The 207,320-nt window shown below is 42.0% G+C and overlaps 4 protein-coding genes across 9 annotated transcripts; 3 read left to right on the top strand and 1 right to left on the bottom strand.

The window, feature by feature from the left end:
- Positions 1–2,235: 2,235 nt before the first annotated feature.
- tead4 (TEA domain transcription factor 4) lies at positions 2,236–27,346 on the top strand. Of its 6 annotated transcripts, none has more exons than XM_080027408.1 (12): positions 2,236–2,363; positions 13,404–13,468; positions 14,925–14,996; positions 15,276–15,362; positions 16,487–16,621; positions 16,979–17,022; positions 17,250–17,311; positions 17,515–17,645; positions 18,671–18,844; positions 23,658–23,798; positions 25,384–25,536; positions 26,520–27,346. In XM_080027408.1, the coding sequence occupies exons 1-12, from the start codon at positions 2,357–2,359 to the stop codon at positions 26,631–26,633; spliced, it is 1,185 nt and encodes a 394-aa protein (XP_079883534.1). In that variant the 5' UTR covers positions 2,236–2,356; the 3' UTR covers positions 26,634–27,346. The 6 variants fall into 6 exon arrangements, with proteins under 6 accessions (XP_079883534.1, XP_079883533.1, XP_079883536.1 ...); XM_080027407.1 differs by having other exon boundaries at positions 17,515–17,657; XM_080027412.1 differs by having other exon boundaries at positions 2,278–2,358; positions 17,515–17,657.
- A 2,247-nt stretch (positions 27,347–29,593) lies between these two features.
- mansc4 (MANSC domain containing 4) lies at positions 29,594–31,470 on the top strand (the record flags this gene model as incomplete). The annotated part of the gene is made up of 3 exons (XM_080028530.1): positions 29,594–29,813; positions 29,956–30,090; positions 30,620–31,470. 3 exons carry the CDS (start codon positions 29,594–29,596, stop codon positions 31,468–31,470), a joined length of 1,206 nt encoding a protein of 401 aa, XP_079884656.1.
- An 815-nt stretch (positions 31,471–32,285) lies between these two features.
- mrps35 (mitochondrial ribosomal protein S35) lies at positions 32,286–38,518 on the bottom strand. The gene is made up of 8 exons (XM_080028658.1): positions 38,394–38,518; positions 37,772–37,824; positions 37,471–37,638; positions 36,626–36,686; positions 36,366–36,505; positions 35,113–35,222; positions 34,945–35,014; positions 32,286–32,774 (listed from the first exon to the last, which is right to left on the bottom strand). The coding sequence occupies exons 1-8, from the start codon at positions 38,515–38,517 to the stop codon at positions 32,505–32,507; spliced, it is 996 nt and encodes a 331-aa protein (XP_079884784.1). The 5' UTR covers position 38,518; the 3' UTR covers positions 32,286–32,504.
- A 4,107-nt stretch (positions 38,519–42,625) lies between these two features.
- Positions 42,626–195,879, top strand: kcnq1.2 (potassium voltage-gated channel, KQT-like subfamily, member 1.2; the record flags this gene model as incomplete). The annotated part of the gene is made up of 17 exons (XM_080028661.1): positions 42,626–43,119; positions 51,764–51,854; positions 57,350–57,476; positions 57,679–57,757; positions 57,866–57,962; positions 59,531–59,671; positions 62,072–62,182; positions 62,296–62,391; positions 63,201–63,335; positions 66,710–66,866; positions 71,307–71,360; positions 71,727–71,844; positions 136,568–136,643; positions 137,617–137,711; positions 138,856–138,896; positions 139,441–139,502; positions 195,733–195,879. 17 exons carry the CDS (start codon positions 42,626–42,628, stop codon positions 195,877–195,879), a joined length of 2,121 nt encoding a protein of 706 aa, XP_079884787.1.
- Between the last annotated feature and the right edge of the window lie 11,441 nt (positions 195,880–207,320).

The following is a 207,320-nucleotide window of genomic DNA, read 5'->3' as shown; positions in this document are numbered from 1 at the left end:
TTAGTTTAGGACCACAACTTATAACTATTTTCATTATGTTTTTGTTTTTTTCATTATTTATCATTCAACGTTCCCCGAGTCCAAGATGGCATCTTCATATTAGCTTGTTGCCTTCTACCAACAGTGTGAAAGCCAAGGGTATTCTATTTACAGTTCTGTAAACCGATAAGCAGCTCACATTTTAGAGAGGTGAAAATCAAATATCTGGCATTTTTTCTTGATAAAGGAGTGAAATGATCTTGTGTGTCTGTGGAGACTGCGGTGAATGGAGTTTTGACGTTGTCAAGTCTGCACTCTAAGTGTTTCTGACCGTCTGTTAGTGTGTTGGTGTTTTGTTTGCGTGGGCACTGGTTTATTTATCACTGTGTGCTGCTACGTCTACGTGTGTGTGTGTGTGTGTGTGTGTGTGTGTGTGTGTGTGTGTGTGTGTGTGTGTGTGTGTGTGTGTGTGAGAGAGAGAGAGAGAAGGAGATGGGGAGAATGGCTGGCTGACTGGCCGGACGCTTTGCAGGAAGCGTTGTGGAACATCAGGGGGCTCAGAGGAAGACCGAGGGGCCGGACTGGCTGCAAGGTCTTACTCACTCCCTACAACACACTGACTCAATCAGATCACCATACTTAGGTTCACAATAAAGACCCCTGTACTACCTCCACACGTAACATACACTCATCTTTGCGATAACAAGTGACGTAATGGTCACTGCTTTTCTCTTTCTTTTTCCCTAAATGGACACAGAAGTGTTTTACTCTGATTGTATTGACACGTGAGTTCTTTCTGCCATCAGTGCCCGTTTCCATTTTGCTCCTTCACGTCCGCCGGGAGGAAGAGGGGGAGCCGACGTCTGTCTCATACACTCGACCCAAATGTGTAAGCACTGCGGGCACATCCTAAACACATCGCTGTCTAGAGAAAACAGGATATGAATTTGTTTGTAGACATTTTGCAGCTCTGACAACACCATGCTGTCACTCGCCCCTGGATTTTTTTCTGTCATAGAGAGCCAATGGAATGTCAAGTCAGTCCTTTTTAATTAATCAGCTGGTTAATGTTATGCTCCTCCACCCAAAACAATGCGCTAACAAATTGATTAGAATCTCCAATGAGGATCTGTATGTTTAATAAAACAGTCAGGCGTGGTACTGATGAAGAAATGGGCAGCCTGAAAAGCCTCCTGGCCTTAATATCCTGGCATGATCCTCCTTGGCATGTGTGTCTGAGGACGGTGATCCCACTCTAATGTGTCTCCTCATTTGTTGACTTTAGGCCCCTTGCACACCCCCTCCCCAGCCCCTCTGCCTTCTCCTCATGCTGTTGAAGATGCCGCTTTATTTGTTTTATGTACATTACAGAGTAATGAATGCTCTGAGGAGTTTTTTCCATGTCTGGATCAGCAGCTGTTGGGCTGATATGATGGTGTACTGTAGTCCACCATGTGCTTCAGACCACTGACCTATGCAGCTATAGCTGCTAGGTTTCGCTCATCCACAGTAGTGGCGATGTCACAAATTCTCAGTGACATTTGCTTAACAGTCAGATATTGATGACTTTCATCGTTTATATTAATATGATGGATTACATGGTCTGCAAATTGTGGACCCTTTCAATTTACACCTGTGAAACTGCACTGGAGAAACAAAAACAAATCTGTTTTCTGCATTCATGAATGGTTAGCATTCTGTGACAATTTGACCAAAGAACAGAAAATTAAGCAACAAAAGGTTCAATGTGTTTGATATTGTTTTTATTTATTTGTGGGTTCCACCTACTTTAATGTGAGAACTTTCAGGGGATAACATAAGGTGCTTGATAGTCATTTTACTAAACATACTGTACATCAAGATTTAGTTGCACTCGATTGCTGGACTCAAGAGTAGAGTGCCGAGCGCTGCATGTACGTGCGACGCCATCTGTCTGAAGTCTAGTAAATCTTAATCTGGATTGGAGTAAACGTCTTTGTTACACAGCACTTTATTCATTTTGTCTTCATTTTCTCGCTTTTCCAGTACTGCCTTGCCACAGACCATCATCGACATCACATCCGTGGTTTTCATCCAGGCAGACCCAGTCCCTTCAGTGTGCTGTCTCTCCCCTCCCCTCTCCTCCCCTCCCCCCAGCCCAGCCCCTGTCCCCCCGGCTCTGTGCTCCCCTGTCTGTAGCTCCACCACGTCTGCAGAGTGGGTGCCGGCTCCCTCCCCCCGGGGTGGGAGTGAGGAGCTGGGGGACGCACTCGACAAGCCCCTGGAGAACGATGCGGAGGGCGTGTGGAGCCCCGACATCGAGCAGAGCTTCCAGGAGGCCCTGGCCATCTATCCGCCATGTGGCCGCCGGAAGATCATCCTCTCTGACGAGGGCAAGATGTACGGTACGCCCATCTTTTTCTCCTCATACTGTCCCTGTCACTGTTTCTCATTGTAAGGGATGAACGGGCTAGGAGGTCAGTTCACAATGCAGGCCAGGGCTCTTTAGCAAGTCAGGAAGTCATAGTCTATATTTTTTAACCATAACTCATGCTGAACAAGCTGTTTGGAGATAACAAGGAAGAAATAACAATAAATCCTTTCCTGCAACTTAAGCACTGTTAAGCCACATATATGATTGGGTTTGGCACGTTGGATATAACTGATATATGTCAAATAGAGGTGGATTAAAATAACTTTTGGGTAAAACTTATTTATAATTTACAAGCGGTGAACCCGTAGTGCAAAACACATCTGCATTATTGTGGTGCACAATCAGACAAACAGGCATTTGTTTCTCACACACACACACACACACACACACACACACACACACACACACACACACACACACACACACAAACACACTCACACACAGCTCCACGTGTTCATGTTTCACATCTCTACTGTTTCCTGCACAGCTGTCGACTCCACTTGGTCCCACAGTGTGAAAGCATGATGTTTGGGAAAAATGCACATACACTCTAATCACTCATTCTTCCAAACACACACACACACAAACACACACCATGCCTCCGTTTGTTCTCTCAGAAGCCATGCTATATAAAGATTAATACACTGACACAGGGATCAGTCTCACCTCCGACACTGCATTTAATGCTAACTTGCCTCAAGTAATCTTTTCCAAACTAACTGTAGCTTGACCACATAGGGGATTCCGGGTGGTGCCTTATCAGATGGGTTTTCTGTCTTTCATTCCGTCTAAGATAATGATTTGAGGTTTAGAGCAGCTAGATAAATTCCTGACTGCAGGTCAGAATCAATGTCATTGCAGACAACGTCTTTCTGAAAGATGATTGGTAACAGATGGCTTGGCCATAGTGTGTCCTCCTGTCTGAGAGTCTGATAGTGGATCTTGTGGGAGGTAAAGGGAGGGCTGGAGGTAATGGCGTTATCAGACATCCTCTGTCATCGCCTTGTTTTGTTACCATGCCACAGAGCTCTGTTACCTGCAAGCTTTGCCTAGCCTATCTTAGCCTTGCATGTTGCGGTCACAGCCACCCTCTGATCAGCACTTAAACCCTTATAAAGCCTGTAATAATAGTTGGAGGGGGACAGAGGAGAGAGGGGTATGTGGCTCATTCTATGTCATGTGGATGGGGGGGACGAGTAAAGGTGTTGATGGTAGGTTTTTTGGCAAGGCAGCCTCTGAGGTGGCCCTTCCTCGATGTGGGGGTCAGGGGCAGGTGATGCGCGCCAGGGAGCGCGTTGGCCCGCCTGGAATGGCATGTGCGCTCGGGAGCCCAGGGGGTTCAAGGCAGCTCGGCTGTAACCCTAAACCAGAATAGACGTTACCCTTTGAGTGCCTATAGGGAGGAGGACGGGTGGACAAATAAACACCAAGGTGGGCAGTGGTGTCTTACATGGCCTCAGGGCCCCACAGAGCCCTCACACCTGTCCCCAGAGTGTGTTTATGTGTTTGCTCCAGAGTGGGAAAGTTAAAGGCTTGTGTCTTTGTGCTTACCACCTCTGCTCTCTGCCATTTCTGTGATTAAGCTCCGTCATAGCTCTTTGTCTCAGACTGCCTGTCTCTCTTTGTCCTTTATGAACAATCTCTTGTTCGTCTGCCTTTCAGTTCACCTGCAGCTGCTCTCTCAGTTCAACCCGACAGCCTCGCGGCAAATCCGGATTTACGACTTGAGAAATGAGGCAAGACTGAGCCGGTGCGTGGCTGTGGCTCACTGTGCCCCCATTGCCCCTACACAACCTGACCAGCTCTTTCCTTACAACCCCTGCAGGCCCCTAGTCGTCCCCTTTCATCACCATGCCTGGGGTCACAAGTGGCCAACAACTCAAGTCATTCAAGCAACCACAATCAATGCAAAGCCACTTTGAAGGTCTTTAGTGTTGTTGATGTTGTTAAAGCGCTGATGGGTGGTCTTAAATCAGCCAAATCTAATATCAGCTGAGAATATCTTTAAAGGCCTAAAAGAAATGGAGAAGGGATGACCTTATTGCTTTAGAAATGTTATTTAGGCTTTCTTGGGTAAATATGGACACATAGACAAAACAAACTTGGAAAATAATGTCTGTTGGTCGAGAGCAACATGCTCTGAATTTTGTGTTGAATTCCTCTCTGAGGAATGAATGCCATTCTTTGCTAAACAAAATGATATTGAGTCTCCTAGCAGCCAAACAGAAAGAATGTGTGCCTCTATCCATTGTAAATTCCTTAATTGACTGGAATGTTTTTACCCCATATTTTTTGCGTACATTCACCACATTTTTCTCCCATAATGCTGTGCATTGCGATGGCCCTCACTGCCATTACTCAACAGACATATTAGCTCGCTTATTAGGGACGGTGTCACGGATATTGTGGAGGTTATGTGCTCCAGTGGTAATTCGACATGCATCTGCCAAGGAAAACATTTCCTGCCTTGTGTGGCTCTCAGCAAGAGACGTGCCCTGTGGTCTGACCCAAGGCCTCATGCTGCAATAATGGAAAAACCGTCCCAAACTTGTAGTGCAGTGGAAACCAATGTGCTGACAGCACTCACTAGAAAAAATTGGTACTGGAAATATGATTATCCTCCCTCTTCATTTGCTGCTGTATACTATATTTTCCACATTGCAATTGTAATGGCTTTGCTTTATGATGTCTTCTGACTAATTTGTATTTGGCAGAATTATATCTTGCATCACATTATGTTGTATGCAGCTGTTTGGTTTCGTCACACTTCATTTCCCGATGCCTGTGAGAGAGGCACTTTTCTCACATTTCAATATCTCCAGTTTCCTGTGAGAATAAATATCATTACTTGTGTTGGAGTAGTGAATAAAGTCAACAGAGTTTCATTCAGTAGTGGCATATTTTTCTGTCAGTTCAGAACAAAGAATACCCACACAATGAATCATCCTCCCACGGAGCTGCTTGTGCAACATGTCAACCCATTGTGGGTTTTTGTCAGGCGATGCAAATATGTTTTGGTTTCAAATCATTTTCATTACGAATGTGATGTAAAGGTCAGTGAGAAGCTACTGCGAGTCCTCACCCGGGCCCAAACTTTGGCAGTAAAGTGAGAGATTCACTAGTGACCTTGACCTGTTGACCTTTTTGAAGAAGCATCTGGGGTCTGTGCTTGCAATTGGTTTCCCTTTTGTAACTACGTTTCAGTTCTCTACTTGAAGAAATGCACTACTGCCTTATGTTTAGTTCAGCTATATGGATAATGTTAATAGGCAGATAAGATTGTTATTTTATGGATATAAACTATATAGTTTATGAGGTACACCTACTTTAGCTAATACTAATGCAGTTTAATGTAACAGCTCTAAAATAAATCCTTTTTTTCATGAGGGATTATGTTTAGTTTTGATTGAGGCTATTTTAGAGAATCTCTGAAATGATCACAAAGTTGAATCAACAGAAATGGGGGAATAATCTGTAGGCCTTTAAACTTGATTCAACTCTTCATATTCAAACCGTGGTTAGGCTTATTGTTAGTTTAATCAAATGGAAATATCGTTGATTTGTTGTCCATCCTTTTGTACAAATTATCACCTGGAAATATTAAGCATCTTTTAATAACAAAACTTAAAATCTGTATTTAAAGCAACATTTGGCACATTATGGACTATTTTGGTATTTTGACACTATTTAGTGTTTTATTGTTTGGATTCCCATGAGCAGAAGCCTTCACCTCAAACCCCTGCTGAATTTAACTTGTGGAATCTAGATACATCTCCCTGCAGTCTCGTTTGTTCACACAATTTTTTATGTCTTTATCTCCCAGTGTAACAAACAGCACATAGTGGGTGGTAATAGCCATTTAACAGAGCTGTCCCTGGTACGTTATCTACACATGTCAGATCAGCAAGGTGGAAGGTACAGGGGGATCCAAACAGGTCACACAGGCTGTTGATCTGTTGCCGTGATTGACTTCAGTCAAGCCTCGTGCAAACTACCTCTACATAAATCTCTGTAATTGCAAAGACACTTGTGGCGGGTTGTGTTAATATAACATGACACTGTTACACTTACTATGCTGCTATAAAATACTATACTTTGTCAGAGCAAACCTCACATACATTTGGCTCGGACAGCAGCGCAACTGGTTAGCATGCTAATGAGCGCAAGATTATCTCTCACAGGTCTCATTCATGCTCCCAAAAAAGCCACAGCCTGCTCTACTCCGAGACAAACTCACATACATAAGGTTGACAAGGAAGGCAACACTTTATTTTGCAGATCCTGCATTTACTAATACTTTCCAGGGAGATTCTCCTGGAAAGAACTATGTAACTTGGGGAAAATGATGGGTGAAGTAATTAGTCCTTTGGCTTTTACTTTAATAACAGCAGTTGATTTTCTAGAGGAACCTTTGCCATTTCTTTATTATTGGAAGCTTGATTACTATATAGGTGGAATCTTTTGCCGGTATACACATTTTCAGGCACAGTTTTGTATGTTCAACTGAAAGTTTGAAACTAAAACCCTGGCAATTAATTTAATAAATTCAATAAGACTTACAATTTGTGGATTGTAACATTATAATTACATCTCTCTAATTTAAAATTGGAAAAATAACAAGAACAAAAAATTGAAGGTGGGGTTTTGCCATAAAAACATTGGTTAAGAGTTCATGTTTTAACAGTAAGGTTTTGGTTTGGATAAAAAGAGAAACTTTAAGGCCCATCTTCTTTTGAGTCATGCTGTCATATCATGTCATGAATAGGAAACAGAGTTTAACTTTATTCATTAAAGGCAAAATGGTAATAGATTCAGGCAAAAAGGGATGAATAAAATAAGATTATAAAGTTAAGCACTTTTATACCAATATACCCATTTTTAGATTATGACATTTTTGAGTTAAACCAGGTTTCTTTGGGGTTTGAATGCGGGACCAGCAGGGCTGTTCCATCCTTGTCTCTACACTAATGTAGAAGTTGACTTGTTGCTGGTAGGAAGGCTTAGAGCTCCTTTCAGAGCTCAGAAGGCTCTATCGGAGGGGAAATGACACCCAGCCAAGACATTCCTGCTGCCTAAATGTGACCTTTGTTTTCCTGAGCAGACACAGTGGGGCATATGTGCTGTAGAGGGAAAACGTATGGCTCGCAGATGTGAGACGATGGCAGTTTGTATAAAGTGAGACACACAGGCACAAGTGTACACATGCACACACTAACCAAATTGAAGTTATAATTTCTCTAATGGCGACTGCAGTTTAAATTCTATGAACACTGTGGCGTAAACACAGCCATACAAGGGACAGTGTTGTTTTATAGAGGTAGCCTGACCGCTCAAGGTGTTAATTGCTGTCAATATTCAATGTTAATTATAGTTTAGAATATTATTTTAGACCTTCGTTTTGATTGGTTTGGAACAAGGTGATAAACTACTCACTCCCTGTGATATGATCGTCAAAGGACATATGTATATACAGTACATAGGGGTGTTGTTGTACGCACACAAATATGCCATACACCCTTAGGGGGGGATGTCAGAGCAGCAGATGTAGGAGCTGCTGCTGACCAGGCAGTATAGAGGAATGTCAGGGATGCACTGTGCTGAGATGAAGAGAGATCAGACCAGGCCAGCGATGACTGCGGCCCCATTGGGGAAGGGCAGATTTACGATCAGCCGGGCCCACGAGTTGGCTTAGGATGGGACACTATAGACCGCCTTCACCTCTCCCTGACCTCTACCGACAGGCCTGAGGAGGAAGACGGAAAAGTGCAGTTCATGTGGATGTCTTTGTTATACTTGTGCATTTAGTTTATCAGGTAAACTTCTTGGATGGGCAAGGGAGTTTTACTGCTACATAATACATATTTAACCTGTCCGTTGAGGTTTCAATTCAAGATTTTACAGGTGACTGTTCTTTTTAAATGGTGGTCTAAGTTTGGGCTGTTCTTCAGTTGGCCACTAAGCAAGGCTGATCTTGTTTTACCGTATCAAGTTCTCATAATGCATCCATGTTTACAGCTTAAACTTGCTTACAGTAAGATTGCCTAACCATGGCAACATTACAATGACTGAAATGAGTCAGGAGAATTTCTGTAAATTCAATGTGTCATTTTACTGTAATCACAGATGCTGCTGTTCAGCCAAAGTTATACATTGCTCTGTAACTGTCTTCTAGCAAGTTTGTTTTCTTCCCAACTTGTTTCTGACTCCTCCCAAGGGACCTGAAAAAAGTTATTGTAGCTTTGAGTTAGAAATACTGAATTAATGGTGCGCTTTGGGACACAGTTACAAAGTATCTCTTGTTTACAATTAATTTAGACAGTAAATACAATTTGACTCTCAGCGCAAAAACTGTAAATATCAGAGTATGTAATGTACAGAAGGTCGATCACACTTCATGCCCTTCAGACATTTTTCTAGAATCATATTTCCTCCATGTCTGTGAGTGCTGGCAGTGTGATAAACAACATCAAACTGTGGAGCGGTGGGTGATGGTATTATGTTCCTACTGACTTTCCTGCAGCCTTGGCTGGCACTAGTTCTGCGTCTGTGCTGCTCCCAGTGGATATCATGATCTCATTGCTGTGTGACTGAGTCTTCTCTCTGATCTCATGGGTGTGTTGGAGGGTATTTTTGATGGGGCCCTTCCCCAAACACTCACACACTAGGAGTGGCAAGGCATGTGATACCACAACATGAAGCCAAGCGTCTTTGTCAGCCCATTAATGAAACTGCTTAATGCTTTCAATACATAACGTGGATCATTTTGAATGGGGATACCATCATATTGATAGAACAGTTTATTCTTTGCTCTTTTGGCAGTACAATAACTCTATTCCTGAGAAGATTTGTTTTCAACTTGAATGTAGAAAACATAAAATAATGGCAATAACGGCAGGACATGTTCATTAGTATTTTCCCAGAATAACTTTTAATTCAGCGCCTCCATGCTTGTACTTGACCTGACAGTTACTGCTGTTTTCAGGGTAATCAGTCTGGGTCGAGAAAAAAGCCTTACAAATCCATAGCAGAGTTTCGCAATTTCCTGGCTATCAAAGTAAAGCGTTTTTCGAAAAGCGTTTTTCTGATGATAATTTCTAATTCATCTGTGGAGACATGCTCAAGCATCCGTCTCTGCTACCTTGAAACCCCTTATTGGAATGGATACACAGTGTACATGTTATTGTACACTGTAGTTTTCAAAGATAAATTGCTGGTAACTGGACAAACTTGCTGCTGTAATGTGAGGAACTCCAGACGTGCAACTTAATGTTCATTTGTGGTCAAGTGCTGTGAGGGCTTTGACAAAACTCTTTGTTCATCTTTTCAAGAGTTTGATTGCGAGGAAATGTGGAACCCTCTTAATCCTTAGGGAATTAAACAAATATGCATTAGGGGCTCAAACAATCCCCCATTAACACTAAACAGTAAACAGGAGCTACAGCCCTGATATAGGAAAATAAGATTGAGACCGAAGGCTGCAGTGTGCGTCAAAGTATGACTGTGTGCAACTGTGTGTATACATTGGACTAGATGGGATTTGAGAGAGGGGTTTAGTCCACAAAAGCCTCACACAAAGGCAGATATACAGCTGGTGTGTGTGTGTGTGTGTGTGTGTGTGTGTGTGTGTGTGTGTGTGTAGGGGTCTGGAACTTTACAAAGACGCCCTTTCCTTTTTTGCTCTAACTGATCACTGATTGATGGATAATATCATTCTTATGTATAATGCGAACAATTTAAGCACTAATGGAACTGGCTGATGACAAAGTTAATTAATTTACATATCAAATGCTCTATTCAAGTTGTTATTTGAATGTACAGTACCTTATTTTACTATGAAACTAATAGAAACATATAAAATATTCTGTTATAGCCTCTTAATCACTCTAACAAGTGTCCAAATTTTGACTTTAGTTTTTTTGCCTCAACCTAACTAAACCTTAACAATAGTGTTAGTGTGAGGCAGAGATGTGTTGGTTCAGGTAGAGTTATCCTTTGAATGATCACAATTTAAATTTAAAGGAGCTGTAAGCGGAATGGTACTTTTAGCTAACTTCCTGTCAGTTACTGCAGTTAGCAGTCCCCTCGCTCGTCCCTACGTCACCACATTAATGCACTGCGGTCTTCAAGCAGCAAGTTATCTAGCATCATCTCAGATCCATAAGTGTGATAAAACATGATAAAAACCATCAAAACAGACATTGGGAAGGATTTTTACCTGCTCCGCCATTGTAGGCGCATAAACATTCACCCATCTGTTGCTCTGGCGTGCACCGGCAGTGAGACCATGAGTGAGACGGGTGTCGGTTTGTAGCGTTCTCTCTTCTGATTGGATAACATGTTCGGGATCCTCCAATAAGTTAATTTGCCGATTACATGCAGAACAGCTGACTGAGAGATCGGCTTTATGAAAGGCGCACATTATGGAAGTGATCACTGTATAAATAAAGAGCGATTTAACACTTCATATTAACGTAAATAAACCGCTTTTAAAAAGCCTTCATCCTGCATTAAATATGCAGGACTCATCATGAGTAAAAACTAAATATGGAATTAAAATATGGTGCAATATTAAACTTACTTTCCATAGTTTTCTTCATGGCCTTAAACAGGTTTCACCTTAGATTTTATAGAGGTAGGTCTCATGGTTGATAAGTTGTCATTTTGTACCCCCTGCAGTGAGAATCAAAGTTGTTTCTGTAACAGGACTTAGCAACAATGTATAAACCCTAAGTGGAAACTTGTGTGGAAGCAAACCGCTAAGACTGGGGTGGCCCGGTTTGCATGACCACCGGGAAGTCTGAAAATCTGATCACTTTTATTGGCTGACAAAACCTCTCAGCTAAGCTTCAGGTTTCCTCTTTTTACCATTTGGGGTCACTTGATTGGTGGGTTTGTGGAGGGTTGTGAGGTCCAACCCAAGCATCACTACGTAAGGGAAAAACTGACGAGTTAGTATTAGGTTGTGTGTCGTGACTGATCTCTGTGTTAATTCACATGGTGATGTGGTGCCAAGGGAAAAATGACCGTGTTTAAGAGGTGGCTGCAAAGTCTAGCAAACTCTTCGTACGTGTGGGAGCGTGAGAGAGATCTCCTTTGAGTGCAAGATGTGATATACCCTGTAACTGATCTTGTCGATGTGTTTGTCTGTGTCCCCCTTTTTAATTAGTACACCTACCTGTTTTTAAATGAGCTGTTCTCTATATAACTAACGGTTACTTTCACTTGGAATTTTTTATTTTTTATTTGATTGTTTTTGCCTATACTGTATGTCCAAAACTGTGGAAAATGCCCACAACAATGTTCCAGATCCCAACGTGACGTGTGACGTGACAGTTAGAAACACAAAGATACCAGTTGATAATACAAAGAAAAGCAAAAAGTACTCACATTTGAGAAGCTTACACCAGCAAATGTTTAGCATTTTTGCTCAATAAATGACTTAAATGATTATTGAAATTGTTCCTTGGTCATCATCCAACAATTAACTAATTGATTAATTGACTAATTATTTAAACATCGTCTGCAAAAAATGTCCGTATTCTTGTGTAATGGCTCCTATAGCTTAAATACAGTCCGTCTTGCAGTGCAAGGACTTGCATAGCGTAGCACAGAGCCCGCCAAGCCAAAATTGCTCTCTTGTCAAAACTACATCATATTCATCCAAAAGCATATATAACTATGCATAGTCTTACATGTCTTTTTTATGTGTTTTACAATTTAAGCCATAAAACTGGAGGTTCAGTTTTGGAGAAGTGTGAAAGAAGCAACATGACCGTTGCCCTCCACCGTAATTGGAGACTCTGGATGGGAGGGGGGGGGAACAAGCCCAAGATTTACTGCGGGCGTAAAGGCATATTCCATAAACATTGACACACACACCAGCTGCCTCGCTGCCTCACCAGACTGGGCCCCCTTTTGGTCACTGGCCTGTGCCGTGTCTGTCCTGACTCCGGTCGGAGGATCGCATGGCTGCAGCCTCCACCTGCTCTGCCAATGTGACCTGTCTGTCAGCAGCACACAGACGCACACTCACTGTAGAGATATGAGCCCGCTGTCCACTCGGGGGTCACGCCGCTGAGACTGATGCAAGCTCTCACAAAGACAAATGTATATACTTAGTAATATACTTACACAGACAGTGTTCAGCGTTGACACACTTGACAGCCTTGACTCTTGCTTGGGACGTGTGTGTTTGCCCATTCGTCTATACGTGCATGCATACAAGCTCTACCAAAAATGTGCACACACAGGTATGAATACAATAATATTTTAAGCATTTCATTCTGCTTATATAAAGTGACTTCCGTGTCTGCAGCACACAAGCGGTTACATTAATGTGTGCACAGAAATATACAGTGCATATTCATTTCCTCATTCCTCCCTCTCATACTGGGTTCACCCAGGCATGCAGAGCAGGCCCGCTGTTGATGAGTTAATAGTTTGCTTCGGTAAACATTTTAATTCCTCCACACCTAAAACATGCTGCTCACTTTCAGTTCAAGTATATAATGTGCAAGTGTTGGTAGTGGGAAACAGCTGTTCAAGTTAAGAGATCAGAGTATTTTGGCAAAATAGACATAAAATAATCAACTTCTTTTTACTTTTCAAACATGTACTTTTTCTGCTACATATAAATATAAAATCTATTTGTCTTTCCCCTTCCCTTCCCATCACTTGTTATATATCTATTTAATGGAAGCTATAGCTTTGACAATTGAGTTTTATTGTCCCATTTAACCTTTTTAGGGCAATAATATTTTATTTTAATAGCCAAACATCTTCAATCAAACATTTTGTGTGAGGCATATTGGATATTTTTTAATGTGTTGTGTCCTCTTAAGTCCCTCCAAATTTGAAGGAAAACTGCAATAGAAAGTTTAATGTTTAATTAAGTTACATTTATGTTGAGTTTGTAGGTAGATGAAATGTGACTGAACGCTATATGGAAGATTTCCAGTTAGTGGATCTTGTGCTAATCTTAAAAAAAAAATTGTTTTCTGGTATTTTACAGGACGAAACGAATTGATTGCACGGTACATCAAACTTCGCACAGGGAAGACGCGGACCAGGAAGCAGGTAAGTTCTTTGCAAATGCCCTTTCAGGCAGTCCCTATTTTTAAACTCCAGAAAGTTCTCTCCCGTTGAGTGATGCCCCAACACCCTGGATGACCCACCCAACTCCTATGTGGAGTGTTGGAGATGATTGATTTAGGGACGGGGGCCAATGCACAGACGCTATATAGGATCATGTGTCGGTGTTGTTTCCTCACCACCTCATGGATCTACTGCTTGTTAGAAGGGCAAAGAAGCTGGGGAATATGGCGGTCTGGATAGGAGATGGCCGAAGGGATTTGGAACCCGCACCGCAGTATCTGATATGGAATGACTGATGTATAGGCAGTGATGGATGGACGTGGAGAGAAAGGGTCCCTGCTAGAGTCTATGTGGGAATGAGAAGAGATGAGTGGAGAGGGGCCGGTGCGTTTAGGGGTCAGAGATGGATGTTGGTGGGACAGATTGGAGGGATAGAGGGACACCTGCTGGCCCAACAAATATACCCAACATCGATTCAGTGGCGTAATACATATATATTAATCAATATCAATATTTTGCTGTATTCATAATGTATATGTAATCCAGGATATAAAAATAAATCATGTTTATTCAGCAATACTTTTTATATCTCAATCGAGTGAATTAGAGGTGTGGCTAACATTGCCAGAGCGCACAGAAAAGTTGTTGGTTAACAATTTTACTTTGAATGGTTTTTATACCCACTTTATTCTCAGGAATATAGCGGGAAAACAAGAGTTTACGGCAACTCCATATTACAATATTACATTATCTTCTAATTGACTTTAGTGTTATCGAGCCATGCATATTCAGTTTTAAGATATCCACCTCTGAGATTGAGATTCTCCCATCCTAATACAATGGAATTTTGTTATGAATGAGAAAGATTTTAAAAATTGCATTTGAAAAAAATGGGTGCCAATGCTTCTTTCCAATTCTATATTGTTTGAAAATGCAAATGGTTCATCCTGTCTCTGCAGGACTATTCAGTAAATGAACTTACTGAACATATTTTTTGTTGACAAGCATAAATATGTGACCATGATAGAAAATCTTCTAAAAAAAAATTACATTTCAGTCATAAATGTCAGTTTTATATATTTTTCTGGATCAAAATACCATCTTCCTAGCTGAGCTTAACTATTGCATAGTCATTTTTGCCTAAGCCTTTGGGTGAAAGGCCAGTTTCACAACTGTCACACCTTTAGCCAATTAGGGTTCTCAGAAATACCTGTATGTTTTCGGACTGTGGAGGGAAACTGAAACATCCAGAGGAAATCCATGTGAAGACAAAGGGTTAAATGTATTAAAGCCCCCATCTGTCCTGGTCAGGTTTAAACAAAGGTCACTCTTACTGTGAGGCAAAAGCTTTAACCACTAGACCAACATAACACCCATTTTAAGTGGAACATAAATGTCACATAAATCCAACACTTAGCTCTGCGGTGTTGTCTTTCAGGTATCTAGTCACATCCAGGTTTTAGCCCGGCGAAAGGCCAGGGAGATCCAGGTGAAGCTGAAGGTACGCTATGTGAGTGAAACTTCAACTTTTTATTATTCTCAAAAATACTTTGATAGATTTAACACATGTTTAATTTAATGCATATTTTACAGGACAAAAAGGTTGTGTGGATTTAATAAAATCACTAATTGCAAATTTCCATGTGTTTAAATCCCCATGCAACAATTTTGCTAATCATCTTTGCTCCGAGTCTGTGCTCACTGCCAGAGAAGAAATGGTCATAGCTGAATTAAGGGTGTGATTAGTATGTTGCATTTATTTTCTTTCATTTCAAATTGACTCATGCAGGTCCATAATCAGACCATGGAGCCTGCATTCGCCCGAGGTTATCAGGATTTTAATCAAGTCGAGCAGCAGCAGCGGATAGAAAGAATGGTGAAAACATTATTACCCTTTATCATTTCTTCTCATAATGAAGTTTCATGTTTTGTTTAAGGTTGTCCAACACCCATGGCCCCTGCAATGTCATGAACTTACAATGCATTAACACAAAGGCCCAAACTATTGTCTATTTTAATTGCAGCCTCTAATTGATGGTAGTTTCAATGGGATGCTGACACATTTTGATGAAAAGTGAATATATTTCAGGAAGCCTGAGGCTTAGTGTTCACGATTATGAACAAGATGAACCAAGCAAAACTGCTGAGAAACAAATGAATCCTTGCGTTATTCCTCCTAGGTGTTACATTGGATAAGTGCCTCAATAAAAGTTTCCCTGTGCGGTACGCTGATAGCTTGCACATCCCTGTCCCCCTAGTACTTTCTCAGTTTACATTTCTCATCCATATACACCCGCAGGACTCTCCCTCACCTTGGATGGCAGCCACGAGGTTTCAGCTGGCTGGGCCCGGCATTGGTCACAGGGCTGGCCCCTGTGACAGGCCTTTTTTAAATACATCTTTGGTGTAACTGAGATCCCTACCACATGTACCCCCCCATATTTCAACTATGCCCTTGTGTTAGCTGGTTCTGGGAAGAAGAATGCACCGTATGGCCTTGCCCATTAGGGCTGGGCGGCAAGTGCTTGTAGTCCTCTGTGGCCTGGAAACTGCTGAAGGAGTGGATTCATAAACAAGAGGTGTATCACTTTACAGTATAGCACAGTAAAGAACCTTTTGTAGCTTTTCAGCTTGAACTCTTAAATTTTTTTATTTCATTAACATTTTGAAATTGTTATACAATTATTGGCATATTAACACAACACCCTGTTGTCTGCCTTGACTTCCAGTATGACCTCCACCAGAAGCTAGTTGTCATCACTAGCTTGCCCCTGCCAAAGCAATAAACTTAACTCCTGACCCAAAGGCCCTTGACTGTAATATCACCTTCTCTTCAGCTCTCTGCCTGGCAGGGATTCACTGATGATGCAAGCTGGCCTCGGCCCTTCATTTCCCATTTTAGGGCTCTGCTTGTGTTACCACCAAAGTGGGGCGCCGACTTAAATGGAGTCTGACGAGTGCTCCGTTTGTCTCACTCTGTCTCTCTGTCCCCCTCCATAGGACCAGGCTGCCAAAGACAAGGCCCTGCAGAGTATGGCCACCATGTCCTCAGCACAGATCATCTCCCCCCAGGCTTTCCAAAACAAGATGGCTCTCCAGGGCCTGTCTAGGCCGCCTTACCCCACTGCTGGTGGGGTGAGTGTCAGACCTCTGCCCCCACACCATCTTTATCCAGATTAACCTGAGCAGTCGCCACATTTATTTAATAAACACCTTTGTCTCCATCCTAAACTCTATGGTCTGCGAAATAAGCATCATTCCAATCATCCTATTGGATACACGTGTATTACTTCCATAGATCTTGTGACTGATGTCCCTCTTTTTAGTTTTAGTTTGTCAGATCCAAAATTCCTTTAGTCTATCAAGTCGGTTTGTTAAGAGGTGTTTGGGCATTTTTCTTTTTATTAAAAGATACATTTAACTGACAATATGTGAGACTTTGTGTTAAGTTGGAACTGTATAACATAAATTGCTCTTTTTTGTTTTTCCCAGTTTTGGCATGGGGCACTTCCAGGACAGCCAGGAGGCCATGAAGAGTGAGTAGCCATTCTTTCAGTTATTTCATCAGATACATTTAAAATCTCAGAACAAACAAATACATGTCATTGCAATTATAAAGAAATGTCATCATCAGCTGTCTGACATAGCTCTGCCCCTTGCGTCTTTAGAGATTGCACGGTCCAATTAGTATGTGAGAAGGGGTTATGAGCCCGAGACGCTGCATAACATGCCTGTCCCTCTCTTGTCTGTCTCGTCTCTGCAGCATTAAGCCCTTCTCCCAACAGAGTTACGCCATGCAAGCGTCCGGCCCGACCCCCATAACAGGTGGGTGCTCTTCCTCTCCCCCGCTGTGTTGACAGAGGGCTGTCATGCCGACAGAGTGATGAGACAACCCCACTCGTGATAAAGAGCTCACGCAAAGTTTAAAACAAAAGCTGCAATATCGCTGCATTTTATATCGAAACAATGCTTTAAGGTTTTTAGATTGTTGCACCTAAACCACACATTAACACACTGTCTATCTGCAGGTTATGAAAGCACAGCAGGGCTCTCCATGTCTCCCGGTGCCCCCCCTTGGCAGGGTAGAAGTATTGCCAGCTCCAAGCTGCGAATGCTGGAGTTCTCCTCCTTCCTGGAGCAACCTCAGGACCCTGAGACTGTAAGTAGACAGGTATAAACAACTCCCACCAAAACATTTATTTTACTTATTGACTGTTATTGCAACAAAGGTCTTGCTCACCAGAGAGTCCTATTGACATCAAAAGCTCACTTTATTCACAATATTTAGATAATTACATTGTTTGCTGTTTTTTCTAATAAAAACGTGTTTAGTTATCTGCAAAAAAATAAACCACAACAGGCAACACCAGGCAGCTGTGCCTCCTCCAATTGAGAAATCTCTTTTATACTACTAAATGACTATATATAGCTGATTAACACTGTATTTTTCAGGCGCTATAAGAGGAAATATTTATTACATATGTTTTTCTAAGCCCTTGTTGCTGGATACAGTTTTTTCGGAAAAATGGCACTGAAGTGTTTGGTTTTTCAAGACTATCGTCATATACACAGAAAACAAATGACACTTTATTGTGAAATAGTATAGAGATACAAATATTACCAAAAACTAAGTTCATACAGTAGATGTTACAGATGTTTTGGAGAACACTTGCTATTGTTTCTATTGTTGCTATTGCTATTTGCTTCTTTTATTATGTTTTTTTTAAATTTATTTTTATTTTTTTATTTGCTTCTTTTATTCGCTTTTAAATGTTTTATAATGTGTTTTATTTATTCTAATCTTGCCCCTGTAAAGCACTTTGAGTGGCCTTGTGTCTGAATTGTGCTATATAAATAAACTTGCCTTGCCTTGCCTTGCCTATTGTAGTTTAATACTTTATTCTTTAGTCATGGTGTGTAGGGGTATGACAGAAACTCACAACGACTACAAAATAATCTTTAAGAACACATAGAGAATATACACACCAGCATATCACATTATCATTATTGGTGCAAGTGGGAGGAAAAAGGGCGCAACCCGTGAAACAGTTGATGTGATAATACATTACTTGACAGATGTCCTGGATTGCCTAACAATACTTGGCATTAATGTACATTTTGCACACTGGACACATGTCATTTTTGGCTCTGTTCATTTCCTGATATGCACTTTTGTCTCTCCAGTTCAACAAGCACCTGTTTGTGCACATCGGCCAGTCCAACCCTAGCTACAGCGACCCCTATCTGGAGTCGGTGGACGTCAGACAGATCTACGACAAGTTCCCAGAGAAGAAAGGAGGCCTGAAGGAGCTGTTTGACAAAGGCCCACACAACGCTTTCTTTCTCGTCAAGTTCTGGGTAACACATTTTTATTTGCATTTAATGAGAGTGAAAAACGTATTTCTGTTTGGTTCGTTTTCACCCCCATTCTCCTATATTTTCCCTTTATTCTCTTTCAATGAATTAAGTCATAAATCCCTCATTTCAATTAATCCTATTTATATATGTCAAGCTCAGTCTAACACTCTCTATATGTGTGGTATGGGATTCATAAATCATCAAAGCATATAATCTTCCCCAAGTCACAAAGGTGAGGTGAGACTACAGTGAACACTCTTGTTAATGTTTTGTAGCACCTGTTGGCTGTTAATGGCCTAGCGGTGTTAACTGTGTTGAGATAGCTTAAGCATTGGAGTTAAAGGAACTTAAGTGCAATTTAAAGCTAGAATAAATGAAAAGTCATTGCTCCCATGACCTGATTAGTGTTACGTATGCCAGCAAAGATGGCAGTACTGCGCAGCATGCATTAAGCGCGCGTGTGTGTGTGTGTGTGTGTGTGTGTGTGTGTGTGTGTGTGTGTGTGTGTGTGTGTGACAGCAGCCTTGGGGAGAGTGGCAGGCCTGATCTTTCACGAGGGGAAATGTGAGCCCAGGCACCTGTCTTGGTGCTATTAGACTTAGTCCAACCCTCATGCCCTCTTATATAGCTATTAATAGATACCCCCCTTAAAACATACACACGCAGACAAACACACAAAACCCCCAACTCACCATTACACTCTGAAGGATATGAAAATAAAGTATGATCACAAAATATACTTAAGAAACTAAGGAATGAAGAGAATGTATGAAAAAACTTGAAAATATGCAAACTGAAAACGGGCTTGAAAAGAGAGAGAGAGAGAGAGAGAGAGAGAGATCGGGGGGATGCAGATGGAAGGAGGGTGTAATTGCACACGTCCATTTTGTTAATCTCCGAGTTGATCTGGCCACCTCGCCTTACCTCAGGACAAGACCTTTGGTATTTGTGTCATGCACGACACATACGCACTTCTTTATCTCTGGGGTCTTCCCTCTACACATACTCTTGACTAACAAAACAGAACCTCACTTATTCTAAATCCATCAGAAACACAGACGTGGGGAAGGGCCCAAACACATCCAACAGGTTTCTTCTGTTCCAAAAATCTCATCCAAAGATGACAGATATAGGGGAGAACGGGGTAATTTGTCACACGGGTTGGTTGTCACAATCTTTATATCTCGGAACCAGAAGGCGCTGTCTGTGAAATTTTGGTATGTAAATATCCACAACTGGGATCAGGGGTCACCTACATAGTCTTCCTTGGAGTTAGACTGCTGAATTTGAGCTGAGACGACTGTTTGTGCTTTTCATGTCAAATTGAAAATATTTAGCTCCTCAGTATTTTTCTTCTAGGCTTTTACACAATGGGTTTATAACAAAACACTTGTTACCCATACAAAGTGTGAAGGGTAAACTATAGTTTAGATTGTGGTTAGCAAGCTAATTAGTTGTCAGATGGTTGTTGGCCTTGATGCTAGCAAGAAATTCAAGTTGGGGTTGGTCGTCGTATTTTTTGGGGGGTTGGTTGTCACATGATATCTCAAGGCTGCAGCCAGAAAAGGAACACAATAACGAAAGAAATTGTCAAGCTGTATCCTCACTGACACCCCAGAGAAGGAAAGAATAGAGCAGGAAAAGGCAGCTAGCATGCAACAGAAAAAAGGGCAACAAAATCAAAACAACCCAGTGCATCCCAAACTAGACCAGCTGCCAAGGCTACAGTAAGTTATGTAGGCCTATTTGTCAACTTCACAATGTAATTAAACTTTCAAATTTTGTTCTACTTTCTTGCCTTCTTTTTAAGATTATTCCCATTAAGATTACATTGTGACAAACAACCCCATAGTGTTTGACAACCGACCCCTTGATGGGGTTGGTTGTCACAATGTGTAAGGGTGTCTTTGATGATTAATTTCTTCTTTATTACAATAAGATAGAAAAAGTGAGGGGTACACATTTCAAGCCAACACCTTAAGCTTCAATTTAATGTATGAATGACTATTGAAAGATGTTTAGGTGATAAGCAATTCTCACTAGAGTAAAAAGTGTGCCTACTTACCCCGTTCTCCCCTACAGTCTGTGTGACTGTACTGTAGGGATCTACTGTGTGTACGAAGCATACATGATAGAGATAGTTTATTGATCCAGAAGGAAATGTTTAGTTAGTTTAGTTTGACCTGAGAGCTTTGAGAGGTTTACCGGTTAGGCATGCCTGGCTATCAGGCTCTCCATCTACCATAACCTCCCTCTCCAAATACTGTTGGACTGGCTGTTTCAATAGCAACTGAGTCATTCAGGAGACTCAAACACATCCAGCCCAAGGATCCTTTAACATCTTTGAGTTGGTGCAAGACTGGAGATTGGATGCTGATTTATAGTGGAGACAAACAATGCTGCCTTAGGGAAGAATGATGTCAAACTATTATCTTCAACACTTTCCAACATTGTCATCTTCCTCCGATCCACTTTGTCAAAAATGGGTTGCATCATGGCCGCTGGTGATTTGCAAAGCAGATATATAGTGTAACTTTAACTGTAACTGCTGAGGTTTGGCGTGCCAAAGACTGTGAATGTCAAGTTCAAAGGGCCGCCTTGCAATCTCATGCCACCACATGGCTTTGTATGACATTACCCTCCTCACATGTTTTACTGCCACATTATTTATTGAGGAGGGATAAAAGACATTGGTGAGTGACACCATTTTGGAAGTAGTCTTCTCTAGTCCTTGGAGGGAGCAGCTGGTCAAGCCATGGCATTTGATTCGGGGGTGAGGAGAAGGAGGGGATGAGTATCCCCACCATATATCATAAAGAAGAAGAGAGCAAGAGATGGAAATAGGGACTCGGACAGTGTGAACAAGAGATGGCAGGAGAAACGGTGGGTGGCACGTAACCAACAAATCAGTCATCAGTGAAATATTACCCTCTTGATTCATGTCAGAGCCCGGGGGAGTCAACAGTTATGACATGTGCAACTCTGCGCTGGAAGAAAACAAGCTCATAAGACTGTCCCCTTACAGTCTGTTCATCTTATCCTATCCCAAGTGGCTCATGCAATTCTCAAGGCATCCATGAAAAAAACACTGAAATTCTACTAAACAGCTGGGCATTTCAACATCCAGACTGTGAAAAAACAAAAACAAAACAAAGATGCTCTCGGCCATGAAAGTAAGTAAAATGAAATCCTCAACACATCTGAAAATACGCTAACTTTATTTAGGCCATATTAAGAGATGGGAAGAGCCTATTTGATTTCACCGCAGTGACAGCCACGTGGTAGGTCATGACTCGGGGGTGTGCTGAGGCGCAGGTTGGCATGGTGACGGTGACAGGCGGCTGGCCCTCCTCCAAAGCTATGGCATTCTAGATTGAATTTCCAGCAAACCCCCCTGTCGGCCGCTGGCTGCCCTGCCCCTCTCCCCACCTTGCTGCTCAGCCCTAGGTGCCCGTGGCCCTGTCCTAACGGATTGTCTCACGCCTTTGAAGTGCCGAGGGAATCCGATTTGAGCTGGCTCTGCTAAATTGTTACACAGCCAGCCTGCCCACCGTGATCTAATCAGCCAATTGCACGCTGCTGATTGTAATTGGATGAATTCCCTCGCAGGCTGTTAGGGAAGCAGGGAATGGCGGTGCGGGGAGGGTCACTGGGCCCCAGGGATGAAGACAAATAGAGGAATTACATGAGCCAGGGATGAAGATGAACGGGGTGATGAAGAGATGAGAGGAGGCTGAGCGCTGTCTCAATGGCCCATTAGGAGACACCAGCCCGACAGGGGAAAAGGTAAAACAGCCCAGCTGTCTGACAGAGAAGTGGACACCTCACTCTGATCCACAATCAGATTAGAGCTACTTGCCTCAATTGAACTAGTGGGAGGATCAAAGATGAGCTTTAAAATTAAACTTGTGAGGTCATATTTTTGACATGGGAAGTTGTGTACACGAAATCTTTGGCATTCGAATAGTTTCGGTTGTTGCAATGTTATCGACAACCAAACAGATTTTTCTATGTGTTTTCTTTTCGGAGAAATAATATATTCACTTGTTTACCGGATTAAAATATCATGTGAAGAATAGAGATGTGCATACAGTATAAAAGGTGTTAAAAGCTTTGTGGCCTCCATGGGCTCCGCCATGTTTTTTAAATGTAACCATCGGTTTGTGAAATTGTGAGCCATTAGAACATTTCTAGTACTGTGGGTTGTGTGACCGTGTTAAATACAACACCACTGGAATGCACTGTACTGAAGATCAAAGATCAGAATCTTCTTGTGTTGGCATACAACGAAGCCATACACACACACACACACACACACACACACACACACACACACACACACACACACACACACACACACACACACACACACACACACACACAGCATCTTGGGGATCTTAAGACTGGATTTTACAGCGTTATACTGGTTTAACATGGATCTGGCCATTGGATGCCTCTTGGCTTTACAAAGAATCAAGCTCAAGCTTTCTTGAGCCGTAGCACTCCTGGTGATGTCTCTGTCAGACTGACGCACATGTTCCTTGAGATTTATATCTGTGAGAGAGAAAAGCCAGACCTGACATTTTCTTAAAGATTATGGAGCTGGTACTGTAAATCCTGGATATTTTGGACCCAGCTCAATGTGGTGCAGGGTAGTGTGACACCAAGTGTGAAACACCTCTCTAGTTAAAGGAGGACAGCAAATCCTCCTCTCATACACCACTCAGGTTCAATCATGGTTCCCTTTGGGTCAGACTGACCAATATACTGATATCAGTTCATTCTGACATGTTTTCTTCTTCTCTCACTTCAGGCGGACCTTAGTGTAAACCTGCAGGATGACAGCAGCTTCTTCTATGGTGTTTCCAGTCAGTACGAGAGCCCAGAGAACATGATTATCACCTCATCCACTAAAGTCTGCTCCTTTGGCAAGCAGGTGGTGGAGAAAGTGGAGGTAAGACGAGGATACTTTGGAGTTATAAAAACAATTTTTTATTGTAAACTTAAACTACAGTATTCTGGTAGTCCTTACATGCAGAGTGAGTGTCTATGAAACATTACTCATTTTCATTGCTACATATATATTATAACATAGGTTTCTTAGATCCCCATCCATGTCTCATCATTTCTGACACTGTACACAGAACAGACCTCGAAGATTAATGGAAGTAATCCTACCGGTGTTTACAGCCAAAGGGTTGAGAACGGGATACTCTGTTCCAAGTTGGTATCCCATTCATAACGATTAAAGTTGCTCAATGAGTGTGTTTGTTTTTCATAAACAATTTCTCAGGCGTCCACCTTTTAAGGCTCTGCCTGAGGTGTGTCACCTGCACACATCAATGACTGACACAGCTCTTGGAGACTTCTTTATTTTTTTTTAGCCTAAAGGATCAAATTCCCTTATTACACAGAGTTCGTCCGGACTATTTATGACTCTCTCTCTCTCGTAGCGGTTGCATGAGGGAAATGCTTTCCTGTCTTCAAGTGATCTACATTTTTTATAGTGGTCACTATGCCAACATCCTCTCAAAGCAGACGGGAAATACCATGGACTACAAAAAAATTACCAAAAATGTACTACTGTCATCCTCTGCAATGTTTCAGTTACAGACAGTGCTCTTGATACAACAATTGACTTTTGGTTTTGTGTGTGTGTGTAATTAATATACATTTAGTAGTTTGTGATGAATAATGAGCCATTATAAATACAGAAATGAACAGAGCACATTTAATTATTCTATTAGACTATCATTATTATTATTATGGAACACAGTGACCTGCATAAAATGTGTGATTTGCCTATAGATAAATAAAAAATGTATTTCATTCCAAAAAATGTATTTGAGAATAAGCCCCTTGATATGTAGTATCTCGTTTTCGAGGGGGTCCTCAAGGGATAAAGTTAATATAGCATTCATTTCAGTTCATAAAATTTTCTAAAACCCTGACTTTGTGTGCCACACATTTTGGATGGTAGGTATTTTTGAAATTTTTAACAGAAAGCTATCTTATGTAGCTACAATATTAAAAGTTTATGGCATTTATGATTACTCGAAGAATGTGTGATATTTAAACAAACAAACAACAGAACACAACGAGAGTTCATGGCCAGGTCAAAAAGCACTATTAACAGTTACCACTGATCTGTGGTCAGCAACACTGACATGATTCACAAACATCCCCAGCGTGACTAACTGTTATGCTTCCCGTTAACTAGACAGAATACCGGCCCTGCCCCCACCCACTGCTGATGGATTGTACAATACAAACACCTAGACACACATCGCTAGGTGGAGCCTAACCACATGATGATATTTAATGGCCTCATCATTTGATTACGGTTGTCACGAGAATTATGTTTATTGTCATATCTGGCATGCCATTTGCTACATTAGGTGTATTATATTACAGATTATCACATAGATGTTCATATCCAATGTATCCAATTGAGTTTCAGTGGAATATGTATGCCCATTTTTTTAACCAGTAGATTTCACATTTCATACCTTTTTGTTTATTGTATCCGCTTTCCACAGACGGAGTATGCGCGCTTCGAGAATGGACGCTATGTGTTTCGAATCCACCGTTCCCCATTATGTGAATACATGATCAACTTCATCCACAAGCTTAAACACCTGCCGGAGAAGTACATGATGAACAGCGTACTGGAGAACTTCACTATCCTACAGGTACACACAGGAATCGGGATATGTGTATAGAGGCAGGGGATTTAAGGGCTTCAGTCTGTTTGCATGAATGTTATTCTGTAGGTATGATATATAAGATATTCAGGTATGTTGTTATCAAAGCAACAATTTTAAAGTTTAAGAACATATGCTTATTCTCTTCCTTGCATAAATACTGGAAACACCGGGAAAAGGGTTTGTCTTGCCCAGTCCCAACGTGAAAGAGAAACCACCTCCCAGCATCTCTTAAGTTAACATGTTCTATCTCACTTGTTTAATATGTACTTAAATACTGAAGTGTAAAAATACACGGCGTTTAGTCCTCCCAGACATCCAGCAGAGACCCTTGACTGGGAGAAACTGTTCACTACAGCCTCCATACTTTCAAGTACGTTTAGATCTTCCACCAAAAAAGAACCACAGAGTTAAAAACATTTTGTCCTTTGCACTGTAAGTTAGACTTTTCTGAATGAGCCGGTGTGCTGCTCAGAGAGGGAAGTGAAAAGAGCCGAGTGTATCGCCATAGTAACAAAGTGGACCTCAACACTAGGGTTCAAAGACATTGGTGTTCCTTCCATTGGCAGCTGCATTCCTACCCGCCAAAGGACAATGACCATATTGAGCCCACACTGACGACTGCATGGCAGCATGTCATTAGGTTTCTCAATGGGCTGATTTAGCTCATATTAACCATGAACAGCTCATCAACATACATATACACGCTTATACAGATGCATGCACAATACATTCATATCATTGTGGTCTATTGTTTCATTTAAGGGAGCAGGGTCCCACTAGAGTATTTTATGAGTTTAAGTCTTACATTTTTTCTATATTGCCAAAGGCCTGCAAACGATCGCAAACTTCTCTGCAAACTAGCAAAATGTGAACCGATTTAAGTTTACGGGTAAATATCATAGGTTAGGTAAGTGTTTTTATCCTCTAGTCTACAGCATGACTGAACAGAACCTTCTGTGTGTCCACAGGTGGTGACTAACAGGGACACACTGGAGACCCTCCTGTGCATAGCCTACGTCTTTGAAGTGTCCACCAGTGAGCATGGCGCGCAGCATCATATTTACAGGCTAGTCAAAGACTGACACAGTCACACAGTTGGAACTTACTGCTCTAGGCCCATTCTAGCTCCTCAGTGAGCACCAACGTTAAACATTGGACTTCTTCCTCCGTAAGCTTAAAGCTGAAACCACACAACTCGGTCAGGAGCCCAGACAGAAACTGGCTTTGTTAGCATGCCCAGGAACACTATTACTACTGCTGAGGAAGAGGGGGATTTGGGATTGTGGAAGATGAAACAGGCCTTCTGTGGAAAGCGGCAAGAAAAAAAGAGAAGAGGACCATGATGCGCTGTGGTCACAATATGTCAGGAGCCAAACCTTGCCAACAAGACCTGCATGAGAAAGTTGTCGTTGGTGGTGTTTTTCATCTCATTTTACTAGTGTTTGTTTTTTGAGTTAGAATATTTTACACACAAGCTTGGGCAGGGGATATTTGCTACAGAGGAGTTTGGCTGCCTCAGGGTGCCACCTAGTGGTGACTTTAATATGAATAAAAATGGGGAGAAATAATAAAAGTAGACCGAGAATCCCTCCTTTGCACATCCGTAAAACTATCACTGTTTTTGGTGCCAATTGTTTGTGTTATTTGAGCATTTGAGTAATTATGTACAGTGCCATATCCATCTCCTCTAAACCGAGTTATGAAGACAAGAGGCTATTTTATTCACTTCGTTTGATGTTATATGTTGTGTATTGTCTTACTGTTTCTGATTTGAAAATGACCTGACTACAACAAAAGGCACATAAATAACACTGCTAACTTGAACCAGATGTAGATCTGTAAGAAGATTACAGAGGTTGTCTGTAACTGTAACTTGCCCTGAAGTGTCGGATGAAAATACAAGTGTTTCTTACAAAGCTCTTCTGCTGCTGAGTTTGTTGCCTTCTGCGCAAGATGTTGCAATTAACTGCAATATGTGAAGTACTGTATTTATTGTTGCATCTTAGAGAGAAAAGCCCCCTACACATTCATTCTTCACAGGTTTTTCAGTCTGTTGCGCTTCAAAGAGTTGACAAAAGTAAATGTATTCAAATATTTCAGTACACATCCTCAAAAAAATGTAATCAAAACTAAATGATGCTGATGGTGGTGATGCAGCTCCATTTATCTGTTGATAATTTCAATTATCTGAAAGAATGGTGATCAATGTCAGATGCAAGTTCCCAAAGCATGACTTAAATGTCTGCTTATCAATTAATAAAAAATACAGTGATTTCTTGAATACAAAAATGATATAAGTAGAATAGATCATAATGCAAACTGTAACTGTGTAGCATGAAATTGCAGCATGGATTGTGGAAGTGACCATTGCCATCTGGTGGTGTTGAAACATCATTACACTTTTCTTATCCACATTTTAACATTTGAAGATGGTCAAACTTTTAGACTGAGTTGAATGCTGATATACTCTGACCGGTTATTGGAATTTAATAACAACATACATTTAAACTAATCTGTTTTGGAGGCCACTACCTGTAAATGCTAGTTCACATATAATCCAGTACATTTTGGTGTAGCTAGAGTTTTATGCAGTAAAAATCCAAGTGGGGCACAGGCTAGTCACTGGGCACTCTGATTAGCTGCTTCACTAAGTCACTATACCCATACTAGTCTGCTTGGGAGTTTGTCCTATCAGTTGAGGCTACTTCATATACAGTTAAGACTGACTAGCATATTTTTATGTTGAACATATCATCAAATACTATGGAATTTGACACCAAAAGTAGGAGTAGGAGTAAGATTGTTTTCTATTTCAAACGATCTCCACAGAAACATTTCTCTTTTATGGTTGTAGCCTGTACAAGCGTCACTCCATAGGCTCTTTATCCAAAGGGTACTTTCAACTCTAGGGTGTAAACTGAGAACGTGGCATGTGGTGGACAGACATGCTCACAAAAGGTGGGAGAAACAGCCGTACAGGTGATGCAAATCCAAAACCGGGATGCAAAAGGCTTATTCCGATAATCCCATTTGAAAGGTCAGGCATATTGCTACAAATTATGGCAATCCACTCTCAGATGTCTGACCTTGCCGACAGCTTTTTTTTTTTTTTTTTTTCACAAATACAACAGGGGAATCTCAGACTAGTTGTCCTGCTAAAACTAAAGCAACATTTACTTTACAGTTAGAGAAAAAGAGATTTTAATCTCAATGAATTTTACCTGGTTAAATAAAGGATATTGATTGATTGATTGAGATTAATACAAACTCCACAAAAAAGAGTATTCACAGGCCTATATAAGGACAGAGGTGTCTAACGCGATTACAGGAGTTCAAAAGTCAATTTTAAACTAGTTTCTATCACTTCAGACATGCCTCTTTATGCCCAAAATGCTCTAAAACTCATGGGGTGGATATAATAACATGATCCCAATAGGCCTACTGCTAAGATTGAGACTAATATTTTCCTTTTTTAGTGGAACCCTTTCCATCTATTTACTCAGATTTTCAAATACCCAAAATTAACTTTTAATCTTTCATCTCACTCTGCTGATGAAGATTGCATTATAAGACCAGCTTGCAGTGTTCCTGCAGTGATATTTGACAAATATTTGATTATGTAAGTCTGCTCAACTGTTTATTTTGTTTGAGTGTGTGTGTGTGTGTGTGTGTGTGTTATTGTGGACCACCTCTGTAGCCTATATTTCTATGAAATCCATACACTTGTAAGAATATGTTAAAGCATTATTTTAATTCTTATTCATTATGAAACATTTTTAAAGTAGTCGTTGCTGAAAGGAAGCCTCTTATGATGCTTTAGCCACCGTTGTACAGGTACGAGCCACTTTACGCAAGGCTGGGTCTCCACCTCCCCCTCCCCCAAACGCGTTACAGTGACACACCTGGAGAGGGGACTGGCACAAGTAAGACCAGACTGCAGGCTCCACTTTATGAGCTGTCATCCCCAAGCAATCAGCTTCCCGGATATGTCGATGTTTGGTCGAGATTGTATTTTAACATGGTCTGATCTAGATTGCGCGCAATGAACGTCACATGGGGTTTGCTGACGGTTTTGAGTCTGGCGTGCCACACTGAGTCGAGGTGCTCGCCGACCTCTTACTACAAGAACTGCTGGATTCGACGCTTCCCCGGGATTTTCATCGATATCGAGGAGTCCCAGAGGAGAGGAGCGCAGCTTCTCAAGCATTACCAGGAGGAGACTGCGCTGAAATGCAGCCGCACCTGTTGCCTGACGAGAAATTGTGAGTGATTTTTTATTGTGAAAAAAAGAGGAAATAAGAAGGCTGCTGTAGTGTCATCATTTTCTTTTCCATTAATTTGAAGCGGTACATTAGGCTACAACACATGAATCCTACCCTGATTTAAACGTCTTTCCTCCCGCAGTTTCCTGTAATCTGGCCATATTTCACTATGAAACCACTCAAGAAAACGTGAACTGCTTCCACCTGCACTGTCCCACACTGGAAAGCTGTATCCTCAGCCACAGGGGCAACGTCGTTCTCTACAATATCACAAAAGGTAAGTCAATCAAACTAATTCACAATTATCTGGTCTGTGTGTGGTTATAAGTGTTTACAGCATGTCTCATAGTATGCAGATGGATGACAGCGAGCCTATTAGATTCTCTATATGGGCTATACAGTTCATTACAAGATACTACTGTTACTACACCTATCAGTTATGGGAACTAAATTAGTACACTTACATTAGTATTCCATTAATATTTTCAGGTCATTTTGAGTTATCCCCATTTTTTACCACTTTACCCCCATACGGAATTATACAGGGACAATTTTTAATTTTACTCCAAATATACTTGTTTGACAATAGACTACTGCTTGACAGGTTTTCAAATCTTACATGCAAAACATGTGATCATCCTGTTAAATCTTTGATAGCAACTACTGAAATAGTAGTTATTTTCTGCATTAGAAAAAAATCTCCAAAACAATTTCCACTATTTCCCCTTTTCTTCCGAAAAAACTGTGAAAAAAAAACAACACATTTAATTTAGTTGGACTCAAATCATTTATTTGTTTGGATCCAGGTGTGGATCCTGACCTGTTGGTGTTTGGAAAGTATTTCACCTCCAACGTGCGCGTGTTACCCCATCACTACGGCAGAGTCAACTCCTCGGAGCCGCTGCTGCCCTCGGACAAACGACAGTTCATCCATCCAGCACCTCCGCCGGCCGCCCTGCCTCCCACTTCACCACCAACACTTAAACCTGCCACCACCACAGGAAACACAGTGCTTATCAGCCCCACCACTGACACTGCTACACTTCAGATCACCACTCATCTGTCCACCGTTCCCACATCTACAGATGCCTTATCTTCCACTCCAAAAACTCCAACCTTTTCAGTGAACCATGCACAAACAACAACCCCAACCATCTCCTCGTCCACTGCTTCCCTTGCACCTAGCTTCACTACGCCGCCTCCTGCATCCAGCACAGTAACCACCCTCAGCCCTTACAAGGCAGAGACCGATCCTGCCTTTTCTGACACAACTCCACAGCCCTCCACTTTGGCTACCAGTCAGTTGACTACCACAGCACGTTTGGGCAACGTAGAAAGCAGCAGGCAATACCCCAATGAAACAAAAGGTAGCGGACTGGGTAGGAACCATACTGCGGCTACCGAGGGGGGCCAAGGTGTCACTGGAGAGGGCACCTTAGGGGGCTTGGGACCTGGCTGGCACGTAGCCGCTCACACCTTGCTGGTTGCTGTGGCCGTCTGTGTGGCTGTGCTAGTGAGCTGCTGCTGCTCTGTTCTGATGGTGGTGAGCTGGAGAGGACAGAGGAAGAGGATGGGACGCTATCGCACCTCGTTTCAAAGAAAAAGAGGCTCCATGCGCCTGATAAAGTATGTGCTAGTCAGAGAAAGAGACTCCTGAAAGCGGAGGGTTAAAAATGGGATGGACCTGATATTTTTTATTTTGTTTACAGCTGTTTTAATGAAGGAAAGCACAATGGAGGGACAATAGATTTTTGTATATCCACATATCGGGTATAGTTTTTTCCATGTAGTTACTGTCATCCGATGCATTATGGTGAGGTAGGTTACACGTCGAGCAGGCTGAGGTATTTTATGGCTTAGACAAATTTACCGAATACATAGTTGCCATGATTTCGGTCACACTTGTGACAGATGAACTTTTGACCAAAGAGCCGAACTCGGCCAACGCATTTGACCGCAGCAATTTGACTCAAGAAAGACAATATGACAAATTTGGCTGACCTTCATTTTGATGTACTTGATTGACTTTAATCTGATGTTTTAGCCAAACCTTAAGGGCTTTGGCCACTGGTCTTAAGTGGAACCTAATGGACGCTTCCAAATACCGAAAAAAAAAGAAGTGCTACAATTCAAGGGGTTGTTCAGATTGTCAACAAGGTGTGATGGACTACTTTTTCGTGTTTACCCCTGTGCAGTCTAGCACATCAGCTTTCCTCTCAACTTAAAGTGCACCGACCACAGAGCAAAACTTCTTAAGAAGAGTGAAGTTCTTTTTTCAACAAAATGCTGCTGAAAGCATCCTTTCAGCGGGCTGCCAAGCCCTCAACTTGATAGTGACAAGAATGGGATGGGAGCTGGGGTCGGGCTAGGAACTGAGTGAATGGGGCGATTATTACATAAAAGCTTTAGCCATCATGCTCACAAACTTCAAACAACTTTCCAAATTCAAAGACAGAACACTCTTAACGGTAACATTAGACTTTTATTTTTGTATAATAAAGACAGCATCATACACTTGATATGACAGTACATTTATTTTCGAACATAAATACATTAGTTGTTATCCTGAAACAGTATTTTTCTGCTAAGTTATCTCTGGCTTGTTGTACTGGCAATGATTTACAAGGCCAAAGGTAATGAAAAAATGTTGGTCACCATCTTCATGTTAATACATTTGTACCTGAATCCGTATTACAGGTTGAGTACTTTCTTGACGGCCTCCTTGTACTGCAGCATGGTGCTCTCGCTCTCCCCTTCGTTCTTCAACCTGGTGACTGAGTCTTTATACTCCTGCACCTCTGTTCTCCCCAGCATCTGCTCTCTCACTTCCTCTCCTTCTCCTTCCACGGCCACTCTCATGCGTGTGAGCATGTCCAAGATATTCCTCTGGGACGGGCTGTCCTCCCAGCTATACTCCTCCATGTCCGCCACTGTCTTCTCCGCCTCCCAGGCCTCTGTTTTCTGAAGAATAAGAAAAAACAGAAAACGCTTGTTACCTTGTCACGCTGACTACAATATGGAAGAATTTATCCAACCTGACCTGACCATATGTAGCATCAATTTTGCACTATGCAGGTGCATCTGAAAACATTTGGATATAATGGAAAAGTTCATTTTTTACACAAAGTCAACAATTTAAAAAAAGATCCAGTATCTAAAAATATTCCCATAATCCTTCTTTGATAGGTTTCATGTAATATTCTAATATTTTGAGATGCAGGATTTATTGATGCTGTTATCATCAAAAGTAATAACAAGTTCTATTTTTCACTATGAATCTTAAATATATGAAAAGTGTGTCACCTTTTTGAATTAAATTACAAAAGAAAGGACTTTTCCATGACATTCAAAAAAAAATTTACAAAGTAATTTTTCGAACAGTTTGCCACATCTACATCACCCTGGTGGATGAACCATGTTATTGTTTTTAAATATTTGACTTGGACTCTAGTTTGGAACAGAGTACGGACACAGATGTAAAATATGGGGGCTCGTGGTCACCCCTGACCCCGTCTTTGATGCTCCTCTCACAGAGATAGTATTTCTCCATATGTAGTGTGCTCTGTCCCACTGCTGTCATCACATTTGCCTTTGGAACAATGCGGCTCATTGTAGACAAGCTTAAAGTAGGGCAGCGATGGAGGCCCTAGCTCTGCTGATGTCCAGGTGTTTGGGGTTAATGACCATCATTACTGCTATATACATATCTGATCCGCATAACATCCCGTCTGGAAGCAGTCCAGGCCCTAGTGAGTGAGGAGCACTGGGGTCTTGGGAATAGGCTAAGAGGCTGTTAGAGTTGATTGGAAGAGGGAACGTTTAGTCTTCCCGTTATGTGTTACTGGGCACATTTCCAGCTGTGTAGCTGGTGCTGTTGTGAAGTCAAAGGTGGATTCAGTGCTTTTGGAGAATGATTGTTGTCAAAAGAATTTTTTTGTAAAAATCAGTGAATATATCCTCGCAATCTGCTACCTGTCTTTACTATGCGTGTGCTGAAAACAAAATCCAGTGTTTATACACAGCCTAACCTCTGTAAACAGGTCTGTAAACATAACCACTCATTCCACCTTTAATACAATATCCCAAATCAAATAATGCCAATGCGTTGACACAATATCTGTCATTGCGTCCACCAAGTAGTTTAGTTAACAAACTGAATATTTGATGATCTGTCAGGCTAGTGGCCAGCTGCTCTCCTGGACAAGGTCATGTACCTGCCAAATAACATTTATATTTTAGGGGAAAAGACACAGGTACAGAAAGGCACAAAGACGTCTAGCGGGGTAAACTTGACGCCATGTTGGAGGCGCTGGCCTGGATTAGAAACACACTGGAATTAGCAGGAATGAAGCGTCTCCCTGAGTGGGGAGATAAAATCACCTCAGTGGCTGCTAACAATTGGCCTCTTTGTGGGCTAGCGTTACAACCTGAACGCTACGCCGCTCTCAAAGCTTTTCACAAGCCTGCTGGACAAGCACTGTGCCTTCCATTGTGTGTCCGAAAGGGCAGCGGGCAGTGTTTTGCTTCCTGGCTTGGACACCTTTCCCAACCAAACCTTGTGTTTTTTCTATGTGACTAAGCCATGACAGAAAAGCTCCTAAAAGGCAAAGGTGGCACAATAGAACAGGGAGTCATTTTCTGTTAAATAGCTGGCTGCAAATTCATTAGGAAACAGCACCTTGGCTAAGGACCTCGTGGCAGACTTCTCCAATGTGGTGTGAGTTGGTTTAACGTGAATGAGTACCAGGGTCAACACCTGATAGGGGAGTCTGTTTTCCTTTACAGCTACGGGGAAATGTCAACTGGACAATGGCACTGTTTGCCATCTTTCTGCCCATTCACGTCTGATACCTCCCTAATGGGCTTAATCTTCGCAGAGCAAGATGGACAAGAATTCCCAGGGTAAAAAAAAAGCAACTCTGCCATGACGCTAGCAATGAGTCGATGTTAATTATGACATTTTTGTTATACATTATTTTTTTATTTATTTTTTATCTCTAGAATTCTTGATTTTTTTTTTTGTGTGTGAATTTCTTCATATTTTTTCAAAATCTTAATGCCACTTCAGCTAACAGCAACCTTTAAACCAAGGGCTTGACCATTCACTTCAATACAAATATTTTCAACTCACCCAAGACTCGTGGTAAAGGACAGTGAGCAGGTACATGGCATAGTCATGGTTCTGCTGCCTCAATGGGCAGCTGGTAGAGGGAAAAGACAAACCGGCGGAGAGTTAAGGCCATTCATACCCTCACTTGTATTGTGAGCTGTTTTGGATCCTGATTAAAACAATGTTTACCTGTCAGTCTTGATGGTGAGGACATCAGTATTTTTGCAGTATCTCTCCCCTACCAGTTTGAGCATTTTCTTGCGTGCGGGTTCACTCAGGTTCAAACTGGACAGCTTTACCTGCGACGACAAGACACATTGTAGAGAAACATAATAGTTGAGTTTCTAGTTTTTCCACTTAATTGTACTTTATATCATCCAGAATCTATTGTCTCTATAAAACAAACACCCAAATCACATGTTTTTTCTGTTTACGTAAACAGAGCTTTGACCCAGTTGATTAAAATATTATACTTTGTTTCTATGGATGACGTCAGAGCATTTATGCATTGCCTCATAATAAACTCAAAGCACCTTTCACATTGGATGATTGGAATACAACAAATAATTATTTGATAAAATCATTTTGTGGTTTTGATTTAGATAATTTGTTAATTGAAAAAAAAATGCATTCATATGTAATACAAGGTCATTGCAGATATGTATTCTGTGTACTCAACCCTTGTGCAGACAATACAATGGGGAGGTCACTTAGACATGACTTGACCCTCATTACCTTACCCCAAAATTAAAACCTACATCATTAAAAGATTGAATACATTTTTTGTAACCCTTAAGAAAATGGGGTCTTGGTCTAACTTGACTTGGGAACTGAACTTTGTGAGATTTGCTGTCCAATCTATCTTTCTGCCTAATCCAGCTGGGTTTATGTCTGAATAATAATTCCTCTATGTTGATATGATTTAAGAGGCAGAGTATCAGTGGAGCAGATGGCATGTGGTTAAGGGTATAAAAACAACACATTTTTCTGCCAGTGTAAATGTGTCAAAGGCAGTTTAAATTCCTGAGAATCTGTGTGGTAAGGATTCTTTGAACATGAGCAGAAAAAAGGCCAATATGATTAATTTGTGTAAATACATAGCATCATCCAAGAAACGAAAAGAGTATTTGCAATAAAGCACTTCTATGTAAAAATAAATGAATAAATACTGTAATCTCTCTGTAGACTTGCCGGCATCATTTGTCAGTTTTGAGGTCACGAGACAATGACATCTGTCTAGATAAGTCATGATGTCAGCTGGTGATTATGCATCCCTGTAAATCTCTAAGCTCATTTTACAATGCCAGGTTTCCCCAAACATTCCGTTTTCTATACGTAAAACGTTGACATACAGTGCAAGCAAAGATCAGTGGGTAAGATCTGAGGTCACAACCTTTCTATAGAAACCGTCGAGAGACTTATGGCATAGAAGCGAAACTCACTTTGAGATCAACGATGCGAGCCGAGGGGTTTCTGACAGACGGGCCGGCAGACACGTAGTCTGAGCTTTCTATTTTGATGGGGAAGTGCTTGTCACATTTGGCATCAGTGTCCAGGGCGGCGGGCCACTCTGTACAGAATGCTGCCGACAGAGGAAGACATTTAAAAAAAAATGCTGAATAAATAAACCTGGATATTTATGCAAAAGTCCAACTCCACAAAATAAGAAATAGCTTTTCTTCAATTAAATAAGAGAAATTACGTTTCATAGCTTCACAGTGTTTCTTGATTGCTGCCGGCGTCAAATGCAGAAAATTAGGTATCTGAAAGAGACAAGGAGAGATCATGTGAATGTTCAAATGCCAAACTATACATGTAAGAAATACAAGAAAATGTCCAGTTTAACATTTACATTTCAAAAAGTGTTACACCAAAACTCACATCACAGAAAGAGAATTATAATGACTGTTTCTATTAGGATTGAATTTTATTAATGCTAGATTAATAAACTGGTTTTATAGGGCATTGGAAAAAAAATCTGCATCTTTTCACAAAGGATATGTAATACATTATACAATGTATTCTATGCTTCTGACATAAAAATAAAGTTTAGTCCTAAAAATTGGCATGTTTAAAAGTTATGATTATAAAAGTAAAAAAAACGCATTTCAAGTATCAAACAACATACAGTAGACAGTGATGCATAGCAGACAGACAGAATAAAATCAATGATTATAGTGTGGATCTGCAAGTATGTGTGTCAAGATGGAACATCTGGTGTCTGGACACAGCAGCCCACTAATCCTAGTACAGAGCCATCATTACCACCAGTACAGCAATACTGTTCTACAATGTACAGATTTGATTAGTAACATATAAAGCCGACAGGCATACACATAATTTGTATAGCATAATCTTTGAAACATGCAAACTTAAATGTACTGGCTTATACTCAAACATTTGGTGTCCCATTGCTTGTCTATTTATTGTTGTCTGAGGAGGTTATCGAATCCCCCGTTTTGCCTTTATAATTCGTAGAACAGCAAGCGAACCTTGTGTTAAAAATATGCTTAATTCTGTGGTCCCATGTAAGTCATGAGGTCTGACCTTGATCAGCTCCAAGTTGCCCTTCTTCTCTGGAGGAACTCCTCCCTTCACAGGATAGCCCATCCTCACAGGCAGGGGCACGGAGCCCGGTCTGAAGGGGGTCGCTGCTGGATACACAGCAGTCCAGTCCTGATCCACCGCCATCTTCTCTGTCCTGGGCTTCCCTGGCTGAAACAAAACACAGACAACAAAGGAAACTGTGAGAAAAAACATGGACTGTTGTTCATTACATAAAGGTATTAGATTAATATGGGCCTATTGGTCTATTCTTGGAAATTTGACACAAAAGCTGCACACTTACATCTCTCCTGGGTTTCCTGACAAAGGGTCCTCTTCCGGTTCTGTCAGGTAAACCTAACATTGAAAGATTTTCACACAAGCATACACTTTTTTAAGGTGAAAAGGTAAAAATAATAAGGTAAAAAGGTAAAAATAAACATGTTAATTTTATCCCATATTACTAACACTGTTAACTACAGAAACTACAACAATCCCAAGATGTATCAAATTCAGAAAAGTATTTGCTAACTATTTTTATTATCGAGGTCAATTTCGTCCTGTCATGAGGTCATCTTTCATGCAAACAAGCTAACAAACAATGTCGCAATATGTTTACTTCTGGTCTGATATTACTGTGAGTAGAATAGATTATGAAGGGAGAAAGAAAATGCCATCCGGGTTTATAAATAAGTTAGTAAACACAGACAAATTACAACAATTACAGGTTGCTTCATGTAAATAGTTATTCTACTGTCTACCATCAGTGAAGTCCAGCGGCTGACTACAGCCACTTTTAACTAATGATGTCAATCACTGTCAAAGGACAGGAAACACACTGGCCTCTGCATCTCAAGCAGATAGCTTACACTACAGCTGTGGCTCTGAATTCGCGTGAATTATTTTACGACGACAGCAAAACTCACCTTTATTTTCAGTGGTAGTCAAGGCTGTCGCATAAGCGACCCTGCTCACTGGTTTCTGAAGTCCAAGAGCTGAAACATTAATTCGACCTAGGGACAGAAATGCCTTGCTTGTGTGTGAAGCCATGTTTTCCCAATGACTACAGGAACTGGCGAGGGACAAACCAAGAGAAGTGCGCAACGTATTTACTGCCACCTACAGGTGGACACAGGTGTGGGAGAGCAGCTCGTGATGTAAAAAAGGACTTAGTTCAAGTAGAGGTAAAACTTTAATGAGCTAACACAGAACAAAGTATTGTTTAATTAATGAAAAGTAGCCTATTTTTTTTCACACAAGCGCCAGCTGCTGCCTTGCTGAAACATGTGGTGCGTTCACATGTCAGGGTAAAATGGGTAAAATCACTTGTCTGAGGCAGCAAGTCGTTACAAATGGCCCTTTGGCTATACACTCCATTAAAACACAAACGTAAGAGTGAGACTAAGGCCTTCTTTTTTGGCTGGAAACCAGTAACACTTAAAATGTACCAACTCTGCTGATTTAGCTCACTTACACGGAGTGGCAGTTATGTTGGACAGGAAGGCTTGGAGATAAAATTACCTAGCATAAAAAGACAAGAGGCTGCACATGGGATAAGTTTACAAATAACTGTGGCTTTTTTGTTGTTGTTGTGTTGTTTGTGTGATAGAAGCCATCTTTTTAAAGAAAACTAGCTTGTTTGTTTCAAATGGGAACGTGCACCAAATAAGTTAAACGGCCAGATGAACTTGTTAGGGAACCCCCAGGGCAAAAATAGTTGCCTCTGTGTTGTGCATCTATAAAGTAGGCCTATGATACATTGAAAACACAACTCTATTTAGGATGTTGCACCATGAATGCTCAATGTAATTATGTAAATCAATTATCAAGGAAGATTGCCCGGGTACCACTTTGTTGCTAGTTCGTGTTGTGATTTCAAAATGTCCCATACTCCTTGAACGCAGCATTGTTTAGCCTGCGGTGCACTTCAGACGGACAATTCATACTGGCGACAGCCGATTTGTGCTTCCACTGTATTTTCGATGCAAGGGTTTTTATTTTGCGCGGGAACATAATTTTCTATGTATTTATTTGAACTATTTTAAGTCTGGATATTATTTTGTTTTTTTATTGTTGTTTTTTGTTTTGTTTTTTAAAATAATTATTTTCCCCTGGTCAAAACTTGATGTGTTTTGGAGCTAAAGGTAAGACATGACACATTGGTTAGACATAGCCTAACGTTTTGCAGTTGGCTACGAACAGTAACATTTAGCTTTAAATGTTGCAAATATTGACTAACCATTTACTTGATTATGCAGCTTCATTTAACAAACCCCGTGTGCTTCCCTTTTAACTCAGGAGGTCAGTTAGGAATATGAAAGTAGAAAAGAAAGTAAGATAATTTTTGGTCTATTATTATTTTTTTTAACCCACATGCTTTCATTTAATTGTGTTAAAGCTGCCTGTATCGGTTCGGTTCAGTTTAACGTAAAAGTCACACAATAGTAGGCCTACTGTAACCGTAGAGTCCCACAGCAGGCTGTGCATGTCTGACAGTTAATTGTGTGGCATGACTGCTGTTTTTAAAGGTAGAAACTCTATCGAGGGGAGACAGTCAGCGCATGTGGCTCCTGTCATCAGCTCATCCGTGGCTGATGACAGATACGGACGGGGATGGCTGCCTCCAATTAGCCCACCTCTCTTGTCCCATGACACTTTTTCCGATCCCTTTAGGTAACATCCGGCCATATATCACTCTACCTGGTTCAGTGTCTTTCCATAGAAGATGCTGAACCACTCAGTAAACTTTGGATAAACGAAATCATTTTGCAAAGGTAACCTTGGTAACCGTAAGTCTGAGTAACACTTTCCACTACCGTAGGTAAGCTCAGTCATTTGCAGAGAAAAGGAGGTTATCTAACAATCATTGTTTAGGTTAGGATGTGTTCCTGATGCTGCTACCTTTGCACAGTTCTCACAGTAAAACCAATGCTTCTCAGTTTCTTCTGTAGGCCTACTTTACAATGATGTCTGTTATTGTTGGTTTTGGATTGAATAGGCATAGGGGAGCCCAGGGGCAATTGTAACACTTTTTGGTTTTAGTGTCATTACTCAAAAACCTCTTGAACTATTTAGATAATTTGTTTTAATTAGGCAATTTGTATCTGTACAATACTTGTGAACATTAATAATGTTCTTTTACAGGCAATATTAGATTCACAATATCGATCTAGAAATTGCAAGTCAAACGTTACAATCGCCCCCTGGTATGGGGGCAATTGTAACAGTGTGTGGGGGCAATTGTAACAACAGATCTCATAGCTTCATATAATAATTAAGGACCACAATAATCTTCCTATTAATGTAGGGAAATATAGGGGAAACTATTTAATATCAATTGGAAAATTGATTTCATATCAAAACAATAACTATTAGACATCGACAAAGTGCGTTTAAAGAATTAACATTACTTGAAATGCTTATTTCATTATATTCGTAATACATGCTTAAAAAAACAACAAACAGTTAAAAACAAACCAATTTCAAACCATAACTTCAACTAACAATCAGATAGCTTTCCTATTACAATATAATTTTTTTTGTATTTTAATGTATAGGGTCGGGGGCAATTGTAACACAGTGACCATAACAACTTGACACAAACTACCCTGATGGCTAGAAACAATGAAGCTAATGTTTAACAAAGATGTCATATCTTACACAACAGTAATGTAATCAAAACAAAACAGAATTCATTTAATTGAAATTAAATATTAAGACTTTATGAGAAAAATACTGTAGATTTTATTTTTTACTTTCATACCTCAGAAACGGGTTTTTTCTGAAAAAAGACTTTAAAAAGGGAATATCAATTTTCCCTTTGGTATGCAGAGAGACATCATCAAAATACATGTGCAAAATAAATTTTGTGTATCTACTTTATTTCTTATTGGTGCAATTTTGTTACAATTGCCCCCTGTTACAATTGCCCCCGGTCTCCCCTACTACATAAAACGGATATACATAGTTCATTTACTTAATTTAATCTATTTTGTAAGGCAAGTAATGGAGGGTTTGACAATGTAGCCTACATGGTGTTATACAAAGTATAAAATACAAAGTGTTATTTTGTGACAGCACTATCCATTTGTTCACACTTGAATTACTGAGCAGTTTCAAATAATGTGCTTGACCTAAACCTTAATCTAACTGCAAGTTCACATTGTACCTCTAGTGGCTTAAACCTGTTTTAGGCTGGCAAACACACTGGACTATTTTCTCTAAATGATGTTTATGGAGTGCATATTGTTCATTTGTTTCACCTAAGTTCCGGAGGTAGGGTTCACAAGACAGGTCTTGGCATCCTTTAAGGGCAATTCAACAGGATGCTGTTATTACAGTAGTAAATCCTCAGAGAGTCGACGTTAATTGACTTGTGTACTGCTCTGTCACTTTCACATCAACTCTTGAGGATTTTCCGGGAAAATGACATGCCTGTTGTAGGTCACTGTATATAAAAGAGGGTCACAAGTCACAGTGTAATACCTGTATAAACATTTGCTAAATTTCACAACAATGCTCCATGGTAGATGGTAAACCTCTCTCTTTCTCTCTTCTTTTTGGAACATGGAATACCAAATGCTATATGCAATCTGTAGAGATGCATCTCAGAGAAAGAAGTAGGACTGTTATACAATGAGAAACCCTAATCAGCAGTAAGTCCCTGATCCACAAATGGCCACAGTTCAAAAGACACACGATGATAAAGGAAACCACCTTTAGTCTTTGCCGGATTTTAATCCAATGATATTTGGACTTTTGAGTATGAATATTTCCCTGTTGTGCTTGAATGCCATCTGTTACAACAGCATGTGTTTATTTGGTTGCTTCATGTATGAACTTTTTTCATTTTTAATGAATTTTGGTTCAGGAAGCTAAGCTTAACTGTGTCCACATCTTGTATTTTTCATGGCAGATGCTAAATTAAAAAAGGTCCTTGCTAGTAGAGGGCAAGGCTGTCTCTCACAGTCATTCTATCTCATGTCCCTTCTTCCACTTCAGGTATGGACACACAGCAGAGAGAGCTCTTGTCTGCAGCGGGGAGCTAGCCATGTCTAGCTAGGCGTCCTATCCTGACCTGAGCTTTGGTCATAATAACCACCAAGATTTTCCAGGAGTTTTAAGTTGAGTAAGTTAGCCCTCTCCCAACCGGAGAAACATGGGGGAGAGAAGGGCGCGCTCGTTAAACTTGACGTGTCACGTGCAACAGGACTATGGCAGCGGACTGGGGAGCTCATTCATTCGTTACAGCCCCAATGGATATGTTAGCACAAACCTCGGCGTGGACAGGGAGATGGATGCTGACCCCGAAGCGTCCACCTGCACTACAACTAGCAGTGCTGCCCTATTGGCTCCTGCAGCTGACACAAGCCACTTCTCTCCTGTTTCAATGGAACTTGACCCCACAGTAAAGTATGAATCAGGAATTTCCTGCTGTCCTCCCATGGACACAAAAGACCCACGCCCGCACACCGTACACAGCCGGCCCTCCATCACCTTGGTCCCTCCACCTCTCCCACGATCAAGCTGGCTGCTGCATCATAATCAAAAGGATTTCCACAGCCCTTACATCAAAACTAGCATGCAGGGGGATGTTTACAACTTCCTAGAGAGACCTGCTGGAGTGAAATGCTTCCTCTACCACTTCCTTGTGTAAGTACCTGTGTGGTCCTGTCTGTATGTTGATTGGAACCACGATAAGGCCTTATAACTCAAAGTAATACAACTTTAAAGGTCACATAATTTGCTAATTTTCAGGTTAACAATTGTAATTTGGGTTTTTACTAGAAACTGTTTTCACGGTGAAGTGTCCAAAAAACCCTTTATATTTCTCACAGTGCCATTGCTGATTCTTCTCGTTTCAGACCGTGTCTGAAACGCTCCGTTTTAGAGTATGTCTCTTAAAGCCCTGCCTTCCAAAAATCTGGGGGTGTGCTTATCACAGGTGGATATAGTGCTAAGTTAGGTTGGTAAAGAAGGGGTGTGGCTTCTACCCTTATGATGTCATTTGGGGAGGAAAAAAATCTGGTGTTTTTTTCTCATATTTTAGGAGTCTCTCTACACATCGGGGACCTATAACAATGTTGAAAACATCAAAAAGATAATTCTGCATTATAGGCAACTTTTAATATCAGCACTAAAAGTTGTTTAAATATCATCAAATAAGCCAACAGACCCGCCACACAGGTCTCTGTGGTGTTATCCCTCCGTTCGCTCTCCAGCCCCTCTCTTCCTAATTACATCTAGTGCTGCTTCTGGTTCCCAGTATCACAAGGAGAGGTGTCTGTGGCCTGTCTGCTGTCTGTGGTTGTTTTAAGTTAGCCCAACAGAAGTAGGTCAGTGTGATCTGGTCAACCACACCTCGCTCTGGCAATAGCCCATGGATTTAGAGCAGATTAGGTGAAAATATTAATACAAGTTCAGTTCAAATTCCTCCTCTGAAGTCTAGCTATACATGTTATCTTAATTTGGAATCACCATCAGTGGGTATCACGTTTAGTTTTTTAAGTAATTTTTTTGTTTTACTGTACCCATAGAGCAGCCATAGCGGAGTGTATCTTTCCATTTCCTTTTCCTCACGGATATGTGTTCTGGCATAATTGTGTCTAATGGTGCTTTTCCACATGTTACCGGGTCTGTGTAGCTGGTCGTTATGGCGACTTAATCGGCTAACTGTATTACCCTATACTTGAATGTAAATAACATCACTATAGTTGTAAGCATCCATGCTGTTTTTGTCACAGTTGCTCATTCATAACTTATTTTGGCTAACCCCATAGTGAATTAAGTGACTCCAATGATGCCTTTTAATTGGGCCTAGACTTTAGTCATAAGAAATGGCTGGTACACCACTTTTCCAATTTCTCTGTGTGAAATTGTGCTTGAAGAGAATTACGATTAGTCCATTAAGAATCATATTACCATTCAAAGAGGGATAGAAACACGGCTTGGATTCTCTGTATTAATGTATGCATGCGTGTTTTGTGCCCTCTATTGCTGACAATCAGCAGTAATTGAGGAGGAGAGAACCCGAAGCCTGTACTTCATTTAATATTAAACCCTTCCGACTGATCCCCGCTGAAACCCCCTTAAGTAACTCTTACTTGTCGATGCCTATCGCTGGTGACCATCTATTCTCCTGGCCTCTTAAGAGATTGGCATCTGAGAAAGGAGGTATAAACGGCACTCATAACAAGCCTAATAAGCCTGCTCTGCATTGGGATGACACACATAGACAAACAACACGCATGCAGGTGGTCGCTTGATTCATCACTGCCTCCATCTTGCCGAAGCCACGATCAGCAACCAGCAATTCAGCACATGCAAACAGAGTGTTACTACTTTTTTACTTGCAGACACAGGCATCTGCCAAAACATACACAAATACATGGATGTGCAAACTTGGTTGGATGCATATAGCAATACAAATACATACACAAACGTATTGGGTCATACAGGCGTATACATGCACTCAACACCATCTGGCCATTTCAGAACATCTGTCCAATCAACAGGTAGAGTGATGGGATAGCACACGAATCAACGGGGAGACGTTGGAATGAATGAATGCCATACATTAAAATGTGCATTACATGTGTGTACATTGATTTATACCTAAAGTAACAGTTGATGGATTTGATTTGATCTGTGTCTGAAATCTGATATGGATCCAAATTAATTTAGATTAAAGTTGTAAAGGGCTATTTTCCTTTTTACTTTTAGTGAAATGATCATTGGAAAGAGCGAGACATTTGGGTTTTGATTTCTTTGTGCAATACTTTTGAAAAACTCATTTGAATCCAAAAACGTTTGACAAAAAAATAAATGAATGATCTAAATGTCACAGTTTCCAAGCCCCAGAGAAGAGAGACGGACACACAAACATAAATGATGTTAATACGAAACATAATGAGTTAGACGGATGGAAATCCCTTGGATTCAGGACAAAATATCTGAAAAGAGTGTTATGCAACATTGCCAACTCATCAGCACACAGGCAACCTGGGGCAATGATTCCCTTCACGTTTGGATCCCTCCCTCTGAGTCTTTTATATAACCAAAGGGAATCAACATGTATGAATGTCATCACGATGCATAGAAGCCATTCTCAGACTGCAAACAGATACACCCTTACACATCATCCACCAAATCTATCGATTTAGTGTCTCACACCGTGATATGATGCAGAAGTTGAAAAAAATTCACGTGAGGGGAAAAAGTATCAGGTAAAGATATGATCAATTCACTGACTATTTAAAGTAAAACACATTTCTTTTCTTTTTACACTTTTTTGAAATCAAAATATCAATATCTGATAAAGGTTGTTTTTCCCTAAAACACCATTGGACCACGAGCAGTTTGCAGTGAAAGAAACATTGCACCTGTTTATCCTCGTGAAAAAGCAGCTGGCCAGATGTTGTCTGGAATCCTTAGTTCTGTCATGTGTTTTTATATCTGGACAGATTATTGAAATGGCTATAGTGAATCCACTCTATCTATGCAGAAACAAAAACCTCCTGTTGGATATGTGCTTACCAGAGATTAGCGACTGAATGAAAGGTTTGCATGATGCATCTATTTCTCAGTTGTAAGTTATGTGCGTAGAGAAAATATTTTCTTATGTTATTTTCTTCTTCAGTTGAAGACGTTGGTTCCAAAAAAGTGCAAACATTTTACAATTTAGGCTCCAGATGTCAAATTCCTCAGGAACTAAAGGAATAATTTGACTGTTTCCAAAGTTTTGAAAGTGAAGGTATGCCTGTTACCAACAAATGACCTACAAATGCTTATTGATTATCAATCTGCCAAAAAGTTCAAATTGTGAATGATTTGTTTTTGTAGTGTATAAAGTGAATTGTCTTTTGACTGGTGCACCTTAAATGTAGGTTCTCGCAGCAGCCATATTGCTGCGCAGCAAGGGCTTCTGGGTACTCGGATTGACATAAGGGGCCCTCCATGGAGGCCACCATGTTGCAGCACCATGTTAAGCACAAAATGGATAAATGGCCATACGGGTGTCCACCAGAAATGCACCTCTATCTTCACCTCATCACTTGATATTGTGGAAATACTTGAGGAAGTGGGGTAGGGGTAGACACAGGGCGTTGCCATGTCAAGCTTGCACTACTAGATAGGTGCCAAAATACACATTTTTATACACTTCACCTTTATTTATTTTTATTTTTATATCAGACACTTATATATCAGCAAATATGCATTTGTAGGCTACTGCTTAACAACATAGTGAAGCATCAGACATATACTGTATAAAGCTTTATACTATTCTTCAATCTTAGTGACCTTGTATGTACACTTGAATTTAAATGCGTCTTTAGTGTGACACTCCTGCTACTACTTCTCTTTTCATACCTCTTGTCCCCTAACCTGTAAGGACATGTATTCTTTCTATTTTTAAAGTATTTGGTAGACAAGATGATAGCTAAGCCCTGATGGAATATCCGTGTCTGTGGCTGGTGGCTGGAGTGGTGTAATCCCCCATAAGCTCTCTACGGATGGGATGGGATGGGAAGAGAGTCCGTAAAATAGGTTGTTAAGGGCTGCTTAGTCTTTGAACATGCTAGCTAGATACTAGTTTTTGCTTGGGAAATTTGTGTCACCTTGGCTAGAAGTTTGTCCTTTTTTAAAATCACAAGCTCTCTTTTTCATGTCCTGTCCGGGATGCAGAATAGAGAGTTGTTTTGTTGAGGTATTGGTTTTGGATATTTATGCTAGATAGCAGATAACATTGTTTCCGGACTGGTGTTATTTCAGCATCTTAATGGACAACCAGTCTTCATTTTCATTATATTTTGCCTTGAAAGGAATTATTATTATTATTTTTTGGCTCAGTTATAGCTGAAGTGTCTGTGGCTATGGACCTGCTGGTCAAATTAAGAGAGCTTTATCAACCCTTGTGATTAACAGGCATGTGTGTGTGTGTGTGTGTGTGTGTGTGTGTGTGTGTGTGTGCGTGCGTGTGTCACACACATGTCTCATTCATGCTGTCTTTAGTATTTAGTGTAATTAGTTAATGATTCCTTAGCTAATATTGCCCTACTTTCACAGTTGATTAAGAAGAGGGGTTTCTGTGGCGCTACACTGTTCTTATTTTATTTAAACTGGACAGATATTCAGTAAATAATAGGGGAGAACGGGGTAATTTGTCACATGGGTTGGATGTCACATTCGTTATATCTCGCCACCAGAGCGCGCTAGCTCTGAAATGTTGATATAAAAAAGGTCCAGAATTGGGATCAGAGGTCACATACATAGACTTGCTTGGAGGAAGACAGCTGCATTTCAGGTGAGAGGATGTTTTGTGTTTTTCATGTCAAATTCAAAATATTTTGCTTCTCAGTATTTTTCTTCTAGGCTTTTACACAATGGGTTTATAACAAAACACTTGTTACCCTCAGAAAGTGTGAAGGGTAAACTATAGTTTAGATTGTGGTTAGCAAGCTAATTAGTTGTCAGATGGTTGTTGGCCTTGATGCTAGCAAGAAATTCAAGTTGGGGTTGGTCGTCAAATTTTTTGGGGGGTTGGTTGTCACATGTTATCTCAAGGCTGCAGCCAGAAAAGGAACCCAATAACGAAATAAATTGTCAAGCTGTATCCTCACTGACACCCCAGAGAAGGAAAGAATAGAGCAGGAAAAGGCAGCTAGCAAGCAAAAGAAAAAAGGGCAACAAAATCAAAACAACCCAGTGCATCCCAAACTAGACCAGCTGCCAAGGCTACAGAACGTTATGTAGGCCTATTTGTCAACTTGACAATGCAATTAAACATTCAAATTTGGTTCTGCCTCCTTGCCTTCTTTTTAAGATTTTTCCCATTAAGATAACATTGTGACAAACAACCCCATAGTGTGTGACAACCGACCCCTTGATGGGGTTGGTTGTCACAATGTGTCAGAGTGTCTTTGATGGTAAATTACTTCTTCATTACAATAAGTTGGAAAAAAAGAGAGACACACATTTCTAGCCAACACCTTAAGCTTCAATTTAATGTAGGAATGGCTATTGACAGATGTTTTGGTGATGAGCAATTCTCACTAGAGTAAAAAGTGTGCCTACTTACCCCGTTCTCCCCTACTCACAAAAGCCCCAGCTGTTTTTTTAATCAGATCCCAGGGGTTTTAGCCTGGCTTGATAAGTTTGGCTAATGGTTGTGAATTGACCCAGTCCTATCCGCTGCCAGAACACCTCCCCACATGCAGAAAGCTTTAGGATATGACATAGAGAAAAAAAACTCTGTCCGCAATCTGACAGAATTCCCTGCTTTAAGACATTGCATTAAGGTTTAGTCGTTGTTTTCATCGGGCTGTGGGTTTTGCATAATTCTATTTCATCTTTGGAATTTTCTATTTTTTTTAAGATAAATTTGGGGCAAACTTAAAACAATGACAGTGTCAGATGTGAGAGATTTTGTTTGCATGATTAAGCTCCTAACTATATTAGAACTGCATATAATGATACAATAAAGATAATCCTTGATTCTGATGATGAGCTTGACACATCCTTAATATGAATCGTAAACTAATCAAAACTATGCACCATCAATACTAAGGAAATAAGAATTGGTATCGTGGTCTAGATGCAGTCTTGTGCCAAATGGCCTGGCTAATGAATTCTGACATGTATCCTGCCTGTAAACTGCTTTTACAATATGTGGAGTGGACTGCTATGGATATTGCATTGCACTGTTATCCTTCCCAAACTAAACAATGCCATTGTCTCATGCGCTGAAGGAAAACACAGAGAGATTACATGACCCTGCCGGTGGCCTTAGATGACTGTGACATTATTTGGACACTCATCTTAACAAGATGATCTCATTTTAACAGAGGAACAATGGGTTTTGACTTGACTATACCTGCCCTCGTATAGCCTGCCCTCTATCTGGTCTGTTCTTTCCCAAAAAGGCCGGCAATGCCTCTGCCTGGGAGCTTGGCAACAACGCATATACTGTATCACAACGTTTTATTCCCTTTTGGCTGCTGGCCTCACCAGATCAGAGAATGTACATCGGGTTAATATTAATGTTGCAAAATACAAATGACAGAGGTAAATGTTTACAAATCAGTCTATAATAGATACAATGAGGAATGTACTTACCACCACTTTTGAAGTTGTAAAATAGAATGGATGGAGGTTCCTACCTGGCTTGGTTGATCAATGGATCCATCAAGGAGCAAATAACATGAACTGAAACAGCTAATTATAATGTCTGTTTTCTGCCTAATCTACGAACTAACTTAAATTTCTTTAGTTTACTACTATTAATTTGTCAAGAAATGTAAATCAACTCAAGTATCTGTAATAAGCAAATGTTTCTATTAAATGGACTACAGATGGAAATTAGCCCCCGGGCTACAATCTGGCATTGTTCCGTGTGCTGCTGTACATGTTCATTGATGTGCATTGTCCTGAAATAAATAAGTAAGTAAAACTACAGGAATACCTGCAGCCGTCTACATCTCTGAGATTGGGCCTGACAACCATTCAATTCCATCGTGAAGGGATCTAATTTTACAACAACATTTTTTGATTTCTTACTTTTAATTTTCTGATCTAATCTTAAAATACAGCACTAGGAATGCTTTTACAAACTGTTTATGAGTACTCAAATGCAACAATACAACATTCCTCATTTGTGCGACCATTCCTGTTGTTAATTCACCCATGCCACTATATATAGTGGCATGGGTGTTGATCAGTTGCTTTTAGTGAAGAACCATTTAAAGAGATGGGTTGACTCTAAGCCTAGTTTTTTGTTGTCTTATGCACCTTAAATCCTTCGGCCCCATATGGCGGGGATAGTGCACACCAACACAGGACATGTTGTCCCATATTGTTGAGCAAAAGGAAGACAAAGTTGTATTCTCAGTGCCAGCCTGGTGCGTGCGTGTGTGTGTGTGTGTGTGTGTGTGTCTGTGTCTGTGTGGTAAGCAATAATCCTCGTAGAGTAAAATCACTGTCCCATCTGGCCAATGTGTCAATAGTCGGTGTGTAATGGCAATCCTCTTTTAGGAGTCTAGCCTACCGTCACCCCACTTTGTCCTACGATCATTCTACCACCTAAGAGACCAGAAATGATTCTGGTCTTTCATATAAAGCACAACACCTTTCTTAAAATGAGCTGGGTCAAATTTGTGTCCAATATACAGTACTAGCTCAAAGGGATCTCTGATATTAATGTGCTTCTCTTATGGGGGCAAACATTTACAAATATGTCTTTCTTTGTGTTAGCAAACAGTTTTTGTGTTTTCATTTAATAGCAATAAACAACAGACACTTATATAACCCGTCCAGCATATGGCATGTAAATGTAATCCTGCACAGGGTATCATAATGCTGTACGGTGCATGCAAACACTCATAGAGGGTTATGTGAAAGCACTTAGACGATGTGCCCCAAGGATTATTTCTTGGAATTGGTGAAAGATGCTCACAACTGACTTTGCTCTTAATCCAGGAGGGCCAGGAAAAGACCCAGCAAAGCCCCTCATGAGCTTCTTTAACACTTTAGAATAAATATGTACAGTGTATTTTCTTTTAAAGATTATTTTTTGGTATTATCAAGCTTTACTCGATAGTACAGAGTTAAAATGGGGAGACGGAGAGATAGGGGGGATGACATTTAGTAAAGGTCCACGGGTCGGATTTGAACCCGCGACCACTGCTACGAGGCCTGAGCCTATATGGTACGCGCTCTATCCACTACGCCAATGGAGTGCCCTAGAACAGTGTATTTTAAGAAGTCACCACAAATTGTAACAACTTTTGTGAAAGTTATACAGTAGTTAGTTACTACCATTAAACATCTTAACCTAAGGAAAAGTTATATAGTATCTTGAATTGTTCGTGAATTATAATAGCGTCATTCATAAGACCCATTATTATGGTATATTTTCAAAAACATGTTATGGAAATGGTTATTGAGAATAATATGGCCCATAAACAGCACTGTATTTATTTAATTTGAATTTTTCGACATTGTTGTTAATTTTTTCCTATATACTGTAGGTAAAACAATTGGTTAATTAATTGGTCAGACGATTGGTAGATCATTAATCAAAATGAATTAGCATAAGGGGATTAATATTGGTCTTTTTGATCAGTACTTTTTCAAAATGTAGTGAGGGTGAATTTAAGGTAATCATCAGAAAGACAGATTCTTGATTCAAGGTCACATGAGGTCAGAAAAATGAATAAATATTTCTACTCTTTCAAATGATTAACTACTAACGCAGTCTCATTGATTGCTATGTGGTGATGGCTGTTTTCTCTCCCTACAGGTTCGTCATGGTCCTGGTGTGTCTAATCTTCAGTGTCCTCTCCACTATAGAGCAATATGCAGACTTTGCCGCCGGAACCCTCTTCTGGATGGTGAGTAACTTTGAATGTGCTGATTAACCTAAGCAAACAACTCAATACAAAACATACACATAGTCTCAACTGAGAAGCATCTGCATAACTACACTCATGTGGATTATTCATTTTAAGATTGCAACATTTTAAAAGGGCTGTTGGTAACCCGTAGTTCTACAGAAATAATCGTAAAAGATGAATCAGTTTCTGACTTTGAGGCTTAACAAATTAGCCTTTTTGCAACTCACACACACTGTTTTCAGCGAGCCACCATGCAAGGCACATGCCTGACCCAGCACAACTGAATAAACCCATAAACATCTGCTACATCTAATTTACTCACATCTAATAGGAGGGTCAGACAGATGTCAATTAAGTAGAGATTGCACAAACCCAAATCTTACTATAAGATCCAATCAGGCAGATTAAAGGTGGAGTCAGCTATTCTGAAGAATGCTTGTTGTCAAAATTACTTTTTGATTAAATCATCGAATATCTCCTCACGCTCCTTTACCTACCTGTTAGTACTATGTGTGCCCTAGGCCTATGCTCTGTAAACAGGCATGTTGCTGTCCCTTTGTTTACATACCTTGCAGAACACAAAACAAAATGTCTGTTCATGAAGGCGTTTTGTCAATAATATATGTGAGTGTGGATTTAGTGATAGCCCTTCCTGCCTGTATTTCATATGATTGATAAATTTAAAGTACATTATTTTAGAGAAACGGAAGGAAATAGTGACAGATGGCGATTCTGAAACTTTAATAGCTTGACTGCAGTACCCCCCAACATCCACATGATGGAGACAGAAGATCTTGACTGGGAGAGAGATTACTCCCGCCATTTTACACCTCAGCCCAAAATATATTAAGCTCGAAAAGATGAATCACTGTTAGTCATGCAAAATACCATCACACAACACTTGCCAGCTTATATTGCATTTATCCAAAGGCTTTTACAGTAAGTAATGTGTACATACTGTGCATTATTATTAGCATGGGAATGGCCAGGAGCCAGCCGTTTTAACCTATTATTTATGCAGAATTCGAATCATTTGGCTCCACACAGACTGTACTTGCTGATACTAGCTGGCAATATACCTTTTTTTTGTGGCTTATAGCGGCTATTAAGGCTTCTAAGTGATGCAATAAATCCAGGGCTTACAACAGGTAGAGAAAATTATGGCTGCTGTTTGGCAACTCTACAAAGAGCTTGCATCATCTGTCACTCGCAAGAACACTGTGAATATAAATACACACGTAGCCGCTGCGTACTCGCTCACGCTCACAGTTTACATAGGTCTAGTCACAGTTACACAAAGGCTGCACATACGCAGACATTGACAGACACACACGACCGCAGAAACACACACACACACACACACACACACACACACACACACACACACACACACACACACACACACACACACACACACACACGTACCACCTCCTGAGTTTCGGGAGCAAACGGAGGACAAGAGTGGACACTGTGTTCTGTAAACTTTTGGCCAGTGCCCTTTGAAGACTTACTATCAGGGTTATTCATTTATTTTTTATACAGGAAGAGCCAAAAACTCTCTATCATTATCTCTAAACCCCTTTCTCTCTCTCCGTCTTTGTCTTTTCACATCTCTTCCTCCTCCTTCCTGCCTCCTTTAACTTCCTTCTCCTGTTGCTATATTACTCAAGAGACCAGCAGGAATCGACCTCATAAAAACATAAAGAGAAATGAAAAACATATCCACATCAATTATTTTTCTCATAAATTGTCGACCCCAGTTTATTTGTACACCTGGCAGTAGTGTATTCTTGTGTACTATTTGTAATGCATGGCTTTGGTTCAATATAAATTGTAAGATAAGATAATACCTTATCGTGTGTGTGTGTGTGTGTGTGTGTGAGAAGGGGTGGAGCTCTGAGAGTGGTATCATGGTGGCATATTATGGTGGTAGTAGCTAAACTTAGAAAGTTCAGGGTTAGCTGACATCTGCGAGTCACAGTCTGCTTGTTTTGGAAGGCAGAGGGGACATTAGTCCACAAGGATATTTGGCCTTCAAGGGCAGCTGCCAAAGTAAAGCAAGCCAGGCTGGGGAGGAGGCACACACAATACACACACACACACACACACACACACACACACACACACACACACACACACACACACACACACACACACACACACAGACAAAATTGTAAGGATTCAACGCATGCATTTAAGGAGTGAATAATAGCTGCCTGTCGATATTGTCTTGGGCTGTGTGCAGATCCCTCTGTGTTTGCAGTATCGTGCAGTGTTATTTGAGTCTGTATCCAGGGTCCAAGTATTCCAAGAACCAAAGTGGGTAACATTTAAAGATGCTTGAATCACAGTTACGCGCCTCAACACTTCACAGTGATGATCCGAGATGATGATGAGAAATAAGTGTCTTAAAAAACTCAATCTACTGCTCACTAGGGAGTAAACTGTAGAGTGTCCATTATAAAGGCTGCAACTGGTGCTGGAATAATCCTCTAACCATTTACACAATATTCTACCTTTGACTCCTCTCCTGTGAATCTGAATGTTTGGAAGCGATAATAATAACAATTTCATAACTAAATCATGTTTTTTGGATTATGACCACTGTCAATTGAACATTTCCCCTTGATCAACTCTCTAATAACAGTGTGTACAATCCATGAGTTGCAAAATATTTTACAGCTATTGTTTGTCAGCATCCCATCGTAGCTGGATACGCAGATAAAGGGATTCTAATCACATTTCGTTCTCATCTAGCCTGAAGAGATTATCGACGTGCCAACAGGCGTCTGTTTTTTTAGTAAATATGTAGTTGCCAATGTTTGATACACAGGCGGAAGCACCCATACATCTGGGTGACCCATTTTATGAAATTGTTAGGATTAATCCCTTCCATTTACCCAAAGTCATCTAGACCCTTTGACTGTCAAATGTTGCCCAGATGTCATAATGACTAAGCTGGAAAAAACATGGGATTCTGTGGGCATTTAGTATTGGTGCTGATGCTTTGGCCTGACAGTCTGGCAATTGTATTAAATGCATATCAGTTTGTTTTATTTTCTAGAAATCCTATATCCACAATTAACTTTATTCACCTCTAGCCACAAGATAACACCAGCAGTTATTTATATAGAATGCAACTATGAAAATGTCCCAACTCTTTTAATTTCAGATTTGTATCACCCATATCTTTTTCACTTTTATGCTGATGTATCCTGATCTGCTAGCAACATTATTAACACTTCATGGTCAGAACTGTCCATGGATCACACAAGCTTATACAGACACTGCATCAGTGACTTTACACATGGCCTGTGACACAAACAATAATACTGCGAATGGCTGGTCAAGTTGAACTGACATTGACTTAAAAGGTCTCCGATTTGTTTACTAATTCAAATTCAGATCAACAAAGTGAACCCAAATGGTAATTCAATTCAGTCTGATTATCAGGCTGTTTAATAGAGATTTACTGAACCATGTATGCCTGTCTCTGTCTTCAGTCCTGCCTCTTTTATCTCACTCTTTCTTTGTCTTCAGAGGTGGAGTCAACGATTCTGTAGAATGCTTGTTGTCAACATCTCTTTTTGTCAAAATCAGTGAATATCTCCTGACTACCCTCTAACAGTCTGTACTGTGTGTGCACTGAAAAAAATCCAGTTTTAATACAAAGCCTAGGCTCTGTAAACGGGCATGTTGGTAGCTATATAGTGGACTCCCTTTGTTTACATACCCTTTGTCTACATACCTGTTTACAGAGCCTAGGCTGTGTATTACCACTAGGATTTATTTAAGCGCGCACACAGTATGTACAGGTATTGGATCGTGACGAGATATTCACTGATTTTTTTTGACAAAACGTTATATTGAAAACAAGGGTTCTCCAAAATTGCTGACTCCACCTTTAACCTATTGACAGAAAATGAACAATTCCCGGATATGAACAATGTCCCAACCAAGTGCCAAATCTAAAGCTATAAACAATAATAGAAAATGTCAGTAAAAATGTTAACACTGACATAGATCTGTCTGTCTTATCACTTTGATGACACTGATGGATGTCTTTGGTTTCACAGTGCACCGTTGCAAAAAAGTATCACTAAATGTACATGTCAGCGCATTTTCCCCTTTGTGCTGATACTAGAGCGACACTTTTTGTTGCCAGCCAGACTAAGTGTCGAGTTTGATTGACAGCTTATTGTTTTGGGGGCTCTGTGGTGCTGTGTTATTGCAGCAGGACTCATGGTATTAAGTTTCATACAAGGGGTGGTCAGGGAGCAGCCAGTTCAAGCAATCAACGAGATGGCCACCCACATGGCCTTATAGGCTTTAACAGACAGTAAATATTATGCATACCCGGTGGCCAGGAAAGCGATATCCGTCAGGCAGGCGTAATTAATTCAAAGAGGCACACATGTACGCACATAATAGGAAAAACAAATGCACATATTGCAACATAATTTAAAAGCATCAACCTCAACAGATATGTAGGTGAATACACTTTTGACCCCAAACCAAGGTTTTTTTTTATAGGTGTAGGTGCACCATGTCATTTTAAGTGTGCCTGAGAAGTGAACATTTTCTAAGGGTTATTCTCATACCTCAATTAATAAACCTTCCCTACAGGAAAATTGGATCCCTGCAACACTGTTTGAAGTTAGAAAGCTTCCTGAAATGTTTTTCTGTTTCAGTGTTGATGTTTACAGCAGCAGGGCCCACAGCTTTGTTGAGAAACATATTCTAATCTTTCGATTGATTCCAGGTACCTCAAAATAATTGTTTTGATTTATGATGATGGAATTATTCAATAATTAGAATTACAATCAGAGTAAATATGTTTTGTGAACTAACTGCAGGCTCTGAAAATGTAAACAAATCCTGCTTCCTTGAAATTGCATAGTGCACCTTTAAATGCTGCTGAAAGGAGTACAATAATAACAAGATCTCAACAACCAAGCCGATTATTTGGCCTTCTTATCTGTTATAGGCAGCAGTATGCCGGTATTTCATCCCGTGGTTTCAATCACTTAGCCATTGACCCTGTCCCAATATGAGCTGTCACCAGCCAACGTTATCAACCTCCATCTCACCTTCTGGGTGGTTTGGGGGATCTTGGTACTAACTAGACCACCTCAGTGTCTCTCTGTCTCCGTCTCTCTCTCTCTTTCTCTCTCTCTCTTACACACACACACACACACACACACACACACACACACACACACACACACACACACACACACACACACACACACACACACACACACACACACACACACCTGTCATTACCCGCTCATATCACATCTAAAATCTGTGGGATTGATGCAGTGGCCTTAATGCTTTTAGATACGTCGTAATGCATTGTCCAGTGTTATCAATGCTTCCTTATCTACTACCACATCCTCTCATTCCTGCATGTGTTTTGCAATAATTGTGTCCGTTCCAAATAGATTACTGTAACCCTTGTTGCTCTGTGTTTGCATTGTGCTCCACAGGAGATTGTGCTGGTGCTGTTCTTTGGCATGGAGTTTGCGGTCCGGCTGTGGTCTGCAGGCTGTCGCAGCAAATATGCGGGCATCAAAGGACGCCTCCGCTTTATCAGGAAGCCCATATCAATCATAGGTGCACCTGGCATTATTTTTCCTTTTTGCTCCCATTTAATACAATGGATGTCATCATGTGTTGTGTTCTTGACTATCAACAACCTAGATCGTGCATGTGATGTAGCATTTTAGTACAACGTTTTGTTGAAACTTACGTGATTGCCTCCCCTTAATTTGTCTGTTTTGTTCCTTTTTGATTGACGGATCTCCCCTTCTCACAGATGTGATAGTGGTCATTGCATCCGTCATTGTGCTCGGCGTAGGCTCCAACGGCCAAGTGTTTGCCACTTCTGCCATCAGGTAGAGCCATTGTTTTGCACTGCATTTTATTATTATTATAATATTTACTCATAGCTGACGAGGCATCAGAAGATACTGAGACAGATGACGTGGTGTTGTGTTTTGCAGGGGCATCCGGTTCCTTCAGATCCTGCGCATGCTTCATGTGGACCGACAGGGAGGAACGTGGAGACTCCTGGGATCTGTAGTCTTTATTCATCGACAGGTAGGTCGAAAGTGTTTTCTTCAAAATCAGTGAAAACCACTTCTTGTCCAAACTGTGTTTGCGCTGAAAAATAAATCCAGTGTTCATACACAGCCTAGTCTCTACAAACTTGAATGTTGCATGCTACGGTGGGCCGCCTTTGTTTACATACCCATTTACAGAGTCTAGGCTGAGTATTATCACCAACATTTTTTTGAAGCGCACACAGTACTGACAGGTAATGGATCATGAGGAGATATTCCCTCATTTTGACAACAAACTTTCTCCAGAATAACTCACTCCACTTTAATGTGGTTAATTAAGTTTTGTCACGTATCACAATTTTTTTTTAAAGAACCCTCCGTTGCCATTTTACTTGTTAGTAGTGAATACAACCTTACCCTACTGTTGTGTCTGTGAGGGCACAGGCTCGACCGGTCATGCTGCAATAGAGGGCTTATTACAACAGATGATCCAATGTGCACTGTCAAAACATTGTGCACGCATTTGCACAAATACACCACAGCAGACCTGGCTTTATAAGGAGAAGAAGCCTGACCGTCAAGGTTGCCTCTCCTTTTTTCCCCTTCTATCCTGGTACACTTGTTTTAGTATTTTCTCAGCTGACACATTGAAGTCAGAGGATGTAATGTTCTTTTTACTAATCCCTCAAGTAGACCGTGTGCTTTGGTTGTAGTCTAACCCGACATTCGTGTCTCTTTTGTGCATTAAAAAGAACAGCACTGATCAGTGAGGATTGCGTGCAAAGGTCAAGAAAAAATAAATGTAAGATGATTCCAAGAAGAGCCTAATTTGATTTGTTGCCTTCTCCTTGTTGTCGGATGACCACTTTTGTCAAATGATGTGCTCTGTTTAGCGGAATATATTGCCTTTAGCGGTGTCAATAAGTTGGTGGAAAGGAATCAAGTGAGCCCGTTAGAATGTGTGGCTTGGAATAGCATTTGATGCCTGTGTGTTTTGGGCTTAGTTGGCCTTCATTTGGCACTATTTTATAGGGCCACTGATATGCTTGGACAAAACAGTTTCAAGACAGGTAATATTTCATCTAAATTTTAGTATTTGCTGTGTTTTACATGTATACAAAGTTAAACGCTCAATATTGCAATGGCAGATGACATAGTAACTCTCAACACCTTTTACAGTAATGCTGATGTGCACTGTCACTAACCTGGCTCTCTTTAGACCTGGACAATTAAAATATTAGGTCATACTACTGTCACAATAGGTTTTGCATAGTGTTTCATGCCCTTAAAATCAGCTTTTAAATATGCCCACAGCCCAGAGTTTAGTTTTGGCCTTGTATTTAAAATAGCATTTAAAGGCTTAAGGTATTGCTAGTGGGTCTGCTGCATCAGCCAAGTTGTGACATGAAGCTTTGGAAAAAGAAATGTATAGCAGTTGTCGTCAATTAAAACCTTTTTATAAAGAAAGAGTCATGGTGTTCTTTATATGTGTACGATCGTAAAACAACCTTTTCATAGGATTTTCTTTGGTCGCCTTAAAGGAGAAGTAAGCGAAATGAACAAAACAAATCACTTTCTTCTCCTTTTTTAATGTGTTTTTTTCAGGAGCTGATCACCACCCTGTACATCGGCTTCCTGGGTCTGATCTTTTCTTCTTACTTTGTCTACCTGGCGGAGAAGGATGCTGTGGATGAGGAAGGCAAGACGGGTTTCTCCAGCTACGCCGATGCCCTGTGGTGGGGCGTGGTAAGACAGCGCAACAAGAGAATGGGGCGGGGGAGGGGGGGGGGGGGGTGTATAGAGGAAGCAAGTCCTTCACTGACATTCATCCCTGCAATGTTTGTATGAGAATGTTTTCGACAATTTTGCTATGCATATATTACTTGGTTCATTGAATGCTACTTCCGTTGGCCGAGACATACTTTACGTACTTGAAAGGCCACATCACATTTACAAGAAAAAAAAAATCTAAAGGGCTGTAACAATTAATCTACCCAATGAAGTGGAGTCCTAACTGAAAAAATGGAGATGACTGGCCACCCTGGGTGCAACCAATTATTTACCTCCCTTGTGTTTTTATTCTCTTTCATTGGTTTTCTTCATGTAGCATGCATGTTTTGCTGGCAGCAGGTGTGTTGATGTTTTCCGTGCATAGAGCTGGTTTTGCTTATTTCCCTGTGTACGGAGGCTCTCAGGTTTCCAGAGTAGTTAATGAAACATTTGAATTGAGAGTGCAGAGTAATGAGAAACCTATGGCAGCCTTGTGCAGGGGATCAGCGTGCCACAATGAGACGGTAATAAAGCATTCACCTCTGGGCTCTTTGGCTCAAAGAACTTTTAGAGCACCCATATAAAGTGTCAGTTCCCTTAATTAAAACTTTAATTGTGGGATTACCACCTTTTATGTAACGAGGGTGAGAGGGGTCACGGTGCTCCTCACCCCTCTATGGAAGGTGAGAGAAAAGCTCTAATTTGTGTTGCTCTGTTCACAATGTGGAGGAAAGAGTTACGGTTGCGGATTTGGCACCTTTTTTTGTTTTTCTGAGACTACACTTGAGAGCCATGATATGCTAATATTGTGTGTGTGTGTGTGTGTGTGTGTGTGTGTGTGTGTGTGTGTGTGTGTGTGTGTGTGTGTGTGTGTGTGTGTGTGTGTGTGTGTGTGTGTGTGTGTGTGTGTGTGTGTGTGTGTGTGTGTGTGTGTGCGCGTGTGCGTGTGCTTATTGCAATGAGATTGACCTGATTGGAGAATGCTAATCTCTCCCAGTGTGTGTTCCTTCTCTTGGCATGATTTCCACATTCGGATGTGCAGGTGCAGGGCACAGCTGGACAACAAGCCAATGCCATGATTCATATCCCCTTCCCTCCCTCCCTCCCTCCCTCCCTCCCTCCCTTCCTCACCTTCCTTGCTTCTCTTCTTGCCAATTTCTGATGGTTAGGTAATAGGTAATGACTGTTTCATTTGAACAACATCTCTAGCCTCAACCGGGCTTCAGTGTGAAAGAAAGATTTAGAAAAAAGGGAGCATTTTGCTCTCAACTTGCTATTTAATAGTTGTGATACAATTTTAAATTGGGTCTTATCACACCCCCATTATATATGCACACTGATCAGCATTCATATAAACAGGCATATATGCATACAGTTATACACATATGCACACACACACACACACTCACATATATTCAAAGACCAGTTCCGTGACCTTTGTGTAGACATGAAGAGGTTTGTGCCACACACCCTACAGTGTGAATGAGCGGGGTGTTTTGGAGTAGACCATTCCACTCTGATGGTCAGGAGGACATTGTTTATTCATCGGATTTGTGGACGAGGGATTAAACCCCTCAGCACTCCAACTGCCCCCCAGCATACACCCACCAGGCCTTCCCGCCCCTGCTCCTTCTATTTTACTCCCAAAGCCCTTTTAAGTATCTCACCTTACATCAGCCGCTTTGTGTTAGTGCACAGCGCCGGCTCACGCTGCGATACCCCATAGACGCCCATGGTAAGCCAAGTGTGTTCTGAATGTGTCAGAATTGGCTCGGCTTTCAGAGTGGGTGTACATGCAAATGCAAGAGGTATTTGTTTTCCCCCCTCACCCCGTTGAATTCCTCCACTCACTGAGGATTAGGGGTTGGGAATCTTTATTCCCTTTGAAGAGCAAGAGCCTCAAATGCCCCGGCCATCACTGACAGTCGTGGAGCAGATCGGCTGATGAGCTTTTTCTTTATTGTCTAACTCCTGTTATAGACTGCTGTTAGGAGCTTTGAGAGCTCTGCATTGACTGACACTTTCAGTTCATTAAAGACGAGAGGCAATTGGTATCTCTTGGAAGAAAGTTGTATTAATGAAAACATGTTGGGCGTATTGACTGTAGATGAATATTACATTTGCATCTCATGGAAAATCTCAGTAAAGGAAAGAATGGTCATTGAATTAAAAGGCTTTCTCCTTACTCGTCATTATTGTTTTATCACCGAGTCATGTCAGCACTTTTGTATATACTGCTTCAATCAACAATGTTGTAGCTTTAACTAAGAAATCACATCAGATTTAAATGTCCTGAGCCTATTTTGCATCAGGATCTATTTTGCCACACACCTACTATCTGCTATATTTAAGAGGAACTTCATCCACTCTCTGTAGGTGACGGTCACCACCATCGGCTATGGAGACAAAATTCCTCAAACGTGGATAGGCAAGGCCATTGCCTCCTGCTTCAGTGTCTTCGCCATCTCCTTCTTCGCTCTGCCTGCTGTAAATATGTTTAATATGACTCATGTGTTATTCTTGACCATTAAGGAAAGACTTCTATATTACATATTTTGTTGAATAGATATACAACTTGTACCAATCCCCCTCTTGCTTAGGGTATCCTGGGTTCAGGGTTTGCTCTGAAAGTCCAGCAGAAGCAGCGACAGAAGCACTTCAACAGACAGATCCCTGCTGCAGCCTGCCTCCTCCAGGTAAATCTTGGCAACGAATTGAAGCGGATTTAAAACATGTTGTAAGAGTATTAATTCACATACAGGTACACAGACCCAGTCCATCGGTGATGTAACAGTAGACACATGTCCTCTATACCAGAGTTTGTATTGGACCGTCAATGTGGCAATAAAATCTTCTCAATCCAATCCTTACATTTTTCAAACTTGCACTTTGCAGACCTCGCAAAGTGTAAGCTTCAGTAAACACTGGAAACTGAATGGAGAAAGAGAAAAGCGACAGTAGTTGTCGTCTGCAATTGACTACTGAGGCGTGGAACATTTGAGCTGTATACCACTTGCCAAGAGTGAAATGGAAGACAAACAAGAAGCTAAGGTGTGCCAAGAGCTAACCATTAAGAGGAATACAATTACCATGAACACAGTGAGGCACAACCACAGATAGTTTAGACACTGGTGACACAAGGACACCTAGGTCTGCAACATTGACAACATGCTGCAGAAATCCACTTTAGCATTTTTCATGATACAATGAATAGTAGAATAGAACTGCCTGTATAAAGAATGTTTAGTTGAAATTTGATCAAACAATTAAATCAAACTTAAATTGTATCGTCAGTAGCTACTGCACATACATTAATAAATGTTAAAATAGAAAACCATGCCATCTTGTAAAGGGAATTAACACATCACTGAATTTGTGGTGACATCACTGTAGTACGCCTATGTTTTGTTTACATTTCTTATTATGGTCAGTAGAGGTAACAATGATTACAGGTGATCGACAAATTGACTAGCACTAATCTGCTTGAACCTGTCCTCCTCCTCAGACACTTTGGAGGTGCTACGCAGCAGAGAAACCGGGCGACTGTGAAACAACCTGGAAAATGTATCACGTAACTCCACCGCCTCGGGTCACCACAGTGGAACCTGAGTCCAGACTTAACAGGGCACGTAACTTATCGGTAAATATCACAGCCAGGCAGATTGTGTGGCCAATGTTTGGCACTGTTTTCATTTGTGATTGATGTAAGCCTTTTTCTATTTGAAACCACTCCATAACCCTTTAAATATAAAGTCTGTCCTTGATGCTGTGAGCTGTAATGACCAAACCTTGAGTCATTCTGTCTTTGAATACAGCCAGGCACATTTTTTCCATATCTTTCTTTCCTTTTTTTTAAAACCTATCCTACTGGTTATTGTGTATCTTTACTTTGATCCATCCAATATAGGTATAAAAATAACAGCATCCAGCTTTATAAACCTAGGTCATTTATTTATATATTTATTTATTTCCTGGTTGTAAAAAACGTAATTTATCGCACATGTGGTATTTCTCATAAAAGTGAGAAACATGTTCTATTTCAAAAGTCATTTGAAAGAATCCTTTCAATATGACGTGTGAAACACAAGAGCAGAAGAAGTCCTCAAAAGAGCCTTGTCAGAAAAAAGCCGTCCGACTGTGAGTGATACCGCAGGGCAGATTTGCATACGTCTGGCCCACACCGTATTGTCCCCTTGTGCCGTTCACCTTTCAAAACGATATTAGCTATGTTGCGCCTAGGCCATACAGCATGAAAGGGGCGAGTTAAGTTCCCACAAACGTACACACACACACGCGGGAGGACACACAAAACACACAGAACACACACACACACACACACACACACACACACACACACACACACACACACACACACACAGCAGCCCCCCCCTCATCCCCCTAAGGCCTGACTCCACCAGGATGACTCGAGGCCTTTGTCTCCGCCGGACAAAGACTCAGTCAGTTGAGATGATGTCACCACCGCCTTTCTCATGGGAGTAAACCTTTGTCTAGTAGAACAACAACAAAAAAATCTTTGTGTAGCATTGAACCCACATGTATTGGGGAGAACGGAGGCTGCTTCCGCTCCTTTCTGTTTCGGCATGTGACTTTCTCCTCTCTTTCTCTCTCTCTCTCTCTCTCTCTGTCTCTCTTTGCTCTGTCTTTCAAGATTCCTCTCCTGTTTCTCCTCCGATTAATAGACTTTATTTCACTCTTTCTTTTTCTTCCTGTCTCCCTCTCTTCCCCACGTATTTTCCTCTGCTCCTCTCTGTCTTGTCTGTTTCTTCCTTACTCTCCTATACAATGTTTTGTTTTCTCTCTCGCTACTTGGAATGTAACTCTTTTGATTATTTCTCTTTCTCTACCGTTAAAGGTGCACTATGCAGTTTCAAGGGATATGTTTGCAGAGCATGCAGTTTGCTTACAAAACATATTTTCACTACATTTACTTCTTAGTATTGAATCATTCTTATCATACCTCAAAACATAATTGTTAGGTGACTCGAACCAAATTTAAGACTAGAATAGGTCCGTAGACAAAGCTGTGGGCCCTGCTACCGTAAACAACTACAGTGAAACAGTACCTTTTGAGGTAGCTTTCTAACTTCAAACTAGTGTGTCAGGGATCCAATTTTCTCTTGAGGAACGTTTGTTTATTCAGTCATGAGAATACACTTTAGAAAATGTTCAGTTTTCTGACACTCCCAAAGTTACATAGTGCACCTTTAACTTGGTTGTCTGTTAGTTCACTTCCTGCCCTTCCATTTTTCTCTCTTTCTCTCCCCCCTCACCCCCTCTTTCAATCTTATGAGACCCAGCGCCACCTCCCTCTCTCACTGTCTCTGCTAATGACTCATTGGAACCTCCACCATTTGGATTTGAACTGCTGGCCAATTGTCAATGCCAAAGTCTGATCCACTCAGTCAAAATAATTGAGTTGCAATAAAGGCCAATGTCCGTGACGTTGGTTTGGGTCAGTGGGTCTAAGGATTGGACTGGAGGCACCATTTAGATCCTCAGAAACTCACTGAATCACACAACACATACGCAGCTATGATCTCACTCAATGAAACTGAGATCAAACATTTACTGCTGATGTCACCAGCGTGCAAGTTCAACAATGTAAACTTCACAGGTGCTAGAAGAGGTATAAAACAGGTACTGCAATGTTATTGGAAGCAGCACAAGATGGTTATATGGTCACACCAACAAAATGCACTAGCAAGCTAAATGAAGAGCGCTGTATTCAATTATTTTGCTGGGTAATCACGCTTCTACAATACCTTTGGCTGAATCTTCGTTTTGGTGCAAAAGTCCTGTACATTTATGTCGTCATAAATAATACACAAAACACAGGCACACACCAGAAGAAAAGATTATAGGGGACACGTTACTTACTGCAAACAGAAATGAATTGTTTTATCGAAACATTGTGAAATGTGCATGAACTGAGGAATTTGAGATAACATCACTAACAACCAACCCCTTCAAGAATTGCATGATTGTTATAGAAGGGTTTACATGGATATGGCTAGAAATGACTGAGGTCACAAGTGGTTCACTGGTGAACTATTGGTGGATTGTCCCATTAGACTAGGGATAATGGGGCCACCACTATGGGGCCAACCCCATGTCAACACAACACCTGCAAGACTGTGTCATGTATTGCCAGTTTCGTTAAAGGAAGGTGCCTCGGCGGACTGATCAATGGCTACACAAATTGGGTATTAATAGGCATGTGGACTTTCGCCTGTCTAGTCAGTAAATGTAGAATGGTGCCAGCTAGATGTAGTAGGTCTAACTTCTGTGCAGAGCAGACTCCTGGCATTCTGTTACAGTTTCCTGCATAGAATAAGGGAAGAAACCAGCACAGGGAATAAAAGAACTGTAAAACTGCAGTTCAGAATACTGACAATGAGATGGCTTGTCACTACGCCAAATAAGTCAATTTTGGTGGACTCTGGTCATGGGTTGATCCTTGACACTGATTCTGTATGTGATTTTCATGGACATGATGTCTTTTCTTTGTGCAGCCGAGGATGTCCAGACCTCAAGTCTTCAAGTGTGAGCTCATGATAAAACGAAAATGGCGGATTGCCTTCTAGAGGTTGAGAGTGAGTTGCTGTCCCAAGTACGCAAGTTCATGAACCCTTGGGCCTTGTTCACATAATGTGTGTAATGGCAGGCTGATGATCAGTGAGTGCAGTGTGGGCAGTGATGCTATAAAAAGGCAGCTTAACTAATTTTCAAAAGGGAAAAGCGTGAAAGAAAAGAGACAAAAGCTCCCTGTTTGACTGTGACATATCAGGACAATTTCACGCCGCGTTCTGTTGTATTCCATTGCTAAAAGTTACAGTTGTAATTCGATTGATTATTTTCATATCTTTACACAGTGGATTTTGTTTTGTAAGGATGACTCTTTTAAAGACCATTAATTGTTTTTGCAAAATATTGTCATGATAAAAAAAAGTTTCTTTTTAAATAACTAGGTTGATGTTTTTGTCTGTCCGTCAGAAAAAGATGCCCAAGAGGAGGTTGAAGCCGCGAGGTAACGGTGCTACGGACGAGGCTTCAGACAGGGCCATATCCATCCCCCAGATCACCTTCGATCACATCGATGACTCTGAGGACAAGAAAGATGGCACATTTTCCCTGGAAGAGCCAAGCGAAGGTAAATTAAGTTGAAGAGTGAGCACTGCTCTTATTTGACTTTAATGTACAACATACAATTTGATGTCAAATACATATCAAAGGTTATTGCTATTTTTTTTTTCTAGTCCTGTGTCCAAAAACTCATTTTTCAAAGAAAATGACCAAACCTCTATAAAATTCCTTTCTTTCAAAACTCAGGCCAGGACAAAACATTAGCCAAGATTATACATGAAAGCACAGTCTTGTTTTTTCACTTTTTGATTTAACTGGCTACATTTTGGCCCTCTTTATAACATAATTGTTTTTTTAAATCTTGATGTCTGGTGAAGGTCTTTTTAGAAATGCATAGCATATTCTTGTGAAGCTAATTTGTGCAGTTTTAATTCAATTCAAGGCCAACTGGCAATGAAGCCTGCGTGTCATGTGAAGGAAATTTGAAAAAGTGAATTACTGCTGTAATGAAACCAACTTTTTCTCCTGTCTGTCTAAATATAATGTTGTCTGATGAAATAATGTGTGTCCTGGGCCCTAACATGATGTCATGCTGCATTAAAGGCCTTAGAAATCCATTACTACAGCAAAAGTCAGGACATTCAAATGGCCAAACTTATCTCCATGATGTATGACACTGTTTTTGTAGCTCTTGCTTTACAAAATATTATTTGTCAGCAATCTAACAATGGACTTGTTTTAACTTGCGTCCCATAGATCTGATAGAAATGAATAGTTTTAGATTCAGAATGGCTGCATATGGTTTTTCCATAATTTTTTTGTGAGAATTTTGGTAATCCCTTAACTTTAATTTAGTTTCATACATTTTTCCATCACCTGCAATAACAATGACTATAGGAAAAGATTGCAGTTTGATGCTCTCACTTCATACAATCAGTGAGCTATAGTTGTTATGTGCTGGTTTCTTCTTTTTACACAGTAAACAGGGGCCTTATCCAGATCCCCTTAGACCCAAGATGGCTGCCAGGTGTCTTCAGTAGGCCACATGGAAGCCATTACAGTCTCTGTGGTGATTAGAGGTCACGGTTACAAGCTCTTTACTGCTTTACTTGTCCCCTTTGCTGGCCACAGCCACTCACACTGAGCTTAAGTGGTAAAACCTTAAAATGCGGGTGTGTCAAGTTTACAAGTGGGAATTTCTTGTTATACCACTTGCAGTTTACTAATATTGTTGTAGTCATGCCAACGCCAAGACTTAACAAAAAAAATTACCTGGACTGTTGACAGACTGTTGTGATGTTGATTTCTGATCATATCCAGATAATTATAAAATTTGACTTCTAGTGTTCCCAAATTGTTGCCAGCACTCGTAAATATCTATAGAAGCTATGTTTAAAAAAAGAATGCTGGTCTATATACACAGTAGCCTATATGATCCATGGCAGGTTGGTTAGGGGGATTGGTGGTTCAACTTCCTGTGTTAAAAGACATCTCCGCCAAATGAATTGACCCAGACTTTAGGTCAATAAATGCGCTTTATGAGTTTTTCCTTTCAAAGCGTGCAATCATAAAAGCAGCTTGAGTGATATAAACTTGACATAAAGGCAGACCATCACTAAAGAACAACCACTTATGAGGGGAAAAGTTGTTTAGTCTCATGCTTAATTGGGTGGAATCTTAGATAGTGAAGGATAGCATACTGTTTGTCTAAGTAAATGTGGAAAAAGACAATCAAAGCAAATGTCTAGGCACATTTGATCCAGTATTCTTTCTCATATTGACATAGGTACAAGCAACACAAGCAGCTGTCAACATGCAGAGCTTACTTGCTTGCTTGTTCAACCAATAAAAAAACATAGTGGAAAAAGGAATGGCATTCCTGTGAATGGCATAAAACCATGTAAGGAAGCCAAAGCCTGACGCCTGCTGTCACTAATGATAATGTGTAGTAGAGTTGGAACTGCATGGGACTGTATGATCTGTGCTTCAGTTGCAGCCATAAATCATGCATCATTCTGCAATGTCAACTGCCCACGCCAGTACTGTTGCTTTTTTGTTTGTCTTAACCTTCACAGTTTTCTAATAGGTTTGGATCCCCTAGCTCTAGCTGAGAGATGCAAATGTTCTGTTTAAACAGTGAACCGTTTGTTATTAAGACAGCGCTCCATGATCACTGGTCTCTCTAGGAATCTTTCTTGTGCATGCAATTTGCGAACGTCAGAGTGAAGGGCTGAGGGCACAAGGTTTTTGGGTCCTATAAAGCAAACTGGTCTTGTTTATAGTTTACTGTAGGACTTTATGAGCCAGCTAAAATGAGTTGCACTGTAATGCAGTCAGGTTTGATTGTGCAATTTGCCAAATAAATACATGGATACGTTTAAAAAAAGAAATATGGATAAATAGACAATGTATTCTGCGCTCCCAGCTTTTCCCATACTGCCATGGATGTTTTTTAATGTTGTCAAATCATTTTGTGCTCCAGCAATGTTGCATTCCCCAACCAATAATATCTTCCCCTTTTCTCCATAGGAATGACCAGAACATTTTTAGATCCTATTTCATAACTATGTAGCTGCACTAGATGAGATTCCAGGGATTGGTATAAGACATTTTGTTTCTGAGATATCTTCTCATTTTGAAGGTGCCCTCTGATCTCATGGTATGGCTCTCTTTAAGTTTCCATTCCATAATCTTATATGTTAAGACATATGCTTTACCCAAAACCAGAAAAACAACAATGAAGACCCTTTTATCTTTGTTAAAACTAGAAACACAAAGGTTGAGTGTATATGTGTGAACACTGCACTGTATAACCAGTTGCCCCCTTTCCCTGGTTAAGTACTTTCTTTTTTTCTCCTATTAAAAAGTCCTCTGTGTTAATCATTAGCTAGCCTGCCTTTTTAATGTGGCCCAGACAGTATTTTAATTAGACTTGCTGGCTGGCTGGGCCTTTGTCCCCAACCGGACCTAACCAGAGCCAAGCAGAGAGAGACTCAGACACTGGGTCCAGGGTTGAACTGGCCTGTTTTCTTTACTGGGTGCCCTGCCAACAGCAGCGGGTTGAAGAACGAGGGCTGGCCTGGCTAGGAATGGACAGAGGCCTAGGAGACCGTGGGGACCTCTAGGCTGGGACACGAGAGAGAGAGAGAGAGAGAGAAAAAGAGAGAGGGAGTTGATAAGCAGCCATTGTGGAGCTCCAGTGGTCAGAAATAAACTGGTCATTGTTTGATTTAGTCAGTGTCCGGCTTATCGCTCCACTTATCTGTCTGGCCCCACCCACCTCCGTCTGTGAGAATCTCTCAATGGAGTGCTCTCTCTCTCTCTCTCTGCTGACTTTTTTTACTTTGCACTCTTTCTTTCTTTCTTTCTCTCTCTCTCTCTCTCTCTCTCTCTCTCCTGCCTTTGGCTCACACTCTTCCCAACCAAACACGTTTGCACTGATGGGCCAGATAAACTACATGTTGTTAATAAAACCCTTATCCTGTTTGTGTAGCCGATAAGCCAGTTCACGTCTCCCTCAGTGAGCTGAAGTTGGGGCTAAAGGTGGCCTCTTGTTAGCTCTAGTTAGCCCCCCTCCAAAACACACACACACACACACACACACACACACACACACACTCTCTGATTTCTCTCCCTCCTGGCCCTCTCTCTCTCTCTCTCTCAATCGACGTCTCTGCTTCCGGATTGGACAATGTCAAACGAGCTTGATGATGGAAGACAAGAGAGGTTGAATGGATGTTGCTTGTATTGGAATGGCCATTCTGTTCTTGGACACAGATTTGCCTCCATTCTTTGTCACAATGGAGGCCTGGTGGTTTCTGGAGGAGAGACTTGTCAAACTCCGATGCTGACAGTCTGACTGTAGGCCCTAGACCCAGTTACACATGTTGTTTCTTTGCGGTTGTTTTAAGCCGCGCCAGCAGACAGCCATTTGCACTACAGTTGAACTGGAGCTCTGCGATTTCTGTTTCCAAATAAATTGTTCAAAAATATGTTAACTCAAAACTTTTTCACAGCTGACAAAGTTATTAATTTTTTTTTGTTGTAACCTATATTTTACCAGGATATTCCCTTTGGGATTGAAAATCTCTTTTTTCGTTTTCAAATATGTTTTATTGAAAGCATATGTGCATATCACTTGACATTTATACGCAATAAGGAACTGCTTCAATTTAAATTTAAATTTTTTTTACAAGCATAATAAAGAAGAAGAGGTGGGGGAAAAAAAAGGCAAAAAAGAAAGAAAATTTCTTCTTCAAGGGAGTCCTGTTATACAAACAAAGTTTCACACTTAAAATGAAATGCAAGACACAAAACCCAATAAAATAAATCACAAAGCATCAATTCCATTGTCAGCAAGTCAGTGCTCTGACCAGACTTAGGTATAGGTTTTGTTCACCAAACAGTTTAGCAATGAAGAGCTCACTGAAAGTTTTCCATTTCAACATTTTCTTATATGTTTTTTTGCTTCATCTCCTCTCCGTCTTTTCCTTTTGCATGGCATCAGGTGCTCCTCGACATTCTCAGTCGTCTTTCAATCTGAGCTGCACTGGCTCTCCAGGTATCTATCTGTTTATTTGTGTCTGCTTTCACAGTATGTTGCACACTATTAAATAAATGTGATCAAAGTGGCTTATTTTTACTTGGACACGGACTTTGTCTTTTTGTCCTTTCATTTTATTTATTTATTTATCATGCTATTATTACATTCAAAATAAGAAATTAATTCCTCTATGATGTAAATATGTTTTTTTTAGAGATGCCAAACTACGTGCAATTATTATTTATTTGAACTCTTACCCTACAACTATCACATGTATTCTTCCTAATCTTAATAAAATAAAATAAATCATTGTCTGATTTAAACTTGTATTCTGTCATACATGACTGTACTGGAAATGTCAGCTGTTATCTCTGTTCCTTGTAGTAAAGAGGAAACACGACAGCATCACCTCCATCAACATCTCCCGCGCCAACAGCTTAACTGATGAGCTGGACTACATGAATGAGGACATCCCCCTGTCTCCGGTGACTGCCAAGACTCGGTAAGTCCCAAGAAAGAGTTTTTCTTCTGCTCCTCTCTGAAACCCCCCTCCCCCTTTTCCCCATCTCCCCCCAATCCATCCATCACCCAGCGCTGACCTCCATTCTTCCATACATACAATACTGATTTCCCTACTTCTCAGTAGTACACAACAGTCATTTGTGCGGCCAGAGAGCCCCTCTAACTGCTCTCTAAATGAAGTTGTTTTGTGGAAATCTCTGGAGGGATAAAGAGAGTCTTGAGGGCCTATGCCATATCAGGTACAGCCAGTTATAAAAGGGATAATCCTTTTTAGGTCTTTGGGGAAATGTCCTCAAAATCCCTCTCAATAGGTTGTAGGATATGTTAAGGTACTGGATTGGCTTGTCACGACATGCCTTTGTGGGATTGGGAATTCACTGCTGTTGGTTGCTGTGTGAATTGTGAATGAATTTTGGTGGTGTTGCTTCCGCCCATTGACCTGCTCATTCACATGCGGTTCATAATGTGAACCAAAGTGAATTCTGATGTATGGTAATTTGATTTTCTTTGCTTTGTGTGTGAAGGTGCTACTACAGCAGAGCTTTTGAATAACAACCACAACAAACATTTTACTGCCCATTGTTTCACTACTTACTCCTGCCTCAGTATCAACAGACCAATACTCCCACACAGTGTTAGTGCTAGTTTACACCATCAACAGTTACTACAAGCGTTCACATAAGCAGAGTGGGAACACTTGATACATGCAACATGTTTGGCTTAATTCCAGTTAGTGGGAGACTACTACACTGCCTTTTCCCACTGGGTCGTCCCGGTCGTGTAGCATCTTTGCGTCCAGATTAGGTTAATACATTCTGAGCAGGTAGGTAACACCATGTCCCAATGGACTAAATGCAGAGCATAATGGATGTCAGGTGATTAGGGGCTTTAAAAAAAGCTTATATGCCACACAGAGCTGTAATGATGTGTATACTGTATTGTTGCCTTTTATACATATACTGTAGTTAGTCCATAGAGTACATCTACCACAGTGAGCTTCAGAAACCTTTAATGCCTCAGGTGACAGCTCTACAGGGATTTGTTGAACTGGATTGCTTGGGTTTCCCACTGATGGCTGTGTTGTTTTTGGTGATAGACTTTTAGTTACAGTCATTTATTTCCTTTGGGTGGTTCAATTTTCTGACCAATCATACTCATACTCCATTTTGTATTTCAGTACTGTTTATAGGTTTTTCAAATGGACTGAGTGTGATTTGATGTTTCATCTACATAGTGGTTTATTCCACAGTATAAAACAAATATACAGAGAGCTACCTAAAATTATTTTGTGTGAAAACAGACCTGCACATTCAGTCACCACTGCTGGCTCTCCTCCATCTCTGGCCTTTTGGCTTTGTTCATTCATTCTACATTCTCCTCTCTGGACCCTCTTGCAACACAACAAGTTTAGTGAACCTTTTCTTTAGAGGCACACAGAGGCCATAAAGGTTGGACAAATTATGCGGGTTTCCCCACTTACCAGTATTTGTTTAGAATACTCAGAGGGGATCAACCAATCTTTAAATACAAGTAAAAACTATTACGAAACAAACTTTAATAGTGAAATAGAGTAGAGTGCAGTCTTCTGACCTGCCTGTTGGTTGCATTGGTCAAGTACTCTTTCTCCACACAGCCACGTATCGGCTCTATCATTAGCCTATTCTCTTTCTTCTCTTGGTTTTCTCAACCCTCCCATCCACCCTGATCTTATCTGCTGGGCAGAAAGAGACCAGGGAAAATGTCAACTTTGACATACAGTACCATAGAAATCATAATTAACAACAACCAGAACTCCAATTTTAATTTTAAAATTTGATATATGCGCCACTCCTGAAATATAACTGTGATAACGGTTTCTAATAAATTATTTTTAAATAGAACCCAATGTTACAAAAAAAAATTGTGTCTAAGTGTGTCTGGTTCACGCTTTAAACTTCCCTCCATAGACAGACATTTGTCCTCAGTCCTCACACATGAGGTGTCTAAACTTTATTGGTATCCAAAATGATAGTGACACATCTTTTATTACGGAAGATTACTTTTACTGGGATTTGATGCCTTTTTTTCATTTGATTATTGAAGGTGATGGGTTGCGTTGCCACACCACCAATCATGCATTTTACCGTCAAATTGGCATTCATGCAAAACCAAAGCTTTACTGAATTATCTATGACAAATGTTGACGTGTGAGCTTGTTTTCAAAGAATATGCAAAGAAACGATCATTCATTTAGCGCTAATCCTAACAGAAGATGGCGCTATACTCTTTTACAGTATTGCAGGCAGGCATGCTGGTACAGTAGGTCATAAAACATCCCATGGCCTGTTGTTTTAGGGGCCTATTTGCTCTTGACATTCCAGTTAATTGACAACTAATGTCCCTTGAACAGATGTAGAAATCATCTGGACATTTTTAATAATGACATCCCTCTTTCAAAACGGCTTTCATGGTAATATGTCAAGGAAAATTCATCATGTGTCATCTCATGGCCTGTACACGTGTACCAGTTTGTACATGTTATTTTAATTACCTTTTTGTGTATGTGTGTGTGTGTGTGTGACCATTTTCATATGTGCGCGTGGGCGTGGGACCACTGGGTAATATTAATGCCTGAGTGTGTCAGAGCGTCTCTTCCAGCTGCAGGGACAGACAGTGTCTATTCATATCTATTCATAATATCCATTGCAGGGCTGCTGTGCCCGTAAACTCGGCTGTAGTATAAGAGCCAAGCCCGATATTTGGGCCATGCCGGGCACTTTCCCATAACAGCTGGTTTGTTTTGCCCCTGGTGTCACGCTACCAAGGACAGCGCTGTCATTTGGACTGCTTATCTGGATTACTGCAGACAGCTACCGCATCCACCCATACTGCCTGAGGCCTCTCATATGCACACGTACTGTTCAGAGTTTCACACACACTGTATCAGTTTTCTGTTAAAAAACCTGTTGAAATTTGTGTTTCTCAACACCATCCAGCCTTTATGTAAATTTAACAAAAGTTTGCGCTTTCCTCCGTTTAGTTTGGTCCTATAGTTCAAACAGCCTTTATTCTACATCTCTGATTTATTGAGCATCTATGACTTTTATTTCTCTGTGACACACAACTATTCGCTGTGTGCTTGGCTTTGTGGAAACTACAAAGACTACCCCCAGTGTGTGTGTGTGTGTGTGTGTGTGTGTGTGTGTGTGTGTGTGTGTGTGTGTGTGTGTGTGTGTGTGTGTGTGTGTGTGTGTGTGTGTGTGTGTGTGTGTGTGTGTGTGTGTGTGTGTGTGTGTGTGTGTGTGTGTGTGTGTGTGTGTGTGTGTGTGTGTGTGTGAGAGTGAGAGTGTGCTTGTGACTTCACGTGCGAGAGGCATCAATACAGCTGGTTGTGACGTCCCCAGGCTTCTGAAGAGGAAGTGGTGCAGGGCAGTGTCCGCACGCAATCATGTCTTACGGTCCTCTGAACCCAAAACATACACAAACACACACACCTACTGTACACAAACACACACAAGTATACTTTTCCCCTGTGAGAAGATATATCTGTATTATTGCTTTGTTTGTTTGTATGTTTAAAATCAGCTTACAGTGATTTATTGGATTTTTCTGAATGATCTCAAATAGAAAAAAAACTAAAAAAATCCCATACACTTGATTCACAACTGTCAAAATGATTCTTCCCTGTTTTCCTGTAAACCCCTCCTTCACTATTTGTTTACTTGGCCCTGTGTAATTGATGCTTGATTATGTTACGATGCTGTTTGATACGACACTGTGTGTGTGTGTGTGTGTGTGTGTGTGTGTGTGTGTGTGTGTGTGTGTGTGTGTGTGTGTGTGTGTGTGTGTGTGTGTGTGTGTGTGTGTGTGTGTGTGTGTGCTTATGGCCGTACACTTTGAGAATGTACATTTCTGAGATTTACTGTTTAACTGTTGAATGGAATCATAACAAACCACCAGCCGGGCTGCTGAGCCTAAATCCAACCCGAAGCAGATTGACATTTACCCTCTTGGAGAATGAGTAAATGTTTCCAAGTACACGTCTAAGGCCCCCAAACAGAGGAAGGCCTTGTTTAGCTGATTGCGGTGATTGTGTCCTATCTCTCTCTCTCTCTCTCTCTCTCTCTCTCTCTCTCTCTCTCCATCTCTCTCTCTCTCTCTCTCTCTCATACTCCCGCACTCTTTCCCTTCCCCTCTGCTGTAATACCCTTCTCTCCCTTCTGTTCTCTGTATAACTGCACCATCTCTCCAAATGATATGAAAAAGATTTAAAACATAATTTAAAAAAATCCTGATTATTTTCTCAAGCTGCACCGGATCAGTAGTTTTTGTAATCTTTTGACCTGCCGGGATCTAGCAACTTTCTCCTCCTCCTTCTATAGACTGCCTCAGACCTGTAAGAGCTTGCATAGGCCACCTGCGGGCAGCTCTTTAATTAGTTCCCCTTCTTATAAGCTAGCCGGGGATAAACAATGAAAAGCCACTGCAGCGCCACGGGAGGGATTGCAGGCAGAGACACATGCATCATGACCTGTCCTCTTCAAGTAGGGGGCCTCTCTCTGCTCAGCAACTGGCGTCTTTTGTGCCCGGCTCTGAACAAATTGACTTTTTGTCTGTGCGGCCTCTGCGTGCTTGTCTTTTACACTGTACTCTCATGGAAGGGGTGTTTCAAACATATGGTGTTCAGTCGAGAGGAAAGAAAATCTAAAAATGCCTTCATTGTTTCCGTCACAGGAGTCATTTTTAAACGGTGGGTATTGTCACTTTGACAAATGTTTGTGTGATATAAGTTCCCCCCCCCCCAGCAGCAGCAGAATGCCCCTCTTCTCCTCAGCTCCATGCCTTTTAAAACATGTGCTGACTCAGAAGTTATTTTTTTTATGGGGATTTATGCAAGATTCAGCAGTGAATCTAATGTGAAAATATCCAATAAATCCTCTTTAATAGTGTTTGGCTTTACTGCCAAGTATTGCAATGACAAACTAGACTATAGGCAAGGGGCCCCAACTTTGGACACATGCACATCACACACACACACATACACACACACACACACACACACACACACACACACACACACACACACACACAAATGCGCATGGACAAACGGATGGGGTGAGATCCCTGGTCTCCTGCCCCGCGGCAAGAAAAGCTGCCCGGGTGCTGCTGCTTTATGAAAAGATAGTGGAGAAAAAAAATACGTAAGAAAGAAAAGAACAAATTGTGCCCCAGTTTCTTGACTTTCTGCCAATTTCTAGAGCATGAAAAAAAAGACAGAAAAAAAAGTTGTCTTGGTGCAGTAAAACAGCCACACACTGATTCATATTCTCTGGACAGCAGAGTTGTGTGCATGGAGGGATTCAGTAGTTAATCTCATTACAGACTCTGGGCTTTTTTATGTGGACGCTGACCTCCACACTACCTTTACTCATTTGTTCGTATTCGAATTGGTTTGATGGCTCTCACTTTTTATAAAATACAAATGAGTATAAATGATTAAGTTCAGCTGGCAGTATGTAACTTTATCTTTATCTTAAAGAACCATTTTTATTTGACAGGGACACAGCATCTTAATAAACATTTCTATATGCCAGGTTTAGCCAAAAAAGCTAGTTTGTATCTGCAGTCCCTGGCCAGATGTTACAATATGATCACTAAAAAACAAACAAACAAAACAAAATTAACCTACACATAGAAAAGTCAGTAGCCCAAGGCATAAAATACATAAGCATGCAGGTTGTTTTTCGAAATTCATGTGAAAGTCATCCACTGTTAGACTCTTTTATGAACAGTTATACTTGGAAGCCTAAATAGTAACCAGCAATGCAGCCAAAGACAAGTCCTTCTTGTTCCAGTTTTGCAGGGAGGGCCATGCTGTCCTGTGCTACTGTGCAATTCAGCTTTACCATCTACTTTTACCCGTTTTATATATACGATGGGGTTTGCCCCTCCCAAACTGCAGCGGTAACCGTGTTATTAACAAACTTACACCTCATAAAATGTAAGTATTTCCCGTGAACTTGATGTAAGTCATTCAGGACTAAAGCGTTGCTCGGGAAGAATTTAATGAAATAGGTTTTACAAATGTAACTGCAGGTCAAATAGTTGGTCGTCACCTCAAAGCTTGGTTTAGAAAAGATTCTGTCGGAGCAGACTAAGGAATGATGGGGAGGTTTTAGTGCTAGGGTTAGTATGTATGGAGTATGTCATTCGCTGGTGAAAGTGATACATTTTCTGGCACGAGTTGACTGGTGCATGCACAAGATGGAGAATATAATTTGTGAATGTTATATAGATTATTTAAAAAGAGATATATGATATAGTTGTGTTCATGTGCAAAAAATGTACATACATATAATATTACTCGTAAAACACGTTTTTGTTTGGATGAGGGAAACACTGATCTAAATCACACACTGTATACTTCAGAGAACAGATTATCCAGGCTTTAAGATTTCACTGTTCCTCCACAAAGAGAGAGCTCAATGGCCACTGGAGCATATTCTCCTACCACGGAGCCAAAAAAGAGAATCAGCAGGCCATCTTTTATGACATGTACAACACACCCAGGGCAATAAAAGGCCTTTCCATAAAGTACTTAATTAAAGAGTGCATTAAGCCGGGTTTCACACTGGCCATCTCCTGCATTAATGACGGCCCCTCGTGCTGCTGTTAAAAGAGGTGAGAATGTGTACTCCCCCCCCCCTCAGTGCTTTTGGTGGACCTGGGAGGGTTTTTATGGCAAAGGAGCATCAGTGACTGGGACAATAGCTGGCTTTATGGCCTCTTACCACAGGTTGATAAAATCCAGCGACTCAGCGTGCAACTACTGCACAAATAAACTGTCCAGGCCAAATATAAAGATACTCCCTAACCGACATTTCTCTAACTGCCGAATCCGGGATTATTGACTGCTCTGTGTGCAGTGGTTGAAAAATGATCTTGACGCCATTTTGGCTCTATGCGGTCCACTTATATCTGACCAGACCACTTTACACAGAGGTTAATGGAAGAGAGTGTGTCACGGCATGCTGGTTTAGTTAGTATCCTGGTGTGGTGTGGTGTGGTGTGGTGGATCAGGGTTCAATCCAAAATCAGCATGAGTAGCTACCCAGGATTTAAAAACCAAGAGTTTATACTGATATTTCATAATATATGTTGTTATATGACACTGTAGATGTGTTGTTGTTTACCCTTTCTTTTCTCTAAAGTCCCAAGTTCAGACAAGACAGCCTTGGCAATTTAGACATGTATGCTGATTTGACTGTAGTAAGGTTCTCTTTTTCAAACCATGTGATATATAGGCCTACTCCCAACTAAAGCTCAATGTATATTCACTCTAACAATATGGAGAGCCTTCCTGTTAATATGCTCAAACAGCGTGACTGTCCGCTCGCGTCGCATGAGTCACACTAACGTTGCCTGAGAGACCAATAAAAAATAAAGTCAGTGGAAAAGTTTTGTGTCCACAGCAGCAGTGTACTGTATGTTGTTGCATGTGTATGGTTTATGTTTATGTATGTGTGGTGGCCTCTGGGGTGTGTTTGAAAATCTGCAAAACTAGCTTTTCCCCCTGTGCTTTGCTGCTACTTTGTCTTTGGCATCAGTGTCTCTTCACCACCACCACAAAAAAAAAGAAAACAAAAGATAATGGAAAAAGGAAAATGAACTCAGGAAATTGCTGTTTTCAAAACATGAGTCACGGTGCAGTTCGGTGACGTCATAGCTGCTCTGTATTTTGTTTTAAGGGCAAGAAAAGTGTTTGTTTTGATTAGACCTGAGTGCTGTTAACAATTACACCCTCACAATATTACAATACTAATGACAATCACTCTTTCAGTTAGTTGCCTTCATTATTAAATCGTTCCACGCAGCCCTTTTGTTCAGCTATTTTAAATGTTTTCATTTAATAATGTTTATCTTAATGGGTTCCCACTCTAGAACATTGAGGTTAAATACACAAATTAAAACTAATGAACCAACGTAATTATGCAAAATTAAATAATTAGGACCCCGTTAATGGAAGTAAAATAAGATACCTTGGGGATATTTATTTCCCCACAAACTGCTGGTAATGTTTTTCCTCTTCATTAATTATTGCAAAATTACCTTCATTTACTGAACAGGAAGTAAGTCATCTAAAATCTAAATCGCAATTACAGATGAGGAGGGAGCCAGCAGACGGTGTTCTCAAGACTTTTCTTTTTGGGGTCAAAATCCATGCAGAAATCAATTATATTTTTATTCATGGGAGTTATTAATCATAAGTAACAACTTATTATAAATGTATGATTTTTAAACAAATACGGAGAGAAAAACAGCAGCAAGTCAATGGTTTCGTGTGTGCTAATCCAATGCGGTTTACCCGATCACGCAATACTCAAGTCATTTGTGAAAAGGATTTTGTGATTTTTCTGATCTAGTGAATCTTCTAGTGGAAGCAGTATTAGTAATAGTTGTAGTTTTTGCTGTTAATGTATGCCAGTAAGAGGATGAAATGTGATTGTGCTTACATTTATAAGCGGTGTGTTCTCACTTGTTGCACACATTTTCGTACACATCTTAAAGGTGATTCTGGAGAATGCTTTTTGTCAAAATAAATTTGTCAATATTAGATAATAACTCTACCTGAATCCTGTACCTCTCCCCACTGCGCTACTCCACTACCTATGGTGGGCCCCCTTTGTTTTGACAACAAGCATTCCCCAGAATCACCAACTCAACCTTTAAGTTTAAAGCATATACCGACCATGATTAGCATGTTTATTTAGATTGGACGACAGACTTTAAAGTAATTCTAGTCCTAGACTGTAGAGGAGTCAAACTAAGGCCCAACCCAGTCGTCACCTGGAGGAATCCCAGACTTGCTATAGATGCTTCCCTGTCTCTTTTCGAGGTGTGTCTCCCGCCCTGGTCCAATATTAGAGGCACCTGTATAAATACACTCTATCGTCCTTTGGTGTGTGTGTGTGTTTCTCTCCACGTCCTCCTCCTCCTACGCAGGGCTCGGTTTCTTCTTCACTCCCGTTGAATGAAAACAGTAGTCTGCAGCAGCAGTACCTGAGTGGCCTGTTTGTACAGCCAATCCTATAGCCATCCACCCCACTCTCTTTTTTTTCTTAACTCTCTGGTGCTCTCTGGGTTTTCAAATAGGGCAGCCGTGCCATTTGATGTGGGTCTAGGGGGGTGGGTTTATTCAGGTGTGGCGACCAGTGCTGCCGACACCCAGCCTCTGATGTTGCGTCCATCCGCAAGCCAGGTGCCGAAGCTCCATCAGAGAGCCCAGTGTTCCGGGCCCTGGATATGAATAGAGGGCCTGTTGATGGAGCTCGTCCGTGGGGCCCAGTGGTTTCTCCCCTCTTACACGCAGAAGCAGGGATATACTACTACTACTAGCCGGGGCGTTTACCTGTTGGAGAGGAGATTGACTTAAGGAGAGCTACAACACTTTATGCCCCATGCTTTGACCACAGGGGAACTTATAGTATGTTGCCAATGTATGTTAATGTGTCCATGTTGTGTCCCCATGCGTAAATGCGTTTGAAAGTGAGGCCACTTACCAACCTCTTTAAGTGCCTACCCAATCTGACTGTAGAAACACCTGTGTGCGTGCGTGTGTGTGCGTGTGTGTGTGTGTGTGTGTGTGTGTGTGTGTGTGTGTGTGTGTGTGTGTGTGTGTGTGTGTGTGTGTGTGTGTGTGTGTGTGTGTGTGTGTGTGTGTGTGTGTGTGTGTGTGTGTGTGTGTGTGTGTGTGTGTGTGTGTGTGTGTGTGTGTGTGTGTGTGTGTGTGTGTGTGTGTGTGTGTGTGTGTGTGTGTGTTTAAACTAAGGCTAGGTGCGGGTCAGTGGAGGTTGAACTACCTAAAATGGGTCGCCTGGCATCGTATCAAGCATACAGCCTCCGATCACATCATGAAGTGGTATAGTTTGGGCGTATTTTCTTACGAGGTGTGATTGCTCCTAAATACCCCTTTCCTTTAGTTTAGATATAGAGATAGACGGGTTATTTATATAGCATTGACATAAAGGGATTTTGTCAGCTACAATTGCTATAAAATAGGCATTCAAAACCCAATTTTGGAAGTGTAAAAGAAAACTATTCTTTAAGGAAAGCTCTCTACACTATGAATAATTTGCTGCGGTTCTATTTTAGGCTTACCGTAGAGGAATTTCAGGGTATCCGCAGTTTTCAAAATTCCTGAACATTGATCCCCCCCCCCCAAAAAAAGAAAGCCTCAGAAGGTATGAAAAAGTTTAAAGTTTACTTTACGAAGGTCTTGAATATTTTCTCTTGCGTGCTGTAGACAGGAACATTAGTTCTGTGTGTATGTGGTTGCATACGAGGCTGTTTAATCAGTAACTACATGTAGTTGATGGGTAATTGTAGCTACTACTCTGCCCACTGATAATCCACATGACACTGAAAGGGCTACCTACTACTGCAATACTTTTTTGAGAATGTGCTCATGTTGGTACCGTGAACTTCCTCCTAGTACCTGGAAGTAGAGATGATTTGATTGTGACTTCTTTGAAAGCCAGTTTCTATGTTTTCAAATGAGTTCTCATCCTCTCACAACATTTATTTATCTCCCACCACTGAGAAAAACAAAGGGATGCTACAAACGTTGACTTTGCGCGGGTTTTATAGTCGACTCAACCACAGACAGACAGACAGTACACTGGAATTTGGTGCACTCTTTTGCTTCTTAGAGAACCACCCCAAGAGTGTTTCTCTGTGGTTAGATTTCTGACTAAAATGTGGTTTTGAAAATGTATCTGAAATGTGTCATCTTGGCAGTACGAAGAAAAAAGATGTGGAGGTTTAAGGCGAGTACAGAAAAGTACTTTTCTTGTTGCTCTATATTGTATGTTACAGTTGGTGATAAAGAAGTTTAGTCCCCGGGTTATCAGTCGTGACCATAAATACCTCTGGAGCCAGATGTTTGAAAGCAGTGGAGTGAAAGAAAAGCTTTAAATCATTGGGGGGAGGGAGGGGGACAGGTAAGCCTTGGCCTTGCGTCGTCTGTCACCTCCACTCCTCAAACACACACACACACACACACACACACACACACACGCTTCTACCTACAACCCCCCCGCCCCTGTGTATATTTTCCACTGCTGTTAATAGGAGCCATACAGAGTCCAGTTGATAATGAAAGACCCCCCAGGGGCCCTGGCAGGGACTAATAACCCTCTAAATAAGTCTCTTTTAGTGTTGAAAGGCCGGCCTCTTTGTACTAGAAGTGTATATGTGCTGTAAAGTCTTTTCCAGCTCACTACTGTAATTTTATGGCTCTAGTTTTATCCTTTTCTTTTCTGAGCCCGTCTGAGAAAATTGGGAGGGAAGTTCTGTGGATCTAAGACCAGTTTGAGGCCGTGGCAAGAAGTAAAAATGCATAAAATGACATTAGATATGATTTTTTGTTTTTATCTTTTTTAACAAAAGAGAAACAATTTGAGATATGAATCAGAGTGCTTTGAAATAGTGTTTGCATGTTGGTACACATGTGTTCAGTGTGTGTGTGTGTGTGTGTGTGAGTGTGTGAGAATAAACTTGACTGGCCTCTGAAAGCCTCTGCTGGCTGTACCATGAAGAAAGGGTGGAAGGCATACTCCAATTATATAAAACTAACTTAATAATCAAATTTTAATTCTAAAAAGAATCTTAAACCTCAAATCGAAAAACTGTAAAGAAATACAGACTAACAATGCAGCCTTCAAAAGTATGTGTGTGAAAAAGAAGACATTAAATGAGGTCATGTAATCTCATCTGAGATATTTTAGTGGAAACTGGTGATAATAATGTTCCAATGTCAGCTCATAGAAAATCCTGTATATATGTCACACGCTGGTGTTTTCTCAGGGCAGAGCAGGACAGGGTGGTACCATAGGCTGTATATGGGTGGTACATCTACAGTTAATGTTACAAACTGAGTCAGAGGGGTGGGGGTGGAACAAACTGTAGAGCAGTCTGATTCATTCTTCACAAACTCAACAGAGAAAATGATTATATCATTTTAATCTACATTTGGATATATTTAGCCAGGAATTTTTTTTTACAAATGCCAATTGCATATCAAAAGTAATGCAGCAATACAAACATACCCCACATACTTTATAAATGAATGCCATACACTTTAGGTAATGATTATTATGACATCTTACACTTTTCTGGGATTTTTATTATTATCTATTGTCACATATTTTCCCTAAACGCTTGGTAAAATCATGCTTCAGTGCGGTCACCTTACCGGTCTGCCTTACTGTCTCTATATTTGTTACAGCCTGTGTCTCCTTTAACTGTAGAATTTTTTTAAATGCTCTTCTAGTCACAAAATAATCATATTCTCAGAAAACATCACCAAGGGCAAAAAAGTGGCCCTTATACCTGTAAGCGAAACAAATAATTGATCTGAGAAAATATAGTTCATCTAAAATCACTTCCACACAAAACTGCAGGTAGGCTAAGAGTATTTCAAAGAGAGTTTTGGTCTTAGCAACACCCTTAATCACACCGAGTGTGTTTGTGATTTCTCTTATTCAGTATCCTAGAACTAACCAGACTAAAACGCTCACATGAGGTTTAACATTGTCATAAACAGATGTTTTTGTTCATGCCTGTTTGGTTAATGGTTCTGTTGGCCTGAAATGCTGAAATAACACAGCAGAGTAAAAAAAAAGCCAAACGTCAGCAGTCCTGCATTGTGTGGAGGAGGGGAGCCGAGTTTTAACGAGAAAATACATTCCCCTCTGTGACCAGCAGGCTGTGCTGTAGCAACATCACTCCATTCACATCTCTAGAGAGAGAGAGAGAGAGAGAGAGAGAGAGAGAGAGAGAGAGAGAGAGAGAGAGAGAGAGAGAGAGAGAGAGAGAGAGAGAGAGAGAGAGAGAGAGAGAGAGAGAGAGAGAGAGAGAGAGAGAGAGAGAGAGAGAGATGGTAAGTGTAGGGTTGAGCTCATGTGGAAATGTCCTTGTCCGGGGAGTTTTCATGACTTTTGGTGTGTGCAGTGCAAGTCGGGTGTGCCCCCATTACCCAAGACCATCAACACCACCACCACACCATCACCGCTGCTACCCCGATCAACCTCTCCTCTCTACCGAAACGCATTAGCTTTTTTATCCCACTTTTCCGTTCAGGAGCAGGGAAAAAAATGAGAGAAAAGTACAAGTCAAGTTGCATGAAAATATATGACAGAACCACACATTCCCGTCTCCATCAAAAGCTATGTTTTTCTTTTTGTGGTTCGACAGTGTTCAGGTTTGTGTGTGTGTGTGTGTGTGTGTGTGTGTGTGTGTGTGTGTGTGCCTTTCTGCCTTTGGTCTAGCTGTGAACAATAGCTGCGATGTTCCAAAACAGTCGATAACAGTTTGGTTTTTTAGATAAAGTTTGTGAGCAGGCACTTTTATCTCTGAATATGGAGCTATCTCGGCTGGGGCAAAGCACTGATCAAAAGCTAACAATTGTGGTGTGTGTGTTTAACATGTGTGCTCTCTGAATTTGTAAGCTCCATTTGGAGTGTCACTCCGCTGTTTACAAGGTTTTTCCCAACTGTACTGCAGGTCAAGTCACCTTCTCTCTCTCTCTCTCTCTCTCTCTCTCTCTCTCTCTCTCTCTCTCTCTGTTCTCTATCCTCTCTCTGTTCTCTTTCCTCTCTCTCTCTGTCTGTCTCTTTCATGTTTGGCCTGGCCAAGTCCTAGCAGTTGTCAGTTTCAGGAAATGCACTGCACTCTGTTGGGAAGTGAGGTATCTGCCTCTGGGCCAGCCGCCCTTTTTTTTTTTTTTTTTTTGTAATTTTTATCGGCTGCTTACGGGAAGCAGAGCTACTCCGTCCACACACTCGGTCCTCTCCTCTCTTGCTGTTATTGTATTCAGAATGATACATGTACTGGCTAGATGGATACACACATAGTTATATGAATGGATAACTGGATGGCTGGATGCAGCTCAATGATATTCTGACCTATTATTTTCCATTTTGTGTGTGTGTGTGTGTGTGTGTGTGTGTGTGTGTGTGTGTGTGTGTGTGTGTGTGTGTGTGTGTGTGTGTGCGCGCGCGTGCGTGCACTACCAGGCTCACACACACACACTATCCTCACTTGATCTGATCAGAGCAATGCTGCAGAAGTGTGTGCAGAAAAACAACTAAAACAAAGCCTTATATTTTTGGCTGGGGTCTTTAGTGTGATGTGTGTGTGTGTGTGTGTGTGAGTGGGGAGAGCAGCTTGAGTCCAAACAGGATATTGTAGTACACAGGGGCACAGATTCTTCCTGAGGCAGTTTGGCTCTGTGGGTTCAGGACAGACTCCGCGACAAGCAGGCAGCACCCCCTACGTTGTTACACACACACACACACACACACACACACACACACACACACACACACACACACACACACACACACACACACACACACACACACACACACACACACACATACTCACACACACACACACGTGCAAAGTCTCCTTGCCTCCCATCAGATAACAAACTCAATAGACAGCCTCCCTTTCTACGAGGGGAACAGTGTTATTGGACGCAGAAGCAGTTTTCTAAGAAGAGAGCAACGGCAGTGTATTAAAGAGTGTTGAGCAACCATGAGGAAAGTCATTATGGGTGAATTATTTACACATAACTCTTTATCTCAAGCTACACACGTTAAGCAATGTGCTTAAATAACATGACAAATGAAATATAAGATTTTAGACATTATTTTCTCTCTCGAACATCTAACCTGCTTATCATCAGCCTTGGCTTAGAGTAAAATAAGAAGTTAGTCTAGGTACTTTCCATTGAAGATATTTCGCTTAGTGCAAATGGCCCCACAGTGGACTGCATGCACTGCAATCAATCTGTCACTCCACAGAAACCATTTGTCAGACATGTTTAAAAAAAAAAAAAGTTACACTCAAATTCTGGTCTGTGAACTAGAATAACCTTGCAGCTTCGGGCAATTATTGTAATGAAGTAAAGAGTTCGACATCCCCTGACTTAAGGTACTTCTGTCATTTGTGGACAAACTCCAGGTTTGGAGTGGAAGGGGTTGGAGGGCGGGGGGGGGGGGGGGGGCAGGCCAAGGCAAAATGTTTGGAACGCATTCAACTCATGTTTGAGACTAGGAGAGGAAAAAGGAGGGCGAGAGGAGCGCAGTCTGTGTGTGTGTGTGCATGCTGCTGTAACCACGGGTTGATCTCACAGGGTTGTCAGGAGTTAGGAACAAGCTGTTTGTCAAGTGCCAAAGCCGGCAGCACCCGTCTACTTTGCTTCATCCTGGGTGCTTTATCCGTAACACTGCAGACACAGACTTGACTATAAGTGGGTGTGTAACTGCATGGATGTGTGTGCGTCATCATGTCTAGATAAATAGACAGACAGACAGGAAGCCGGATAGTTGGGATAGATAGAAACATTACTGTGCACCACATGGTCAGGCACACTGTACTGTAGTTAAAGGGCACATCTTGAATATAAACACCGAAGCAATTTGGGCAGAATGCTGAGGACAAACTATTAGTTTTGGGTTCAGACCAACAATTCCCCATTTTCTCAGTTTCACGTCTTTCGCCATGTTTTTTCTCGGTAGCTCTGTAAAAATGTTGTTTGGAAAAGAAGGCAGACATTGTTATTTGCCTAAATTTTATTAGTAAATATGTCTTTATGAGCCTGGAGTTTCCATCACTGTTGAGCCATTTGCATGTGTGTGCTCTGAATTCTAAATCAATTCCTCATTTGTTACTGGACTCAGAGTATTTTTTTGCATCGAAAAAAGAGGCATGTTGTTGTTATTCTTTTTGTGTTTCCAAGAAAATTGTTTATGAAACAATCACTTATGATCATCGATTTGTTCCATGAAATCTGCAAATAGTTTTCATTCAGGGTTTTGTATAATGAAAGCAGTGAAATGTTATTTATTCAGTTTAGATTAATGCCGTGCATAACGTAAATCGAACCATTTATTTCTTTAAGATTGTTGTATTTGTGATTTTCAGTAAACAGAAAAAAGGCATTGGCATAGTAATACTAAAGGATCCTTGAATACATTGTTGTGGGTTTAGTGAGCGGTTTACATTACACAAGCACTTGTAATGACTTTTTTTCTGATTACTTGTTTACCTTGCAGTTGCCAGCACCTCTAACCCTGAATTACATGCTGTACACAAATCTTCTTCTATATATTTCTACAATTTATTTATCTTAGTGTCAAGTTGGACATTGTGATTAAAAAAAGAAATTCAAGAAGGAAGGATTTGAATTTTACAGTGAGAGTGTGTCTGCATCAAAACAACACGGCCTCACTCTGTCACAAGCCACTTAAAACAACCCATGACCCCTTTTACCCCGTTTTTATTTTAATCTTGGGTCATTCGTCATGTGTGCTGACTTAATTGCCGAGGTTATGACTGATGAAAGATGAACCCATCCCGCTGCCTTTCGCCGGGAGTAGGTTCTTACTAACCCCCAAGCAGGGAAAAGCAATAGGAAGCCAAAGCAATAAAAGGGTTTGACATTGATGGGCCTGTTTCCCAAACACTTAGGTCCTTAAGTCGTCTCCTCTCAAGTCTGGCTGGAGGGGCCAGGGCTCCACTGCTTATTGCTGTGTCTGACCAGAGTCGCCATGCCCCAGAGAGGGTCCACCTTTGGTTGTGGCCCCTTAGTTCCTGTCTGTCTGTCTGTCTGTCTGTCTGTCTGTCTGTCTGTCTGTCTGTCTGTCTGTCTGTCTCTGTCTGTCTGTCTGTCTGTCTGTCAGCCACTGAACATGCTACAGAGCTTGGCGTGGTGGTGGGGTAAGTGGGTGAGGAATTTCAGTGTGTGTCGAAGGCCTTCGGCAAACAGCCCTCACAGTGCGAAAGCAAATACAGAGACCTGTTCTCTTAAGCAAAAAAAAGAAAAAAGAGGAAATAAAAGCACAACATCGGATGATTAGACAAAAAGTCCAATGAGGAACAATAGGAATTGGAACCAGAAAATAAACGGTGTTGCTTTTGAATTCACAGTATATTTGTCAAGGGAGTGTCTCGTGACTAAAACGAGGAGCCAACAATGAAAACAGCTAAATTTCTAGTGTTTTTTTAAATCTTGTTAAAAAATAAAGGATTGATAGCCATAGAGAGATAATCATAATAAGCACAATATGTAAATTACTTGGATTAAAAGTACATTTAGCGATTCTGGAGAATGCTTGTTTTTTCAAATCCACCCTTTTTAAGATTTTTTTTTTTTTTTTACATTTTCCTGTAACTTTGAGAGGATAAAGAGCCCGACACAACCTTCTTTCTTTTGCTGTTGAACAACTCCTTAACCCCCTCTGTCCATTTGGCTCCACTGACTGGATTAGGTTCATGCACAAGGCCCCTACTCATAGCAGCGGATCGCTTATGACAGGCCCTTATGCAGACACCTCGACTGCCATGAGCAATTACTTTAAATACACAAGAGAGGGCCAGAGTTGGGTTGACCTGTGGGAGGGCGAGAGGGGGATAGAGAGACAGAGGGAGAGAGGCACTTAGAGAGAGGGAGAGAGGAAAGAGAAACACCCCACCGCTAATTCTGGATCATGTAAAATTATGTGTTTTTTTCCCCCGTCAGCAACACCTAAAACAACTGTATTAGTGTCACGAGTGAAGGGGATTAGTTAAGTGGAGGATGAAATGGAAATAACCAATATTTTTTTTAAGTTATGTGAAACATCTATACAGTATTTCAGTATATTCAGTATATCAGCCATCTCTTATCAAATAGCGTTCATATCCATTATGCAGCCCAATCTTTCTCCGCCCTGTGTCTCTTACAACTTGCTGCATACGTGCTACTAAAATCCATCCGTGTGTGTGTGTGTGTGTGTGTGTTCATTGCTACAGTTCAGATACACTTACCTGTCTGTGAAAAACTGACATATTCCGTGATCCCTCCCAGTCTCTTTGAGCAACAGTTCTGTCTGTTGATCGGGTTTCATACCGATCTGGACTAGCTCTGTTACACTACAGGCCTTGTCCTTGCTGCTGCTGTTTTTTTTCTTCTCTGCTGGCTCTGCTCTGTTTCACCTAAATTTGGGGTGGGTCCTGACACTGACTGGGCATACAACGAGTGCAAAGAGTTCATAGGGTTGTTGCCGTTGAGGTACTATATAGATTGCAATGTATATGAAGGAGGCTCAGGCTATGCTGTTGAAGGCAGTGGGGCTTTCTTTGAGTGTTTTTAATGTTTTGATCCATCACTCTGTTAGTCCAGGTAGGAATCTTTGTGTAAAGTTAAAATCACACTTATTGTACTCTTATTTTTTTAAATTTGTACATCCCAGAGTGAAGTTGTTGCATCTGCACACCACTTGCTGAAATCATACAGAGAAAATAGTAACCTTTGTAATACATTTCCGGGTTTCTTAGCATAGTTTTGGCCATCCTTTCTTACAGTAAAATAAGTTAAAATTTTACTCTTCATGTTCACAAGGTTCTGGGAATTTTGCCGACATTGCTGCAATAGAGGTGGGACAAGAACCATAAGCAGTCACATGATCAGACATGCTACAAACATAATATTGCCAAATGTATTTGGAAGTGAAGGAAAAGCAATAAATGAAATGACGTGTATGTTGTAAACATGTCAACCAACCAACTTTCAGGTTCAGCTTTGACTTAGCGTGCTTATTTTAGTATTTCAGATATTCTGGCTAAACTTACTTTCACTATTTACCTTTTTAAAATAAGTGGTTAAACTCTTTCCTCGTTTACATTCTGTCTGATTGTCTGAATTCACTGTGCTGTAGTGATCCTGCATGCTTTCACATTCACACCACGCAAATAAAATCGCAAAATGAATCCTTACGAACCAGAATTTTCCTTTTAACTTGGTTGAGATTTCTGTTTGTATGCGAGTGTGTATGTTGTGAGTTAGGGTTGCTGTATCCATGTGAGTGTTAGATCTGTGAGAGAATGAAGAAGTGGTGAAGGCCAGAGTTTGTGTGAGGTGAACCGAAGCTTTTTGCACTTCGCTTTGCTTCACTTCTCTCCTCGGCAAATGTTTTCCTCTCAAACTCCCCCTCTGCGTTGTCTCTTCTCCTCCTGACACACACACACACACACACACAAACACACACACACACACACACACACACACACACACACACACACACACACACACACACACACACACACACACACACACACACACACACACACGCTTGTGTAATGACGAGAAGTGTGTGGAGCTGCTGAGCTGTTCCACATGTGTAGGGTGCGTCAGATCAAATTAGGCCTCGTTGACAAAGGGCCTTTTACACACAGGTGGATGATGGGGGGGAGCTGGGGGGGGCTGCAGTCAGTAAGTCAGTCCAAAAATGCAGTCAGCCAGCAAAGCAGGCAGTCAGTAAGTTAATCAGCCAACATGTCAGTCACGGCAACAGGGACTTCAGCTGCACCATGTGTGATGTTTGGAGAGGCCGAGTGTGATCTGACAGCTTTTCCTTCCACTCACCATGGGCCATTCCAGGAGAGAATACTAAGAACTGTCTGTGGACGGTCTGGACTTTCTCAAGATGTCACACCATTATCCTCATCATCATTATCATCATCTTTGTTTCGGAAACATCTGGACCCTTCGCACTGTCATACTTCAGCTTTGGGGATGGCAGTTTTTGCAGGGAGAAATATCAATATGCTTAGCCTTGACACGTGCAGTCCCCCCTCTCCCTACCCCCTGTCCAATCGTAAAACACAACCAAAATCGCAACAGCATGTCAACTGGCTGCATTTGTGGAAACGAAATGCGCGATCTCCAAATGTTTTGGACTGTGTTTACCTCTCTTTTCCCAGAGTTTAACACATTATCTCTCCAAGTTGTCACTTTATATATATGAGCGTAACTTCCCCTATGGCACACACACACATAGACACACACACAACACACACACACACACACACACACACACACACACACACACACACACACACACACACACACACACACACACACACACACACACACACACACACACACACACACACACACACACACACACACACACACACACACACACACACACACACACACACACACAATAACCCCCTGGGTGCCGTGGTAACCATAATGCAGCTGCGGCAGTGCGGGCTGAGTTATTACGTTTAATCCGTCTAATTGTTGAGTTTCATAGAATGGGACCCAGTCTGCCTTGGAACTAATTCTGTCTGGGCATTCTATTTAATTCGCCACACTGGGCCCTAAGCTCTTCTAAAGGCAGGCTAGCCCCCCTCTGCTCCATCCACCCCACCCTTTAAGAATATAAACCCCTTATCTTCTCCTCTCCCTCCCTCCCTCACATGGCAGAACACTGGGTGACTTGTGCTGGAGAGTGATTTCTCAACAGTCCATAAAACATTCTTCTGACATTTTGGACATCCACTCTAATGAGGCCAGCATAATGCAAGCAGAGCTATCATGAGCAGCACCAGCCTTGCCAGCCAGCAGACTTTTTTTAAACAACAACAATATGCAATATGAATATTGCATGAAGAAGACATGGGGGCAAGGCATGAAATGAATGGAAATTGAGATCCATGTCTTGGATGGCTAAAGAGAAGCGTATTGACGCCGTCACGTGTACTGTGCCCATACCGCAAAAAATAGCCGTGTTATGACACAAAGGGTCTTGTTAAAATAAATCCAGTCTGAAAACCCGATCGCGGATGTTGCATTTGTGCATGGAAGTGTGCTCTCCAGCAGCTGGTGGTTAATTGTTGCCACTGTACCAGAGTAAAATAATGAGCGGCTATGGTGTGGCTGCTGACGTGGTGGTTGTTGCAGTCTCTCGCTCAAAAACAATGCGTGCTCTTAACTGCTGGGATTGGTGGGGGGTTGATTGGCTGGATGGATGGTTGGTTGCGTGGGCTGAACGGTGATAATCCGCACTTGCAAATCCTGCGCGTTTAGTCAAATTATTCCCGGCCTTAAGGCTCCCATTGTGGGCTGCGGGCTGGTGTGCTGTTGTCTGAGCCCCCCAACAGGGACAACAATGCCACCATTCAGGGGCCACTCGCTGCTACTGACGGGCAATTTCAGGTGTGAATTGGCTGTGTAGCCAGTGGCTTATATTAAATGACCTGAGACGTGACCTTTTGAAGGGTAGGAGAGGATAGAGAGAGGGGGAGAGAAAGGAGAAACAGAGTAGGGCATTTTTTGGAAGAGAAAGAGATTATGGAGAAAGAGTGGGCAGCAACCGCGTCAATTCTGATCATCTTATGGAAAAAGGCAAGAGCTGAATTATGACAGTAGTTTATTAGAAGGATAACGCCATGGGGAGATGAATCATCTACTTTCCGAGGGAAGTCCTCAACAAAAATATACAGAAAGTACAAAATGGAAAAGAGATGATGAGGGAGAGTGAGAATATGTGAGAAAGGTAAAAAAAAAAAAATATCCCCTCTTCCTTTTTCCTCTAGTCCGTTCCTGCTAGAAACCCCCCCCACCCCCAATAATGTGCTTTTAATCATATCTCCTTGGCTGGCTTGCTTGCGTGGGTGAGTGCTGCGTCCAGGCCCTTTGATGGGAATCTGCGATGCGCCCAAAGGTCTTTTGAAGTGGCCGAGCGGGGAGCTACAGGGGGGCTAGCTATGGGGCCGGCAGCTTTGATGTGCCAGGGGGCTGGAGAGGCCGGCTGCACGCTGCCCTGCACCAATCTGTCAGTAGCACAGCTGCACCGCTCGCTCGCTGAGGGAGAGACCCTGCCTCCAACCTTGACTGACTGGGGTTGGCTAGCCTTCGGCTCGACTTACCTAGTGTACTGTATGCGCTACGTTCCTGGGGAAATAGGTGCCAGCAACTTTGGGAAAGGTTAACTTTGTTAGAAGTTTTTCAGAGGGTGGTCTTCTGACTAATGACACTGGGGGTCAACTTCATACATATGGTATAACTGCACTGTATACGCATGTATTAACATGTTATTCTGACTGAATATATCCCCAGAGTTCATAGGAATCCAAGTCCTGCCGCAGAGCGTAGAGTTTCATTTTTTTATTAGGGGGCCAAGCCCGAGAAGGGCTGGGACCGCGTTTTGCAGAGCAACGCGGTTCCCAAGCCCTGCGGGGCAGGGAACCCTATTGTTTTTGCTGGGATTATTCTTTATTCTTTATTCTTTATTCTTATTCTTCCATGCGTAAAAGTGGTGCTGCAGCCCAAACCGTAAAGGGTTGGGACATGCCACTTGCATGGCTTATCCAGGTCCATGGTACGTACGCAGACAAAAAATTTAGACATCCCGGCCACTAGGTGGCGCTCCAACAGCAGAAAAACACGTTTGGGGCTATAACTTCCACACCGAAAGTCCGACAGTCAAAAACTCTATATCCACAGATGCCCACAAGTCAGCTGCATCTTTTGAGATAGGCCACGCCCATTTGCGTATATATACATTTTTCGCTACATCGCAAAAACTGTGTCAGTCACCAAAACATACTCCTCCTACAGTTTTCGCCCGATATGGACCAAACCAAAAGCATTATGCTCTACCGACTCCCACGAGCAAAAGTTGGTCAAATAATTCTTCTACGACCATCGGAAGACCAAACGGTAGCGCTTTAAAGATTTGCGAAAATCCCTTGAAAAAAATAAATAAAGGGATTTTCTTGAAACTCAAGGGAGACTACCATGGGGCATACCTGAGTCTATAAAAAAAATATGGCCAAGAAATTCCTATGTATGCCGGACTTATTAAACAAATTATTTTTTCACTTTTACTTCCTGTTTCGAAGTGTTTTGGCGGGAAAATTCAAAAAAGTGTCTTTACAATGGAGAGGTTGACAATTTGATTTTGCTATAACTCCCCAACCGAACATCGCACATTCAAAAACTTGACATCCACTTGTTTGGTACATTGAGCTGCATCTTTCCGTCTAACGTAGTTTTGCGAATGTAATCCATAGGGGGCGCCAAAACCACAAAAATCAAAGAAAACGCGTTTGGGGCTATAACTTCCACACCGAACATCCCACATTCAAAATCTTTACTTCCCCGGATTCCGTGAAGCGAGGGGCCGGCGACGCGGACGCGGACGACGACGCCCGATCCCGAGTCGCGTGGGAGGCTTGGCCCCCGTTCACAACTGCTTGCAGTTCTAGTTTTACTTGTCCTGCTATTTCCTTTATTTCCTGTCAAGCAGCTCACGGAGAAAAACATCGTAGTGGACGGCTGTTTTTTGCTCAAAGTCTATGTAAATGTGCCATTGGGAATTTTCTTTCAGTTTGGCCATTGCCAAATGGAATCTGTTTTCTCTGCAGCTGCACAAAACCATTAAAAAGAGACCATGTGTTCTAACCTGTTAGGTTTTAGTCGAGCTCAACCTTGGCTCAACTCTCCACCTGGAGAGGAGAGCGCTTTCCAAGGCCCAGGCTATTGACACTTAGCTCACTGCACAGTTTCTCTTTTTCTTTTTTTTTTGCAGGAAAAGGCATTAATTGCTTGACTGCAACTAAGAACATTATTTAACAGCAGATATGTTACTTGGTTATGCTTTACTATTGCACATTTGAGTTATTTCAATCTTCCATACGTGTAACATTATGGTAAATGACAGAAAAGGATACAGCATTATAATGCCAGTAAAGCTTTTAGTTAAATAACGGTGGACTCTCTTGGATTTTGCATTAAGTGAAGATTTCTCCTGATAGTATTATGTTGTATTGGAGTAGTGCTGTCTAAAATGTTTGTACTGCATTTAGTCAGAACAAGTGGAAGTCCTTAAGCCTTTAAGGACTTCAACCCTTTTTTCAGATGTCAGAAAATATACAGACAGAAAAAATTAATACGATGAATGGAATGAGATCCTTTTTTCAACACTTCCATGGTAACACAGTTCCATGTTCCAGCCTCACTGTACAGTTTGTTCTGTACTGTTAGCCGCTGAGCATTTCCTTTCCTCCTCTTTAGATACCACCTACTTTAATATCACAGTAGTCGCTGAGGTAAGAGAGAGAGAGAGAGAGAGAGCATTCTTTATGTTCACTTTTGCCTCTCAGGTTTTCCCTGCCAGATTCACACCTGCTGACAAGTGGCCACAGGCCAGCTCCTGAGTAAGCTACATTTGTTAAAAGAAAAAAAAGAAAGCAAAAAAAAAAAAAGGTTAAGCAACTACTACGATAGTAATGGAATATGGACAGAAGGGTGGATAAATGATGAGAGACTAATAGTAGTAGTACCCCTGTAGGAGATTCATTCCTGAAGGATAAGCTGACTGTAATGAAAAATGAGCATTGTCATTGGCTCTCCAGTGGCAGTTTGTTTGTTGACATTGCCTCTGGATCCTTCCCTCCTCTGGAGGAAGAATCATCCTCAGTTAACCTCAGCTTCAGTGAACATCAGTCATATTTACTGCTCTCCTTCTTTCCCCTGCAGTAGAAATTAGGGGTGGGAATCTCTTGGCACCTCACGATGCGATTCGATTCCGATTCCGAGGTCAACGATTCGATTCAAAATCGATTCTCAATGCATCTCGAAGCAAACATTTTTTTATGTATACCCATGGGTGATTTTCTAAAATATATTTATATACACATCTGAGTTTGCTACTCAGAGTTTGCTAATCACTTCCTACTTTTGTGATGATCATTAAAGACAATCAAGCAACTACTACGATAGTAATGGAATATGGACAGAAGGGTGGATAAAGTATATTGTATTAGAGAAAAAGCTTTTCTTGTCACCAATATCATCATAATCAATGCAGCTTGCATTTCAACACAATATGGATGTATGTAAAAAGTTAACCGATTCAGTTTTATTTTCTTTCTAATCTTGTAAATCATGTTTCTATAGGATTTCTATTCTATTATGTTCTATGACATTTGAACACATTGTGCAAAAAGTTTGGCTTGGAATTCAGCTCTCATACAAAAACGTAAACAGAAATAAAGCAGGTGCTGGTCATATGGGTTTGCTGCTCTCAGCCCTTTTGTCGCCACTTTTTTAAAAAACTCGCACATGTGTGGTGTGCATGTGCAGTGGCGCAGGAAGTACTAGTATTTACGAAAAAAAAAAAAAAAAAGTTTATTTTTAATTTTTTTTTTATTCCGATTATTAATTTACCTGAATCGATTAGGAATCGTTCGAGATGCATCGGAGAATCGATAATTTTTCCCACCCCTAGTAGAAATCCTCTACAACAAGACAACAGACGATCACTAGGCATGACTGATCATTTACCCATTTTCGGCCATATCTGTCCGTTGGAAATGTTATGTGCATCTTTGATTACTTTGGCATGATTGGTTAGACAAATCTGTTAATTTCTCACTGTCTGGCAGTTACATTTTTATTGTGCCTGCTTGTTTCAGCCCTTTTCTTTTAAACTATATGATATTTACATACCAGACCCTGTTTTTTTATGGCTACTTCAGTCCATTAAATATATACATACATTTTTGATGATACTAGTAGGTGATGACGGATCTCCTCTGGAATTTAAAATACCGCTTTAAACCAGTTCAAACAAGCTTAAAAAACTCTTCTCAAACAGTGGTGAAAATTCAATTATTTTAGTGCTTGGCTCATCAGATGGCCTCAGCATGACCCGTGAGTGCAAACCCGCTATCGTCAATACATCTGTGTCTAGTTAAAGGAAGGTTGTATTTTAGGCCTATTATAGTCAAGGAGACAACGCGGCCTGACTGCTAGTTTGACCACTCACCCCTATCTGACTCGCACATGTGGTCAGTCACCATGGCAACGTGCTGAAAAGACTGCTTCCTGAGACTTTGTTGTGTTTGGGGCTTGGCAGGGCATTGTAACCTAGATATTATTTTTAGTCTGTCAGCAAAGGCCCTGTGTGTGTTGATTTAGGATGTGAGCTGACTGCCTCTCAGTGCAAACACACACACACACACACACACAGACACACACACACACACACACACACAGACACACACACACACACACACACACACACACACACACACACACACACACACACACACACAGTCTTACAGAGCCTCGCAATAGCAGGCAATGTTTTACTTTTAAACATACTAGTCAGTACTACTCAGTGCAAAATTGCGTATGGACATTTTGCATCTCACTAGGAGCTGCCAGTCAATCTAAGGTCATTGAAGTCATCATCAGCAGTGTGACGGTATGAGAAAAGCTCTCTGTTACTCTGTTGGTCAGCTGTGTTGTCCCACACCCATCTGTGGACTTTTATTGCTTTTCTCTCTCTCTTTCTTTCTCTGAGTCGGTCTCTCTCGCCCCGTGGCAGGCAGTAATAAAGGTCTGACAGGCAGAGCGTGAAGGTCATGGTTATTAGATGGTAAAGGCGAGAGAGCCACAGCTGGGCTGGGCAGGCCTCCTATCTGGCTAAACTGATGAGCTGTGTGCGTTGGGATGGGGCGGGGTGGGGGCTCTTATTTGAGACACCGTTTTTTTTCTTTCTTTTTCTTCTTACGACCACCTGGTTTGGTAAGTGGAAAAGGCCCAGGGTATTTGGATAAAGTGCGGGGTGTGAGTGAAAAGACGGGGTGGTGATTATAAGTTAGTCAACAAGTTGAAATACTGTCCCGAGTGGTGTGTGTGTGTGTCTGTGTTTGTGTGTGTGATCTCGTCTGGTCCGACCCCAGAGGCGTTCACACCTGCTGCTTCTTCAGGTCTGTTTGAGCTTCTGTGAACAGGGTTCCTATAGAGCTAAGCTGTGACACAAGCAGGCACATACACACTTTAATCCCTAGCTATAACCCCACCCAAATATACTTTACAAAAATGTCAGTAAAGTTGGGGAAGTTCAGTTGAAATCGATGTCTTCCGAAGTGGGAAAATTGTCAGGCGTAGCATCATTTAAAGAAATGCTATCCCCATATAGCAATTCATTTCATTCTAGGTGACAAAGAAAGTACAACTTATACCATAAATAGTGATATTGTTTCGTGCTCATGAGAAACTACAAAGTAGCAGACTCTACACGGGTTAAGTAAAGAGGTTTTTGTGCATTATAGTAACAATAACAGCTGGATAAGACCTTTGGCTTTGCCATATTTGCATAATAAACGTTGGACTCCTGTGGTTACAAATGATAATAGTTTGAATTTGAATTTGAACCCAGCCAAGTGAGAGGGCAACGTTAGCATATTCTGTATTTGCTTGAGATAATTGAATGTATGTACTCAGGTTGTAAAATGCTTTTTATCATATTTGACCATTGACCGTTTTGAGCTCAAGCAATCGAACGAGGAATATGAAACCATCAACATAGCAGGTTGTAGCTCTGCCTAAAAAAAAACTAAAATGTCTGTTTTCAAATACTTTCTTTTTGATTTATCACAAAGCAAAACAAAAGCTTTAACTTGATACCCGTATAAGTGGTCTTCACATGGGAGCAAAAGCACCCAGAATCAAACAGAAATGTAATAAGTATAGATGGTTTGTCTTATGTCCTCTTTTTATCAAAAATATTGTCTTTGGATGACGTCCAAGCTTTCTCGTAGCCACTGCCAAAATCTGACTCTTCCAAACCTCAAGTATTCTCAAGTGGGCTTAAAGCTGTTTTGGAAAAATAGTGCACAGAGAGAGAGAGAGAGAGAGAGAGAGAGAGAGAAGAGAGAGAGAGAGAGAGAGAGAGAGAGAGAGAGAGAGAGAGAGAGAGAGAGAGAGAGAGAGAGAGGAGAGAAGAGAGAGAGAGAGAGAGAGAGATGAAGAGAGAGAGAGAGGAGAGAGAGGAGGAGAGAGAGAGAGAGAGAGAGAGAGAGAGAGAGAGAGAGAGCAAAGTGGAGTAGCTCCACATTCGGCATAGGCTGAACCAGTCTGCTTTTTCTCTCTATATCTTGTACACAAATCTATCATCTCCCAAAGTGTTATAGGATGAACTTCTCTCCCACCTCATTTGCATTGATATGAAATTTTGGACAAAAATCTGATAAAGGGGGGGACACCCCTAGGTGATTACGGGGTCACTAGCAACCATAAAAGGAGAATGCCCTCAAGCCGCTGCAACAAACCAAGCCAAAGAAAAGAAGCTATACACCGCTGGGGCTAAAAACAGGGCTCAGACTAGGGCTCATTGTGTCTGCTATCTTTCCGCTACACAATGAGCCGTCTCTTTCTTTGGGACGGGTGTCAGGAGTTCAGCCTTTATCGCCGCGACCTACGTTTGACCTCAGAGGAGGGTAGAGAGATGCAGCTGAAGAGGCCTCGGCCAGGCTGTGCAGAAAGATACACACACCCCCGGGTGTTTCTATCAGGCCCATCATTCAGGAGGAGCTAGGAAAACAACACACACATACACACACACACACACACACACACACACACGAACGCACACAACACACACACATAAACTTAAATGCAAGTGCACCGTCCCTCACACTGATACGGCCTGGGAATACTATGTGGAAATATTTAAAACATGTCAGTCCATTCTCATCTGCTGACTGCCTATGATGGGCAGAGAGAGTTTAAGTAAACGTCAATTGCTGCTTAGTGATGTGAAGCGTTATGGGCCACATGACAATGTTTATTGTTGTCTGAAGAGATAAGATGTGAGCGAGAAGATCAAGAAGGGTGACAAGTAAAACAAATTCAATTGAGATTTCCTCCATGTCTGCACCTCTCTAGCAAGTTGGGCTGGGTGTTACTGAAGGCCAGGGTCAAATGACAGTCATCTCAGCAGACAAACATCTGCTCACATGCTTCACTCACACAGAGGGTATGTTAGTGCTGGGATATAATTGAATACGCTAGCCACTTTTAGTGTATTGTTTTGGTTTTTTGGTACTCATTAACTTGGTTTTAGAGGCAGCAGGCAGCTTTTTTCCCCACTAACCCATTATACGCTACCTGCTGAGCACCAAATCATAGACAGGCAAAGTTGGGTTTAGCTTTTGAACATTGTAAAGCATTAACGAGCCATCAGGACTGCAGAAAAGAACGAAACCCAAAAGGGAAAAGTGAATATCGGACTTATGACAGGTGACCAGAAACAGGTCCAAATGGATGCAGATGTCGCTTTCTGTCTGTTGGATGTGGAAATAGACCACGTATTTGCCATAGCAACTGTTTAAAGCAATACTATGTAAATGTTGAGATGTAAGCTTGTTCCATTCCCAGAAAAGAGTGGCCAAGAGAAATCAGTAAATGCAGATTTAAATCAAGATCTGTCTAATTAAGACATACACTTGTGTATAATTTATCATCCGGTACTGGACGCACACACAGCACCACCACCACCATCATCGCAGCAGCAGCACACAGTCATTATCGTCCTCATCACTGTCGTCATTTGTAGCTGTCATCAGTTGAACCACAAATGTTTTTGTCAGTATGAATTACCCCGATCCTAACCTAACCCGAGCATTATAAAGTGTTATTCTTCCATAGGCATGACACCCGCCCCACCCAGTTCACTTACACACACACACACACACACACACACACACACACACACACAATGAGTCCTCCACGAGGAAAACACTCATGTTTGATTTCCACTGGTTTCGGAACGGATTAAAACCCCAGTGCTTGTGCCTCCGGTCAGCACCGCTACTCATACTGTACAAACATCCCACATCGGTCGGAGGGCAGGGCGGACCTGCTGTCACTCAGACAGAGGGTGGAAAACATTTACAGTCACGTCATTTGGGCGCCAAGCAGGAGCTTATGGATACACGCATGTCAGCTTTACACACACACACACACACACACCTACACGCAGGGCCTCTGGATTGTTAAGAAAAACACGGATGATTTTGGTGGGGCGTGTGGTTGTGTTCTCATGACTAGAAATAGATACTAATTAGCCTTCCTTTGTGATCAGTTTGGTTAGGGATATGTGCATTGTTTGATGTACAATGAGTCTTTTTACTTCTTTGATCAACTCAAGCTTTCCTCTACTTGCTCTACAATCACTTACATCCGTCATTATTTCTCTGTTGTATTCTGAAATCTAATGTTCTGTCTTTATCTCATGATCTTGTTCTCAGTCTTCTCTTTTATTGCTCCTTTGTTTGTTTCTCCTCTCCTTTTTTCACATTGCTTCGCACTATATGTGAGAAAGACATCTGTGTGTTTTGGATGTGGTTTTGTGTGGGTTTCTGTTGGTGTGTGTGTGTGTGTGTGTGTGCACATCTCACTGTTAATTCTCGGGTGAGCATTTTCTCACATCTGTGTTGTGTGTGTGTGTGTGGTGCGATGTGCTCACATGTTTCTACATCTATGTGTGCGTGTGTGTGTACGGTATGTATGTCAGCCAGCTGTGGAGATAAGCAGGTTACAGCACCTTTGCGGCCTTCTCTTACACAGGAAGTGGATAGCTGTGATGATGGGGCTACGTACATGTATCAAAAAACAATTTGCCACATGAAGCAACCTCTTGTTCCACCAGTTGTACATTTTGTACATTTAGTGTTTTTAGAATTTGGAGAATATGCTGTTTTGAAAATAAACATATTATCATTTCCCCAAACTAAAACTAAAGTTACTAAAGTTAAATTGAAATGTTATAGATATATTTGGACTGCAGATTCATGTTACACTTACTTGAAAACTGATTTAAATCCATGCATGGCTGTGAAAAGATTCCCTTTATCGCAGGCACTGGTAGCAGTGTTTACCTGTCTTGAGTTCATCAATGATGGAGAAGTTTTTAAAGATTTGAGTTAGTCGTTAATGTGTCTTGTCTTGCACTGCGAAGTGTCTCTTGATAAGTCTGGGCTTGACAATAATATTGTCTTCATTGCATTCCCTGTTGACACAACAGCCATGCACCCCTCCATCACACTCCAGCTCTTGTCTCTTAGTGTAAAGTCGGGAGAGGAAAACCAACACACAGTCCTGACTCTGCCAATCCACTCCCCTTCTCTCGTTTCGCCGTCGCTAGGCAGCCCTCTCTTTTTTTTGGCACCCTTCTTTCTCTTCCTCCTTTGGTGCATCTGAAAGAGGTCAATGCCTCTGCATGATGGAACCACAAGGCTAAAAGTCTTTGGGCCAGACACTGGAGGAGTCCACTACTAATTGCTCTCAGCGAATCCCCCATCATTGTCCTCCACTGGGATTCAATTTGAATTTGAATGGAGGTAGCTAGCTGGTGCTGAGAGTGTAAGGTACACAAATGACTGTCACTGGGAATGGATAGCAGCGCTACAGGGATTGTGAACTTGTCCCCTAAATAAGCACTGTTGGCTTTTTGGCTCTGCATAAGTTACCGTGTGTTTGCACTAGCATAAGCGCCATATTGATGTACGCTTGGCTGAAGTAGTATTGGGGATTGAATGGGAGATGTTTTTTGGGTGGACATTTTGTCAAGAGGATTTCTTCTTGGCTTGGATGGAGAGTTGCTAAGTATTTTCCAGCCCTTTGACTGCATCTTATCACACATGCCTAGAGAGAATTTAAGAAAACTTATTAGTTGCCCAAAGCTCTTTGCTTGATATTTGTATTTTTTTATTCATAAGGCTTTTTGCCTTTCTCTTCATTTGTGACTGCTAGGACACTGTAAGGTCAGTTCAAGTGTGAAAGCTAAGTCAATACTTCCAGAAAAAAGAGGAAAAGACAGTAAGACAGACTGGTCTGCTCTGACAGACAGACAGACAGACAGACAGACAGACAGACAGACAGACAGACAGACAGACAGCTGAACAAATTGCCATACCTCCCCCTCCCTGCAGTTCACTTGTTCCTTCTCTATAGAGACGAGGGTCCTGGTCCGTGTCCCCCTCTTCTCCTGCTCCACTAGTGGTTAATTGAGCCCCTGCCAGGCCTCGCCCCTTTATTGCCTCCATTTGTCAAGGCCTGCGGGCCTGAATGGTGCCAGAGACCTTATACAAATGAGGAGCCTCCTCGCCTCTCCATCTCTCTCCATCCCTCCATCCCTTTATCGCTCTCTCCATCCCCGAGAGCAAACAGGTCTGACCCAGGGCAGCTCAGGGCAAACAGTCACTCAACAAAGGCAGTGGCTCAGTCGGGGGATGTGGTCAGGTGGCAGATGTTTCACCATGACACCTCCAAGGTCTGTGGTGCTAAATCTCACTGTTACCCCCTTTCCACCGAGGAAGTCTTCGGAACCGAGGGCCGGTTCGGGTACGGTGTCCAATCGGGAACCAGTTTTCTTGCTTTTCCACCGCAAGAGAACCAGTTCCCAGACTGAGAAACTGGTGCAAGAGCAGCACCAACTCTTTGCTGGTCTGGAACTGGGAACCGCTTACGTCAGGGGCCGGGATTAGTGATGAACCAAACCAACTAAAACTTTGTGACCGCCATATTAAAAACACAACTACTACGAATCAAAACATAATCCATGACATTAATGATCAAAGATCAGATCTTCTGCTCTACCAAAAACGGACCCAAAAAAGCCACTGCCTGAAACACATCCATGGCTAAAAGTGCATTATGGTTTCATTGTGGATTAGTCTGGTACTTGAAGACCCCTAAGCAGGGGACAGGTGTACAGTGGGAGGTATTGTATAGCGCCAGAGTCTGTCAAGTGTGAGGCTGTCATCAGCACATGTGCTGCTGCCATCCCGTGGCCTGCATACTGCAGATAAGAGCAGCCATTCAGCCGAGCAGCAAGCCATTCACTATAGTCATCTTTGTTTGCCCAGGCCAGAGACAGACCTGTAACGTACAGAGAGAGACATGATGGGAGGGGGCAGGAGCGCTTACAGGCAGAACAAAATAGAAGGAAGAAAGACAGAATGAAGGGAAACACCAAATGAAAGAAAGAGAGTCTGTGCAGTGCCATATGGAATCAAAGAACACAGGAGACTGTTTGTCTGTGCTACGTGTGGCGGCTGCCACACGTACCCTATCAGATTAACGCAAAATTTGAATTAGAATTGAAGTCGGCAAGGCCATGCTGGCTAGTCATAAACACAGTTTGTAGCAGTTGGTATGACATAGATTGTTTGGCCGGGAATCATCAGGTGCAGATGACTGCAAATATTTGAGCCCCAGGTTAACTGAAACTGAGTCACCATGGTGCAGTTTCACTGGGAGTGCTGTTGTTTTTGATAACATGGTGTTCGAAACCTTCTTCAAATAATCTTGCCAACAGCTAGCAATGTAATTTAGCTTTAGTATTTTGTTAGTCACAGACTGTGTATAATGACAGGATTTCTGCACATTTGCTGGTAACACAAAGACTCCCTCCTACACTAAAACAGGCTCACACTGTAAACTATTGGTTGTTCTTTTTTCCATTGGAAGAAGTAGAATAAAATGTACCTCAGCTATTGGTAAGGTGCATGTAAGTACAGTTAACGAGCAGAGTGACCTCATATCCATAAAAATTAGGCTAAAATGTTCCCTTTAGCAAAAACCAATTCAGTGGAAATGATAAAGTAATGTAGCCACTTCAATGGTGTTGAAACAGGAACCAATTGCTTGGCCATTAAAGCAAGTTTCATCTGGTATTTAGCTCACCACATACTAGATCGAAGTCCATCCTCTCATGCATCACCCATTGATTTTTTTCCCCCCCTAGACGGCCAGAGACATTTCATCATACGCGTAAGCTTTTTTTTCTGTGGGTGACCCAACCTTAACGCCTTTGAAGTTCAAGTTCATTACTGGGACCCTAGCTGATCCTAGTTCATGTCCAAGGGCACACAACATCATGAGGTTCTCGCGGTCGTAAAACACTCTGAGCATTTAAATGAGACAAGTGTGAGAATTAATATGTATGTGTCTGGGTGCGGACATGGTGGACTGGGTTACAAAGTATTCTAAAAAGTCCCCCAGAAAACTTAAGATATTTTCACTATGTGGAGTGGACGCATTCAAAAGTATTCATTTTAGTCACAAGGGCAAAACATGCATGTGTGTGTAGTTTTTGAACGGTTGGTAGTGACATTTGATGACCAAAAATAATCTTGTTTATGACACATTGTTTTCTGTGTTTTTGCTTTCAAACAATTGTAATGTTGTGAAGGCATTCATTCATTCATTCATTCACAAACCCACCAACACAATACACCTATTTTTTGATTCCTTGTTTATTTGTCTGTGCAAGCATGTTGGATTGTGGGGCACGCACATGTGTAGTTTTTATGTATTTGAATTCATGTGTGTTTGTGCATATGTGTCTGCTCCACCCACCGGGGTGCCATGCCCTGGTGTAGTGGTCTTTGTTGTGAGCGTGGAGCTATATGAGTCAGGCCTGTGGGAACAAGCCCAGCTTCTCTCCTCTCTCTCCCACGCTTTCACACTCATCTCATCCTGTGTACCTCGCCTTCACCCCTGCCGATGGGGAGGTGGTGTGTAGCGAACACCGCCGTGGAAAAACTCACACACACATGATGAGTAAGGGTCATCAGACCCTGAGAAAGAGAATGTGCATGGGATCGTATGTGTATTTATGTGTTTGCATGTGAATGCATCCATGTGTGACTATTTTTTCCCTTGACTCATGATATCCCGGCTGTGTTAACAACCCTGCCTAACAAGCGATTGACTGACAAATATATTATGCCAACAACCACAAAGAGCAACGCGGAGTCTTTTAAACGATTTTGTGTTACTGAGATGGCTTTAACTCTGGCTTTATCTAAAGTCTTCACCATGCCACACAATCATTATTTTAACAAATACAGAAAACACATTACACCTATAATGATGTCCATTTGCTCAGAGGTCTCCTTTCTGAGTTGTCCGAGCTGTAAGGTTGTTTTTCTTTTTTTCCCTAAATAGACCAGCATCAAACTTAAATTAAAAGCTTAACAAAATCCCAAAGTTCAAATTGTCTACAAGTCAACAGATCTAACATACTGTAGTACCCTGGCTCCCAAGTCTTGCCAGTGTCGTATTCTTCTCCCAGTCTCAATCTGGCAGTGCCCAGTGATCCCCATCCAGTGGGTGCCATCTGGCTGGCTGTGCCCCAATCAAAGAGCTTATCCAGGGGGTTAACACAGCAGCAGCACAGCGACAGGGCAGGGTGTGAGGGGCAGGACCAGGCAGCCAGACCAGACCCAGGCCAGGGGGCTTTGCAGCCCCTCACCCTAGCCCACATACAGGGGGTCTTGGCCAATGAGCCAGAGCCAGAGAGAGAGAGAGAGTGTGTGAGAGTTAGAGTGAGAGAAGGGCCTTTATCAGCAAGCCCGAGTACAATTGTGGTGTGCAGTGTGGGAGTTGGGGGAGTTAACTCTTTGTATAGATGAATGGATGAATAGAAGAGGAGGGCTGAAACACTAGCATCTCCCCCTCCTCACTTGCACACCCTCCCATTCTGGATCTCTGTATGTTTTAGGTCGACCATCTCGGGGCCCCAGGGCCCCTCTCCATGGACAGACCGACAGATACCATCAATTACCAAGGCCAGCCCCTGGCTACCATATGGCCAGTGGCTGTATAGGGAAGGAGCCTGTTCCCTTCATAGCACCAGCCTTGCATATGCCACAAGCCAACTAGCAGAGATGCGGTTCAAATGGTGTGTCTTCATACATGTGTGTGTGTTTTATACACCACTCTAGCATAGGCTTGGCTAGTGTTACATGGTTGCCTAAGTGTCAGGGGGTCAGGGTTGAATTACAGGATTGAGTTTTACGTGTGTGTGTGTGTGTGTTTTTTTGCGTGTGCTGTTGTATGTCTATGTTTTTGGAGACCAAATTTGTGTTTTAGACCCTAAAAGTGTGGAAATAATTTTCTGTCCTCCCTGCTTTAAAAGCGTATTTGAGGGTCCAGAATGGGTTTTAGGGTAATCATTACCGTAAGGTTAGGTAAGACTGAGTTAGGGTACACTTACACGGAAATAAACTGGGGTGAAAAATCGAAGACTGTGTTCGCTACATCTAAGAGTGCCTTCTAAAGTTCAGGGGAAAAAAATGTGACATATCAGCAATGTGACTTAAGAGCTTACATTTGTCACTGCTGTTCCATCTTCTCTGCAGTTGGGAGCACATTGTCTGCAACACTTTGTACATCATTTGTGTTAGTTGTGCTTGTCCTACAAGTAGAAGGGATTATTTTTCAAAGTGTAAGGTGGGCAGTATGCGATAGTCTAAAAAACACCTATCCTTTAAGATGGTTAGGGGCTAGGGAATGCATGTTGATGTTGGTACAGAAGTCCAAAGTGTGTGTGTGTGTGTGTGTGTGTGTGTGTGTGTGTGTGTGTGTGTGTGTGTGTTTTGTTTGTGCGTGTGCCACTGTGATTCATGGTTCAGCTGCCAAAGCCCTTATCCTCACCTGACAGCTTATCGGCACACATCATCAGACACCTGTGAACCAGACACTAGAAAATTAGGAGTCTTTCTTCACGAGATGGAAGCTGGTGCAGTAAAGCAGCGACACTCAAGCTGTCTTTCTGCTCTGCAGGACACGTCTTCCCAAATGCTTTGTAATTTAATTAGACGTGTCTGTTTGAAATCAAACTGCAAGTGGAAAAGAAATCCTACTCTTGCTGGTCCGCCTCCACTTACTACATGTCCATTAACAAAAAACACATTGCCTTATGGGTGGGGGAGGGAGAGAGAGAGAGAGAGAGAGAGAGAGAGAGAGAGAGAGAGAGAGAGAGAGAGAGAGAGAGAGAGAGAGAGAGAGAGAGAGAGAGAGAGAGAGAGAGAGAGAGAGAGAGAGAGATGTTTCTGTTTGATATATAATGTGAGAAAGAGCCAACAGCAAAACAAGGAAACATCTGGTTGATTAATCTTTTGGAAGGGAGGAAAACAGGGAGGCAAATAGTACCAGCCAGAATAACACACACACACACACACACACACACACACACACACACACACACACACACACACACACACACACACACACACACACACACACACACACACACACACACACACACACACACACACACACTCACACACACACACACACACACACACACACACACACACACACACGCACAACACAGCTGCGAGCCAGAGACAGTGATCCACATGAGTCACGATCCTCATTAATATTATTTCAAAGCCTCTTTGATTAGAGCTCCGGTTGCATTAGTGAGTTGAAAAAAAAAGGTAAGGAAACTTAAATATACCCAATGTGGGTCCTTTTCCTTACTTAAGAACTTGTGTCCCACCTTTTACTCTAGTTTTCTTAAATAGTCGGCTGGATTCTTTATTTTCCAAGAAAGTGTCATTTTCAAACCTCAATCCAGGGTACAGGAAGCAACATATGCTCTTCTCATTCATTGGGTAACACACATTCACACTTAGGAAGCTCCCCAGTACGGCCATAACAGTTACACTTTTTGCCACTATGCTCTACTCCACTGGAGCAGCTGCAGGCAAGGCACCTTGCCTGATGGAGGGAAAGTGTTACTCATTCACTTTCCCTCCATTCCAAAATGATGCCTTTTTTGTGATTTAAACCACAGATCTACTTATCGTAAACCAGCTCTCTGAAACCTCTAGGCTACTGTTGTGTCACTAATACAGCACACAAGGTCAGAAAAACCTTTTTAGTTGGATGGCGTGACTCTGGAAAATGAGCTCCTCCATGCTTTTGCCACTATGGGACGAGAATGTCGGTGCTGGGTTTACTCCTTTGTTTTCATTATTTATTCATTTTGTTACAGTGCATGGTAAGGTACACAGTGTAAGTCTGGCTTGCATCAGTTCACTGCAGAGCACCTTAAATACTAAAAGCTATTTTTTTTCTCTCTCTTTTTTTCCCCTGAAATTATTAATCTGGAATGTATTCCATTTGTTCAGCATATGTTTCAATTAATGAGCCTGTGGACTAAAATGTTATTACATTTCTTAACAGCATTGTAACACACCGTTTTTTTTGCAACACAAAGGCAGCTCTAGTAGTGTGCAGTTGAGCAATAGACTTTTTTTTTCATTCCTCCAGGCCCTGGGCTATGAATCCTCCAGGCAGGACAGGGCACTGCTGTTTACTTTATGTGACGCTGACTTACAGTAACAGTAACAGGCTGCAGCATAACAACCCAAGTGGGGATGAGTTGAAACTAGCCCATTTCTACTGCCTCACAACCTGATGAGATGGACAGATAGACAGGGAACATCTGTTAAACTGAGCATATATGCGCGCACACACACACACACACACGCACACACACGCACACTAACCAGGGCCCCTGCAATGGGTCTGATCCTATCGTAGTCTCTGCAGGTGTCATGTGATGGGCACACACTTGAACAACTCATGACGAGACCACACACACTCACACACACAATAAACACCAGTGACGTTAAAGCTTCCAAAAGCACATATCTCACGCACAGTTGGTACTGTGATACTGTGACCAGCCCATATTGGCCCCATCTGTTGTTCAGGGAGAATTCATTGCACAGCACATAACAATTTAACATGTAAATCACTGCAATTTTAGCAATCTTCATATCTGCTGCAGTGAGTAACTTCTAAAGAGAACAAGGGATTGTTAAATTGTGGTAAGGTTTTTCCTAGTTTTGTTTGGTATCTGTCCAGTGTTGTTTTTTCTCTTCTAATTAGGTAGAGTACAACATAACGTACAGTTTCAACCTTTTACTTATCTGGCTATGGCTTTGTTTGCCGCAAAAGTTGCTCTAAGATTTGACTTTAGATGTTTGTGCAACAGTAAGATTTGTTGCAGGAAAGCAGTTGCAGATTTGAGACTGAGTTTAATTAAGGAAGGCAAATTGTCCGATAGGTCTCTGAATGAAAAAAGGTGATACAACCTGATCTGTGTGAGTCAACCAGTTTTAAAATCCCAGTTCCAGAACAAATTGTAATGTAAATAAGTGAATAGAAAGTGAGAAGAACTTTTTGAGGTGTCTGTGCTGGTGGCAAGTAATTATGTGTTGACCCATATAGGCAGCATTTGTGGCTTTGCTGGTGGTAGAGGAAATCTCTCTTTGCATTCCTCTGCATTGGGTTTTGAGTTGTTCTTTTTTTTGGAGCAAAGAGCTGAATCATATTGTCACTAAATAATTAATTTAAGAAGTTATGCCATAAAAAAAAATACTGGGCTGCTGTCAAGTTACGGAACAGGCAGAGCAGCGTACATATGAGGTCAGCTACATTAGCTGTGCCAGTTTCCCATTTAGTTATTATCAACCAACCGAGTGAGTAGGATTTTATATCATTTTGTGAGCAAGCCATTAGCTGCTTTGCCAAAATCTCAGGAAAGAAGCCGGAGCACTTACAAATTGGATTAATTTTATCAATGGTTTCAGTCAGCGTCTTTAATCAGCTACAGAGTCAGTGAAGGAAAAAATTGGCGCCAGTGCTAGAAAAAAAATGAAGTGCTTATATGACTATTGGGCGGAGAGGCGTATTTTTTTCAGCCCATGCAACCAAGTTTTGTCTTTATTACCAATTGTTGGGTCACCATTGCAAGCCAAAATGTTCAGGTCCTTACACGATAGTAAAAAAAAAAAACTTCCAGCAAACATCACCAGTTATGTCTTGTCAATCTATTAATACTGTATCAAGTCTGTGCATCTCAGGAGCAGACCGCGCCAGTAGATTATGGTCACATTGTGTGTGTGTGTGTGTGTGTGTGTGTGTGTGTGTGTGTGTGTGTGTGTGTGTGTGTGTGTGTGTGTGTGTGTGTGTGTGTGTGTGTGTGTATGTGTGTGTGTTCGTGTGTATGTGTGTGTGTCATCCGGTAGTGAAGCATCTTGTGAGTATGGTTGGCCTAATCAAGATTCATTATTGCTAACATGTATGTATCCCAAGTACGTTTGGAGACGTCTTGTGCTCATATAATTTAATAAGGCATTGATGCAGGAGGAGATGCTTGACCAATAAAACCTTTGACTTTTGTTGCACTTTTGACAGAGCATTTTAAGGTCAAAATACAAAATCTAAAAGATAAAATATGACTTGTGCCCTGTTTATACACAAGCTTTTAATAGTGTACATTCTTTCATGAGGATTTTGATACCGACAAATCCCTTCAATTTCTTCATCAAAACAATCTGTAAGAGGCACCATTAAAAAGGATGTTGTAATTGAAAAATAAGTTTCAGTTTTTGAATTTGGTCTTTGCAGCCCTTAGAGGTCCATGTGGGTTCAGGGCCTGTGGTAGACATTTTCAGAACCACAACCCCTTTGACATTATTTAACTCACTGTGTGTCCAAATCAGAGGCTTGTTAGGTGGTCTTAACATCCCTTTGGATGAATTGTGCTTCATATTAGAGGAAAGACAATATACTGCCGTTGCTGTCTCTCTCTTAAATCGCTTCAAGATTGCCGAGTTTGTATGTGAGTCCGCAAGATGGAGGGAAATATGTTAGCAAATATGCTCAGACAACTTTGTATTTTCAGTACAGACAGTACATTCATGCGATCGATATATGCATTATTTATTATTTAAGATTAAGAGTTTACAGTGGCTGGTGGCCAGGGTTCCTGTTTAGAACCCTGTCTTCATAAGGGGGGGATATGAATGCCTCAGGGCCTTTTCTCCAAGGGGCAGGAGGCCATCAAGGAACTGGAGGAAATCTGGCCACTGTCTCCAGGTTATATAAGAGCCGCCCCATCCTGCTAGTCCAAAGGTTCCCTCTCCCCTGGGTCCACCTTGTGCTACGCTAGTTACATTGTTTATTTGGTATAATAACCTGGCAGTGGGTTTCCCTTTGTGCTATAACAAATGTATCCAACTGGAATATACAATTAAAACAGCTTGCATTCTACTACCATTGATTGACAGTATGATCAGTTTGTTGTCACACGCACGCACGCACACACACACACACACACACACACACACACACACACACACACACACACACACACACACACACACACACACACACACACACACGCACACACACACACACACACACACACACACACTCTCATGGCTTTGTTAGTGATGGCGAAGGGCCAGTCTGAAGTCCCGGCTGTGGTCCCATTGTGCTGGGGTTTTCCACTCAGACACACCGGCTTTGGAGGGCCCTGCCAGCCTCATGTGAACCCTCCTACAAAAAGCAGAATGCACACACAGACGTGCATCTACACGTAAAAACAACACATGCACACAGTCGCACTACACAATGCACTACAGAAGTTACCACAAAGTATAATTAGAAAAGCACCTAACAAAACATATGCAACAGAGGCAGGAAGTGCAGCCAGTGGCCCCTGGCTGCCAGTTCAAAACCTCTCCTGTTCGTCATGAGACCAGATCCTTTATGAATGTCCTCACTCCAATTCAGTGGATGTAGAGTGACAGACAGGCTGCCCCCTCTCCAGTGGAAGGGGCACCTGTAGTGTGTGTGTGTGTGTGTGTGTGTGTGTGTGTGTGTGTGTGTGTGTGTGTGTGTGTGTGTGTGTGTGTGTGTGTGTGTGTGTGTGTGTGTGTGTGTGTGTGTGTGTGTGTGTGTGTGTGTGTGTGTGTGTGTGTGTGTGTGTGTGTCTGTGTGTGTGTGTGTGTCTGTGTGTGTGTCTGTGAAGAGCTTAATCCAGGATGTGACTCCTCTCCAATTAGTGTTAACGACGGAATGAGCGAGTTGAGGATTTACTCAGCTCCTGCATCTTCTGAATGGACTGTTTTCATTATCATTATTGTCAATATCATCTCTGCTTGTCAATACTGCCGCCAGTGTTATTCTAGAGACAATCCCATAATCAGTTCCAGACAGAGCTGATGCAGTTGCTTTCTTCACCAACTTGCAACAACACTCCCACAGCCAGTGAGGTGGAAGCAGTGAGTGGATGTGGAACTGAAATCCCCACTTCCCCTGCTCACTCATTCCCATACCGCTGGCTGTCCCATCCCTGTTGTGGGGACAGAAAGGAATCCATCCGGTCACACGCTGTGCAAAACCACGCTGTTAGGGCTGGACTATGGCAGATTGTTATCACTGGATAATCCCCTTCTGAAAAGGAGGCAATGGCACACCAACCACTGTTTTTCTGTGACACTGCACATGATCTTTTATTACAGTAAAGCTACATATGGTATGATATTTTTTGGGGGCGGGGGGGGGGGGGGGGGGGTCCACTCGCACTCGTGCAATGTATTGAACTGTACGATCGTATGCATGGGATTCAGTACAGTGGCAGGAACGTCCAATCAACTTTCATTTACATTATAGTTTTATGGGGGGGGGGATTGCAATCCAAAGCATGTATATTAAATAATTAGGGAAATACCATTGTAGGAAATACAACTGAAAGCACTAAAAGCAGCTTCTCCAGAGGTTGTAGTCATGACTTTATTAAGTAACAGGCCATTCTCACAGAAGCAGGTACTAAACCACAAGTGATTGGTCTTGAAGTCTATTAAAAGAAAAAAACACTCGGGCAATGAAAGGACTTTAAAAACAGACACAAACTTGTGCCGGTTTTCCGGACTTGGCTAGCACATGTGCTGTTTCATTAGGGATAATCTGTAATTTATTTAAGGCTTGTTTTGGATAGACAGAAAAATAGAGCCTTACTGGCTGGTAGTGATGAAGGCATGCATACAGTAAGACTTTGACAGTCTGCTCAGAGGAGAGAATGTTGACTGTTTACTCTGTTACACTCCAGTACCTTTAACAAGTATGTATTATTATAGATTACAATTAAATCAGATAAGTAATAATCATTCTTAAATGGGCCACCCTGCCGAATGATTACATTTTCTATGTTGATGCTAATACTTTTATACTTTTACTACAGTTTATTTCACATACTTCTAACAGAATGATTCCACACTGTGGAATGGCCTAATTTTACTTCATTAAAACATATTTTCTTTCATCACTGCTCTGGTGTACTCTAATAATATTATATTCATAACATGGTACATGATACAATAATCTTTTAGTACCACTTTAAAGGGATAAGTGATTGCACACAAAAGTTAACAGAGGTTATTTGTGTTGTACATACTTTTTGCACAATTGCATGGGTGCTTGTGACCGTATTAAAGATAACTGCACAAAAAGACAGACATGTTGCTGTTGTGTTGGAATTGAGGTCTTTAAAATAGCTTGAGCAGGAGATGAGGTTGGCCTTGCGTGGTTCCAACGGCGTCCGGCCAAAAGAAAAGGATCCATATCGTTTTCCATATCAGCTGAGGCTCCCCTGGGTTTGTTGCTTTAAACAAATCCCTGCTCTTCCTATCTCAGTCACAACACTTGCACACTGCTGCAGCTCTTTGTGTCAATGTGTGTGTGTGTGTGTGTGTGCGTGCGTGCGTGCGTGCGTGCGTGTTTGTGCGTGTTTGTGCGCGTGTGCGTATAGGTTTGGGAAAACATGTGAGCTGCCACCGACAGCGGACTTTCTTTGTATACGTGTGTCCTTGTGAGAAATCAATTTCTAGCGACAGAGAACAACAAAGTGAAAGAGATGCATTCTTGAGTGGGCTTATGTGTTTGTTTTGGAGCAGTTCATAGTCAGCTGGATGAAGCCCAAAATTACAGTAATGTTTTTTTTATCCCTTGCATTTGTTTTGATCTAGAGCTATATTCAAATATTCCTAAATGATTTAATCTCATATGCACACAGACCTTACCATGTTTGTCCTCCCAATGTCAAGCATTTATGGAACAACATATTCCACTAAATGCTCATCTTCTGTATCAGTGCCTCCAAATCCACTAACCAAAGGGTGCTTATAATGTCTCGGCTAATTAGCATCAAACCAAACTAGCATGAACGCTTCAGTTCCAATGCAAATTCCCCTTTCCTGGGTCTTGCCCTGGGAGATTGCTCTACGTGGCCCCGGCTGAACGAACCAAAGCGAAGCCACATATGTCTTGCATTTGGACATTAAAGCCGACCATTATGAGATTAAATCAGGGACTTGTGATATATTCGGTTCAAATCTTAGCTCCCACCAGCCCCAGTCACGCAGAGGGAACTTTTCAAACTGATATTATGTTCAGTCGCTGCCAAAGCTTCACAATCAACCACAATGCAACGGAAGAGAACCAAGGTGTTTTGTCTTGAAGATTTGGGCCGTGGGGAAGATTCAGTTGATAAAACTTATTTTAAAATCCAGGTTAAAGGGGTCATAAGACCTATAGTTAGAAACTTTCCACTATCATTCACTCATATTACACGCACACACATGCTAGATTTTTTCCTCAGAGAAGTTTTAAAAAATGCTGGTATCCTCCTTGAAGCACAGCCTGTAACTTAAACTCTTTTGTATTTTGTTTTGCTTTTATTTATTTGCTTGGTTGTCGTCATGACGGCGAGGACTTGACTGGCAGGCAAATCAAAACGTTTGATTGTTTTCAAAGCAGAGAAATGCCGTCATGTGTGATGAATTATCATAAAAAAGGGGGCCCCCTGAAGCAGCGTGGTGATATTAGATATTAACGTTGTTCTTTGCATCTACTCCCCTCCACTGACGGAACCTGGGAGCCCTGTAAAAAAGCCTTTTTTACTATGTGGCGAATATTGTTACATGTACAATAAATGTCACAAGGAGGGAACAGAAAACTGCAACATGTTAGTGCACACTTAAGAGGGAGAGGAGAATTGAGCAAGTGTGCTTATGGATTATTTAGTGTGTGTGTGTGTGTGTGTGTGTGTGTGTGTGTGTGTGTGTGTGTGTGTGTGTGTGTGTGTGTGTGTGTGTGTGTATTTCCGTGTGTCTTGCATCTCAAGCTGCCTTCCCTGTTTCAAACCTCCTGGTGCCTTTTTTCAGTCTTTCGATTTAGTGTGTGTGTGTGTGTGTGTGTGTGTGTGTTAGTATTTGGCAGAGGGGAGCTCTCCTGTCGCAGTCCTGTGGGACTGTTAGGTGATGAATGACCTTCAGGCCCGCTAGTGACAACTCGACTCCTAATGACTAACTGGCTGACTGACTGGCCTTAATGTAGGGCCCTGCAGGACTTGGGGAAGGCACAGCACACACACACACACACACACACACACACACACACACACACACACACACACACACACACACACACACACACACACACATGAGGATTCATGTGGGGTGAATTGTGACATGTATCCTTGCATTAAACAGCAGACCGATGCAGAAATACACACTTTTATGGTACACATTATATGCACACTGAAAGGGTTGGGAATTCATTTTTCTTTCCCTGGTGAAAGAAACCCATGACAGAAGTTGTTCCTACAGTATTTATCACTGACACACGGTAAGATTGTATCATATTACTTTAAGCCAAAGCCCTGATGTTTGGGAGGCTACAAGTACCCCCCCCTCCCCCCCTTCCATAAGTCCTTATTTTCCTTTCTAGGTTTGAGTGCTATTAGGCCTTTCCAGAGAAGTGGGAGCAGGAGGGGAGGATTTGGGTGGAGGGGTAGAGGGAGAGAAAGTGAGATACAGAGATGGATTGAGGGGAGATGGAAAAGGAGAGGCAGCGAGAAAAAAAAAGAGAGAAAGAAATAAGCTGAGCGAGAGAAAACGGTCCCGTTAACTGCCTCTCCGTCAGCCAACTGGGCCCGGTCCAGTTGCTAGGGGTTTCTGGAAAGAGAAACCATCATCTGCAAACCATCATCCAGTGTCCACACTTGGAGCCGATTTCAGCACCTGTCACCCGTCCTGTCAGTGTGACAAAACTCAAATAAACATTCAGAAATTAATCACACCCTTTCCACTGAACCGTACAAATATCTTTCCCTTTAGCGTTCCCTTTAAAACCTGTTTTCTAAAAAAGCCGCCCCCCCCCCCCCACCCCCCCCCAAAAAAAAAAAAAAAAAAAAAACAAGCTGCTCCCCACCATTTACTTCATTTATGTTTTAATTGTTACAAGGCACATGTGTGTTCGTACGTGAAGCTGTCCAAAGTTTGGGTGCGGTTTACAAGCTGTTTAGTCACGGTGCAGTTACGGAGGGCAGCACGGTTGGTACTTTCATTGCTGGGTTTTTTCCAAGTCCCTTTCACGGTGTGATCACTAGTATATATCAAGATTTATCTCTTTAACTGACAGCTGTCATAGGGTTCGTTCATGCTAAAATATTTACTTTAATTGAATGAATTAGTCAGTGACCAGTTTTGTCAAATTTCTACAATTGGGCTGCTGAATGTTGCACAGGATGAGTCCAAAATGTTGTATAGTGTGAATGTGAGCTAAACAATGATACTCAACATACTGCGGTGGAATCGTTTAAGTATGTAGTAGGTGAGCATGCATCGCAACCATAATGAGAATAAACTGGGTTAGGGTTATACATTTTTGAAAGCCAAAGTGAAAACTATATTCAGTTGAATTCATGCATTTATTTTCCCTCAGAATTTTTTTTTTCTGCTAGGAAAGTACCTGTCAAAAATGACAAAAAAAGGGTATATTTGGAAGAAGTTTGTATTATTTTTGGTAATAATATTAAATCTCATTATTGAGTTTTCTTGTAACAGAATCTAGCGGTGTGGCTCTAGGGATGGCTGTATCGGTCTGTTTTAAGTCTGGCTTGAATATCCCACTAACTATTGGACATTTTGCCACGGAATTTGGCACATGTTAGGGCTTTTACTTTTTCAAAAGGTAAAGTGTGAATCATTTTGAACCCACATCTAAATACTAAATCAGCTGTTTTGGCACAAGGGGCGATGCTGATATTAATGTTCTCCACATTTTCTCCTAAAAAGACAAGAGAACACTTTTTACACCTCCAACCTTAGTTTGGCTGACTTTGTTCTCACTCTAACTAGCTCGGATCTGTCTTCTTAGCACTGTTAGCAATACATTCTCACAAAAAAAGGAAATGAGCAGATTCAATAACCACTGCATCTTTACTGAGTTAAAACAGTATTCTATGAACAAGAATGCCAGCCCCAAAGCTACAAGGAGTCCAGAATAAAGCTAACTCTGAGGTCAAGATTTCTGCTGGCAGGAGGAGCAGGGAGGCTGTACACACACACATAACTACAATGTGTTGACCAAGCACAGGCTACACATATCATTTCAAGGCTGATTTGTTGTGTTACCAAAATAAAAGTTTATCTGCAGTTAAGTGTACTAAAGGCTTTAGCATGTCTCTTTATTCCCTTATAGAATATTATTCAATTTGTGTCACTATTCTAATAGAAATGCACACTAAGAAATGTTTGCACACTAATCTTGTACGGCCTAAATGTGGCAAAAGCAGCAAGCACTTTGTGTGTGTTGTGTTTGTACAGCAGTATGGTCGTCTCTTCTCTGTTACATTGTATTGTGTATTCTATTGTGACATTTTTCCCCCGTGCCGGGCGTTTCCATGGTTTCACGGCATTGCAGGTGTGTTTATGGTGCAGCAGGTGCGGCTGGCTGCCATGCTGTGCAGCGAGGGAGGGAGGGTGGGTGGGTGTCACGGCCAATATACGAGGGAAAGAAGCTCTCACACATGGCTCTAGTATTGTAGGCCTCTGGAAAATCCATTTAGAACTCTTGCACAGTCCGACACACGCTCCACAGACACGCACGTAAGTCACATAAATACACCAACGCACACAGGAGGGGAAGACATATGTGCGTATGGGGAGACAGTTCTTTTTTTTCTTTTAAAGTGCACACAGGCGCACAAAAGAGACTGCACCTCGAATACTGGTTAGTTTTAAATACATGAAAGTAGTGCAAAATAAACTTTATTTTGGAAAGTTAATGGGATCAGCATTCGACTTGGAAAGGATGAAAAATGTCTGTCTTTTGTCCATGTGACTGTAAATGTGCATGGAAATCAAAAAATCCCCGATCATCTGTTTATATGGAATAAGTTTAACTAACTTAAATTTGTTCGGTGCAGTCTACCATGTCTAATGTGAATTACAAATAAATCCTTTTTAAGTTGCATGTTAAAAGATACAAATGCATCCGTATACTTAAATGTAACTCCTGATGATATAGTAATATGCATGTGTCATTGCATCAGAAAACAGTGTGCAGAGACTTTTTTCTTTTGCCTTTTTCTCTCTATTTTTTACTTTCCCTCTGTCTCATTCACTCATTGTCAAGGTCACTGTAGTTAAGAGTTTTCTGTCCTCTCTGTAGGGGGCACTCTCCCTCTTCTTCCCGCCCTCCTTTTGCCATGTTGTGTTTCTGTCAATTCATAACTCCTTGCACTCATCATTTTATTTAGTTTTCCGAGCCTACGTTCTACATCCGTCCGGTCCCTTTTTCTATTTTCTCACTCTGCCGTTCACTCGCACAGTTCCCCACTGGCCGCTGTACACAGTGTCAGACTACACTATGTAAACAGTGGAGGTGCTTGTGTGTGAGGCCTTTCTTTCTCACTAGCTACAGCTACGTTGCTTTGGCATTAGTGACATAAGGGTCACAGGGGATCGCCTTAAAGTGAACCTATGCAACATCATCCCTTCTCATTCAATGACACACAACCACCCACGCTTTCTTCTCAGAAGTGTCAACCCAAAATTTGCTTTCCTGCATCAGTATTGTTGACCCGACTCTCGGCTGTTGTGTCTCCCACTCAAATAAATCCCCATGCTCGTTATCACAGAGCAACAAATATTTACGTCTACCCTAAATCTCCGAGAAACATTCTCATGGCCTCCCTTGTTGGTTATGTCAACCGCAGGGTTTCATTTTTAGTCATGAATCATTGTCCGGTATATAACAACCAATAACTTTACTACTGACTCCCCCTTTTTTTGCCCACGAGGCTTGTGGGTAATTACTATATTTACGTCCTGGTGGATGGAGCCAGGTTGGCGATCACCTGGGTAGCTACACAGGTATTCCTGTCGCACTGTGTAATTTTAATTTTATATCGGGGCAAAGCTAAATATTTGCATTCCACCGCAGGACGAGCCTTCCCCCCACCAAAAGCAAACTCTCCCACCAAATAAAACTTCCAATGGCTCTTCTCCCGGACCCTCTGAGAATTCTTAAAGTGTTTGTGGCCCCCGACCTGCCATTACAACATCGGATGACATCATAGTTAGGGTTTATGTGAGAGGGAGAAAACAAACCACATAGGCGCAGTATTTTTAAATGTACAGTACGTGTGTCTGTGCGTGTGCTTGTGTGTGTTCCCATGGTCTGTCAGGTGTAGTTGACATATCCGCGGAAGAGGGGAATAGAGTCACTTCCTCCTCAGACTTTGATGTCCAGACCTATTTCCTGTCGTCACAAGTACTAGAAAGAGCTGGGAAGGAGGGAAAAAAACATGTTCTTTTTAAACGGGGCGGCCTTTGTTTTGGCCTGAGGCCTTTTCTCATTACATGCAGAATAATGATTGCACCAATGAGGATTGTGTGAGCTTCAGACTAATCAAAGTTGGAAAGAGTTCCATATTTTCAGTAAATAGATTTTTTTTCCCAGGATTCATATTACGGATGCTTATACTGTGGCATGAGAAAATATTATGTTTCAGAAGAAATGAGCACTCACTCCCCTCAATCTCTTTTTCAGTATCCTTTGTTAGACACACAGCTCTGGAGTACCGACTTCTACATTTATAACCTGTCCGTAACAAATAGTGAGGCAGGGAATCCTTAACCGGCCCCTGGGGAACAGACAAGAACATTCTGTTATTGTTTTCAGAGAGGAAATAATCCGTTAACAGTAGGATGCGCTCCGCTGGCTGCCTTATTTCTTTCTTTTCAGAAGCAATTAGGGGCCGTTAATTAAGCCCATAAAACGCAGGCCCAAGTTGTGCTCCAGGCGTAGCCATGGCACTCAACCTGGCACGTTTCTAGGAAATGAAATGGCGAGGTTTAATCATTCATTGGAAATGGAAAAGGCAAGTCAGTAGGGGGAGACCTGGTCTTAATCAGCGAGGGAAATACATTTTAAGTCGTGCTCAGCCATAAAGGAAGGTAACATTATTCATGCAGCAGAATATTCTAAATTGAATTGTGAAATCAAGGCGTACAGGGTAGATTTGGTTACCGTCTCCTGAGAGCCTTTTCAAGTCATAAATATCCTATACATGATAGATGACACACCCTTCCCAATAGGGAAAACATACTATATTTATTAACCTAATGCCATTGCCCAGGTGTCTCATAGGTTAATGGAAAATACTGCAAGATTCCTTTTTAAGTCTGCTTAACACTTGTGTGTTTAATGCTCGATGGAGCTTGGTGGAGCAGGTGACAGATGTCAGTGGGGTTTATGCCGGTCTCTGATGGCGGACCCTTCACTAATGAACTGTCAGTGCTGCGATTGTGACAGCCCTCAGCAAAACAAGAGCAGAGGGCCTACGGAGACGCTGCTCCACTCTGAGTTGTCAGTGTGTGAGTGCGTCCATATGTGCAGCTGTCAGTGTGTTATTGTGTATCTCTCTGCATGTATGTGTCCATGCAAACCGCTTCTTTTCTGGTTTATTGCTAACATATGTGTGCATGCATTCATAATATACCATACATATGGAAGCATGTTTGAGTATGCACCCTCATGTGCTAAAGGAGGTCTGTGTGTGTGTGTGTGTGTGTGTGTGTGTGTGTGTGTGTGTGTGTGTGTGTGTGTGTGTGTGTGTGTGTGTGTGTGTGTGTGTGTGTGTGTGTGTGTGTGTGTGTGTGTGTGTGTGTGTGTGTGTGTGTGCGCCGAGTCGTCTAGGGATCAGCACACCTGTAGGTGGGTGTTCATTACAGCAGGCCTGAGTGATGGCTTGGCCTATGGGAGGCCCTTGTTCATTGTCATCTCCCTTCACTTAATTAGCCCTCACTCACAGGTCAGAGACCACTGAAGGCCCCCTTGTGTGTGTCCGTGTGCGCACACACATGCATGTATTTAGGATTGAGCTTTGTACTTGATACGGTGCCAGGAGATACACTGGGGCACACACACACACACACACAGGCACACACTGTATCTACACCTTCTAACCTTATCGCCAAACCACCTGTGCATAATTTGAAGAGAGATTAGAGTGGCACAGGCTTGCCCTTGTTTGGTTGATACGTTGAAATTACACCTCACTAGTTGTTCAGGAACAGCAGCGTGGAACCAAATGTCTCTGTTTCCAGCTCTATCAGGGACTTTTTACTCCAGGAGATTAGAAGTTGACCCATTACTGGAAATGCTGCAAGCCAGCCTCATTGTTGTGAAATAGCACTGAGCTCCGCTGCAAAAAATGCACAAGCCTGAATTTATAGTGTACAGAAAGAACAACTTTTCTTCATCAGTGACTATTGCATGGTTGACTTTCCCCCTTACTTGAAAGTGTAGGTTGTGTATTCTTCTATATTATTTGTTGATGTCATTGCATTGATGTGGGGACAGCTTCATATACAGATAGAATGAATTCAGACTAACAGCATTTTTTTTTGGGGTCGGACATTTTTTGTAGCGTAGCTGCCTGTGCAGGTCGTTCTCTGTGGCGTGTGTGCCAGAGTTAAGCTGCTTATTAAATGACATCGCTATACCCCACCTTGGGCCCCGACCCACTTGGTCTCCATGAAACTGGAGACGTGCAAGAACAGAGGCAGAGGATGTCAAGAATAGAAAATTACTGTGAAGTCTATGAAACCGAGAGTGTGCTTGAGGGTGTGTGTACGGTGTGTATTTTCAGTATGAATGTGTGATAGTGTCTGTGTTTATAAGACACAAGACACACAAGTGACTCATAGAGAATCACAATCACTCTCATTTAAGAGTCCTTCTCAAATATGACTTTGTATTGTTTCTCAGAAATTAATTCAAAAGTTACCAGACCTGCAAAACTGCTTTATGATTGCATCAGAATTGAGCCAAAACTAGCAAACGTTTGGATTTACTGATGAGCAACCAATACATTTATTATGGTTCCATAACTCATTCAAGAAAAAGTTGTTTTCACAGTATATACAGTTAAGTGCATTTACTCTATATATGGCCTTCCTCAAGCTTCGTAAAAAAGTACATCCTTTTTTATCATGCAGACTTCCTTTGCACCAGAATAGCAAAGATTTAATGTGGAGTAGTGGGTATTCCCGGTTTATAACATTTCATTTAGTGGAGTCGGTAGTATTTCTGCTCTTTTGCTCCCGAACTTACACTCATCCACTACTCCCTGGTACGGCGCTCACATGTGTTCTGGCATTGCTCTAGGGGGGTTTGAGTACGGGGAGGAGAAGGTGGTGGGGTGGGTCTGTGGGGCAGCTCTTCTTCCCTTCCCTCTCTTCGGACCTGTCAGGCAGGCGGCCAGGGAGTAAATGTGGAAATGTGGCCGGCTGGCGTCGACTTGATTAAGTCTGCGCACGTGTCTCTGCAGAGAGAGGAGACCCCGGGCTTAATCACCCCTAGCCCTGACACTCTCCTCCTCCTCCTCCTCCTCTTCGGCTGTCTCTCTCTCCCTCTCTTTTTCCCTCCATATTTCTTTTTTTCTGTCTTTCTTTCTCTTCGTCCTGCTGCCCTTCCTTCTCCACTCCTCCCACTCCCAATCTGAAGGCAAGGTTTTTTTCTCTCTCTTTTTTTTCTGCTGATTTTCGTATTTTTTTTACATTTTTTTCCCCCTGCACTCCGCGCTCCCTGTGTGTGTAACTGACTTCTCTTTTGTTTGCGGAGTCCTTCTTTCACTCTTTTTAAAAAAAATCTCACACTCTTTCTCCAACTGCCCTTTCTCTATCTTTCTCTTTTCTAGTTGCACCACTCCCCCCTTCCAAACCCCTTTCTTTCTCTGTTGTTTCAATGTGCGTTTGTGTGTGTGTGTGTGTGTGTGTGTGTGTGTGTTCGAGGTCTCTTTTTTTGCAAGTATTTTGTGTGTGTTGTATGTATGTGAGCTTGTGTTTCCTAGAGTGCAGCAGTGTGCATCATGCAGGGCTGGACAAGAAGCTCTCTTGACAGCTCCAAGCTACCTCACCTCCCGCACGGAAAGGATTTCATGTATGAAATGTTTTCCCTCCTGTACTGACCTCAGGCCAACTATGGCACATACAACCTTCTTCTCAACAGTCACATGCTGGGCCATATACAAGGCTTTTAGGTTGTGTTGTTTGTGCCTATGGACATGATTTTTTAATTTTAATTTTTACAACAAATGAATTCACATTAGGTTACATTTAAGTAACTTTAACTTTCTATCTAGGATTTTTTTTTAATTAAATTATGATTTAATAAAGTTTTACCATTCAAAGGTGGAAGAGCTGCGGGTTCTGGAAGTATTTTTGTGCACATCACATATGAATGTGTCTAAAAGAAAATAGTAGCATGGACCCCTCCCTGGTAATTTAACAAGCTATCTTATGTTTGTCCTTTATAAATATTTCAACTGTTTTCTAAGAAAGCACTTTACCATGGCAAAGGGCTGTAAATGCAGTGGAATCACTGGCCTTTGGCGTGGTGAAGATGCCAGCCAAAGGCACAAATCAAAGCCCCAGCTAATTTAAAATAGTCAGTTGTAAACCCAATCCAAAACCGTACAAGGCACAATACCAAGCTTCATCCTGCTATAGTAATACATACGGCACGATTTTAAACAAAATGCCCTTTACTACTTCACCGGTTTTCTTAAGTTTTTCTTACTGTATTTATGAGTCTCGTAATGAAAATGTTACCAAAAATAAAAATATATATTTTTAAGATATCTTTTTTTGTACTGATGATTCAAGCTGAAGACTTTCATGGCATCCAATCCTTGACATTCATTTAACATTGATTGTTCAGAAAGTGAACTGGACTTTTTTACACAGTATAGTTCAAAACACTAGCTGCCTTACCTTACTCACCATGTATTACTCCAACCCGATCTCACGCCGAGGCGTCACTTCCAGACGCATGGACCGGCGGCTCTATTTCACGCCTTGCCTGACCAGGGCGGCTCTATTACACGCGCACCTCCGTAGTCAAAATGGCGGCCGCGGTTTTCCGTCAATGTTTTATCTATATTATAACCTCTCCCTGTCCCCTTGCCCTAACCCTAACCACCGAGGGGGCTGCAGCTAGATAGTATTGAAATGCTGGGAGAACATGTCGTGCTATTCCTGGGAGAACATGTCGGCCCCTGTTGGTGCTATTCCTCCGTTAATTTAGACTATTCCTCCGTTCATTTGGACGGCGGGAGGTGCGCGTGTAATAGAGCCGCCCTGGTCAGGCAAGGCGTGAAATAGAGCCGCCGGTCCATGCGTCTGGAAGTGACGCCTCGGCGTGATACCAGGTTGATTACTCTATAGGTGTATAGAGTAAACACACACACACACACACACACACACACACACACACACGCACACGCACACGCACACGGGGCAGAAATGACAGGGGGCAGCATGCAACATTTAATTATTCCAGTTTTCTCAACAATCTCAAACTTTGAAACAGTGACCCATTATTCTTATCCAAGGTATATATATAGTTGACTGTTTAAGTTTAAAACCTTGGAGGTAAGTGGCGTGCTGTGAGTGACAGTTGGTTTTAAAGAGGAGAGCACACAACGTGTTCCTAGGCTGACATGGCACAGTGCAGTGGGCTTTCCAAAAGCAACATGCCCAGTCATCACTTTACTCACACATTAAGAGATAGACAAGGCTCTGTGCACTTTGCCAAGAGGGCCTTTGCCATGCCTACAGTATGCGCACACTTCAGTGTCAGCACACACACACACACACACACACACACACACACACACACACACACACACACACACACACACACACACATGCAAACACACACGTTTAGATACAGAAATATAATCGCATGCACACACACACACACACACAGATATCCTGATGCCCACACCTTAAGCAGTGTTCGTTACCTCTACAGTGAGTCAGCGGTGCAGACTTTGCAGCAGATGCAGGGCTTTGGCTCCATCCATCACGTGCTGTCGTTATCCCAGTGTGCTAAATGATTCTATTAGCGCGTCACGCTGGCCTCTCAAAGCTCCCACTGTTCCCACCTCTACAATGTGGTTCCAGCAATCCAACCCATGCGTTGATAATTTGCCCTGAAAAATTGGCCGGGGACAAGCATCCAATTATGGCTTTGCACCCCGTTCCCAGCGCCTCGTTTCAGATAAAGCGCTCTCATAACCGAGCTCTTTGAAAACGAGGATGAATCACACACTCTCGTTCTCCATCTTTATTTTCTTATTTAGGCTATTGTTTCTCTATCTATTTTTCTTCTGTCTCATCTCTCGTGGTCCCTTTTAAGTTTTCTCCGTTTGATGTCGACCTTGCCGACACCGTCACGCCGATGTTAGGTGAAGCATGTTGACAGATATCATCTGATCTCAAGTTGGTTCACTATTATGACAAATAAATGCTTCTGAACTTCAGCCTGTCATGTAATATTCTGGGAGCCGAGCCAGCGTGTCTGTTTTTCCTGTCTGTCAGTGTGGAGTCATTTTTTCATCATATTCATTACCCTGGGCCATGCATGCAGACTACATTGTGTTATTGGGTCAGTGTTGTTATATCATGGCAGTATTACATCAGTTACAACACCACCGTGCATGTCCTTGCATGATTCTCTTTAATCCGTCTCGGATTTCTTTGCTATTTAGGCCCCAAGCTAAGGCTCAACTAGCCATCCCGTAATTTAAATACTTTCTTAAAATCTGAAGAATTGTTTGACATACAATCACTTTTACTTTATTATTTCAACAAAACATGTACATTCTCCAGCTTTTTGTTTGGATTCGGAGCTTAGTTTTATCTTCTGGGCTAATAAATTGGACACTCAGTTCACTTTGTTCTGTTTTTAAAAGTTGGCAGCCGCCTCTGTTTTCAACAATGTCCCGAAGGTTCAGGCTATTGTTTACTCTCCCACTCAAATTAGATTTCAAGTGTTTTGCAGCATATTGTAATCTCCAGATCAGTGGATCTGGCTACTAGCTGTTGTAGAACTTGGAAAAAGAACACAATTGTCACTCACAATGATTTAAAACCATGCAGCAGCTATGTTCAAACAACATTCAAATTTAGTTCACGCAATGTCAAAAGTGGGTGTCATTGCAAAATATCTACAACTCGTGCCATCGAAATGTTTATCTTCACGCTGCGAGTGGCTGATATAGTCCATTACCTATTTACACAATACTGTGTAAATGGGTGCACAATATAAATACTGCCTGAGGGGCCTCAAAACAATGTTCAAATAGTTGAAACAGCTGTCCAATAGCAGTTGAACAACCCTCAAAACAGCTGATGCAAGGAAAAAAGGTTGAACCAAAGCAGTAATACACTCCCATAATGCACCCTGACACACTCCCATCTCAGCAGAGAACATTAGGAGGGTCAATTCGACCAATCGGAGACCCTGCTGCACCCAGTGAGCCCTCTGATCATCTTTCACCTCCTCCTGGGCCCGTGAACTCTCAGTGTACAGTCATCTGATCCCACTATAGCAGCAAAGAAATGTTCCTGACCCCGGACCGCTTACACACTCACTCACAGAGCTTTTGGATCATAGCCTGTTAGTCAGCCCTTTTAAAATGAAACAGTGCTCCCTCATTTTGTTCACTTGTTCTCTATACGCACATAAACAAGAACGGCCCTGCCATTTGTTCCAGTCACACAACATCACACTGCGCTGAGCTTTAGTGCGCCAAAACTTCAAATTGACCCGTGACTGTTTGATTAGGTTAGGGTAGCTATAAAAAGGAGAATATACAAACTCCTCTCTTTTGGTTCAAATGTGTAATGAAAAATAAATAAATAACAATGAATGGAATGGGAGCCACTACAGCGAATTGTGCAAGAATAGACCAAAAATAAGCAACTCATACATAAAATGTATAAAAAACTTTGGCTTTCAACAGTAGAAAAATACACATAGCACATTTGTAAGAATGAAACAATGACATGGATCATAACAAAAGCCAAAAAGCAGAGAAATTAGAGATTTTATAGATTTTGGAGTAGATGTACTTGTAAATTTGAAAAAAATTATTTGGATAATAGAAAAAGACCTATGGAAAACCATACCGTTTCATCCGTAAATCATTTATTTTATTCATGTATTTGATACGTCTTAAACTTGGTCAGGAGGAGGTCTTTGTACCATCCGAGGCCTGCCTGCTGTCGTCTTGTTTAATTAATATTGTTCTGGGATTTGAAGAGGCCGCAACTTAAGACTGTGCGTGCGTTGCTCTTAAGTCTTGAGGCAGATTAAGTTTTCTTGCAGTTAAGTCTCAAGTTTCACCAAAGTCTTTACTATGGTCTCATGTCTTCAGTTATGTGACGCAAGTCTGACTCCAGTCCAATTCTTGAGTCCCAAAGTGTGCTGCCCTCGTAATAGAGACTGTCAAAATGCTACTGCTTCTTTCTGGTTACACTATTGGATAAACTGAAGCCCTGAAAAAGGCTTAGCAAACAGTGGAGAAGAAAAAAAAATCATAATTATAATAACTTTACATCTACATTGTATAAGAAATAAATCACCAGCGATGAGTTATGGAGGATTAATCTTTTCTCAGCTGTTCCATCTCTCTGCCTGCCTGCATGTCTGTCTTTGTGTGTGTGTGTAGTGTGTGGCCTGCTTGTCTGTCTTCTCGTGTGTGTGCGTGTGTGTCTGTGTGTGTGCGAGTATGCGTATATGCGTGTGTTTGGACTGCTGGCGTAATTACCGTCCAGGCAGGGACAGACCTGGAGACAGAGGCAGTGTGTTAATTGTACGTTGCACCAGGCACGGAAGCTATTAAAGCAAGTCTGCAAAAACAGTCTGAGCCTCATCTGCTGCCATAAATCCCTCGTCCCCATTATGACTTACTACTGCTACCATTAGCAGTACACTTCATCTCTGTCACTGTCGCTCATCCCTTTTTCATTTCCCTCCCCTCGCTCCCAAAGTCAGCAGTTTGTTATTTTTCTCTAATTGACTAAACAGGCTGATGTGCATAAGCTGGACACACTAGAAAGCAAGAGAGAGAGAGAGAGAGAGAGAGAGAGAGAGAGAGAGAGAGAGAGAGCAAGATTGAGTATGGGAAGAAATTAGTCAGAGTGACAGAGGAATGTATTTGGCCGTTCACGTTATTAATTTGTTTGTCGGTTTTCTAATCGTTTGTCTCTTTTCATTTGTCGCTGTGCAAATAAACGAAAGACCAAAGCAAACTAAACCAGAGAGATAAACAAGAGACGGATGGGGTTCTTCATTCAACCACCAGTTCTCACTCTTTTCCTCTTGACGTTTTGAAAGAAGCTTGCAGCGTTGTGTTTGGCCAGACATGCTTCCCTGGGACATTGATTAACAAGGTGGTGGAGGATGATTTAAAAAAATAATGTATTTCAACTCTATTAATACCGCCTAATTATGATGTATGATGCATTCTGCCTCTCTTTATCTTTCTCCTCTCTCTTTCTCTCATACACAAACAGACACAAAGCCGTTGCCATTAGGTAGGCTAAGCAGGGCCCCCCATAGCTGAAAGCAGGAACAGAAAGGCTGACCACTGTAGAAAGGCCTAATTAAACAGTAGTCTTTAATGTCAGTCAGCCCCCCCCCTCCATTGTTGCCCCAACCACACATGAATGAAAGAATAATGCTCTTTTGAAAAGGAGCATGGTTTTATAATCTAAACCGATTGGCTTGTGAAAAGGGAAGCCCCTTAGCTAAGAAGGCCCACAGGTCACTCTCCATCTCTTTCTCTCTTCCTTTCTTTCTCTCTCTCTCTCTCTCTCTCTCTCTCTCTCTCTCTCTCTCTCTCTCTCTCTCTCCTCCTGCTGGGTCCATAGGCAGTGCTAAGCCAGGCTGAACGTGGGCAGGTCTGTGACCGCCGCCTCCAGCAGGCCATTGCTCCCCATGAGTCACACACACACACACACACACACAAAGATGGTGGCTGTAGTGTGGGGCTAAGGCTTGACAGGAGTGGGTAGGCTTGGGTTGGGCTTGGGTGCTCATGAACCTCAGCGCCAGTTATCCTGGAAAATGACTGGGGAAAACCAATCCAATGGTCCAGTGCGTAGCACCCACCCCCATCCCCCTACCTCACCTCACTACTACTTACCCCCTCCCCCCCAAAACCTCCCCACCCCACCCAGACAAGGAGACCCCCCGACTGGCAGCAATAAATAGATTCTTTCTCTAACATGCTTAATCCTACTAAACAGCATCAAATCCTATTAGGCCATGAATTATAAATCCTTCTTCACCACCTCACCCCCTCCGTCCAACCCAACTGGAGAAACCCAATCGGCCTCCAGCCTTCGTAACAGGCACGCGCATATACCCACGCACACGCAAATGCACACTGCACCTCAAGAATGTTGCTCTAAACAGGCAGGGATTATAAGTGTATGGATGTCAATGCGCTGGTATGTATGCTTTCATTCATGCTAAAGGCCGGTGCGTGCCGGTTTGTGTGTGTGGCCCCCTTTTTGCGAGGCTTACTACTCCCCACATCCAAGCTTTTATACAGATGTACAAAAAAGGTCTAATGTGTCGGCACCATATGCTGTAGCAAAAAAATGAAAACATCAAATTACTGTGTCAGCAAATAACTCAAAAGCAATGAAGAGTGGAGGGTGAAGAGTGGACGTCATTATCTCGCTATGTACAGTGGCTGGAATATGCCCATCCAGGGAGAGAATGTGTTAATATCACTGATTCTTTGGAAAGAGCACACATGTCCACGCTATAGGAAATAACACAGTGGCGTATCCAAACTAGTTTCCCTGCGTCAGCCAGTGATGGTGTGTTGATACGCCAGTGTGTACACTTCCAGGGAAAACTATGGGTGTGTATGATGATGAACCAAAGCCTGAGGAATATAGAAAACAATTTGACCGGTTGATGGATAGAGGGGTAGGATTAAATACGTGTATACTTCTTCCTGCTCCTTTTCAGGCATATTTATTGTATTTCCATGCTTTTCATTTTGTTTTGTATGTGGATGTCTGAAATAAACTAAATCAAATCAAATCAAATGGTGCTAGACAAAAGCTGTTTGAGTCTGGACTAAATACATACACACACCTTTAGGCTAAACACTTTAGACTAGAAGAAGGTCGGGCACCAAAGAGAGGGGGTCATTAACCCTATCCTACTCTCTAATTAGACTCACTTTGAAGAATAGTTCAAGCCTCAGTCCTCCTAAAGGCTACACCTTAGACCTTCAACATTGACCCTCAGGACCTGAATTAGTCTGGTGGTCACATACCTGGTTAAATAAAGATTTAATAAAAACAAACTACTTTTGATTGTTGATCTATCAAATATAGATTTCAAGTGTATTGCATTACACAGAAAAAAACAGTATCTATATTTTATGCTACAACCCATGGAAACTTTATCCTTAACATTTACAATTAGCCTTTTCGTCTATATTTTACAGATAACAATCTTGGTTTCTTTGTGGTCTTCATGCCCCTAGAAAAAAAAAAGCCTTTTATTTTCCCACGGCTGTAGTTTTTCATTTAGTCGGCTGTCTAACTGGCAAACCTCCTCGCTCCAATCTTTTTGTTAATTTGGCAGCTCGAGTCGTGTCAGGAAGAGTTCAGTGGTCATTAGTCTACTTGTTAGAAGTGTAACTCCTCTCCAATCTTCTCTCGCCGTGGTGGGAAAAGAGCGCTGCCTGTCTCTGTTCTGCTCAAATAATGACAGGTTAGCAGACCCGGCGTCGTTGAACATTAAACACGGGTGGGACTTTACTGAGGTCACCAGGATGTCGACCATCTACCCAGAGCAGTCATTTTCATTGGTGGGATTCTTTCACCAGCTTAGAGACGGGGACACTTTTCATTCACAACATGTGCCTTTCGCAGTATGTGGTTGACTGTGTGTGTGTGTGTGTGTGTGTGTGTGTGTGTGTGTGTGTGTGATATCAAATTCTATAGTGTTACATTGCACAAGCAACATAGTGATGGAAGTGACTGGACACAGGTATTCTTAATTTATGTAGATTTTTATTTATTACATTTATTGATACATTTATTAAATGTGTTTAAAGAAAGATGAAAAGCATTTCATTAATTAACATTCACTCAGAATTATTAATATGAGAACTGTTAGCTGGCACTATATTTGTTGTCTGCCACTACCTCATTTCATGTGTATTTTTTTCCTTTTTTCCTTGAACTGCCATCTCTGATTGTCGGTACACTTTATTCCAAATATAGTTTAAATGGATTTATGTACGTATATAATGGACAACAATGTGTGCAAAAGACAATGAAACTTTTTTTTTTCCAGAAGCAATAGGCCTATACATCGCATGGACTGAAGTTGAGTCCTTCAGATTGTGAATGTGTGAAGTTTGAGGACAAAGAGAGAAAGTCAGAGGAACACACAGTGAGAGACATAACTACTGAGTGAGGCAGAAAGTGAGTGTATGAAACACTGCAACCACAGGAGGGAAAGACAGCAAGAGGGACAATTTAGCAATAAAAGAATAATGATTGGGTTGTCTCAGTGCGGCACTATAGATATGACCGTAGGCCTGTTTGACGGCGACCATTGATGAAGTCATTGTGGTTGAATAACTATTTTATTTAACAAACATCATACGAACATGGTATGATATTTAGCTGACCATGAGAAAATAGAAGTATATGAAACATGACGTGTACCCATTTTCTCATTGTTGGTGTTGACATTTTTTTCTTTCTAGATTAATTTAAAAAAAAAAATACTAGTGTGCACGTTGCGCCTTCAGATCTGAATGGCATAGTGCAGAGGTGGCCTGAGAAAGTCACGTTAAACTTCTCGCCTACAAACCACTGTCAATGCTGGTTTCATTTCCCACTTATAGGAAAATCCACATGGGAGGATTTCTTGTGAGAACTCCATCGAGGCCCATTCATTTAAAAAACCCTCATTGAATAAGGGAAACTTAGCCATAAAATATAGCGCCTTAGCGATCAACGAGTGCCCTTAGAATTCTAACCACGACACCCTCTGGCATGGCATCACTTTTAGATCAAACATTCCTCAAAGAATGCAGTAGTCATCTTATCCTTCCAAGATATGATAAAAGGATGTCTGTTTTTGAGGAGAACAGAAGAAGAGCACATCTCTTTGATGGACCAAAGCACCAGTCATAAAGCTTATCGTACACACAAGACACACACACACACACACACACACACACACACACACACACACACACACATACACACACACACGCACGCACACACACACACACACACACACACACACACACAAGAACAGGCACACACACACAGGCCCGCAGTCTTGCTGGGCCCTGACCGTAGTACATTGATGTCTGAGGCTGCTTTCTCCTGACTGACTCGGAGGTTATTGCAGCGCACCATGGAAGCACAGGATATTTGACGGTCCCCTGCCAAAGAGAAAAGGCGAAGGGGGGTTGGGGGGGAAGAGGGAGAGTTGCCATTGACAACTCCTGGATCTCCAAGTGACCATCTTAAAATGAAAAAAAGGAGAAAACTTATTAAGAGAGAAGAGTCCAGGGGGGAGGCCAAGGGACTAAATCTGTCACAGCTTTTCAAGAAAGACAGGGACAAGGCCAGAGCATGACTACAGCCGCAATTACAGCCTGTACATGACTTCTGCAGTTGACCTAATAAAGAATAGCCAGTCTGTTGAGAGAGACCTCGGAGCTGGCGTTTAATCTGTACAAGAATAAAGAAAAAAACCCACAACGAAGGCTGCTCTATAAAGAATGAATCATACGGCGCAGGACAATGGAAAATATATTGAAGTCGTTGTGGGTTGAGATCTGAGCTTTTGCTGACTCAAGAGGAGTCCCCCCAGTATGCACTGTGTGTGTGTGTGCGTGTGCGTGTGCGTGTGTGTGTTTGTGTGTGTGTGTGTGTGTGTGTGTGTGTGTGTGTGTGTGTGTGTGTGTGTGTGTGTGTGTGTGTGTGTGTGTGTGTGTGTGTGTGTGTGTGTGTGTCAACTCCAGTCTGCACAGATGAAAAATAAATAAAAGAAGAAGAGAAAAAAGAGAGAGAGGGGGGGAGGAGGAGAAAGGAGATGAGTTGGAGTATGCAGAGTCAGAGCCGGCAAGTGTGTTTGAAGAGCAGCATCAGCAGAGAAGAGATCTGGGAATCTTCACCTTCAGTTTTCTGTGTGCCAAATGTCTAATGGGAGGGGGCGTGGGGGCGGGGGGTCGATATCGAGAAAAAAAAAGAATTGTGTTTTTCTTTTATCACACTTACCCGATGAACATGTGTGCAAATTGTGTGTCAAACGCAGGGAACGGGAGGAGGGCAAGAAAGGGAGCGGGGTACAGTTGTACGATGATCAAAACCGCACGTGTTTTTTGTATTTCCTACATGTGTTTTCTTTCCCAATTACGCTCCGAAACCTCCGAGTCCCACAGAAAAGAAGAGGAAAAAATAAAACATCCATCTCCTATACTGACGATGGAGAGCAAGGGGTTAATGTGTGTGTGTGTGGGGGGGGTATACATTATCCCCCCCGCTCCCCGAAAATAGGGCCTCATGCTCTTTATGTTATGGTATTGTTTGTGTGCGTTTCCTCCTATAGCTTGGGCAGGCATCGCATGGAGGGCAGAAAAAAAAAGCAAGCCGCCCGGCAGCCTTTGATGTGTATGTTTTATGGTCCCATGTCAACGCATTGTCTGTTAAGCCCTTTTGTTGTACCTCGGCCTAATTAAGACCTCAGAGCGACTTGTTGACTCCACAAAGACCCTTGTTTTAAAGAGGGGGGTGGGTGGTGTGTGTGTGTGTTCGTGTGTGTTTGTGTGTGCGTGTGTGCATGTGGGTGTGCCTGCTTTGATTTGAACTAAGTCTGAGAGAATGTTCAAAACAGCACACAGACGACACACAGGCGTTACCCCCCACGTTCAAAAGCAAAGGCTTTGGCACAAGAATGGAGTCATTCATTTTGGTGTTTTTGAAGGACCGTCGGAGTGGACAAGAACTTATCTCTGGCTGCTGTCACGCTCAAAGCAACACTGTAGAGAGCACTTTGCACACACACACACGCAAACCCACCCAGTGCATTGTGAAACTACATATGTGCGTGCCATTGCATACAGTACAAATGTAGAAGTAGAAGTAGAAGTATGCAGAAGTGGAATAGAGGGCATATAATACTGCGTCCTCTGTGTTCTATCTCCGTCTGTGGAAGCATTAAGTCCGTATTATTACATCACTAAGCATATATACTGGTATTTTATAAAAGCTCATTAAAATTATGAATTCTAAATAATAGTGCAATTAATATATGATGCCTCTGGAGATTGAAATATCATGCAACAATATGCCTGGAATTGGCATGACAATTTGACAGCTGGGATATGTGTGTGTGTGCCTGCGCATAGTAATTGTGTGTTGCCAATCACTCGGACCACTGAAATCCACTCACTCAACAAATGTTTCTCCCGCAAAATCCATCCAAACAGGCAGCTGACACACATGGAATATCCAAAGACATGTTTCAGCCTTTTCTGACAAATCAATCACATGAGCACCAGAGCACAGCACACAGAGTGCGTCCTTGTAAAAACAAACACGAGTGCATGCCATACAGTCACTATGGAATGCAAGAACGACTCTGTGTGCATTGTTTGCAGTGATTTCTGTTTCAGTGTTTAGCTCCATACCAGAGGGTTTTCCTCTGTGTTGACACAGATGTGCTGCTTGGAGCCGAGGGACGTGCGTTTTGGGACTCCTCTCAATGTCTGCTTTTCTTCTGGTTCACTTTGCACCATGTTGAAGATACATATTCATGGCTGATAAAGCAAGAACTTATAGATAGTTGGGGTTAATATGTGTTGACTCATACTGCTCTTGGTAGTGTATTTTTGTTGACATGAATTGACATCTGTGTGTGTGTGTGTGTGTGTGTGTGTGTGTGTGTGTGTGTGTGTGTGTGTGTGTGTGTGTGTGTGTGTGCACGCATGCGTGCGTGTCCTTTCAAGACCACATGTGTTTTGCTGTTGCATGGACTCACACATGCATACATTATCCATCGATCCTTGAATGCAGCATGAGCCAATTAGACTGGGCTTGGAGCGTGCAGCCTTTTTTGTTTTTTCTTCTTTACAACTCAGCGTGTCGAAAACAAGACACTTCACATTCTACAGCATGGAAACACCTGTACACTTAACCATTATTGTTTTCTTCTCTCAACCTTACAGGTTGTCCCATGCCCAGAGATCAGCTGTGAAAGTTCTCCGCAGAATGCAGTACTTTGTTGCCAGGACGAAATTTCAGGTAAGCGAAAAGAGAGAAAAAAATACAGAGTTACACAGGAGGGGGAGTTACAGAGACAAAGAGAGAGAGAGAGAGAGAGAGAGAGAGAGAGAGAGATTGAGAGTGAGAGTGAGAGAAGTGTAGAGTGTGTGTGCGGTTAGACAGGATGAGGAGGGGGAGCCCCAAGGGCATATATCAGCTGCAGTGCTGGCGTGCATGTGCGTATGTGTGTGTGTGTGTGTTGTGTGTAAATGCCTGAAACTTGCACCTGCATGTCTTCTTTGTGCTCACTTCAGTTCAGGCGTAGTATCATGGGAAATCTACTAACCTGTCTCTGGGGCTACAGTAGGAATTCACTTACTGTACTGCACTCACACAAAAACATACACTTACACACACAGCAGGACGCGGCCTCTAATAGCACTAAAGTCAGCAGAATTATATTAGAACATTTTCTTCAATAAATATTTCAGCACAAAAAAACATAATCGTGTTTGAAATCCTTGGCCATCATTTTCATGCTACATGTTATTGTAGAATGGTTCCTATATTCGTACCCTTTCCAAGTGTCGTGCATGTTTTCAATTATGGCCTAAGTGATTTCAGCTGCAGAGGCTATACTCTATGTATACCAAGGATACCCTAAAGAGTTCACCGGGTTCTTTCTCTGCTCGTATCTACGTCACACTAAACAAAGCTGTGAAAGGGCCTTCACACGGCGGCTTTCTACATGACCATGCACTTGTCAGCGTGCGCACACACAAACTCAGACACACACACACACACACACACACACACACACAACCACACAATGAGTTAACAATGAACCCGTTGCACCCAAGGGGGATGGGGATGTTTTCGGGGACCAGGCAACAGAGGCTATGGTTGACAATGGCTTTTGTGTCGCTGTGTGTGTGTGTGTGTGTGTGTGTGTGTGTGTGTGTGTGTGTGTGTGTTTGCGTGTGTGTGTGTGCGCGCTTGCATTGATCCACAGCAAGCACGGAAACCATACGACGTGCGAGACGTGATCGAGCAGTATTCCCAGGGTCACCTCAACATGATGGTCCGCATCAAGGAGCTGCAGAGAAGGTGGCGTCTACTTCCTGGTTTCTTGATCTCTCTTCCTCACATTCTCTTTCCAAACTTTGTACCAATTTATCAAAGCGTTCTTCACATTTCTGCCACCATAATTGAATACTGCTTCATAGTCATAAGAATAAAGAAATGTCAGAAAACAAAATATAACATCTAGTTTCCTACACACTTTCTGATGTTTTTTTTAAGTGATCCCTGTTTTTCAACCTTAAAATGCCCTCTCGTGAAGGAGGTCAGCACGTAATAAATGAGGTCAAACTTTAAGTGCCTCACCTGGACCCAGTTACACATTTTGCAGTTAGTCAGTCGAACCAGGGTAATACATGGTGACATTTGAAATCAGCAGGACATCCTCAATAAATCATAAATAAATATTGTATTATTTAATATAATGTTAACTAAAACAATGTAACTCACAAAAGCAACGTAAAGCTTAAATGCACGGAAAAATATAGCCAATAATTAATTTTATGAATACATTTTAGTGCCATCTACAAGGTTTCTCATAAAAAGCTAAGAAGCTGATTCATAATTATGAATATTAAGAGTATTGTTATTATTTGCAAACCTAAAAAAAAGACAAAATACAAAAACCAAAACGTCAACAGCAGATCCAAATAAAATGTAAAGCACAGCTCACACATATGCATCCAGGCCACCACAATAATGCAGTGGTGGCCAACATAAATGAATGATCATTTGTGATTCATTTGAGGTGATGAAAGGGAGAGATGGCTTCATATGGCGAAATTGAACTGCTGGCCCTGCTTCAGTACATTTACTGATGACTAACAGTTCCCATGAGCAACTAAAAAAACTCTTGCAAGTCTCTTTGTTTATTTTCAAAGCTTGACATCTCAATAATGACACAGCATTCATTTATTCATTCTTTTAAAAAACCTCCATGTGGGTTTCCCTCCCTTTCCCAAAAGCAGGGTTGAATAAATACTGTTTAAGCCGATGCCATTTGTTTAATGTTATTGTCTTTATAAAATTAACATTGATATTGATATTATTTTGCTGAGTTATTTGTTTGCTCAAATAGAGTGTCTATTACTCAACTGAATCTCCCCCTATATATCTGACATGTGTTTCTAACCTTCAGCAGTCTAATTTCTTTCTCCCTCTCTTCCCTTAGGCTGGATGGCACACTGGGGAAGCCAGGAATGTTTCTCCCTGGTAAATACACAGCAAACACACCGGCCCTATGTCTGATAGACAGTCATCACTTCTCGCTCCATATCTGTGTTTACACCTCACACATACACTGCCTCGTGACAGACTAAATATTAGATGCAGAGCGGAGGTCCCCCGATGTGTGTGTGTGTGTGTGTGTGTGTGTGTGTGTGTGTGTGTGTGTGTGTGTGTGTGTGCATATGCCTCTGTTATGTGGCTATGTTTACATGTGTGTGCTATTTGTGAATATGCCGAATCGAGCACCCTGCTTGTGTAACTGCTTATGTAGGCATTTATTAGCAGGCAATTGCATGTTTGCATATCCATATGGATGCATCTTAACTCATCGGACAACTTTTGGTCCAAAGGATTGGGTTTACATGTGTTTTTGAGTTGACATAACTCTTTTCAACATGCATTTACTGTATTCGTTTCTGTTGGGGACTTTCAACTGCCACTTTGACCCAACACCAATGCAATTTCTTTTAATGAGCTTTGAATGTTTGTATGTGTGTATTTCTGTTCACTTCTTTTTTTCATTCGCCAGGTAAAGGGGAAGATAAAGAACACCCAACCATTGGAGCACGACTGATCAGGCTAGAAGATAAGGTAGGCACACTCCCGCCAGTCAGTGTGTGTCTGTCTGTGTGTGTGTGTTTGTGTGTTTTGTCTGCGGGTAGAAGAGATACAGTGATTAGATAACTTGATGTCCACATGCAGGTGTGTGTGTGTGTGTGTGTGTGTGTGTGTGTGTGTGTGTGTGTGTGTGTGTGTGTGTGTGTGTGTGTATGTGACGGCATAACCGTGTGTCCCGAGTGCGACTCTGCCCGCGTGTCTCTGTTATCAGATGAATGCGTGTGGTGGTGGAATCTTTTGATATGAGACCATGTTGTGGCTCGGCCTGTCCGCGACAACGTCAAACATACACCTGCACTTTCCGTTCTATGCCTTATCAGTATCTATTCAGTGCTGCCTTTTTTTTTTTGCTGCACCTACGTATATGTTATCTGTGTATTTCTGGGCTAGGGGTAATTCAGAGGATTTTCCATGCCATGCCCTATTTTTTCCTGTAATCCTAGGTAGGTTGGTTGGTTGGTGACAATTCTTGGATGTTGATATTTCCATAAGGGAGCACGGAAACATCTTTATGTAGTGAGGCATAGCCAATAGGCAACAGCTGTGCTATGGAGCCCTCTGGGTGTAACTAGGCATGTCCTCTCTCATAGAGAAACGGGCATTACTTGATGCCAGCTTGATGCCGATGTGATGCCAAGATAGACATTCCCTCTCTGGCTGGTGTGCTGTGAATGTGTCTGCCTCCACTGTCTATCCTGTCTTTCCATGCACAAATCATGGGATATGAAATGTGTTTGTTAGTTGTTTTTTTCTGTGTGTGGCTGGCTACATCTGTTGTTCGTTGTCCAGACTGGAGGCATCTAGAGAAAGAAAGTGAAACTGCTTTTTGTGGATTTGGGAAAGGTTTGCAAAATGTGTGTATGTGCAGCGTACTCCCAACATGTTTTTTTCATGAAGCTGCTGTTCAAAAACTGAATCCTAACCGTATAGCCGAGTTGTTCTCACATCTTACAGTTAATGAAAACAACTCCTTATACAATAGAACAATGCATTCTGTTAGCCACTTCTTTTTCCCATTCAAAGTCAGCCAGCTCAGGATTTCCCCCACTTTGCCTTTAACATTTACCATCCCCATCTCTGTGCGCTCATCAACACTGATGTCCTCTAATGTTTGCATGCATCGCGTCTGATGTTCTCAGAAAACCTCCTTTTTTGTTACAGAGAAAGAGTAGAGGAGTAAATGATCTTGAACCAAATGTACGCTCAGGAGTCTTGGAGACCTCCCTCTGTGATTGAGTTACGGCCTATTTGCTCTGGGCTTCATGTTAAGATCGCAATCTCCTGATTGGAAACATAAACCTGCGTTCAGAAGTGCCTCCCGTACCTATGATTGACGCTCTCCCTCAATTCCCTCTTTTTCGTTTCCCCTCCCTTCTTACTCCGCCTTCTACATTAAAGGCTAAACACAGCTGAGAGGTGGATAATTGAGAAACAAATAAATAGATTCCTACCGACACAGGCTGGCTTTTTACTCCTAAACAATGTGGAACCAATGACCCTTTTTCTCTAATCAAAACTGTATTGGAATGCATTGCTAGCAACTAGCGGTCCTTCCAAAGTGGAACAGAAGAGCACCAACAGCAGGCGTATGATACCCAGGCCAGAGCCAACCCATCCTTCATAATTACTGTTTTCCTTCTCTCAGCGCCCCCCCCCCCCTCTTCCCCTGTCTCTTTTCTGGTTGTGTGAATTTGTTGTTTTGATGGTTGTGACGGGCCAGCACACCTGTTCTAAAAGGGGGGCCTCCTGTTAGCCCTCAGGCAGCAGGTGGATGAACCTGTGGACCTCTTGTTACTTTGGTACATTCCCCTGGTCCTCCTCCAGATTTGGCCTGCACCATAAATCTCCACACAAATAGCATTGTCTAAAAACTAAATATTGCAGCTTGTGTTTCTGGAATGTGGGGATTTTGTTTTTAAATAATTACACTAACATTGTAATCCCCATATTTGATTCAAATGATCTGTGTTGTAATTGAACGCAGCATTCTTCTCGCACAGAGTCTGGAAAGTTTGGAAGATACTTGACTTTAAATAGTTTTTTTTTTTTTGAAGGTTTGAAATGTGCTGGAAATCTGAACACATTACTGGAAAATGCTGGATTTTCTCCATATTGACCAAACTGACCTAACCGATTATTTTTCAAAAACTTCATGCTGACTTTATATTATATAAGACAAAATGTAGCACTCTCAATGTGTTTGATAGTGTGTAATCATTTATTTTTAACAAATATATCAATTAATTTTTTTAAATACATCTCCAATAGCTTCCACATTATTTGACCCAGTGACTAAAAAAACAGCCTTTTATCTCTAGAAGCCAGATTTTGACATTCAACAAAATGTATTTCGGCCTTGAAACAAACATGAAGCTCACACTTAAGGAGCTTGCACCACAGTGTGTCATATTATGAGAACAAATACACAATATATCAAGTATGTTGCCTAACTGGTTAGCGTGCCCCTGAGGTCAGTTTTGAGTAGCACTTTGTTTGCAACACAATCTCCAGAGCTGTCGCTTTTGTTTGTCTCGCATCGCTGCATGTATTTCATAACGTTGCGTAATAACTCGATTGCGTTGCCTCTTGCGTGTTGCTCATAATAGTAAAACCCATAATCGCACACGAAGCAAAACCCTGGTGTCACAGTTGAATCACCTCCGAAAAAGGATCTTTCCCAACAGCCCTGAGGAATTATTCATCAACTCCGTGCCCTGATGTTTAGATGTGTGGGTTTGTGTGTGCGCAAAACTGTGTTCCCATGTCTTTCTCAATACTCACTCTTGGTCGGCTTTTTATTTTTATTTGACGAATTCCCACTTTCTACTGCCCTTTCCCTCCTTCAAACAACCGACCACTCTGACTGCACTATCCTGCAGCTCAGTAAGTAAGATGGAACCATTTTCTGCTCTTGTCCGGCAATTGTCAGCACATCACTTGTAGATGAATTTATCTTCAGTGAGCTGAAGGGGGCTCAGGCATTGTGTGTCCTGTACAAGGTTAGACAGTGATTTATCACACACAGACAAAGACACATAGGGATCTTCACACACATACACTCGCACACACATGAGCACGGAGTTGATTAATCACCGATGTGTCTAACCCCACACTCTCAAGATTGAATTCTCCAGGAGCGACTTGGAAACGAAGATGGATGGCACTCTGTGACAGCGTGTTATCTTTCCGTCAGACACACTCGATGAAAAATACCCAAACGACAAGCTCAAACAGTGGCCAGTGTCTCTGCGCTTCAGCCCTGGCCTTTCTGAAAAGGAGCTTGCTGCGTGCTTTAGGATGAAGTCAGCCCACTGCTTGTGGTAACCCTCTCCCAGTTTTATAAGAACAGGATTTTTCTTTCTCATTTCAATAGAGAGAAAGGGAAATTACAACAACATGCTTTCACATAGCCTGTAAAAGTCTGTTTATTTTAGTCCGATCCTTTTTTTGTTTCAGAGATTTAACAATATTGTTTTTATGTTGCCAGTGTTGTGAAGCCCAGAGCTACCCAGCCACTTCAAACTGAAATGAGTGTGTTGAACCAAAGGCAGCAGTCTTTAATTATGTAGCAGAATACATTTGTTTCATTCAAGGTCTATCATTTTCACAAGATTGAAAAAATGTCAGTCCACACAAAACCTTGAAATGTCTATTTGGTTATTTGCTGCTGGCATTAGATAATTTGTCATTCAATAATAAATTCCATATTTATTATTTTAGGAAGGAGAAATACTGATTTATTTTTAATCTAAAATCAGAATAGGACAGAATAGTTAATTATTTATTTGATTAGTTTTAAAATATATTCATACGGTATGACCAGTTTTGTATTCAAATCTAAAAAGTACCAGCATTTTTAAGTAAGGCATAGTTTTCCTTATTCACTCAAATATAAATCTGTCTTAAAACCAGCTCTGTTGGATTTTAAAATCTAGTATCTCTTACATTTTTTTAAAACATTTTGATGAAAACTCTTTATGTTTAAACAGTCTATGGTGAAATATACATTAAGTGATCTCACAGTTCACATAGGACTTATTTTTTTTTTTAATGTTAAGTGTGAAGAAAAATATACTTGTTTTTCCCCATTATAATGTAGTCATCAAAGTGGTATTTATCTGTATGTGGACACTGCATTGCATTGGTCTTTGATGGATGTAAAACCATCAGCGGGGTCTAGTAAGTCAAATACCCAGCTCAACAGATCATTATTTGTGTTGCTCTAAGTACACTACATGGTCCATGATCACACTCACTCTGCGGTTCACTCCGCTATGGTAGGGCAAATATACTGTGCCATGTATGTCACGCTTATATCATGTGCATTAGCACTAGGCGTACACGGAAGAATGCATGCTCTGACCGTAATAGCATCTCAATTAGGTAAGTATGGTGTAAATTACAGCAAGGCCAAATACTGGGAATACTTGAGGGCCGGCACAGAATGTTGTGTTTGTTAGGAGTCCATCTGTAAAGCATTTAGGGCCCCTCGTCTTTAAAAGCATGGATTTGAGGGGGGCAGGACTGTGTGTGTGTGTGTGTGTGTGTGTGTGTGTGTGTGTGTGTGTGTGTGTGTGTGTGTGTGTGTGTGTGTGTGTGTGTGTGTGTGTGTGGGGTGTGTGTGTGTGTGTGTGTGTGTGTGTGTATGTGTGTTTAGACTGGTCCGATCCAGAGCCAGTTGAGAGCTTAAGAGGTGAGGGCCTTGTAAACACACATGTACATTTATACATATTTATACATGGGCCCATATACAAAAGGACAAGTGGATATTCAGGCACACACACTAAAAAAAACATACGGTACACATGCACACAGCTGGGGCAGGAGGGTACTGAGACTGAAGAAGCAGCACTCCATGATTCAAATCTAATAATAATTTGCAATGTATGCATCAATAAATCTATCTAGTGTCAAATCATATATTCCCCAATTTTGGATATTGGCATCCAGATCAAGTAAATCCCACATCAATAGGAACTATTATTGTAATCGCTTTTGAGTGCCTCTGTTATTTTGTGTGGCTGTAGCAATTTGCCCTGTAAAAATCCTACATTTTACAATCATAACATAAATGCACATGCAGGAAGCAACGATTAGAGGAAATATTTTTTCTTAACTGTAAGACGAACAGTTTGTGAAAGACTACATAGAGAGATATATATGTTCTGAAAGAGATTTTTTAAATTCTTTGGGCTTTAAAAGATGCTTAAGAGTTCAATGCGGTTCCCGCTGTTCTTATGTCATGCCCAATTGATTTTAAGGGGTTGTTTTTCTTTCTATTGAAGTTCGCTGGAAACATTCATAGGATTAAAAGCTCCAGCAGGGTTCCTCAATCTTTTTATGGATAATAAAAGGGAGAATTATGTTTGTCTTCTACACAACACAAGCATGTCTACTAAATTTAAATGGTTTGTGACTGCTGTAAAAAAAAGGAATACAAAAAAATAATAATAAATAACTGAAAAACAGTTACTAAACACACTCAGTGTAGTTATGAAGAACACATTGTCTGTTTAGAAGTTTTCAGTATTTAAGTGTAAATTGTTTACTTTTACTTTTTTTTACAAAAAATAAAAACAGTTTAATTGGGGTACACAAGGATGAAATATTTACGTTTTTTCCCGATTTACTGTGAGAATGGTCAAACTCTACATTTGCCTTAGTACTCTTTCTCCCTTTTGGTCATTGGGTTTTGCTCTCGTCATTCCTTTACTTTTCTGCATATCCCTCTACCCTCTCCCTCTGTATTTGGAGTGGTGGTCACAGTGACCCACTATCTGTCATTTTCCTGCCCCGCTAGAAAAAAGGGTGAAACTGCTGCCATCCCGCCCTCCCCTTATCCAACGCGCTCTATCTTTCTAGCTCTCTATTCTCCCTCTCCGTCTCTCTGTTTTGTTCGCTAATGGACAGTGCTCTGTCTTTCACTATTCTGGCCTTTGCTCCTATTCCCAGCCCCTCTGTGCCCTAAGAGCGCCCTGCCTGTTGTTGTGCTGTGTTTTGATATATGTGTGTATCTGGCCGCAGTGTGCTCAGCGGGGAGCCGGACTGACCGGGCCGGTCTAAACAAAGAGAGGAAACTTGGCAAAGGAAGCCCTTGCGCACACACACACACACACACACACACACACACACACACACACACACACACACACACACACACACACACACACACACACACACACACAATCCTGGAACACACAGCTTCACTGCAGTGGCCGTACTGTTTCTGCCCCATGCTGCAGACGAGCAGATTTCCAGAATCTCCGTGCGTGTCTGAACTTGGCCTGGCAGTTCTTTCTCTTTCTGATTAAATCTGGCTTCTTCTTTGCAAAGAAGAAGGCTTCTTTGCAAAGCCACTGGATGTCTAAAAGATTATCATCTGTGCAAATATGCCTTTGCTGCAGCATTGTGTTCTCAGTGCAAGGTGGCATTGAGGGGAGAAGAGGAATTCATCCTAAAAAGGGAACATGTATTTTAACTCCGTCCCCCCTGCTGAAAAGAGGTCAGAGGTCATTTTCCTCTACAGAGCAACAGCGCCTGGAGCTGCATAGCTTTCAATATTGTGCTGACAGACATGTGCTTTACTTTGTGTTTGTACTGATATAATAACAGTATCAAAATCATCAGATGGCACATTATGACGCTGTCAAAAATAGGGGTACAGCATAAGTCCATTTCTGTCCCCCAAGGTACAAATAACACAAATGTACCCTCTAGGGTTAATTATTGGACCTCAAGGTAACTACATGCAACTTTGTGAGGGCCACAGTGGTAGATATATGTTTCCAGGCAGCATAAGGTTTATTTTAAATGTTAAGGTACAATATCAGGAGACATTGTGAGTTAGGCCAAACACATTTATTTATTTATTTTAAGTACTACTAGTTGTAGGTACTAGCCCCAGTGACAAGCTATTGTACCCCTAAAGGTACAGTAACATCCTTTATTTTCTAAGAGTGCACCTTTCAAGGCAAAGGAAGAAAAAAAAGATACAATCACCATGATACATTTCCAGTGCTTTCTAATCCTTTCTTTAGGGATCAGAAATGACTGTAGATACATCCAAACATCCCATATTTCGTCGTATTCCTAATGGTACCTGTTGCAACACACTCACTACAGCACAAAACTTTGTGGGTTTTAACGCACCATTTTTTTCATTTTATTTTTTCTATTTTGGGTTCCAGATGCAGCAGCCTTTTCCTTTGCCTCGCTGCACCAGCCCTATACTGCACCAGCCCTATACTGCACCAGCCCTATACTGCGCCGGCCCGGGCTGCACTGGTCTTTCTCACGTCGACACTTCCCACTGTTGATGTGGTATCTTTAGAGCGTTGTGAACTCGATAGCATGCAACGAGTGGTGTGCCGCTGTGAGTTAGATAGCGCGACCCATAGCGCGGTGTGATGTTTGTAGTGCGGCCCAGCAGTAAATCATGTTTGGGCAGTGCGCTGGGGATGCAGCCCCTGGCAGCTCCCAGACGGCCTTTGGCTCTGGCTCCCTTCTCTTAGCGCCACTCTCTAATTTCAGAGCCCGGGACCCTGCCTACTACTGTGTCTTTACCGCATTCCCACAAACCAGAGACGTACAGTCTGCCTGCGTGTCTGCTTGTTTGCTCTCCATCTCACAGAACTCTCTCTCTCGCTTTCTATCTCTCTCTCTCTCTCGCTCTGCCTTTGTGTCTCTCTATCACTCTTTCACTCTCACTCCCTTGTTTTTTCGCCCGCTGAGGTTGCCCCCTCTCCTTTCCTTGGTCTCTGTCTGGTTCTGTGCCTTACTGGATTATAGGTCTGCAGTCTCACTCACAGCATCTAAATCATGTTGTACACTGCCACTGTCTCTCGTCAGCTCTTTCGCACTCTCTCCCTCTCCCTCTCCCTCTCCCTCTCCCTCTCCCTCTCCCTCTCCCTCTCCCTCTCCCTCTCCCTCTACCTCTCCCCCTCTCTCTCTCCTAGTTTCTCCGCATCTCTCTAGCACCCACTGTGGGCTCTCCCGATGGCTGTAAATACCCATGCTACATTTCCATTTTAATTGCCCACGTTTTGCAGGGGCCCCGGGACATACTTTTTGCACATATATTTTATCGTCTTGGCCAAATGCCCCCCACCCTTTTAGGCTCTGGACCTGACCACTAATATACTCCTACATGGACTAGTTCATTATCAGTAGGGAGGTGTGAGCTTATTTAAGAAGGTTATGACAGGGTCAATGTACAGTTCATGAAACAGGGCTCTGTGTTTTATTGGGACCTGTAGTCTTACTAATACAGTGTGCTAAGTAGCCCTGGTGCCACCCTACTTTTGACTGCTATTAAATCAGTCTATACTGAATGGAACAGTAAACCAGCTGCCAGGCTGTGTAATTTACTCCAGAGACTGTGAGTGTGAATGTCACTATTAAGTCAAGCTGGTACCTGGGGAACTTGTAATGGGAAATATGTGTATACTGTTTGAAAATATGAGTGTGCTGTGCAGATGTGTATTTCTGCTATTCAACCAACATGCCCCCATAGAATTGCACATGCCTGTAATTAAAGGTTAGCAAGTTAAACATTTATTTAGCTTATCATACTTTGATTTGTTCCCATGCAGTGTGTAATTGCTCCTGTATTTTGGTTAGTTTCCCGCCTTGCCAAAGCCTAACTCTGGCAGATCTGAAGACTCTGTTGAACCCAGGGCAGTGTGTCCAACCCCAATATTAGTTGAGTACTGATAACAACGTGTCTGTAGAAATGCTACAGACACGGATTCTTCATTTTGTTAACTTATTTTAGAATCAAATATTTCCTGATTGAGATTACAGCTGCTAAGTTTAGATAGCAAGTAAGTTCATGTTACTTCAACAACATGGAAGCAATAGGTGTGAAAGAGAACCGAACCTGGTTGAGACCGAAAACAATGTATCATTCTCTTTCATTGCCATGAATATCTGTACCACATTTGATAGTATTGCATGCAACAGTTGAATTGATTCAATTAAAAGCGTAATGTTAACCTCACTAGAGGAAAAATCAGGGGATCACTCAGATCGGTCATGATTCATCCTCTCATCCTCTCATTGATACAACATATTTAGTTAACTTAGTTAAGTTAAGTTTCTTTATTTGTCAATTTACACAAGGTATATCGAAATTCATTCTTCGCATATCCCCTCTCAAGTTACCACACTTCGGAGGGGGTCAGAGCGCAGGGTCAGCCATAACGGCGCTCCTGGATCAGTTTTGGGGTTAACTGCCTTGCTTAAGGACACAATGGTAGACACCGTAGATGTAATACCAGCCACCACTAGTTTTACATAAACACTGTCTTGTCCAGTGCCGGGAATCGAACTAGCGACCTTATGGTTACTAGTCGGCCCGCTTTTCCTCTAGGCCATCCTACCACCATATTCATCACTCACTCCAACCAATAGCTGCTGAGATATCAGACCGACGGACAGACAGACTTTGCCACGCATTATACCTGAGTAGATAAAAAATTAAATAAATACATTTTATTTTTGTAGCAGGGTGCTGTGCCACAGCAGGCTAGTGCCTTAGTTCATGGAAGGATTTTAACTAGCTGTTACTAATGCAGGCGTGTTTATGACTGTGTAAAGATTTGACATTGGCCCTGTGCTACTCTGTGCCCAGACACATCCCTCAGGCAACATTGGGGTTGCTTGTGCCCATACTTAATCATGGTGCATGTGTGTATATGTGCACACCTACATGTTTGTCTGACTTGCTCCATCCGCGCTATAGTCTCCTGTCGTCTTCCGTTTGCTTTATTGGGTTCAGGTTTTTGCAAAACACAAAACAAGCTTGTCTGCATTCCATAGGGAGTTTTTTTTTATTGAGCAAATGACAAATGATTTTATGGGTGTACAATGATGGGTGTTTTCTATACCTCTGGGCCCTGTGTTTCCCTGTGGAACAATTAGAGAGACACACCTTTCAATTGTGTGCAATTAACTTTGTAGTCCACACAGGATACAGCCCTCGCCTAGTCTCATACGGTACAATGGATCGAATCAGGAAGCTGTTATTTGAGGCTGAATCGGTGAATGGGGCCGTCAATGGGAACTGCATATTTACAACACTTTGAGTGGTGACCATCAAAAAAATATCCACCCCACCCACTGTCTGTTATGCAGCTATGGTCCAATAGTGTGGCCTTTTGTCCTTTGTCAAATAGAGTCGGACAGCTTTATCATGACTCACATACCTGCCGAGTCATTTTATTTGAATTTCGTGTTTTATGTCCTTGCTGGCATATTACCATTGTGAAATCATTGAAGGAAGTTATGTCACTGGAAACAAAATACTAGCATTTCTAGTAAAAAGGAGTGGTTTACATTTACTGATAAGCCCCTTTGTTCTGCCACAGTCAGTTTTTTCTGTATATGACACTGGCCTTTTTCTCTCTGAGGACCTTCCTTCCAGGAATCTTTGGCCATGTGTCAAGTAGGGACAATAGCCTCATAATTCACAGAAAAAACACAAACAATGATAATGTCATACTGATGGTTTTGAATAGAGACAGTGTGACTACCAAGTCACAGGAGAAGTCAGAAGGCAACAAGAAGGTAAACCCAGGCCTTAACAAGAGGGGGGGAGGGACAAATGAAGACACTATAGGGAAATAGGGTACATTTTTAATTTAAATATATCATCATGAAACATGTTGATTATTTATTATATTATTATTATTTACCTGTGAATTATTTTGTATTAAAAATGTCAATACATTTGCAAATCTATCTAATTATGTGTACATTTGCTTCTATTTAAAAGACAAACATGTAGATGTCGCATAAAGCCAGTTCAAATCTTTAATTCATTTTTATAGAACAGATTTTGGATAAAGCCTTTTCTTCATTTTATAAATCAAAACACTACTATGTACAGGTTTAAAAAAATTCATCTTCGACAAGTTTTTGAGAACAAATGTATCATACATCAGACAACTAACAGCATGAACAGATCCCTCTGTCATAACCTTCAATGGGAATGATTATGGGAGGTTTAGTTTAGATGTTGAGATAATGGCCATTAAAGATGGTTGTTTAGGAGAAATATACAGATGCAAAAAGATAAGTTTTAGTCAAATAAACACCTTAATGTATAATTTGAGCCCTTAGACACACAGGAAAGATTGTGCCTGACCCCTCTCACCCTTGAACACAAACTTTTGTGGACAATCCCCTCCGTCCCATCAGGACCAAAATATATATATATAATATATGTTTCTATTTCTATTTTTTGATTTGCTGATTTGATTATCTTCTCGATGTTTATTGTGTGCACCAACAGACTAATGCAAAATACTTAGGCAATACACCTAATTCTGATTATGTAAAAGTTCAGAAGTAGACATATGGATGAAAGAGCATTTTGTTTATTCTGTTCTATTACTTGTCTTACTTGTATGATAGATATAGATGGACAGCTTCTTTGACACAGATAAAAAAAAAACACTTCCTTTAGCATATGGTCAAGGTGAAAAATATTCAGATCAGCTGATGTTGTCTACACACAGCGCCGCGGGCATCTTGATAAATCTGTTTACTCTAATCCCAACTGTACTACTGAGGAACCCAGACAAACACAGACATAGAGACAGACAAGCAGATAGAGAGACAGAGACAGACAGACAGACAGACAGACAGACAGAGAGAGAGAGAGAGAGAAAGACAGAGACAGGCATTAGTCTAGAGATCTTGATACTGTAAATCTCCTCCATGACACCGAGGAAGAGGAAGGCCAGTGCTGAAGTAGGCCTGATAAACAGAGCAGATTAACGGTTGCAGTGAACCTCAGGCAGAGACAAGAACCAAACACAAGGGCAAGCTGACTGAGATATGTGTCTCTTCCTTCACACAGGAGGAGGAGTTTTTAGACTGGACCCTAAGTTTGTGTAATAACAAATAGATAAGATATTTAGCTTTTTTCTTAAGTTGTTGTATTAACTAAGTAACCAGCCTAAAAGTTTCTCTAAAGAATCCTCATGCAGAATGACTTATGTTTTACTTTTATTACTGGCATTGTTTGCATTATTCACAACTCACAAATTTTTACAAGCCGTGTCTAATCCCTTTTTGCTGTAGCACCTGCACGCTAAGTAACTGCTCGCACATTTGTTAGGCTCGGCGAGCTTGCACACAAACACACACACACACACACACACACACACACACACACACACACACACACACACTCACACACCCCCTCACACATAGACAAATCAAATGCACACCTTGTGGTTCTGAAATGAACATTTAAAAGGTCAATGTCACCCAAGAGTGTCATTCCCACCAGTTCAGCGCTGGCCAAACACCCTCTGTCTCGGGTCAAAGGTCAGCTCAGCAGGCCTTGTAATTAGAGCACAATGGCCATCTGCACAACTGTGTGTCATGTCAGTTTGACTCAACTGACAACAGGAGGTTGTGTATGGCTCGGGAGGTGAAAAGGAAAGCGACAAGAGTTTCTTCTGGAGGGAAAAGTTTATGAAGGCACTTGAGGGGAGAGAGATTGCAAATGTGTGTGTGTGTGTGTGTGTGTGTGTGTGTGTGTGTGTGTGTGTGTGTGTGTGTGTGTGTGTGTGTGTGTCTGTGTGTGTCTGTGTCTACATGTGTTTCGCATGCACCTGTGTATATGTGGAGTATGTACAGTATGTGGAGTATGAATTGTGTTTTGAGTGGGTTCAATTCTGAATGTTGAAGTAAGGCAAAGTTAGGATTGTGTTTGTGCATTTGGCTATTTTTGACTCCGTATCGAGAGAGAGCCTGTGTGTGTGTGTGTGTGTGTGTGTGTGTGTGTGTGTGCGTGTGCATGTGTGTTTGGAGCTCCCCGCACACAGCTCACTCAGCACCTTGACATTGGCACCGGGCCTCTGTGGAGATGTGCTGTCTCAGCTGGATGGCTCTCCTCCCTTTTCCTCTGACCCCTCTCCCCCCTCCATCACTCACTCCCCCACTCGCACTCCCCTCCCACCTCCACTGCAGGCCCAGTCCAGCTTCCCTCATCCAGGGCAGAAGAAGAGCTTAAATCACTCCCTCCTTCTCTGTCCCTCCAAGGATGTCCTTCCCCCCTACACACACTCACCCCATACCCTCCCTCTCTGATAGTGCTCCATGGGGAGGGGGATGGGCTGTGACTGTTGACTCGGACTACTGTGGGAATGCAGGTGCTGTGTGTGTGTGTTTGTGCGTGTGAGTGTGTGTGTGTGTGTGTGTGTGTGTGTGTGTGTGTGTGTGTAGCCCCTCCCTAGGCGTGCCAGTCAGCTCAGTGTCTGTCGTCTGTCACAGCAGCCATTATGACTGCGCTCTGTGCTGTCATTAGTATGACAGCATGCAATGGCAGATGGCTGCCAAAATATCAAAACAATCTCTTCTCACGCAACTACGGTTTAAGTCAAAGCTAATTAGGTTTTTGATTTTTGTTTTTAATTACTGGGATTATTTTAATACCAATTTGTCTGTGGATTACTTTTTTTTCCAGACATTGTTTTCTCTGACCAACGGTCAAAGTGCCAAAGATCACACCAAATGCTCACATTTGAAATGCTTGATTTTGTAACGTTTTGACAACATGGATGACTTAAGACTCTAACTTATATCAAAGTTATTGTTGATTAATACTTTTTCAGACCCTGTGCATGCTTTATTCTGAAGTTTATTAATGCATAAAGAAAGGAATGCATGGAGAAAAAAACCTTAACAATTTTTAATTAAATTTAAGCAAGCATTAACCCCGGTAACAAAAAAAAAAAAAAACTTCCATATGTTTCACAAACTAGCTTGTATATATGACAAAAACAACTGTACTGTTCCTTTAAATCTTTGCAATAAAGAGCTGTTTGTCAGTGAAGGCATTTGACAATGACAAGCTTGACAGTCTCTGTAGCCTTATCTCCCCCAGCTCAACAATGGAAGATGGTATCTGTTGCAAGTTGCACAACGTCTCTTGTCACCGCGCACCTCCATGCAACGTTCCCACTATAACTGTAAACAAAATGCACAGCAGGCGTGGCCAGCCACACCACCGAGACAAGTTTGTTTTCCATAAGTTTTTTCTAGACCAACCCACCCACACACCCCCTGAAGCTTTGTTCTATATCTGTCTCCTTTGTTTGGTCTCCTCGCTTTTTTTCTTTTCTTTCCTTTTCTGTCTTTTCTTAATTTTTCCATTGCGTTTTCTTTTGTTTTGTCTTCCTTCACGCTCCCTCTCTTCTCTCGGCCGTTGAGGTTAACCACCACTTGTATTACACTGCATTACAACTCATCAACAATATGCCTGAGAGAAAGAAAAACAACCCACAGTTGTTGCCCTCTCTCTCTCTCTCTCTCTCTCTCTCTTTCTCACTCTTTTCTTTTCTCTTTAGCTAAATCACAGAACAAGCGGGGCCAACAACAGTGAATTGCCTCGAAACCCAATATGGACTCCACCCTGGAGATTACACAGTCAACTCAGCCAGCCTGCACTAGAATAACAGCCTGGCTTGCTCTCACTGTCCCCTGCCCAGTGTGTGTGTGTGTGTGTGTGTGTGTGTGTGTGTGTGTTTGTTTGTGTGTGCTCAGGCATCTAGGAATACCTTACCCTCCCTGTGAATGTATTTGTTTGTACGTGCATGCACGCATTTCTCTGTCACGTGGGCCAGGGTTTACCTCAGAAGTGAACCGTTTCTAATCAGCTGTTAGACAGGAATGTGTTTGAGTCCAACTGTACAAAGGGCATTGTCTGTTCTCTGACACATCTACACCTCACTGACAACAGTCACGTCACTCAGCTGAGGCAGCTTTGTTGGATGGATAGAAAAAGCAATTATATGCAATTTTGTTGAATACAAATTGCAGTAAATCAGATTTTTTTCCCCCATGGAATTATTAACAGTGACCTATATACCCCTTCAAAATAACTGCACGTAAGCATAACAACTACAATGCACCATACAGATTGACTGTACAGTGGCAGTGTTTAAAAAAAACTGAAACCAAATCCAGGAAATGATGAAGAAGTGATGTGATTGCTTTGGAATTGGATACATTTATGAAAAGTATTTTTGTTCGTTTATCAAAGTAAACAAAAACAAAAAGTAAAACTTCTAAACCACAAAATTAATTTAAAAAATCACAACATTGGGATACTAAAAATTTTACAGGGCTGTATAGAAACAGATTTGATGCAACATATCAGGTGAACTTAACTCAGTCTTTTTTATGGTGACCTTAAGTTTGAAAAGGAACCAGGTTAGTCAAGAAAATGGACTTTGACTTCGTTTGGCGTTTTACTTCAGCATATTCTCACTCATTACTGTTTCACTGCTTTTGGATTTGGTGTAATTTTATTTGGTTTGGAAACATTCACACTTTAAAACATTTGCAAGCAAGTGGTTTAGATAATGGCTAACACTCTAAAGCTGGATGTTAAAATAGTCTCTTTACCAACAGGAAATATTATCTGGATACATATTTTTATCTTTCTGTAAGAAAGCAACTGTCCTGACACCCACCTTGTGGGTGTTATGTAGTCACCAGCAAATGAACTTTGACCTGTCTTATATGATTGAGATTTAAAACAAGGCACTAGATTTTGTAATGATTTGCTTAGAAACCTTCTAATTTGCACATGACTTACTAGACCTACTATAAAAATTTAAGCATTGAATGCATGATTTAATAAAAACATAGATCTTACTGCAGTTTAAGCATTACTGCGACTTAACTATACTCCGATAACATTCACAAATCATATTTATTATAACTTTTAATGCTGGTTGACCTTAATAGTCATATGTTGACATTATTATGACAATCAATAAATTGAATGTCTAGGCCACCATACATGCAGGACGCACGTATGGTTGAAATGGAGGGGAAAGGCTATTTTGATTTGGGTTTGTGAGATTGTGCTGCCCATAGTTTGGAAAGCTGGATCCAATCTGAGGGCAGTGAGGCTGTGGTGATGGAGGCTTCCCTAATGCTAGGTCTGTAGGTCTGCAACGCCTGACTCTGGCCTAAGACTGGGGCAGAATGGCTGATTGTTTCCAGCCATGATGGAGGTAATGAGGGGGTGGTGGTCATCATGATACACACTCACACACAGAAATGTGCACAGAGACACGCACACACACAGACTGACCTATAAGTGAATATTCATACGTGTTTGTGTGTGTGTGTGTGTGTGTGTGTGTGTGTGTGTGTGTATGTGTGTGTGTGTGTGTGTGTGTGTGTCGGGTGCGCGTGTGTGTTTCAGCCACAGCATATTGGCGCTATCCATAGACCGCAGGGTCACTCTGACATAGTAGCTTATTAGTGGTCACTTCTACTGAGGACACACACATATGCCTGTACAAACACACACACACACACACACACACACACACACACACACACACACACACACACACACACACACACACACACACACATAAACTCACCACCGGCTTTGCACAAGGAGATTTACCACACACACCTTAATGTAAATTCACTCATCCAGTTCACAGTATTGTGTTTGATGCACGCCATGTTAGGAGCTTTAAAGTGAAACCACATGCAGCCAGTTGGAAATCTGCTAAATCTCTGTCAAAAGGTGGCTGAGTCATGCCTGTATTGGGCGTGCGATAAGGCATTCGTGGTTGCTGTATCACAAGATGCAGTGTGACAGACCTCAGGGAGAAGAGCTCACAAACACGTACACACATATCCATTCTCTCACATTAAGGGAAGTAAACCTATCTAATAATCAGCTGGTGTAAAGGAAATGCATCTGTCTTACAGTAAACCAAATACTTTCATAAGACGAAATGATAAATACCACAGGCTTTTTAAGAAGCATTTCACATGAAGGGCTGCGAGTCACGTTGCAGAAAAGAGAAGTTGGTTAAATGGTCTCCCATCCTTTAAAGTAGCTATGAGAAAGTTTTAAACATTTTTCGAAGCAGTCTAATTTTTCCTCTGATGATCAGAAATTACACCAAACGAGACCTTCAGTGCAAAGAACACTATTTTTATTTTATTTTTCTCAATGCATTTGTCCGGTTATGCACACCCAGGAACAACAGCTGCCGTCTTAAAAACACTACTGCTTTTGTCCAAAGGGGGCGCTAAAATTACCACAAACTGAAAGTTCCTCTAATATTCCTTTAATATAAAATCAAGTGCCTTAAACAACTTCAAGAATTACTGTGCAAAGGTATTAGCCACCAATATACTCACCTTTGTTCCTATGAGCAGCACACTGATAGTAAAACTGCACCGATCAGTTTTAAAGTAAAACTTCTTCAACTTTCTTTGGGGTGGCATTCTTTAATGATAGACCTTGGACTGTCTGTTAAGCTCTATCACACTTTCGGACACTTTAAAAGCACTGCCATGAAATTGAGGGTGAATAGTGCGGTAACTAAGGATTGCATTTTCCCACGCTTTAGCAGTCGTATGTTAAGATTTTCCCATAGATCAGCCCATCCAAATCTAGTGTGGCAGGGGAAAGCTTGCTCTTTAGGTCTGTACGGTTACCGGGGGACTGAGGCTGTCCAGTGAGTGTTGATGGCTGCCTGTTGGCTGTAGCTTTGGCAAAAGTGTTTTGTACCGTTGCCGCTGCCATCTAGCTTACGTGCTTTTTTGGCCATTTTTGGATTTATTCAATTGCAACTAGCAGGCCACATTAATGTGGGCTGACATGGGGTGAATAACATAGTGAAGCTGGATTCAAACCCTGGCTGTTGCTTTGAGATGTTACGTGTCTTGGACCCCTTAACCAATGGAACACCTTAATGGGTTCACCCACTTTGGGGGTGGTTTCTTCCTATTTTTCACTTCTGTGTGATCTTTTTTCTACCGCAACCTGGGCTCACAATACCAACGCGAAGCTAACTGACCAGTGATTATCTTCTATTCAGAATTCAACCTCTGTTTATGTTGGTGGTCAGCTGGTCATCGGCTCTACTAATTACTGTGTGCTCAAGTGCAACTTCATTGCGTAGGATGTGCATTCACACAAAGCCTTTGATCTGTCAGCTTGTGTTGGTGCTAGTTGTGAGGCCTGCTTGGTGCGTCAGGGTAATCAAAGAGAGGGTTCTGGACAGATCTAACAAAGCAGGTTATCTCCTGTCCCTAAATACAGCACAAGTTAAAGAGCTTACACATTAACCAGCCACGCGAACGCTTGCTCTGCAACACCAGCTCCTGCTCCTTTATGCTTTCATTTACAACATTTATTGTAGCATAAAAAACCCACTTCAGTGGGGGAGGTAGAGGTGGAAAGTTTAAAATATCATCCAGTTTTAGTGCCTCAGGTAACATATTAAACAGCACAGGGCACCGAAACAGTACAGCTGCAGGTTATATAAAATAATAATAAGTCATGTCTGACCATAACCAACGATTTAGGAGAAATTCCATATTTACCAGAAACAAAGGCACAAAAAATGTGTCCTTTTATAGCATAATATATATCTTAATCATATTTATTGTCAATGGTTTTATGGCTTTCAGGCTGGATGAGTTACAGCTGGGCTCTGACTATGTTTTAACAATTGTTATTCATTGACTGCTGCTTGGCGTCCCAACCAGGCGTGTCTCAGTCCATAAAGAACGAACCAGCAGCCTAAAGAAAAACATGGCGTTGGCTAATTATTTAAAAAGCATTACTCAAAAGGAACAGATATTTAACAGCCATGGTTTGCAGATGAGGACGTTTTGATGGATAGTTTAAGCCTTAATCACCAACCACTACCTCAGTCTGTCTGTGACCAGATCAAATATGAGATCAAAACTATTTTTGAAAATGACACCTTAAGCCTTTATGGATGGAAAGCTCATTTGGACCTTGTAGGAATGGCTGAAAATCCCAGTCTCAGTGTGGTTGTGTGCGGTGAAATGCCTGGAGCCCTGGGATGACCCAGATGGGATGCTTTTCTAATATGTAAGCATTACGTAGCACTAGGGTGTGGTTTTTAAGGGCATGACTGTGGCCACTGCTAAAAGTCTATAGTATATATGGGTAAATCATTGGCATATTTTGTCAGTGGAGAAACCTCTTTGGTATTGGGTTGGTTTTGGAAGGGAATTATTGGGAGTGATGTAATTGACCATTAGAGACAAATATTCAGCAGGTATTAAAAACATTTCCTACTCTCCTACTATGGGCCTTTTTGTTATAGCAGTGTCGCCTGAAAATATTGCTTGACTAAACAATTTCAAACTACCCTACCAATAACAAAGTAAGCCCCACACCGAAATGTGCATGGAGCCTGATCTAAGTTTGCTCATGTTCAACAGTCAACATTTGCATGGAACCTTCAGTGGGTTTGCCAGTCCCTACACTTCATGTATGTTTGCATACCAACGAGTATAATGCTTTGCATATCAATAGATAGCTTGTGCCTGCTACACAGTCCCAGAAAGTACCAAGCAGCGCTAGGAGGGCCTTCCCTGTGTATGAATAGCCCATAATTGCAGCTTGATGGAAAACACTAATGCAGCTCGTAAAAAACAGGACACTTAAGACTGGTACAATTACTCTTTCCAGAAGACAAAGCCAAGAAAACACACCATGCACTGCACTCTTCAAGTCTCCAGACTTGACCAACAAACAAGCAGCAATCAGACCAAACTACTGTTTGCTTTTGCTCCTTCTAAAAACTAAAGTATTCTCCATTGTTTCAAAATTCATTTGAAAAGCCACCACGAAGGAAGAATTGTTTTAAACTTCAATTCTGCGTCACTAAGGTTTGCGTAATTATTAATATTGCATAACGATGCTTGTTATTACTTAAGTATGTGCAAATATCAAATCCCCTTTACGTAATCAAGGCAACAAAAACCTAGACAGAGAGCGCGCCTGAGTCTGTGGGGGTATTTTGTCAGACTCCTGCAAAGCAATCAGCCGAGCGTGCTGCAATCATTGCAGATAAGGTTGCACTGACAAACACTGCAAGCCATTAACCATTTGATGGCCGATAAATCATTAATCTCCGTGCAGGATTTCTGCCGAGTTGTTCTGGCACAATGGTCCCCATCTTAGGGAAATATCCAATGTCACTGCTGAATTGAATTAGTCATGAAGTTGCAACAGACCCAAACACAGCTTTGGGCCTATTCTTCAGTGAACTTTCACCATCCTTGTTTATTGAATAGTAAACTTGAATCACAGTAAGCTAAATGGACCAGAACATGGAAAATATGGCTTGTTGCTGTATTTAGAGGGCTTTTATGTAGTAGTGACTTTTAGGCTGCTGTAAACATATGTGTGTGTGCATTTTGTATGTGTGTACTGTGTGGAAGGAGCGATACATGTATGTGCAGGCTTGATCGGGCATGTCCACAGGTGTGTTTAATTGTGCTATTTTGTCATTGGAAGCCACAATGTATGTGTGTGTGTGTGTGTGTGTGTGTGCATCTATGCGTGTGTGGATATGTGTATGCTTGCATGTGTGTGTGTGTGTGTGTGTGTGTGCTCTGCCAGTCATTCCCACCCATTTTGGAAGCATTCTTACTACTGTCCCTGACTCACAGTTCCCATGGGCCTCATTCTGCTGACTCCTCTTCCCGCCACTTTTGCTCCCCTTCTTCCATTCACCAGCCCTGTCCTCCCCCGGAGTCTTTTGTTTTGATTGATGGCAGCATTATTTCACCCTCTTGTACTAATTATCCCGCGTGATGGTGGTAATGAGGTATGCGTCACTTGGGGCAAAGCTTTTGCAAGTTTTCCCACTCTCTCTTCTGTGCTGTGGTCTGTCCCTCAAAGCAATTTGTGGGTGCACGGACAAAGGGGAGCTTGTTAGGAGCTCACAATCAATAGATTATAACTGTTGACTGATTTGAGAGAGAAAGGGAGAGTGATATATAACAAGGGAGCTAGAGGGAATTAAAATTATAAGTGGTCTGTCATCTCTGTGTTTCTGCGCATGAATGAGTATTTGTGTGCGTGTGTGTGTGTGTGCGCGTACAGCATGTAGGCCTGTCTACCTTCTTATAATTAATTGCACAGATTTAAAAACAAAAGGAATTTTATGTTTTTGCCAACTTTCTTTAGCATCAGTTATCAAGCTTATGTTGTCACTGTGATTCACAAAAGAACATATAACAAATACATCCATAAAAAAATATTTTAAATTATTGACAATATTAATTAATTATATATATTGTGACTCATCTTGGCTATAAAAAGCTGAAACTTCTTACATAACATTTCTGTTAATTGATCTGATAGTTTCAGAAAAGTGTAGGAAATAGTTTCCTGCTCTTTTTGATTTAATTTAAAGTGTTCAAGACCATATGTAAAAACACAGGCACTAGTACATGTGGTACCATAAAATCCCACATGAAGCACTTTTAGTCCCGCCTAGTTGCTACACAATCTGCGGTGTGTTACTTCACTTGATTCCTCACCCAAAGAGACAGTCTGGATGGCTCGCCCGTGCCTTTTTAATTATAAAACAAGCATTGCGGGTTGTAGAGATCTGGATACTTTCTTCCCTCTCCTCATCCATTATGACAGAATACAAGACCACAGAACAATAACCTGACAAGAGAAGAAATCAAGGTGCATGAGTATAAGGGATGTGTCCGAGGGGGAGTTCAAAAGAAACGTCTGCTTTTGTGGGAGCATCGACGCTGGAAAATAGTACGTTGGTGTGAACTGTGTTTACCTGCGCTGACATGTGGCTAGCTGCTGCTGCTGGGTGTTTATACTTAAGATGAAAAGGTCTTGAGGCACATCATATGGAGCCAGTGTATTTTAGAATTGAAGGTCATAATGACACGTTTGCTGGAACACTAGCGACAGATATATTCTTGTGTGCACTTTTCGGTGGATATTTATAATCTAAAAGATGATGGATTTGTTTGCTTTGGATGACCTCTTGACCTTTCCCTCCAGTGCCACCATTAAGCCCCAAATGCAATATTGATCTAATAATGAAATAGGCAGATTGCCAAGAAATTTAACCAAGCCAGACAGGCGCCCTGAGGGGATACACTTAAGAGCTTTTAGGCAGAGTGGCAACATTTGTAGTATGTTGTTTGTTTAATCCCAAATGTTGTGATCTTGAGACGTAATGAACATTGCACCCTCTAGGGACTGCTAGAGGGGCTCCAGGCTTTTAGTCTTGATAAACATCACTGCTTTCTTAGTGCAGCTTGTCTTTTTGGATCATTAATACTTTGGTGTGATTTCTGTGAAGAAAAATAGCAGCATGGCACAGAAAGCTGTCCTTTCACTCACAACTATACACTTAACGTTGTCCTATCCATTCAGGTAGTAGGGCTGCCATTCTTCTCAACAGTTTTCTATTTTACGGTAAGTATTGTAAGTTTAAAGCTGCACTATGTACTATTTTCAATTTAAAAAACGTATTTCTTTAATATTATTTTTCACTGGAATTAAGTCTACGATAACCATTCCTTTTAAATTTGACTGTGACTAGACTAGACTTTTTTTCTTAATACTAATTTGAGACTCTAGTGTCTGCCCCATACATTCGCGCCAGAATCACGCCTGTGCTCAGGAAGAAACGTCAAATCGGAAATGTATAACTAGCAACAAAAACAAAAACACCCTTTGGATATCTTTTTGGCTAATAATTGACAAAAGATGGCAGATTAATCAATAAAGAGAAAACCAATGCCTAGTTACCTAGTATAGCTTTAAAGGTGGAGTCAGCAGTTCTGGAGAACGCTTGTTGTCAAAATCTTGTTGCGAATATCACCTCACGATCTGCTACCTGTCCATACTGTGTGTGCACTGAAAAAAAAATCTGGTGTTAGTATGTAGCGTAGGCTCTGCAAACTGGTATGTAAAAAAAAGATATGTAAACAAAGTGGGCCCACCAGTTTACAGAGCATGAACAGTCTATTAACACTGAATTAGTTTTTGCACACACACAGTACGGTGAGGAGATATTCACTAATTTTGACAAAAAAGTGATTTGGACAACAAGCATTCTCCAGATTCGTGGACTCCACATTTAATATGTCTGATATCTAAAATGGTGTTCACGTACTGCTGACTTTCCCGTCGTCTCTTACATTATCATTGTCCTGAGGCAGCCAGCCTTTTACCTAGACCGTTTTCTTCATTCAAACCCCCTCTTCAGTCCTGCTCCTGCAGCACAAACCCTAGTCCCGTATCACATTCCCGCTGTCCATCACTGGCACAAGGCCCCCGCTTAACAGCAGAGAAAGTCCTCCAGGGTCAGCTCATAATGGAGCTAAATGCAGCTCATTATCCTGATAAGGCATGAGGGGCGGTGGCCAGTGCAATGGCTGCCCTGACTGGCTGGATGACAGCCCACACAGCTCTGACAGGTAGACAGAGGTAGACACAGCCATGGCGGCTATCTGATGGACCCGGGCTGACAGATCCAGTTGCACCGGCCTGCTGCTCTGAGGCAATGGAAGGGGTTGGAAACTGGACGCCGCAAGAGAGCCACACAATGACATCTCCAGTTCTGGGCCCTCCACTGCTGTGTGATGGAGTGTTGTGAAAGTGACTCCCCCATTCCCTCCGGATGTGCATGTGCACTGCAAAACATATTCAGCTCAGTAAGTCAATGTGCTGTACATATAGTCACGTAAGAGTCAGTATTTTTTTTCTTTTCTGCAGCCACCGGGTTACAAGGGGTGGGACTAATGGGGTCAGTGGGTACGTCCATGTCCATATGGCCCCCAAATAATACTGAAAAATGAAGTCATTTTGCCTGTCAGTTTTCATGTGTTGAGAGCAAACATCTACTGAAGACATGGATTGATGTCCTTTCGTGTTTAATACCTGGAGATCCTACATTTAAAATAACTGGACTATTTATGACTGTAAGTCCTTCAGAATAAGTTTGGAAATAAAGTTTTCAATTACTTATAGTAGACTTCCCTGGTGAAAGATTCACTTTACCACATTCATTCTTCCTGGCTGTGTGTTGTACCCAGAAGAGAAAGGTATCTTAAGGAAAATGGTCACAAATGTATCATCAATACATATACTGAAGTACTACATTACATTTTAAGGACATTCTTCTTACCCTGTTATTACGATTTATTGAGGTGTTGCAAGATATTCCCAGTTGTTGGGAAAAGTAAAGCAATGGTTATCTCATCCAACTGGCTCCATATCTCAATTTATCAGTTTTAGGATGTTATGACTGTATATCGTATGGTGTATTATTTGATAAGGACAATTTTTTGCAGGATTTTCTGTCTGGCTGTGGTTAAGTCACAGTTGGACGAAGGCCACGTTGCTGCGTCGTTATCAGTTCTTGCCATCAGTCGGGGGGGGGGGGGGGGGGGGGACTGTCAACAGCTCCAGGCCCCCGGGCATCTTAGTAGCCACAGATTCTCTTACAGCCAGATGTCAGCCATAACAGCACCACACTCTCTTTACCGCTCACAAATCAACTTTCTCACCCATAACAGTATCCTCTCTTTCTATCCTATCTATCTGCCCTCAGGTGTGTCAGTGCGGGTGTGCAACTCCAGTTTCTCTTTGTGTATATACTGCCTGTGTGTGTGTGTGTGTGTGTGTGTGTGTGTGTGTGTGTGTGTGTGTGTGTGTGTGTGTGTGTGTGTGTGTGTGTGTGTGTCAGGATGTGTGTCAGCCTGTATTGATATGCCCGATGTAGGCATGTTGGGCAGATGCCCACTTTCCTTCAAGTCAGTGGGCGTTTTACAGCCAGGGGGATACGAGGGCATGAGTTTTATACGATGTACAAATCTGACTCTCCTCTGTCTTTTGCCTTCTGGCACACACTGCTGTTGTATAGGGTGACGAGGTAAAAGATAGCATAAACTGGTATGCTTTGGGCACTATGCACACAAAAACACCCTCTCCTGTTCAGACATTTACAGCCAACATACACACATAAGCATCAGGGGGGAAAAAAACACACACACGCGCGCGCACACACACACGCAAGTTAAATGCACCAATAGAAAATGATTGCACACACCGCCACACACATGCTGATACCTACTCATTTTACATGGGTATACTTTGGGTATATAAGCTTTCAAAAGAGACGGTAAGGACGTATGTGCCTTGATAAAAGAGGGCATAGTGAATGGGTATCATGCCGCTCAGCATATTCTACCCGCAAGCGCTCAGAGCCATCATTTTGACAAAGCATTCCATGTGAAGTTAGCAATTTGCCATCTCCAGTGTAAATCCACATTATCCAGGTGCATATGGCTACCACCACAAGATTTTCTTTTCACAAGTGCAGTGTTCATAAGCAGATTAGGAAATGTTTTTTCTTCTTAGACGGTGATTTTAGAGGCTTTTTGATCGTCCACCGCAGACTCGCTCCCCTCCACACCTTCATAAGATGTGAAATACTTAATTGCAGCTTTCTCTCAGACGTACAATTACAGCTGACTGCTTTTGGTCTATTTGCACCTACCACCAACAAAGGTATGGAATATCACTTGAAGTCAAATCTGTTATTTCGACTTGAATGCGAGCCAATGAATAAATGAAAGTATAGTTCAGATATCTATAGTGAAGTACAGTATCTGGCTATAGGAGGGCACATGTGGGAGGGGAGACCAAAGTAATCTACACTCTCATTTCTCACACATAGATATCTACACACGCAGCACCCACCTCTGTTTCTCACATCAGTATGAAATAGTTCCTTGTTCACCTCTGATGACAGAGGTGGGGGTGGTACTGAGAAATAGCAATAAGAGAGAGAGAGAGAGAGAGAGAGAGAGAAATGCGAGAAAGGGTGAGAGTTGACCTTTGGGTCTTGCTGAAGCAAGCTCTGTAAGTGAGGGGGCGGGTGGCTGAACTAAGTGGCTGAATCATCTCCCCAGGGTCCCCTTCCCCCCCCCCCAATTTGTGCACACATACAGACACACACACACACTTTCCCTTGTGGCTGGGTCCAGCGCTCCAGGTGCTGGCCTCTCTAGAGATGGCACACATGGCCTCTGCTGACCCTGAGGGAGCCCAGCTGGGGTGAGAGGTCAGGGCAGAATCCTCCCACTGTCTGTCCGTGTGTGTTTTTGGCTGTGAAGACCACAGGCGGAGCCTCAGGAAATATGGCTGCCACCGGGCCCCGTCTGACCTCTAGTCATTTTTTCATCTTTTGACACCCGAGAGGATCAGGAGAAAGTCGAAAGTCTGCAAAGTTCAAATGAGTTCAGAAGTTTAGGTGGATATGTTGCCGCGGGGCTGGAAGACACAAGAAGCACTTAATGTGACACCTAATATGTTGATGTATGTCAGTGAATAGAATTGCTAAATCAGAGATATTTGCTGATTGTTATTGTGTTGGGATTTAGATTAGAGGCACGGACTCGTTTTATGTTGTGGTTTTGAATGTATAAGCCCCATGTCATTAACTATGCCTGTCAGTCATGCAACATTTGCATGTCGTTCCACACTTTCTCTAAATACACTTTTCTGTCATTGTTGTGTTTCTTCAAGACAAGGCCTCTTGACACCCAGCATCACACATATGAACTTGGAAGGGGAATGAACTTGCTCTCCTCCCCCACCTCTCCCATCCCTTCATCCCTCCCTCCCTCCCTCCCTGCTCACTCCATCCCTGCCTGGTCGGTGTTGTCTTTCAGCTTGATGCGAAGTCAAGCAGCTGTCTTGTTTTGGGTTACGGTGAGTGATGCTCAGGTAACAAAAGCTCAACGCTGCCCTGTCAGCACTCTCCCTTCTGTTAGCGGTGTGCGGAAGCAGATGCTAGCTGTGCCCAACGCAATGCCCCTGAACAGAATGCACCGAGGGCTTTATAAATTAGAAATGATCACTTTGTGAATAGTATAATAGCAATACATTAGAAATGTCTACATGGGGGGGGAAAAACTAGCATCAGGTTTGTATTATAAATGAAGTTTTTGGTTTCAAATATCGAACTAGTGTCCATTTCTAGTTTTGAGTTTTCCTCCTGCTATTTCAGAAGCACATTATTCTCTCCTCGGAAACACGCTGAAATGAATCCGTGAGTAAAAAGACACTAAACCCTTTTGTACCGAGTTTCCTCATAACAGTGATAAATTGACAAACTGTGAAGGAGGTCATTTAGATGTGTGCTGCTCAGAGGCCCAGCATTCTATTGTTGTGTCCTGGGAAAATCCAATTAAATCTACAGAACAAAAAGAGTGTCCCTGACATAATTCCTATTTCCAGCCCAATTGACCGGAGCAAGGCAAAGTTAGAGTCTCAATTATATAAAGCCCATTTATTCATTTTCTGTGTTGGATTTACTTTAGAGAAGTTTCACTTAAATGACAAAGTGTAGCAGAAGACTTCCAGAAGAAATCCCCATCTCTTTTATTTGTTATGAGCCTGCTGAGTGAAGACAGGCTTCAAAGATGATGAAGTGTCCTGAAAGTTGCACAGACACGATTCTGACGAGGCTGTAAGCAGGAAACAGATGACAACAAACACACACGGAGCATCTGCAAAGCTGAATAATTACAGACTTAACCCAAACAAAGATGGCAAAGACGTGTGGGCACACACACACACACACACACATCTTTGGCGGCTCCAAACAGAGACCCAAAAGATACTTTTCACAAAGATGCTGAGTGACAAGAAGAAAGGGAGCAAAGAGGCTCAGAGAGATAAAGACGGAGTGGCACCTAGTAAAGGAAGAGACAGCGTGTCTTTACTACTTCCTGCTCCCTGGCAGCCGAAGCTGAGAGGATGATCATCGTCTCCCTCTGCCTCCTTTTAATTACGGCCAATTACAAGGCTAGCACGCCAGGACTTATTACACGCCAGCCGAAGAGCCGACCCCCTTGACTGTTTGTGGGACCAAGGCGCACATTATGGTGGTTTAGCGTAGCGAAATTTCCAAGGGCCGGGCTCCGAGGGGCCCTCGCAGTTCACTTTTTGTGGTTTTAATGAGAACTGAAAGCATGAAAAATGCAGCCGCAGAAGAAGGCCCCCCACTATAAATGAGCAGCAGCACTCTTCCCTGAGTTCACTACAGGCTAGCTTTAGAGGTAGCCATGGGGGGGGGGGGACAATACTCCTACACATGTGTCACTCCTCAAACTGTGTTATGGTAGCGGGTAATGTCTTTATCATAATTGTGCATGATGGATACGTAGAGGGGCAGTGAGACAATAGAGCTGAAATGGTGGTCTGTTGTATAATAGGAAGAGCATGAGCTGAATATAGGACTCCTATTATATTCCCACAAGTGGAGCACGGTATGTGTGTTCTTCGGCTACACGTATGTTTGTCTTCATTTGTGTATTATGTGGAAGTGGCATGTTTGTACAAGGCTAACCAAGACACCAATTTAAGAAATATCTTTATAGTGTGGTTGTTTTTTTAATAAAATAAGGGAGATTTTAAATTTTAAATTTTGCAGACCTCCAGCGAGTGATCAGATAAAAATAGCTTTCAACCTTTAAGATTAAGTAGATGATTTGTGTCGTATATTGCATAACTGTAATGCATTGGTTTGGATCCATACTGGTTGCTCCAATCCTTGCCATTCCTTCCTTTTCCATCTGGCCAAATCTCGCTAGTAAAAACTAAAGTAAAAGTAAGTTAAAGTAAATAAAAATTCTAAAAAAACGATGTATTCATCAGTTTATTATATACTAGTCTTCTTTGACAATACTTAATTTATTGGATAGCCTCTTCTACCAGTTGGCCATCTTGTCCTAAAAAGGAACATGGGAAAAGCAAACCTTGTGGGGCATGTAGATACTTAACAGGTTTTGATGCTATTCTTTAGCAACATACAAAGTCTATTTCTTGGCACTCATTAATGTGGCACATCCCTCCTGTCTGGGGTTGGCAGGTGTAAATAGGGCTGATTAAGGCCTTCTCTTGTTGCTCTTTTGTGGCTTTTGAGTGTTGGGACACCTCCTTGGCATGAGGTGTGAGGGCACGGCTCTGCTGGCGGGTGCCAAGTTTATGTGTGTGTGTGTGTGTGTGTGTGTGTGTGTGTGTGTGTGTGTGTGTGTGTGTGTGTGTGTGTGTGTGTGTGTGTGTTGGTGACACGTATTCAACAGAAGAGGGCTTAGCGCCATGTGCCAGCGCGTGACAATGCAGCGTGATGTCAGGTGGGCGGGTCAACCCATTAAGCCCACGTCATTGGCTCCATTCTGTCAGTTTATAGCGCCTGATGATGTGGTGACTTCACATCGTCCATAAACACTGACCTAACTCATTGAGCAGAGTTTTCCTCCCCTTGTTACGAGTGTGTCCTTAATGTCACGCACACCTGTGGATGTCTCATTGGGATGGCCGATAAATAGGTTGAAAGTTATAGCGTGTCATCATTAAATTGTCCAATTACTACTAGAATATTATGTGTTCGCAATAAAGCAAAAGAGGTCAAGAATAGTAAAAGATGACCATGTGCACAGTCGATTATGGACCCTCTTCAAGCTGCAGGCTGGACTTAGCATTAGCTTTTTTTAGCGGTGCGGCGGAGACGTCAGTGACACAGCGTGCTAAGACAAAGCACCCACTCATATTAAATCACCTCATCTCCAGCTCACTGGGCCAGTTTAGAAGCAGAAGGAGGAGGAGGGGTTTCCCAGACCTTGAAGGGCATTTCGGGACTCTTGATTCTTTACCTCAGTGCTGCATAAAACAGATGAATGGCTCACAATAAGAGGAACATTGTTAAATGGAAAGGAGGAGAGAGAGAGGAAGGAGAGGAGAGAGATTGAGAGGGGGGGGAAGTAAAATAGGTTGAGGAAACCTGTGGAGATACCCGGTGGAGCAGTGCCAGAGCTGTTATACTTTTTAGTGGGCTTTGGTCTTATTTATGTGATAAAAAAAAGAAGAGCTGGATTTGAACTGCATTTGAACCACCGGAGAATAAAAAGAAAAAGGGGATCAAATCACCATCTGCCTGCTGCTATATTTCCTTTTCATCTTTCCCAAAACAATCTTTTTCAAACTACGCTCCACCCCCAACCCTCCCCGTACTGTGGAAACTACTCGGACAGGAAGCTCACACCAAATACCAAAACAACAGGGCTCTGACGTCAGTGTCACATTACACACCAAACTGCAGTCACCTCCGCTTGTTCTCTATTTGCTCACTATATCATTATGTATTTTAATCATCATCAAAAAAAAAAAAAAACTTTTCTGAATCATTCTCAATATTTTTTGTTTTACATTTTCTCTTCTACCTATTTGCCTCTATCTCCTGTCTTCCCCCAGAGCCCTCTCTATCACGTAAACACACACACACACACACACACACACACACACACACACACACACACACACACACACACACACATTCCCCAGACTGAGCTCATCTAATCGGCATCTTATCAGCCATCTTGTGAGCGTGCCTTTGTTATGACTAGAGTTGTTTCTATTCCCAGAATAGGGCTGACACTTAAATAGAACATTCCCATGTAGCCTCTCCAATGCAGTTGTTCAACACATTCCTCCAAATACCGGTTTCAGTAAATCATCATCATCATTATCAGCAGCTCTTTCTCAGCTCGTCCCTGAGCTCATCCCTCCTACGATGTTTTGCGTTTAAAAGCCAAGGATCTCTTGTGGGAAAAACAATGAGCCGTGATGGGATTCCTATTAGGCTGAGAAACAATGTGTGTCTTCAGGCAGTCGACCTGAGTCATTTTTGTGTGGGATCTTAACATTATTTGGTCTAATATTATAAATGCATGCTTTTTAAAACATTTGCAGGTGTATTTTTTGCACTTACCTTGGCAAGAAATTGAGCAGTGTGAACATTTGAGAGGGAGCTCGTGTTACTGCCTTGTGACATTATTGAGTTTGATAAATCTAAGAAAAGATGAAAACCAGAACTACTGCCTGGTGGTTGCGGCAAACTGTGAAAGTATAGTGGTGGTAGGCAATGCTTTAAAGAAGGCAAAACTCCTAAAGTTCACTGTGAGTAACCTTTGACCTCCAACATCTAATCAGCCAGTTCAGCCTTGAGTATAAGTGTACTGTAATGCACAAGTGTAAAAGTACTAGTAGTAGAAAAATCTCTCACGTATTCTTAAAATATTGCGCTGACAAGATCTGAGGCCACAGTGGCCTTGACCTCCATTTGTGCAAAGTTTGAAGAAAATCCCTCAATGCGTTTATGAGATATCGCGTTCGCAAGAATGGCCCGGACTGAACGCCCAAAAAAACATAATGCCTCCGGCCTTTGGCTATTGCCGCAACGGAGGCATGAAAACACAAAATCAGAAGAGAAATTGCAGACTCAAAATCCATCTTCTTTCATTTTGAAGATTTCTTCTTACCACAATGGGGTAAATCTTTTGTTTAGAAATTACTGGCTGAAGCCAATCCATTTATATTTTAACCTCAGTAGCAGAGATGTGTTTGTCACATTCTCCATCTCATAATTCTCAACTTGTCCAGTTTTTCCCTATCCATTCTCTTCCCCTCTTTCAAACCCAACTTCACCATGTCGCCTCTCATACACTCACTCACACACACATACAGTAATGCTCCTACAGCTAATAGTGAGAGAGGAAAAACAATAGGCTGGAGGTCCGACCGCGTTCCCCTCTCCACCCAGTGTAGCCTTTGATGGGGCCAGGGGGTGGTGGTGGGGGGGGGGGTTAGGCAGTGAGTGTGTAGCCTGGAGTGTGAGAGGGGCGCGGGGGGCAGCAGGCAGCCGTTCCTCCCCTACACCCCGTAACTCCATCTTAGGCCATGAGCGAAGGGAGAGGCCGGCACGTGCCACAGGAGCGCAGGAGCCCCCTCTCCCCCCCCCCCCCCTCCCCCTCCCGGCCCCACTGTTGCTTTTGGGCCATGTGTGGTGGTGCTATGGCCTGCTATTGAGCCGGACCCCAGTGTCGAGTTCTTCATGAGGCCTCCGAGAAAAAAACAATGAGTTTTTTTGTACAGGTGCTGGTGCCTAAATGAACTACACACACACACACACACACTAGACGACATACATGATCCTCAAGGAAGATTTGCACAGCTGTGTGGTGGGGACCCCTCCCTTGCCAAAGGTAGCAGCGGCCCCTCTGTGAAGTGCACTCCAACACACATATACGGAGAGAGCCTGCTCCGGCACACTGCTCACCAGGTAGCACAGGAAAAATAAAGTTCAAGGGCCTGGCTCACTCTTCTGACACATTAATTACTTTTATGTGTTTATTCAACTCGCACTAAAAAAGGAGTCTCCAGATAGATCGTGTTCCTAGTCTTGCTATTTTCCCCCCTTCTCTTTTATGGTTTACAAGACCTTTTTGGTAGCTCTGTGTATAGCTCTATGGTGATCAACAGTATGTGTTTGGATCTTTGTCAATATTACTATATGCATGTTCATATTTAAATGCATGCGTAAAGTGCCTACGGAGTACGCAGGACTGTTGCAAAGGGTCGGTCCTTGTTGGCATCGGGGCATTGTTAGAGGCAGACGGATAATCAGCTCACGACACATGAAGTAAGTGGAAATTTCCTGCCCCGTTTTTAAAGGGATCTGGATCTGGGAAATGATTCGTCATCGAGAGCTGCAGCTGCACGCCTCACTGCCACTTACCGGGCAGAGCAGCAGCACTGGAAGGAACATCTGTCTCTCTCTCTTTCTGATGCTTTCTCTCTCTCTCTCTTTTCCCTGCCCTCTCACCGTCCTCCATTGTTTTTTTTGTTTTGTTTTTTATGTCCAATTACATTATTAACGTGATAACAGAAACACAGTGTTGTAAAAATGTAGTCCATAAAATCCTCATGAATCTTTCATATTTGATGATCTTTCGGATCGTTGTTAATGTTGCATAATCATTCATCCATAGTCAAATATCTTTTTAATGTGGGACCATCCATCATGGCATAAAATGTTATTTCCCCGCAGGATCACATTGCAAAATTTGAAAAAAATGGCAAAACATAAAACTGCGGTATTGATTAAAGGATTTCATAAAGTACAACATTTGCAAAATGCATAAAACAAATAAACATTAAGTGTACTGAAAGAGAAGGGACTCATATGAAGAGACATACGGCCCAAGCGTACACTTGCGTGCACACATTCTTCTTTAAGCTATTTTTGTACAAGCTTTTATGTTTTGAAAGCAGTAAACTTAAATCTTGCGCAGAGAAATGGTCGTAAAAGCGTTCTCTATAGTGGTCTTTCTGTCTTCACCCTTAGCACAAACACAAGCACCCTCTCATCCGCAGAGAGAGAAGAGCTCAAAACCACAACACACATGTATCACGCAGCCCTCTACACACAGACGCACACACTCTGTCTTTGCGTTTTTTTTTGCCATTCACCACTCCTCACAGCCCCCCCCCCCCTCCCTCCCCCCTTCAGCCCACTCCAGATGTGCGAGGACAGAGGGAGCCCAGTCATATTCACTCAGTCACTTTCTCCCCAGAGTTTAAAGTGAATCACCACCTGTGCGTCTGGCTGCAATGCGTTTCAATGGCCAGAGCCGTAACCCTTCTCTACCTCACCGCAAGCCAGCCAGGAAGCCTGGCTGATGGCTTCCCAAGCTGTAGGACAGGACAGTGAGGCGATGCAGAGAAACGCATAGAGAGGCTTTTTTTGTTTGTTTATAATTGAGTTCAAAATTCTTATTTTATTAATACAAATGACAAAAACTGCTAGTGAGAGGGGTTTGCCTTATCCTGTCCTCTTTAATGAGTCCAACACTTGACAGAAATTTTGGTTGAAATGATTACTTCAGTGGCTGATTTTTTTTATCCAGTTTGTAGAAAAAAATAATAATCAGGGCCACAGAAAATATAGAAAGATATTATCAGGGGGGAGTATTTCGCAGTGCATGGATTTATAAGCTTTAAGGTGATTGGTGTAATTAAATGTGCTCAAACGTACATAGAACTGTTTTTAATTTTTTTTTTTTAAATATTAAAATAGCTTATCTTAACACACAAGTAATTCAATATAACTGTATGGAGTGAATACGCCTGCTTTTTAAATCACAAACAGGTGTTGTATACAGAAACCCCATGACTTTGAATAAAAGTGTTGTGTGGTCGTGAGGAGACACGAAGAAAGAATAAACTTGGACAATCCACTTTGACAATATTGAATTTAAGTTCAGTCATAACAAATTTAAATCAGATTTGAATGAGCAAATTTCAACTTGAGGGGAACTTAAAACTGAAACCAAAAAGGAAATGAGGAGACTGGTGGTGTACCAAGTGGAATTCAACTGATGAAGAAAACAGTTGTATTGCTCTAAAAGAAAGACAAAGGGTCTTCAACAAAAAAGAGGAGAAAAATAAGTTTACCTAGGAACACAGAGGTGAGAGGGGACAAAGGAAAAAGTACACACTCCTCCTGCCTCCCTCTCCCCTATATAGCAGGCCCCAGCAGAGTGGTGATTCAACACCATGCTTTATAGCCCGGAGGGACCAGGCCTACATCTGATACCAGGCCCCTTAACACACACATAAAGTCAGCACATCCCTCAGCCTGCTGAAAACAGTCCATATTACTTCACCTTTACTATAATAGTGACTTAATCTCTGTACTGTTTGGAAGAAGCTATCCCTGAGTCATTCACTCAGAGTATGTATCTAATGTGAAGAGCATTTTAATTATCAGACATAACCGAGAAAGTTGATGACGTAAAGTACAGCTCTGCAAAAGAAAAAAAGCTGATGACATAAGGCGAGTAGGAGTTGCAGCTATAGTTGCACAGTGGTCTCACACTCTCCTATCCAGTATTTTGGAGGCCTTTTTCACGAACACTACAACTATGAAGTTCTGTGCATTCGCTAACACTATTTAGGCTGGATTCAACAATATCAACAATTGCATTGTGCTAGAAAAGAAACCTGATGTGACAATCAGCTTTTCTTACAGTAAGTCAGAAGTATTTTAAGTACTGTAGATAAGTGGAGTGGAGAGTCATTTTGTGTTTCAGTTTCCTAACAGAATCAGAATCGAGATTGGTCATCTGAAAGTTGCCGCTCCTGCATCATAGATGATATTTTGTTGGACTCTTCTCACATTTAGGTAGCACCGCTTGGTGTCTACTGTTCCTGAGATCACCATGGTATAGTGCCAGGATGTAATTTGGAGGTAATGGTCGCAATTGATGGCAGCCAGTATGTCTACCTAAATGTACAACAATTTGCTGACTCATTTCAGTCTTTTGCCTGTATCAGGTTTTTGTTTAGCAGGAATAATAAATGAACTATGGTTATGAAAGGGTAAAGAGGTTGGGGTCGGTTTGATGTGAAATATTTGTGCATACCTTGAACAGATTCTTCCCATTCAAAATGCCTAAGATGACTTTGACCTTGACAATCAAATACCAAGAGTGATAGGCCTAGAAGATGTTTGCCATGCCAGAATTATCTCCATGCTCTGGATAATTGGCATACTGATCACATCAGTAATGACCTACAGATAGTCTTTTTTTCTCTTGTCTCAGACTTGAGTTATTTTGTGTGATTGGTCAATGTTATCATGTTAGGGTTAGACTAGTACATTCAGTACTAGCTACATTCAGCAGGCTTTTTTCCCCTGACGTGCTCTTTATTCTTATAACTGTGTGATTCTTGATTCAGCTCCATGCCCTTAGTATCAACCTTTAGGAAGCTGTTCTTTTGCCGCTTCCAAACAGTGTGATAGAAAACCGAAGAGTTGATAGTGGTTAGATTGATCATAAATATGATCTTAAATAGTTGCCATAGCGGGTAGCAAGGTTAAAGCATGTCAACAACTATCAAGCCATCACTGCTCAATGCTAAATGTTTGGCTAACATAATAACTCCACAACACATCTCAGTTTGCCACCACAAAGCCCTGGGGTCAAGAGGCCAGTGAGACAAACAAACCCACGTCTGTCTTTCTGTTTGGACAAGGATTTGTTCCGGAAAAAGCCTTCACTCCGTCTTCCTTCCTGAGGTGTTTATTTGCACTTGGGCTCCCACCAGCACCTCATATGTTTACAGTGTTTGTTTGAATCCTTTCTATTTTATTTCCAAAAAAAGAAAAAAGAAAAACACTTATTTGGACAATGCTGGTTTGTTTCTGGACTTATAAATATTTCTATCCGGGTATAGCCGGATAGACATCCTTCCCATCATTGGAGGTCAACCAATTACTTAAGCCATTGGACCGGAGGGTGTTTTTATTTGCATCATAGCCATGTTTCTTTTGCTAATAGCTGTGGTTGCTTCTATGACCTCAGTGGGCAGAGGAAGTGTACAAATATTACAGCCACTTGTATTTTCCATGTAATAGACCAGTCTGCACCTTAATGCCTTTTGAAATGTCTTCTAACAGTGCACTGTTTGTACGCAGTATTTTTTGATTACTTAAGATGTTTTACTTTGGTAGTCATCACAGCTTCTCTGGATAAGAGCCAGTATGATTCCCCGAAATGAAAATATGACAAAGAGAGGCCTTGGTGTTATATGGAAGAGATAACTTCCTAATAATTACAATGACTCGTGCCCAAATCAGCTATGCAGTTGATCTACCCACAGACTAAAATCTTTGCTAGTCACACTGTCCTCTGTTGATTGTCCTCCAATCCTCATATGTTATCAAGCTACCATTGAAATCAACCCTGTTGTCAAAATCTGTGAATACTGTATCTCCTCACTATCCGCTAAACTGTCCGTACTATAGTGTTAATACACAGCCTATAGGCTCAGTAAACTGGTATGTATAGAAAGGGGGCCCACCGTAGCTAACAACATACCCGTTTACAGAGCCCAGGCTGTGTATTAACACTGGATTTTTTTCAGAGCACACACACTACAAACAGGTAGCAGATCGTGAGGAGATATTCTGATTTTGACAAAAAGTGATTTTGACAACAAGCATTTTCCAGACTTTCTGACAACACCTTTTTAAATGCAAACTGGTGTGTGATTGCGGTTTTTTGACAGTGTTGTCCAGTCTGATTCATATGATGGTTGACTCAGAGAATGACTGGACTTTACTATTGCCTTCTATGTACACATCCAAGACCACCACTGTTCTAGTAGCATCCTCCAGTTGATGTCCGGATGTTAGGGGGGTTGGCTACAGAGAGGTTAATCAGGATCAGAGCTAAGACCCTCCGGCCTTGTTCAAAACTATCAAAGCATACAGCTCTCTGTTTTCACAATACACCCTCACTGTCATTAGTGCTGTGTCACCAGACAGGCCTTTTTATATGTGTGTGACAGTATGTGGGTGAAAAAAAGTTATGACTTTCAGGAATCAGGAACCTCCACATACACACACACACACACACACACACACACGCCTACGTACTTACGTATTCAGTCACATGAATTCACCCACACACACATTGAGGAGGGATGAGTCTCATTAGCCATCTCCTGGCTCAGGGTGCATTTTGGGGAAGTAGGGGCCAGTGGACCTCTGCTTACTCATGCCTGGAAGTGACAAAACGCAACTGGCCTACTGAGATTTACACTAAAAGGCCATTATGTGACTAGTATTGTAATCCAAATATGTGTACCTCCCCCTCTGGTGACTTTTGTCCTTTTGGTTTCCTCGCTTAAGTATTCAGCGAAGACACTTTCACAAGCGCGTATGGAGGAAGAGAGGAACGAGTTGTATGATAATAGACTACACCATAAAACTACATAGAATATTCTCCCCCATCAAAGATTTGTTTCACATTTGGAGCCACGGTTGTAATTTCTTTAATATCTCTTGAATGAAGGCAATGTTGCAAATAATGAACAATGTCAATATTAGATTTACAGGCTACAGATGTTCTCATCTGGATAATATTAGATACACATTACACACATTGAACAGTTTCTCAGTTGAACCTCCCCACAATTTACTATATCACACAAATTGTCAACACATAATGTAAAGAATAAATGCAGTGATAGAAGACTTTATGTTAATTGGTGACCCCCAACAATGTTCACCAACCCTTTCATTGGGCTCAACGTATCAAGGGTCATGGGGTTCCAAGTTGATTCCAATGTCAGATATTGTTCATTTTCATCCATCTGAATTGAATGCGGTCCTGCAGCTGTATCAAAGCTGTATTTTGCTGAAAGAAGAAACTCCCTTCCTGTTGCTTCTGTTTCCTATTAAAAGCTGTCAATTGGCAAATTGTGTTCATTGTGAAACAGCAGCTACATGGATTGTAATTGAAGCCAAGGTTGGCACAGACCTCTGTTGCTCTGTGTAACTTGGTGTATGCATTGAGATATGAATATTTTCTGCCTATCAGCTTTTAATATTGCAGGGAGGAACAGTAAAAGAGGAAAAATGGATGGAAAGCATTTCAATTGACAGACTCACTGCATTCTGAAAAAGACAGCATACAAACATATACGTAGGCTACAAGGATGGAAAATGATTCATGCTGTGTTTGCATCAAATGGTCTGATAACAGTTGCTCCATGGCATGGATGTGCCCAGCCCAATGGAAAAGGGCTATTATGGACCTATTTCCAGAGATTTGCTCATTTTCTCTCTATATATTGTAGCCGCTCACGTTTTGGCCTCTTCTCTGTTTTCCGGGGGATATCAGGGTCATTTATTTTGTTCTAAACCTTTAAATTTCCCCTCGAAAAACGAGTTGCATTAGGGAAAAAAATTGGCGTGATCAGCATTTTATTTGTTATATTTCTGAGCAGCAGGTCTTGGATACCATTTGCAAAAGAGAGAGGTTTGTGATCACTGTTCTAAGCAAACTTGATTTCAGGCAAGTTTTCTCCATTTTACAGAAAAGCAAAGTGCAGACTCAACAAAAGCATGGTGAGACGGGTCTGGTGCATAGCGAAGCTCACACAGTGATCGCACTGCTGGCTCTGTCTGAGTCATGTTTGCCCCGGGGCGGCATGATAATGTGACCTCAAGTGGCGTGATGTGTGACACGGAGCTATTCCCTCTATTATAAACCACAATCTGTGAAGAAGGAGTGGCATTCAGCCCACCATTGCCCAACTTGGGTGGCTTCCCCTCCCTCCTCATCGCATGTGCTCACCCGGGAGAAGATTTCACAACATCAAATTAGCCAAGTCTTCTCTTTCTTTCTTTCTTTCTTTCTTTCTTTCTTTCTTTCTTTCTTTCTTTCTTTCTTTCTTTCTTTCTTTCTTTCTTTCTTTCTTTCTTTCTTTCTTTCTTTCTTTCTTTCCACAAAAAAGTGACGAATGCTCGGCCATACATTTGGAAGTCTTATTTAGCCTTGCACTCTTTTTTTCCTCGCACATACCCACAACTTTTTTTCCTCTATTGACTGAACCCCAAAATAGACTCCTCAGTGCTGTACTCTGTATATTTCCAGCATGTCCCGTAGCAGGACATGTCTCTTCATGTCTCTCACTCTGTCTGTCTGACTTGAACATGGGCAAACAGTTTGCCATGGTGGCGTGGTTGCTAAAAATAGAAAGATTGAATTCAACTTGAAAATATTTTTGCTACCTGCAGACATTTTCCTGAATGGGGCCACATTGCCTCCTTTGTCTTTTGATCAACAGTCATCCAAATGAGAACTGTCATCTGTTCTGACTGCTCTCAGAGACAAAGAGAGAAGGGCCAGGGGGGGTTGTGTTTGATGAAAGCCCTGGCCCTCTGTTTACTACAAGCTAAAAATACTACCCAGCCTGGTTTGCAGCAGACATGTGTAGAGGGGGGCGGCTGTGTGTACACATGTGCGTCTGTCGCCCCAAACCCAGCAGCTGGAGGCTAGTAGGCTGAGAGAGGGTTAAACATCGCTGCAGGGCGAACAACAGGTGGACCAGAAAAGCGTGTGGTTCAGTGTTTGTAGCGTGCTTAGGGTTTGGCATGTGTATAGAGCATGTGTGTGTGTGTGTGTGTGTGTGTGTATGTGTGTTTGTGTGTGTGTGTGTGTGTGTGTGTGTGTGTGTGTGAGAGAGAGAGATTGTTTAAACCCCAGTGTCCCAAGTGTCTCTGGCTAAACGCAAGCCCTGAATTGTCTTATTCATGCTCTCTAATCCATTTAAAACCCAACTGAGAGCAGTGCTATGAATCAAAATGAATTAACTGTGTTGTTGATGTCTGAGCTCTGGTATGAGTATACTGTATTGGCCATTCACGGCAGCAGCAGTGTGCTTACTAGGCCTCTATTTTTACGTGTGTGTGTGTGTGTGTGTGTGTGTGTGTGTGTGTGTTGAGGGGGGTTAGCATGTGTGTCTTTCCCCACTACTAGCTTTTACCCTGATGACAAGAGGCAATTGGCCTTCTCGAATGACGGTGACTAGGTACTGTGAGGGCGATTGTACCCAGGCAGCTGTGCATCTCTCTCTCTCTCTCTCTCTCTCTCTCCCTCCCTCAGTCCCCCCTTCCATATAGCTAAAATGAAAGTAAGTAGTTACTGATTCTGCGATTAAATACCTTCCTATTTGTGCACTGCAGGGACCATCAGATAAGGGCTACCATGTAGGGAATGCGAGGGACTAAAAAACAAGGTAAAGCTGGCGGCCAACACACTTCCCCGGGTCATTATTGGAATACCTGCGAGACCGAAAAAAACATACTGGTTGGCTGAACCCGAAAGCAGGAAATGTGTGGACAGGAAATTGTGTGTAGACGGCAACAGGAGAGCGACAATGAATAAGTCGTCAGATGAACGACATTTTTTTAAAAGTATTTCATAGTTTTTAAAGTTTATTTCATAGTTGAAAAGTTTCCTCCACCATCACCATTTTGATCATACTTCAAGGTCCCATGTGGAGTTTCTGACCTCTGGTAGCACAATGGAGCTGTTTTTCTATGAATGGGCTTATGTGTTTGTTTATCTCTTGTGCGTATAACCAAAGGTGGATGCGATAAACAGTCCAATCTGGCAAACGGTTTCACACTATTCCACTGATCAACAGGTATGCTGTAAGGTGCCAGCAAAAAGGAAGGACACACAATTCATTTTGGGGGAGTAACACTGAATGTAAACACAACTTTCCTTTGGACCGTGGAAGAAAATTCCACATGGTACCATTTGTACCGTTTCGGGAAAAATATGACGAAAGACTCCAGGAAGTCACTGTGCCCCTGCCAAGGAATAGTCTGGCACATTGTCCCCTTGTAGAACATGGAATTTGGGTTTTTAATGTTTGGTTTTTGGTACAGATTAAACAAACAAAATATTATAATAATAAGCATAATCCGCAAACTGTTTAACTATTCCTTTAAACCCACTGTGCAAACCCCCCTTGTTCTCAGAGTCATAGCTCAGCCCACTAACGCCACACACCCCACAATGTCCTACTTGAATCAGTGTGCATTCTCTTTACAGTGACAGCAGTGTCTCCAATGTCTAATGTGGATGAACATCCCTTAAGACAGTTTTACTATGTAACTCCTAATTCAATCCTTATTTAAACCATTTTTTAGAATGCCAAACCACTCACTCCCATACAGTAGCAGCTTTTTCAGAGGTAGTGCACTGAGATTATTAGGCAGGCCACAGAGACTGGCCCAAATGAGTGGAATAGTTTCATCTGGCCTTATCAGTTTCATGTCTTGTTTTGTCTGCCGAGGCCTGGCAGGCCCCAGTGTTGGTCTTCAGGAAAGAATGTAGGGTCATCAAGCCGAGCTGATGGAGTTATTATGAAATTTGGCTCTGGAATAACACCAGACATCCCTGGTCCGCTGCAAATGGCTAATAAGCGAGTCCAGAGCTCTCATTCCAGCTGCATTTGCTCATTGCCACAAGGAAGCCGTTTCATTCACATTTCTCTACCATTCGGGCTCGTTTGTAATTTATTTCTTAAACGATGCACATGCACTCCTGAGAGCTTCCTAGACCCGCTGACCTCTGGGCAGTTTGTTCCCCGGACGCTGTGGGCCAATGGCGTGTCTCTAAACACGGCCGCCGGCCAACCAGGCGTCTCCGGTCTGCGTCATCATCCTCCTCCACTGCTGCTGCTGCTTCCCTCCAACATTTGCAGACGCCATCAAAACATCAACTCCTCAACAAGCCAAACAAACGTCTGTATGGGGCGAGACTCCCGACCGGCACTGCCTAGTTCTCTCATGTACACATCGTTTGATGAGGAGAAAACGCCACCATAAGAAAAACAAGAGGCTGAAGGGGGGCAGGGGGAAATATGCTATATTTGGAAACGTAGACGAGTGGTTCCACAAGACATGCCTTCTCTTTTCTTGTTGGTCTGTGCGTGTTTGTGAGGCCAGCTGTGGTCATATAGTATAATTAGGCTCTCTATCTGAAAAAGAATGGCTTTAATGCTGGTTGAAATGGGGGGGTAAATGGGGTTGGTTGGGGTCAGGCTGTAGTCCTGCATGCGCCCAGGGATCAGCTGGCACGCCGTCGGGGCCGTGGCACCAGGCACAGGGCCACTGTCTGGGCAGGACAGACAGCTGGCGGGGGGTGGGGCATGGAGGGGGGATTCTCTATGTCTGGGACGCGCACACACACACACACACACACACACACACACACATCTTTAAATCCCTCCACTGTACCCAGACAACTCTTGTTTACATCGCGTGTGTTGTATCGTGTCTCTCTCATGTCTAAGAGGCTTTTTTTTTGGTTGACAGTTTGACCAAGTTTTTGGAAAATAAAATGAGCAATAGCGACATGGTTGCTTGCTTGGTACCCGCTGTAGACCACCGATACTTCATGTTTTGTATGATAAAAGTGATTCTCAACAATTCATTTGTTACTCAAATATAACTTAATTTGTGATCACAACTAGTTTAAAAATCTTCAAATATTAACAGTTTTATTTTGGAAATAAGGCGAATATAAGGGCCCCTCTCTATGCACCATAGTCAATTGCAATAATTCCACATTAAGTAGGTTCTACGTCATTGTAAATTCAAAATCAAGAAAATTAAACAAGCAATATAAACACCTCAGTTCACAGAACTTGTGATGGGCATTGTTCACCATTGACTAAATAATAATCCAAACAAAATCGCTAAATGTATCCGTAATGAAAACGATCATTGGCTGCAGCTATGTTTATGTATGCCATATGTCAGTATTTGAGCTCCTTTAGAAAACAGCACCATCTGTGTTGTTGAGGGCAATTATTTTCTGTGCATTATGCCCACGATGCCATTAGTATCCATTTCAATGGTCGCCCTCAACCTAGACCAAAGTGCTGGCACGCCCCTTGTCATTTATAATATCAGGCTGACTAGCCTATTGATGACGAGAACAAAGCCACAGTGTGGCCGAACCTACAGCAGTGGCCGTAGTAACATGGCACCTCCCCGGTGACTGACGATGCCACGCTGGCTGCCACCACAGCCTGGCACAGGAGGGGGGGTCGGGGCAGTGTGTGTGTGGGGGGTGGGGGGGGATTTGGTGGTTGTGGCAGCTGGCATTGAGAAGGCGAGGGGGGCAGGGGTGTTCCTCATTTATAAAGACTCCCCTGTGTGAACCCCAAACGCGAGGCCACACCCTGGATGCAAAGTCAGAATCACTTACTGAGGTGCATGTACACACGCTTGCACGTCTCATTATTCTGCTTACCTGCCCAGGGACCACAGGTGGAGAGTCGCAATTTGCTAAACCCTTGTACATGGCATCTCTCCTTAGTTAAACATGGTGAATGTTTTTTTTTGTCATTGTCTCTGTTCAAATAGATTACATCACATTACATCAACTCCCACACGTACTGTACCACAAAGATATACACACAAATGTGCGGTTGTATTGACAAGGCGACTGATAGATTACCTTTTAACACACAAAGACAAAAAACCATGCGCCGTTGCTGCATGTGTCACGGTCCTGTTATACTTGTGGAGGTTCATATCAGTATTTATGAGTGGGTGTTTTTCCTTTTTAATGGATGAGCGTGATTGATCCAATGTTCCAGTAGTCTACAGTTTTGTCCCGTGGAGTCATTGGCGTTGGGCTAATGAAATGTAGATTGTGTGTCCCTGCACCGAGCTGTTTATTAGCTCTAAGGAGACAGGGGAATGTAATCAGACGGTCCTGATTGAGTCATGTGACGGCTATTCATCTTCCCACATTAGAGCCCACAGTGAAGAAAATATTAGTGTTTGGCTTCAATGGATGTGTTGAAATAGTACCACAAATAGGGGAGGCCTGAAAAAACTAGAAAGTATGTGTGTGTGTGTGTGTGTGTGTGTGTGTGTGTGTGTGTGTGTGTGTGTGTGTGTGTGTGTGTGTGTGTGTGTGTGTGTGTGTGTGTGTGTGTAGAAGCACACATTCTTTTGTTTTGCTGTTTGTGTGCACATGTCTGTATAATGTTTATCTATGTGTGTGTCACCACAGCCTGGCCCAGGAGGGGGAGTCGGGGGAGTGTGTGTGTTTGTTTGTGTGTGTGTGTGAGTGTGCGTGTGCATGTGTGTCTGTGCGTTGAAACATCTCAAGATTTGTATGCTGTGTATTAGGGGTGGGAAAAATTATCGATTTTCCGATTAATCGCGATACTCTCTCGAACGATTCCGAATCGATTCATAAAAGTTAATAATCGATTCATTAATTTTTTTTTTTTTTTTTTTTTTTTTTTTACTAGTATTTAATATTAGTATTTCCTACGCCACTGTGCATGCACACCACACAAGTGCAAGTTGTTAAAAGTGGCGACAAAAGGGCAGAGAGCAGCAAACCCATATGACCTGCACTGGCTTTGTGTCTGTTAACGTTTTTGTATGAGAGCTGAATTCCAAGCCAAACTTTTTGCACAATGTGTTGAAATGACATAGAAAATAATAGAATAGAAATCCTATAGAAACATGATTCACAAGAGTATAAAGAAAATTAAACTGAATCGGTTTAGTTTTTACATACTTCCATATTGTGTTGAAATGCAAGCTGCATTGATTATTGCACTGGTCATAGAAAGTCATATTTGTGACAAGAAAAGCTTTTTCTCTAATACAATATTAGAGAAGGTAATTCATCTGTTGATTGTATTTAATGATCTTCACAAAAGTAGGAAGTGATTAGCAAACTTTGAGTAGCAAACTCAGATGTGTATATAAATATATTTTTGAAAATCACACATAGGTATGTACGTAAAAAAAAATTGCATCGAGATGCATTGAGGATCGATTTTGAATCGAATCGTTGACCTTGGAATCGAATCGAATCGTGAGGTGCCAAGAGATTCCCACCCCTACTGTGTATGTTCTTTTTTTATGTGCGTAAACGTAAATAAATGTTCAAATCTGTTTTCCGTCGTTCTCGGTCTTCACTAAGGGCCACCACACTGGGGACCAGTCATGTTCAGCTGTCCCTGCTGAGGACAAATGTTCCATCGGGCAACTGCTTCTGCCCTTCACACTCCCTCCCTCCCTCCCTCCCTTAGTCTGTCTCTCTGTCTCTCTCTCTCTCTCTCCCTCCCTCCTCACACCCCCAGTGTGTTTACTTGACGTTATCGATTTAGTCACAGGACTAAAATAGCTATGTGTGTGTGTGTGTGTGGTGACAGCTCCCTGGAAATCAGTTAGGTTGAAGTGTTTATGGATGGATGGATTGTTTGAAACTTGGCCACACTCTTGCCTTCACAAGATTAGGTAAACACTTAGAAAATTCTTATTTAAATTCTTATCTAATTTACACAATAATAGACACAATCTCTAATCAAAGCAAACGTATTGCTCTTTTTAATGCTTTTCATTTTGAATCCAATTTTAAACATAACATTCCTCCACAAATACACACATAAATAGTTCTTTTTTTTTTTGTTCCAACCCATATTAATGCTAAAGTTTAGTATTTATCTGATATATTTCAATCATATTTTCCAACACACACTCATGAACGTATATCTTATGTTATGGTATACTTACAAATTATTTTCTCCTATACAAACAGGGGGAGGAAAACCTAAAACACTCCCTCACCCACACCCATATTCTTGTGAGCTGACAGCAGCGCTATCTCTTGGTAGCCTTCACATAATTCATCTCTTTTGGCTTGTTTATGCCGCACATTTATTTTGTTTGCGGTAACTTATCCACCGACCCTCACATCTCTCAACCTGAAAAACGCTAATGCGCCTCCAACGCGACATCAAAGCCTCTCCCTCGCCAACCGCTCTCTCTGGCTGTTTCAATTTATGGCTCTTTTTTTCGACCTTCTTACAACATGAAAGACCATCAGTGTTTCCTCACACGAACGTATGCTCACGATCACATACACTTCCACATGGGGATGCAAATGCACACACACACACACACACACACACACACACACACACACACACACACACACACACACACATATATATAGCTACACACACACACACACACACACACACACACACACACACACACACACACATTCCCTCAGTCCCAGCCCCGCAGTCATGTCCAAACAGAATGATCAGTAAATCAAATAAAACACCCACAGTGTTTCAACGAGAAAAGGAGTGTGCTCAGAACAACGGATAGATAAAAAGAGAAAAAAGAGAGAAGGAGAGGAGGAGGGGAGGAGTGGACACGGGGGATTGTACGTTCCTCGTGAAAGTATAGCCCTCAGAAACAAAAGCAGCTTTGAGTGCGCGCCCACTCAGAAGAGAGATTAGCCGGTACACCCCCCCACCTCGACACACCACCACCATCACCACCAGCCCTGCAGAAAAGAGCTTTGGCTGCAGTTTAGCGGCACGTGGCGCGGCCCCTTGATACTTATCATGTGGGTCAGGTGCTCTCACTCGGTTTCCTGTTCTTTAAAACATAACCACAATTTCCCCCTTTCCCTCTCTCCCTCCCTCCCTCCCTCCTCCTACTCCCTCCTTCAGTCCAGAACCAGCCCCATCCACACACCACTGCCACCATCCAGCTTATAACCCTGCATTTCTTCTTCTTACTCTCTTTTCTTTGTCCATCTCTCTCTCCTGCCCTTTTTTTTTACCAACACAAAGAACATATTGTATCTGCCAGCGTTAAAGTGAAGCCATTCTCCTTGGCAGAGTCCTGGGCCCGTGGTGAATCTGAGCCGGGCTAGCTCTCCTCTTCCAGCTGGCAGCGTGGCCCGCCCCGCTGGTGGAGCGGCTCGGTTGTTGCTCGTTGGAGTTGGTGAATTTGAGTCCAGCTGACACGTTGGTTTAGGATTCATTCACGCAGTCCGCCGTTCCTGCTCTCTCCCCCCCCCCCCCTCACTCGCTTGTTTGCAGTTGAACTTGCAAAGGCATGACCCTGGTTCAACTCGTATGAAGCTCTTTTAAACGTACACTTTAACAGCCCCTGTAAACCCCAAATTCCACCAAATATATCTCATTTGAAATTCGGTTAAGATGAGGCGGGCTTTGCTCCAGTTCTTATTACACAATAAGTATTTTGAACCAATCACGGCAGTTCTCTGCTGGAACATTCTGTAAAAACAATCACTGTTGCCACTGTTGCCGTTTGATAAGGCCACACCCACACAATCCTGGCAAAGGATTCACTCGCGCAGTCTATCGTTCTCGCTCTACCCCTCACGTGCTCATTTTCAGTCGACTTGCAAAGCCCGACCCCAGTTCAACTCTTGGGAAGCCCTTTAAAACATACACTTTGAGACTGCTGGTTAATGGCTTGATTTGTTCAAACAAAGCATAACTACATACAGGAATTTCTTTCAGGTGCACCCAAGATTGATACATTCTAGGAGGAAGTTTTACAAACGGGCAACATGAATATACCACATTTTATCACATATACTTTATGTTGCATTAGCTGGTGGTTTTTAGCTGCTCTTCCCAATCTGTATGGCAATCAGACCGTGGAGTCCTTAAGAAACCAGAGAGGAGGAACATTTTAAGGTCATGGTAGTGCTTCGTTTTAGTTGTGGAAATTCTTGGAAAAGTTGTGGAATTTTTACATTAGGGAAGGAACCACGGCAGGAAGCCTGAACTGTACGCACACTCAAAACTCTGCAATACACAGAACTCACAACTAATTATTCCCTAATATTAACTACACCCTTCTGCACTCATGCAGTCTTGCACGCAGAAATACACACACACACGCACATAACCAGAAACACATTACCAATGTAACGCACTAGTCTCACGAAGGCCGACATATAAACTCACAGTGACACAAACACATCAATAATGAGATGCTATCACATTTCATAATCATGGTTCAGGCCCAGAAACTGAATACAACCTTCTAGCCCTCCCCGCAAATATGAAAGAAGCCCAGTGGATGAGTCAACACGCTCGCAAAGGCAGCAAAAACAAACTGCTAATAAAGGCCACCAGAGCCTTTTGAAGTTTTGCCTGACTGCTTTTTTCTCCTCCGTCCATGCACCTCCTCCTCTGGCCTCCTCTCAACCGCTGGCCCATGCTTGTCATTAAACACTCATACATGTCTCCTCTTCTGTTTGCATTTCTATTTAACAGTGTGTATCTGTGTGGTTTGTTTTTCTCGTATATTTTGATTTAACAAGGTTTCTTTGAACATCTTAAAAGCACTTTGTTCAGCTTGTGCCGTTATAAAGCCGGGGCCTGGGAGAAGAGCATGCCGTGTGGTCAGTTTTGTGTATAGTGCAGTCACTACACACAGAAAAAATATGCATCTGTATGCGTCTTTCCACAGCTAAAAGTCCCCTGTTTGCAATCTCCACACCTCTTTTGTGTATTGACAACAAAGATAGTGTTTTATATAGTACCATCGGGCCCATTTGAGTTACATTATGAAGTGTTTTTTGACATGGCCTGTTGCTTAATGTTCCTGTAAAGTGATAACAGCGCAGGCACCAGAGTGACAGATGTTTGTCATTAACCAGATCTTTGGTTGGAAAGCTCCATGCAACATCTCAGAAATTGGAAGCCCGCGGCGGTTCAAAGTTAGGTTTTGAATAATTGCAAACGACACGCAGCGAAATCTAGACGACTTTAGCAGGAGAATGGGAAAGTGTAGGCTCATGAGGCCATCCCAAATCTGGCAAATTAAATTACTGATTCTAGACCTTAATTTGTAAAATATACACTGAGCATCAACTGAGCCCGGCAGCACAAGATGTAATGACATGACTCAATGACAAAACTCATAAACAAGCTTCATTGAAGGAAGCACGATTATGCAACTGCATTGCCTATCCTTTACCTTTTTAATTTGTTTGAAAAAAGAGTTAAACTTAAACAATGTAGTACAGTTTCCAGAATAGTTGCCATGTTTTCTCAATTTGAAGTGAAGTGGATTGGAGTGCTGCAGTCAGCTGTGGAAATGCTCCTGGGTGATGTGTCAGTGAAGAAGCGAGATTTTGTTGTACCTTAAAGTGTGCTGTATAAATGAAGTCCCATTTTTATGTATTATTATTATTAGAAGTCAAATTATGTACAGTCTGCCTAATATAATACTCATCCCTCAGAAATAATAGTGACAATAGTGTCCATTTTTTCTTGCCTAAAATGTATTTTCCTTTTTTTTTATTTGAATGTTCCTCTCTCTCGCTCTATCGCTCTCTCCCTCTCCCTCTCTCTCTCTCCCTCTCTCCCCCCACCCCTCCCCTCACCCCTGATCTCCATTCTCCATTCATGCGGCCCTGTCACAGTGATGATAATAATGACCTCTGTGTAATGCTAGCTTGTTATTGGCCCACCAGCGGGGCCAGTGTGTACACCCTCTGTTGCTCTTTCTGCTTTGACCATTGTGTTACGAGCAAAAATGCTGGATCGTACATGGGTGTGTGTGTGTGTGTGTGTGTGTGTGTGTGTGTGTGTGTGTGTGTGTGTGTGTGTGTGTGTGTGTGTGTGTGTGTGTGTGTGTGTGTGTGTGTGTGTGTGTGTGTGTGTGTGTGTGTGTGTGTGTGTGTGTGAGAGAGAGAGAGTGTGAAACACAAAGAGCAGGCAGCGGGTGTGGGTTGAGCTGCGCAGGGGATCTATGTAGAGGCAAAGCAATTCACCTGAACTGACCCTATGCTGCCGCTATTGTACTCTAGGTTTACAAGGAACAAGGGGGGGAAATAACTGGAAAAGACCATTTTTGTCTCTTTGTTTTACACACAAACGCCTCCTTTGTGTTTGAATTATTTAAACACTTTACCATAATTTAATTTGGATTGATATACGTATTGCTCTTTGCTGTTGCCAGCTGATAAAACACAACAGTACATTGAACTTGTAAGCTGTTCAAGATGGCAGCTGACCATCAGGGAATGAAAGCATCCGTCATCTGAGTTTGAAAGGAGTGGCATTACTTATATAAGGAATTAGTCATGGATTATGTATTTTTTTGGTTTATATGGTGCATGTGTAATTTAAGCATGGGTAGTTTACAATGGGTTTATCAAACAGATGCCTGTCTTAGCTGGAAACCTGTTGGTAAAACAAATAACATCACAGCAACTAAGCTGCCAAAACAGACAACTTGCAATTGCATGGATTTGAAGGGTCAAGTTGAATGGCGCAATGTTATGAGAAACCGGTATGTCACAAATATATGCATACTGCATGTACACTGCATCATTTCAATGAATAACTGCAGTACATAGTGTAGTAAACATTGCTCATGAAATAATAAGCAATTTGGAATGCAGGGAAAGTCTTGCTTTAAAGGTGCCTGTGGATGTAATTGACCACTAGTGATGCTATGCAGCAGTGTTTTTTAGAGAATATACTGGTTTTGTCGTTAAGTCATGCACCAACTTTAAGGCCGCAATACACATCGCTGCCAGCAGTTTCACACTATTCCATTTAGGGTGGAGGTAAGGTGCCTAGAAATGTAGTGCTGTGCCAGAAGGCATATAAAAAGAGGACAGCTAGCTGTTAAACGTTGATTTGTACAATGCAGGTTCCAAAATATTTATGAAGAAAAATGGCTTTGCAAATGTTTGCTGGGTTTCAGGGATAGATACAGTAGGTGTTGGTAAGAAACAGTGAATGTAAATATATAACTTTATTTGTTTAGAAGAAAAACTCCACAGGATACCTTTTAATGCTGGTGTCGTTTAGAATAAACTACATTGAGAATGACTAAATGTGGCAAGAAGTTCATTCTTGGACAGTAGCAGTGTGAATTTAAAAGGCCCTCACACCAGATCTGAAAAATGTTGCTCTATTCTGCTGACTGAAAATAATGTAACAGGAAAAAGACAATTGAATAAGTTAGAAAAACACACTTATTTGAAAAAGGTTAGGACACTAGACTAGATGTTTTCCTGTTTAAACTATAACAGCGTTTTATAAATCCTGGCCTTGTCATTCAGAAAGTCCCCAAGGGTGCGATATCATTAAAGGATTCCTTTTTCCAATTGGAATGAGCATGACCTTGTGAGTCATGCTTGGGCCATGTAAGTACACACACACACACACACACACAGACAGGCATAATAACAAAGGTGAGAATGAATGACGCTCTGAAAAAAAATGTGTTGGGTGTTACACAAGTTGAAGCAGACAAGCAGGCAGGTCTTTTGAGGTCACGGCGGCGGTGTGTGGGAAAAAAACACATGACACACTCATAAGAACATGTCTGGAACGGTGACCTGCGCGATTGTTTTCTCATATCTGGTCTTATCTCTCTCTCTCTCTCTCTCTCTCTCTCTCTCTCTCTCTCTCTCTCCCTCTCTGTCCAATGCTCCGTCCCCACCATTGTCCCCACCGTGGCGATTGAGAGCATTTCAATGACAGGAATCTTGTTTTGTTGGGGGGAAAAACAGCGCTCTGCGGCCCTGGTTTCGGACACAGATGCCAAGACATTCCTGGAGCTGGTAGTCTTTTCCTTCTGGCAGCTTCTGCACCTCTGTCTCCTCCACTCTGCTCCTGAAGTTTTCTCTATATTTTCACTGCACATTTTCATTCCTTAGTTAGTCCTCCCCAAAGGTGACAGAGAGAGAAAGAGAGAGAGAGAGTGGCTGCTGTTTTTTGTTTGCCTACGTGCTCTGTGTCTGCGCGTTTCAAAGAAAGACTTTCCTCCAGCCAGGACTTTCGTGATCCGGCGCATGTACTGGCCTTGGTTTCCCCCCTTGCTGAATTAAGCCACACCACTTTGCAACACCTACACACCATTCATTACGTGCCTAGGCTGCCACGCACTCCCTTTTTATACTGTATACCTCATATAGAATCTCAAATCCTCCTCGCATGCCATGTCTCCATTTGTGAGTCATCATGGGATGGTAGGATTTGGCTCAGATAAGAGAATAGCAGCGATAGCAGCCCCAAAGCTCTTTTTCTCCTCCAGGCTTTATGACTCTCCAACAGATGGCAGTGTGAATCGCTCTTTCGGCTCAGGCCGGCCTGTGAAGACTGAGGGCTGATTAAGGATCGCTGTCATACATGACATTTGTACTGAAGCACACACCTCTTCTCTCTTCTGAGAAGTTATTGACCTCCTCCTGACCTCTGATTTTCCTCTTTATTTTATTCTTGAGTAATTTTTTTAATGTTATAAAAACGCTGTATGACAGAGTTTATTTAGTATCCTGTATCTCCCAAGTAAAGTATTGCAGCTGCATGTTGCTTACTGTATGCAATATATATGTCATTTATATTGTTCAACAATGTAAATAAATACAATCTTTACTTTTTATGAAAACACATTTGATCACTTTGTGAAATCCAAAAACTTGGTAATGGAGTCTGTGTCTTAAATAAGATTCCCCGTCAGTCGTCTATCATTGAATCTTATTATTTTATAATGCGTTTGGACTCCACATAGCTGATGTAGCAAAACAAAAATGTCTGTCCACTTACATTATAATGAGTTGGCTTTGCAGGACAAAAGGTCTGTTACCTTTGTTGACGCTTAGGCTCCTAATGCCTTTTACCCTGTGGTGTCGTTCAGTTGTTTAGTCACATCAAGTCTTTATTAGTTTTCCATTAGGACTCTCTTGCCTAAACTCTCCCCTACAGCTCTTTGGCCACAGACAGACATTGCCCACCCCTTATTTGTTTGTTGTTTGCTAGGTGACAGGCAGACTAGCACAAACGAGTGTGTGTACACACAATAGGAGTGTTTGTCTACTGTTGTATACTTCTTTGTTCGTTGTTGTGTAGCAGATAACAGACAGTCCCAGGGGAAAGGTGGTACAGGAAGGGAGTTCCTGTGTGAACAGGAGCTCTGTGTCCCCCGGTGTCTCTGTGCTCCATGTCTCCACCAGCAATGACTGGAAGTCCATGAAATATACGGGTCAAAAGGCCTGATAGGCTTGATAAAAGGCCTCCATGGGACTCGTTAAAGCTTTCTTGGTGAATTCATTTTTCGGCCGATATTCCAAATTCCCATAGCACGTCTCAACCATTTCATGTTTCAACTGCTTTTTGATTGAATTCTGACTCCCAAATGTAAGTGTTGTCTCTGTTTGTAACAATGTCAATTATATATATTGTCATTTCCTTGTTTTTTGGTTGGACGAAACAAGCACTTTGAAGATGTCACCTACTGCTGTGTGCAATTTATGAAGATTTGAAACAAAAGCCTTTTCAATGTAGTTATTTATTGTAATTCCCCAGTTTTTGGAGGGACATAATAAGCTGTGTGAGACACAGATGGAGTCTTTCTATCTTTATGTAGGGTGATTAAGGCAATCCAAAGGTCTACAAATACAAAATACTTACCTGGGTTGGGGTTAATTCACATCTTTTAAAATACTGTGTACATCTAGTATTGGCAAAATGACATAAAGCGACTAAACAGCGCACACTTGGACACATGTCTCTCTCTCTCTCTCTCTCTCTCTCTCTCTCTCTCTCTCTCTCTCTCTCTCGTTGACTGGGCCTTGGTCAGAGGAACCTTATCAGGGTTGAGGGAAACCCCTGCTGACCAAGTGTCAGCCCTGCTGCTTGTGACTGTCCCATCATGTGTTGTCCGTGGTCAGAGGGACAGCTGGAGCATCACCTGTCTCTGGGTCACATGTGTTTGTATGACACAGCAATGTCCACACCCAACTCTAGCATTTAAACACTACACACAGGGTGAACAAAATAACAAGAACCACACCCCTGATACAGTAGCCCTATATAGGGAACGTCAATTTATGGAAACGAATGTATATGACAGTAACACACACAAGACAACTGCACACAATTGCACAAAATAACAGCTGTATTGGCTTCTTACCGTTTTTTTTGTTTTGTTTTTTAGCTTATAGAGGTTCAAAAGAACAGATAATAGCTGCAAGAACTACTTTAGCATCTGTCATCAGCACAATAAACTTGTGTAATTTGGGAAAAGGGAAAAATCTCACAAATCATGGAAACATAACAGTGTATTTGCGTCACAGTAAGAACAGCAGCCTTTGAAATGACCCATCAGCTGAGTCATAAACTCTGACGGTTTCACCAAATCTGTATTAAGTATAAAAAAATTGTGGTTCGGTTATATGGTTCGAATAAAAACTCAAACTTTCTTTCTCTATAACTTTTTTTTATTCTCACCTGCTTTTGCTTTCCTCTTTTGTAATCACGCCACCTCTCTCACCCACATGCACACTTGGAGACGCACGCAGGCCCATGTACTGTTGCAACACACCAGCTCACAACCACCCGTGACGCATTGAAAATCATGCGCTTGCACCATCCCCCCCCCTCTCGATTTTGGCATCTCTCACTCAATCACTCATATCCATCCCAGAAAAGCACGAGCACACACACACACACACACACACACACACACACACACACACACACCCCCACACACATTCACACGCAAACAGTGGCGATAAATAAGTCCCGTGTGTTTGCAACACGCCTGTCTAATTGTGTTTTTCTTGTCTCCACGGCGGCTCTCATGGGCCACTCCTTTCAGACACACGGCAGGAGGAATGCCTGATCCATTTTAAGCTCCAACGAGAATGTTGATAAGTCTGTAGATTACTGCCCAACATGTTTATGATAGCCTATTATTCTCTAAGCTTCATCCGGGCCCAGCGCGTGCTTCGTCTACTTAGCCCAACTATTTAGGTCATGGTGGATGTGGATGGAGAAAATATCACCAAACCTTGGCACAGAGGGTCAACAACAAGCAATTGTTTCTTTTCCTGTATATATACTGTAAATTACTGATCAAATAGTTATGTCATGGCAGCACAGTGTACATGAAAGTGACTAAAGCTTCACTATCAAGTCAACTTGGAGCAGAATGTTACCTTAAGTGAAACGTCTTTAACCGTGGATACACACAACCCTAAAGCGTACATTTTGTAATAATAACATCTTGAAACTCAACTCATCCAACTCATCGTGAAAAAAACTGAAAGAAATTGTCACTTTGACAACACTCGGTCGTTAATAAATCCCGATCGTTGGCTGGCTTGCATATGATTTCATTCTTTTTATGTGACGCATTCTTGATATTCCACATTTCTCCTTCCTATTATGGCTCATATTTCAACAACAATAATCGCTGCTAAATGTCCCGCTCTGCCATAAAAACGTCCGGAGCATCAGGCATCACACACTAAAAGATGGGGAGGGAGAGGGGCCGTACCCTTAAGCCTATGAAAATGTCATTGATGTTAACTATCTGACTGTGGCCTGCCAGAAATACCACAGTCGGGCCGGAGTTGTTCGCTATCAGTGTCTCGCCGAGACGGGAGTCTGAATATGTCTTTTGTGCCTGGTGCGTGAGATGTTATGGCTCTTTGATGTGCTTCGCTGTTTAGGCTTTGATTTACGAAGTGCCATCTTTATCATTTTCCTTGGTTTCTTTGGAGCCTTATGATGATGTTTTGCTTTGTTTTGTTGTGTGTGTGTGTGTGTGTGTGTGTGTGTGTGTGTGTGTGTGTTCTTGTGTGTGTGCTGTATATGCACTTCACTAAGTACAGAGGCCAAGGCTGTGGAGATGCAGAGAATCTGTTTGAAGTTATAAGAAGTGTGTACAATAAGCCTGTGCTCCTACTTCTTTGTGGTTGTGACTGTGTACATGAATGTACATGCAAACGTTGTCACTGTATTTGCATGTCACCAGGCAGTCTTTTGTCTGTTTACCTCTGTAGTTCAGGTGGAGCCATTCATCTGTGCTCACGCCATGGTTAATCCGCCGCTGCCCTGTCAGAGGCGTCTCTCTGTTGGGTGACACGCCTGTGTTGACAGTTGGGGAAAGCGCGTAAACAACAGCAGCGTGTGTGGGTGTGTGTGCTGGTGTGTGTGTGTGTGTGTATGTGTGTGTGTGTGTGTGTATGTGTGTGTGAGAGCGTGTCTGACTGTCCGCCCATTCCGGGATCATATAGCTCAACAGCTTTTGTAATGAGTGGCTTTAGCAGGTATAGACGGCGACAGGCACAATAACATGTCATTATACGTCACACTGCTCTGTCATTGGGATGGCAACTCTATTAAAGAGGCAGATGGGCGAATCGGAAACAAAAGCACAAACTGGCTAGACATTCTCTTGTTTGATTCATATACTCCTATGACTCTTTATCACGCGAGTCATTCAGCTGACCTAACCTGTTTGCCCCTTTGTGTCTCATGCAGGTTCATCACATGGACCAGAAAGTGGATTCAGTGCTTCAGATCTTGTTGGAACAGTTCCCTCCCAAGCTGGAGCTGGTGTCCAGGCCGTCCATCCGCAGGGTGACCATCCAGAAGTGTGCTGGCGTCAGCATGGACGAGGGGCCGTGAATCATGACGTCATCATCATTATCAGAGGCGGAGATATACGACCAGGAGTTCACTTCTTCTTTTTTTTTAAACAGTGAACTACATGGGGGCAAGCCTGCAAATAATAAGTGGACTCAGTCTTCCACCCCCACCCTTTCCCTCTCTCTTCTATTTGCAATCCCAATTTTTTTTTATTGACTTTTGACCCCTGAGAAGAGAACAACTTTAATAGTCCACTAGGACATGAGTGAACCACTAGGAGTTGGATCCACAGTGAAGAAAGATGTCTGCCCTGACTTCCTCCCTATGATGATTTTTTTGGCCCTTGTTTGTATCTTTTTTTCGTTGTCTAGATGTAGCTTTCTCCTCCACACTAGTTACTGTGGGTCCTTAGTCTTTCCCCCATGCAGCACGCAGTCATTCCAGCGACGACGCGCTGCACACATTTATTTCACTCTTTAGCCCCTTCATAATCGCTCACTACTCCGATAATGTTAATTTATGTGTGGCCTGTCACTGAGCTGCATTCCTCTACTCCAAATATTATTCCAAGGCTAACTAACCCAGTAATGAAGTCGTAATGCAATCAAAGCACTCGAGTTCCCCAAAGACACGGAGAGAGAAAAACTGCGAGTCCTGCCATGGCAGAGGCATTCCTCGAAATCCTTCTGATTATCTTGGCACCGTCCTACACCCCCAGTACACAACAGGGTTATTTCCATAGCCACATATCCATCCAGCCTAACTGTACTCGGGCTGCGGCGGCTGTTTGTTAGTAGTGATCGAATAACACGAGGGAGGGGACGGGCAGATTATCTGTTGACTTTGCCCAGGGTTAGGGGCCGGAAGGCCGGAGTAGAAAAGTAATGGAACTGAAGAAATTCGTCTGGGGGTTGGTGGGTGGCTAACTTGGTGCTGATTTACAGCTATACGTTAAAGCTTATAAAAATAGCCAAACTGCCGTGACAGGGCCCGGTGCCGTGTTACAGGAATACCAGTCCGGAGTTATGACATGGTCTCTCGGGTTGCTCTAGGATTTTCACTAAGACATTTCAACGTGTATATCGATCTCAACCACTTTTAGCAGCACCACTATACCACCACCAGGCTTAATATGCTCCATTACACTCTTCAGGCGGGGGGGGGGGGGGGGGGGGGGCTCACACTGCTGTGTGCAATTTGAAATAAATTTGCCCCATTAAAGTTCTGATTCTTTTTTTTCTCTCTAGAACTAATTAAGTGCTGAATTCCGGGTAGGGAGAGATTACTCACTGCACGAGCGGTTACTGAAAAGAAACACTGGAAAATGTGCAGAATTTTAAACGGTAAGCTCCGAGGAACAGGCGCACTGATTCCGTGTGTGAGGTTTGGAATTATCGGGCCGCATACTGTATGTTTTGAAATGAAAAAGACAATGCACTCACTTTGTTCCCTATTCTGGTCGAGTAGTTTATGTGACAGGAACGCCGAGGCATGTAGGAAGTCGAAAATAGAAACTAACTCTGGCCATGTAGCTACTGTATGAAAGGCTTCCCATAATTATAGAATGCACATTCCTGAAAAGACGGATGCACACACAAAAGAGGGGTGAAGAAGAAGAAAATGGGGGAAAGATGAGAGGCTTTCTCTCTGCACTATATATTTTTTTTTTTTTTTGAGATGGTTGAAGAAAATAGCCATTATTATTTATCTTGCGTTACAATTTGTTGTATTTTAAAAGGCACTCTAATATTTAGGACTCATGTTGTGACACACCGTGATGCATATCTGTCTGTTGTCCTGTACAGTTTTATAAGAGTTGTAAATAGAAACATTGCCTTATTGCACTGTATTTATTATCATGTGGAAAGATCAATTCTGGAACATTAGTCTGCTTGTTGGAGTGATGAGAAAAACACAAGAGAGTGAGGCTGCTGTTGTACAGATGGATGGAAATGATTGTAGAGGATATTCACGCACACCCTACTCTGTACTGTAGCTCCGCTGTAAATAATAAATACTCCCATTTCATTACGCTCTGGCCTGTTCTACTTGACTCGCTAAGGAATTTGATTACCAGCTCATCTATTCCACCATTTGCTTTGGTTGGAGGGGGAAAACCTGTCTCGCAGTATAGCCAAATACTTGGCCGGTTTGTGCAAAAGTCTCGAGCCGAGTCGGGTCAAGGTAAGCCATTGGGCCCGGAGTTTTCCGTCCAAATAAAATCTCCTCGACTCCTCAGTTCACCAAATTCCTTTCACACTGCAATCACCACGAGAGAGGGGGAAGAGAAAAAGAAAAAATAACACGTTCACCGCACCTACTTTGAACTTCAATATTCCATAACCCATCGGACGAGGCATGCGGAGGAAAAAGGGAATACGTCTCGTATTACCACTCAATTATATTTGCCTTCAAAGGCCAAGAAATACTGGGGATGTCCCAAGATCAGCACGGTCCACTGCCGAGAGAAAGAGTGGAGGAGGGAGGGAGGGTCGTCCTGTGGGATGGGTGGACAGGCAGCAGAGAAATGGAGGGAAAGAGAGAAGGCAAGAGGAGGACAGAAGTGAGCAAAGGGACCAGTTAAAGCCCCTGTAACCCCGAATCCACAAAATCCTTTTAACTGTGTAATTTGGGGTATGGTTGCATGATAGTAAGCATCTGAAAAGAGTTAGGCATATTTATCAATCCAAATTAAAGATATTGTAATTTCAGTTTGATAAACTTTTACATAAATTTGGTTTAGACGAGGCGAGCTTTGCTTTGGTTCTTGTTACACAATAAGAATTTTGAACCAATGACTGTTCTACAAAAACAACGACTGTTGCCATGGAGACCTTTTTAATGAACCACGCCCACACAGTCCTGTCAAATGACTTTTTTTAAACTTAGTTTTTTAATAGTGATGAATATTTATTTTCTTTACGATTTTTGTAAACGCTTATTTAGACGGCTGGCTTTGTTATCATATATTGATTTTTTTTTACTATTGTAGGCTAGGTCTCCAGAGGCTTTAAGAGGAGTGCAAAGCCCTTTTCAATTAGCTAGAGAGATGACATGGGCCGGAGTGGGGCACACTCGCAGTGCTCTGTTGCCTTTTGTTCTCCCCTGCTTTCTATCACTGCTGGGGGATTTTGGCATGGAAAGAGAGAGAGAGGGAGAGAGAAAGAGAGGGAAAAAAGAGGGAAAGAGAGAGAGAGAGAGACCCCATGGCTACCTCCGTCTGCAGGGGCCGCTCTGCGTCACCCCGTGCTTCCCTTTCATCTCAAGCCTACAAGACTAGACAGAGAGAAGAGAGGGACTCCCACTTCAAAAGGCAGTTTGATCTCAGGAGTACACACAGGAGCACGACCTAAAAGAAGATCTGAGGAAGCACTTTTTATAAAAGGAGAACAGAAGGGACGCACTGTCACAGATGTAGGACGCCGGTGAAATCTGGCAATCCCAGGGTTGTGTGCAGAGGAGGAACTCAGGCTAAGGTCATGAAACACTAGAGACTCTCTTGAGCTTTGCACATGGGCCATGTCGCCTTTGATCCATCCTGCCACCTGAGTCACGCTCTGAGCACAACAGAACTGCATTATGCTGCTGAAAATAGGCTGGTGCATCATAGAAAAACAACACAAAACACATGTGATTGACTCCCAGTTGTGCCAAAAACACGTACAATGAGGAAATTAATCAGCGACAAAAATGCTAAAATAAAAATCTGTCTTTTTTTGGTCACAGAAGATCGGTCTATATTTGTTCCAGCCATTTGAGGTTTGACTGTAGCTATTTGAATTATTATTTCATCATTATGTTGCTCCTTCTTCACTGGAGAAATAGCACCAACAGCTGTTTATCTTTTAGAACCAACTCCTAAGACTATATTGGATTGAAACGTTCAATTCATTTGCAATATCTTTTGCAAATTATCTGAAAAATAAGTTAGAGTTAAATTTGCAGTTTTCAGTCTTATTAATAATGAATCATTCTTCACTATATAACTAACTAACACTTTTACAAATGGATATTTAATTGTGAAATTTAACATTTTCATATCAGGTCACAAAGAGATGACACATTAGAGGAATTATGTGATTAAGTGTGAGAGCTGTTAGCCTGGAGATGACTGTTCGTATCCAATGACCTGGGGTTATCATTTCTCTCCTTCCCCAAAATGTCTTTTGTTTCTACCCAAACAAAGTTTAAAAAAAAGGCTCAGCTGGAGGCTGTGGCCGATGGAGCAAGTGGTAGTCATCAGGCTGTGCGGCCGCGCCTGTCCACCATGGGGGTGCGAGGGGGCCACCTGTCTAGAGAGGCCCCCAGCATCGAGAGGCCCAGCAGTGCTATATGAAAGCAGATATGAGTCAACAGGTGTGTGTGTGTGTGTGTGTGTGTGTGTGTGTGTGTGTGTGTGTGTGTGTGTGAGAGTGTGTGTGTGTGTGTGAGAGTGTGCGTGCGTGCTCATGTGCATGTGTGTTTTTCAACTGTGTCAACCAAGATTGTGACAAACAATGTCAGCAGCAGCTGATGCCAGCCACTCTGTCAGGAGTTGTCCCTAAATAGCTGAGGCCAGCAGTTGCCTGGAGGACAGTTGGTGCAGCTCTTTGCCCCTCCCTCTCCCCCCCCCCCCCCCCATGCAACCTTCTACCAAAGAATATTTGACATTCCCATTTTTGGTCTTCAAATATATTTAAAAAAAAAGTTTGTTCCAGTTAATTCTGATGGGCTTGGTCTGGCTCAAAACCACCAAAAACCACCCAATAAACACACACCTGTGATCCCGTAACAGTTAAGTATTAATGTGTTACCGAAATCCCGGCTCATACGGGAACCTTAGGGAACCTAACCTTATTCTTTCAAGTGCATGAAAGAATAACATTGAATTTGTGTTATAGAAATTATTACTGGCTAATGAAAAAAGTTTTAATCATGTTTTTTACTATTACGGCGTGGTTTGCCATGAAAGCAGCAGGCCAACCAAGGTCAAGCTTGAGCAGTGGGAGACATGAGACAGGGCTATACACGTTGCGCCTATACCAGCACCTCTCGGATGTCCAAATCACAGTTAAGCCCTCTCATTACTTAGGCATTGACTGGGCTTCCTTGTGGGAAATGGCAGCAGTGCTAAAGTTCCTCATCTTAAATGGCCCCACAGCACTCGGGGCTGTGTTTTTTAGGGCCCTCTGCGTCCACTTATCTCCAACTCAGAAACACTGCTTTTTCTATGTAGCCTTTCACAACAGCCACAGATACAGTACACCCCTTTAAAAGCCTTTCTCTGTTTGGTCCGAGCAAGGGGAACATCACCCCATGGGATTATAAATCAACCGGGGGCCAAGAGGTTAGATTGACCCCCCCCCCCCCCCCCCTGACCTTTGACCTTACGAGATTTCCCTTTGCCATATGTCCAGAAGAAAACTCTGTGGCCGAGAACAACAGCACAAACCGACACTGTTCAGATCCAAATATACGTCTGTGCTGCTCGGTTCCACAGCCTGGGTCAAGCCAGCCCAGCATAGGCAATGTTAAGGGTGGAGTCAGTGATTCTGGAGAATGCTTGTTGTGCGCTAAAAAAAAATAAGAGGTGTGTAAGAGGGGGCAAAAGAAAGCTTGCTGGCGGGCTGCCTACATAAGTCATATTATTGGGGACGTTTGCCTCCAGACAGGGAGAGAATTCCTTGCTAGAAAACTGGACGGACTTCAGTGGTGTGCTGGGGTTTGGCCCGCCGAGGCAGAATGTTAGGCATGGTGGACAGCTGCACCACGGAGTTACTGTAGGAGAACAGGGTGGGTGATTTCCATATACAACACAGCACAGAAGTGATATACTGTACAAGCTTTTTTTCCTATTAAAAAAAAATGTCTGGTGATATGTTTAGATTTGTATAATCATTTTTAATCAGAAAAGGGAAGTGAAAAAGGAACGCGAACATAAGGCTGAAGGATTATTTGAAAGACCTTTCAAATATGGTTTCGCTATTACACACTTCATGTTATGCACAATACAAGTTCTAGGAAGTTTCAGGGATGATGACGTCAGAGTAGATGCAGATTTCTGTCTAACCATAAACTGCTATTGAACCCCCAAACCAACCCGCTATTGACCTTTACAGTCATTTCTTTTATTGACTGAGAGAGGAGAACACTCTGTTCTTATGTGTGTGAACCAATACGTGTTATAATAAGTGTTTTTAGATTTTATGCATGCCTCACCTCGGTTCAATTTGCATGGCGAGGAGGCGGCTGAAAATGCCCAGAAGTGAAGAGTGCAAATTGAAAACAGAGTGAAAAATTGAATATTGGGGAAAGCCAATGGACCACATTCGCGGCTGTCCAAAAGGCTAGAGAGGTACTTTTCATATGGTGGGGGAGTCTGCTTTTCTCATCAGGGCCCTGTGTTGGAGAACATGTTCACTCACTCTTATGGCAGGAATCTTTTCAACACCAGACCTGAGGACCCTGCAGTGCAGAGGCCCCACGAGCCTCCTGATGAGGGCAACAGAAGCAGGACCAAAAAAATAAAAGATTAATTTAATATGATTTTTTTTTAAAGGGCAAGTTAGAAAAGAAGTCTGGGTATATTCCTATGAAATGTGGGACGCTTTATTGCTCATGAAAAGTGGAAAGTCGACGCATCTCTGGTACAGATCCAAAACGACACTGAAGACGATTTTTCCATTCCGTGTAATTTTTAGCCGACACAGCTCCCCTGTCATTGGTTTAGACATTAGGGCAGGACGGGATGTCATTTGATGTATACTGTGGTCAGTGTTGTAAGATGTATTATGACTGACTGGAATTTATTGCCACATACACTTCTGGAAATGTTACAAAAAGTTGCATCACTTGGAAATAATTAGCGTCACGTCAAGTTCCCATCACATCCGCAACACACACACCCATACTGTCATCGTCACCTGTGTTTACACACTGTCACTTTACATTATGCATGAAGTTAAACCGCACAAACAACTCGGTTACATATGATGTCAGACAAAAGCTACATTAGGTCATACAACATTGGCTCAAATTAATATGTTGGGATATATACAGATATAATACACACAAATTGACTCTCACTGAAGCTGTGTCCGTACCACAGTGAACTGCTATTTAAGGGTATGTGATCTTTACGTTTCATGTGGAAATGATTGGTCCTCTCTTACTTGAGTCTGTCAAAAAACAACAAACACTTAATTGACAAAGTGACAACTTGGGTCATTCATCAAGCGAAACATTTCAACCATATGGGGTTGCCAGCTTCACAAATATGAAGTTTTTAGGCTTTTGTCAGTTTTGCAACTTTGTACATTCAATATGTCTGGGTTTGGTGGTCTGACAACAACTAACAATTAGAAGATGACATCTTGGGCGATGGGAACTTGTGATGGACATGTTTTACTATGCTGACGTTGTGTAGACTAAACGTTTACTTGACTAATAGGACATTTAGAAACATACAACAACTTAATAAATAAATAATTATTTCAATTCACTTTATTCTTAATGAAAGTAAGAATTTGCGTCATCTTTCATTGATGATTTATTATTATAATCCTTAATCTAAACCATTGGGATCCAAATCTTTATTTTTGCAGTATTGCTTTATAGATAATAATGCACACTGCAACTCCCTTCTGTTGACTAAAAGTTTATTTTATTTTTATTTTATTTTTTTATTACATTTGATAGCAATACGAGAATCCTCAAAGGAAAGGAAAAATCTGTCTATCTGCTCTGCACAGATGTTTCAGCTGGAAGCCCTGCCTCTACTTCTCGGCCAAATGCATCCAAACGCATCACTGGGACATTCCTGATGGGATTACTGGGCCAGGTACCATCCACTGGTCATCAGAGAGAGAGAGGGGGAGAGAGAGAGGGATAGATAGAGAGAGAGAGAGAGAGAGAGAGAGATAAGAAGAGAGCGAGTCGGAGTGAGCGTGCAGTGCGGCCTGCTTGTTTCCACGTCTTGCGCTGCTGCTGCGTGCTTGAGCAGATTTGCCCTGATAAAAGATAAAGGCTCTTTGATAGGCTGCAGGTGCACTGCTTTAATGAGCATTACCCCAGCACCCCTCCCCCCTCCTTTCTTCCCTGCAAAAAACGCACCACAGACACACATCTGCACATCTGTCATTCTGAAGCTCTGCACCGTCTCCTCCCCCCCCTCCTCCTTTCTGCCTGTCACTCATCCACCAGACTCTCACACACACACACACACATTTCACACACTCGGGCACATCGCACACCGCAGCGTTTGAGGAACCAAAAGCGACATCCGTTCACTGTTGAAATTTCTGGGGAATTCAATATGTTTTCTTGTATTGATACTGATTCACTGCTGGCACATGGAATCCAATTGAGTGTTCTAAGAAAAAGACACCATCCACTTGAATGGGACGTTATATTTTAGGCAGACTGAAACAAATGGGCATGTGTAGAAACAGAAAAAGAAAATAAAGTTGTTCAGATGCAATTTGGCCTTCTCTCAGCCTGGTAGAGGAACATTGGAGGGAAAGAGACATAGAGGGAGAGAGAGAGGGATGTTAGGTGTTTGTTTGTGGGCACTACTTGCTTTCCCCTCATTCAGAGACTGGGGTGCCAAGGGAATAGCTGGATGACGTGGGTTGTGGTCTGGGCAGGAAGCGCGGGGAGGAACTTGTGACTTTATATTAAGTGCCGGGGCGGTTAACAGGAAAAGATAACCTGTTTCTGTTGATATAGCAAGGAAGTGTGAATTCTTGGCACATGCGAGATGTCGCAGCAGCAGCAGCAGCAGCAGCAGCAGCAGCAGGGCCTGGGCGATGGACTTACAAATGTCTCTGATTGACTGGCTCACTGGAATTTCCTCGAAGTTTGACTGTGGTTTTTGTTTGGGTGCCCGTGATGGAGTGTTGCAGTGTTACAGGAATGCTTTCAGATACATTCCTGCTGCTGCTGCTGCTATACCAGGAAAAAAAGAAGAAGCTGTTAATCATACGAGGAGAGATAGCCTACTGTTGTTGTTGCATCATCATAGTGGCCACACAGTCACAGTCGCCCACCAATGACATTTTCAATAACTGACCTTGTTATCTGAGGTCAGGTTTGTGTCGCTTACATATAAACAGTGTGGTTTCGCTGTGAAAGGAGTGGTGCAGCTGTTAGTTCAGTTGCTGATGAGCCTCTTTAAACAAAACAAAAAAACATTGGGATGATATTGTAGTGTATGCAAGTCAAAGGAAAGACAGATATGATAAAGTTTTGTAAAATACCAACTTTCCTTTCCCAGAATTCAGCTGGGGGAAAAACAATTTGGTCAGACTCTTACTGACAACATAACATTTTGTAGTCACCGGGTGTAATTATTATGGCATTGTGGTGCGATTATATCTCCCACTGCCTGAAGGTATAAAAAATGTTCCCATGTTGCACTAAGTAATAGCAGGTTGTTGACACCACTTACATGTGCTCATTGTTTAGGCATAAATGTATAGAGAGAAAATAATGCTTTGTTTAAATGCTGAACCTATACAGCATTGTCCTTGTTGCAAGTCTCATTCAGTTTTACACACACACACACACACACACACACACACACACACACACACACACACACACACACATACACACACACACACACACACACACACACACATCAGATGATGGCAGGAATTTGGCAGCTTTGCTTTACTGTCATATTATACAGTGTGCATCATATCCTGTTCAACCTACATTTTCTCACATCGACTGCAATATGCCTCAATGTTGTTTTTATTTTCTCAAAAATCCTGAAAGCACTTTTAATTGTAAAAACAATCTAAAAAAATCCCTTTAATTGTCATAATCACATTAAAAACTATTGCATTTAAATTCAAAGTTGTGAAACATTTTCTATCATTAAAAAATAAATTGTATGGAGTCCTAAAGGTTTTAGTTCACACACACACACACACACACACACACACACACACACACACACACACACACACACACACACATACACACACATTTGAGTTTTGCAGATTGCCTGAAATACACTCCTCGGGTTCTGCCTCCATCCAATCAATAAGTCAAACCCAACAGACACCCTGTCATCCCTCCAGTCAGTTAATCAGACAGCAAGTCAAGCAGTCAGTTAGTCAGTCAGTCTGCTGTTTGGGCTCCTAGACGGGCTCTTTGTCTGAGCAGAGAAGGCCCAGACACAACAGTGGCCGGCTCAGGGCCCCTCACAATGGCCCTCCACACAAAGACCCACACACTGGGACAATGGGGCTGCGCTCAGAGTGGGGGTGGATGGCTGAGCTGAGGTTACCCACCTGCACACTTCAGGACTGGACACTCCCTGACACACACACACACACACACACACACTCATATATATATAGAGAAAGACACACACACACACACACACACACACACACACACACACACACACACACACACACATAGATATAGAGACACAAACACACACACACACACACACAAACATAGATATAGAGACACAAACACACACACACACACACACACACACACACACACATATAGAGACACACACACACACATATAGAGAGAGAGACACACACTCACACACACATAGACATAGACATAGAGACACACAAACACACACACACACACTAAGCCCCCACCCATCCAGCTTTAAAGCCCTGCTGCAGGTGTCTTCCTGTGTGTGGCACCAGGAGGAAGCAGGGAGATGGCGTGCAGCGAAAGATTTCATTTGGGTTTCACAGCAGAAGATGAGCCATGACAGAGACCCAGACACATGTGTAGTAAAGTTTCTACAGGTCAAAGACCATCTAGACACGGTTTAGGGCTCTGCTGTTGGCACACATCACTCGTGACACGTTTTCTTTTTAAATAAAAATTAAAACAATATGAGAAGTCTCAGTGAGTGAACGCTAATGTGACTACTAGGTTGCGCTTTTATTAGTACATGTTCTTATGTGTAAGTGTTTATCCAATTATAACGATGATATAAGAATATTTAAGATAGAATATGATAAATACATATATTTAATTAAAATCATGGCTTACCAATTTTAGATATAAATGGGACGTACAAAAATACAAATTCTAAGTTGGATGCAATTTCACCACTTTCCAACCACATTTTAAAATTTAAATTAAGAAATAAAGAAAATGAAGATAATAATAAAAAGTCAGTAGCAAATGTGAAAGTGGTAGAAAAAAATAAAGGTGAAAATACAGTTTTAAACACACCACACAAGCCTCATAAGTGAATACAGAGTTTTCTCACACCAAAAAACACACACACACACACACACACACACACTCTCATATTCACACAGACACTCTCAGGAATACATATACTACAGAGAGAAAAAAACTATTATAACTCACGTTGCAGTATTTAACCTTGCAGTTGAGGATCGTATTTTGTTTAGTTTTAAAGCATTACACATTTTTTCCATGAGAGCCATTCCCCTGATAACTTACTGAATGTTACTGGCTGCAACAAGTGGTCTGCTTTCCCTACT

The sequence above is a fragment of the Ammodytes marinus genome (assembly GCF_949987685.1).
Source record: "Ammodytes marinus genome assembly, chromosome: 5".
Lineage (NCBI taxonomy): Eukaryota > Metazoa > Chordata > Actinopteri > Uranoscopiformes > Ammodytidae > Ammodytes > Ammodytes marinus.
This window is presented reverse-complemented; position numbering and strand designations above follow the sequence as displayed.

Coding starts and splice junctions, on each gene's coding strand:
- tead4 (XM_080027407.1), top strand. Junction 15,363..16,486: donor AGCAGCGGATAGAAAGAATG/GTGAAAACATTA, acceptor CCCCCTCCATAG/GACCAGGCTGCCAAAGACAA. Junction 17,658..18,670: donor CTGAGACTGTAAGTAGACAG/GTATAAACAACT, acceptor TTGTCTCTCCAG/TTCAACAAGCACCTGTTTGT.
- mrps35 (XM_080028658.1), bottom strand. CDS start 38,517: ATGGCTTCACACACAAGCAAGGCATTTCTGTCCCTAGGTCGAATTAAT. Junction 36,506..36,625: donor ACACTGTGAAGCTATGAAAC/GTAATTTCTCTT, acceptor CTCTGTCGGCAG/CATTCTGTACAGAGTGGCCC. Junction 32,775..34,944: donor TCCTTTACCACGAGTCTTGG/GTGAGTTGAAAA, acceptor CTTATTCTTCAG/AAAACAGAGGCCTGGGAGGC.